The sequence below is a fragment of the Motacilla alba genome, chromosome 15 (genome assembly GCF_015832195.1).
Source record: "Motacilla alba alba isolate MOTALB_02 chromosome 15, Motacilla_alba_V1.0_pri, whole genome shotgun sequence".
In the NCBI taxonomy this organism is placed as follows: domain Eukaryota; kingdom Metazoa; phylum Chordata; class Aves; order Passeriformes; family Motacillidae; genus Motacilla; species Motacilla alba.
In genome coordinates, this window is record NC_052030.1 from 5,931,420 (window position 1) to 6,181,785 (window position 250,366).

At 42.2% G+C, this 250,366-nt stretch overlaps 9 protein-coding genes across 21 annotated transcripts; 4 read left to right on the forward strand and 5 right to left on the reverse strand.

Annotated features, from left to right (window-relative positions):
* Positions 1 to 7,448: 7,448 nt before the first annotated feature.
* Positions 7,449 to 44,824, forward strand: MAPK1 (mitogen-activated protein kinase 1). 2 transcript variants are annotated; one of them, XM_038151992.1, is made up of 9 exons: positions 7,449 to 7,744; positions 23,509 to 23,691; positions 24,729 to 24,918; positions 29,136 to 29,252; positions 30,924 to 31,038; positions 31,589 to 31,720; positions 33,883 to 33,992; positions 34,700 to 34,827; positions 37,082 to 44,824. In XM_038151992.1, exons 1-8 carry the CDS (start codon positions 7,602 to 7,604, stop codon positions 34,814 to 34,816), a joined length of 1,107 nt encoding a protein of 368 aa, XP_038007920.1. In that variant the 5' UTR covers positions 7,449 to 7,601; the 3' UTR covers positions 34,817 to 34,827; positions 37,082 to 44,824. The 2 variants fall into 2 exon arrangements, with proteins under 2 accessions (XP_038007920.1, XP_038007921.1); XM_038151993.1 differs by having other exon boundaries at positions 39,967 to 44,824.
* Positions 44,825 to 59,599: 14,775 nt separating this feature from the next.
* YPEL1 (yippee like 1) lies at positions 59,600 to 81,987 on the forward strand. Its single transcript, XM_038151994.1, has 5 exons — positions 59,600 to 60,096; positions 63,742 to 64,024; positions 75,027 to 75,070; positions 76,470 to 76,578; positions 77,544 to 81,987. The coding sequence occupies exons 2-5, from the start codon at positions 63,908 to 63,910 to the stop codon at positions 77,631 to 77,633; spliced, it is 360 nt and encodes a 119-aa protein (XP_038007922.1). The 5' UTR covers positions 59,600 to 60,096; positions 63,742 to 63,907; the 3' UTR covers positions 77,634 to 81,987.
* A 16,282-nt stretch (positions 81,988 to 98,269) lies between these two features.
* On the reverse strand, positions 98,270 to 166,474 carry PPIL2 (peptidylprolyl isomerase like 2). Its single transcript, XM_038151990.1, has 20 exons — positions 166,346 to 166,474; positions 166,207 to 166,256; positions 165,743 to 165,788; positions 165,064 to 165,126; positions 164,851 to 164,902; positions 151,624 to 151,675; positions 149,356 to 149,447; positions 147,802 to 147,891; positions 139,243 to 139,318; positions 138,289 to 138,449; positions 136,658 to 136,733; positions 135,364 to 135,470; positions 123,690 to 123,779; positions 122,393 to 122,426; positions 114,253 to 114,370; positions 111,706 to 111,762; positions 102,111 to 102,183; positions 101,910 to 101,972; positions 101,293 to 101,432; positions 98,270 to 99,631 (listed from the first exon to the last, which is right to left on the reverse strand). Exons 1-20 carry the CDS (start codon positions 166,375 to 166,377, stop codon positions 99,538 to 99,540), a joined length of 1,566 nt encoding a protein of 521 aa, XP_038007918.1. The 5' UTR covers positions 166,378 to 166,474; the 3' UTR covers positions 98,270 to 99,537.
* A 1,382-nt stretch (positions 166,475 to 167,856) lies between these two features.
* LOC119707388 (protein HIRA) lies at positions 167,857 to 200,549 on the reverse strand. Of its 5 annotated transcripts, none has more exons than XM_038152312.1 (25): positions 200,329 to 200,549; positions 193,390 to 193,452; positions 192,516 to 192,626; positions 191,630 to 191,720; positions 191,038 to 191,132; positions 190,106 to 190,201; positions 189,108 to 189,268; positions 188,035 to 188,202; positions 187,396 to 187,509; positions 185,817 to 185,887; positions 183,793 to 183,898; positions 183,020 to 183,241; positions 182,315 to 182,400; positions 181,652 to 181,846; positions 180,118 to 180,288; positions 177,948 to 178,152; positions 177,102 to 177,206; positions 176,137 to 176,285; positions 175,256 to 175,417; positions 174,474 to 174,532; positions 173,389 to 173,494; positions 172,124 to 172,246; positions 171,041 to 171,204; positions 169,276 to 169,364; positions 167,857 to 168,770 (listed from the first exon to the last, which is right to left on the reverse strand). In XM_038152312.1, the coding sequence occupies exons 1-25, from the start codon at positions 200,363 to 200,365 to the stop codon at positions 168,654 to 168,656; spliced, it is 3,066 nt and encodes a 1,021-aa protein (XP_038008240.1). In that variant the 5' UTR covers positions 200,366 to 200,549; the 3' UTR covers positions 167,857 to 168,653. The 5 variants fall into 5 exon arrangements, with proteins under 5 accessions (XP_038008240.1, XP_038008239.1, XP_038008238.1 ...); XM_038152311.1 differs by having other exon boundaries at positions 177,948 to 178,167; XM_038152310.1 differs by having other exon boundaries at positions 200,260 to 200,549.
* A 208-nt stretch (positions 200,550 to 200,757) lies between these two features.
* MRPL40 (mitochondrial ribosomal protein L40) lies at positions 200,758 to 203,544 on the forward strand. The gene is made up of 4 exons (XM_038152321.1): positions 200,758 to 200,892; positions 201,456 to 201,539; positions 202,556 to 202,711; positions 203,069 to 203,544. Exons 1-4 carry the CDS (start codon positions 200,843 to 200,845, stop codon positions 203,376 to 203,378), a joined length of 600 nt encoding a protein of 199 aa, XP_038008249.1. The 5' UTR covers positions 200,758 to 200,842; the 3' UTR covers positions 203,379 to 203,544.
* Positions 202,847 to 205,330, reverse strand: C15H22orf39 (chromosome 15 C22orf39 homolog). 4 transcript variants are annotated; one of them, XM_038152324.1, is made up of 4 exons: positions 205,204 to 205,257; positions 204,937 to 205,173; positions 204,213 to 204,359; positions 202,847 to 203,103 (listed from the first exon to the last, which is right to left on the reverse strand). In XM_038152324.1, exons 1-3 carry the CDS (start codon positions 205,240 to 205,242, stop codon positions 204,234 to 204,236), a joined length of 402 nt encoding a protein of 133 aa, XP_038008252.1. In that variant the 5' UTR covers positions 205,243 to 205,257; the 3' UTR covers positions 202,847 to 203,103; positions 204,213 to 204,233. The 4 variants fall into 4 exon arrangements, with proteins under 4 accessions (XP_038008252.1, XP_038008251.1, XP_038008253.1 ...); XM_038152323.1 differs by lacking the exon at positions 202,847 to 203,103 and adding an exon at positions 203,667 to 203,991; XM_038152325.1 differs by lacking the exon at positions 202,847 to 203,103 and having other exon boundaries at positions 203,667 to 204,359; positions 204,937 to 205,104; positions 205,216 to 205,330.
* Positions 205,331 to 205,458: 128 nt separating this feature from the next.
* Positions 205,459 to 211,735, reverse strand: UFD1 (ubiquitin recognition factor in ER associated degradation 1). Of its 4 annotated transcripts, none has more exons than XM_038152318.1 (13): positions 211,530 to 211,735; positions 211,287 to 211,393; positions 211,086 to 211,190; positions 210,512 to 210,544; positions 209,978 to 210,099; positions 209,538 to 209,668; positions 209,060 to 209,132; positions 208,510 to 208,578; positions 207,908 to 207,973; positions 207,590 to 207,637; positions 207,166 to 207,254; positions 206,681 to 206,762; positions 205,459 to 206,276 (listed from the first exon to the last, which is right to left on the reverse strand). In XM_038152318.1, exons 1-13 carry the CDS (start codon positions 211,718 to 211,720, stop codon positions 206,202 to 206,204), a joined length of 1,191 nt encoding a protein of 396 aa, XP_038008246.1. In that variant the 5' UTR covers positions 211,721 to 211,735; the 3' UTR covers positions 205,459 to 206,201. The 4 variants fall into 4 exon arrangements, with proteins under 4 accessions (XP_038008246.1, XP_038008245.1, XP_038008247.1 ...); XM_038152317.1 differs by having other exon boundaries at positions 211,086 to 211,205; XM_038152319.1 differs by lacking the exon at positions 211,086 to 211,190.
* Positions 211,736 to 211,861: 126 nt separating this feature from the next.
* Positions 211,862 to 224,691, forward strand: CDC45 (cell division cycle 45). Of its 2 annotated transcripts, none has more exons than XM_038152314.1 (19): positions 211,862 to 212,188; positions 213,437 to 213,496; positions 213,788 to 213,880; positions 214,310 to 214,447; positions 215,037 to 215,183; positions 216,114 to 216,169; positions 216,754 to 216,802; positions 217,430 to 217,491; positions 217,885 to 217,935; positions 218,832 to 218,951; positions 219,298 to 219,429; positions 219,812 to 219,910; positions 220,160 to 220,321; positions 220,521 to 220,659; positions 221,028 to 221,111; positions 221,572 to 221,690; positions 222,114 to 222,190; positions 222,904 to 222,970; positions 223,624 to 224,691. In XM_038152314.1, exons 1-18 carry the CDS (start codon positions 212,138 to 212,140, stop codon positions 222,966 to 222,968), a joined length of 1,704 nt encoding a protein of 567 aa, XP_038008242.1. In that variant the 5' UTR covers positions 211,862 to 212,137; the 3' UTR covers positions 222,969 to 222,970; positions 223,624 to 224,691. The 2 variants fall into 2 exon arrangements, with proteins under 2 accessions (XP_038008242.1, XP_038008243.1); XM_038152315.1 differs by having other exon boundaries at positions 223,726 to 224,691.
* A 13,199-nt stretch (positions 224,692 to 237,890) lies between these two features.
* On the reverse strand, positions 237,891 to 241,579 carry CLDN5 (claudin 5). The gene has a single exon (XM_038151881.1). The coding sequence runs from the start codon at positions 241,474 to 241,476 to the stop codon at positions 240,826 to 240,828; it is 651 nt and encodes a 216-aa protein (XP_038007809.1). The 5' UTR covers positions 241,477 to 241,579; the 3' UTR covers positions 237,891 to 240,825.
* Positions 241,580 to 250,366: the final 8,787 nt, after the last annotated feature.

Below are 250,366 nucleotides of genomic sequence, written 5' to 3' on the forward strand. Positions count from 1 at the left end.
AGCAGCCCAGCAGGATGCTGGCATAGGGAAGAGTGTAGTGCAAGAGGAACCAAGAAGGAAAGGGGACACATGCAGAGTAACCACAGAAGGTTACTGCAGCAAACACTGGAAAAATGCTTGAGTATAGGGTAATGGTCCCATCTTCCTAATCTGGTTCTTAAAGGGTTTATTCTCATGTATCCATGTAGCTGCCCCTGAAGGTGCTTATGTCCCTTGTTTGGCCATGCATTTCTCTAAATTGGGTTTTGATAAGAGGACAGCTGCTGCATTTTTATTATCTGTGATAAGCAGCAGTAAAATCTGTTTAGAGTTCATGATGGAAATGTATCCATTTATTGGCATTTTTCCAGCTGCACTTCACAAAGGTAAATGGGACATGAGAGTGGTGCACTGCCCCCTTTTAATCCATTTTCTCGAGATGGGGGCACTTTGCCTCTCTGCGGGAGAGGCCAGCACAGCTACTGTGCTAATAAACACTCATTCCTCACTGCAGCACCTGCACTTCCCAGACTCATAAATCCAAGCAACTTGCAGTTGAATAGCAATTAAACATCCACGTGCATTTCCATAGCACGGTCTGGTGCACAAGGCATAGGCTAAGTGGCTGCACATCTGCTGTCTGCTCCCCCACACGTGCTGCTTGGCAGAGCATGATCACTTAACCTTATCCTGCCACCAGTAATGGTACTTGGAAAATTGGATGCAGAGCATCATCCTACGGATATTTTGCCATATCTTTCTAAAAGAATTATGTTCTTTCTTGTTTGGGCTTGTTTTGTTTTGTTTTGTTTGTTTTTGTTTTTTTAGGCAGCCTTTATTGTCTTTCTGTCAGGATTTCCAGGCCAGGGATTCAGTTGGGCTGTTAATGTCAGTTGGAAATGAGACATCACATTGAAAAGTTAGTTGATATTCAGGACACTGATATATCCTCACAACAATTTTGTGTCACTTGTACAAAACCCAGAGACTTGGTAATGCAGTAAGATAAATGTTGTGCCTGTTTACAGTGGATGTATTGGACTTATAAAAGGCATCTCTTATCATGAGGCTCTGTGTATCTGCAATAATAACCACCATATGTCAGGTAAGACAAAGATAATACGAGCCAGATAATTTTCCTATTGTTAAAACTTTCAAAATCCAAAAAGCTACAAATGTCTTAATTATTACTTCAATTTTGCTACATCTAGTGCTGGTAGCTGGAGGGAACATCTTTCTGATGTTCAGTTTTTCCTCTTGTCTGACTGATAACAGTCTGTGTGGCAGAGTTTTAAATGCTATAGCCATTTAAAGAAGTAAGAATTGTACACAGTCATCGCCCATCTTGCATTTCCATGCAGCAGGATTTTACCACATGAAACTGCAGTTCAGATGTTCCCATCTTGAACAAACAGATAAGCCTTGTAGTTTGCTTTGAACTCAAGAGTGAATTTAGCAGTGGTAAAGCTGTATGAGGCACCAGCCTGTCCTGTGTCTGACTGTACAGTGGTGTTGCAGTACAGTTGCCTATCAAAATGCTTCCCCATGGACCTGGCAGGAACCTTGAATTCCCTCCCCAACCCCCACCCCGTGGGTCTGTCAGCTGCAGACCAAGTCCCAGCCAGATCACAAGAACATCCTGAATCAGTCACAATAATTTGCATTTCCTTGCCAAAGATTTTATCTGCTGGGGGTGCAAATTGTGCCATCAAGGTTGCTGGTGTTGAAAAATCTGCACCCTTCTGCTCCCCAGCTCGGTTAATTTATCCAGAAGAAGTAATTGAAGGAACAGAGCTGACAAGTTAGAAAGGCCACACAGCAAGACAGCACCGCTCTGAACATCTGCACAGTTTGTGTATTTGATTAGGTACCTCAGCACTGGCAGATTATTGTTCTTAAAAGCAAATCTTACTTTTGCCATTTTCATACAAGACTCTCTCCTGCCATTCTGCAGATGTTTGTTCTCTGTATCCCCACATTGTTTAAAAAAATGACAAATGATAATAGTAAAAATTACACTTGCTCATTCAAACATCTTGCTGTTTACACATAAGAAGAATCATGTGCTGGGATGCAATGACCTAATGAGAGATGTGACATGGCCTTCAGCAAGAGCTGGATGGGACCCTGAAAATCTGCTGCTTTCACACAAATTGTCCTCCAATTTATATAATGAAAACCTTCTTTTGTTTATAATGACAGATGCCACAGGGGTTGTATATTTGGATATTATTTTTTCTCTAGGAGTGTTTATTAACAAATGCTTGCAAGTTTTATGATGTGGTGAAAACTGTATCTCTCATGATAAACAGGAAGTGCTCAGAGGTATTGCATTACCCCATAATGCAACACAGATTCCAACAGCTTGGTTCTTTTTCTCAAAATATGGTGACACCACTTCCTTTAGGAAATCTCTCTTCTCTTCACAGCTTTTATCTGCCACAGATACGCAAAACTGCAAAAACAAATATTTGTTTTTTAAAATGATGATTCATCAGTTTTGGACTGTAGAAACTGATGTCTACAATTTATACAAAATCTATTAAAAATAAGCAGTAGAGACCCTTTGGGCTGTCAGATCAGTGGATTGAACAAAGTGCAAGGAAAGGAGACTGATGCTTGCCTTCCCTCCAGCAGCACAGGTGTAGACAGCAAAGATGCAGATTTCCCTGCAGCCATAAACCTGAAGCTGCCTCTTCTGCAGTTCCATGTCAGCAAGGTCAGGACCTGCCCAGCAGAGAAGAGGGAGTCCTGTTTCCTTGTCACATGCCCAGGAAAGCCCAGGGTGACAGTTTGTATGTGGAGCCTTCATCCAGAATTGCTGTGCTACGGCCTCCAGCTTGCTCCTAAAGGCTGCCACACATTTGTCATGGGATGTACAGCCATTAATGCTGGCTGAATGTTCAACCCTGGTGAAAATCGCAGGATGCCATTAGAGTAATGAACCCCATCACTTGTTTCTGTTCAGCCACTGCCCATGGGTTAGATTACATCTAATAACAGCAGACAAGTAGGACGTGTACTTGTGCCATCGGAGTCATCGGCCACACGCGTTTGTGATGAACGTCACCCCAGCAGACGCCGACGTCAGGGAAAGCAAGTCCTGGTGAGCTCTTTTTAGAAGACCTGGCATCATTCCCCAAACTGGTTCTCCATGAATAGACTTGGGTGTCTGCCAGGGGCTTCACTTGCACACAGCCAGATGCATTGGGGTCTGGATATCACCCCTCCAACTAGGACCCTTCTATTCCCACAGCTCAGTCCCACTACCTGTTCATTTTACTTTTAATTTACATTCTTCCCCCCATATTCTGTTTTATTCATTCTTGCATCACCCTTTTTCCTCTGTCCTCACATCAGCCACCCTCTTCATTCCAAAAGTTCCCTACATTTTTAGCTATGAGCAAAAAGCATTAAAAATGCAATATTTGGACAACATAAAATCCTAATAATCCTGTTTCTATATGCTTTGACTTCTGCCTCTGCTGGAGGCATCACTTGTCCTGCCTACAGCTGAACCAAGAATAAGTGTGGGGGAAACACACTGCATGTTCTAGTATTTGTAAATTATTAGACTTCTGAGGTTATGTAATAATTTTATCTCCTTTTTTTTTAAATTTTCTTAGCAATCAGTGATACTGGAAATGCAGAGATCAAGAGACTGATATTATGTACTAGCTAAGTCCTATTGTAAGAACTTAATAGCCTTCCAGTGTATAAGGCTTCAGCACAAGAAAAGAGGGGTCATGTAGCAGGACCTCAGTGAAGACTCACAAGTCACTGCAATATGCTGTGTAAATACTTAATATGTGTATGTTTCATTTTGTCAGTCCTGTAAATTAACTTTTTATCTGGTGATTCAATTATCTTATCATCCCCAGCTTGTTTACTGAATTTTAAGTCTTGGGCAAGATGAAGCAAGCTCATGAGGAGTAGCTGGTTTTCAAAAGATACAAGCTCCAGATAACCGAGGACAAGTAAGGCACACAACAATATTGAAATCACTCAGAGTTTTATTGCAGCTGACTGAGACAGAGTGTGCTTTGAGGCTGGGAAATTTCCATTACTGAACTGCAGGACAGTGCCTGGATACTGCTACTACTGCAGTTGAAAAATAAAAGCAATTTAATTTTATATAGACAGCAACAAAATGTCAGTATATTAATTAAAATAACTAGATTTATATGATAAGCTTTTAAGGTTGCTGTAAAATGGATCCCTTTAAAAATATTTAGAGTATGATTGTAAACTACTTGTTCAAAACTAAGGAACATAAAAATGACTTGAAATTGCAACTGTCTTTTCAAACCATATTTGTGAACAGCAAAACTAACCAGAACATGATAGATAACACAAGACATCTCCTACAACAGTGACAGGTTCTGACAGGGACAGAATGATACCCAGCGCAAGATCAAGGCTGTTACTGTCAGAATCATTCAGCAATTAATAATCCTTTGTGCTCCCCTTGGCATGCACAGAACAACCACAGCAATCTGTTTACTCATCTTAACTCCATGGTGTCTAAGCCACAGTAAGCTCCATGCAAAGTCCATCAGAATGTTGAATGCGGAAAAAAGGAAATACTGGCGGGGAAAAGTAAATTTGTTCTGGCACAAAGTGCCCAGCAGTTTGGATCAGAGATTGTTTTTAACCTCCCAGCAGTGCAAGATCACAGTGAGAGCCTCATTTTTGTTAAGGTCGCTTTACGCTGCCAAAGCATTTACACAAAGTTCAGTCTCAAGGGATTTCTGATGTGTGCCACCTGTTCAGTCAAGCTCAGGTAGGCACTGACTAGAAGTTATTACCAGCTGATGCTCCTTCTGAATCTTAGGATAGCTCCCTGTGGATCAGAGCTCATATCTAAGCAATTTCAGGAACCATCACCATGGTTCCTGAGTGCCTTACAAGTTAAAATATATCTTTATAAAACATTTTAACATGTCTTATTTCTCTCTCTCATCACCCCCGCACAAAGGCTTGAGGTCTTTTGAAATAATTCTGGTAAAACTGTATGTACTTAATGCCCGCGTTTGGTTGGGATGATGGGGAGGTTCAGGTTCATGCTGACATACTCGTACAGCAGCTACCAAGAAAGCCATGGCTGCAATGTCCCACGCAAATCACACAACCGGTATAATTACGATGATTTTAGGAGATGTGGCTTCAGTTTTAAATTAGCACAAAGATCTGAGATGCCTCCCACCCCCACTACAGAGGGGCGCCACAGGGCAGCTCCGTGGTGTTTGTCCTCGGCCTGACCTGGCACTGCTGATCCCAGGGCCCAGGGGCCTTGTGGTACAATGTTCCCTTTTCAAGAGACCTATTTACAGAACAAGACTTAACAGTTAAAGCAGAAACGAGTAACAGTGCAGGGAATTTCTAGATCCTGATTGTAGGATGAACTCATTCATGTGACTCCTGAACTTGACTGAAGATGGAGACAGTCCAAACCATGACGTATTTACACTGACTTAGCTTATGGCTTAGCTTTTTCTTAATATTCCTGCTTCTGCTTACACAAACTCTTCACAGCAGTGCTTTGATTTCTATTTGAAATAAAAAGTTTTTTTCTTTCTGCTTCTCATTATCTGCTGTAATATTTTAGTAAATATCACATCTTCTCCCCCAACACAGCCCTTTATTTTGATCACGGAACTCATAATTTTCTTAAAACACGTTTATGTGCTTTCCAGAATTGAGGCTTTAATGTCAACTTGTTAAGGCAAAAGACCCAACATTAAGTGCAGGTAATGGCAGCGTATTTAAGTAGGCTGAAAACTGATTGGTACCACTCCCATCCGCTCTGCCTATCTCAGCAACTGCAGAGCTGCACTGAAATACTGCACCGAGTTCTGTCTGGGGAGGAGTTGTTGGGAGAGCATGCCATAGCCTCTGACCACTTATTTGGGCTTAATTGGATTAGACATATATTTGAACACAGCGCTCAAAGGAGCTGACAGTCCTTCCACAATTTCCTGGCCTGCCTGGTCGGTTTCCTTTTTGATCAGACACATCCCAGTGAAGGGAGAAAATAATCTAGATAAGCACCAGTTTTTAATTAAATTTGGTATGACAGGCTGTGTTTAAGCTACATTCTCCATAATAATTTGTTTTGCATTTGCTGATGACAGATTTATTTATGTATGTAATCAGAACTGTAAGCAAATTTTCATTTTTAGAGAACCTTTAAAATAATACTTTACTTGGTTTCAGAAAATTTAAACACTTGTATTTACTGCTGTCTGACATTTCTGAGAAAAAATTATGCTGTTTTTTTCGAAGTGCAGAACACATCATGAAACAAAACCCATTATATAGACATAAAAATTAATACATCAGAAGCATTATCCCACTCAAATACACAAAAGCGCGAGCTGTAGAGCTGAATGCCTGTTAAATACAGAGGGGAGTGTTTTAGGTTTTGGGGCTCTTCCCTGCCAGCTTTCCCTCCACCAGCCTAGGCTGGGCGGCACGCGGAGCCTTGGGGACAGACCCGCGACTGCCCTCCCGCCCCCGGGGCAAAGCTGGCCCGGAGCCTGGCGAGGGAACGAGGGGATTGCACCGCTGGGAGCAGCTCCGGAACACGGCGATGGTTCGGCCGACAGCAGAGGAAGCAGGCAGGGCCAGAAAAGGTGGGATGCCAGAACTGATCTCGGGGAGAAGCAAGACATTGTCAGGGATATGGGTGGGGACAGCCGCAAGGCAGAGACAGATGAGCAGCAGCAGAGATATTGGCAGCGAAAATGTCAGTAGTAACCAGGGGTTAGTAATTGTTGCCAGGGTCATTAGAGAACTGCAGGGGAAAAGGCAGAAGCGGAGTTCAGATCCTTGTGCACAGATTCCCGCATAGAAGGAAAAGCTATATTTTAAAACTCTGCCTTGCAGAGAAACAGAAAAGGTACGGCATTGTTGCAAGCGGCGCTCAAACCGTGACAACCCTTTAGCTGAGATTTCACCTCCCCTACAAAGTTTATTTACATTTATACGGGAAGCAGCGAACAGGAAAACGTAATTACACGTAAAAACAACATGATAAAAACAATTTACAAAAACTGTGCGCTAAAGTCGGGGAGTGTCACAAATGAACTCGCCCTTATCGCAGCGGCCGGGCGCTGAGGGGGCGCTGAGGCCGGGCCGGGCCCGTCCCCATTTCCCGCCCGTCACCTGACGGCTCTAATGGCGCCGCGCGGCCACGTGACCGGCAGCGCGCCCCACGTGACCCGCGGCCGCCGCGCCCCCTCCCCAGCGGCTGCGGTTACCGCAGTCCCCGGCCCCGCCCCCGGCCCCGCCCCCTGCCGCGCGTGGCCCCGCCCCGCGCCGCTCCCTGCGCGCGCGCCCTCGCCTCCCCCGTTCCCCCCCCTTCCACCTCCCGGGCCGGGCGGAGCGCGCGCGCGCGGCCGGCGGCGCCTCCTCAGAGCGGCCGCGGCGGGATCGGCGCTGACGGGGCCGACGGGCCGAGACCGGCGGAGCGGCCGGAGCGGGCGGCGCCTCTTCCTCCCTCCTCCTCCTTCTTCTCCTCCTCCTCCTCTCTCCTCCCTCCCGCATCCTCCTCCTCGCCCCCCTCCTCGCCCGCCTCCGCCCCCCCGCACGCAGGCACCGCGGTTCCCGGCACGGACAACATGGCGGCAGTGTCGGGGGCAGGGGCTGCGGGCGGCTCCGCCAGCGCCGGCGGCCCGGAGATGGTGCGGGGACAAGTGTTCGACGTGGGGCCGCGCTACACCAACCTCTCCTACATCGGCGAGGGGGCCTACGGCATGGTGTGGTGAGTGCGGCCGCCGGGGCAGCGCCCTTGCCCCGGACAACTCCCTCCTCCCTTCCCTCCCTCCTTCCCGCCGCCCTGCCCGGCCGCGGGCCCGGCCCGCCCTTGCCCTCAGGGAGGGGGAGCAGCTCTGTCTCGCTCTCCTCAGCTCTGCCTCCCTCTCCGTGTTCCCGAGGTTGTCTCTCCGGCATCACCCTTCTTTCCTCTCCCTCCCTGCACCCCCCCCATCCCTCCGTCGGTGGGTGCAGCTGGGCGTCTTGTTTCGTTTCGCTCCTGCGTTTATTTTCTTTAAATCTTGTGCTTCTGAAGTTGGTCGCTCTCGTTATTTCCTCCGTCTCCGTAGTGCGATTGCAGGCGTTCAGGAAGGGGGGGAAGGTGGTAAATCCTGCTGGCAGCCCCGCGTTCCTTCCAGTGCCCTGCGAGGGCTCACCTGACTGCAGCAGCCCGAGGTCGTGGGGGATAAAAAAGGTGAATCTGAGCATAGGAGTTGCTGCCGCTGCCTGACTTTGCTCAGGACGTGCTGTCTGTGCTGCAGAGCTGGCCGGATTAGTGCCTGCGTTAACGTGTGCAGGTGAAAGTTCTCTTCAGCTGTCCTAGCTCTAAATTATATTGCATTATAAAGACTTAGTCTGAGTCTCGCTGAAAAGCGATCGTGTATGTTTGCTGTGGGTAACATCGGTCTTACAGAGCGCCGTGAACGAACTACAAAAACGTGAACTAACTGGATTAAGAGTGTGAGATGGATTTTTAGCAGCCTCAGTGAGCGGGGGTGATGCTGTGTGATCTTTGTATCTAATGACTGGGTTATTAACCTGGCATGCTCAGTGGCCTTACTTAGGATTTCATATTTTGTCTTCCATTAGTTGAAAAAAGCCCTGTAGTCCTGAAATAACTTAGGGGATGCAGATGATAAACTCTTTTTTTGTTGCTGTTTTATCAAGTTTCTCACAACAGTGCCTCGTTTCTTCAGTATGGTTTTTGACCAGAAGTACTAAAAGCAACTTACAGGCTGTGACTTCATGAAAGCTTTAACAGCATTAATTTCTCTCTCTGATGAGGAATCTTTTGTAAAGCAGTGCATTTCTCAGCGAGGACACCTCGCAGCCTTCAGTTGTGCACTACAGATTTTTATAGCTGTAGGTTTTTGCACATAGTCACTGAATTATGCTGGCCTGTCAGGATGAAGTCATTGTGTGTTTCAGGGAGGGAGCTTTCATCTAGGCCTGAGTTGAGCTGGGAGATGAGCCTCTCTCTCAGAGTTTTGTGTTGTGGCCTTCACTTTTTTTTTTTTTCCTGTGGGAAGAACCTTCAAAATGTAAATCAGAAATCCCGTTTACAGTGTAAAAATAATCCTTGTTATTGTTTCAGTGTTAGAAATCACAGCAATATATCTAGTCCAAAATTTGTTGATGTAGCTCCTGGTACAGACTGTATTTTATTACAGTTATTTTATCATCTGAACCAGGGTAAGGAAATGAGTACAGATAGTCTCAGTAATGGCTGCACTGGTTTGCACTCACAGTCAGGTTTTTGAAGGTCCTGGGGAATAGCATTGCCGAGGTGAGTGCTGGGGACAGTCCAGTTCACTTCAACGGGGTGTTAAAAACTGTGTTTCACAAACAAAGTGAAAAGCTAAACTATTTCACCACAGATCAGGGACTGCAAGAAGCAGCACGAGGGCAGTTGATGCCCTTTTTTGGCATCCCTATGCCAGTGAGCAGATACAGGGGAAACGGGGCCACCTCTGCCCCTCCAAATCGTGTGTGGTAAACTTCTACACTGCAGCTGTTTCCACTCCAAATCCAAAAGGTTGGTTTATATTTGAAAACTTCTTTTAATACTTTGTGTCTGCCGTGAATGCTGTACAAAATCACCATCAAAATTTCCAAATCTCCAGTTCAGTTGAAATACGCACTTGGCTCTTGTGTTTCTGCTATAAAATTATTAACATAAAATGCCACATTACGTATTTTGTGCTCTTGATTATTGCTCTTGTGCCTTGGGCGTGAAGTGACAGGGAACAAAGTCTCGGTTTATAGCGTGTGCTCGCTCAGGGAAGTGCTGGATGCACTTGCAGCAGTGCCGTAGCAGCTGTGCTGTGTGCTGGTGACTGCGATGAAACGCGACTGCCTGTCAATCCCAGCCGTGCAGGCTGTGCACTTCACTGCTCTGGGTTTCGTGTTTTGCTCTGGTTGCTAATGCAGTGAGGATCTGCAGAAGCTTCTCCCTCAGGGGGTGGGGTAGAGGGCAAGCTCTGAGTGTGCAGATGGAGATGTTTCCTGCAACTGCAAAATCCATTTAAATTTGTACACTTTAATAAAGGAAGGCAAAGCAGGCCTGATGGTTTTGTTTTAGACCCACAGCTAATGGGGAGCTCTTCGGAGATGATGGTTATTTACAAGTGCACTGTGCCATAAGGCTTGTGACATGGCAAACGAGTGTCTTTTGACTCTTAAAATCCTTCACTCTCTTTCTCGTTTTTATCCTAATTATTTTGTTTCTACATTATTGGATTAGGGATTTGAAAACAATAAAATGCTTTCGGTTATATGAGTAAAAGGCCAATTAAGTTTTCTTAGGATAGTGCTGTTATGGTCAGTCTTCCATTTTGATTTTGCAGCAGAGAGCATAATGTTTGAGAAATATTGATCGCAACATAAAATACCAGTACAGGAAATAGAGGAAGATGTTGGCTGAAGAGACTGTACGTGAATGTTCTCTCATCTGGATTTGAAAACCCTTAAAGGCATTTAACTATTTTCCCTAGTGCAGTCATTCTTTTTACATAATCAGATTTTGAGTAAAAATAAACTCAGCAGAGCAGTGTATTTACTGCTGTGTTGTGGTTGCACTTTCTCAGCTTCGTAAGCAGAAAAAGCACATTATCAGGCCAAACCCCATCCTAATGTCCTCCCGTTCAACTCTGCCAGAATCGTTCAGCCTGTGATACAGGAGTTTGCCTTCTGTTGCAGAGGGTGAAGTGGTAGGAGGTGGATCCCTGTCAGAGTCCCTTTCTTGCCCGTTTTTTTGTTTCGGTCATTCTGCATGTGAAACTAAGGGCTGAGCAAAGGGCAAAGTTTGAGCCAAAATCCTCAGCACTTCCTAGGGCTGCAGGACATTCTTTGAGCAATTACTTAGTCATATAGTCATGTTTGTTACTCTGACTTAATTTATCCAAATATATGTAAATGTTGTGTTGTCTTCCTCTCTACTTTCACTTAAGAATTGTTAGTTCTTTTGAGGGGTGTTGGGGTAAAGTTCTTTAAGTGACTTTCCCTTTCATTCAGATGTTATCAACCTCAGAGTCAGATGGACCAGGTCTGAAGGTTTCAGAAATACCTTTCAGACACAACAAATTGGGAAAGGTTGGGTTGTTTCTTTCTCTCCTAATGTGGGCTTGGTTTTATTGTTATTAGTAGTATTGTTTTAAAGCAGCCTGTTAACAAGCCATACTTCAAACACAGTCGAACAGCAATAACAACATGATAGAGTTCAGCTTTACATTTCCAGCGTGGCTTGTTCTTCCTCCAGTTGATCAGTGGTGATTTGGCAAGGATGATAATTTGACAGTAAAAAACAAATAATAATTTTGGAAAGAAATGGTGAATTGAATGTGATAGGGATGTTCTCATTTTATCCTAGCTTTTGGAAGCTTTTTCTGTCATCAAGCTTATATGAATGTGCAGTAATATCAGTGCTGCAAATAACTGCTTATAAATAAGCAGTTGAATGCAGATGAGTGCAGTTGGAAGAAAATAATCTGCAAGCTCAAATTTTGGATTGCTTGCTCTGAATTTGCCGTGTTACAAAGAGAGCTTTGTGTTACTGATGTGCTGTGAAAGAGTGATATTAAAAGTTAAGGTAGTCAACAGTTAAATAATACTGAAAAGAATACTTAAAACATTTGGCAGTAGATTCTTTAAAAGTTACACTTCTGTCTACTGTCTCATGGAACTGCCCTACTTTTAGAGCATCAATAATTTAAAATGAACAGAAGCATAATAATAAAGAAACTAAACCCAGAAATAAATCAGGAATATAATGATCATAGATATTGATATTAAAACATGAAATTTGAATGGAATTGATGGTTGCATAATAGTTTCTTTTGAGTTACATAAAAAGGTGGCTTTGGCATCCTCTGTGGGATTCAGCATGGTGGCTGGGGTGGGCTGCTCAGTGGCAGTGATCAGAAAGAGCCATTCGTATTTGTTCTGTGAGCTCTTGCCTTGCTCCAGAGAGTCAGCCCTTTAGTGATGGAGCCAGTGCAGGGATCCGTGCCCCGTTCAGGTGCGCTTTGAGGGAGCACGGGTTGGGTCTGGATGCCAATACCTGCTAATTAACATGTTCTGTCTGTGTGATAAAGAGAGCAGGGAGCTGATACAACTCAGCCAACCCGCCCCAGTGCAAGGATCAGAGGAGGGAATTAGGGAGGGTAATTGGTGGCTAGTTATCAGCCTCTTCCCTCTGGGGAGAAGGCAGATGTAAGCACTTCCCTTCAGTCACTCAAGCTTCTAGGGCTTACCTAACCTGGCGTGGGAACCCAAAGGAGAAATCAGAGCTGCTTTTCCTGCTCTCCGCGGTGATGGACAGGTGGCCCCCACAAGCTGTGCAGCAGGGCCGGGCAGCAGCCACTCGCTCCGTGTCAGAGCCGTCTTCCAGCTTTATGGAAGATAAGAGGTAGCAACTTTTGCTGTCACCCTGGCAATGGGATACTGGCTTAGCTGAAGAGTGCAGCTCATGGGCACTTGCATTTTATGAATAAATACACATTTTTCTAGCACAGCGTGATCCATCCCATGGGAACAGAGATAACTTAGGGGTTTTCTTAGAAGCATGCTTTATTAAGGAAATAAGGCTTAGATATTCACAGCATGTGTATGTGGCTGCATCTGTCCATCTCCCATACCCGTAGATATGATTCTAGTACCTGTTGCCTGCCTTCCATCAAATCCGACAGATGATAGCAGTCTTAAAGATGGAAAGTGATTCTGCAGGTTTCACAAAAATAGGTATTTTGCTTGAGTGAAGAGATCCTGTATGCTGCTCCACTGGGGAAGAGATTGTAGTGGGTCATGTGAGAAATCAGACTCCCCGAGGAGCCGTGACATGCCCCAATTTCACAGATGGATTTATTGCTACTCCTGAGACTAGAAATGTGTATTTGTAGGACGCCAGGCTCTGTCAGTTCAGTGGCTTCTTGTTCAGGGGTGGGAATCTACAGCCCAGAGAAGAGTTGGTGCTTTACCAACTGAGTAGGTGTAGAGCTCAGCTTGTGTTGAAAACTAGTACTTCACCAACATAGTAGGTTTTTTTAATGCTTTTTCTGTTGATGCTTTGTCAGTTTTCAGCTGTGATCTAGAAATGAAAATAACTGATTGATTTGGTATTTAATGAAAATATTTTATGACATCTTGCTGTGGAATATTTCACAGCATAATGTAGGTTGAAAGGGACTTTCTGAGGTCATGTAGTCCAACCTCCTCCTACTCAAAGCAAGGCTGTTGTCAAAATTAGACCGAGTTGCTCAACATGTCCACTCAGTATTTCCAAAATCTCCAGGGATGGAGATTCTACATCATCTATGGGCAACTTCTGGTTTTAGTATTAAACCAATTGTCCAGTGATACTTTTCCCCTTAAAAACATGAGAGTTTGCCTTGCTGCACCTTGGGACTATCCCCTCTTGTCCTTCGTACTCTTTGTCTCTGAGAAGAATCTGGATCACTTTTCGCAGTGATTCCCCTTTATGTAACTTAAAAGAGCAGTTGGATGTTTTCCACCACCACCCCTTTTTCCCCTCCTAGCCTATACAAACCCAGTTTCTTCAATTTTTTTTTCTTTCATGTCACATCCTTCAGCTCCCTATGCATCCTAATGGTTTTCTGCTGGATTTGGTCCAGTACTGGAAGGGAGGAAAGCTGGATGCAGAATTCCAGATGTGCCCTCACAGCAGGAATCAGTTCCCTTGCCCTGCTGGCTGTGTGCATAACACAGCCCAGTCCTTGGTCAGACTTCATCACTGGGAGCTGGCACTGCTCATGGATGAAGTTGGATGTTGCTCTGATAATTTGGAGAAGGCTTTCACTTAAAGTGAAGTATTTTAGGAACTTTTAAGATACTATCTGGAAAAAAAAATCCCAAACCTGGAAACATTTTATTAAGTGATTTCAATTGTATTTGATTTTGATTTCCAGATCACTCAAATGAAGTGTATGGAGGATAAATGTATTCAGAAATATAGTTGCTATGTTATTGTGTTGTAAGGTAAATAAAAATAATAGTGTAATAATGTGAAATTCAGCAGTATAGTTCATTTCAGGTGATTTATCTGTGTGAAATCTGTGTTCTGTCAATTGACAGGATGGTTATTAAAGATGCTGGTTTGCTTGTGGATGAATCTTCTTTTCAGAAGAGAGCTTGTTTTCCTTTGCTTTAGTACAGCTTTTTGGGTATATGTTTGAGCTATTCTCAAACTCATCTTTTTTCAAGGTGCACAAAAAACCAAATGCAGTTCATTGTCAGCTTTGAGCAGGTAGATTGGTAAGATAATTACAGCTTGTAATAAATGTCACAGATTCAGATAGTGTTGTTTGATGGTAGGTCCTTCGGCAGGGTTTCCTGTGCTCCATCGGGGTGCAGGAGTTGGTTTCTGTTTCACGAGCATTCCTGTCTCCACCCGTTTCCGCTGGGAGAGCCAGTGCAGGAACAGCCTCGGCTCCCCCTCTGCGCCCTCTGTGCCCTCCTGGTGCCCCGCTGCCTCCGCGCTGCCTGGGCTTGTGCTGTGCCCCTCCAGCCCAGTGACCTCTTAGCGGCGGGTTCAGTGCTGGTTTGTGGATATATGTCTTGTAGAAAGGCTGTAGTAGAAATATTTTTCTGTTCGATTTGGGCAGAATCTTCAGACGGTTCAGTTTTAGCAGAGTTGTGTGCATGCTTTTACGGTCCATCTGTGTGCAGTGCCCAAAATCACAACTGCCTAAGCTCCCCAAGAGGAAATCTCTTCTCTTGGAAGTCCTTCTTTTGTATTTTAAGAGAATTTTCATAAAATACTGAAATACTCTGTGGTGATTAGGATGCAAATGAGAGTTTTTGTTACATGGTAGAAAGTAATTCTGTGTTGTGGGTATGTTTTAAGTACGAGCAACTCGCAATTAGGCTACAGTTTATAATGTGCAATTACTTCATTTTCCATTTTTTCTTAACATTAGCAGCTGCCACTGCAGTACTTTACTTCTTGCTTCTTCAGAAGGAAGGCAGATTGCTTCATCAAATATTGCTGGTGTGTCCTGAGTAAAATTTCAGGTCATTTGAGCACTCCAAATCAATACTCCCCAAAATGCTTCAGTCCGAAATATGCCCAATTTTATTGGGATTTGGATGTTGCAAAACATCCCGAATGACATTCAGGTTGACTTTTATATTGGATTTTTTTTTTTTTTTAGTGTTTCACAATTGTGAAATAGCTTCCTTTCAGCAACTGGAGCCAACATGTCTTAATGCTGATACCTCCTCTGAACAAACCACCAAGCTGTGAATCTGCTGCAGGTTTACTGTTGGCATGTCTTTTTAGAAACATGGAAAAAAACATGCAGAAAATGCCTTGTAATCGTACACGAAGGGAAGTACTTCTGATAGTGGTGAGATGCACTCTCAGTGCTAGTGGTTTGGTTGTTTTGGTTTGCAGGTGAAATACTGAACCGACCACGGCAGAGTGGACAGCAGCAATGACCTTGTTTTCATCAGTGCTTTCAGATAGTTTTCATTTTGCACTGGTGTTTCTATGTGAGGTTTAGAAAAATCTCTGCTTTTGAAGTGTGCATGGATGATTTTGTTCTACTTTCTGCTGGAATGAAATACTGTGAACTGTCTCTTCTGATGATTTATGTGGTGTGGAATCACTGATTTTAGGAGGAGTATCTGGGCTATAAGTCAAATTAGAACCTTAGCAGACAAAAGACTAAACCACACTGGAGGATTTGTTAATCCTGTCACCACTCGAAGCTCTCTGGTAGTGCTCTCCCTTCTCTCTAGGAAAGGGGAAGTGTTTCCTGCACACATTTATGATTCCTGCTTTGCTGCTTGGGGATGTGGTGGTTGTTTTCCAGGCTCTGGAGTAACAGTGATGATGTTGCTGATCTGTCCTTTGCTGTCCTGGTGGGTTTTTGTTGCCCCTTGAGGAGCCTTAAGCACAGTGGGGGGAGGTGGGCACCTCATCGGCTGTGTGGAGGCTGAGCTCTCCCGGGAGGCCCAGACACCCGAGCTGAGCTTTGCAGGGCTGAGCCTTGCAGGCTGACCTGTGCTGATCTCAGGCTGTGCTGCTGCTGCAGGGGCAGCTTTTCCCTCCATGCCTCTGCTCTGTCACTGCTTCCTCCTCTCTTGTGCTGGGCCTGCACAGCTGGAGCATTTGCTGGTTTAGCTGAAGAGTGACTTCATGAAAAAATAAAATTGAAAGGTGAGGAGTTGAAATGATGGACACAAAGCCCTGTGAGTGCTGATGCTGACACAGGAAGGGAATAGTACTGTGCAGGTAAAGGCTTCTTTACTGCTCCTGCTTCGACTTGGAGCTGCTTTAGTTCTCTGAACTGACACAAACAAAGGCACCGCTCCAACCAAAAAAGTGAGAAAGGGCAGGGATGTGAAGCATAAAAGGGAGAGTGAACCACAGCCCCTCCTTTGAATTCACTGAGACCTTAGGTTGTCTCATGTTGCCGAGCTCTTCCAATTTTAGCCCAAAATTCATTCCCACAGGAATTTATATACAGAGGAGAAAGACAGTGGTATTTAATATTGTGGTATTTTATGAAAAGCAATTGGTGCCTTTAGGATTAGTTTATTTCACAGATGCCAAGGGACCTTTAAACGTAGTCAAGTTTGTTAAATTTGGCATCGATGCTATCAAAGGAAATACTGGCAGTGGAGAACCAGTAAACCTCTAAAATAGGGAAGGGAAGTGGGAAGGGAAGAAGTAAATAAAGTGAGATGTAAGAGTTTTCTATTTTCTGAAGACTAACTTGAAGTGGCATAAAACAGAGTAGGCATATGTGGTGGTTTGAAGCCAGTGTTCTACAGCTAAAGATATGGAAAGAAAAACACATTAGAAGAGATTGAGAGAATTGATTTTTTTTCAAACACCTAAGATTAATCAAAGCACCATAAAATTAAATAACATTTTTAGCCAAATGGAACGGAACCTTGGGTGAAATAGCCAGTGTTTTTCTAATGCCAGTGTTAAGGAGTAGTTCTAGAACTGCTGCTCTTCATAGCTCTGTTTAGTAGGTGCTAACAAAACACAAATCATCTGGTCTGCCACACCCAGGATTATGAATTGACTGAGCTTCTGGCAAAAGTAATTAATTTAACAGGCTCCATTTTGAATGACTAGCAATTCATTTTCAAAACACTGGGAGTGATCTAAGGGATTATACTAGTAGGTAATTATTATGTGCATAGTAAGTAGCTTAAAATTGATTTTTTTGAAAGGATCCATCAAATACTACTTTTCAAATTCTGAAAAATAAAATCAGGTCTTTGTAACCTATTAGAGCCTAGAATGGTTTGAGTTGGAAGGGACCTTAAGGATCAAGTAGAGTCAGCCCCCTGCAGGGACACCTTCCACTGGACCAGGTTTCTCCAAGCCCTCTCCAGCCTGGTCTGGAACACCTCCAGGCATGGGGCATCCACAGCTGCTCTGGGAAGCCTGTGCCAGTGTCTCACCAGTATTAATTAGATTTATTTGAGCAGCTACAATGAAATGAAATGAAAGCAAATTTTAGGAAGTTATGAATGTGCCTTAAGAATTTGTGGTGTGAAGGGCAAAAACCCATAGTAGATCAAATCTGAGTAAAATCACTGCAGAGTAATTATTCACCTTTGTCATGGGAGGAAGGAGTTGGCATAATTGTAGCAGGAAGCTTTACTACCAGGATTGATTGGGATGGTTAAAAGGGAGATGATTGAAGCAGTAGGTGGTAGAGGTAAAGGCAGTGCTCTTCCATTTGACCCAGTGAGCCTCAGAGGTTAACTAAAAGCACAGGGGAGTCTGCAGCTCCAGTCCAGGTTCAGTGGGCACCTTGCTATGGACTTGTGATAAAATAAAGGCCACTGATTCAGGAATTATATTTCTTTTCTCCCTTGTTGGTTTTTTATCTGTTTGTTGTTTTTTTAAAGACTATAATAGTGAGGTAACTCCATTTTCATGGATTGCTGACTTTCCTACATGGCAGGGGTTAGTCTGTAAAACGAAATGTTTAATGGAGAAAAGTAGAAGTGTATTAAGATGCCCCTGTTTCTGTAGTTTATTTCCTGAATTCTCAGCTGACAAACCTGAGAAATGCTTTATTACTGAGAACCTGTTCTAGAGAAAGCTGAGAAATCAAAATGAAACTGTGACTTGGGTTGTCTTTTTATAAATAGGCTTCTTGAAACACGGCAAATGTATCCCAATATAAGTAGACACTTGTTCCTTCTAAAACCAGGTGCTGATTTTGTAAATTAGTGCTAATAAAAAAGTCTAATGAATAATGCACTTGTCTTCAAAATATTATGAATAAATGGAGGAAAGTAACAAATATTTCTAGTAAATGTAGGTGTTTACAGTTGGCTACAAAAAATACATTCAACAGTGTAAAAATGACACATTACTCAGTGTCCTTGAATGGTCTTTGACTATTTTTATCCTTTTTCCAGTCTTTTCTCTTTATTAAAAAAGTCATACACTGTAGCTGCTCTCTGTGTTTTAATCATGTAGAAGAAGAAAGTAATTATTCTGAAGAATCTGGAAGGGTCAACATCTGATTATTAAAAAAACAGTTCCAAACAAAAAACCCAAAACCCTCTGCAAATCTGCAGCTCTGCAACCACTTTCCCCCATCCCCAAAAGTTGTAGCAAACAGTCTGTTAGGGTGGTTGTTACCGTGTCATAATGTTGCATTTTATTTACACGAGTCTTAAAAATAAGTTAAAGCTATTTGCATTGTAACTTGATAAATGTCAACATGTTGTGGAAATGTCCACGATTGAGCTAAATGTTGACTGAATGAAAAAATTAAAGATCTCCGTAGATCAGCTTGCTTGCTGGGAATTTTTTTTGCCTTTCCTATTCTGTGTGTGAGCCGAATTCCCCGATATTTCACAAAGATTCTTATCTCTGGGTATGCCCTTGGAATCGTGTTTCCACAGCAACACAAAGCTACCGATAAAAAAAAAAAAATCCCGTTTCAACTTCAAATCAGTCTTTTATTTAGAGTTTTAATTAGGATGTTTGCCGGTAGCGTTGTGTGTTTTGTGTGTATGTGCTGAGAGCAGCCTGTAGAACAGCCGCGAGGTGAATAATCCTCGAAATGCTGGAAGAGCAGCCCGTGGTGGGGGAAGCCTCAGGCAGAGTGGCAGAGGAGCGGGCAGCTGTTTCCAGCGTGAGGGACCAGCCCTGTGTGGATCGGGGACTGCCAGGAGCTGGCTCCTCTCCTGCTGCGGCGTGCTCTCACTTGTTCCAGTTCTACCCCGAACGAAGCATGCGGGGAATAGGAATGGGTGGAAGAACGTGCAGCGGCATCGTGGGCAGAAGGGGCTGAGCTTGGCGCTCGGCCACACGTGCCCGCTGGAAGCTGCCCCTGCCGGCGGCGGTGGGAGAGGGCGCATGGCGGGGCCGCCCGAGCAGGCGGCGCTGTGGGCTCCGGGCTGCGCTGCCTCGCTGGTCACTGCTCCTGGCAGCTGCCCCGCCCTGCGCTTCTGCTTAAAAAGGAAGTTGGTACCGCAGAGTAGAAGGATAAAAACTGGCTTCAAAAGTTATGTGGTGCAACTTTTTGGGTTATAAATGCTCATTTGTGTATTTTGTGCAGCTGTGCCTGATGTTTTACTTAGTCAAAACTTTGTTATGTATTTACAAGATACTTAAAATCGGGAATGATAAACTGCTGCTGGGGCTTGTATTGATTTTCATACGATGTTGCAAAAGTATCTAAATAACGGTGCCATTGCAGGTTGTCACAGGTCAGTAACCACGGCTTGAAATAGGAATAATGTTGTGGCTACAACAGTTGGGCAGTTGCAAAATCTATGTTTAAATTTATCACATTACAGATAAATAGCACTCACAGTTCAATGGTTGCTTCAGTTTGTGAGGCTGCACATGATTGGGGTGGAAATAAATCCTCCCTTCTGAATATTTAAAGTGTTGGTGTCTAGATTCATCATAATGGGACAGTTCCGTGGGTGATGATCAGTACATGTGCTTAACGATTAGAAACTAAAAGCTATAAACTGGCACTCTAAGAATTCTTAATAGGGGATAGTCCCACATTCCCACTTTACAGATTTTTATCTTTGGAAAAAAGTCAAGATAATAGAAAGTTCCTGACTTCAGAAGATGTCCCAGTTAACTGCTTCGTTGCAAATATAACCAGCTGTTGTGAGGTTTAGTAGAAGCCGACAGTCCAGACTAATAGGTTACACTGGGACAGCACTGCCAGAATGCAAATAATGTAAATTTAGGATGCACTGGAGGCGGATGGGGTGTGCTGTGGAGCTGATCCTGGTCGGACTGCAGGGGGAGCACGGGTGATCAGGAGTTGCAAATAAGATCAGCAATTGCGGCTGCGGCTGCAGCCCGCAGAGATGAGCCGCTGCAGGGAGCTGCACCAGGGCTTGCATTTGCTCCTTCGGGGTGGTTTTGTTTGCAACTACTGGAATGCGCACTGTGAGCAGCGTATTTCTTCAGCAGAGCTCTGGGGAGGAGCGTGTAAACGTGCTGCTGGTGGCTGGCAATGAACGGCTGGGTGCAGGGAGAGCTTGAGAGGTGGTTCAGTCTGCCTTCCAAAGGACCCGGTTCTGTGAGTTGAAGGGGTTTCCTGCATAGTCAATCAGTTATTTCCATAGGGCTTCATAGGCCAAATAGGGGTCTGGTTGTAGCCTGACTCTTCAATTCCACTAAAGTTCCGTCTAATGTGTCGCTTTTACACTTTCCTGTAGCACGTGTCAAATTGAGAAAGCATTTTTAAAGGGTCACAGAGCTTACTTGAAGCAATATGTGCTTTAAGGGCTGTGGCTGAGACTGTGAAATGGTGTTAACTAGATAATACAGATTCTCAATGTACCTGCATTATGCATGACATTTAAAATATTATGCACCAGCAAGTGTACGTGACTGCTTGGATGATTAGCTTCTCGCTCATAGAAGTTGAGATAATCCCTTGGCTGTTTAATCAAGTTACAGAAAGGCTTATATTTCAATAAGTGTGACATCAGAAATAAATCCAGTGTCCCTTTTAATGTTTCAACTAGACAATATTACAGTTTTGCTCCCCTCAGCTGAGGCAATGGAAGCTTAGCTGCGCTAGTGTGAGGAAATCCGATACAAACAGATGACTGTGTGGGGAAGGTACCCTGGAGAGGAAACTGATTGCATCTTTATTCCAAATATGCAGCTTTTTTTCCTCAGTGAACCGGGTGTATTGTGGTTGAACCATCAGAAAGCAAAAGTAGCCATCCTTTTCTAAATGACAGCTTAAGCCTTTTGCTAAGAAAATGCTTGAAGGACTGTAGGTGAAACAGCTACAAGAGAGGAAATCTCGGTATGTTTAATTGATGAATTCATGTTCATTTAATCTGTACAAGGAAAGATAATATATTTTTCATCAATAAGCAACCCTTGTGAAGCAATAACTGATTTATCAAATATTTTAAGAGACTGGGAGCTTTTATTTAAGCAGCATCAATGGGTAAATATTGGCGTTTTGCCTTTTTGTACTCTGCATAGCTGCTGCTGTCCAGTCCTTTGAAAGGAAGTATTTTTCTGCATTGTGGCAGAAAAAATGCTCAGGTCAGTACAGAGAAGGAGGCAGGAGGTTTGTTTATTTATAATGATGAAATGGCCCATAGGATTCTTTCATTTCTTTCCCAAATCCAGGTTGTTTGTGCTTCAGAGTTATTTCTGGTTTTGTTTTCTGCTTGTGACCTCACTGGTCAATTGTAAACACCACAGGTGATGAGCTAAGAAAATTACTGGAGCCCAAGTGCTCTTGGAGGTGATGCCAAGTTCTACTTAGAGCACTTGGTTATTATCTATTTTGGGACTGAGGAACTGCTAATGTGTTATCTATACATATGCAGCAGCAACAGTTGTAATGAATACTTGCTCAGCATGTGGCATTTCAGAGCTCCCCATGGAGCATTTGAGTTCAGTGTTTCTAGAGGCAAATAAATGGTGCTGTCTGTGGGTACAGGCCGGGCTTGGGGATGCAGGCAGGTTAAAGGGGTTGAGTGGGAAAACCGTGAAAAAAGGATGTTACAGTGACATATGCATGTGCTGGATGAAGATCTTCCTGATGACCCTGATTGACTGAATTATATGTCCATTTGAATCATGAAAGTGAGAAATTTTAAACAGTTTTGCATCCAATGATGACAGTACCATCTCAAACACCTTGTTGCACCATATTTCTGCTTAGTTGTCAGAGCCTTGATGTGGCCAGGCATTTGAATTCCTCTAAGGTCTCCTTTTCTAATTGGATTTTCGCATGTTATTCTGCTTTACCTCGTCGCCAGGTACCTGGACATCTCAGCAGAGTAAGGCAAATTAAAAGTGTGTCAAAGAAAGTTCTGGGACTCAATTAGAGGAAACTGGTAGGATGGAAAGCCTCTTTGGCTAGTATGATTATATCTTTATGTTGAATAGTTGAGGCTAACAGAAATGTATGGAATGAAGGCTTGATTATTTTTTAATCTCCTAATAATTCAGTAGCGGGCTTGAGTAGGGGCAAGAATCATATAAACTCATATAAAATTTAATTAATTAAATTAACATATACTTTTAATACAGTAGAAGCTGTGATGATGAGATGCTTTGTCATTATATAAACATGACCATAGAAAACATACTCAAACTTGTTAGGATTCATAGTCCAGATTTTAGAAAATCAGGTGTGTTTTACTGAGACTTTTAATTAGACTCAGGCTGTTGTATTCTTCATGAATAAATGGGCATGTTGAACAGAGATACTATTTATTGAGCCTGTTTATTGGTGTAGCTGGGAATGGAGTGAGTTCTGAGCTCCTGGAAAGACTCATGTAAATGTGGGAGGCAGCGAGTTCCTTACCATGGGTCACAGTCACTGTGATCCTCATTGTGCTGCTGCCTGCTTCCCCACTCCATGTGTGTACCTGGATACAGCTTTCTTTCCTCAAACTCTTGTTACCTTTGGCATTGAACTTGGAAAGAAAGGTGTTGCCACAAATTCTCCATCCCTTTTGTTCTTCCGTGTCTGCTGTGGAGGTGCTGACAGTGTAGATTGAGGGAAGCGTGAAAGATTGTGACAACTGCTGTTACTTGTGGGAGCTGGACACAGGATGTGGTATTCTGCTGCTTAAGAGATGATTTCTGAAGGGTTTTTTGCACCCCAAAGTGAATGGGTTAACTCTAAAAGAACTTTCTCAAACTTCTGATGATTGCAGCATATAGAGGAAGCCTCAGACTTGTTTGTTGCACAGGCTGATAAAGAGGACAGATACCTTTTCCTTTGTGCAGTACTCGTGAATCAGAGACTCCAAGTCAGCTGGGAAAGCCAATGGTTGTAGAGACCCAAACAGGCTGGTGAAAGAACAACAGTGTTTTGTCAGTTCACCAAACTAAAAGATGTGTCACTGTCACCTCTCCCGATTTGATAAAAGTAAATGTAAACAAAATGCACCTGTATTAAATGAATTCACATTCTTTCTTTCTGAATTGAATGAGTTTAATGTTCCTTGTAATTGTTGTTATTGATTCTCTTCTAGTTCTGCTTATGATAACGTCAACAAAGTTCGAGTTGCTATAAAGAAAATTAGTCCTTTTGAGCATCAGACATACTGCCAGAGAACTCTGAGAGAGATCAAGATCCTACTGCGCTTCAGGCATGAGAATATTATTGGAATAAATGACATTATCAGAGCTCCAACTATTGAACAGATGAAAGATGTGTATCCTTTCAAAGTGTTATTTGGCATCATTAGTAATGGTTGCCTCCTCTCTTTTGATTGTTTCTTCCCCTTCATCCTCTTCCTTCCTAAATATTAATAAAAGTTGGCTTCTATTACTGTAAATCAGAAGGGAAGTTAATATTATTTGATCAGTTTATAGTTCTGATGCACTAGTTTAATTCTTTCTTTTCCAGGAAAAGAGAATAATTTCTGTCTTCCAAAGCAAAGAACTCAACATTGTAGGGAAGATTTAGTTTAGTCACATAATTCTAAAACTGTGTTTGCTCTTAGTAGAGCTGCTGTTACAACTGGTTGCTTTGACGAGAAAGTAAAATGGCCAGACTCTGCTAAAATTGTCTGAAATGTTCTTGAATTAAGGGGGAAGAAGATTTTACTTAACTCATTCTTGTCAAAGCAAAAAAAAAAAAAAAAGACCAAAAAAGCTCCTTCTTTTAAATTTCATTGCAATCTTATTAAAAAAAAATCTGAATTAGTATATTGGGATTTAATTTTGGTAAGAGAAGGACTGTTGTGTTCAATGTAGCATAATAAATATATATAGTAGAGAAGAACAGCTGAATTTTTAAAGTGGGGAGATGGTAGAGAAAATTGAAAAATTGATCAGAAATGATGAGATCTACATTCCTGCTTTTATGCAACTGCAAACAAGTATCTTGGAAGCTTATTACTCATTAACAAAAAAAAACACCCTTTGTTTCTCGGCAAGCAGGATAGGAATCAGATGAAATTAAGATTCCAATAAAAGTCAGGCTCTACTATGAAGAAATAGAGGTTTATGATGATTAATTTGAGAGGATCACATGCTGGTGCCTCTTTATTCTGTAAAGGGCTGCATCATGTAACTGGATTGATGGGATTCCAAACTTCTAAAGCAAGAATCAGCTACGTGATTTCATAATTGTCATGAAACAGAAAAATAAGAGAGAAAATATGTTCTAGAAGTTTCCTTGGGTACTGTACGTTGATATCTGTCATGACACCAAGTTTTTTGCTGCCTTACATCGAATACCTCACAGATACATTGTGCAAGATCTTATGGAGACAGATCTTTACAAGCTCCTAAAGACTCAACACCTCAGCAATGACCACATTTGTTACTTCCTTTACCAGATTCTGAGAGGGTTAAAATATATCCATTCAGCCAATGTGCTTCACCGTGACCTCAAACCTTCCAATCTGCTGCTTAACACCACATGTGATCTCAAGGTGAGTTGAAATTTCATACAGATTTTCCTGCCATGGTCTTCATGAATGAACTGCTATAACCATGAATGTGGGCTTTTTACTGGGTATTAATGTGATTTTTGTCCTGGAAAGATTGCCAAAACATTATTTGGTTTGATAAAATAATTATCAAGGTATGAGTGACTAAGAAGCTGTTAGACTGCTGTAATGAGTGCATCACTGTTTCCATCTGGAGGCTGACATGGAAACAGCCTCTTAGAAAGCCGGGTGAAAATACTGATCTGAAGCAGCATCGTGTTTACCTCAAAAGTAAACTCAGAACTGTGTGTGTTTCAAGTTTTGGTTTCTCTGTTTACACTGTTAATGTTTTGTTGTTGGAAAAGGGCTTCATGTTAGTGGGCAGCTAAAGCAGCATGTGATATTCAGTGCTGATTAAATGCGCAGCAATTACTTAGGGAGGGAATGTTCTTAATTTGCATTTCCAGTGATCAGCTCTGTACTCGTTAATGCTGCAGAAGGCTGAGCTTAGAGCTGTTATGATTCTTGGAAAATGTCAGCTCGATGCTTAGTGGCATTCAGTAAAGCAAACCAAGTGTGAAGAAATAGAACAGAAATAGAGAACAAAACAGAAAACATGCCATTTTATACCTTTCAGTTGGTTTTGAGTGCTCGGTGTGATCATAGTTATCACACTTCTCCCGGTGATATGAGGAGAGCAGGATTTCAAAGTCCTGCTCTCCATAACACAAAGAGCTATTCGGGTCTCCTCTGCTGGGAGATACTGCATGAGGAGCAGAGGAATCCAGTAGAATTTGCCAACACGGATAACAGTGTCAATGGCATAGGGATGGTGACTAGGGAGCAATTGTCCTCACTGTCCATACCTGTGGAAAAGGCTGGGAGGGAGGAAAGGAGCAGGTGAAGTTTACTTGCAGCATTGTTAAGCTGTGGAATTTGGTATCATAGAGCGCTCTAGATATTGGAGTTTTTGGAAAACCACCAAGCAAGTTAGCAGAAAAAAACCCTCATTGAGTGCTCCCTGTGGTTTAGTGTCCCACAGTGGCAGATCCATGGAAGATGAGAGAGGCATTGGAACATGTTCCCCTTTTCACTGTAGATGAATTTACTGCTGGCCACTGATGGAGTGGAATTGCTGAGTTTACAGTGCTTGATCCCAGGTGGTACAACTGTGTTTGTTGAATACTGTGTTGCTCCTAATTACCCTTTGGTTTTTAGTGTAGCTCTAACTTTCTCAATAAACAAACCACAAAACAAAAATACCCTCTTCAAAGTGTGAACCAGCTGTGGGCTGTACAGGTTTGTCACAATTCCAAGAGTGTCACACAATTCCTTGCTGTTTGTATGCTGGTCCATTCTAAAGACTGGCTACATGCTCAATTCTGTCTACAGAATGAAAACTCAACAATTAATAAAACGACCAAGAATAGTTACCTACTGCAGCAGGATGAAAAGAAGATGATGAGAGAGGGATTTTTTAAAGGAAAACTGCAACTTAGTGTTTGTTTCACGATTTTACCAGTTACTCAGGAGATGCAACTGTTTGAACCACCATCTGATCAGTAGCAATTAAACTTAATTTCTGTTTCCTTTTATACAAATACACAGAGGCACAGGCTACTCAACAATATGACTGAAGATATTTCAGTATATCAGTAGTGCTGTTGCTGTCATTTCATTTGCTTAGTAAATGGTAGCATGTACATGATCCTCCTAAATCTTCCCATCTGCTTGATAGCTTCATCCAATTTTAAGCCGTCTCTGTTTAAAAAACCCCGATACTAATTGCAAGAACATTGTTTTCAAGAAGTCAAAGCTAAATATGTAGATAGGATGCTGGTTTTATTTATTTATTTATTCTTTTAAAATTTATTTAGCAGGGAAGCAATTTCATTTGTCTCAGTAGCATCTGTTCTGTCTCTCTAAGGCATGAAGCACTGACATTCCTGGGTCTTTCATTATATAGTTTTTTGGTCTCTGCTATGACTTAGTGAAAATGCCAAGAAAATTTGCCTGTTATTATATTGCTCTCAGGTTATTTGTTTTATTTTTTGTTAGTGTTTTCGTTCCCGTGGAGAAGTCTAAAAACCAACTCCTGGTGCTTTGCCTGCTATGCATCATCATTTGTACAGGCACAGTGTCCCCACAGCCCCCTCCAGCAGGGCAGCTGCTCTCTGTGTGTCCTGTTGGCACAGGGTGAGAAGGGTCTGCCCTCCCCAGCTACAGCCTGAGCTGTGCCCATCCCTCACCCGGGCTGCAGGCAGAGCCCTGGATCCCCAGCGTCCCTTTCACTCTGTGCTATCGCTCCTGTCAGCTCTGCAGCCAAAACCTCTTCCTTGCAGCTTCAACCTTGAAGTCTTTCTCACTAATGGTGTTGCTGCTTTTCTGCTTAACCTGTTTCTGCTCCAGTCAGCAGGGGCTTTTTGTCATTTTAATGAGCTCTCTTTGTCATTATTCTTCCTTTCCATCCCATGAGCATTTTTCTACTTGAGTTGAGAGATTCAGAGACATCTTCTGTAATTCAGTTCTTGCTTTTCACTTTGGACTAGAGAGTGTCTTTTGTTTTAATAGTAACAAACCCCAGCGCTTTGCTTTTGTGTAATATTGAAATTCTGCTCAAGTCTCTTTGCCTGTAATCTTATCTAGCTTTTTCCGAGGTTAGGAGGAAGAGATTACAACAATTTTGCTTGCTGAATAATTATTTTCTGAAGTCTGTAAGCTGTCCTCTGCAGTTTCTTCGTTTCTGTCTTTAGAGGAGGCTCTTCTGATTATTTGTGCTGAGTCTCTTTATGTAAGCTAATGGCACACAAGGCAGCTGCTCTGTTCCTGTAGCTGGGGACAACCTTGCCATGCTTTAAAAAGGTTCTTTTTGGGGTTGTTTTCTAAGGATTCAGGGAGCTGGGTTTATTTTTTCAATATGTAGCTAAAGCAATGGCATGCAGCTTGGCTCATGACATTCATCACTGCCTTTTCTTCAGACCCTCTGTGTAACAGTCAGTTGCTGAGTCTTGTCTTTCAGATACAGCTTTTAGTCAGGTGAAGTGTTTCTTCCCTAACTGATCTATCAGTTGTTTCACTGACAGGGTGTCCCTATAGGAAAATTAGGAAATATCTGCCCGGGCAAAGTGAGGTTTCTGTGGTTTTGGTAGGATTTTCCATTACTGAGTTGATTGACTACAGCCTATTTTCACTTCACATTTTCAATATAATCACTGTACACAATTAACTGTCTAAGAGTAAGTATTATAAAACAAATGTAGCAGCGGAACCCCCCACTGTTTGCCACTCCTACATTTGATGCCTGGTTTTCCTGAAAGTACGTATTCTTTCATGGAAATACCCTTTGTGTAGCAATCATAACCTGGTATTTTTTGGGGAGCAGCAGAAGCTTGTGAATGCGTCTAATGTGCCACTCAACAACCTTGCCCCTGACCTTTGGGACGGTAAGAAAGGAACAGCTGCTCTGCTCTACAGCAGTCTGTCTTCACATTTTCAATTTTCTTAATTTCTCTCTAGACACTAAATAGCTCCGAAAGCATGGAGCCTCCTTACCAGAGCATAACTAAAAGCACCTTTTTCTTTTTGCTGAACTCGCTCGTCTAAATCGGTGTTTGTTTTTCTTTTCATAGTTAAACTATTTTCCTTATAAGGGGTTAAGAAATATTTTCTTGCTTGTGTTTTGTTTTTGGGGGATATTGTTTTGTCTTTTAGGCTTATGCTTCCTTCAGCAGCCCATAATCTCTCCAGTCTACCATTATCTCATGATTGGATAGGTTGTTTCTTATGCAAAGATGCAGTTATGATGATAGCTTTTTTAAAATAGGGTGTTGAACTTGGTTACAAATGTGTTGGTTGCTAATTAGGCTTTCTGGAAGTCTTAATTGCTATTCTTTTTGTTTTCTGGTGAGTTTCTGAGAGCTTGGAGCTGTTTATCTTTGCCTGTTTGGCAAAGGTGGTGTAAGCAAGCCTGTAGTGGAACATAAATTGTGAACTGTTTATTCTTTACTGGCTCCTGAATGGCAATTGGATATTCTTTGTAATTGATCCAAAACATTTTTCTTCACCTTTGTGCAATAACTTTTCTAAAAACACAGGTTGCCATCTCTGCATTTATGGGTGTTACATCGTTGATTGGGGAACGGTGAATCAGTAGTGTTATAGCATTGGAAATGTGTGTCTAATGTGCCTTCTTTTTTTCCTATTTACTTCTCTAAAACCAGATTTGTGACTTTGGATTGGCTCGCGTTGCAGATCCCGATCATGATCACACAGGATTCCTGACAGAGTATGTGGCCACACGTTGGTACAGGGCTCCTGAAATCATGCTGAATTCTAAGGTAAGGGCCACAGTGAACTGCTGGGGTTGCTGCTTATTCCCTTGTGGGTTCCAACTGTGCTTGGAACAGCAAGCCCTTCTGTGTTTTTAGGATCAGAACGCGCACACGGTCTTGGGGAGAAGTGGGCGTGGTTTCCAGTAGAGCTACTGCCTTGAAATAAATTGTGATTCCAGAATCAATTACTGGGTACTAGAACTGAGAAATCACGTGCTCGACTTCCCACACCTCCAGTTCCTTGCCAGTCATGAGACTGCTTCCATCACCTGCTGTGCCACTGAGCAGGACAGGAGTGCCAGGAATGAGCATTCCATTGCTGCCTCCATCATGGCTGCAAATGTTGCCTTAATGTTATCTTGACATCTTAATTTAGGTTTAGAATGAGGGTGAATCTGGTTCTGAATGAAGGCATGTGATCCTTCTTATGTGTCGGTCTTAATTGCATTCCCATAGTCTTCATGAAATCATTCCTTTAGTTTTGATGTATTTGGAATTACTGTTGTGTTCTGTGGCCATTCTAAGGTGCATCCAATCCTTGTGTAGGTGGTGGGTGTCCTTCAGAACCCCTGTGTTCACTCCCACAGCCAGACACCTGTTAGCAAAAACACCTGGGCGACACCTGGAGCTGTGTTTTGTATTCTGGGACAGCTGTTCCTGTAGGATATACAGCTTTCCCAGTCGGTGGGTTTGTTTTGGTGTGTCAGTAGCCTGTCCAAGCACCTAAAGAAAATAGACATCTGACCAATTAAGGATGTTTTCCCCCAGCTTCTTGTATTTTAAACTCATATCTTGTATTTTAAACCCTCACTGAGGCCACAGCACTGGGCTATCCACATCTATTTACCAAAGGCTTTCACAACAAATACATTTTGTGTTTGTAAGAGTGGTCAGATTAAAAGTTCCTGGCTTAATGTGTGATTCCTTTTATGATTCTGGCGCCTTGAACACAAATGGTGAAGGGATGACATCCCAAGGAGCTGTGCCCAGTGGCTGTGGGGTCAGTGGGGACAGAGCCTTCCCAGGGGAGGGACAGTGGCAGCAGGCCAGGCACAGTGGGGCTCTGTCACTGACTGGTGTCACTGCTGTGCCTTTTCCTGTGGATGGCACGGGTTGGCCGTACACGTGGCTATCCCACTGCTCCATTCCTGTTATACCCCAGTGACTGGTGTGGTCTCCTCCCAGCATCTTCCCCTCTTCCTGCCTGTCGTGTTGGACAGAGCAGCCACCCAACAGCCATGGATTTGGCCTTGCCCCCTTTGCCAAAGGCCTTGTCCTGGAGTGCTGCTTAGGTCCCCTCAAGGACAGCTGCTTTCACACGTGTTCAGTGCTCTGTCAGGGGCTGTGCAGTTCAGAACACCTGGTTTCCAAAATGTTTTCGTTTAAATTGGTTATAAAATTAGGAATCTCAACAATTTGCAGTTGGTAACAGATTTAGCTAAACTTAAAAAATCCTTTTGGAAAATCGTATCTTGGAGACTTCAGTTCTTGCTACCCCTTCAAAGTAGTGTTTTGATATATGGTTCCTAATAATTTCATTTGTACAGAAAAACCAAACAGCATGAGCAAGCACGACTCATCTGAAAAAGAAAAAGGTTATTTGTATGCACTTTCACAGTTTACTTAAGTAACAGGTTGCTGCTATTATACAAAAATTTGTTTCTTCGTCACTCGCAGGGTTACACCAAGTCTATTGACATCTGGTCAGTGGGCTGCATTCTGGCAGAGATGCTCTCCAACAGACCCATCTTCCCAGGAAAACACTACCTTGACCAACTTAACCATATCCTTGGTAAGCTTTATGGAAAAGCAGCGTTTCCACATCCATCTGCCTCTCTCCCTCGTTTCTGCCAGCTGGCTGGTCTTTGTGCAGTGGGTCTGTCTGTGTGGTGTGGATCTGCAGGTGTATCTCCACTGTCCCCTCTCGTTATTTTTGCAGCAATTGCTACGGGTAATCATTGTTTTGGGGACAACTAGAGAATACTTAGCAATTTATTTACTACATCAGCAGATATATTTTTAAAACAAAATTTTAAAAAAATTAAAAGCTCATATATTATTAGGTCCAGGTCAAATTTTTAAAAATTTCCTTAGGTACACCACTTACTGGGATCTTTGTAAGAGATTACGGATCATTAGAAAACTCATCCATTTATTTATTTAACAAGTGGTTTTTAATAAAAGTTTCTAAAAACTACTCAGATATTCTGAGTATCTGTAAGACATTTGGTCTGAAATCTCCTTCCCATCAGTTTTAGTACTGAGTTTTAGCAGATATGGTACAGCTGTGTGTTAATGTGATTTTCACAGAATGCTCTGTTGTTTGTATTAATATTTTTTAGGTATACTTGGATCCCCTTCCCAAGAAGATTTGAATTGTATAATAAATTTAAAGGCCAGAAACTACTTGCTTTCTCTACCACACAAAAATAAGGTACCATGGAACAGGCTGTTTCCAAATGCTGACCCCAAAGGTATTTTATACTCTATTACATTGTATCAAAGTAATGGCAGGAGGGGAGTTTCTATAACCTAAGAATTTATCTTTATATTGGAAACAGAACAGGCAGGTGCCTTAAAATAGCACTGTAAATCTAATATAAATTCATAAACCAGCACAAAGCCCTCACACTAGTTTATCTTTTTAATGCAGTTTTTAGTAACTCTAAGATTACCTGTTGTGGAGTTTGGTCTTTAACTTACGTGTGAAATCCAAGCTCTTGTCACTGTCCCTGGAAGCACAGTACATTATTCAAGTGCTCATCATCGGCACTGGATTTCGACGTTGGCATCAGACAAGTCTTGAACTTTGTTTCTAACATCAGACAGGAGGCAGCTGCTTGCTGCTGCCCTGGGTAGAGTTTTTGCAGACTGTGTATCAGTTGTAGGTTAAACAGGGTCAGTGGGTGGGATCCTTAGGTACCATGAAAGCTTAAAATTTAATGGGTTAAAAAATTCATGTAGGATATGTGGAGCAAAAGTTAAAAAAAGCAAGGAATATAATAATTGTTAACCTTTCTTAACAAGGCTTTAGTGAAGGGTAAATATGATTTTTTTTTTTGCTAGATAGCTGTTAATTTACCTTTTACACTCAGCTTCGTACAGTTTAAGGGTGGTTGTGTTCACAGTACTGTGTTCTTTTACCTGCTGTAGCACAATTCCTGAGTCACTTCTTTTTTAACTGATATGATAATTTACTCTTAGTGGCTATGGTCAGGTACTGAATTACCATGTAGAAGCTGATTTCTGCAGATGGAACTGTATGGAGCTGATCATCCCTGTCATTGAGGAAAACAGCAGTGATTTATTCTGCTTTTCTAACAGTGCTCATCAGTGTGAGAACCCTCGCTGTGGGCTTTGACAGCTCAGATGGCAGCAGTGCTGGTACCTCAGCTAAGGGGGAATGTGCCGTTTGGTGCAGCCCCTTGGCAGTGACACCCTGAGGGCAGCTGTGCCAGGGCAGCTTCCAGGAGCTGGCTGTCACTCAGGGCAGGGACAGCGCTGCGCCTGGCTGGGGCTGAGCGCGGGAGCTGCCGGCGCTGAGGGAACCACAGCAAAGCACGGATTTAGTGATGGCTCAGTGCAGGTCTGAGGCTGTTGCAGCTGCCCTGGAATGCAGAGGGGTCTCTTGTGCAGTGCTGAGTGCTGCAGAGACCCAGAGGAGCTCGCTGCAGTGGCGGGGTGATGGTGAGGGTGCATCCTCCCTCCCCAGGCTCCACCGGGACCTGAGGTCACAGGCATGCTCCTCATCCTGGTGCAAAGCTGCAACTGCTCTGCTGCATCAAGAAGCCTCTGTTAAAATTCTGGTTCATAAATGATGTGGTGAGGAAAAGAAATGTGATGGAATTTAGGATACTGCAGATATCTTAGGGCTTCTTGCTCCCATAATCAGTTTTTTCTCTTCTTGGAAAAGAGAAATGTGTTACAGGTAAAGTAGCTGACCAGCTGCAGTAACACTGATTTGTGATGTCTGTCCAGAGTTTCACCAGACCTCACTCTGTCTCACTGGATCTTCAGGTTCTTTATGGACTCTCTGCGAGTTGTCTTCAATAGACTTTACCTGAATCTCATGAATATAAATGTATTCGCATCTTCTCTGGGGAGTATCTTCTGTGCTGCTGGTTGTGCCAGAATATTTCACTGTGATGATCTGGAACTCCTAATGACTTCTGGATGATATTTTCATCTGTAAACAGCCAAGTTCTCTTTTCAGAATAACGTATTTGTAATTATTTATTTCAGAAAAGCTCCATCTTAGTTTGAATTTTGGCACAAAAATCCAAAGCATTTTTCTGAGAGAGGAAAAAGTCTCATGTATTTAATTTCTGCTGTAGTTCAAGCCAGATTGTGCCGTAGGATTTGGTGTGTTTCTTGCCTTGCCATCCATCCATTGGGCAGGGTAACCCCTCTGCTGGAGCAGGTGGTGCCCAGGGCAGCTGTAGCCCAGGAGTGCTGAGAGAGGGGCAGGCACAGCCTCCGTGCCCAAGTTCCAGCTCCCAGATACAGCAGGGGAGCTCCAGGGGTGCACTGCCCTTAGCACAGACTTTGGGTAGTGGGCATTGTCAGGGTAAAGTCAAGGTTTGTGACACTTTTTTAGAGTGTGTATTAAATCCTTGCTCACTTTTTTTCCTCTTAGCACTTGATTTGTTGGATAAAATGTTGACCTTTAATCCTCATAAGCGGATTGAAGTGGAGCAAGCTTTAGCCCATCCATATCTGGAGCAGTATTATGATCCAAGTGATGAGGTAAAGACATTGTTAAAATGTAAACATTGATAAAATGATCCAGCTGATTATTCTCTACTTTAGTTCAAGGGTAGTGTTTCTACTGCACTAATGGAGTTGAAGAACAAATTGCATCAATTTACCAAAATTTGTATTTCTCGCTTTAGTACCACACTTAGGAGATGCCACACAATAAATAGATACTAAGGTGTCCTCCCTCTCTAGAAAATGAAGTCTCTCAGCTCATGTGAGGCCTGGTTTTATAATGTCTGAGGTAAAGGAGGAGAATGACTGAGTTTGCCATCAGATTATGCTTTAGAAACCTTCATCAGAACTGTATCTGAGGAGATTTCTGGCTCCTTTCTGTGAAGAAATAGGGGAGGAGGAAATAACCTAGTTTTCCTTAAGGGCCAGATATGTTTATTCCAATAAATAGAAATGTTTCTGGTAATTTTTTTTCTTTGAGTAGATACTGAGTTATGAGCCTCAAATATTTCAACTTGTAGTTTGGATTTGACTAGCTACTCACTGTGCTTGATGTAAAGTTTGGTAAACTATTACGTAAAGCACACATTGGACTAATAGGGGAGTTCTGCCTTGAAAACTGCTCAGTGTTAGATATTTTTGTGAAGGACATTTTCAGACTTTTTCCCCATCCATAAAAGGACTGCATGAAATTCAGCTGCACGGTTGACATTAAAGTAATCATATTTCTTTGTGTTACTAAGCCTGTAGCTGAAGCACCCTTCAAGTTTGATATGGAGTTGGATGACTTGCCGAAGGAAAAGCTGAAAGAATTGATTTTTGAGGAAACTGCAAGATTCCAGCCAGGATACCGATCTTAAATCGTGCATAGGTAAAGTCACAGCAACAGGGGACACTCGGGCAGGGGGGACATTTCAGACTTTGGTGCTGCTGGTGAAATGTAGGACTTGCCTTTCCCAGTACCCAGGAACTCCCTGTCCAAGGACCTGACCTTAGTCCTGTCCTGTTTTTGAAGAAAGTTTCTGTTTGCCACAGCATTGAAGTGTCCACATGGAATCCAGGCAACTGTCCGAGGTGTTTACCTTACTTGTAGGTTACATTTAGGGAATAAGAATTGCATTTCAATAGCGCTGCTTAGAATAAAGGCAATGGTAATGCTTTGAAATGCAAATTTTATTTTAAAAAACATTTTAGGGGGCAATGTTCTTCATATTTTACAGATACATCATTTTGTCATGTGGCTTCAAATGCTTAAAAAAAACCCTCCTCCTAAATGCAATGTACAAAGGAGAAATCTCTTAAATTATTTTAAAGGAAAAAACCCACAGACAAAACTTCAGCGGGAATTATCTTTAGTTTTGAGTAGCTCCCAAATAGTGTAAGTAAATAAGAATAGGTATTTAAATATTAATAAATTAGTTATGATTCATCTTCTTAGCATTTTGAAGGTCTGAAAGTTTAATTTAAGATGAAACGTAGTGATATTCACTGACTGCCTTTTTTTAAAATCGATGAACTTCACTGGTCTTCCTGTCCCGCAAGGCTTGCGAGCCTCAGGAGTTTCGTGCCAAATTAGTCAAACACTGACTTGATTGGAGTACCTGTGAAACTTCTGTGATACTGACAGGGGAAAGGAGCAAAGTTTTATGAGTGGGAAGGAAAAACAAACCAAAGGCAACAGGCTGCCCTGGGTCTCCTGGTTTGTGCTCTCTGTGCTTTCCTCCCTCAGAGCAGCATTCTGCCATCGCTGCTTTGTGTGGGCAGTTCCAGCAGGAAGGTGAAGTTTTGGGCCAGGGCACTTTCTTGCTGCCAGAAATTCACGGCTCTGCTGCCAGTGTGCAGGAGCTTTGTGGCTTTGCTATAAGCAATGATTTTTCTGCACTAAAAATGTGTTTTCAGTTTCTGCATTGCATATACCCCCAGGTTTTCATTTAATGATGAATTAATAGGAAAGAAAAAGAAAGTGGGGGAAACTTTTAAAAGTACAGTTTTTACTTTAATGGGGTAACTGCTGTTGCCACTGGCTTGAATATTTAGATGTATAGAAGCTCACAAATGAACGAATTTCAATTTTTACAAGTGCTGCATATTGTTTAGTTAAGCTTGCTAGGTGATATTGGAACTGTTGTAATAATGAAAAGGTAGGGAAGCCGGAGGTTCACACACCGGTTCTATTGGCATTGTTAATAGAGCTGACCTGGGACACGGTAACTAACTGGTGTTCATGTCCCACCCATGTTTTCTGTGTGAGAGCACAGCTCTGCATGTACACATGGTGGAAGAAAGCTACAGAGATCTTTAGGAGTAAGATGAAGCCTGTTCCTAATAGGGTGTAGTCTCAAGGAAGGACAGTGAGTGGTTACTGATGTGGTAAATCACAGTTCGTGATCTCTTGCTTGCCTCTTTGCTCACACCATACTTACCTAGGTTGTATTAGGGATTAAGGGATAAAAGGATTAGGGATAAAGATATCAGTGATCCGTTGCTAGCAGAAATTTCTGGTTTGATAAAAGTGTTACCTTCAAATGCTACTGTGCAGAGTTGGTTTGGCCAGCATAATACTGGAATTGAAATATTGTACTTAGCTTGATGAGGATATGGTGGTAATTTGTCCGAGTCATTTGTGGTTAGGGCTGCCAGCTATGCCATAGCACAACAGTTTAAACATAGCTGCTTGACATCCTAGTGAGGGCCAGTCCCCAGGAGCTGGCTTCAAATGCACAGTAACAGTGTCCTGCTGTGCGTTCCTGTTCTCCTGCACGCTCCGCCTGTGCTTGATCAGCCAGCTCTTCTCACGGGGCTGTTTCTCGAGATTCAAAGTGTCCCCTGAGCTGTGGGTTTTGGAATTGAGAAGCAATATGAAAATAACAGATTTTTGGTTCAGACAAACAATGTACTTCATTGATTAGTTATGTTTAATCTTCCTAATCTTTTGAAGAATTAATAGTTTAAAATGGAATGCCCTGAGATCCACTGTCTCTGAATTCTTTTTTAACATCTGTAGATCCTGCTGGCTCTGGCTGATGGTAAACGCAGTGTGCACAGAGCACAGAAATAGGAAAGGGCTTGTTTTAAAAGGTGATGTTCAACTTCCTTCACTGAAATATGTCTCTGCTCTCTTGTAGGACAAGGACTTAAAGGACTGGGCATGCTCAAATGTTGCTGTTCCTCTTCCCAGTTCTTTATTGTTGGTCATGTCTTGTGGCCTCTCTCAGCTTATCCACTAACTCCTTTGAGCCATTCAGGAGGGCGGTTCCTGGTAGTTTTGGCTTTTCATGCTTTCAATGAATCTTTTAAGCCTGAAGAATTGTAATTGACACTCCTATGCGTAATGCCCATTGTTGACCTGTTGCAGTACTGTACTGTACGTGCACCTACTGCTGCCCGTGTTTTAACTGCTTGCTTTCTGGTTTGAAAGATGCAGTGGTTCCTTTCACTCCTGGATCAATATCCAAGAAGATAATTCATTAACCTGTAAGACGTTTACACCATGAACTGTGTTTTTCTGACTTTACTGAAGTCGCTGGCATTTTTTTTTTAGAAAAGCTACTATTCAGGGCACTTTAAGTCAGTGACATCCCAGATTTTTTTTGCACGTCCTTTTTAAGTAGAAATGGTTGGTTAGCATCCGGCAGAGCGTACCATTGTGCGATGGATTGCAGCATAAGTTGTGTTCATGTTAATCTTGCTTATGCACTTGTTTGGGTGTCCTGTGCTGTACATACAGATATTCTATCCAGTCTAAGAGCCACATAGGAGCCCAACTTAACTGAATTCATCTGAGAAACATCTTTCCATGTATTGACAAAATTTGTACCTTTTTTCCCCCGCTTTTCCTAAGAGAGATCATTTAAAGTTTACCCACGTTGGAGGCATAGTACTCCCAAAGTTCCTACCCTGCAGTAGTGTTTGTACAGCCTGTGCAAAGGCAAGGTGGCAGCTGCAGCTGCTCTTTGCTCCCTGAGTGCTGGAAGGGTTAACACAGACCACGATGGCACCGTGACCCCATGGCCAGTGCTTCTCCTGGGCAAGGCAGCCGTATCTGGTGGCAAGCAAGAAATCAGAATATGATGTTAATTAACTCAGTCTACATCCTGCATACCAATGAAATGCTTCAAATGAGGATTGATAGTTTTGACATTTGAACCTAATCACTGACATTCAGATTCTTGCAGAGAGGAACACTGCATCTTCAAATGAGAAAGTTTGGTTTTACTTTTGCTCCTACAGCATGTCAGCATCTCAAGTTCATTTCTTGCAACCTACACTATGGTGATTTGTAATCAAGCCTCCATGAGCTCGTGACATGAAGTACTGTTCTGTTGTCAAGTACTATCAAACTTTTCTGATAATGCTGAGTTAGGACAACCAAACAAAGCTAGCACTAAATAACATTTAAAATTGTATACCTTTTAATGATCTTTTCAAGTATTTGTTACTGAAATTGTATAATGTGGAGTTTACTAGGTGTTATGTTCCAGTGCAGTGCCTCCTTTTCTTTCCCCACTGCTCTCTGTGGTGAGAAATTTGCCTTGTTTAAAATAATTACTGTGCCCTCGCATGACTGTTAAAGCTTTCTGTGCAAAGATGATTGTCTAAGTGCCACATGCCTATGATTGAGAAAAAAAAATAATCTATTGTTACCTCTGAGTTGTGTTCAACTGAAATGCTATTCAACAAATAACTTAGGAAAAATAGTTCTATTTTTAGCTTTTCATATCTCTGCTGTCTTTTTCTCATTTTATTTTGGCAGCAGTGAAGAATGGATTGTATAAAGACTGCTTGCTAATATGAACAAAATGCACTTGTAATTCCTGGAAATAAATTTAAATCTTATATCTTCACATTAACATTAAGAATTAGTTTTTGGTTTCCTCTTGGGTAATGTCTTTGAATGGAAATCAGGTTCAGTTGCTACTGTAGTACATAAGGATGCTGGCTGGTTAATAACTCCAGGCTTCCTCATACCATGTAGTCTGCTCTTCAGAGAAATCTAGAAAGCCATTAACTTAGACTCCAGTAGATAAGGGTGCTTACAAGATTCCATTTCAATTTTTTTTTCCTATAGTTTAAGTGTTAATCTGCCAAAACTAATTTTTAGTAAGCAAGGGTTCATCATTAAAGGGCATTTTCTATTAGGAAGTTCCTGTGGTACATAAATCTCTGACGTGGGGAACAAATTCGGAGCATTGTCAGGACACTGCACAAGTGATCATGGAATCGTGGTATGGAACCTATGCTAAAAACATTTCTGTAGAAGAAATATGCACTTGACTGTTGATACCAGTGTAGAAATTTCTCTTGACCTTTCTACACATCTTTACCAAAATGCTTTTCTCACTCAGTTTTGAAAAGTTGAAATAGTTCTAGAATCTCTGCTACTTGCATGATCATCATTACAGCAGGAATAATTTTTGGCACGATTGGAAAGATGACTGTTACTGAAATTAGTTTGTAACACCTCCATTTTAATTTATTAAGGAAGAACTTCGGCAGCTTACTTCACCCTTCTCTTTCCCAATTCTTTTTTTTTAATACTGTCTTTAATTTGGGATGTTAGGGGAGGTGTAGACTTACCCTGGCATCCTGTCTCTCTGAGTGAGAAGCCGAGGATTTGCTTTACCTAATGTCTGGTGCTTTTGGGCTTTCTTCCTTAGCTCCTTTTGCTGAATCCAATTGGCGTCCATCAGGATCCATAACCACATTCATCAATCTTTTCCTGAATTCAGTAAACGTTGTTGGGTTGAATTTGTTGATGTGTCAAATGCTGAAACACGATTTTTCTTTTGGTCAGATTTTAAAAATAGTTTAAAGAAGGTGCCTCTAACAACACTGTGTTAGGTCAGTTATTTCATCATTTTACATTGGGTTCTTTTCTTTATGGAGTTTTTATATTTTAGAGCAGAGAACAGCAACTCTTAATCAAAGTAGCATGCATATTTCGTGGTAAAGATGCTTTGGGAATAAGGAATGTAAACAGTTCACTGTCAAAAACATTCCAACCTTACAGCTGAAGAAAAATATGCAAACACAAAATTCTCATGGATACTTTGGCAAACAAGCCTCTGACTCTGCTGTCCTGCCTGTGGCCAGACTCTTCCTCACCCCTGTGACACCAGAGCTGGGCCGCGTGCGCCGGGAGCTTCCGGGAATGGCAGTGGGGACAGAACTCGGCAGTGGCCAAACAAAACCTGAGGAGCTGAGCAGGGCTTTCCTTGCAGAATGAGAGAAAGAAAAACCTGTTGTTGCTGCCCACTGTAATATGCTACAATATATTTATACCATGTCAAAGTTGTTTGCTGAGCAACTGTACTATAGATTTAAACTTTATTAATATATATTTGCTTATGTTAGTGTAGTTTATATAGTCCTTGGTTATTGATAAGTTTATTGTGTTGTTACAGCACAGTGATATGGTATAAATATAGGTCTATACATACACACCATATACTTATGAATTTGGTCCCTTGCATAGTACTTTTATATTTGTACAGCGATGTCTTCAAGCAATCCCAGATTTTAGGGGAGATATTTTTGTAAATGCAGTGGTTTAAACAAAAAAGTCCAAACAATCCTTTTACTAAGTTTTAAATACATTTGTGGTTCAAAATGGTTTAGTTAACAATTGAAATCAAGACACTAAATTAGTGAAAAGTGCACATTAGTAAAGTGAAGCTTACAGTGGTTTTTGTAGCATGTGCTGTGATCAAACCAAGTGACACATCGGCAGAAATATAAAAGTTGGACTACATGTGTAAATCTAGAACAAATTTCTAAAGGTTGCAGCTGGTTTACTTACTATTGTTGCCTTTTCTCGTGTTGTATCAGTGTAGAGCACTCTTAAAATACTCAAACTGCTTTGTCTTTGCTTTGTACTGTTGGTGCCTTCTTAGTCATGTACCCCACAAGTCCTGCATAGCTAATTTAGTTAATGGTAAGTTTAAAATAAAAAAGCAAAGGAAGATTTTATAAAAAATAAATAAATCATTTTCTGTATGTTCTTATTCATTGTAACAATTAAACATTTATATTGTGACAGATTTGTGATTTGGTTAATCTGTATAGATCAATTGTAAGTAGCAAAGGTTTATATTTCGTCTTATTCTTTTGATGTTGTAAACGTTTGTGATTTTCTTTTTTAAATCAGGTAACTTAATGTCGTTTTGTTTTTGGCATCTGAATCTTGTAAAAACAAATGCAAAGAAAATCATTAAATTGTGTCCCTGTATTACCAAACCAGCATAGTTCCGTGCATATCTAGACTGACTGGGACTTTGCTTTGGCCTGAGCTGCTCCATTGGCTGATCCAAAACTGCCCCTCCTTGGAAGTGCTCGGGGAGCAGCCTGCAGGCAAGAGCTGTAACTGCTCAAGGTGTGTGTCCCCCTGTGTAACTGTACCAAATCGAAATTGAATTAGGGAAGCCATCCCAAAAAAACCCTACAGATGAGCTTTCTTTATAGACAGGCAGAATGTTTTACCTTTGGTGTGAGAAAATTATGAAATCTTGACCTGCTGAGTAATGCAAATCAACGTCAGTGTTGCCTGATGGTTCACAGGCTTTTTTGACACTCTCTATATGGATATTCATATTGCACTGTTCCCATGAAATCTTGAAAATTTTTACTTGTGTAATCCTTAGAAACCAAATGTTTTCATTTCAGTACAAAAAGGTTCTTCTCTGACCAGGGCTTTAAAATGTGGGATTTCTGGGAGCAGTGCAAGTAAGTTCATATCACTGTCATGGACTTTTAACTCTTCTTCAAAGAGTTGGACTCTTAAAAGGTGTAGCTGGATAGTGGCAGCTAAAAACTTCTCTAATTAGTATGAAAAGGCAAAAAATGTGACCTGAAACTAAAGAAAGCTTTACCATACCTGGCAGGTGTGTAAAAGCTCTGAGATTGGCTTGTAAAAATTAATCTCTCATTCCCCTCCTTGGCTTTCACTGCAGAGTACAGATTTTATTTTTTTTCCCAAGAATAACACAGAATTTTATTTTCGCCGTGTTTGTGTGTGTTCTTAACATTTCTGTTGGCTCTGGCTGTTCCCCTGGCAGAAGGTGTGTTCACTGTAGCATGCACTTCAGGAAGGGACTTCAAGGTACAACTGCACAGCTGCTTGGCTCCAGGAAGATTTTGACAAGTAACTGATTTGACTTTACATTGTTGTGATCCTTGTTTCAGTGGGATGAGTTTGCAATACCACACACGTTTCCTGTGTTTCAGCAGAAGTGGCTATAAGCTCTCCATCTGTAAGCTTCAGGTGCAGTGGGCACTCCTGAGCTGATGGGCACATGGGTTGGGGTGGTGGTTCCAGGGATCACCCCCAGCTGCTGGGGAGATGCTGCACTCAAATACTCAGGAAGGCTGGCAAGGAGCTGCTTTTGAGGACAAGCCGTGTTACTGGAAGAGATTAATGTAGGTCTGATGGCATCAGCTTGTGTAGAACTCTGACCCAGGACTCTGCAGACCAGAGATAATTCTGTGTTGTGCATGTTCATCTTCAGTTATTATTTCTACTAAATTGCATATATGTAACACTGAAAAGTTTGAAAAATAAAAAACACTTGAGGAATGTAGAAGACTCACAAACATCATCGCATCAACGCATGCCGGGTCTGTTGGTGTTCACCTTGCTCTTCTCACCACACAAGTCCAGGTAGCTTCAGAAGGAGTTCTAGAGCCTCAACTCTGCTTCCAAAGGCAACTTCAGTGTGTCTGCTGAACGTCACCCTGGTGTCAGGGGTGTTCATGTCCCAGTCAGGAAGGCAGCCCTGCTCATGTGCTGTTTGTGTGAAGCTTGATCTTGGGAGTTGGATGTGAGAACTGTTGTGTAACCCCTCTGTCTTTTCCCCTGTAATTTATAATTACACTGACAATTTTCCTTCAAGTGTTTTCTAAAACTCTGCCCTAGTTTCAGTACATCTTCCTATTGGCAATTTACTTTTCTCTGTGTTTAAACTGAGTCTAAACAAGTTCCACTTGTTACAAAAAAAAAAAAAATCTTTATTCTATAGGATTTGTAAGTGTTCTGATGATAAACAGCAGATTATTGATCCTGTTAAACTGATGTACCTTGTGAATACTGAAAACTTCCTGCAAGTTCCTTAAAGCTGCCTCTTGTTTTCCTCTCAACATGCACACACAGAGCCCATTTTTCCTGAAGTTCCTTCTCTTTCCAGCTGATTAATTAGTGTGGTAGAGAAATGTGTGATCCTTCTAGCTCAGTACAGAGGCAGCTTGTGTTTGTGTGTGAAGGCTGAAGAGAGGAGACTTGAAGTCTTCCATTCCTGATTTCCCTGAAAAGAGCAAGAAATGCCTTGTCAGGGTCTTGGGTTTGCAGTGTTTTCTCACCTAAAAAGACAGTAATAAAATACTTTGCTGTTTCTTCCTAGTCTGTGTGCTCTCAGCTGTTGGCTGCTGCCTGCAGCACTGCTGCTCCGTCTCCTTGCCTTGCTGCTTGCACTGGGCTGGCCTTTGACCTGAGTTCCTCTTCCAGCGACACTGCTCTTCCTCAGGGGTTTACACTTTCCACGTTGGGATCTTCTCCAAAGTCCCTTGTCTGCTCTGGCTCGATGACTTCACTCCTTTGTTCTTACTTTTCCTTACCTTGCATGCTTATAGATTCCTGCGGTCTCTCATCTCTGCTTTTATTTGCTTTTTTCATTTTTTGCCTGTGTGCAGCTGAGCTGAGGACACGGTTGTGCTTCACAGAGCTGAGCCTGGGTACAGGCAGCTGACCTGGAGCCCTGGCTCGGCCGCTGGCTCTGGGGAGCAAGCTGAGGGAGTGCAGGGCAGCTCCAGTCCCGGGCCAGCCCTGCCGTGGCAGCAGCCAGCAGTGCGGGGATCTCTTATTCCACCTTGCGAGTTGAATGCTGACCTTGAAGACACAACTTAGAAATAATGGAAGATGTTAATCTCTCTATCTGTGATGTGTGATCTATGTCTGAAAATTCAGGCTTTTTAGCAAAAAAAAAAGAAAAAAAAAACAAACCCAAAGCTATAAGAGAATGCCATCAAATTTTTTTAAAACTTGAGATGTACCTTTTAGGAGGGTTGTTTGTTTATTTGTTTTTGTTGGTTTGTTGTTTGTGATTTTTTTGTAACATCCAAGACTAAATGGCTTGCTGTGAACATCTTTTTCTGCCTTAAAATTGCAAATGCAAAAATGCTGAATATTCAGAATTTTAGCTTGAGACTCACTGAACTGATACTGCAAGAGAGCTGGAAGGTTCTTTAGTCAAGCTTTTCTCCTAGGTCACCTTTAATTTTGATAGCTAGTACTGAAAAGGATATTAGGACTAAAAATCCTTTCTTTGTTCCCGGAAGTGTTAAAACTCACAGATATTCTAACTTATAGTTGAGGCACTACAGCCTCAAGAGTTCAAACTTTAGACTTTCTAATGCATTCTGTGTTTTAAAAAACTTTTTGTTAGTTTTTGTACGCATACATACCTTTGCAGGCTTTCTGAGTAGGTTTGCACAGGTGTGGAGGGGACACAAACTTGCAGGCCAGTCTGCCCACTCAGAAATATTTCACTGGGTGTTGTGGCTGTCACTGTAGCTCCGTGTTTTGATTCTGTTTGCCTCCATGCAGTATAAGCACAGCACTCCAGACAAAAGTGGGGATTGAAAACAAAACCATTTCTTCATCATTCTGTTGTAGCTAAATGTAATATAAATTTGGATTTGAGGATATGCTTGGTATTTTGGAGGAACTGTGTTAAGCTGTTTTTACAGCTGACTTGGTGACGTTTTTGTAAGTAAAATATGCTGTTGTTCCAGCATGGCAAAGGTCTGCATAATTCATGTGCTCAACTTAATCACTGGTTTTCTTCTTGTGACAATAAATGGCATTGTACCAAAAGCAATACATCCTGTGTGTAGTTACTAGTGGAAATAATTGTTACTGTGCAGCTTGTATTTTCATTGTCTTTGCAGCCACTAGCATGGATTGTGTACGCTGACAGTCGCTCCAGGCTATTAAAGACGTCTGGGGGGAAAACCAGGTCCTGGATAACACTTGTTTGCTTTCTGGAAGCTGTTGCTGTACGTTGAAGCAGAAAAGGGTTGCACCTGATGCTGCATTAAGCTTATTTTCTTCTGAGTCTTGTCATCAGAATACATCTTAGTCTAGAGTGTTTCTCCAGATTTGCTCCTCCACATTGTTCCTCTTGAGAAAGGCCCAGGCTCACCACCAGCATCATTAGAGCCAATGATGATAAGAGAGCAGAAGGGCTTTTTTCTCTGCTTGAGTTTGGGATTCTGCTACACTCTACTCAGCTTTAGAGCATAGCACTGTAAAAAGACTCGTGGAATGCTGCAACTGGCTTTGCTTACCAACTACTTAAGACCAGATAAGACCTCACAGGCAATATGCAAAGCTTGGCAACTCTCTAGTCATAAGTTCTGTTCCCTCCTGCCCCCCAGTAGCAATTCTGCACTACTGGCTCTGCAAGTAAACCAGCCCTGGATAACTCCGTTCAAAGGGAAGCTTTGCGTTTCATTTCTGGATGCTCAAAAGGGCAAGATATTAAGACAGTTTTCTCCCTATCACTTGCATTTGACTGCTAGTGTAGTATATCCATTATACTAAATTGTCACTGTACAAAAAAATTCATACTGTAGAAATAAGAGGGCTGAAGAGATTGTTCTTCTCAACATATATTCCTTCTCGCTTTCTAAGCCTGTAGAAAAAGAATTACTTTCAGTTACAGCTAAATAGCCTTTCTGCATTCTCTGTGCACATTTTTTCTCTGCTGCCTCCTACTCTTCTTAGATGTGACTTACTTTACTGCTAATGGTGTTATAAAAACTGTAGTACTACAGGTGTCGTGGTAACTTGTAAATAAAATTACTGTAAATGCACAGTCAAGTTATTTGTGGTGCTGCTGTGTATCCGTGTGACACTGCCTTAGCTGTCAGTCCTCACTGCACTTCCCTGGAGGATCCCTTGGGGATTATAAAGGCTGTGCCTGTGCTTTGTATGAGAAACCTCTTGCTGACCAGCCTCCAGAGCAATCTGGTCCTATTAGCGAGTTCCAGGCAACTCTAGCATTGACAGCAGTTATTCCTAGGCGGGAACATTGCGACATTATTTGCCAGCTGACAGCAAATCAACCCTTCTGTCAGACTGATTGTCAGTGGAGCAGTAATACTGTTTTATGTAAGTACCTCTAAGCATTTGTAGAGCAAGTACAGAACACAGGATTATTTACAGTGGGAAGCTGATGAGGAAGCTGTTGCTGGGCCGTTGTGTCCCTGGAGCCTGTTGGTGTTTCCCATCCACGGAGAGAGGGGCGGAAGAGTGGAAGAGTCTGCCCTGTGTGGAGAACACCAAGTGCTTTAGTTCAAATCCAGATGTGTTGCTCTGCCGCGCTCTCTGCAGGTGTCGAGGCTGGCAGGGGAGCAGCAGAGGCTGCGTGGCTGGGCTGGAGCAGAGGGACAGCAGGAATGCTGGGAGGTGTGCTCTGGAGCAGTGCTCCCTCTCCTAGCTCCCGAGGAGGTGGAATGAAGGCCAGGTGTGAAGCCCTTCAGAACAATTTGCCCCCATGGATGCATGTGTCCATGTGTTGTGGAAGGCATGTCATCGGGCAGTGCAGCAACAGGTAAAATTTAAGGGGTTTCATGTCTTTTCTTTGGGGGGTGAATATTAAATACTTTAGGAAATATTCAAATGGCTGGATTTCCTGCAGTGCTGAAGAGAGAAGCAGCTTGTAATTCCCAACTACCTGAGGCTCCAGTCAGCTGTCTTTTGTGTATGCAGGGAAAAATTCACTTTTTGGAGATGACAATGTTTCTGCTTCCCAACTTCTAACTGCTTCTGTCACTGTTTTCTTCCCTTTAAACCTTCTTCCCTGCAACTGTTACATACAGTCTTTGGGAGCCTGAGTCTTTCAAAGGTATTTAAGTGAATTAAGAGGCAAATACCACATGGAAACATTTATCTGGAAACAATTTCACTTAACAGTTTCTCAAAGCAGGAACTTGTCACCTTTTACCACAAGGGGTAATAGAGTTTATTTACAACAAGCATATTAAACAAAACACTTAGTCAAAGAATAAATACAAATACAATCCTTCTCAGAATGAAATGCCATGTCTGTAATAGCTATTGAATTAAATCTTGGGGGGGAAGGGATTAGGAAGCAAAAATATCTCCAAATCAATGCACTTGGATGAATGAAATTTGTGTGTGCAACAGGGGTTGTCTGAAGGTGGTGATTATAATCCAGGTGGGTTTGGTGGGTAGAGAGGTGGGCAGCAACAATGAAGCCTGTGGCATTTCTTGTATAAATATTGCTATCTGCAAATTGCCACACTCCTCATCAAACAAAGGTAGCAATTGATTAAGCAGGCAAGTCTATTTCAGCTCTTAAGGTGCTCATTTCAGGATATTCAGGAATTGTCTTGGCATTCAGTGGCACTGAGAATGAATTCATGATGACATGTTTGTGTTCAATTACTGAAATTTTGCATTTGTATATTTTGGTTTTACTTGAACGTGTGAATCATTTGAATATTTGGTAATTTTCACTGTGAAAAGAAGTGTTGATTGCCTTTCAGTGATCTGTCTTGCTCCTGCTTGCTAACTGTGCTAGATTTTGGAGCAGGGGGCGTGAAGCCTTTCATGCCCTGGAATAAAATAATCTTCAGGTAAACTAGTAAACATTTAAAACTCTTTGTATGGCCTGTTTAGGGATAATAAATACATCTGTAAACCCTTTGCACCTACTCAGGCAGTGAAGAGCTAACTAATTTTTGAAAAGCTTGAGGGAAACAGCTCTTCCTTTGAGCACAGTTCCTATACCCTGCTGGAGACTACACCATGGGCTGTGTCCTTCCAGGGCTTGCTAATCAGCAGCTGCTACAATACTGCTGGGTGGGTTTTCCAATGCCATATTGATTTTCTTAAACCAGCCCCAAAACTGGATTCACCCAGTACCCAGTACTCCCTCAGGAAGTAATGGGCGCTGCCAGAGATGTCCTGCCTGGTATCTTCTTGCCATGATTTTGTTTCCATTTGTTGTGCAATAAATCATTTTCTTGCTGTTTCACTCTTCTCTTTAGTCCTCTTACACTTTAAAGGTAAGGAATGCCTGGCCTTTCTGGATAACAGGCAGTCCATCCCAAGAACTTTCTGTAATTCAGTGCCATTAGATGTAGCTGTTGTCAAATGTTGCCAAGCTCCTCAAGGCAACCATAGAAAAATCCTGTTGGAAGGAACCTCTGAAGGTCACCCAGCCCAACACTCACTAACAGTGCAGATGTGGTGACCTGGACACCTCTGGGCTGCATGGGGCTGAAGAGGACCTGCTCAAGGGAGGGGAGAAGTAGATCTTTAGTTTGTACTTGCTAATACCTTATACAGCTAAACTTTGCCATTTTTAAGAAATACAGTGATCAGGACAGATTTAGGCATGGAATTTATCCTTTAATCACTTTCATCACGTTGGGTGTAGGGTATAAAGGGGGCTACCCCTCACATCCTTTTTTCTGTTTTGACTGGAAAACATCGGCAGCAAAGGATGATCCCCGTTTGGACAGAGCAGACGCAAAGGCTGAGCCCCTCCTTGCTGCACAGGCTGCCCTTCCTGGCAGCACCACCGTTTGTGCTGTTCCTGCTCCCAGGCTGAGCTTTCAATCTTTTACCACCTTGCACGTTCAGATACTGGATTTTACACATACTTTCTACAAATCAAACCCCATTTCGTGTAATGTTTGCTATTCAATTTTTCTGCGGGTCAAATTTTTCAGCAATGGTGATCTAATCTCCAGAAAGCAAAAATAACAGAGACAAAACCGGCCCTGGAAATGACGTGATGACACTTTTTATTCAGCCTCGTAGTAGAAACCTTGCCTCCGTTAAAGTCCAGATGAAAGCTTTGAAGGAAACGAGAAAGCGTAACCGAAGCTCAGAGCTCCTGCCCAGCCCGGTCCCGCAGAGCTGTCGGGATGTCACGGCTGTGCTCGTGCCATCTGCTGGGGGAAAGCTGCCATCAACTGCGCTACACAAATAAAAACCCCGCTGACGGCAGTCAACTGCGATCATTAAACAGCAGAATTTATAGTAATACCCAGACTGCCTAGGAAAATATAATATAAGTCTTCTAGATTTAGAGCTCCAGCGTTTGTCAAGGCTAACCTCTGACAGGGTACAACACAAACATATCTCTGAAACCGTCAATGAATAATTTCTGGTTGTATGTGGTAGGCTTGGGGGGTTCTTTTTGTTTTGGGGTTGGTTGTTTAGTTGTATTATTTTAAAGCACTCCGAGTCTCACAGTGCGTGTACAGTATGATTGGTCAAGGCAGTAGAAATGAGGAATTAAAGACAATTTTTTTTGTGTGGGACTGATTTGATCATTCTTTCATTTTTTTCTCTGTTTCTGGTGTGGGTCCAAGCAATTCCAACCACCTACAAAAAAAGCACACCACCGTGCTAGGGAATGAAGTGCAGAAGCAAGGTGAGGCATTGGAAACTCAGTATGAATATTAATGAGATTATGATTATGCTAGTTATGATTGTCAAACTTTGTACAATCTGTTCTTCTCCTCTCTGTTCCCATCCACCCATTCCATACATACTGGCAGAAGTATCAAAAGAACAATTCAAGATAGAGGACTGAGAGAACAGTATTACAGCTTGTAACATGAAAAACTAACTTCACCCTGTGGGTGTGTTTTATACCCCCAGCTAAGATGACACATTTCTCTCTTGTAACAATATCCAAGGGGTTGCAGAATCTTGTTTGTAGCAGCAGCAAAGTGTCTTACAGGAAGTTTCTGGATACGGATGCTCAGGGGATTTTGCTGGTTCCGATAGCTGTTCTGTCAGTTTCCATGCCCGGCTTTGCAGCCTGCTCGCACAGTTAATGCTGTCTGCTCTGCTCTGTAATTCTTCAGCTCACACAAGAGCAAGTATCAGTGTCCTGATCAAATGTAAGTTATGTTGACTTGTGCTTGTGCGATCCTGCACAGCAGCTGGTTTGGTTGTGTCCTGTGCCCCCTGAGCCATCCAGAGGTCTCAGGTGATTTTTTTTTAGAACCTAAAAGTTTAAGATACCCCAGAAAGGCACTGAACTGTGGGTATTTCTGGGAGAGCAGGGTCTTCTCAAGGATACCGGGGAATAAAAAAACAAAACCTAGGATGCAAAGTGGGTTTCAGAAGAGCACAGGACAAAGGCACCTGTGACAGCTCCTTTGCATGGTACGCCAACATCAGCACTACTTTTCTGGAATAGATGGATGCAGAGAAGGATGTTGAAGACTGCAACCCCCAGCTGGTATGGGTAAGATCCACCTGAGTGCTGGCCTCTCTAGAGCTTAGATACCAGCTGAGATGGCATTGAAATATTTGCATTTCATCCCTCTGTTACCAGACAACAACCTTCTAACCTGGCACACTGCAGAACATGAAGCAGCAGCATTACTCTGCCTTTATTTTAAGCAATTGTTATTACATTCTATGACACATGCCTGGTAACTTCTATGTGTAGTGCTGGATGCTGCTGTCTTGAGCAGATGTAAGAGAGTCTTTTATGGCTTCCTCCCACCCTTATTCCAGTAATTTCAAACACTGATCATGCTGTGGTTGCAGCAGCCTGGCCACCCTGTTCCTCTCCTGTGCTGCCTCCCTGGGCCACAAGCTGCAGCAGTGCCTGTGCCAGGCTCAGCAGACATTCTGACAGGCATGTGAGTACCAGAGCAGGACAGAGAGCATTCAGCAGCTGTGTGGCACAGCACAGGCACAGCAGGTATGTACTGCGTGCAAAGTGCGTCCTGACCGAGTGACACACTTAATGCAAAGATTGTTTTCTTGGTACAAAATCTAGCAAGGAATCCTTCACATAAAGCTGTAGCGCAGCTCAGAGTGGATTTGCTTTATGCAATGGCTATGATGTGCAGCAGAGAGAGTGAGACTTTGACACTGTTAACTCACTGTGACAGTCTTGCAAATCTGTACTTATTTTCAGATTTCTAAGCATGTCTCTAGGGGATACAAAATGGAATTTTAGATATAGAATGTTTTCCCAATTGGCAGCTACATTGTGTGGCAGCAGCTCTCTGGCCACAGACAGCAACGCACAACTTTCCCAGGCATTGTCCTGGGAAAGGCTGTGAGAAGCTCAGAGAAAAGAATTCTAAACAATTCTTATCTTCACTTGCTACACCTGTTGTTGGGAACACTCGGAATGTGTAATGGAGATTTGTTTACCAAAGGGTTTACTTAATTGGCCAATGGTGATGGCGTTTACATTGAAGGACCAATTGGGTCCACGTGTATTGTGACTGTCTGTAAGGGGGCTGGGTTTCTAAATGAGTACAGTATAATAAAGAGATTGATCAGCCTTCTGGGAATCATGGAGTCAATGCTAATTATTACCTGGCTGGGGCCTGTGGCGACAACATTACAAGGTAAAGCTGCTTTGTGACTCGAGCCTGGATATCGTGGATGCCCTGTGTGACATAGCAAGAGAGACTTTTCTTGCCATGCATATTTTGCTGGGGCTTGTGACTCCTTGGAAACAAGCACTGTCTTTGTTTTCACATCATATGGATCAGGGGATATGTCTTTCATATTAACACTGCAAAAATATGGGTGCAGCCAGTCTTACCCTGCCTTGTGCCCAGTAACCAACCCTCTACCAGTCTCTGCAATTGTAATTTGTGTTCTCTTGATCTCTGCAATCTTGCAACAGTGGCAATACCTTTAGAGATGAATGCCATTTCTACTGTGCCTGTTAGAAGCTCTATCCTGTAACACACAAGCTGATACACAACAGAACAGAACATCCAGCATGCCTGGCAGCTCACTGCCTTCCTGCTGCCAACACTGAAGGTGCTAAAAGTGAACTATTTTCTGCAGTCTGAAGAAAACACCTAGTTGTGCTGTACACCAAAACATGAACTTACATAACTGGGACGTGAAGCAGGTACTAGCTGAGCCATGTGGTCAGTGAGCCAAGGTGTTGGCAGCCTTCTGTAATTCCTGCTGTGTGTTTTGTCCTCTCCTATGCTCAGTTCATGGTTTGGGTGGTTGAGCAGTGAAACTGAGGCATTTACTGAACACAGTTCAGGGATGGCAGGAAAAGGTTAATTGAAAGGTATCTGCTTTTTTCTTCAGTTCAAATGCTAGCATTTTGTTTAATGACAACCACTTGAAAAAATATTTGTTTTAGAAAAAAAAAAAGAATGCTGCCAAAATAAACTACACTGATCTGTGTTTATGTTTTGGTAGAAATACCAGGCCACTCTTGAAGGTAAATGGCGAATTGCTTTACTGGCCACAGCAAGTTGATAATGAACAGCAACATTAGTGCAGGCTGGAATCAAAAAGTGCTGCTATTTGCTTGTTCTCCCTCTGCCTGGCCGAGGCTCCTCTGACAGTAAGCAGGAGAATGTAACCAAACACTGATTGACATTGCTACACAGGGAACTGGGCAATGCTTGCTTGGGCCATCTTGTCTTCAACCTGTCTCCGTATTTCTATATTACCAGAAAAATGTGAGCCATTTGTCCTAAAAGTTATAAAGGAATTCACACACTTATTTATCAATATTTATATAAGAACGATGGCAAGAAGGGTCAGCCTGTTATAAAGAATCACTGCAGGTTCAGCCACAAGATGGAGCCACTACAGTACCAGGCACACCTTCCCAGTGGGACAAAGTGTCAGGCTGTTCTTTCTCCAAATCCTTCAGCAGTTTTAATAGGATTGTTCACTTCTCAGTTACTGAGATAGCCTCAGAGAAAATAAAATTCCATTGGCGAAAACAAAAATGAAAAATATCTGTATTTATGGTACAGAAATCACATAGCTTGTTCCAACCTACAAATGAAATGTACAGGTAATCTATTAGATCACAAAACATAGAAATCAGTGATGCTTTTTCTTGAGTCTAAATAAAACCAGTCTTTAGACTCGGTTGCATTCTCTGGGGGTTTATGGAATTAAATGAACTAAGGGAAAAAAAAAGAAGGAAAGATTAAGAGGAGGGAGGAATTACAGGGTGGCAAATAAGGCCTTTGAGTTAATCTTACAGAATCAGGTGTGTGAATACAAGTAATAAATCAGCAGAGGCAGCTGTAGCAATTGCCACAGTGAATTTAAAAATCCCAGTGTGAAGAGCAGGAAGACAGGAGTTGCTTTGTATGTTCTCCTTCCAACAATCTTTGTAGACACTTTTTAGATAAGTTACTAAAATGAATATGTGTCAAGCTACAGTGTATAACCCTGTGCTCTGATAGTCACAGAACATCTGTTTTTTCTTGTTATTACTGTTCTTCTCTTCACTCTCCTTCTCATTCAGTTTCAAAGTTACACTAGACATATTAATTACAATAAAAGCTTTTATTTTTGTCCTTCTCATAAAATTTCCACAGCCAACATTACTCTTTACTTTGTATATTTATCTCAACACTGCAAAAACAATCCGCTCTTTAGTATCTGTCTTCATATAATTCCAGAGAATAATTGGATGCCCTGTTGCATTTTGCCCTGTAAACAATAGGCTGGCTACCACAGGCAGTCAATCCTACTCCAAATTGGTTCCAATTTAATTTTTCCTAGAGTATTGTTTGCTATGGAAATCTGTAATTCACCTCTGAAACAAAATGAAATTCACCTTTTGTGAAAAACTCCAAGTGACCTGCTGGTCATTCCTGATAGCAGATGCCTTCTGCATGTGGCCAAGCTTTTCATTTGTGTGGTATGTCTAGCCTGATTCATGAGAGAACACTAACCAATTGAAAAGATTTTTGTCATCAATTAACTAATTTTGGGTTTGCTTGCCCCTGATAATAAGATATTCCTGGTTTTGAAGTGGGAACAGCAATTCTGAAATGCCTTTGGGGATCCCAATAAAGAATCAGTTGAACTGGCAATTAATTGCACAGATAGATATGATCATCTGACTGTCCGAACAGGAAAAGGACAGTCCCCTGCTTGAATCCACTGCTGGAATCCACAGCTCAAGAAATCATTTGATACCTTGGAAAAGGATCTGAGAAGAGATACAGAAACAACTTAGAAATTGAAAAACGTGTTTTATCAAACGCTATTGCTCAAAAGGATGCTCTCATGTCTGTAGTGAGTCCTACAGTCTCCTCTGTCTTAGAGACAGAAGAAACAGCAGCTGAAAGGTAAAATTAAATACATTCAAGGGAGATATAAGATATCTATATCTGTCAATGAGAGTAATTAATGACTGGAAGAAGGAATTAACAATTTGTAGAGACAGGATGTTCTAAGGCATGTTTTCCTAAGGGATGTTCTGGTTTAAATGACAAGTAATATCACCAGTCACATGGCTTCTGTCCCATGGTGAGTTGTACCACATGATTACAATAATCCTCTGGCTCTATTTATCTGTGAAATGTCAGAATATGCTTGTGCTGGATGCCCTAATCTGGGCAGGATGGAAAATGAAGATGGAAATATAAGTCTGGATTTTAAGATGAGAAACATATCTCTTAGAAGAAAGGGAAAAAAAGGAAACTGAACAATCCCAACACAGAAAAAGCATGAATCCCTGCCTCTAGCCAACTGTTTTGCACATATAGGCAAGCATATGCAGAATGTGTTTCTACAAAACACATATCAACAGAAATCTAATCTCTGCTTTTCTGTGGCTCACAAAACACAAATTTAACTTCCCCAATAAGCAACAGCTGGCCAACAGTCAGCCAGGGAGTTGATAGCTGCATGAAATATATGACAATCCTACATTAGGGTGGAGTTTTTAACATGTATGTATGCATGTTACATGTTGAAAAGCTTACATAGCTCTCTTTATTCTACTGCCTTTTCCTTTTCCCTCACAAAAACACATCTTCTGCTTTCTCTTCTGCTAAATACAGACAATTCCTGCTAACATCTGATTTTGTGATTTAAATGCTATGATACTCATCAAGTGCAATTAGTTTCTATGTGTTGTTGTGCTGGTTTACTGTGTTGCCACTCCTGTTTGCATGCTAAATATTCCACTGTGCTGTGTAATTTACTTACCAGGAGTGAACAGCTGCAAAACTGATGATGCTGTTTCCAGTCTCCTGGTTAAATGCAGTCTGCTTCTTGTCTACAATCTCAATGTTTCATGCTGGAGGCACAGCCTCCAGCCCTCTCTGCATCCAGAATCACACAGCCACTGTCAGGGAGGGGTTAGAACAGTTCTGTCTTTTCAGTCTCTGGAGATGATCTCGACATCACCCCTTGCAAAGGAGCCTGAGATAGCCTAAAAGAACTACTGCTTCTTTTTCAGAGATGAGGGGGAAGTTACAGAACTAGCAGACAGGATCTGTGAATCCTGGTGTTCCAGAGGTTGATTGTGCCAGATATAAACACAAATGGAACAGTTACAAATTCTCCCATTAGAAAAACAGTGTAAGTTTTAGAGATACACACAGGTATTTACACACTGCAATTGTCTGTTCTGCTTTCAAGTCTCTTGACCGACTTTCACAAAGCCAACAAGCAAAGCCATAAGGAAATGGAGACACAGCCAGGCTTCCCCACTTACACAGCCTGAGCATGGTCCCTGAAGTTGCCTCTGCTTTTGAGGACAGACAAAACTTCATCTCTCCACAGCTTGGTTAGTACAAAAAACACATTTCAACAATAAAGACAGCTGTCACTTGTTCTTATGATCATGAACATTTTCATCACTGTGCTTTTGTGGGCCTTATATTTTTGTTTAAAGTCTAAAAGAAGTATAAAACAAAACTCAACTTACTGTTATCATGTAGAGAAAGGACTAGATGTTCTACTGAAAGTTGATATTAAATAATTTAAAAAACAAATTTAGGGGGAAAAGATCATAAAATTTAACCTAGCTACTAAAGCATGCTGATGCTTGAAGGGCATGTGTGCTGGCTAATTCTCTGATGAACCTCTCCACTCTAGGTAGGTCAGTTGTATATCTGTCAGGCTGAACATTAGAAAAGTTTAATGAACATCTGTTTTTGCTGTTTCAAAAGTCACACGAGATGAAGTAGATCTTCCACAGTGATGGTGGGCATTAACAGAGCAATTCAGATTTTGCAGGTGACAAATTGCCCTCCAGTGATGTGTATTTCAGCCCTCTGACAGAGAGAACATATATTCTCCTAAATTAGGTATCTGGAGCTCTGGGTGATTCTGACTTTTTCACACATCACATCCATTTATATGTATATGAGCAGATGTCTTCATCACATAAAAATCATTATACAGATTTGTTTGGTTCATAGCCCCCAAACAAATTCCTTTGCCCATTCTCCACTTGGTGAAAGCTTGAGACATCAAAGTGTTTCAGGACAGCTGATCACACTGCTTTGGATTCCCTGATCCACTGGAGATGCAGCATCTTTTCATCTTTTTGGGACTTGCAGATTTTATGTTGGCATTAGTGGTACAATTTAATAGTTGTACTGATTTCAGAAAGCATCCCAAATGAAAGGAATGTATTTGTTCACCTAAAATACCTCCCTACACAGGCAGTTCCAGACAAGTAACTCAAACACACTGTGACAAATACCAGTGTAACTTATGTCCTAGCAACAAGCTGGTTTACAATTAATGCATAATGTTGTATTTTCATATTACACAATAAGAAGTTTGATATGAATTTTGTCAGTTATGTCTACATTACACTATTTAGATCAGTTGCTGCCATGTCCCAAGAAAAAAGATGCATTTTTCTTTTCCTTGGAGAACTTTGGAGAACACAACGTTACAAACCTGAGTAACTGAGAACACAAGATCAGATTTTTTGTTTTTCATTACTAAGCTTGCATTTATGGCAAACATACAGGAAAGTAGTTAAATTACTTTTTTAAAAAATAGTCTTTTCTTCTTTCAGTGGTTTTCTTTCAGCTAACACAGAGAATCTGGAGTTTGAAATTCTAAGACCAATTGATTTTTTAAATTTGGTTAAAGCCTCCAAACTTTTGAGACTTCACATATCCTGAAGAAGCAAAGGAAGTAATGATGCAAACATTGAGATGCATCACTAATTCCATCATTTCCTCCATGCTTTTTAAACTATTGTACTGTCTCAGCCACTGACTACATGCAGTGAGCTCAAGTGCATTGTGCTCTATTGGAGGTTCATTCGTACAAGCAACCTTAACCTGCTACCACTGACTGCATCCTTGACATGTCTTTATCTTCAAAAACAAAAAATAAAACAGAAAGAAAAGGATGAAAGGATGGTATCTAACAGTGCAGCTTGTGTATTTGTTACTAGGGAAACAAACAGCGAAGAGAAAGAAACCCTCAGTGTCCTTGTCATTTGGATCTTTGAGTAGAGAAGCGGAGCTTGTGCTAAAACAATGGAAACACTGTTTCAGCTTTCAGGATCCTTTGCTGTCCTTGCTGAATGACAGACACTTCTTTCTCCCCCTTGTCCATCTTGTCATCTCCGAAAAGGAGAGTCATTTCTACATTCTGCACTTGATTGCTGGTTGTTTTGTTATTCATCATGTAAACTTTAATCCCCGATTCTGTGTAAGCTGGTCAGCTCCTAACACCTAAACCAAGATTGCAGCAGGTCTCTTGAGGTAAACAGAAGAGAGAACCTTGATGTTGTATTCATGGCTGTAGAAAAGCAGACGCAGCAGCACCAACAGTGCCAGGTTAGTGCCACTTTGAGTTTGTACTGAATCAGAGTTCAAACTCACTCAGACCTCAGAGAGCGTGAGGGGCAGGGCAGCATTTGCTGCGGCAGGAGCAGCCGTGCAGCGCTGGAGGCCGGCGCAAGCGTGACAGCACTGCCCTGCAGGCCCGAGGCTGTGGGCTGCGTGGAGCTTGGCCACCAGTGCCAGTGAAGCAGGGAGACGCCAGGCCATGTAAGTCGTGACTGACACCTCTGGTTTCAGCCAGTCCAGACGTGTCAGTCACGGCTTAGCTGGACTGACACCTCCCTGCGTGCGTCGGGAGGACGAGTCAGAGATCAACACTGCTTGCACCGTGACTTTCTGCTCATGGCTAAATGCCCACTGTAGCAGATTCCATGTAATTTCTCTATCAAACTATGCTGCATCCTTGCTTCTTTTTCTGTTCCAATTATTATCTTGTTCATCTTTAGCTTTTGCCTCATCTAACTCATCTTGTGGGAACTGGATTAGGAAGCTGGATTTGGTGCGCTCTGAAGTGTAGCTAAGTAAATCCAAAGGATTATCACCTTTCTCCTGTTTTCACAAGACTACGGCTACCAGCACCAGAACTAGAGAGATGATAGGAAAATTGCAATAAAAGCCCTACTGGAAATACTCTCATAGATTTTTGTGTCCTGCTGTTTCAACAAAGCATATTTCTTCTTTACTCTGCAAGCGTGGCTTTTTTGTTCCAGACTTAATTTGCCATTAAGAAGGAAGAAGGATATGACAAAACACCTGAATTATGTTATAATAAAATATCAACATTTGAATTATATTAAAAAATGGATAGGCAGAATAAAATCAACTAGCACATGGTTTATTGATCATAGCCACTAGCTGAACTGTAATTGATTCCCTCTCTCTAGTATTCCAAAAAGTAGCAAAGCCCCTTGGGTAAAGAAAACAAACCACTCGGTAAAGATTATGGAAAAAAGAAAAATATGTGAGGACTGACAAGAAAAGGAAGTGGCAAACATGTTATTGATGGTGTGTGTTCCTAGCGTGACACCAGAGGCCTGCCTGCGGGTACAGTGTAAATGACAACTTCGTCACAGGCTCCAGCAGTTTGTGTCCCTACACTTTGTCCGTGGAAGTAAGAAGGGTACAGCCAAAATAAACCAGGGGGTGGCTTTTATTGACTTTTTAAAGAAAAACACAATCATTGCCAACAGACCTCAAATACTTGGGAAACTACTTGTATGTGAGCCGTGTTTTGGCTTTAATGTTGAAAATTGTTCTTTTACACCATAAAACGTGTATTTTTCCTCTATAAGCAACGAGCTTTCTCCAAACTCTCTCTCTGGAATCAAGTGCTCCAACAGATCCTCCTTGTCTTTCAGCCTCTAACTGGCCTTTTTTTCCTTAATGTTTTTTTCTACAGCATTTAAGTTTTACCAGGCCAGTGCCACCTCCCAGGGTTTTACTAATTCCTGTAGAAACGCGGAGGACAAATGCTTTCTGGTGTGAAAACGCACTCTGAGCAATCCGACATAGCCGATTGCAGAGCTTTCACGTGGAAACCGCACCCGGCGATGAAGCCGTAAACCGAGGCGGCTGCTTCGGCAGAGGCTTTATTACCTGGCGTTCGCTCCATTCCCGCTCCATTCCCGCTCCGTTCCCGCTCCATTCCCGCTCCCGTCCCGCCGCTTCTCCCCTCAGGGCCGGGCCCGCCTCAGCCCTCAGCGAGCGCGCGCCGCCCGTTTCCCGCCGCGCGCCGCCGCGCGCCCGACCCGCCGGGAGCGGGGCCGGAGGGGAGGGGGGCGCTCGCGGCACGCGCCCAGCGGCACGCGCGCTCCCCCCACAGACCCCCCCCCCCCCCCATCGCCCCGCCGCGCGCACAACGGCCGGCGGGGGGCGGGGGCAAACGGGGGGCGGAGCCGACGCCCCCAACACACCCCCGAGCCCGCGCTCCGGCCCCGCCCCCTGCCCCGAGCCCGTTCCCTCCTCCACAAAGCCGGGGGCGAAGGAGGGGAGGGGCGCGCGCCACTTCTGCCCGCCCCCCCGAGAGGGGCGGGGCCGGGCGCGGGGGGCGCGCGCGGGCGCGAGGGCGTGCGGCGATTGGCTGGCGGCAGGGGGGGAAGCGCGTTTAACGGCCGCTGCGCCCCCGGGCCGGGGCACAGCAAAACAAAGGCGGCGGCGGCGGGAGCGGGAGCCGGAGCCCGGGCGGAGCGCACGGCACGGGCACGGCACGGCACGATGCCTCGGCCGCCCCTCGGCCCTCAGCGCGGCACCCGCGCGCCCGGCCCCCGTCTATGACCTTCCCCTCCCTCCACCGGTGGCCGCCGCCGAGAAGGTACCTTCGAGCGAGGGAAGCCGTCGTGTCCCACCCCTCTCCCTTGACCCTCCCTCTTTGTTTTTCGGCGAAGGCCTGGCGCGGAGCTTTCGCTGCCCGCCGCGCTAGGACCGGGGGTCCCGCCTTCCCTCCTACCCTTGGCCCCTAAGGGAGAGGGGCCCGGGGGCTGCTCGGAGCCCGGGCTGGGAGCGGAGTCGGCGCGGCGCAGCGGTGAGTACCGAGCGGGTGAGAAGCGGCCCCTCTTCCCTGTGCTAGGATTTAGTCTTTGCGGGGGGAGAGAGTACGGGCGGAAGGCGGCTGCGAGGGGAGCCCCGTGCTGCGCCCCGGCCGGGGGGGCCGCCGTCTCCCGTGTGCGCGGGGCCGCCGAGGCAACTTTGCTGGCGGGAGGAGGCTCGGGCGCTATTTATAGTGCCTGGAAATGACGGCAGCGCTGTCTGCCCGCAGCCTTCTCGGTGCGGGGCGGGTAAGGGCGGTTTACATAATTGAGGGGGGGGCGAAGCTGAGCTCGGTGCGCTGGGAGCCGGTGGGGTCCCCCCGCGCTCTCGCCCGCGCCGTGCGGCGCCGGGAGCCGTGGGTTTCTGCACGGAGCCGGCGGCCGGAGCAGCGCGGGGCCGTGCCGGTGGCCACAGCGGGGAACGAGCCGCTGTCCTGCTGGAATCGCTGCGGGGGGGGACAGAAAAGGCGACGGCGCCACCCGCCGCGGCAGCTTCGTGCTCCGGCGTGAGAGAGGAAACGGCTTTAAAGGCGCACGGGGCCAGCGGCTCCCTCCCGCCGGGGCAGCCGGGTGTCAGCCGGTAACTTTCTCCGCGCTTATTTTTTGCTGTTATTTCCTGGTACGTAAAGGTGAAAATGAGGCTCCTGTGGCTCAGTCTTTAACTCGGAGATTTTTCCCTGCTGGAGTAAGCTCACCGCAGGTTACTGACAGTGCGTGCACAGGCTGTGTCCGGCGTTTTGCAGCCGCTCACGGAGTCTTTGAGCGTATTTCATGTCGCTCCTTCCTTAGAGCCCCACAGGAACGGCGGAGAGGCCGGTTCCTGAGGCAGCTCCTGCCGTGGCTGGCGCGGGACCCCCTCGCGCGGCGGGCGGCCGCTGTTCCGCGGCGGCGCGGGGCCCGTGCGGGGCCGCCCCCCCGCCACGCTCGTCGGGGTGTTTGTTTACACATCCGGGACCCGCGCGGGGCGGGGCCGCCCCGCCCCATTGGCCGCCCCGCGCCCCGCCCCGGTGACGTCACGGGCGGCGGGACGGGGCCGCGCTTCGCCCCCAGCCCCGGGAGCTGCGGGGGTCGGGCGGCCGGGCCGGGGCTGCCCCGGGAGGAGCGCGGAGATCGCCGTGCCCGGCTCCTGCGGCCGGGACAGCCCCTGGGCTGCGCTGGTAGGTGCGAACACAAGTGGAGCTTCAGGGGCCACGCCTGTCTTTGCGCAGGACCGACGCGCGGACTGTGCCGCGGCCAAAGAACGAGAGGCGAATAGTTGGTTCGGGTTTTTGCTCTGTTCTGTGCGGAATAATGAGCAGCAGCCTGAGGAACTGCTCGGAACTACGAGAGGGAAGTGATACTGTGTTTATTCACCATTGTTAGAGCGAGCTAGGAAATGGTTTGTTTTGAATTGTGCCTGCAAAGGCACAGCAAGTCTGCGGTTCCTATGGTGTGTGTCAAACAGAGTCGTCTTTTTCAATAGAGCAATTTCAGTTTTGTTAAATCGGCCTTGGAATTATTTTAATTTCTGTAGTTGAAGAACCTGGTACATTGAATCTGGAAGAGTCCAGATTGCCTTTAGAAGTGTTTAAAAGCACTTCTAGGAATGTGTTGAAGAAAAATATTTTCCTTTTATATTCCAGGTCACAGAATTGCTAAGGTTAGAAAAGATGTCTAAGAACATTGAGTTCAACTATTAACCCAGGACTGCCAAGGGCACCACTAAGCCATATCCCCAAGTGCCACATTTACACCTACTGAACTTCTGCAAGGGTTGAACTCGTGTTCCAATTACTGATGGAAAGGGTTTAATTTAAGCCAGAGTCAAAACATCCTAGTGTGTGGTGCCTTTCATTCTGAAACCCTGTTTTGTTCTGGTTTTATCTATTTCTGTTAACCTGAATAGGATCTGTATCTAACATTGAGTTCAAACTGGGAACTTAACAGAAACCTCATTTTCTTAGATCACTTTTCTCATATATCTTAATCCTAATAAAAGTGGTTTCATATCTAACTGCTCTCCAAGAGTGAACTGTTTTCTGCAAATAGTGTAATTCTTCCCTGTGCAGTTGTAATAAGTTATCTTGGGACAAGAAGTATGTAATATTTGTTTAAATTGCTATTAAGATTTGAGTCCTGCTCTTCATGCCAAATGAGTTAATATTTTGAACGTATAAATGTGTCCTTTATCAGGTGTTTTCCCAATCATTCTCATGTGTAGATCCATGCTTTGGATGATAGCTTGTTCCCATTGCTGCTTTATTTTTTGGATTGCCTGTGGTGTGTTGCATGTCTTGTTTGTGGCTTATCTCTGCCCTTGCAATTCTTTGTTTAAGAAATTTTTGTCTGGCAAGTCCTTCAGTAGTTTGAGTTTTCTGCTGCTTAGGATGAAAAAAAAATCTAAACTGAAACTCCTTTAAGTTTTGCTGTGGTTGCCTCATGTGCTAGGCCTGCTGTACAGATTACATTCTCAAGGCTTCTTTTGAACAGTGACTGCTTCCTATAAACAGACTTTAGTTTATGTGGCTGTCGCTATCTGCTCTAGCTGTGTTACCAGCATCCCTCTGCTAGAAGAGCGGTTAGTGCTGCCCTGCACGCAGTTCACAACTGTGATAAGTCATCTGCATGCTCTTAGCTGGATCAGAAGGCTTAAATTCTTTCTGTTTTTCTTTATATGCCTCTCAATTCTGTTTGTGCTGCTGACCTACTCAGGCAGTCACCTGACAGCCGATGACATAAGTTGACTGTGCAGTGTTTGGGGCACTCATTAGCGTGGTGCATACACAGCCTGGAGCTGCTGGCCTCTGACGGAGCAGGAGATGTTACCAGTGCTCAGCATCTGTTCCGTTTTCAGGCAAACGAAAAAGGTTTGCTTTCCAGCACAGCAGAAGGCTCTGGCTCTGACGTGTAACATCTCTGAAATGCACTCTGAGGATTAAGGATGCAGTTGGGTGTTCTCTGTGCAGAATTTAGCCTCAGTATCACATTGTGGGTTTGGTGGCTTCCATTGAGGCTATTCTGGTACAGTGAGGAAGTACCTATTTAGCTTTGATCAGGACACCAGTCAAGAAGGTCTTTGCCTAAAGGCATAATTCTGCAGAGCTTGAAAGAGTAGACATGGATCCCTGAACAGGGTGGCAGGTCTTACTTGGTGTTTGACTTAGAGCAGATGTGGTCCTGCAAAATTTTTGCTGAAAACAAAAAGTGCAAATATATGAAATATATTGACTGTTGGACAGAACAAGTGTTTTCCAAGATTGCTTTCCTTGTTGCTCACTGTATTGGAACTGACCATTGGAACTTCAAAGACAATTAACTTCCTCTCATTCCCTACCTTTTTAGTGTGAATTTCTGCATGGATGTCTCAAAGAGTACATCTGGTATAACGTAGAAAGTGCTTGTGTTTCGTGGAGAACTGTTTGAATCTTGTCCCTCATTAGAAGTGTGATGGAGTAGAAGCCATTAGTGGAACAGAACTGCTTTTTTGCTTTGTTGAATGGAACTTGAACTGTGCAGTTCCTTAGAAAAAGGGGCCTGTAGTGCAGCCAGGCTCCAGTTATTTGCTCCAAATAATGCTTTGCTTTATGGCTGGACTTGTTGAATAACAAGTTAACTCTGGTCTTGTTGTAAGCTGCTAATTGTTCTGCTCTTTTCACCTACAGGTTGTGACTGTTTCTCTTCTGTCATTTGTGTGGAAAGTGCCACACACACTCCAGAACAACAACGGCTTTTGCTTGCATATTCCAGTGTTTCTTTTGTCAGCGAGTTCAGCAAAGTTGTAATTCTTCAAGTGCCAGCCCTGAGCTGAGTGAGGAGCCACCAGCAGAGATGGTAAAAATGACAAAATCAAAAACGTTCCAGGCTTACCTGCCAAACTGTCATCGAACCTACAGCTGCATCCACTGCAGAGCCCATCTCGCCAATCACGATGAATTGATCTCCAAGGCAAGTGGTTTCTTTAGAGACCTCATGAATTATTTCTTAACCAAAATGGTTGTCACTGTGACACCACTGCCAGTAGATAAGGGATGCAAATTGATGCATACTTCAAAGTATCTTCCCTGGGTTCGCTCTTGAGTCATACATGTTGTGTACTAAGAACTGGATATATTCTGGAAACTTCTAAATGTGACATAAAGGTTGATCTAATATATTGCCCATGTTAACAACCTGGGTCTGCTGTCAGGTGGGTACTGTTTGTAAGCTGTTGTATCTGAAAAGTCTGCTGAGGAAAGCTTTCAGAAGAAAGCATGGTCTCTGGGTAGGGAAATGATTCAGGTTATGATTATTCCAGTAGAGATTTCTTCTGACTCTGTTGGACTGAAGGTCACAAAACTGTCTGTTTCTAGGGTGTTCCACTTGTGTTATGGAATCTGTAAACACACTTTTGTTGTCTACCAGCTCCTAAGGAATATGATTAGCCAGAGATGTTCAAAATAGTTGGACTGTCTGGGCTTAGAGAATAGGTGGAACCTTGAAACAGGCTAGGCCTGCCCTTTTTCCCTGTTGCTAGAAGAAACCAAGACTTGTAATGTATGAAATATGTAGGAAAGCCTGAAGTTTGGGATAAATACTTGACAGACTGGTTTATTCTTTGCTTCAAACAAACTCCTGATTAAATTACTCTTTATGCTGTCATGGAGAAAACACTTCAGTTGCTTTTCAAACTTTTTAATACAAAATGTTCTCTATATTACTGTTTTGTCAAATAAAGTTAGTTATAAAGGGTTTGACACTGAAAGTTCTCTCTGTTGCTCCTGCCTGTTTGTGTGTTCAGCAGCACTCAGCTAATGCTGCTCTTCAGTGCTAAAGAGATGGGAGGGCTTGAAAATGCTGCCACTTCTGAATTTAGGTTTCTTTGGGTGAGGAGAAAGTATACCTGCTTGCTTATCCAAGGCAGTAATGGGTAATTACCAGGCAATAATGGGTTTTCCACATACAATTTTTTCCTTTTATTTGAATTTATTTTTTTCCATGTTGATTTCAGAATTTGAGTATGAGGCCTTTTTGGCACCACTGGATTCTAAATTACAGGCACTCAGAGTTTCATTATTCACTTCATGTTCCGGGCCAGAAAGTACTGGGAGGGGTTGATCTTTCCTGAACTTCAGGTTGTAGATACTTAAAAGAAGCAAGAAACTCTTTTTTTGCTGTGTCTCTTAGCATGTATTAATTCATTGAGAAAATGCAATCCAAGCACATACTTAATAGGAAGCTCTTCTTTTTGTGGACTTAGATTTTTGCATGCCAGCTAAGCTGCCACTGTTGCTCCATGAGCCAGTTTTCTCCAAGGGCTTGGGAGCTTTGGTCAGCAGAATGCTTCAAATATGTTAAGCAAATCATGTGTTCATTTTACAGCTTCATAAATAATTTCAAATGTTAAGAATCAAATTTTCAATTCAAAGAAAGCATAGAGGACTCTTGAAAAATCTGTAGTAAATACAAAGAATTACTTTTAAGTTGTTTCTGATGGTGTTGGGAAGGGTGTTAGAGGTGGATTCTGCTTGATTTCTGGCTTCCTTAATTTTTGATGAAGACATTTTACAAAAATATTTGTACTTGCAGGTTGACCATATGCTTATTTGACAGTTGATTCATATTTTGTCAATTTAAGATTTCTTAACCATATTTTATTGTCTAAATCTGTATGGTAAAAGAAATGCATTTAAATGTGTGGTATATTTTTTGTATGCTTTTAAAATAAAAAGAACGTTTGTCATCTATTGTACTTGTATTTGGGACATAGCTTTGGAAAACCCATCTTCCTTAGGCTGAAGCTTTCCATAATCCAACATGGGAGAAGTTCTCCTGATGGGAACAACTGCAAAGCAATAGATAGACTCGGATCATGAAAAATAAGTACAGTTGGCCCTGGGGAGGGTGGGGAGTGCAAATAAAATTTGATTTTTTTTTTCCTGAACTTCTCCTAAAGTGCCTTCATTGAGGCACATTATATGCAATGAACTTAGGTTAGTGAGAGAGATGGTTTTTTGACATATCTAGAATTCTAGTTACTGTAACTTTTCAGATGCAGGGAGAAAAATCCCAAACAAGCATAAACCAACCTGAAGTGGAGGAAGTTGATTCTACACCATCTAAAGTGAACAAAGAACAGTGTGGTTCCTGGGCTGGTTTGGATTTACTGATGGAGTAGAGACAGACTGTTCAGCCTGACTTTCCCCCACTGCCTTACCTTGAAGGCCTAGTTCAAAGCCAAAGCTGTGTTACATTCTCTAAATACAATCTTTGGTTGTAGATTCTTTCTTTATTCCAAATGCTTCCTGTACCATGTCATGTCAGAACCCTCAGGTTCTCTGCAGCAGATAAAGGCAAACAGCATTACTTAATGCCTGGCTGTAGCTGCTTCTTTGGGGGCTGTCCCTCACCCCATCTTTTCTGGGTACATGGTGGTTGTTTCTTTCCCATGTGTGCTCAGGGAAAATGAACCAAAATGTGTGGTGCACTTCTAATTTAAAGCAGCTCCAGCTGGCTTTCTAATGTGCTTTGAGATGTAAGAATTTATTATACCTGACACTGTAGTGGTTTTTTACTTGAAGATGAGAAGATAAAGCTATGCTGTGAACTGGGTGGTGTTTCTCTTAAACGTTGGTCTGTCATGGAAAAGCAAAAAGTGCTGCATATTTCTGTCAGTCATCCCTTTGATTCTGATCCTAAGAGTCTCTGACTTCAATACAGATTTGCAATTCTGCTTTTGAGAACTGTTGCTGCCAATTGTCTGACAAGGATGGCAGCATACACGAATCACCTTTTCATTTTATTTCTGTTCTGTTTGAACAGCAGGATCTCTTTCTTGCCCTGGAATGAATCACAAAGCTCTCTTTTTTCTTGTGCCCTTGCTGGTGATAAAATGGCAACCAAGAGTCTTGGCAATGGCTTAGAAATAAGAACACAGATTAATGAGACAGGATGAAAATGTGTTACCTGCTCAAGTGAATTCAGTTGTGGTTTTAGTTTTCTCTGCAGCTGTGAAAGGACTCTGTGTATTGCCCAGTATTGAAATCAACATGATGTTAGTGGTTAGAGCATATGCTTCTAGAGGTTTTCACTCTGTAATAACCTTGTGTTTTCTGCAGCTGGGGAGGAGCCTGGGGAAGGCATGGGAAGAGGACTGGTTGAGATTAGGAGCTCCAAACCCGGAGGTCATTGGCAGTAGAGAAATGACAAACATTATTCTGTACAGCTCTACACATGCACACATGTATGAACAGTTACTATAATAATTTATAGCTCCCAGGTTGTCTTGGGATAACCATTGATTTGAAGGATACCCAGTCAGAGAACTAATGAACTGTAGGTGACTTTTAATTGAAGTAAGTGTAAGTTTGAGGTGGTGTCAGGTGCAGCTTGGAGGTGATTGACTTGTGTTGCTGACAGGTCTGTGAGTGCTGGATGCTCTCTTTCTTTGGTGAAGCCTTCAGAGTCTGTCAGGATGTTAAAGTATTTTTTAAAATGCTATGAGAAGGAATAAACCAATCATCACTACACTGGGGTATGTTCACAAGATGGGGAAGAACCTATGGCTTTTAAAAACTTCTTTAAAGAGGCAGATATTTTTAGAATCATATCCTACCATGACTGTAGGCACAGAAGAGAAGTAAACTATGAGCAAATAACCACAGGTCTTAATGAAGAGTAAGGCAAGGAGCTGATGCAATAGGAAGCACTTAGTGGATTTAAAATTGATACTTCATAGATTTAAGATGTTCAAACAGCACATAAAAAGTGACCAATATAAGTTAGTAATAATAATTTTAAAAATCCAAACATAATTTTTGAGAGAACTTCTACAGACTTCTTGAAGTACAGGGAAGGTTGCCACTTTTGTGGCCTAAATAAAATGTTATATATTTGCTGCTCTTGGAGCAGTTCTGGAATAAGTTTTGTGGAAGGCCTGACTGAAGGAGCTTTCTTTTGATTTGTTGTGTAATGGTAGGAAATGTGCAGTGATACATTAAGAGTAGTTAATTTTATAGGAGACAAATGTTACTTGAAGAGCATGAGTTCCAAAGCACTTGAGAGTGGCTAAGTTCCAATAATTGTTTAGAAATTCAGGTGTGATCCAACAAATTTAAAAAAACCAACTTAATAGAATCTTGGAATCTATTGGATATACTGCAAAGAATAATGTTTTGTTACTCAAGGTTGACCTGCTTGAAGGACTGTTGAAGCATCTTACAGTGTGCCTTAATTCTGGGAATGGAGAGAATTTTGATTACATTGTATAGATGTCTATATAAATACTGTCACTTTCTTCTGTCTCATTCATTGCCAAGCATATCTGACCAGAGGGGAAAAAAGTCATGTGAAGTCACAGACAAGACTAGATGTGTCAATATTTTCAAGAATGAGTTCTGCATAAAGGTATATATACATATATATATGTGTAACTGTCATTGACTGCATTGGGAAATCTTTGCACTTGTGAGTGAAAGAATGATCTTGGTGGTTAAGTTTTGTTCTCCAAGGCATTCAGTATGATTGCTCTTCTATTATTGATGAGAAGGAAGAGTCTTAAGTATAAATAGATGCTAAAACATTTTTAGCCTTGTTTAGCAGTCTGTGGTTTTGTCCTCCATTGTTTAACTGATGAGATCAAGAGGAATTCTTCTAAAGGGTTTATTGTCTTTAAGTAAATATGCTGTCCTTAGCTTGGTTCAATTTGTAATCCTCCTTTGCTTATGATATAATGAGTATTTGGAAAGATAGATGGGCCTGTTTTATGTATGTTTGAGGGCTGTTTTTGTTCCCTCTCTAATTGCATAAATACTCTGGTGATAACTTCTTTCTCCAAGAGGCATCTAGTTTTTTGGGTTCATTTTTTTCTTCTGGGGGAAGAACCTAGTTTTTGGAAGAGAAGCAATCTTTGGAAAACATCCAAGAATAGATTTGAAGGCTTAAAGGAGTTGGAAGGGTGCAAGGGAAGTGTTTTACTCTGTGTATTTTGACATAATTATTTCTGAAATCCATTCAAGAACCTGCATAGGTCAAGGTAACTTGTCCTGCGTGAAAGTCTTCACTTTGGGGAAATATCATTTGCCAGGTTTGCAGGTATGCATGTTTTTGGGTAGACTTTTTAAAGGCTATTCTCTACATAGTGAACTTTGTAACTTGCTTTATCAAATTCAGTAAATACTTGAATGGGAATGAACTTTAAAAAAGTATTTAGTATTTATCATGGAGTCTTCTAGCGTTTGCTAGGAAGCAGCTGGGCAGCAGCATCTCTGGTGGTCTGTATTATCAAGGAGTTGGATGTGAGGGAAACACCAACTGGAACAAATGTGGGGGTTTTCCCCTGATAATTTTTTTTGTCTCTACCTTATGTTGAATTGAGTTTTCTGAATTTATGTTGCAAGTCTTGAAGTGAGAGGATATCCTTACACTCTCTGATGCATCTTGCTGAAGAGATAATTTCACACATCAGAGCACCTGTGTTTCTGGTTTACTTTAAGAATGCTGCCCCTAACAAGTACAATTTTCTGTATTTCCCAAATTTGCTTATTTGTCCAGAGAACTGATTCAGCTTGATCTATCTTAGCTTGTAAGGGCAACTCCAGCAAATGAAAGGAAATTAAACCGGATGAAAACCTATGGATTTCTTTCATTTTCCTTCTTTAATATTTTATTGCTGTGTTTGAAGTAGCTTGCAGACACTGGTAATGCCCCTGTGGCTTGCTCAGAACAATGCCTGCCTTGCCCCCAGTGCATGCTAAGATGGCAGTTGCCCTGGGTATTTGGTGTAGAGCATGATCTCTAGCCATGCAATCTAATCCCATCTCTGGGGAATAACTGATGGCAAAAACTTTTCAGTAGCATCCCTTCCCCCACCCATGCCTTCATCTGTGCCTTAGGGCAGTAAATACATGTTCTGCTTGACTGATACTTCCTTTCCTCCTGGGTAAAACAACTACTCGTGGTGTTAGAGGTAAGGGTGGGTTTAACTTACAAGCATGGATCATACCCAATTCTGCATGTGTGTGCAAGTGTAACACGTATAAGGCTTCTTTACTACATCCTGTATCAGTGACAGAGGTCTGTCAGATGACTTGAAAAGATCCCAGTTCCAAACTGTTCTTGCAGGTGACTTCACTGTAGTTTGTAAGCTCAGTTGGACATTCTTGCTGATACTATTAGATATTCTGGATACTTTCAGCAGTGCTGAAACAAGAAAACATGATAGATCTTACACATCCTTCTGTGTAAATGGGTAGCTGGTCAAAGATACAGATTTTCTGAGGAATAATTTAACTCATAAATCAATAGAGAATTATTAATTGAGGACCGTGAAAAAGCAGCCTTATAGCAAGTTTAAAGTTCAACTGCAGATATTAGTGGAACTGATAAATTGCCCAGCTTCTAAGTGAAAATTCTGGTTGCTGTGAGTCATTATTGATGAGAGTTGGTCACACTTGCCACTCTCTTCTAATTCCTCTCTGCTGGGTAAGATATATTTAGGACTCAGTTTAAATAGAATGTTGTGCTTTAGTTTTGACTTATGTATAGTGCTGGTGATCTTGGGAGTGCTGAACAAATGTTGCACAGTTAAAGTTTATGTTTGCATAGGTGATGTTTATTCTATTGAAAAGTGGTTTGTCTGGAGACTGGTTTGAACAGTGGTGCCTGTTAGTCCTTGACACTGCCATTTAAAGTACTTTTTTCATTTTCTTCGAGGCGTTGACACACAAGGTGTTCAACCTGTCAGTCCCTTAAAATTCATATCAGTATAACTGAATCATACAGTGCAGAGTCTGAGAAACCTAGTGCTGGTAGAAACAAATGTTCCATATTAATTTTTTTTCTGGTTATGCAAAATATTCTGTTTATAGCCAAGTTACAAGCTTAGCAAGCAGCTCAAGCACCAAACTGAGTTGTCCTCTTTTCATTTCTAGTAGTAGGATGCATCAGAAAGTAGAACTCTGATAATAAATCTTTCTTACACCATTAAGAGAATGCATCTGTGACAGATGTATATGTTTTTGTGGTGTTTGAATACAGTTTTGGGGAAAAAAATCTCAGCTGTTCATGTGAATAAGAAACTGGCTGCCAAGTGCTGACAAGAGACAATAACAATTAAAAGGCATAGGAATTTAAAAATGAAAGTCCTTGCAGTGCTTTTATTGCAGTCAGTGTATAGGAGTTCTGCATGGCTGGATTGCACACCATTCAGTGCTCACACAGATGATGTGGTTGGGCACTGGTTTTAAAGGGAAGTCTGAGTTGCCTGGACCCATGTTCTGTGTTCCAGAATGCAGTTACACAAGTTGCAGCAGGTTCCCATCGAGTTACCTGAGTGATGTAAACATGGAGGAACTTGCTCTTTGCAGCTGGGCAAGGAAACAAGTGTTCTGTGGTATGTAAATACAATCCTTAGCCTCCAAACATGAGTGTAGGTAAGAAAAGATGGTATCAAATGCAAAAGTCACTCTGGGAACAGGAGGCAAGGCTGGAATGGAGGAGCTTTTCACAGTGGGATGTTCGTGAGCACGCTTTCTTTCTAAAATCACTGTCATGGAAAAAGATTCTGTGCTGCTTCTCCCTCCACTCTACGTTGATAATCCTAAAAATTAGAAGGTAATGGCCATTTCTGAGGGGAAATAAGCCTAGGAGAGTACAGTACATCTAGGGCAATAAAGCAAAGCATGCAAGAAAAGTCAAGTCATCTTTAAAAATATATTAGGAAAAGAAAAACAACTAAAGCAGTTCTTTCCAACTGGTGGTTTGTATTTCATTTGGCTTGAACATTTTTTCAGCTTATGAAACAAGAGAGGGGAATAGCTGCTTTTTGTGCTGTTCCTGGCATGCTGTTACTGCCCTCTGCTTAATTTTGAAAAATGCAGGGTCAAAGGAGAGCTTTTATTAGGTGATACTAAGTCAAGACTAAACATAAACTTGGCAGAAATAATTGCATAAAATCGTTCAGAAGATCTCCTGACTCTTGTTTTTTTTCTGAAGTCTTTTTTTTTTTTTTTCCCAGCCTGCTGGGGAACTTCATGTATGGCATATAAGTAGTTTAAAAATTATTATCTAGGACCAGACAAAAAACACCCAACCCACCACATTAATTTATATGTGATTGGTGTGTGTAATCACATATAAATAGAGAAGCTAGCACATGATAATAGAGAGTATTTATTGGTGCTGTTTGAAAAAGGATTTGTGAATTCTAATTCACAACATGGAGTTTTTAAAGCAAGGGGAAATGCCTGCAGCTTTTTTAATTCTAAGAATTTTTACAGTAGTTTAACCAAATATCGTGGTCATCATGGCTTTTTAATAATTTCAGGTACGTGAAACAAGGAAGTTCTAGTTTTAAGTTTACTTCTTACTGAATAAGAGGATTTTTGAAGATTTTTTTTCCTTTACCTTTTCTTAAATGTTGGAGTTGCACATCTGTAGTTTTCTCTAAATTAATGTGTTGTTTACCCAGGCTAGTTACTCATTTGTTAATGGGCATTTTTAAGAGTCTATATCTGAAGAGATTTTGTTTTCACCTGCAGTAAGCATTCTCTCTTTGTTACTGGCTGTAGTCTAGAGAGTCCTGGTTATTCTGTAGGAACTGCAGAGTGTAGGTCTGCACTGCTCTGCCAGTTTTGTGATGTGTGTTTAAGTATCTCAGGAGAACTGAACAAGTGGTGGGGTTTTTGTTTGTTTGTCTTAAAGGCAGCTGCAAGGATAAATTACTTTCTGACAGAACTGTTCAGACTCTGTTCTCAACTAAGTCTCCCCTTTTCAGGGTCAGTCCTGCCTGAGGTTTCAGCTTTCACTGTCCTGCACAGCCTATCTGGTTTTCCTTGCCTGGTGAAAAATAAGACTTGTAATTCTGGCTGGTGGAGACAGTACTTTTTCTTTTGTTTTTGCTAAAGGTAGAACCTCTTTAGAATCACTGAGGTTGGAAAAGACACCTGTAAGGTCATCAAGTCCAACCACAAACCCAACAGTGACAAGTCTACCACTAAACCATGTCCCCAGGTGCCACATCTGTGTCTATGGTGACTTCACCACTGTCCCGGGTAGCCTGTTCCAATGTTTGACAACCCTTTTGGTGAAGAAATCCCAACCCAAACCTTCCCTGGTGCAACCTGAGGCCATTTCCTCTGGTCTTGTCACTTGTTACGTGGGAGAGGAGACTGACCCCGCCTTGCTACAACCTCACTTCAAGTATTTGTGGAGAACAGTAATATATTCTCTCAATACTTCTTTTGCATGGCTGCTAAAATAATAAAATATTAGTGCTGTAAACTGTTAGGTAGAATTTCTCATATTAAAGATTTTACAAGTATGTAAGGGCTGTATGTAACTACTCTGCCACTGTTGCTACCTGGAGTAGTTCAGAATCAGGGATTTCTTTAAACATTCTTTATTGCAGTATATAATCTGGATAGTGTTGATCAAAAAGGGTTATTTTATATGCATTTTCCTTTTACAAGGTGGGGGGATTTTTTTGCACACTATCCTGAGTAATTAAAAGACAAAAATTACTGCTATTATGTTGCTAGTTGGTAGACTGGCAAAATACCTATTTTAGTGTCAAATGACTTGTAATAATATAACTAAATACATGTCAGGAGAAGAATCCATTGCAGAAAGGACCTTCTGCCTGTGGTTTCATGCCTGATGTTACTAAAACCGTGCACAAGTATTCAGGTTGATATTTTCCTTCCAAAAACCTTCTGTGTTGATCTATTACAGGCTCCTGAAAAGTTGGTCTGTGATGTTCAACACTAGAACCACAAGGATTCTTAAAAACAATTGTACTTTTTCTGCATCATGGATAAAGTAGTTAATTTTCTTTCAAAGTAGGTTAGAGAATGGAAAGGCTTGAAGAAAAAATAAATTAAGACAGTGTACAGATATATTTTTAAATGGAATTCAGTTTGGAAGAGAGAAGAAAGGAAAACTCACTTCCAGTGTGATCCTGTTTGGATGGGAAATAATGGCTGTGTCTAAATTACCAAGTAATTCAATGCAGAAGGAGCCAGATGAAAGCAGTGATGTGTCTGACACAGGTTTGGAATGTTTTACCTGTGGCTGGCTCTGGTCTGCTCCCAAGTTCTCCCAGGATGTCTGCAGCTCACATCCCGAGTACAGGTTCAGCTCTGTGTCTGCATTAACATTGCTGAGTGCATGGAAGAGCTGCTGGCTTAGTTGGTTCAGAGGGATCAAAGGTGTGGTTCCCAGGCACTGAAACTGCTCCACAAGCCAAACCAGCCCTCAGTAAGTGTGGCTGATGAGGGGTTTTAATTCAAAACTGTGCTACTGCTCTGAACTAAACTATTAATTTAGATCCAGCCAAGAAAGTCTAAGTGCCATCGTTTGTCCATCATTTCTCAGGAATGTGGGAGATTGGAAAGCATATGCCTGTGGTCAGGCTTTTGATGGTAACAGTTATCTTACTAAAATGAAGCTGAGCTTATCTCTGTGTTTTAAACTGATCAGATGCATTTCCTGAGTACAGTATGTGGGTTTTATGCTTGGTTCAGAATTTCACTGGTCTTATATCAAATGATGTAATGAAATTGAAATAAATAATCTTTTGGCTGCAACCAGGGAAGACAGAGGAGATGGGAGTAATTCCCTTTCAGTTAAAAGCAGATTATTTCAATTAGCATGAAGGATGTCTAGGAAAATGAGAACTGGTGTCTTGCAGAGGGGTAGGAAAAACTCTGTTTTGCATGCATTATGGGTGTTGAATTTTGAGCAACAGTACTTGACAAAGTAAAATAAAATTATTATTAAAAATCTAATGTAGATGAAAACTTGTCTGACCAGACTTTCCTATAAAGAACTAGTATAAAGTAATTAATCTGAAATAGTTTATATCTGTGTTATCATTATATGTTTACTTACATACCCTTCTGGAACTGTTTTTTTGTTTGGTGGGCCTTGTGTTTTTTAACATGTGCAATTTTTTATTTTTTTTTTTATGCAGTCCTTTCAGGGAAGCCAGGGACGAGCCTACCTCTTCAATTCTGTGTAAGTATGTGGTTCTGGTTCTGCACACCACCTGCAGAGTGTAACTTTGTGCTTCCCAAAGGGAAAACAGTAGGAATTAAAATAGCTGTACTTTGCCCTGTTCTTTTTAATGCTGGCTTTACTCACCAGCAGTAGTTATTAAAGAGCTACTGGGCTGATTCTGAAGCGTTCCTTTGCATATACGAGTTTATCTTATATTTTAAGTAATTCTGCTAAGAGCTGAAAGATTAGGAGAAGTGTGTTACTGTGAAATTCCTTTTGTCTATGTAATGGTAGCTGTCTGCCATTCTGAGATACTCCAGAAGTCACAAGATATTGAGTGACTGTAAATTTTCTTTAGACAACTCTACTGTGGTCTAAAGAATTTCCCAGTCTGACAGTTGGATACATTTACAGGTTAATGTTTCAGTAAACTTGGTACATCTTTAATGACCTTGAATATTGCAAATGTGCTAGAGGCAAAAGGTCTCTGTGATCTTATCAAGCCTAATATTTGCAATCTTAGGCGTGTCCTTCCCTTGATAGGAGGCTCTTTGCATTTGTTAATGGGTGTATTTTAAGTTTTTTACATGCAGGATTGCATTTTTGTCTTTATTCTTCAGCAGGTTTTTGTGTTGCAGCATTTTGAAAAAGATACAGTTGAGTGTCCTGGTCTATTTTTGACCAGGATAATGGAGCTGTAACTGCAAAGGATTTGATTGCAGATCCTTGAAATTCTTTTAATATGTAGTCCTTCAGTGGTGACTTAAGATTTCTGTTGTAATTCTAAGAGGAAGAATCTGGTACTACAGCAGCAAAAATGGCAAAATTTTGCTCATATTTAAAACTGTCTAAAAACTTGGTTTAGTCTTGCCTCATGTTTTCTGCATAGACTCATTTGTGGAAAAACTGGCTTGATTCACTACTTCAAGGGATGTTTTGTTTTGAAATTACTGTTTGTTCATCAGAGCTTAGTCTGCTGATGTGTAGCAAAGAAATATTTATGAGGCTTTTTTCTTGCTGCTATTTTGGAGCTGGTTCTAAATTCAGCTGTTGGTGCTGATTCACTGGTACAGACTTCCATTAGATAGGTCTCAAATAGTTTTTGAATTAAAGCCTGAAACTGTAGAAGTGTCCAGTTACTGTGTAGTGTTCTGTTCTCTGGAAGTTTAACTATTTAGCTTATCTTTGTTGCTGGCAGCAAGTGGGTATCACCAACAATGACACCACAGCCACTTAAAACCAAAAATCAAACCCCTTTTTTCTTCCTGTCCTGCTCAGTGTAACAGAGGAAGTTACTTCTGCAGCATTGAATAACTTAGGCATTTTTTAACTACTTTTTGTCTGCAAGAGAAAAGCTGGGGAACAGTAAGAAAAGAAACACACTCATCTGTTAACATAATTTCTCCCCTTTTTTCAGGGTAAATGTGGGCTGTGGTCCAGCAGAGGAGAGAGTTCTTCTGACAGGTTTACATGCTGTAGCAGATATCTATTGTGAAAACTGTAAAACCACTCTTGGATGGAAATATGTAAGTAATATACTTAAATCCTCAATAAATGTTTGCATGTTGAAGCACAGATGTTTGAGTGGCCATTGAGTAGCACCTTTGCTGATAGTTTATGTGAGTGAGCTCTGGTGCTTTTGTGTATATCAGGCTCTAATGTAGTCTTGCTTCCTTGCATCTGCAGAAATGCTGTAGCAGATAATAACTTTATTCTGGACTGCAAATCAAGCATGAGCTATAGGTGCTATTACAGCTATCTGATATTTCTGTATTTGATAATCCTTTTGCAAGTATCTCAAGCACATGTGCACTAAACCAGGTGGGAGAAATCGTCAAAGTGAGTCTGTAGTGTCATGGACTGCAAAAGTTGGTGATGCAGCAAAAATACTAATTACAATAAACAGTACTGAGAGTTTTACTCTGTTTACAAATAATGTGAAATCGATTCTGTTGTTTGAAAATTTACCTGTGTACTTGCAGCTGTGTTGCAAGTCTGAGGTTTTGAGAGTCTTAGAGTCTAGGTAGGATTTTCACTGATTCAGTGTAGTTTCAGATCTTAGAAGTTTTCCTAATGCATTTCCTGTTATGATAAATATAAAGAAGAGCTTTTTGAAGAGGTTTGCATTCCCTATTTTCATTACATCTGGGAATAAATAAATAACATGTATAACATGCCATTTCCTAACCTTCACTTTAAAAAGCATTAAAATTCCCTAAGCAGAGAGAAAACATGATCAGTTCTACAGCAAGTGCAGTAGATCTGTGCAGTAGATCTGCTGATTCCACTTAGAAGTTTGCTTCTGTTTTCTTCTCAGAGCTTTTCAACCTCTCGTTTTTTCCCCTCCTCCCCTTACTTGGTATAACCAATATGGGTTGTTAACTGTAATGGCTCCTGGTTTGTATTTTTATTGTAAGTTTGATGTTTTAAACACTTGATTTCCTGAACTTAATTCAGTGTTGTCTTGATTTTTTTATTTTTTCCTTTCCAGGAACATGCTTTTGAGAGCAGTCAGAAATACAAAGAAGGAAAATTTATCATTGAACTTGCCCACATGATAAAAGACAATGGCTGGGAGTGAACCACAACCTTTTTTTCCTTCTGTTTGGACTATATTCTGTGGAACAGGCTTTACAAAGACTAATGCAAAGTAAAGGAAGAGCTTGGCTAGAGTGGCCCTGAGAATATCACTGAACTCTGAAACCTCACAAATGAGTAGTGTAGTGTAAGTGGCTATTTCAGGCCATGTTTGCCTTTTCTCCTTGTGTAAGTTCCCTCTTTTTGTACGTGTATTATTGTGTGAACAGTTGTTTTGGAACATTTTGGATGACCTTTTTCTAAACTCTCTCAGACTAGAGAAACAGTTCACTAATTGAAAACAGATTTTACTGGTTAGCATCTCTCTCTGACCTATGCCTTTAATGCTACTTCTGCTGTGCATGCTTCTTGCCTAAACACCTACACTCCAGTCCTGTAGAAGTTCTGTCCCTGAGCAGTCTGAAAGAATGTATGGGATGGGGTGCTTTTTTATATGTAGCAATTTCTGATGTGTTTGGCAGTGAAGAGGATGCAGTATTGTAGTTATTAACTTCTTTTTTCAAATTGAGTGTACCACAACCTATGTACATCTTGTAGGTGAATTGGTTAAAGGTACAGTGCTCACTTCAGAAAAGATTTCAATTGCACTGACTGAAGTTAGCAGGTCTCAAGTTGTTAGGAAAGGTTATGCCAGAGGCTTGATATCTTAATGAAATAACATAGAAAGATTTTAAATCAATAATGCTATAGAATATGTTCTTTTAAGACCAACATATTCCCTAAGCAGTTTGCTGGATAAAAAATTTATAAAACTATAGCTTGCAAGATTAAAAAGACAAAAATATATGCATCTTCTATTTTGAAAAAAAAAAATCAGTTGGTATATTAGGAAAAAACAAAGTTTTGGTACTGTACCTTTGCCAGTAACAGGGACTTGTGCATCAGTAAAGTTTTATGGCTGGTTCCATGTAACTGTATAGTCCTAATGCACTGGACAAAGAGGTTGATGTCAAGGAAACTTGTTGAAGTCTTCTGCTTCTGCTACATTTGAACAAAAATATTTATTTTTGTGAGAAATGGCCAGAGCCTATGACATGAAAATTAATATAGTACCTGTAGGAAAAGGAGGAGTAATAAGAGGGAAAGGAAGTTTGACTTGTTTTTTCATAAAATAAAATAGTAAGATAGTTTTTAAAATTTGGGGGTGGGGAAAGGGTTTCCCGGTTTGCTGGCTAAATCATCCCCAAGTATCTTTTTATAATAAAAATTTATATGAAACTCACCTTCTCTTTTGTTCTCATGCTGTTTCTTTAATGGAATCAGTTAATGAGAGAAACTTCTGGAAAGTATATGCACAATATGAGCTGTTGGTATCTGTGTATGCAAACTGAGCAACTGTGAAAGAAACGCTCTACATAAATTTGCTAACTTAATTTTCAAATTAAACAGTCTCTACAGACTTTTTGTATGTTAATCCTTTTACTGCTTGAGAACAAACTGTTTGAAAAAAACCCCTTTAACACTACATAACTCCTATAAGTGAACAATACAGAAGCCTTGCAATAGGAAATCTTTCTCTCAATAACAATTCTAATATGGCACCTGTGAAATTAATCACAGGTGCTGCTGCTGCTGTTCTGTTTTCGGGAATCTCTCATAGGCTTTCTGAACTCTGCTGCACTTTAGAAAATGTCCGACATGAAAAATTATGCCAATGGGTAGGGGCAATACAAATCTTTACAACCAGCTTTCCAGTGTTTTTGTGGAGAGGAGGAGCATTCTCCCTGGTGTACACATTCTCTGTGATACAGGCTGGCTAAACTGCCTGCCAGATATTGTCATGATTGATACCCATGAATTAAAAACGTAAGAATTAGAGAAGTAGTTCAAGCTGTTGGGTTTCAGTCCAGAGGCCTGAGGTGGTACAGTCAAGTTCAACCTGGATTTTGTGGCTTGCACATTGCTACTTCGTGTTCACATCAGGTCTCATTTTTAACAATGCCATTGATGCAAGATGGGCTTGGGTGTTGCCCGTCTCGTGCTTTTTTTGACCCGGAATTCTTTGGGATTTTGCTTTCCACCATTGCAATGTATGTTGCCAACAAAGACGGCACTAAAACTTCTATCAGCAAAAGTTTGTGTTGGCGTCTAAGTCCTGTTGCAGTGTTGATACTTGTGAACAGCTTGTGTGAGGTTTGTGTATCTTTGGGCTTTTCTTATTTCCTGGCTGCCAACTTGCTGAAGCAGTGGACTGGACTGAAGGCAAAAGTAATGGCTGCTTTTCCAGAGAGAGTTGAAATGACAGAAAATATGTAAAGTATTAAAGATTTTTCTCTCCAAAGTTGGGGGTTTGGCTAGCTCTTGTTAGTAAGCTAATGCTGTCTGTAACACAGTCTAATTCTCAGAAATTCAACCTCTTTCTTCAGTGCATTATTTATATTTCAAACTGGATATTTTCACCAAAACCTTAATTAACTTTGATGCCAAAGGTTGGGACTTCCAAGTGCTTAGCACATAGAGCTTCAGACTACTGGCATAAAGAGTTAATGACCTATATGTGATGTTTATGGCTTTTAAGAGAACCAAACAAAGCAATATTCTTTTTGGTCTTTTATTAAGAATGGATGCTTAGAAGGATTAAGAGTAGAACTAGTACAGAATCACTATTTTATGCTGCCATGTAACAATTCTTGAGGCTTACTATTTTGAGGGAATATGTGAATTTTTTCCCATGTTGTTTGGCAGCATCAATGATTATTTTCTCCCCTCATAAAGATATAGAGAATTCTTGTTATTGGTTTTGGTGAAAGTTGAATCCAGATAGCAATGACTGCTGGCTGATGTGAAGAGGTCAGTCTGGTCACTGAACCCTCCAGCAGTCATTTGAAAGAAAAATAAACTTACTTGAAAAAAAAATTTTACTAAAGCATTTTCCCTCTAACCAATTTTTGTAATATATTAAAGATTATATTTAAAGTTTGTATGTGTTTGCTCTGGGCAAGTTTACTTCCCCTCCAACTTGAGCACTTTTGTTACTTGTACTGGTTATTTTTGGTCTTAACATTTATTTTGTATTTTGTTTTTTTATAAATTGTAACAAAAAGCTTTTGTGAACCTTTGTTTCTTGCTGGCTCTTTCTTGGACCAAATGAACTGACTATGAGCTGGCTTAGAAGAAATGTTCATTGGGATGCATAGGAATTTGCTAGCAAAAATGTACATGTATTGAAAGTTTTTTCCACTGAACCTCTAAAGCGCCATGCCTGTCCTAAAGTAATTAATCATACTTTGGTGTGACTTTAGTAATCTGACCATACATTCTCTGTCTAAGTCCAAAATAATGGTTGTAACAATGGTTTTCCAGGACCGAATCTGTCTCCAAACCCTATTTGGCTGGTTACTTTAAGTACCTTTTTGTTTACTAAAAGGCAATGCTGCCATGTATAAAAATCCTGTCACGTTGCAAACTTGCTGTGAAATCAGCTGCAGAATTTGGTGAGGGATTGCTGACCAATTTGGTGAGGGATTGCTCAGCCTAACCACTTCTCCTTTATGCTTTTAGCGGCCTGGTAATCTTAATTTTATCTGCCAGTTAAAAGGGCCAGGATCTGAATTTCCCTTGTTGGTTGTAAGCTGTACAATGGCAAACTGTGTGAAGGAAGATTGTTATGGCTCCATCTTAATGTCCCAGTAGCAAGGCCCAGCAGAGTGACCAGTCTTGGTGGTGTGCCTTTGTGCTTGCAGTCCTTGGGAGAGGAGAGGGAATATGAGTTATGACATTTCTTTTGAGTTAAAAACTGGCCTCAGAGATTCTGACTGGGTCCCCATTGCACCTATAATCAAAGGTCATCTGTATTTCCTGCTGGTGGATCAGTGCAAGCGTTCCCCAAGGCTGGGTGCCAGGGTTGGTGGCCATGCACTTCCCTCCGAGTGCCGCTCCTAGGGCTCCTCCTGCCCGCTCATCTCAGCAGCCAGATTGCAGCAGCAGTGACCTCCAGACTCACAGACCAAACTTCACTCATCTCCAGCCTTGGATATTGGCCATGAGAGGAAGAAGCTGTCAAATTATTGTTAAACTTCTTGGACACTTTATTGGACTTCATGGAGACTCATGTTAAGCCAACCAGCAGTACAAACACTTACTGGAAAAGGAACAGATGCTTCAGAGGTTTCTTTTAAAAGGACTGTTACAAGTGGTTTAAGGTCTAAAGCATGAGTCATAAATGGCAGTTGAGTTGTGCCTCATTGTTTCTTAAACTCTTTAAAACGCTTTCTTTTACAGGTGACATGGCTGTGTTGCTGTTTTGTCCTTGCAATACTGTACATCATTTGTTGTTTCACTATACTGTATCTATTCGAGGTATCACAATAAAAGCTTTCAATTGTTTTGTTGGGTTACCTGTTGGTTTTGCGCTATCTTTTCTTGCTAATTGAGTTCTCAGGCTTTGTCCTCTGGTAGGGCCAGAGAGAGAAGACAGTGCTCTTAGTTGCTCTTAAAAACTCATAAATGAACTGAATCTGATTTTTATGTGGTTTTAGGACTGCCACAAACATTTGAGGTTTTTCCTTTCAGAAGTTTTTCCAAAATACAGAAATCTGTGTTGCTATTCTTAGGGCTTTTGCCTATTTTGAGCCAATTGTGGGACCTCTGCATAGTGAGAGTCAGTCTGGACAACCCCCAAAATGAATCCTGAGAGGAACCGAAGTGTGGGTGCTCTTTCTGTTGTGTCAGCTCGATCAGCTGTAGACCTGAGGAGTACTCTGAGCACAGCATTCCCTTTGTTCATTCTGCTTTGGCTGGGAGGAACTCCTGTAGCTTCTCTGATCAGATTATTAGTCTTGTCAGTGATATGATCCCTCTGGACTGCCTGAGGCTCAGAATGAAGTCATTCAGTGCACACTTACCTGCCATCTTCAATAATCCATCATTTCATCTCATAGAGATAGGGATGCTCTTCATGCAAATCACACATAGTATTTCCATCTTGAGAGAATGGAAGATAGCCAGCTACCCTTTCTCTTATTCAAGTGCTGTCTTAGGGGCATGAAATAAATATCTTTCCAGATCTCAAAAAACCCCAAACCCTAGGGATAAAATGGCATTTTTTGTGAGCTGTATGGTCTTCCTTGTACAAAAACCTATGTTTTGACAGGATATAATTGAAGAAATAAAGATCCAAATAACAAGTATCTTTGGGATTTGAGATGTTCATAGTAACATCCCATTATATTTTAGTGTATCAGAGGGACTATAAAAACACCAACTGTCAGCAGCTGGGTTACCAGAACAATTTTGGCAATGTGAACTCCAGTGTTCTGTCTTACCAGCTGGAAAACACCAGGATATCTGACTTCCAGATAGACAAGGATGGGCAGATGCCTCATCTAAAACTTGAGAACCTTCTATGAGATGCCTTTTTGTCCCTGTAAACTTTCAGTAACAGGGCAGTGGTGTAGTTTGGGGTTCTCCCCCATGCCCCAAGTGCTGCAGCTCTGACTGGGGACAGCAGTAGGTCTGTACTGCCAGAGTCCAGGTAGCCTGAGCTGGAGAACAGCCACAACTAGAGCTGAGCTTATCCTCTGCACAGGACTGCACTTGGGTCACTGCCCATGTGAGATTCTTTACACTTTTGTCTCTTCCTCTACTCCCTGCCCTTGGCTCTGCCCCAGATGGGTCCAAGCAGGGAGTGAGCACCTGTGCTGCTGCTGGCACTCACTTCCAGCAGGCACAGCAGCTGTGGATTAACTGAGGCTGGACAAAGTAATTCCTGGCTGTGAAGCAGCTCTGCTGAGCCATGGCACTGATGAGCATTAACTGTTTCTCCTCTAGCAGAGGCTGAGCTGTTCTCAGGGTTTGGCTCATTCATTTCTAGAGTATTGCTGAATAAGATTTGAGCTGAGGTGCTCTGTGATCCTGGTAGCAGTTAAATCTATGCTAGCCTAACTGCCTGAAGATTTTACTTAGTAAAGGTCACTCTAGAAAGCAGACAATACAGGTTTTTCAGTGTTTAATGAATTAATGAATAGATTTTTCATGGTCTGATTTCTGTATTTTAATAGTAAACATAGCTTAACTTACTTTCTTGCCCAAATAGACTTTAGTGATTTCTAGTTTAAGCAAAAACAATGGCAGGGCCAAACTAGCCCTTTATTCAAAATGGAGTTTACATTTTGACATTAAAACATGTACATGTATGCAAAGTCCATTCTGGCATGGAATATCATGGCTCGCCCTGTACCTGTAGGAAGGGTTGTGAATGTTATTTAGCTATGATCATCTGCTTTCTTTTACACCTGATAGAAGTTAAAGTAGTTTTACAACATGAACAACACTTTCCAGTTTGGGACGCGGAGCTGATGACTGAGCAGCAATGCTGTATTGGGCATCTGAAATGTTTTTCTTATGTTTCAAATGCTGTAGAGTTAAAACTCCAGTGGATTAAACTGCTTGATTAGGGTAAAGGTTTGGGGATTTTTTTAGCTGTTGGTTGAGGGGCACTAATAGCTGTATTTGAATTGTGAGTTATTTGTCCATTTAAAGGTGAAATCAAAAGTTTTAGTCTGCAGAAAATGTTATTCAAAATGTTTCTGTATGGGATAATATAAAACCACTCCCACAGAGGTGTAACACTAAAAGGAAAAAAAAACCAAACCCCAACTGCAGGAGCTCTGTGCGTTGCCTGTGCAAACAAACTTTTTTCCAAAACTTTCTTTAAAAGCCCACTAGAAGTCCAGAATCTTGTGACAGGGAGCAAGGCTGCCAAGGGCCAGAGGAGCTTGTTTTGCAATTGGGCCCTGGGGAAATTGCTACATCTGAGGGCTGGGTTGAAGCTGTAAAGCACGTGCTTTTGAGGACTGGGGGGGCTTTCCTAAACAAATATATTTCCTAAACAAATATTAATAGATTCTGTGCCATGCACAGGGGAAACCTGCTGATGTTATCACAGTAAACCTTTATTCTATTAAACTGGAATTGCTGAACACTGTGCAACCACTTATAAGGGGCACGTGCTGAGTGCCATAAAGCCCGTGTGTGAAAGGTATGTGGGGCACTGGGACAGGAGGGTAAGGACCAACTGCTGAGTGCTGTGAGGGTTGCTCTGCCCAGGAAAGAGCTGCATCGGTCAGGCTCTGACAGCTGCCCTGCAGAACGAGCACAAGCGCAAATCCGTGGGAAAATGTGACATTTTGTGACACTTCAGGACTCTCCTGAAACTATCCCTCTCCATGCCTCGTGTTAAACGGCAAATGACAGTACTTTTTGTGTGCCCTGGAGAGAAGGATGTGCCCCTGCCTGAACAGCCTGTGCTGGGCAGCGAGCGGAGCCTCCTGCGCACTGCCCGAGGTCAGGCTGGGCTGGCAACCCACAGCTCCCAGCAGCTGCTCGTTGGGCCAAGAGGCTGCTTCTGGCCATAAGCTCCTTATAGATGAATTCTTCATCTGTTTGCCACTGCTGGTCAAACAAGCACTACTGGCTGGCTGGCATGCTCCACTTTCTCACCAACTATAACTGATAAGATTGAAAATCTGCATCTGCTTGTCCACTTAAATTATCTTCCCTTCCTTTCTTCCTCTTTTATCTTCCTCCTTCCTCAATTCCCCACTTTTTTATGATACCCATAACAGTCCAAAGTCTGCAAAATTTTGCTTTTTTGTTGTTCCTCTTCTTTCTCTCACAGAATGTGTTACCCAAGGGGCAGCAATAATGACTTGTGGTCAGGCATGAGACAGGTATTTCACAGTGTTTGATCTAGTGCCGAGCCAACCTGAGGGAGCCACTGTGCTCCCACCCTGCCTGGCTGGGTGTGCAGCCCTGAGCTGGGAGCCAGCATGGCCAGTCCCTGAACCTCAAGGGCAGAGGACAAGCTGCTGCTCTTTGCTCCTAAACTATCGCTGCTTTACTGATTAAGCTCCTGCAGCAAGTTTTAGGTCTAAATACAATTTCTTTGGCATGATAATTAACAGCAAATGAGCATGTATGAGCTGCAGACCCATAGCCTCCCTGCAATGCTGTGCTTTACTGCCCCTGCTCCCCCTGCTCCCAAGCTGATGAAGCAAATGGATTTTTTTTTTTAAACAGCGCTTTTTTCCCCCCTTTATCCCCCTCTTCTGCGATGAAAAGTTTCTCACAGCATCGAGGCTGGAGACACAAATTAATGCCCTTTAATTACCTACTCATAATATACAAAAACAAAAGCTTTCTCACATCATTCTTTCAATGTTTACTAAAATAAAAAAACTTGCTCTGGCAGATCTCTCCTTTACTGGCCAAAACTCACGCTGAAGGTTAACAGTTCCCAAAGTTAATGATTATCTTGCCTTGTTTGCTCAGTGTTTCAGAGTTAAAACATGTAAATATGCCTCCCCCGTGTAATTGCTGTGGTCAGCCAGGACAAGCTCTGTAGCAAACATAAACACAGCTATTAGCAGAGACAAATGCTTCTCCCTGGCCTTGCCTCCCAGGGGCTCCCAGAAGTGTCAGCTCCCCCAGAAAACAGCCAGGATAAGGCCGTCCCGCTGGCACTGGTGATTACACAGAGCCTGCTATGAAAAACCCCTCTCAAAATAGCAATTTCTAATCTCCCCTGAGGCCATTAATCAGGTTCTAATCCAGCAAAGCTGTCCGTACTGTACAGGCTGTGATCCCCAGGCCTTTATTAGGAACCCCTCTTGGTCACAGCATTTACTGGGTCAGGGGACTGATTGTCACGTTTGTCTGGGCAGGAATAGCTGCCCATGTATTTTGTGAGACAGATCTGTGATAGTGGTTAATGCCAAGACCTGGCTGCACTTACCTGTGAGTGCTCCACTTGCCAAAGGCTCATCTGCATAGAAATACATCTAAACGTCAACTCAAATTGGGTAATTCCTGAAGACTTAGAGTAATTTCTGCTTTTCTGGAGACAAATGCAATATCTGGTTCTATCTGATTAGTTTCTGATCAGAAAGAAATGTCCTGAAGATGTGTGACAGTCAAAACTTTCTGGGCAGCTTCACAAAAGCAGAGGTTTTGCCCAGGTATTGACTAAACCCCAGCTGGGGTAATTGCATCTGCCTCTTCTCCACCGTTCCCTGGGTGATTCTGTCTCGGAGGACCTGATGTGTTGCGGAGTGGGGGGGATGTGACTGATGTGTGTAGCCTCCAACAAATATGTGAGATTTGCAGCTTTAATGGAGATCTCTCTGGCAAAAGGCACTGTATAAATGCAAACCCATTGCTCACAAAGTGCTGCAGCATCCTTGGGCACGCTGAGCTGGGGGTGTTACCGAGGCACTGGGCTGCTAAATCTCCTGCCACGGGAGGTCTAGAGGCTCCCTGCGGCCCACGGTGATATTTAGACACTGAGGCACTGGCTGGAGAGATCCAGCTCCCACAGAGCCTCGGCTGGAGGATGCTGTGGGGTCGGTGGGGGTCCTGATGCTCAGCAGTGTCTTGACTGCTCATGGAAGGGATGCTGCAGCTCAGCCCCACCTGAGCATTTGCCTTGGTGGTGCTTAAGTCCATAGGGCCGTGGCATGTAGCTCAGTGTCCCTGCCAAGGAGCAGGAGGCAGTGGGGAGCTCAGGCTGGTGGGCAGTGTTTTCTGTGCCCCAGGGCTTGTCATCCAAAGGCTAATGCAAGTGAGCAGGGCAGACATGGGACCGGCATCATAATTCACCCCACAGCATGGGTCTTGCTGGCTGAAATCCTGAGCAGTGCGGCCTAAAGAAGAGTCCCCACCGTGCTCAGCTCCCCATCCTGTACTGAGCAGACCCACGGGGGTGTGGAGCCAGCGTGGCCTGGCGCTCGATGCTGTCGGCACAGGGCAGTGACTCATTTTGCCACTCGGGACTCAGGGTGTGGATGTCTCACTCACATCTCATCTTGGCAGCAGCAGCTTCTCCTGCTCAAGGGCTTTTGCTCCTGCCCAGCACAGCACAGGGTGGTGGCTCTGGACCACTCTTGGTCCTGGTCCGCTGCTCTGCGTCTGATGATATCAGGCCACAAACCTGCATTAAAGATACCTGCCTTATCCCTTGGTTTCCTAGAAATCCAGCAGCTGGCCTGGCAAGCAGACACCCAGTCCACAGGGCCAGTTAAATCAGCACAGCAGCGACCATTACACAGAGGTTTGCATGACGAAGTATTTGCAGCTACGCCAGAGGGTGGGGGGAGTGTTCAATCTTTGCTTTTCCCATTTGCACTATGGATGCAAAAAAAGGGCGAGGTGGGACACAGCCTGCACACACAGGTGGGATGTTGGAGCTGTGTCCAGCTGCTGGAACCCAGGGGTTGCCTTTGCCTGCACCAGGAGTGCCTGGGCACAGCTCCCTGGCTGCCGGGCATTACCCAGAGCAGCAGGCGATGGAGTTGGGAGCTCCTGCTGGAAACCAGCCCCAACGCAGGGACATGCACTGCTGAGCACTGCGCTGGGCCTGTTCAATGCTCAGGCTCCTGGTGTTGAAAGGAAAACTTATTTCAGTGCAATGAACATAATCTGAGATGCAGCTGCAGCAATGGGACATGGGCAGCATGCCCAGCTATCCTTCTCAGGGGATGGGAGCTCCCCCCAAGACTTTTTCCAGCCTTTTCCTGATCATGCAGCAGTGCTGCCCCTTGCCATTGCTTTCCTTTGCATCTTTTGGCTTTTCTCTTTGTCCTTTTTTCCCCTCCTCTTCTCTCTCTTTTCTTTTTATCTTTTTTCCTTTTTCTCTCCTTTAATATCTTCTCCTTGGCCCTTCCTTTCTGCTGTGCCACGATCAGACAAAGCCTGACAGCCAGGAGCAGTTACTGGCTTTGTGAGTTGCTCATGTCCAGCAATACCATGGCCTGACTATGCTGTCTGGGACAAAATTCCTTCCTGAGGGCAGGACTGGTGCTGGTGCCCACGAGAGAGCCGAGCTGGCTCAAGATGGAACATCCTATCCTTCTGCCCACACAAGCTGTTGTTCTGGCGCCTGTTTGCGAGCATTAACACACCATGGTTTTGCCACTCCAAAACCCCAGAAGCTGTAACAAGAGCCAGAGCTTCACCCAACACTGTCAGTGCGAAGGGCTTCATGGAAACTTCTCCGGTTTCTGCACGTCAGCTCTGAAAACCAAGCTCATCTCCTCCAAGCCAGGCAGCAGGTCCCACACTTGAATTCTGTCCAAGAGGCGAGGGCAGCAGCTGGGCTGTGCGAGGATCTCCAGCCCTCACATCACAGGTCACTGAGATCTGCCCTGGGCACCAGCAGCAATATCAGTAGCAATATCTCCTCCCCACTTTTTTCCCCATTTTCCTCTCTTTTTCCCACGTTTATATGAAACTGAGCTACACAAATACAAATACAGCATCCCTTCAGACACCGGATACAGAAGTGAAGATTGTTGCCATTATTCCAGGAAAGTCTTCCTGTGGTCAGCACTGGATGCTGGACTTACTAGAGGGGCACAGATGGAGACCTGAGGACTGTCCCCCTGCTCCAAATTCCTCAGCACTCTGCCAGCACCTCCAACTGTGTCCCTTAGGTAGAAGCTCTGAGCGGCTCTGGTTTGGCTCTGCTGTTGCTCCCTGCGGCCTTGTTGCTCTGTGGGGTAGATTTTAAGGGAAGGTGAAAGTGTGGCAGGGGTGTGGAGGAGTCAGAGCTGGGCCCAGGGCTGAACAAAGCTCAGGCTGGCACCGATTCCTCAACAGAGCAGCTGTGCTCTGTGAGCGGGGTGTGTGCAAGCCCCCTCCCTTGGGAAAAAACACATGGATGCTAAAAAAACCCAACAGGCCAATCTCTAGCAATGTGCAACTTACTTTGTTAGAGATTAATTGCTCTAATAGACTCCAGGCACTGTGCTGAGCTAGATATTTAACCTACTCTATTAAGTTATTTTAGTTATTATTTTTTTAAGACAGGAACAATACAAATTTCATCTGTGCTTTGACAGGGAGGTCACAATCTGCCAAGATGTTCACCTTGCCTCTGTGCAACTCCAGGAAGGGAGTCAGGAGCAGAGGGTTCCCCTTCCAAGCGTCCAACCCCAGAGTTGTGAGATGCAGCCTGGTGTGGGTCTGGGGAGCACCCTGCCCCCAGGACATGTGTGATGGCAGAAGTTGAGACCCTTCATCTCAATGCTGGGCAGAAATGTCACGTATTGACCGATCAATTAATCCCTGAGCATCTGCCACCTCCCGGCAGGGCTGCTCCCCACCAAAGGCCCTTTGCCAGGCCCAGCAGTGCTCCGGGTGGTTTCCTTTCTGGAAAGGGTTCAGGTGCTGCTCAGAGCACGGGAGGGTTGTGCTGACCCCGCAGCCTGTAATCTTACTCCTGGACTTGAGACGCCTCTTGGCCCTGTTCCACCCTCCTCTGTCCCCAGGACGGGCTGTAATCATCTCTTGGCAGGACAGCCCTGACCTGAGTAGTCCGACTCTCAGCAGATTTCCCCAGCCTCGCCAAGTGTTTGCAAAAATACCCAGTGATTTACTCGCGACAGCTCAGCTGAACGAACAAAAAAGCACGTTGCTCTTTACATCTCTTCTTAATTTTGTTGTTTTTCCTTACAACAGAGGTTGCCAATAATAATACAGCAGGAACAGCTCCTGGCCCCAATCCTGACAGCTCTCTACCCCTATTTGTGGCAAGTGCCAGCCTGGTTTCTTGCCAGCCCAGTGTCTGCTGACAGTGTCCAGCAGCAACGTGGGCGTGATAGTGAGGGCAATCCATGCTCCCTCAACCCTGGCTTGCAATGGGAATGGCGGGTGACACCCAGCCCTTTGCTGCCACTTACAGTCACCGAGAGGTGACAGCTGACACCCCTCCCCTCACCCGCCACTGCCCCCCCAGATTGCTGGTTATGGAAATATGGTCAGATGAAATGGAAAACCAACAGAGACAGACAAGGCAGGGAGCACCGACTACGCCCCTGCAAGACCGGACCTGGGAAAAGCCTCACTGTGACTGGCAAAAGAGAAACCAGGAACATTAGCCCTGGCAAGGTGGGGTGGGTGATGTTACTGGTTTTCCTGTCTGCACTGGAAGTGGGGCTGGCAAGGGAACCGAGCTCTGCGTCCCACCCCACGGACCCGGCGGGGATAAGCACGCTGTTTGCCTGGGAGGAGGAAATACATCAGTGTCTTAAAATGTGACCCTTCGGGTTATTCACTATGTAAATATATGCTCTTAACTAATCAAAGCTGTAAAAGTCAGTTGATGTCTTCCTTGTGTCCCTGCCTGCCTCCTCCCAGAGCTCCACAAGGTCTGCAGCCACAAAGAAAATGAAAAATGTGCTTATTCAGCTGAGACCCGGAGAGCACTGGGGACCAGGAAACAGCCCATGACTAGCAGATATGGAGCAGGATGGAGAAAGCAGGATTATTGCCTGGGGTCGGCCTAGCATTGGTAAATAGGACAGGAAAGGTCCAGCCATGGTCCCCCTAGCTGGGATGCTGCTGGACCTGTACACCACGCCTCCATTGCTGGACAAAGAAAAGCTGCTTCCTTGTGACTGTTGAAGATTGGGAATCCTGCTCACAGTCAGCCCCTTTCCCAAGAATCCCTACCTCCCACCTGCCCTTCCCATGGGGCTTGACCCCTATTTCCATGTTTCCTGGGGAGAGGCAAGAGGGCTGACCCCTGCATCCCACCTCCGGGATAGCCGAGCCCCTCCTTCCCCGCCCCCCCGCACGCCTTGGGCTCCCCCTCCCTGCCGCCTCCTGCCGCGGCCTGGCACACAAACCCAGCTGCAGAGCCGGGCTGTGCAACAGCTAAATACTGGGAATCTGGGCGGCTGCCAGGGACTTTGATCCCCAGCCACAAAAACCTCCTCCACAAGCTGCCTTCTCTTGTGAAATAACCTCCTGGGGTGGGGGCTGAGCTGGCGTGTGCTGCCCCGAGACCTTTGCAGCTCCAGAAAGGGAGTCTGTCTGGTCAGCAGCCTCACCCTGCAGTGGTGCAGTTCCAGTGCCAGTGCCTGTGCCAGTGGTGGAACTGGGCAGACGCGTGTGGCACCAAATGCATTTACCTTGGAGTGCTCCCAAGCACTGCTGTGCTTCTCCCTGGTACATTTGCACATTCCAGCCCCAGCACGGCCAGCTGAAAACCTTCCCAGCTGGGAAACCCCAGGCAGAGGTTATGTGCCTACTTTGGCACTCAGCCTCTTCTTCCAGAGGCGCCCAGTGGGGCAGGACAGCCAGCACCATGGGGCACTGGGATCCTGATCCTGCACTGCAGGCTGGGTGGCTGGTACAGAGTTATCAGAGGTGGATGATAGTGACTGCCTTAAAAACATTTTTAAAGGTTTTAATTTTGTTTTCCAATTTTTTTTTTTCTTCCCAGGGGTGGTCAGCAGCCACAGCCCAGCCTGGCTCATGGTGAACAATGCTGAGCACCTGGGTACAAGCCTTGGGCTGTGATGGACATACAACAGCAGCCTGGCCAGGTGTGACAGAGCCACAGGTGTCCTCTGCTAAAGGGCTGACAGAGCCACTGCTAATCCACTTGTTTTTCCCATTTTTGCTGTCTTTCTTCCAATGCCAACATTGTCCAGCATGCTGGCGGAGAGAGGTCTTCTACATTATTTAAAGGCAAGCATGGGAAATTGAGAGATTTTTTAGTGAATGACAGACTGCAGCTTGATCAAATCAAGGCGAAACAGGGTCTGCACAAATAGGGATGTTTAAAAAGATGGCAGAAGAACATCTCATACCAGAAAGCCTCCTATGCAGCAGACAAACCCTTTCCCATGGTCCAAAATGCTGCCAGATGCTGATGGTCTTCCCTGAGCTACTGCTGCAAACACCCCAGACTGCCAGATGGACACTGGCAGTGCGGTCACAGCCAGCCCTGCTGCGAGCTGCTTTTATCTCACTGTTCTGTAGTTAAACCCAGATTTTCCCCATCCTTGTTTGTCACTTTATGAGCATTTCTGCTCCTTTACTTCTAATGAGGCACAGCCTTATCTCACACCCATGGACACAATGTGTCAGTGAGACACCTCTGCTTTTTGTCCTGGGACTGTGCCTCAATCTGCCCCCACATCCTGACCATCCTCTGGGCCTGAGAAGGTTAGGGTATCAGCCTTTAACAGCACTCCAGTGTCATCAGCTGTGGCTCCCCAAGCCCAGCAATAACTTGGAGTGTTTACCTGCTCTGCCAAGAAACCTGAGGGACTCCCAGTGCCCTTCTCCCAGTCTCCCTGCAGTTGGACTCCAGCACACACACTCTTGGTCACACCTGGATTTATGATTTTGCAGGCCTGAGCTGACACGCTCTAGGTCAAGCGCTTCACCGGCAGCACCCTCCTGGGTCTCCCTGTGTTCCAGGAGCTGCTGCAGCTCCTGGAGCTGGCTGGGACCAAGGGCAACTCAGTGCGTTGGTCCTGAGCAGTGCAGATCACTGCTGGGGCTGCTGCTGCCGGCCCCTGTGGTGCAGCCACGGCTCAGCAGCATGGGAGAATTTCCTTTCTTTATGAGCCGGAGTGCTGTACTTTCCTGTCCCCCACAAGGTTCCCATGGATTGGGGTGAAATCAGGGACTGGCTCCATGTCAGCCCCTGCACAGTGCCTGGGAGTGAGACAGGCCTGGTTCTGGTCCCAGCAGAGGAGATGGAGGCAGCAGCAGCAGCACCACTTCACCCTCCTGCCAGACCAACCTGGGCCATGGCATGCAGCAGCTCTACAGAGCTGGGCATGGACATGGCACCCAACACTTTCTCCAGAGAACAGAACTTTTTTTAACCTCTCAAATTAAAAAAAAAAAAAAAAAAAAAAAAAAAAAAAAAAAAAGGTCCTAACCCCAAACAATTTTTTTAAGGAAAACCAAAGATTAGAAACACTGTAAGCAGTGGAGACAAAACACCAAAAATAGCATCTGAAGTTTCCTCGGCGCACTCTCCCTGCAGGCAGCCTGCACTATATTTGTCTTCACTTGCCATTTCTGCTGCAATCAATTTGCAATGGCCGCTGGCGAGGAACCCATCCATTAAAAGCTCGGCTGAGATCTGTGGTGAAGATGTCTCCAATAAAAAACTGTGGCCATTCATTAAGAAAAACAAACAAAACAGTGTCCTTCTCTGCAGACCTTCCTGCTCCCAACAAAATCCACTCAAACTATCCCTGGCCATGCTGTCTGGGCTTGGGAGCAGCTGTGGAAGCCCAGCGCGGGTTTCCTTCCACACAGGGAGGGATTTGCTCGGCAGCTGCTCCGAGGCTTGGAAGCACTTGGCGCTTGCTGCCTGTTGTGCCTTATCTCCGTGATTTGCTGCAGGCCACCATGGGGAGGCGGATTCCTCCCGGGTCAATTGCTTTTATCACAAAAACAAATGTTTTCCATCATCCCTTTCATCCCGGGATGAAAGTGCAGCAAGGAATCACACGCTTTCTCCTGCCGCCTTGGTGGGCCATGCTTCTGGGCGCTCCTCTCCTCCCACAGAAATGTGGAAGGAGGGACAGGGAAGGCAAACAGGAGCCTGAAGTAATTCCTGCCTTGGCCTAAAAAATAACCCCACAGGACTCCCCAGGGACACATGGCTCTGCCCCCAGGTTCCTTCCCAAAAGCATCGTAGCCAGTGCTGATACCAAACTGCTTTCTCCCAGAGCCAGGCACTGGCTGGGGGCCTGTCTGACCCCATCCACTTGAGAACGGGACACTGAGGGAGGCAGGAGTGCTGCTTGAAGAGGCCAGAGCCCGTGCAGCCAAACACAACAGTGGCTGCAGGGGGATACAATTGCTGCCTATAAATAGTGCTGGGAAGCAAACATTAGGGAGGCAAAAAAGCTATTCAAGCTAGAGGACAATGTTGGCACTATAGCAAATAGATATAATTAGCCATTAATAAATGAAGGCCAAAGATTAGAGAAAGTATCTAATATCAGAAAAGTGAGAGCTGGGAAGGCTTTCCAGGGGGAAGGGCACAGGAGACCTTGACCAGCGTTTATAACAGGCTGTGGCTATTTTTTAAAAGCCATTATGAGTTGTCAAACCCAGCCTGCTGTGATTGCTGATGAGCCCTTTTTTCTGTATAAAAGGGAAAATTTGGCCTCTTTGTGACGTCAGTAATGGTAGAGGGGCCTAGGAAGCTGCCCTGATCCCCACTTTGCTTCCTTCTCCCTTGGTCAGATAGATCAATCCCAGTCTCTTCTGGAGCCCTCCGTGCCTTCTCTGCCCCTCACAATGCAGCGAAGTCCTACAGCCCTTCTCCAAACCTGCCTGGAGAGATGCTTTAACCTCTGAAAGCTCCACAACAATGCTGGAGTGGGCAAGTGCTGGCCCTGTGCCATGGGCTTGCCCCAGCTTGGGGATGTGGGGCTGGGGAGAGTTTCTCTCACACAATTGAGGCATCATGCTGGCAGCAGCAGCTCCTGCCAGCCTGTCCTGCAGTGGCTAGCAAAGGGCTGCCATGGCTGATGAGGCAGGTGGATGCAGGGTCTGGTGCCCGTGGGACACCTGCCTTGTGCCCACACCAGCCCTTCACACTGGCCCCAGTGCCACAAGTCCTGTCCCTGCACTGTTCCCCTGGAAAAACCCAGACTGAACAGACCCAGGGTGCCTCCACGGGAACTCAAACATCCCTGGCCATTGCGGCAGGGCCATAGTTTGGATGATCAGGGGTTGCTCTGTGCTGCCTCAGCAGAAACTCAGGAAGACTCAACTCACCGGTGATAAGAGGGCCCCTGTTACCTGAGACAGCCAGCTGCTGCCATGGCTTTGCTTTACTTTGCAACCAGGGGAACTGCAGGAGTCATTTTCCCTTGAAGCTCTCGCAGGGAATCAAGTGCCTTTTCTGGAACATACATTTTAGCCAAGGAGCCACTATTGGCTGAGTGTCTGTACGGCTACGGTAGTGACAGAGATGGTTCCTCCTCGGTTGCTATTTCCAGAGAATGAAGTCACCGGGCTGCAGCGCCTGAGCTCCCTGGAGGCTGAGTCAGTGCCGGCCCTGCCGAGGCTCCGTTCGCGGCCCCTGCTCCGCAGCAGCCCCTCACGGCCGGTGCCTCAGGGCTGAGGGCTTCAGGCACTGAAGCAAAATGGCGTCAGGGCAGCCCCTGGTCCGCTGGCCTCAGCTCTCCCGCCACCGTCCCGCCGCCACCAGCTCTGTCCCGAACAGCTGCGTGCCCCTTCTGTGGGAATGTCCCTCCCGGGTCATAGCTCTGGCCCCTTCCCCGCAGTCCCAGCACAGGCTGGTTAAATCCTCCGCAAGGCTGCGATAACAAATGCGCTTCGCAAAGAAAGAGAGGAAGTGAGGGCTGCCCGGCCGCGCCGCCGCGCTGTAACCCGGCCGGGCCCGGCGCTGCCGTCTCTTCCTGTGCCGTCTGAGGGGGTTTGTTTGCCTCCTCCAAAGCAAACACTGTGGAAACTCGGGGGGTGTTTTGGCAAATCCCCTCCTCTTGCTTATAAAAGATGCTTCCTGTGCCAGCTTTCCGACATCCTGTTCCTTCCGAACGTTGCTGGCCATCGGTGGCAGGGGAATCCCAGAAGTATTTGATACTTAGAACCCAGGTTTATCCGCCAGCTGCACGGTGTGGCATGCCTGTGACTCTACCAACAGCTGAGGGGACTCACAGCCTGTGCTGGGCTCAGCTGTGTCTTAAACGGGGTGGAGGGAAAAGCAGCATTTCCTTGGAGACCTTTAAACACAGTTTGACTTCTCACAGTTTGTGATGTGACCCCACATGAGATGGGAACCACCATGATCAACCATGTCAATGCTGAAACAGAGCAACTGGTAGTCTGAACTCCTGGGCTGCAGCCATTCAAACCAGCAGGGAACAGGCAAAATTAAACCAAACAATAATATTTTTGGCTTTTTCTCTTGGTAAATACGGTAACAGAGTTGCAGCTACTTGGCTTGAAAAATTGTTCAATCTGTGCTGTTTCCCACACAGACAATACTTTGCTCCTTGAGGGGCCAGGCTGAATTCATGCCAGAAAAAGCAGAGGTGAAGAGCTGAGTCCCCCGTGAGCCCCCTCTTTGTGTATGGAAACAATTGGCCCTGGCTGCCAGCACCACCACACACCACGGCCTTCTCAAGGGTGTTTTGATCTCGGCTATGGTGCCAGATCTCAGGAAACAATGAATTCACTGGTCACCCAGTGCCTTTCAGCAGAACAACTCAGGTATGGAGCAGTGCAAAATGTGGAAGGGCTAGTGTTATTCCAGTCAAGGCCAGACAAAAGCTTCTTCAGCCCCTGGTTAAAATCCTACTTTTTCTCTCTAAGCACATTTACTGGAAAAGTGTCAAAGAATGTAAAAATGTGCTTACAAACAGCACTTTGGCTCCCAGGAGTGAGTTCCTATAGCAAGGCTGCACAATTCTTGCTGATTCCTCTGGCCATAGCAGTAGCTGGCTGGGTGTTCCCTTAACACACCATTTTTGCTGGAGAACCAAGTGATGAGAGGGAAAAAAAAGGTTTCAGTAGTCTCCTTCCTCCCCTTTCCTGGCTCAGGTAGTGGAAACCACAAGTCACCCTGCAAAGAGCCAAGTTTTGGAAAAATTAGGGATACAGCCCACTGCCTTGCTCTCTGTGCCCCTGCCATCTTTCAGAGAAGAGCTTGTGTCACATTGGCCCTGTGGATTCCAATGACTGGAAGGGAAGTTGAAATAAAAAAGAAATTTACTTGAATACACAAAATTAGGCGTGTGGGAGGGATCAGAGGTAGGGCTCTGCAGGACAAAACTTCACTGCAGGGTCTGGCTGTGGTGGAACAATGTTGGCCCCATAGAACTCTCATGAATGTCTGGCTGTTGACTCAACACTGGGCACTGGCCAAACCCTCGGGCCACAGCAGCACCCTGGGGATGGGCCAGAGCCAGCGTCCCCCAGCCTGGGAGCCACTGACTGCAGCTGGGAGTACCAGCAGGCCAGAGAGCTGGATCCAGGTCCAGAGGTGAACCACGGCTGGAAGGCTTCACCTCTGCTTGGAGCTAAACTGAAAGGGTCACGCTCAGCCCTTCCTAGAAGCCAGGAAATCGTTCTTTCATTTGTGTCTGATGGTGTGGTGGGAAATGGTGAGCAAAGGGGCAGTGCAAAGGCAGTGCCTGGAAGGGCAGCAGTCCCTCTGCACTGTGAACAGCAGTGGTCCTTCAGGGACTGCAGTGAGCTCTGCCAAAAAGCTGGAACAGAACGGGAAAGTGGGCACTTATCTCTACAGCCTGCTGCCCCTCGGATCAATCTGCAGCAAGGACTTGCTAAAATAGGAGCCCATGCTACACCTCTGCTGCCTTCCTTGTAATCAAAATCTCCTTCCTTTCATAATAATCTCCATTTTAATCGAGTACAAAACCAGCATTTTATCCTTATGGATTAATGAAATTGCTTATCCCAGCTCTAGCAATGCTAGAACAATGCTGTGAACTTGACTACTCAAAAGTGTGCTGAAGTATGCTGAGTTAGGTAAAGGGGATCAATAACAATTTATCATGAAAGGGTCAGCCATCAAGAGGTTCCAATAAGACAGAAGAAACTCGGCTTTAGGAAAGTACCATCAAATCCCCCGTTCCAGTAATCAAACATGTGTTATTTCAAACTTAGACGTTTGCAAAACAAACTCCCCCTATTATTCTTTCAAATTAGTTTGAACTTCCTATAATTTAACAAAGATGTAATCATATCCGCAGAGATCCCAGAATTCCTTATGAGCATCTTAAAAAGCAGGAATGAATCATTTCCTTGTAAAACAATCAAGTTTGCAATGCTGTGATCTTGGAAATAACAGCTGAACAGTCTAAGTCAAGCACTCAAAATAAAAGCATTTAATGAAAAATATTTCCAAAAGTTTTTACAGCAATTTCCTATAAATGGAGTCTTTTCTTAAAGAATGAAACCACTGATACAAATGTATTGTTCCAAAGGGGATTACAAAATTTTCTCCTCAGTCACACAGGAGGTAGGGAGGGCATTTTCTCGTATCTGAAAACACCTAAGATGAACTGAAAAGTGATATTCAGAATCTAGCCTGCAATGTCTAAGTTATGGTAACACACAGATTGTTGGGGATTGAAACTTCACAGGCTGATATATCTTTACCCCATAAGGCCTTTATTAAGATCCCTAATAATTTGTGATTACGTAATGGACATATCTGAGATGCCTGTCAGCTACATAATGTGGTTTTTCCTAATGATGGGAAGCCTGACATTGGAGCAGACTATGGGGTGTTTTACCCTGCAAGGACCAGGCTTTAGGCATGGGTGTTAAAAAAAACAAACAAAAGGGTTGCTTCTATTCCTGCTCAGTTGTTCATGGCTGTAGTTTCTGGCACCTGAGGGCAGGTGTGAACTGGTACATCCTGGCACCTCGGGCTGTCCAGTAGCTCAGAGAAGGGCAGCCACTGGGAGGAGTAAGTGATGCAGCTGCCCTGGGCTCCCCATGTAGATTTGCAGCTTCCCAGGCTGCTCTTGGAAGCTTTAACGGGTGTAGAGAGGGCTCGTTTGGAGTGAGCAAGGCCCTTCAGATGACAGCAGTCAGTCCAGACAAAATTGGTCCTTGTTGAGAACCAGCAGGAGGCAGCTGGAAGGTAAGGGCAGGACAGGCTGGAGCTCTTCCACAGAGCTCTCCAGCAGCACAGGAGCTCCCCAGCACATTAATTCATTCCCTCGCTTGGCACACTTGGCTGGTCTGGGAACGATTACCTGTAAAAGGAGCTCTTTCACCACCGTTGTTGTTCACTGCAGTAGAGCCCTGCAAGGCTGGGCTCTGCCTGGTCTGCTGCCAGCCAAGCAGAGAAAGGCTCCAGCTGATCCCTGGGGAGTTGGGCTGCCTGCTCCCTGCTTTGCAAAACAACAACAAAACAGCCTTCGAGGAAGATGCAGTGGGGGAATGTGCTCTCTAGAAAACAAAGCCACATTAACCAGCCTCAACAAAGCAGCAGTTTTCTCTGCCAGTGGAAGGGCAGGCTGGTGCCTTCCCTCCCCAGGACAGATTGTCTTTTGGGCTCTCAGGGACCACGTGGGAGACTCCTGTTTGCGCTGTGCTGCCTCAGTGCTGGGCTCCTCACGCTGCTACCAGGAGCTGAAGTCGCCAAAGCCTGTGCTCTTCTTCTCTTTCTTCACAGCTGTGCTGGTTGAAGGCCCATCATCCTCCACACTGCGCTTCCTGCAGCCAGAATGAAAACAACTCTGAGGGAGTCTCTACTGCCAGCGAGACCAGGGCAGCTTGGATGCCTGTTCTGCCTGTTCTCTCCCAGCACCAGCTATACTGGAGCCAGCCTATCCCTTGACAACCAGACAGGAGTGCAAGCTCCATGCCAGCATGGGCTGGGGGTCTTTGGCATGCCCAAAAAGAGGGATCATGAGTCCATTGGGATGGTTTGGATCAGGCTTTGAACACACCCAGGAATGTGTTCAAAGCTCAGAAAGTTCTCCAGGCCAGAGCTGAAGATTTAACAGCTGTACCTTTTTAGCATGGTCAGGAGAACATGAGCCACAAGTTGTCCCCACACCTTCTCACCTGCACTTGTGGCAGCAAAAGGATTTATGGGGAATTAGGTATAAAGCAGCTGGCAGAGCTCTTCTGATCTTTCCTGTCTCTTGAGCCCAGCCTGTTGCAGTTGCTGTTATTATCATCAGCCTCTCTTGAGCAGAGCTTGCAACCCCAGGGAATGCTGTGCTACCAGCTCACATGTTGTAGTTTTATTGTCAGATATCAGTAGCTGATAGGGAGAACACCAAACCCTAAATCTGCCAGAGCAGGCTGCAGTGACTGAAGGTCCATTCTATACTACCTGGTCCTTTCCATAGAGCCACAACTGCTGGATTTCCTCTGTTAATAAGAGTGCAGTGTGTCAGCAGTTTTAAGCTGGACATAGTATTTTAAGGGACACACAATATTCTGCAACTGAAAATTTTCATTGACACACTAAACTGACCTACCTGAGCTAACCTATTTCTGTTCTCACAGTTATGCAAATGCCTGTAAGTCACAGAGGCACACACAAGCTGATTAAATGGCTCCCCAGATCTGTGTATGCATAAATACAGGCCTTTATGTAGCAGACAGACAACAGCATTTTTGCAAATGCTTTTAGAGAAGTCTGCTAAAAATCAAGTGGAAGGCATTTATTTTAGTTTTTCCAAAACACATGCTAAGCTGCTGCTCAGCCAGGATTCTGTGCTGTCCTTATGAAAAAAAGCAGTGCTGCCAATCCTGACAGGGGTACAAAGGGTGTCTGGGAGAGGGTGCTTTAGGATAAGCCTGTCCAACCAGCCAGGTACCCTGGAGCTACTCAGCTGCCCTGTGCTCCCACAGCAAGCCTGGGAGCCAGCTCCCCTTTCCAGCCATTTCAGCTGTGCTGGTACAGCTATTTGTGTGGCTGAGCAGGGAAGCAGAGCAGCAAACCGACGGGGGCCTGGGGCAGCTACTTTGTGCAGGGCAGAAGTTGCTAAAAGAGAAACATCTGTGGGACCATGGCCTTCAGAAATAGCTTCAGAAAAGGAAGAGGATAAAAGATGGTGTAGAAGTGACACAGTACAGTTCCTTAAAGACTTCTGAGTTCTGGAAATGTATCTAAAGTTCTGAAGTCAGCAAATGCTTTTAAATACCAGCTTGGTCATGTTCAAGGGCTTAAAGAGAAGCTCAGTTAATGTGTGACCTTGAAAAACAACAGAAATGAAGTAAACTCTTGACTGTTAGGACTACATGAGGGTGTCTTTACTGGCCTAAAACAAGCATGTGAACAATGGCACTGGACAGGGCCAGCATCCAGCACGAAAGGCACCTAAAATATTCAGCAAAAATCAGAAGGACAGGGAACTCACGCTGCAGCCATGTTGATATATTTTCCAATCCCCTGCCGGTAAGTTTTAGGAGTTTGAACCTCTTTCTTTGGTGGGACCACTTCAGCTTTTATTTTGGCTGCTTCTTCTTCCTGCTGGAACTTCTCTCTTTCAGCAGCAACCTGTGGGGAGCAAAGGGTGCAATCTGTTGCAAGAGATAGTGCAGAATAAGGAGAAAATGTCTACAGTTCTTTGAAGCTTTAAAGCACTCTAAACCAGCAATCAGCACTGCTGAGATTACAGGGCAGGCTTTAGGAGACAGTCCTCAAGGGCCACTACAAACAGGCTCTCTGCAGCAATTTTAGTGAAACTTTTCTCACCTGCAGCCACCCACAGCTACTGGGGGCATTTGAAAGAAAACCATAGAAGCCTGATGGACTGGGAGCTGTGCCAGACTCAGTTACAAGAGTAACTCCCCACTGAAAGAGGACGGGGATCCTGGCAAAAAGGCAATGTTGTATGGCAGCTGCTTAATCTTAGCTGGCAACCAGATGGACCAGGGAGCTGCCCATGTGCAAAGAAAAGGCATTAAGTTGCAAAATTCTCTCCAGAAAAGCTTTGGCCTTTCAAAAAAACCTCAACCAACAAAGCAACCTCACCTGTGCATCCGCCTCTTCATAGGGATCAACAAAAACTGTTGTTGTCTCAATTCTTATTTCTTCCTGGAAGCAGAAGAGAAGAACAGTTATTCCATCTGCTGATTAAGTAGTGCCATCTCCCTCTATTTTGGTTTCAAGAAGTGCCAGCAGAGTGACCAGCACTGCCATGTGAGGCCACTGCACCCAGTGCTTCACACATACCTTGGGACGGTCTGTTTTTGGGTCACTTTCCACATTCTCCATAGCAGTCAGAGTTTCAAAGCCACCAACCACCCTAGAAGAGGAAAAACATGTTATTCAATTGTCACAACATACTCAAAATATTCCTACACCCTTACCTTTAATATATCTCATTTATGTCCATTACTCTAGCATATTTTTAAATCATCATGTTTGGGGAGAGAGGAGTCAGCAACTGTCTTTGGAAGACCTAAGATAATGTCATTCAGTGTGGAAGATAAGAATTTTTTCCTCAAATATGGGATTTGAATTTGAAACAGAACATGGAGAAGCCCAACACTCAGAGGGAAAGCAAAGCCCAAAACTTGGAAGCCACGCAAATCAGCCAGATGAACAAGTCTTTTCTTCTTTGTTTTCAAACTGTGTATGAGACCTAAGAGTGTTATCAGGAAGAGAATGGTAACTACAGCAGCACAGGAGAGCAGTGGCAGAGCTGTCTGCACTAGCGCCACTAACACTGAGAGCACAGGATTCCTTCAGAAGAACATGAGTGTGAGCTCATAAGGGCTCTGGGAAGGCAGCAGAGCATCAAGTCACAGCCACAGGGTAAGGCCAGGACACTTCTCAAAGCAGTTTTTACCTAGGAGGGCCTTAGATCCCTGGCTTCTCACTTTTCAAGTCAACGTATCCAAACAATTGCTTGAAAATGTTTAAGGCTGAAGGCTTTCTGGACTGTTGCATGTTTATTTTCAAAAAAAGTGTGGAACAATGGGAATGTTCTAGAAAAGCATATTTAGAAAGGATAAATGGGGAAACCCAGATAATTATAATCCTGTCATCCTGTCATTTATTCCAGCAAAATAATGGAATAGCGGAGACAGGACATGATTAAGAAAGAAAGGAAATAAGTAACAGCAATCAACAAGGTTTTGTGGAAAACAGTGTCTGTCAAACAATCTTCTATCTTTGAGACAACAGATGTGGCTAACAGTGTCCACAGAACAGACTTCTGGAAGGCGGCTGATATTTTGATTGAGGAACCAGAATGCTATGAAGTGAATACAGTACACATGAAATAAAAAGTTGGCTGACAGGTGTCAAAATCTAATTTTAAACAGGAACCACTGAGTCAGTATGTTTTCAGAGGGGTCCTGCTGGGATCAGCTCTTGGTCCCAGGGTATTTAACACTTTTATCTACCTCATCATCCACAATTAAATTTGAAAACAGCTATTCTTAGAAGAGCAGTAAATAAAGAGGAAGACAGGCTGTTGATGCTGAGTGATCCAGATCCATTAGCAAAGCAGGCTGTAGCTGGACAACATCTGTTTTAATAGAGCCAAGCCACATGGCCAGGAACCAAAAATACAGCCCATACTAACAGCTGTGGGACAACGAGAAGCAGCTGTAATTCTCAAAAACACTGCTCCAGGAGCCAGGGGAGTTTGGGGTCAGGAGATCAGCAGCAGGGGCAGGAATTGGCCACTGAGGAGTCCAGGGCTGCCCATGGGACAGGGCAAGCCAAGAGCCAGCAATCCCCCAGCTTCCACAGCGGGGTAACTGTTTTGAAGTCTGATTGTTACTGGGACCACAGAACCAGCAGAGGTAGCCTGGCAACGGACGGGCAGATGGAATGGGGGAAAATCAAATTCAACAAAGCTGGTGGGGAAAAAGGATACCAAGCTGGAAAACGTAGAGCATTTTATCACTTAATTCTGCATTCATATCAAAGAAATAAGCAATTCCTTGACCAAAACACATGTGATATTCACAATCACCTTTATATACTTTATACACTCATATCAGGGCATTTCCCTCTCAAAGACATCTGTCCAGTCCCAACATGGCAGAGTCTGCCCAACCAGTGCCAGGAGAGGCCTCTGACTCTCACCTGCCATGGTCTCAGCTGATCCAATGGAGAAATACACTTCCTCCAGAACTCCCCAGTTCCCTCAGTGCCACCCCGTGGGCTGGGACAGGCTGTAACCATAACCAAAAGGACAGACCCCAGCACAGAGAATGAACTGAGATAGAGAAGGTGTTCTCACACCTGCCCCAGCACAGCTGTGCTTGCTCATGTTTCAGTGCTGCTCCAAACTCTATTCCCCAAGGGCCTGCTGATATTCTGTAATAAGGCTGTGGCTTTTAGGTGCAATTAAAACCCATGGATGCAGGCTAGAACAGCCTCAGCCATTTGTGACTGGAGGGAGCAGACTTGGGGAGGCTACACAGGGCTTGAGGACCCTGTATGAACTTTGGAAAGTTCATAACAAAAACTCAATTTTAAAATCTCTCTCCAGGCCAATATCAGATTGACTTATAATACTGGTGATTAACACCCAGCCCAAGATATATTCACTGTATTTTAACTGCCCCAAAGGAAACTTCTGATTTAATATCGGAGGATTTTCTAGCCAACAGCTCACTCATTATCTGCTTGTATGTTTTCATTTAATTAGGTTTTTGATAATTTGAAATGGCCAGATCAGCTGTGCACTGGCAATCTTAGCTGAATAATCTCTTAGCCTGTAGCTAGACCTCCCACAATATTAGCCCTAATGCATTTTACTGATGCTACCAGATCTTCAGTTGCTCTGCCAATTAAACTTTATTGGTAATATTTTGTCACTTGTACATTTTGAAAGGCTGTGATAGACATGGCATTCACAGGTCATCAGTAAATGACCTAAATAGTCTATTTTGACATGACTGTTAAGGGCTAAGGGGGAAGAAGACAAAGTTGTTATGCCTGCAGAGCATGCCATTCTCTTCTTCTTCACTTCGTCTCTCAAATGGAAAATTGCTTCCTTTTCTCTCCCTTGCATTCTCCAACATTTTGCACAGAGTATCTCTGTGTACCCACTGTCAGCACAGTCAGCTCTCATTATATGTTTTTGTCTTTATAAAGACGCTGCTGTAATACTGATAAAAAATAAAAACTAATTTGAATACAAACCACCAGCTCAGAGGAGAGAGCTCTGACCAGAGGGACAGGAAATAATCTACAAGTCACTTTTGTTCAGGGAGCACTTGGGAGCTTTGTCAGGGTGAGGCCCAGCTGAGGCTGGTATCTGACCACTAAAAATTAACATCCCAAAGGACAAGGTCTGATTGCAAACACCACCCATCCAGTAAAAACAGAACTACACACTAACCTGGCAGTCAGAGCTGGATGCAAAAGAAATTGAATATTCCATACTGTAAAGACTTTTGTAAGCTTTCCTCTGATCTAAGAGACAAGGTATACACAGGCCCTTGAAACATTACACATTGTTATTGCCAAATCTCATGATGTTACATTGCAGCACTAAAATCAGTTTGATGAGATATAATGTGTCAAAGCCCATGCACTGGCATCCCTCACGGTAACTGCTCCTCAGTGAATGAGGAAACCAACACACCAGGAATGTTTTTGGGATTCTTTGCCTGCCCAACAACACATATTTTGGGCCAAGAAAAAAGCCCATACAAATTATATGTAGGAAAGACCATCAGATCAGTACAAAAAAACATTTTTAAAATCCTCTAAAGAATGAGCCACTACTTAATATTATTCTAATATTCAAGGAAATCTGTACATAATTTTCAGTAAAAGAAAATGCAGATTCCAGAAATTCAGACTCACATCCCTTTATAGTCTTTACACGTGCTGAACGTGTGGCACAGGCAGTGACTGCTCACACTGTGTTGTCTGGTCTCGTGCAATGTGACTTCTGCCAAGTTGGGAGCCAGCATGGCAGGGAAGGGAGAAGGGCATAAACAAGTTTAACCTTTTCCACTGCTTCTGGCTCTATTCCTTTTTTAAGGTGTCATACATGCTTTGTCCTAAACTGGCAGAGGTTTAAAAAGGTGTTCAGATGACACCCTACAGTGAAAAGGGTGACACTTTCAAGACACCATTCACATCAGAACAACCAGTGGAACCGAGAGTTTGCTGTGTGCTTCCAGTAGATGTTGAACAGAGAAATTATGATCTCAACTATATATTTAGCTCAGCAACCCTGAGACAGCTTGTATTTTTAGAGGAGCTTGATAAATGTTGCATTACATTTAAGCATGAACGACAAGGCAGGTACATTTATGGTATTTTTTTTCCTGTAAGCATAGGAATGAAAACAAAAATGTGCCCTTACTCGTGCAATTCTGTTTTCTTGAAAGCTGGCTAAGTTAGCACTGGACATCTTTGCATTTCACATTTAGATGTGTTATTTAAATCTTACTTCCTGTTAAGGCTTCTTTATGTAAACTACAACCTTGCTTCAAAACCACTGCCAGTGCCTTTGCATGATGAAGTGAAATATCCTATCCGGGGCAGGCTCCATCCATTTGCAATATGCCAATGAAGGTCTCACTGTACTTCAGTTAGTGCTGCCCCAAAGAAAACTGCATCTCCCCTGCAGGCCCAGAGACATTCACATGTGAATCTATTTCTCATACTTTTGTTTGGAAGAATTATAGGAATTAAGCCTTCTGCAATGCTGGGGATGGCAGTGAGCCAACATAATAGAGTTTCCTGGTCAGAAGACGATACAAGAACAATGTCTGGACTTTTTTTTTAAACAAGCTTTAAACTACAAACATAAAACAGAAAGAAAAATTGCTCTTTTGTAAACACATTCTGCCCTGAAGGTTATTTTTATAAAAAGGAGAACACACATTTATATACACACACAGAGGGAACAACACATATGTGCACAAACACGCACACTCAGGACAAAATGTTTTCAATGCATACACCCAATCTGCAATTGAGTGAGCAACTAACATGTGCAACAAGGATGCAGCCAAAACATCTCCATCTCTCTGCTAGATAAGGGCTTCATCTAGCAGGCAAGACATGGTAATAAAGGGTGATGAAAATAAAACAACTTGTAAAAAAAGCTTATTGAAACTAGACTCAACAGATGAACCTGGCACGAAAGGACTTCCCTGCCTTGGCACAGGTCCCTCTTCAGAGATCATACAACTGTTTTGGAAATGACAGCAGCCCTCATGCAGCTCCAACAGCCCAGTGCTCATGCGCAGCCATGGCTTCCACAGGGAGGCCTGGCTCATTTCCCCACCTTGCTCTTTGCTCCTATCCCGGTGTCTGGGGAGCAGACTCTGCAGTGCAAAATTAGGTCAGTCTCCCTACACAGAATCAGCTCTTCTGCTGTCACACAGTTCCTCCAATCTTCAGATGTAGTAAAGCAGAAGAGCCACAAGAACATGAGTTTTCCAGCTTAGAAGCAACTGGGATTCACTGATTCAAATCATACAGGGAATGTTGCAAGTGGAAACAGACAATGTGTTATATAACAGTACCTGGGTAACTGAATAATGCCTGGTAGTTGCTTTATGCAGCTAATTACTTTAGAGGACAAGAGTTACTTTTATTGCCCCACTCTACAGAATTGCAGTAGAAAGCAATTAGCAGGTTAAGGAATACTTAGTACAGAGTGATACTCATCCAAGAGAAGAACTCTCTTCCACAAAAGCATCTGGCAAGGAGGGAAGGGAAGAAAAGAATAAGCTGAATGCATGTCAGCTATTGACTGATGCCTACAGTCTGACCAAGCCTGAGGTTTCCCAAACCACCTTGTTCATTATTTCTGGGAACAAGAGAATTGAAGAATGAGCAGCAGAAACCTCGAGAGACAGTAAAAGTTATGCACACAAGCAGATATGTACAGACTCACAGCAAAGAGAAAACTGTCCTTGACATACTCATCTCCTGTCTCAGTTTGCTACTTTCTTTTCTCAGCTCTTGACAAACACAAGTGATGCTCTAATAAACACACAGAACTGCTGCACAGATAATTTCCAGCTTTGCCACTCTGACCACAACACTTTTCTCTCTGCTCCCTTTATTGCCCTTCATTTTATCGCATCACATCACATTACGTATCTTCAACATGTCCTCATTTTCAAGCCCACCATGCTCTGCTTGTCCTAAATCTCACACAAAATTCTGAAAGCATTTTTCTCCTTCTGTTGATCACTTTCCACTACTATTTTAAATATGCACATTTTTATGTGTGCCTTTAGCTTTGGAACAGGCTCCCAATAAACATCGATGAAGCAATTTCGTTTTTTCCTGAGGCTTTCTTTTTCCAAAGGTGGTGGAAGGTAGGTTGAAAGGGGTCACTGTCACAACTTCCCTGTATCTATATGTAATCTCTTTTCTACTTACACAGCTCTCAGGGACAGAGATTATGTTTCCATTTCTGCTAAAAAAGGGCAAATGTACCAGATCTCTGATCCACGAGAGCTGTGAACCATTGCAACAGGAAATATAACAACAACATGGATAGGATATGCTTGCACCTAAATTTCATCAAGAACACCAAACAGGAACCTGAGCTTATCTGCTCTTTTGGCTGTAGTGCTCCTGTAGCCCCTGCAGGTCACAGCACAGCCAAGGCCCAGCTTGGAGCACAGGTAGGAAGGAGACTCAGGCACAGAGCCCAGGGCAGCAGCAGGCAGGACCCTCCCCAGGCAGCAGCCCCCTGCAAATGCTTCTCATCCCCTCTGTGCAGAGCAAAGGCATGTCATTGGTTGATATTATCTCAGTTTCTAAATGAAACCTCTTACCAGCAAGCTAAAAGGCCACAAAAACCACCAGTTGGTTTTCATGTTAATTACATCATTCTCTAAGTCAGAAGAAATAGTAATTACTAGAAATGGTAATTACTAATTTAATCTAGGCAGCTCTGTGGGAGCAGGAAATCCATGCAACCTGCAGTACACCTCCAAGGGAACGCATTCTGCTCTCTCTCTCTCTGTTTTGGCTCCCCAGCCATGCCAGATTATCTCTTTTCTTGTCAGTACCAGCATCCTCATCACTGCCACCGTGAGCAGCACAATCATGACGAGCCCTTCCCTGTCCTCCAGCCACACCTTTCTCCTGAGACACGAAAATTCTAGTGCACCGAGCAGACACATGGCACCTCTTCACTGTCCCACTGCCCAGGTATGGGCTTTTATGGTCTCCTACATAAAAACTGTGTTTCAGACCAGTGGGGATATGAATAAGATGCAGTTCCAGAAAAGGCACTTTTCAATGTTGCATTGCACAAAGGACAAAAGAAACAAAGAAAGGAGAAGGGAATGGTTGCCCTTTCACTCTTTTTGCTCTCCTAAGTAAGGAAAGCCTGCTGGAAAGTTCTATACAAATTACAAACAGGTCAAACTGTGCTCTCCAAGATATCTGTGTGACACTAACATGGACCAGAGTCACACAGGAGTAGCTGAGAGTACAGTTCAGAGTATTTAGGTTTTTATATTAACTGAAATAAGTAATCCTCAAATCTATATGAAAGTCGCAACAGGCCAGTAAGCATCCAGTTAACAATGCAAATAAACACTGAGGGAAACAAACAATCCTGATATCATGGGTTCATTCTGCTCTTAAACCTAGATATTATTCCCAGATATGCTTCCCAGATATTATTGTGCTATAATCAGCTCAGATATAGTCACCAAATGCGGGAATCACCCAGGATCTAAAATATCAAACTGAAGTTGGAGTTTTACTAGAGGTACAATCACAGGCATCTTCTGGCTTTTTTGACTTTTAAAAACAATGCAGGTTAAAACAGCTTATGGATTTTGATGACAAAATACAAGATCTTAAGAGCTACACACATCAACCTTTTATTATTAAATTTGTAGGTAAATTCAATTATTCAACAATTCAGCTTGTAGATTAATACAGACTGACTGGGATACATATATGCCAGCATCTTAATTTTTACCTTATTTGAATTGATCTTTATTTACATGCAAGACAGATCAAGGTAAAATTTCCTTTCTCTGTGTTCATATGAAGATGTCCCTCAGTTTTCATGCAGGAAGCATGATTCAAAACAACACTTTTTAAAAACCTTTTCCATTGTATTTCAGCTAAAAATATAAGCAGCACTACTTCTTCACTCTGGGACCTAAGCTCAGATTTCTGTTACAGCAAAGACAATTCACAAATTAAGACAGTCTTTGCTAAAACTGCAAAATTCTCTGCTATATATGCTTAAGCAGATTTACCTGGATTAAGTAATTCCTCTCTAAAGGGCAACATACAATGTGAAACACCATCTGAGCTATTTTGCTCACAAAGTACTTGAGATATTCAGCACAGTGCGAAGGCTTTGGGGAGCACACTCCCAAATCCTTTCCTGGTAATTCTGGTAAAACTGGAGGACACTGAGGAAACACAGCAAAGACACTGGAGGACTACACAGGATGCTCACTGACACCAGGCTGCACCCAGAACTGAAAACCAGGCACATTTTCAGCTGAGGTGTCCTAACACAGCCATTACTTGATGAGGTGGCCAGCTCAGGTTAACAGCATTACTGTAGGGGATTTGAAGGGGTTTTTGCAAGGTGGACTCAAATTGTTGCTGAAGTGAAGTAGTCCTAAGATCTGGATACGGTAACTCCTCCAAGAATTACTGACTCTCAGCTTTTAGTGTTAGAATTTGCTTTATTTATCTATTTATTTATTCAGGAAAGGACAAGGGAACTTTGAATTTTTCTAGGACAAACCTGAGAAAGAAAAAAGAAATACATTTCCAACAGTGTAATTATTGAAGAATCAGTATTGGAATGAACAGCACTAAAATAAAGAGCCATTAAAACAAAGCAGTTTCTGCCTCAAAAAGTCGCAGGCAGGGAAGATGGATTAAATATATCACTTACACTGTACAGCACAATTGCATGACATTCAATCAAAGTAAACAGCACATGGTTCTGTTTTCCATTGCTGACTTCCAAATGAATAGAACCATGAAAGGATTAAAACCCCAAATCTACAAGTAAAAAAAGATTGTAAGATTCTCAGGAACTCCCAGCGCAGCAGGCTAGTAACATTCCCACTCCTGCCATGCATGAGGGATGTCTGAGAACCTGAGAACAGCTCTGCTTGACTTGGTAAATACCAAGTACCTGCAGCAGAGGAAGCAAAGAGCAAGCCATAACAAAGATTTTGTATCTTCTTCAACAAATACCTTAATCTTTATCATGTGAAAACTTCACTGGATAAGACTTTCAGAAGAGACTTCTTTATAAGGAATGAAGTTCTCTCCCTGTCTGGGCATTGGCAGTATCTTTATATATGTGTGCATAAATATACAGATTTTATACCAGTGATAATTGTCAGGAATAAAAGAAAATAATAATAAAATAAAAATAATAACAAGGGCCAAAAGACCCCATCCATGCAGAAGCTCTATGCCAAGATGAAGAACAGTCCTGTCATGACTAATTTTTCAGTTGATGGCTCATAAGAGGATGAAAGCAGTATTGAAGAGCTAATCTCTTGTGTCCCAGCAATTAACATGCACAAATATTAACATGGTTCATTACATGACTCTGATTACTTTGCTCATGACTCCTGGAGGGCCACCCACAGAAGGGAAGCGAGGCAGCTTACACTGATGAAAGGAGGGAAAAAAAGGCAGGGTCTGCTGACTGGCATTGGTGCAATGTTGCCCACCTGCTCATGACCAGCAGAACTGGATCATGAGCTGGGATTTTGCTCCAGTTCAATTACAAGAGTCACTGCATTCTTCTCTTTAGGCTTCAGACACACAAGGGAGAATGTCTGCTATGCTGCTGCCCAAAATATCCTTCACTTACCTTCCAAAAACTGTGTGCTTCTTGTCCAGATATGCACAAGAGCGGAATGTGATGAAGCTAGAAGGAATAAAGATGTAACAGTTACCACATTGTCCCACTGACCCTCAACAACAGCCAGTAATGCTTAAAAACCCAAAGTGTCTGCAAAAGCTTTCGGAGAGAAGCCAAGCCCCTCTCCCTCTCTGGCTCCTCTCTGGAAGGCCTGTGGACCAAACATCCTTTCACGTCTCAGTATTGTGGGTTCCACCTGGATTTCTGGAGTTTTGGCTTCTCACTTTTCATCACACTAACATTTTTAAACAGTACTCCAAGAGTAGGGCCTTGCAGCAAGTCCAAAATTAATCTGAGCATCTGCCTCCTTGGCCACGTAGGCCCTAGGCCCTGGGAAGCTCATGCAGGGCAATGCATCCTCCTTGGGAAGAACATTTCTGGTGCATGATGGGCAGCTTGTATCCAGTAAATAAAGTTACATGACACAGCAGCCTCTGCCAGTATTAACTTCTATTTTCTGGATATTTACTTTTTGTATTTTTCTTCCCTTAAACTGGCCTGCTAGTGATTCATTTCTCCTCTGGACAGAGCACACTCATGCTCCAGATACAAACATCCCAGAAGAATACTTCAAAGTGCCAAAAGTAATTAATTGGACTTTTAATTCTTTACTTTTAAACTTAACCATGGGAACTAAAACACTAATTCAACACAACCTTTACTACTAAAGCTTTACTCTAAAGCTTGATGCTTCTCTGGAAGTCCTGGACACAAATGTATGAGACAAAGGTTTCCACAGTGTGGTCTGCAGACCACGATGGCCTGTCTTGGCTGGACATGCAGTGCTGGCTCTCCTCCCTGTCTCCATCTGTTACACTACATAGGAGACAGCTAAAAATACATAAGCATTCCAAAAGCACTTTTCCATATAAGCAACTGCCTCAGGAAGTTATATGATTGGAAATAGGAGCAGCTGTAATGTTCCAGACAGTCTATTAAGACATAGCTTGCCCTAGGAAAGCATTGGCATGCTGTGCAGAATGCAAACTCCTACATGGGATACCACTTTATTCCTGGCTATCCAATACTTAAAATCATCACATGGTCAGTTATGTAGCATTGTAATAAAAATCCCCTGAGAAACAGCAAATATACAGGGAAAGCTTCTCATCTGTTACTACAGTCAAAATAAATTAGAGACAACAGAATTAACATAACTCAGGATGGTCCCAGAGAAGTCCTGAGCATTATTTAAGCATCACCTTGCAGGGGAGACCCAGCTCTCTCTGCCCTGTAGTGCCTGTCACCAGTGGGGAGAGCTATTCACAGAGTTCCCAAGGCTAGAGGAGATGTGTCTAAGTGCTGCCTAGGAACTTCTATAAATATGGGCAGCTGGACTCATATAAAGGAATTTCATATTTCATTTGCAAATTTTAGGAGAACACACAATCCCATTTACAGCAGCAGATGATGTGACTCAAAATACCACATCACTTAGGGTCTCTGTAACTAGAATCTCCTTTTATAAAGAAAAAAATAGAGGAAAGAAGCCTCTACTCTCCCCTAATTTAGCACATGAGAGCTGGCAGTAACATTCAAATCCAAAATAAGTTGTACAGCAACTTGATCTAGCAAACTGCCCCACACGTGCTTAGGCTTAAGAATCCAAGTAAGCCTAAGAATGTGAGGCCCTGAGACAAGCCCTTGTGTTTCATTAAAGCAAACCACACTGCTGCAGAGTTTACAAGCCATCCTAACACTCAGCATCACAAACACCAAGACCCACTCCCTCCCTCCCTCCTCAGTGCCAAGTCACACACACACACACTCTCTTCTACTCTTTCCTGGGGCTCCCAATAAAAGGACAATTTTTTATACTGCACTACTTACAGAGCAACCAATAAATAGTTGGCTCAAAGTAACACAGAATATTTTTAAAGGACTGCAGGCAAATACCCATATTAATGTTACACATGAACAAGGCCATCACAACTTCAGTATCTTTAAGTTTTCCCTCATTTTAGTCTTCATTCTGCTTTTGTACATGGGAAACCAAGTTATTCTCAATCCCAGATTGTGCACTCTGCCATGTCTGGGTCTACACATTTCAACAGAGCATTTATTTAAAATCAGGTGACTAAAAAGAAGTTATATTCCCATAGAGTTTATGTTTCATCCAATTCCTTCAAAAAGCTCAATATGGAGATAAATTTAAACACAATGAAGAGGTGTGATGAATGATGATAATTATAGGGGAAATACTGGGGAGGGACACCAACAAAAACAAACAAAAATTTCAAATCATTGCAACAAAAAAAGACAAGTTATTGCTGACACATTAAACCTACAGGTCTTCTTGCCATGCTTCACTTTGCTCTTAGATTGGCTAAGAGCAGCTCTAGCCCTGATTGCAATATGCACCTCTCAACAGAATATTTCCCTTAACTGAACTTTACATTTAGAGTAGCTCATAAAATGTCATTTTTCTTCTTAATAGAGTGAGACAAAATGTCCAGAGGCAACCAATAAAGCAGAAAAAAGCAAATGACTACTTACAACTGTGATTTGTTTGTGTTGGGTCCTGAATTTGCCATACTAAGAACACCACGTCCCGTGTGGGACAAATTGGGCTTGAATTCATCTTTGAAAGGTTTTCCCCAGTAAGATTCTCCTCCTTAAAAAAAAAAAAAAAAAAAAAAAAGAAGAATAATGTTTGTTTTCATTAGTTTCCCACTGTGTGTTGCAACAGGCACTGACATTAAATTCAAGGTTCCCAGCACTTGCAGTCACTATGTGTCAATACGTTGTTACCTCACCCCTATCTCTAGCCAGTAGTTGAGCACGACCTTGAAATCTGGTGTTTGCAACTGGTAACATATTTCTGTGCCCTCACACTATCAGCTGCAACAGACCACACTTTATCAACAGCTTTATGTATCCTGTGCTGAAGAACAGTCAAGGATTTAATTTTTTCCTCTTGGTCCACCATAAATTTTCTCTTTTGAGACATTAAATCTTTAAAATTGGCTTCATGACAAAATACAGAGCAAAGAGTTACCAGTTTAATTGCACTCTGGATATAAAACTGCTTCTGGGAATAAAATATCAGGGAGATGAAACACATTCACAGAATCAACAAAGAATAGGAGCTATAAGCTCAAATGCTTAATCCCAGACTAAACAATGAAGAATGACGATATATGGTGCTCCAAATTAAAAGGCAAAAATTAGATATTTGGACTAGATACCGGGATGATGTGAACACTTATATGCAGTGAAGGTAAAAGAATGATAAAATTGCACAAACCCCAGCCCTAGCCCACCAAAAGGGATTTCTTTTCTGTGACTGGGGACAGAGAGAGGGTCCGTGAGAGGTCTCCTCCTGGCTGTCATTTTTACATTATTTATGACAGATCTGACATTTTCATTTGCACTTTCCTCCAGGATCATTCTTAATAAGAAAAATGAAGGCTGAGATGAGTCATAGTTTTACAGTCAAATCCATAATCTTGTTTGACAAACCATGAAAAAATATTTCACCTCAGGACAGTATTAAAAATAAAACAAGCAAAACTACCCAAACAGACAGCAAGGCTGGTCCATCTGCAGAACTGGCTCAAGAGCCCTCCAGAATAAGTGTATCACTGGAGAAGCAGCAGGTCAGGGAGGGATCTGTAGTGCTCCACAGCCATGTGCACACATAGCACAGAAAGCAATTGGTGATATGGCTGCACACAGAAGCAGTAAATAAAAACAAGGAATGAATCAGGCTCCTACTAAAAACCTTACCCAAAAAATACCAAGAGTGTATTAAATGAGGAAAGAGTTTCAGATGATACCATGAAAACAAAGCACCACATATGCACAGCTGCAAGTGAGAAATTCTGGAAGAAGCTGACTCACTTAAAAACCCAATTAATCATATTCAAAAGACCTATTAATAGAGTTGAGTGTTGCCTGCTCTGCAGTTTGACAAGAGGTGACGAAAGGGGACAAAGCCTGTAGGGATTTTCTGTAATCAGGAGTACAGCAGTGGTTACTTCAGTAATCTCTGGCTATTGAATATTTTAAGATCAGCTAAATTACATCAGCTTGATCCCATATGCCAATATTTTCCAGAGGTGGGTGACAGGGATATGGTATAGTTGCAGGCAGCTCTAGAGGAGTTTGTGCTGTCTGAAGTTTTCAGAGGATACAGAACATGAGCACAGTCTGTTGAGATGGGACACAGCAGCAAGTGGCCAAACCTGTGAGCCTGCTACACCCTTCATGTGCTTCCAGCTGATGTTGGAATTACAGCCAAGCTGCTGAAAGACAGTGGAATCAAGCCTGAAGCCTTCACTGGTCAGAAAAATAATTCAAAAAGAAAGAGAAAAATTGTGAATGGCAGGGAGACTCTCTCTTTCTGGCACTGCAAACAACCAGACCCAAGAGCTTGCAGACAGGAGCAATGAGCCATGATCTTTAGGTTTTGGAATATTTATTTTTGTATGATTTCATTTCGGATCATGCACTGCAGGTCAGAATTAATCTCATATGTGTGAAAGCTAAGTTTGGTTCATTCCGCTTCTCTGGAAATAAGCACTAATATTTTAGCTCTGTCTGCCATACAGCTGTTTGCAAGGCTAATTCTGTCTGCCTGGGAGCTGCAGCAGGAGCAGGGAATGGCCTGTGCAGCATTTGCCTAAAAGGCCAGACGTCCTGTGAAGGACATAACTGAAGTGTCTGTGGAGACCTGGCAGCACAGACTGGCAAAGGGCAGCTGGGACGCTGCAAAGGCACTCAGCAGAGCAGGCACAGCTAGGGGGGGTCTTGTTGTTGTTTGGTTTTTAAAAATAATTTAAAGGGAATACTTTTTTTTTCTTTTTCTAGGAAAACATCAAAGTATTCTCCTTAAATTAAAAATAGCCTGAATGTGCTTTTCATCAAACTCCAGCTAACCTCTGGAATTGTTCCAGGCTTCAAGTATCTGCTTAAAGCAGGAACAGACAGAACAAGTCAGAAGATGGCAAGTTACATCTATACATTTTTTTAATTACTGAAACCCAGCATGACTTTCTCTGTAAGATTAAGTACAGACCCCTCCTCAGTCTAGGGCCATGGCAGCATAGTGCCTAATGCTCAGCTGGAACAGGGATTTTACATTCTTACCTTTTACTCTCCACATTAGAGCTCAATGTAAACTTGGGAAAACCACTGAGGTTCCAAACCTGCTAATAATTATGAGGTGTTTGTAAGCATCTAGCAGATTTTATTCTGTCTTTAAACTGTCTTTATTCTCAACACAGTTGGGAGGTGTGGTTGTACATTTTCTGAAAGCAGAATGGATGCAGACAGAGGAGGTGGGAGCATGGCAGTGTCTGGCTCCAGCCTTTTTATGTTACACTCCCTGTATGTGCCACAAAGACAGGAGGCTCCTCCTGACACTCCCCAAATCTTCCTCAGGGAGAAGATCTCACACAGATCTCTGCTGGCTATATTTGGAGTCACGATGATGCAAACCTCTCACCCCAGTGCTGATGTATCAGCCTACAAGCAAAGCCCACGGAAAACAAGAATTGACTCCGGGTGTTGCATTCACAGCTGGCAGCACTGCCTGTCACTTCACCTCCCTCTCAGCTTATCTTCTGTCCAAGCGGAGCTGTGTGCCTACTGGACTTGTAAATGTTTCTGAGATCCTATTACAAAAGCGCTGGAAAAGAAGTCTGTGGGCTTCTGTGCTAAAAATCAGTTCACATGGCAGCAGCCATGGTCCAGCATGTACTGCCACTGGATGGATTGGTCCTGGGAATAATTACAGCCTGCACATGGGAATCTCCTGCTCGCACAAAGCTGGAAATGGACTTGGGATCGGCCAGAGAAATACAGTGTGCCACTCAACAGCATTTAACCTGTACAGTGTCAATGCCTTCAGAGTTTTTGTACAATTCTGTAAAATAAAAAATCCCATGCCTACCAGATAGACGTGATTCCAAGCTGCAGGAAGCTGGGAGACAATTCCATGCATTCTCTTTTCTTAAAAAATTCTCTTAAATTAAAGATGTGTTTAACTCATTCTCACACAGAGATGAAATGAAACAGACCAGACAGCTCTTAGAAAAGAACATTAATAATTTCTGTGGCTATCCAGAGTGGCAAGATATATTTAGCTTGTCCTGAAGCAAGTTAGTTATTCAGTCTTGTATCTGCATCCTGGGCTGATAGTAAACAGGTGAACAGATCTAAACTGACATCTGAAGCAGTCACATATAAGCAACTACACAGAAAAAAAGCCACATTTTCAGATTGTCTTTTGAACTAAACCAGTTTATTCTTTGGTAGTCTTTGTTCCTACTAAAAGCATGTAAAACGTTTTTTTTACAATTGTGTACAATCACAGAATTTGTGCAACGTTCTTGCAAAGAGCTGAGAGATGCCTCTAAAGCTTCAGAAATGTAGCATTCCAAAAGCCAGGTGTGGGCTGGGAATCATCATTCATGACAGTTGTGATTTTAAATAAACCCTTCCTTTTTCTGGCTTAAAAATTGCTAAGCAGTGGTAAGGAAGTAGGAGGCTTCTGATTCACAAAAATGATGGCTTACTTTCTGTAATTTTCTTCTTGTCATTTGGAACAACGAGGCACATAATAACATCTGACACTTCTGTAGAGCTTTCCAAGTGAGATTCTGGAATCATTTTGCAAATATGAAAGCCTTAGCTCAGGCAGTAAGTACTTCTCTCCTCTCAGATAAGAGGACATGGTACTCAACCCCACAAACCCCAGAGTGGATGTGCAGAGGGACTGCAGATTAAAAGGAGTCTATTCTAGATAAAAAGGTCTTGCTCCTGCTTTTGCTGCGCTTCAATCATGCAAGAAAAGGGGTTCTGAAACTGGTACAGTTAAGGAACTTGCCATCTTAGGAAATCACATTGCATTGATCAAGTTGGTCCAGAGTCCTTTGCTGTTGACATTTCAGAGGAGCTCTTCTTGCTGCCAAACAAAATGCAATTCCCATCTACCAGTAGTATTTCATCCTGGACTTTTACAGCTATAATGTGCCTCCTTTGTGCCCTCCTGGATTCATAAATCACAGGCTGATTCATGAGACCTTCCAACAGGTTGTAAGAAAGAGTAGCTGAAAAAATCCTGTGCTGCTCTGTTAATGTGATGCTTTGCATATATTTTTCCCTTTTCATACAAAAGGGTTAGGATATTAAACCTATTTTTTCTACATGCAAATTTTCTTCTATTATTTGGAACACTGAAAATACAGAGCAGCTGCTCCACTTGCACGGCCGTGAGTTAGAATTACTCACAGTGTTCAACCACTTACTTGTTATGAACAGCAGGAAAAGAGATACATCACAAATCTAAAATTAATTTTCAAATAATTAATCATTACAAAGAATGACCATGACTCAGCTTATTGCTCTGAATACTGCCTCTTATGGGTGGTTATTTTGTTAGAGAAGAAATAAGCTGCTGTACCACAATAAAATTTCTCCCAGTAGTCTTATGAAACATAAAGGTGAAGGCTCTAGGAAAATGAGTCTGGTCCTCCAAATCAGAGTCATCCTTGCAGGATGTGTATCTGACTGCTGTGGCAGTGCAGGTCTGACAGCTATGCTAAGGTAAAACTCTATTCCCCACTCTTTTCTCGGGGTGGTGTCTCAACTCCCAGATGCTATAATGGTAATTTCCACCCTTCTCCATTCCAAGGTTAACAGCTGAGTACCAGCAATTAGCTGTCCTTCACGTGTCTGCTGGATCACGTTTACTTTTACGACAGTCCAGAAGAGACTCAAGAAGGACATACTGGGGAGCTGAATTAACAAAAAGCAAAGCAAGGCTCAGGGCTGCTTCCAGAGAGAGCAGTTCAGCTGGAGCAGCCTTGGGAGAGTAGGGTCAGTGACAACCAGCTTGGCATTTACCTCTGTGAACTGCTTCCAAAACACAAGCACACTTAATCCAGGGGAGCCAAAGCACAGTTACAGTCTGTGGATGTATGACAAGTAACCTTCTGTCATGTTGTACTAATTGTGCCCAAATCCACCCAGAAGATGAACAGTCCTGGGCTTAGTTAGCAATGGAGTGGGTGATCATCTTAGCATCTGGGGGCTGCAACCATAAACCTGACACCCTGACACATGGCATGAATGTCAGATGACAGAAACCAAATGGTGGGAAGTTATTTGAACAAGTCTGTTCTAGGTCCTGAACTAATGAACAGGAATAATTAAATAAATAGAGGAAGAATATGTAGAGGCTTAATGCATCTTCCATGTATCAGTTTAGAAAAGGGTTTTTTTTAAAAAAAAAATAAAACAAAAAGGCCAAATCTCTTAGCTAGAAATCATCAGTTCAAGCAGAAGGTTCTGTGTGAATGAGGAAACAAAGCATGTTCTTTTTGTTCTGAAGTATTCCTACAAAAGGCCCTAATAGAAACAGTTTATACTATTGACATTTAAAGGGTAACCTCCAAATAGTCCTCCTTACTGCCAATTGAAATATCTGGGAAGAAAGCCCTGTTCTGTTCTCATATGCTTCTCTGATATTACAGAAGTCAAGTTATTTATTCTAAAGCTCATTTAATCTTACAGATTTTTTTTAGCTTTCAAAGGTGCATCTTTTTTTTTCCCTTCTAAGAAGCAGTGAGTCAAAAAAATACTGAAATCCCTTCCAGCAGAAGACATAAAAAAGGGAATTTATCCGGCAAATAGCAAACAGGCCACAGGCAAAAACAGTACAAAGTACTGAATACCAGTGCTTTACTCCAAAGCTTTCCTAAAGTGAATGCCTGCGATCACACGAATAATGCACAAACGAATGGACCAACATTTTTACAGCATGGGAGCCCAGGACAGCATCAGTCCATCTGCCCTGCTAGAGCACTGCTGCTGAGCTGAACCCTCCTCTGGCTGCCCTGCTGCCAAGGGAGCATCAAGCCTCAGGTCTGGCCACTGTGTTACAGCTCAAGACACACAAGTGGAATTTCTGCCTCACAGTCAAGCGCCCTGGATCTATCCAGTAGTCAGGAACAAATCCTGACAGACTACTTGCACTCTGTGAACTGTCTAAGCAGCTTCACTGAAGTATTAAACACAAAGGCATGACAGCTCAAGAGCAATCTACAGCCCACCAGGCTCCCCATTTAGATTTTCTTGTGATATTATCATATTCAACAAGCGATTAGGTAAAGACATATAAAATTCAACTGTCTTCAAAATATAAAAGCCATTCAGGTGCAAAGAAGACATTTTCACCGTTTGGACTCCACAATAATTGCAGCCAGTCTCTAAAAATCTGCAAGACTCATGTCTATTTGAGTGCACACTGTTCATTACATTAGAACTTTAATAGTCCTGACAGATGTTTGCGAGACATCTCACCTGCGATATACTCATCTTTAATTAAGAATGACAAGGAGGAAAACAAGATGGAAAATACTAGAGGTCATTAGACTCCTTTTTTCAAGTGAAAGAATATATGTAGGAGGTTTTTCATCCTATGTGCTCATTAGCATTTCACTTCCTACTGGCAAAGCCAATGGAGCTGAGCCTTGCCCTTCAGAGCAGCAGTGATGCCTCTGTTAATTCTGCTGTCTTACAGCACTTCTGCATTTGCACAAATAGAAGCAGGGATGACACCAGCAAGTTAATTTTCATTCCACAGCAGGATCTGAACTCCACCCTACAAGGGTGAGAGGTGTCTGAGTCAACCTATTAAATCTCTCCCGTCTCCTGACACCTCTTTAATTTCTCATTTCAAAAGATGTTCCTAATTATGTCTTTCGGGATTTGAACCAAAACTTTCCATATAAAAAAATCAAATCATATTTGACAGTCCAAGCATAGATGGTAACAATTCTTGTTAATGGGTTTTTGCCATCAAAACACCGAACCTCTGACTAGTCTCAAATCCTGCAACTGTTGATTATCACATACACTACAAGAAAAGTAGTCAACTCACACTAACATACTTAACAAAGTAAATAGAGCTGAAGTATTTAAGCAGGCAAGGAGCTCGGGACGCTGGTGACAGCCACAAGCAGACAGATAGAAGGTGCACAAGGAAAATGAGCAAATTTACAGCAGTGACCAGAGGTATTTCATGACCTATCTCCTGTGGTGGGCAATGCCGTGACACCTTTCAGCTGCTCTGCCTCCTGACCATTCCTTCTATGACTGTTGCCAGATCTCCATCCAAGGGAGAAAGAAGAGGTGGAAGAATTTTGTAGCAGTGATCCCCAAAAGTTAGAAAAAGAGCAGCTTGGGCATTACAAAGCAACTAGCTGGGAGAACAGATGGTGTCTGGCCAATCACCAATTCTAAGGCAGGTCTCAAGTATTCCATTAACACTGAATTTGAAAGCAACGTTGCATGAATGTGTTTCTTCCTTTATTCTTTGCCCTGGAAGACCAGCTGTAAAATCATTATAATTTTCATTTATTTATTTTCTGAAGGAAAAAGGAAGCAAAAACCATAAGAATTCTGCATGGAAGAGTGCCCAATCTTTAGACTGAGAATACATCAGATGAAATTTTGAACATAGTCAACATGGTCATAAAAATATAACAAGGAAACCCATGTTTTAAAGTAAACACAATGTCCCACTTATCATAATTTAGAGAATTTTAATTTTAAATTGTCTGGAAGTAAATGTAACAACACAGCCCATGAAGTGAGAATAACTTACTTAATTCAAACTCAACCTTACCTGTTCCTGTTCCAGTCGGATCACCTCCCTGGATCTGCAGAATTAAAATTAAATCAGTGTTACATATGCATCTATGTGAAAGACATTGAATATAAACCATAAAAGCCAATGTCATCCCTGACATTGCTTCTCCATAAGCAGAATGGCAGTTTCATAAAAATAATAGGTCCTTGATGGGTAAATAGGGAAAATAACTAATCTCAAATGGGTTAACCAGATCATCCTTTTTATTATGTGCTGAATCAGAACCTGCTTTTTAGCTTATGATGCACTGCTTTTGGAACTGAAAAAGTTTACATTTTGCTACCAACCCTCCACATGATGGGAAGGCAAGAAAAGGGGGAATATGATATATTTTTTATATCTGAATCTGTATCCCACTCACTATCTCCAGAAGGAAAAATCCTTATGTGAAACTAATCTTTGAGTAACAGTGTATTAATTACTGTACCTGCAGGATCTACAGAAATAATATTCTGTGCTTTAGTACCAGTGGAAGGAGCGTGACATGATCATTTTCAAAGTAATAGCATACAAGCACAATTTTAGTTGTGAGCTTAACTATGAACTGAGATACACAGTGCTGTCAAAAGAAAAAAAGCTTTTTGTAAGATGATAGGACAGAATGTAACATCCAGTGATGTTCCTTGTGAGATGTGCTCTGCTTTTGGGATCAGGTTGTTCATTCTTCTGAAAGGAAGTTACAGGGCAGCTACAATATCCTAAGCTGCCTGGACTGTAACTCTGTAAATAAAGATCTTTGACTACAAAAGACACAGTTCAGGAACACAAGGTGCTCTTTAACTCCTTTACAAGAAAGCCTGGGCACCCAGGGATGGAGCACACGAGGAAAGGATAACCTGATAACATCCAAGTACCACAACCTGAAACAGAAATTCACATGCTTGCTAAAGTTTCATCTGAATGGGATTTCAACAGGCCCCAGTATTACTTATCCAAATTAGCATTTCCCTCTCTCCTTCTGTTCATCAACCACCCACCCACATCTTGGGGAAGATAACAAGAGCCAAGGCAATGACTCTTGAAGGCTTTGTCTGGAATGCCAGCAAATGCAGTGATGTACTGAGTGACAATGTTAGTCAGAGACAGTTGTTAGTAACACCCATAAACACGTATGGCATAGGTTAGGACAACCCTCATTCTGATGGTATATTTAATATACTTCTATTGCAAGTAGTCATGCATGCAACTACCTAAACCTGAGATAAGTTAAATATATGGGATATTTTGAGTACATCATATATTGTGCATTACCTGGGAGTTTTTTAACACTTACCACAAAATTCCGAATTGATCGGTGAAAAATTGTTCCATCGTAATAGTTCTTCTTGCACAATTTGATGAAGTTTTCACATGTTCGAGGTGTCTGAAAGACAAAGGGAAGTTTTAATTAAACACAACCTTTAAACAATCATTACAGTGGTCACAAGAATCGCTTTTCACTTGTGCCTTACAAAGAAACAAACACACAGGACTCGAAAAGGACGGCGGCTCTGTCTACAGGAAAAAGCCTGTAATATACCTTCTTTTAAGGTACACTGGAGAGACACACACTGTGTTAAATAAATTAAACTCAGACCTTCCAATTAGCACTAAGAAGTGTTGAACATTAGCTCAGATAACGGCAGTTCCCAGTTGACATCTTGATGGCGAACACAGGTTTGCAAGCTCAGAGACTTGCAAGGAACTGAGTTCCAGCAGAGCATCACAATCCTGTTCCAAGGGGGGTGGTTCTAGCACTGAAAAATGGTGATTTACCAGAGTAAGAAAGAACCTCACTTCTCTGCTCCGCTATTTCAAAGTGAGCACATTGAAGCTAACTGGGAGACAAGCATTTGGTCCTCCTCACCACTTGGAAGTAACAGAGGAAAAATAAAAAAAACCAAATTGTTTTCAAAACTCTAAATAAAAGAAGAAGATGCTAAATATATGGCCAACTTCTATTTCACTTTTACAGTGCAAATTAAAGTTATTTAGTGAACTTATGAACCGTGATATTCAAACAGTACCTCCTGAAAAACTTTACTTTCCACCTAATCATCCTTCCACTGTAATTGTATGGATTCTCTTCTCTGCAATACCAAAATAACTTCAGACATACAAATATAAGTACAGAAACAGCCTGTTTTCTATACTTGGACATGTTTTCCAACCCCACTGTGGATTATGTGCATAAATCTATTCCAGTTTTCCAAAAGAATACATATAATTGAGTATAATTGAGGCCCATTCTTACAGGCCTTAGAAATATCCTTATTGCTAGATGTGCTGGCAAGTAAAGGCCCAGCATGAGCTGCAGGGGCTGCAAGTGAGCACACCCAAGACCTGTCTTTGTGAAAGGCACCAATTCACTTTGCACTGCTGTGGCATCACTCTTGATCTGGAAGCTGCTGAGAGACAGAGACTGAGCCATGCAACCTGAAGTGACTTAAAGGCAAAAAAAAACAAACAAGGCCAGCCTGATTATAATTATTTAAGGATGAAACAATCTCTATCTTTTGAAAAGCCAGTCCATACAAGTATTCATCCAGAACCCTACAGAACTTCTGTTTTCTGCATTTTCTCATCTGAAACACAATCATTCTCACACCTCTTTATTTACACTTTATTTAGACTGAAATGCCTCTTAATTCTCTGAACAAACTTTACCTGTCATTATAAATTCTCTATATTGATTCCTTGTTAATTACTCTGCTCAGATGACAGTTGTCAGCTGGGCCACAAGTGAAAAAATTAGCAAACTCTAATCTTACACCAGCCATTATTTCAGATTTCCCACAGAATTCATTACTGAGTAAAATGGTAATGGTACCATAATGGCTTTATGGTAGAATGTCACCAAGACATGTACTTTGGAGGCATCCTGAGGGCAACTCATAAGTAACTATATTCCATAAAATTATATCAAGCAACAGGACGTTCTCCTACAGTTTCAATGGTTATAGTAAATGGGATTTTTTTTCTTTTGAATTCAACATATATGCTTTAAAATAATCTTTGTACTTAAACTTTCTAGTAATATTCCACCCCTGAGGAATCACTTGTGGAGCACATGTTTCCTTTATAAGACATTATCTCAACAGCATTGATCCCAGAGTTTTGCTATTAGTTATTACTTGTGGAAAATGTCAGTAAGGATAAAAATAAGTTAAAAATTTTCTTTATGAATCAGAAATGGAATCAGCAGATTTTAGCCCAAGGCACTTCATGTCATGAGAGCCAAGCACTCTTTGGAGAGAGAGACATAGTTAATAAGTTCTCGAGGGGGAACACAGCAACCTGTAATTAATGTTTCACAAAAAATGAAACCAGGCAAAAGACTGAGTCTCCTAGGAATGGACACCAAATAATCTCAAATTTGCACAAAGCTCATAAACCATAACAGATCTCCTATTTATTTTCAAAACACGATTTGTAAAATATACATCAAAAAACCTGGCTCTAGTAATGTATTTTTTATGCAGGACCTGTGCTGACCCTTCTCCCTAAATAGATTTCTAGCTATTATACCCATTCCCAGAAATAAGCTTTTTAAATGCAACTTCAGAAATATTTAGTATGCATGCAATAGTCATTTCACTGCAAGGTTTTCTTTAAATAATTGCCACCATATTGGTTCCCATGGTCACCTCATGCATCACAGAGACACATTTGGCAGGTAAACAGTTCCTTAGCAACATTACCACTACCTTTTATAGTGCTTTTTAGGAGACACAAATAAGAAGGTTTGCATTCAATCAGTAATAAACCCCAGTTTCAGTCATGCAGTAGATCTAGAATATCTGGCTCAGATTATCTGATTTATTCAAAGCAGTTAATGTTCTTGCCAAATCTCACACTGCCAAGCACATTTCAGGGATTTTTTAAAGCAGCATCCTGTCCAAAGCAGGAGAAAAAGGCTCGAGGTTTATGGGGAAGGTGCAGATCCTCAGTAATGAAGTTGTGTTCTGCACTGACCACACAAACAAGACCAGTCTTTGAAGTCTTTGTTCCAGCTACAAAGACTGATGACATATAAATACACATAAAGAAACCTGACTTTGTTATTTGATGTAAGATCTTGTGGCAGATGTCAGACTCCCATTCTCTGAATGCAAAGCTGTCTCCTTCTTCAGAAACCTCCTGCACAGCACTTGCCTCACACCATTTCTGAAGGAGGAGGGGATGGTCAAGGCACCTGGAAATGCAGGAGTGAACGCTGGTGTCTTGCTCTCTCACCACTAACCGTGTGCTCCAGGCTCTCTTTTTAGTTCTGGCTGGTATTGTCTTAAAGTGGTTTCAATAGCAACAGCTAATTTTTCCCTCTTTATCCCTTTTACATTAAGTAGGAAATGACTTAAATGATTTTATTCTGCTGACTGTGACTTAGACCTATATGTGAGGAAGTCAAGGGAAAAATGCCACCATGTTAGCCTGATCTGAAATCCACAGAGAGAAAACATGGCTTTAAATCTACTGCAATATCTTCTCAAAATGATACAGTGACAGTCCTAAAAAGGAAAATTTAAAAATTGTGGAAGGCTTTTCTGACCAAAGAGTGTGGTAGAAGAGCCCTGAGAAAGCCTCCTTTTCTTAGGTCAAGTTGGGACCATGTAAGTGAATGCAGTGTCTCGATGATGTCCTTCAGCTAAAGACACTTTCCAAATGACAAATAGTAAGAAGAAAAATTTTATTTATACCAAAAATGAGTCACCTGCTCCAACTGTGCTCCCTATTTATTTTGTAGATGCCAGATAACTGTCTTTCAACTGCTGAAAATTCACACCCAAGACAAGCAGTAAAATTTTAATAAATGCTTTGAGACAGGAATCCAGAAGAGTACTTATCCCAGAAGATGCCGCAAATGCTTAGCTTGGCTCACAGATATACATATTTAATGGGGCCACAGCCCAATGGTTTTCTAAGTAGGTTTAAGCCTCCATACAGCTAACGCACTCAGTAGTGTGGATACACCAGCACTCTACCATTTACTATGCCCAGACAAATTTCAGAGTTAATGAGAGATTGCTACAAAGAATGACCCTGCAAAAATAGCAGTGACAGGGGACTGTGAAATCATTATACTCAGAGAACACTGAAGAAAGGAATATACAATTTAGAAAACCAAAGCAAAACAGAAAAAAAAGCCAATGACTGCTTACTACAACTGCTAAGATAAATGCAGATTTTATTTGAGCCAATTTCAGTTTCCATTTTGCCAGCAAGGGTGGCTCCATGCCAGGTAAAATTCATCTCTCCTGCTGCATCCCGAGACCTGAAGGGTGGGACCAACCAAGCCAGGTCCCTATCTGATTTCCCAGTCTGCAGCTGTCCTTTCTCATCAGTTACAATGGTTCATTACATTTGCAAAAGTTACCTTAACTCAGAATCTCTACTGGGCAGTGAAGAGCCAAACAGGAGGAGATAAAAAACCTGCAGCACTCCTGTTGCCAAGGTGCGGGAGATGGGAAAAGAGGGAACAGCTCCTGAGTTGTTGCCATGACTGCAAGGAAAAAGGCTTTACTATGTGAAGAGCTAATCATTTCAAAATGCTCCATCCCTGGAGGATGTGCATGAACCTTGAAGGGAAATTTCACAGTAAGCATTCAGAAGCTGTCATTCGCACATCTGTATAATTCCACTTCCCTTTTATTTCTTTTTTTCTCTCTAAATTGGATGAACTGTAGTAGTGGCACTGAACTACAGAGCCTTGCTATATGCTCATTAACCCTATGTTTCAAAGCAGGAAATAATGAAAAGCTCATTCCTCTCAAATTAAAATTGCATTCTACAACCTTCATCTTATCACACAAATGCCAGAATTCTGCTACTAAGAGGCATGAACTAGTGATGGAAATTTCTAAACCTTCAAATGAAGCTTTCCATTTTCTTAACATAGATCTCCTTTGAAATGTAAGGTGGATTTTGTTTTGCTCTAATCCATTTATGTACTTCTTCACAGAGCATTTTTTATCTTGTAATTGTTCATTCAGCAGCTCTTCTAATGTGTGAGCCCATACCAAGGTGATTTGGTAAGGTTTAAACTCAGTTTCCCCCCCACCTTTCAATCTGTAATACTCAGCCTACCCATCACACAGGAGAGAATTCAGCAATAAAAGCTTGGCTTTATTTGGGGCTTAGTCAGAGCTAAATGCAATAGTACAATTTCAGGAATCACCACCTGGTGATTCAAGTGCAAGTGTCTGTTCCCTCCTCCAAGCCATGGAAAGAAATATCTAAATGTTTCAGTGTCCAGTACTGTTCTGGAAGGCCATTTAAACCACCCCGTTTCACTTTGCACCAATGAACTATGAGCACATTCCCTTTGTTTCACAGGAAGAGGGACAAGAAAACCCAAAACTCCACAAAGCCCACTGCAAAAGCATGGGAAGAATTTCACTGTGGGAAGTCCATGACATTTCCTACAGGAGAAACATTTACTCCAGACCTAAACACCACTCCCTGCCAGCTCCACTTTCCTGCTAACAGTTCCCCAGTGTGAGAGAGGGACTGAGCCAGTGACAGGTGATGGTGGCAAACAACAGCTGCCTGTGGTGGTTCAGTTCAAGAAAGCCACAGTTCATCTGAGGGACACAATTCTCAACTGGTTATACCAGGAGCAAACGTGTTCAGGCAATTTGTGACCCATGATGAGAAGAGCACAGTTTCAGAGAGTGAGCACTGGGAGACATGAAAGCATTGGGGCACTGTGGGGTAAAACACTCAGCCAGACTCCTACTGATAATAAAAAAGAATCAGTACAAGCTAGCTATGCCTTGGGAAATAGATTGCTGACTTGATAGCAAACATTTGCCTATTTTGCTACCTCAAAGCCTCCGAGTTTGCCTAGAACAAAGAGCAGAATTAATGCATTCTCATTACGCAGAAATTCACTGTAATTTAATCAGCTATTTAGCAAAGACTTCAGCAGATAGCTACATTTCACTCTTAAAAGGCATTTCTTCCACAACACTGAGGTTCATGATGTTACCGAAAACTTTTCTGAAGTCTAAGCAAGATGCTCAGCTTAGACAAGATGCCACTAAAAAGATGACACACTTCAGTTTTAGTTCTCACATTCTTGCAAACACAGGGACAATCAATCAGTTCAGCTGAGCACAACTCAAATTAAACAAGGCATCTAATTCACTCATCTAATTTGTCAATGTTAACTACTAGTTCTCCAGAGGCAGAGTCAGCCACAGTTACTACTTTTCCTCCAACTTACATTTACTGCAGTGGTAGAAAAGAAAACAATCCTCTCCCCACCTCACTGCCCCCTCCAAATTTATCATCACACAACGGTTAAGGAGCTTGTCAGAGAGCACAGGGCAGGGCTGGGTGCTGATGAGGATGGACTTACTGGTAAGCAGGACAGCACAAGTGGATACAGTCTAAATGAGGATGCAACTTTAATTGCTCAAGCAACCTCCAGCAGCTTAACACTTGGAGTAAAGCAGGTCCCACAGTGGCTCCCTGGCATTTCATCAATCTGCAGCTGCACATAAATTCCACCTTTGCAGAAGATGCAACCTGTAACAATTTCCACACTAGACAGACAAGCTCTGGTAGCTGTCAGCCTCCCAAGGTCACCCTGCTCTCATCAGAGCAGCCAAGTACAAACAAGAAACACGTCAGAGAAAGATGAAGAGCAGCAGCTGTGTAACTCCAAAACACCCACCTCATCCTCAGGTTTGGGATCACTCAGTGACAGACACAGCTGGTATGGGATGGCTGCACCTCACGTCTGCAAATGTCAGAAATCAAGGGGCACGATCCAATAACAATCGATTGCCTTCCCAGATCCAGCTTTCCAGGACAGCTGGGAAGGCAGAAAGGGTCCAAATGTGCAAAATGCCTTTCCACCAATTACCCAGTGCCAAAGGCTGCCAGGAAAACACACAGACAGCCCAGGGCAGCAGGGACAGGTTCATGGAGAGGTGGCTCAGCATATAAAGCTGTGGGAATAAGGAGGAAGGGGGGACATTCAAAAGGATGATGTTTGTCTTCCCAAGTAAACATTATGGTGATGGAGCTCAGCTTTCCTGGGGATGGCTGAACACCTGCTTGCCCTTGGGAAGTGGTGAATAATCCCTTATTTTGCTCAGCTTGTGTGTGCAGCGCTTGCTTTACCTGTTAAACTGCCTTTACCTCAGCCCACAAGTTTTCCCCTTTTCTGATCCTCTCCCCCACCCCATGGGTCAGGGAGTGAGTGAGTGGCTGTGTGGAACTTAGCTGCTGACTGGAGTTAAAGCAGGACAGGGTGTTATGCCCCCAAAGTTAAAACTATTAAAATATCACCTTCCAATCACTCAGAACAACCTAGAAGTGACCTGTTCCTCAAGATGACTGTGCAGAGCCATCCTCCTCTCAGCCCCAAAGAGAAATAGATCTGTCTGCCATGTACCACTTGGAGGAAAAAACACACCAAGAAGTAACATCCTCTCTAACATTTTTTAAAAACATATCCAGCTCTTCTACTGGAAAAACACAGCTTTGTTTGTTCTTGGTTTCTGTTGACAAGAACTCTCAAAGTTGAGAGTTGCAGCTCTTCCTATAATGGCCTATTTTGATGAAAAAATATTAAATAAGCCATTACAACCATGCCAAGACCATTGTATTTCATATCTCCAATCCCATTACCAAATGAACAGATACTGGTAAAACATCAGCCAGTTATTTCCCAGACAGTGCCAATATCTTGTTGACAGAAGGCAAGTAGAATGAAGGTTTAAATCAGAAAGAAAATGAGAGATTCGGGAAGGCTGGAGAACCTCATCATGCCAGGAGGTCAAAGGATTTTTTCAGCAACTCACTTCTTTGCCAGTGGAAATGGATAAGAAGTTTACAGGCTTCTGATCTTCAGAACAGTCTCTCACACAAAAGGAGAGATGATTTCAAAGAACAGGGGCTGGATAACACATTTATAGATCACAGGCATATTTAACAGGTCAGAGGGCCTAAAAAGATTAAAACATCAATGTTTGTAGAGTAACAGCTCCTTGGGAAAGCTATGCCAAGACATCATCATTAAGCAGAGTTTGCCAGGCCCTAAAACCTCAAAAAGCATTTGTGGAGTGTCAGATGGAGCTTTGAAATTCATCTCACATTCTTTGTTTTGCCATCTTGCCCTTAAACCTTAAAGCACTAAACCTGAGAGAGAGAAGTGAATCTAGAAAACCTGCCATGGCAGCTACAGATCAGTATTTGACTACAGCTCTTGGCATGTGCTGAACCACCAGATCATCACCCCAGTGACCACTTGTAGGCAGAGGACTCACCCAGCAGAGAAGGGAGATAGAACACCAAACCACGTGTTCATAATTTTGACTGGGTCTTCTGGAGCATTACATTTACATATTTATTTATATGAAGATATATATATATTTAAAAATGGCTGCTCCACCACCTGTAAGGTAAAACTCCATCACTATAGTGACTAATGCACCAGAATACACAGGGATGATATGCAGTTGTTCCCAGCAGCAACTTGATTAAAGCAACTAGAAGAACTTGAGGAGACTAGAAGAATCACAGTAAATAAAATACAAGAAAATCAGTGATATTCATTGCCTTTCATCAGCTATTTCTTCAGAATTTATGTGTTTGACATGCATAGGACTAGAACTGAAAGAATAACATTTGTTGGATGTTGTTAAATCTTCTGTACTTGCCAGAATTACTTATGGCAAGTAGAATTTTTGTAAATTTTTATCCAATTAGTGTATACAACAAATGTTTCTCATGTGCAGCTGAACTCAGCTTCCTGGAAAACATCCCTACAAATGGCCATCTGATTAGTCCCCATCAGGAGGAACATACTGAATAGGATGACTGGAAGAAAAACAAATGACCAAAAAATGCAGTAGGCACACTGCTATGATCCCAAAAGAGAACAGCACCTTTTCTCAACTGAGGCACAAACTCGAAAGGGTGGGAAAAAAATCCAGCTTATCGTCCAAAGTCTTTTTATTGCCTTTTTTCAGGTCAATGATTGAAACCACACACCATCCTTCTGGAACTTGAGTGAAGTTTTCTGGTGCTCTGAACAAGAGATTTCAAACACTGAAATTATCTGGATTCTAGTCCTATTTCATGCTCTTTCTGAATCTTGTCACAAAGTAACTGATGACTTCAATCACACTGCAACACTCATTTCCTGCCCTGGATCAATACAAAACATTTCTTGACTAGTTTTTTGGTGCTAGGAAGAATTTCATCACTATCAATCTTATTGACTGGCACCTTAAAGTGCTAGTATATGAAGAACCCTATACTTATTTTTTAACAAAGGTTTCCACATGTACATATAGACTGAGCTACAAACAATCCATACTGACAAATAGCTCACAAAAAATGGGAAAGAAAGAAAGAGCTGTGAAGGGACAGGGAGTGAGCACCCAAGGAGAGTGTTGAAGGCAATAGATACTGGGCAGATTTCAGAAGCAGTGCAGAGTGCTGACAGCAAAACTGCAAGAACATTTTGCTTAAATACAGACAAGAGGCATGAAAATCCAATTGAAGACTCAGTACACAAACCATCTAAGGGAGCAAGTATGTCACTTGCTGCTCTCTATTTTAGTGAGGACATTTCACCTCAAAGTATGTATTGAAACCTAAACCATAAGACTATTTTAAAATGCAATTTAAATGTTGCAAGTCTTACCTCCAGACACAGGTATGTATCTGTCATATTTACATAGCAACTTCATCCTCAAGCTTCCTTAAACATTTCACAATCACATATTTGCACTACTGTGAAATTATAATCACTGCCAGGGTGGCTTCCATAATGATATGCACAGGATTTCCCTCAGCAATTAAAAAAACCCTGTGCAGTTTAATTTGAGAGAGCATTATGGTACAATCCTGCTCCCCCTGACTGCATTCAAGGACCTTACCCACACTATACACTTTGACAGGAAAACCAAATTCTGTATATAAACCAGCTCAAATTAGCTTCCAGGAATGGTCCAGCCTGTGCACTGAATAAGGCAGAAAAGCTGATAAAAACTTGGCATATGATTAATTAAGACTATTGCTATGCATATTCACAAGCAGGGTGAACTGGAAGTGTTTAACAATATTTAGATTTTGGCTCTTTCCCATTTTCTACCTTGATCTTTGCAGTCTCAATAGACTCATTGTAGCTGATTTGTCTACATGTTTGTGACCTATGTATGTGCTATATGTTTGCAAGATGTTTGCTCTGTCTGCACTGAGGTCAGCTCAGTGTGATTCAGGAAAACCAAAGTTAGAAGCACACACTCCTTATTTAGTAAAGGGAGAAAAACAAGTGCCTCCCGGAAATAGCTGATTTCACAGAGCTAGGATGATGACCTAAGGTGGATGTTGTGAAAACCTCCCTACAGCAGCAAGCTTTTCTTATTTATTCTAAATATATATCTTTTTCCTCTCTGCAGTGCCAAAGGGCTGCTAAATTCACACAGATTTAATCGACACGAAGGAACAGATGGCTGGAGGCCAGCACTGGAGCATGTCTGGTTGTGTAAAACTGCACACACTTCCAGGGGGTACATGAAGAAGCTTTGTGTGTGAAAGGTGGATGAATAGGAATGCATTTGGAAAAAAAGAAACATAATGGATATCATACAGGAAGTTTATAATGAGCAATTGAGCCTGGACCCTCAGGACTAGTGACACTGGTCACATATGTGGCCAAAAAGCCCACGCTGATAAGAATAGCTGCAGTCAGCCTGCTTTAGCCAGGAGCCAGTTTGAGAACATATGGCAAAACAAATGATTCAATGCAATCTGCTTGTTCTGCTGCTTCCCCTAAATATTGCTGTACTCACATCCTCTGCTTTTTGCCTTATTACAGTGTTACTATTTCATAGCATGGAAAACACCTGTAGGGAAGACAGAGACCTACAGAATTACTAACACGATACACTGCTGTGGAGATTCTCATGCTGTTTGCACAGATCAGCTTGAGATGTTTACACATATCTTGCTTCTTACTCATGTGAGAGAAAGGAAGAGAAGGGAAAGCCAGAAGACTTATGCTATTTGCTCCTTTTTCTTCCTTGCACACAAAAATGGATGCATTCTCCCAGTACATCTGGATTTCACACCAGGCACCCCAGCTCCTACCTAGCACCACTGCCCTTATGCTTTGTGAGGCTCACTAGAAACAGAAGTTTTACCATTTAAACCCCTATTCGCTTACTTCAACTTTTTAAAATATCAATTTTCAGGCTTATAATATCCTGAGACAAAAATCTCAGTAAACCATCAAAGCTTTGAAAACTTTTTTCCTTTTATAGAAGTGGCCATACAAATAAATAAGCAAACACACTACCCAAGCAGTGACGTCTGAGACATCGCTGTCGCCACAACTCATTCATCTATCAGAAGTCTTGCCATGTTTATTATTTTAAGAGCCACTGATTTCCCCCAGAATCAGACTGTATAGACTATAAAAAACTCCAGTCTGTTGTTCTTTAAAATCAACTTCTCTTAATGGCAAAGGGAAGGTGTTTGAAAACTTGAACTTTAACAACTGGGACAACAGGAAGTAAAAACATATTCTAAGGTTTTCATTTAGGTTTGTTCTAAAGCTTAGGCTTTACAAACAAATCTAACAATTTCTGGGGATCTTAACTACATGGACTCAGACTGACAGACAGCTCCTGGTTTCACTGAGGTTCTTTTCCTGGTTTCTGTCAGTAAGCTGCTGTGTAACCTTGGATTATTCCTTTTTCACCGAGCTCTCCCTTCTCTTTGCTGTCTTCCTTCCTGGTCATTTTTTGGGTCATTAATCCTGACCCTTTGCAGTTCTAAACATGTACCTTGGCATATTGTAGGTAGTCCACTAAAATGATGGGACTACTCACAGAGAACACTTACAAATATAGTGTTAATTAATTTATATACATATATAAACATTTCCACTGCCAGCTCCAATTCCTGTTGTTATCTACAGAAATTCATCTTATGGGGCACAGTACCATGTCACAGTGCAGCTCCAAGTTTAGGTCTCCTTTATTAGTGTGAAGTCGCACATATCCCTTCTTCTTCACATATTGGTATCTCACAACATCTTCTTCAATAGCAGCTACAGCAAAGCAAAAGACAGTAATTAGCTCTCTGTAAGCTTGCTCATTGATCCTTAGAAATCATCAGTAAACAATTCATAGAACCTAATGTCTGACCTCTTGTCCTATGGTACTGGGTCTTGAGGGATCCTACTCTGCAATTCATCTATGATAACCTTGCATTCATCTCTGTGCAAAACACTTTCCATTATAGTAAACCACCAACTCTTTGAGAACCAACCAAATAATGTATATTTTAAATCCCAGAAGCATTCAGTATTACAAACTATAATTTTCAAGCAATGTCTACCAACCACAAACATTACTTTGAACCCAATTGCTTCTTGTCAGTCCTGGAAGCCAAGCAGGTAGTCATCAGTCAACCACAAACTGCTGACATACAGAGACCTACCCAGTTCTGAAAACAGCTGAAGCTGTTACTGGGGACATTACTGGTGAGCCAAACCAAAGGATCAATCTATGATGTTTCCATTCTCATTTTGTCAAAATGTCCAGTTAGTCAGATATTTTCTGTACTCAGTCACCTTCAAATCACTGTAACTTACCAAGCAAAGGAACTGAACTTAGTAAACATAATTTTAGCAATGTGTTCAATCTTTGCCTAAGTATTTGCCATCTAAATTTTAGTGCTCAACTTTCTTAACTGGAAATACTAATGACTCAAGTTATTTAATCAGTATCAAAACGAAATAAATCTTATACATTTGTGTTTAGGCTGGAGAATAAAAGGAAAACTTTATTGTATTAAAATGTATTTTTGTGTGAAAAGCAATAAAATAAAAGTTACCATCACAAAATTTGCTGTTGTCCTAACTAATACTGGGGTAGGCCAAAAAGGTGGGCAATGTTTTGTATGGTATCTGAGGAGAGATTATATTTCATTCCTAACTTAGAAAAGGGGATATGTCAATTTTTCATCCCTGGCCATAGAAAATGTCTCATTAATTTTGGTTCAAAAGAAGTAACTGTTATTCAAAGCCAAAGCTTGATCATAATTGCCCCAGTATTTTTAGAATAACCTCACTGGAAAGTAAGGATATATCTGGTCAGGGAATACATTTCCATGGCATCAGCACTGACCAATTACCAATGCATTCCTTCAGTGCTCATAAATGTACGTGTGCTAAGGAGCACACTTTGAAACTCAGAAATAAATAAATGGTTTGCAGGTAGGTAGTTCTAGTACCTGCTTCGTGGGTAGTTTCAGGCACCATTGCAGTGGAGGTGAAGGAAGCACTTACAGCTCCAGTGGAATAGTGAGCCTGTTTGTAGAGGAAAAAGCAACAGAAAAAACCATTAGATCTTTGAATTTATCTACCAAAGACACTACATAAGCATTAGAAACACACAAATGCCATCCTTCTGAAGGCAGACTTTCTGCTCTAGCTCCTACTGAAGGAAACAAATACTCAGTGCAGTGATAATTCTCCATCTGTTGTGCACATTTGCTCTGATGAAACTGTAGTTAAGGCTGCTCATGCACTGAGCCAAAGCGGCTTAATGCCTCCAGTACAGTTTAATACATCACTATGCAGAGATTCTATTGTCACCATTTATTTGTATGTCCATGGGTACAGACAGGCAAGGAGTACTTCCACCAAGACATCTGCAGAAGTCTCCAGTGCTGCTGAGAGGAAGTAAAATTCAGTGAATCACAGAGACATTGCAGGGAGAGCAAACCAGCCCCTCCCACAGCTGGCCCTGCTGTGTGCAGAGGCACCATCCCATGGTTCCCAAGGTCTATTTTGAGCTCTGAATTCTGCAGAAGGGAAATGTTAATGTCACACATGGATTTTGTAGCAAATTACAAAGATCTAATAAACCCAGAGACATGTTTAGGAGTTCCAGGGAAATGCCTGTAAAGAATCCAGCCAGGTCGTTGCTCATTCCCTAAGGCTTCACTGCATTCTAAGCAAGTTTACAGCTATGCCCACCCACGTCATAAGCTGACAATCCAGCTCCTCAACATGTGTAGAAGCTCATCCTTATCTCTGCCATTTTTTTCCTTCTCCTTACTTTTTAAATATATTTATTTATTTTAACACTACAATGCCCCTGAAAGAGGGCATTTGTGCTCTACTCCTTGGTCACATACACTCCCTAATCTGTCTCTAAGCCCTCTCATTAAAAGCTGTATGCTGCACTGCTGTTAGTTTTCATGTAAGTGTAATCAAAACAAGTAGGCACACCACACATCCCAGAATTACTGAAGGACAGAAGAATACTCTCTCTTGGCCATTTGAAACAGCCTTTGATGTAGGAAACCTAGATGCAGATGGATTATTTCTCTTGACAACCATGAACATGCACCTGGAAGAACATCCTTTAAAATATGCCACTAAACCCTGCATTCCAGTGGAAAAAGAAAATGAAGGAGCAGCTGTGGATGATTTATGTATTTGTCCACACCAGAAATGATTCACTTGCACTACCCTTAAGGTGTGCTCTCTCTGCCAATAAATGCAGGAAGCAATGATAAACAAACTCAAAGTGAGAGATTATAACCTGGGAAAAAGTTTCTGCCAGCACATACATAACCACATCATAAGGATTCTTCCTTCTCATTTTGATTCAGTTCTCAAATGTTTAGGTTCATTTGCAATGATTTAACAAATAGAAACTCACTGACACATACTATGCATGTCTAAGGAATCCTGATATGCTTCTCATCTTTTCATCTATGACAAATTTCTGTGTGAGAGGAAACAGAAGGAGCAGTGTTTGTTTATACTGCAATACGGCCTCTAAGAAGAAAAACAACTATTACCATTCTTGAAGAAGTCAATCAGTACTGAACTACAAATTAAGTCAACTTACTGCATTTAGCTTATCCACTTTCTTCTTTTCAGGAGCCTTCATAGTAGCTGCTAAAATATCATCACCTTTGAATTCCTTATAAAGCTCCAGTAAAGTCTCTCGGGTCTCTGTATTTGTATTTTTCAAATAGTAAGATGGATCTAATTTTGCTTTTTCTTCATCTAGGTAAGACAAAGTTAAATCATTCAGAATTAAAAGAAACATTGTATTTTGTTCCCCTTTAGTTTATTACAGAACTAATTACACAAAAATTTTCCAGCTATTAATGCTACTTTTTATAAATAAAAAGGTCTAGCAACTATCTATATTCCTCTAGACACAGTGACAAATAGCAGTGCATAACACAAATGACAGTGTAACCCAAAATATAGCACAATAAATGCCAATATGATGTACAAGAAAAAGAAAATCCAGCCAACTATCATGAAAATTTATTTGAAATCACTAGAAATCATCTAAGTCCATTCAAGTCTTGTAAAATTTTTATAGAACAATAAAGACAAAATACAGCTGGGTACAATATAAACTTCTGTCCTTCATCTCCTCACTGAATGGCCAGGCCTGTGATACAAAAATCCCAGGATAAGACATTTAATGTGACAGTAGGGGAAGGAGGTTGCTGGACTGGACTGTGGAATATGATTTAGTTAATATTTTAATTTAATATTTAATTTTTACAAGTTTCACTTGTCCTCTGTCTTGGTATGCTTATTATTTGCTGGATATTAGATATTCCATATCTGAGATAATACTCACTTATTCTGATTGGTTAAATAGAAAGAGATGCTTGTTTGCACAACAGTAGATTAAGAAAACCTAAACCCCAGATATGAGCATAATAACTAACCACTGAGAGATGTCCTTCCAGAAAACTGAGTCAATTCCACAGAACCATCTTCAGATTTTTCATGTTTGGGTTGGTGTTTTCTCAGCCTACCTTCAATTCATCCTTACCTGGATCAATTACTTTTATGTTGTTCTTAACATGAAAGAAGTTTGAGACGTTGAACTTATCCAGGTTTGTTGGATCCTGAAAATAAAAATAATTTAAAAAACTAATATCAGAGACCTTAGTAGGCACATATTCCAAGCAACAGACTAGACTGAAGGGCAGACACCATAACAAATAAACAGGGAGACAGAATAACTTCCATACTCCCCAAACCACAGAAAGATGAAAAAAATATAAAGCAATCAGCCCCAACCAACATCAGCAACGAGTCAGTTCACAACAGACTCCTTAAGGATCTGGAATTCAGTTCCAAACATAATATTACACATATATCACCTACAGAAGTTACTAGCAGAACTCAGCCGAGTCTCCTCTATCCTAGAGAAGCAAGAACAATGCACTCCCCTGGTTCTTTCCTTTGTTCTGAGCTTTGGTGTAAGATCTATGCAAAAGCACAACTCCTGCTATTTATAATCCTAGGCCTGATATGCACATGCTCTGTGAACTTTTGCAATGCATCTCAAAATACAAATAAAACATCAGAGCAAGTCTCTGCAGTAAGAACTGTGTTGACAGTAGGTTTTTTTTACTAGTGCTTACAGAACTATGTTTAAAAATGATGAAAAAAAAAAGAAAAAAAGCTGTTATGAAAATTCAATTTAGTGACCACTGGAGGAAAATAGAAAAACACAGTCCATTAACTGTGATTCTTTCTGCTATCTCTAGGCAACTTTCTGCAGAACTCTGACCTTTTGTTAGAGAGAGTGGGACAAGGAATGCCTACTGGTGATCTAGGTTACTTCAAACTATTATTAAACAGTCTTTAATCCTCTCCTTACAATGACTTCAAGGCTTTCTCCTCAAGCTCCTCTGCAGCACAGAAAGGTCAAAACATCAGCCCAGGACACCCAGTCACTAATGGAAAGTTACAGAAAACAATTCAAACTTTAAAATACCAAACTAACAAAATAATATGCAATAGTTTCTAGTTCAGGATAAAAATAATGCAAAAAACTACGACCTAACATGAATAGTATTAAATATATTATCCTAAAAAATTTAACAAAGGTTCTCAAACCACCATGGTTTATAAAAAGTTGACAATTTCATCTCTGCCAAAAGTAATGCTTAATACAAGCAGAGCTGCTAGCTCCATAATTTATAAAACTATCTAATTATGCCTTTCATTCATCCCTGAAATGGTATGCTTCCACCAGAGAGTGCATTTTTAGTTTTATTGTTGGTAGTAAAACCAAAACACATTTATGAAATCAAGCTGTGTAATTCTGCACCTTAATGGGACCTCCTGGCTTTCTGCTGTCCCCTTTCCTAATCACCAGATAACAATTTTCTATTGTTTCCTATCCCACTATACCCCTCCAACAGATCTTAATTGAGACAAAAAAGCTGCCCCAAAATATTACCTCTTTAGGATTTTGCTTTAGAAACAGACAATCTTTGAATAAAACTACTAAAAATCAGGAAATTTGGATGTGTTTTTTAGCCATTTTTGTTTCCTCTGACACCAGCACTCAGGTGTATTTACTATTTATTACCTTGAACACATATTTACATAAGTGAATAGAGATGATTTTGAGCCCTACTTTCTGACAGTCAACAAGATGCACAGAGAAAGTTGGGAGAAAGAACTTTGTGTTGTGTGTTTTCACAAGACATTTTCACTCTGAAATACCCTGCAGCAATCATAAGCTGCAAGAGAGCAATCATTGCTCTGCACATAAATGTACTACCTCAAAAGGTGAAGGAAGGAAGGACTGCTTACCCTTTCAGGAAAGGGAAAAAATATCTGTGTATTAATATTAATAGAGATAAATGGATTTATAGCAATCCGTGTCTGCAGTTCATGGCAAAGCTGAAGGGCAAGACTGACTCCTGAAACCAATTTTTCATAGACAGAAGGGAAGGCAGCAGTAAAAATGAAACAGAAAACACTTTCATGATATTCCTCTAAATAAAGTGTCTTCATTTATTGACTTATCGATTGTTTAAAAATAAATAAAGGACATCACAACTGCCAGTGACTTATAAAACCCAGGGCCTTGTGCTCAGGGTACCACAAATCAGATTAGTTCACACCGTTTAACAGCCACAGTCCATTCAAACACCTCTGTGGCTTAACCAGCCTAATCACAGGCATTGAGCAACTCCAGCAAAATGTTTACAGCCTCTTTCCTTGCAGGGGATTTCTCAGGGCTCTCCAAATCACCATCAGCCCCCTCTTTGCAGTGTATCTATTATCGTGTGAAGGACAGCAGAGGCCCAGGGGCAGCTCCCTGTCCTTGCAGACCAGCTGTACATCTACCCTCTGGGAGATCTGAACTCCAAACCCCAGAACTGTGACCCAGGTCCTCTGTACAAGGTCCTTCCATCACAGCCATGTGGGCCATCTGTTTCAGTGGAAACCTTGACAAAGGTTTGGTTTACAGTGTTGTCCCTTGTATTTCTGATTCTGCAAAGCAAGAGTCTCACCACACTTTGAGAAGGGGGACAACCCACACTCCTACCCCAAAGGAGATTTCCCTCTGTCTGTGGAATAGCCCCTTAAAAATAGTTCATCAAATTGAAATTTGAGTATCATCTTGTACAGGTTACCTAGGACATGTTTATTTCTCCCTGTAAAATATAGCAACTTGATATACTGCGAGAAGTTCGATTAGAATTAGTCTGATTAGAATTAGTGTGAATCAGAATTAGCATACTGTGAAAGTACTACAGTGAATATTAAGTCAAACACAAGACACCAATTGCCTTTACCTGCCCCCAAGAGGAGAAACAAATCTGACTAGTCCAACCTGTGCTGCAGAAGACACAAACCATTTCCTTACTAGTGGTACTGAGTCCTACAACACGAGACATACATTTTTAAAGGTAAGGCTATGAAGATTTTCTAAGTTTGTAAGTCTTTAGGCATATCACTTCAGGAAGAAAACTGTGTAAACACTAATAATTGGCCTGCCAAGCTCCTCTTGTTGCATCCATGACAGTTACTGGGCACAGAATCAGAGCAGTCCAAACAAGATGCCACAGAGATGGGCAGACAGACACACTCACATTGTCAAAGCCTCAAGCTCTAATGAGTTAATTGCCTCTCCTGGTCACAGAGAAAGGCTGGATTCATGGGGATGCTCCCAATCCTGTTAAGATTAAGGCCTGGAGCCCAAAGACCTAAAGATATAAGTTCTGTCTAAGTGCACAGAAACCAGAGAGGAAGATGAACCATGGCCTACTTTTGTTTGTCTTAGCATGCTTAAAAATACATACACAAAACAGCATGGCTGACAGTCTCAGGGTTTTTCTTATTTAGGTTACAAACCATAAACTTAAGTTTAGCAAATTACTAGCACAGATATAGACTTCAAAGTGTTGCTAACTATTATCACTATTAAAAAATCTCATTATCTCTTTAATGTTTTTCTGAAAGCTGAGCACTGAAAACAGGTAATCTCAAGTTTTATTCCACTTGGTTTTTTTCCAGTCATTTTCTGGTTTTACCTACTTAGGGAAACAGCTTGAACTCTGTTACTCTTATGCACCACATACAAGCCCCCAAAAAGCAGGTTAAAACCAGCAGGTTTAGACTGTGTGATTTCTTTGAGTTCTGATTTCTCTCTCACCACTTTGTTATCCATGCTGTATCCCTAATTATCCTCAGGACTGTCAGCCTCATATGCCAACCATGTCCCACTTCTTTACCCACTACTCTGCACATCCATTGGTGCAGGATTCTCCCTCACAGAGACCTCACCCACAAACGTGAGGAAATCTGCTTTGACCTTCTGTCACACAAAGAGCAAATGAGGAATAGCTGAGGAGTGAAATATCAATTAACAGTGTGCAGCTCAGCTACCTCCAGTTCTGCTCATTAGCTGTGCTTCCTGCCACAAATGTCAGCGGTGTTGAACAGCTTGTTGGGAGCCATGTCTTGTCCACAGCTGATTAGGCTCTATAGAAACAATAAAACTGACAGAAGGAAGCACATAACACTATGTGGCTTTTTTCCCCTTTAACAGCAGCAAACCTGTTAGCTGAAAGCACCAGACTTGGTGCTTTCCTCTCTTCCCCCCTCCGTTTCTGCAGTGCAAAGAAGATGCATTTGTTAGCCTGCATCTACCAGGGAAGGCTCTCTGCAGGATGCCACCAGAACACTGTGCCTGCTACCCCTGGCACAGCAGGGCAGGGGCTTCATTGCCATTCCTTAGGCAAGGAGGAACCCCCACGTGTGCCTCTGCGTCACCTGCCGCACTGCCACTGAGCACAGCCACACTTCTCATTAAATCCCCTGCCAGCACACAGCTCAGCAGTAGCTTTGAAGAGTTTCCAGAGTAGGAGTAATTTCTGCAGTGTCCTCACAAACTGAAATTTGTCTCTTGTTTGTGAACAGAGCCACAGTGGAGGATGACAAATTGACAGGGTGCTATCTAAAGGGAAAACTGGGTATTTGCTCTCCTCAGGACCTCTCGCGCTTGCTGGGACGGGAAGTCCACTGCTGTGTGAGCAGAACACTACCTGACCCTGCTCCTCTCTCCAGCTTGATCTGGAGCAGACACTTGCTTCAGCCTGCCTGGTCTTATAAGGGGAAATTCAGATGATAGGTATTTATGTGCTTACTATTAAGTTCCACATCATTACACAAAGAATAATTGGCATTATATAGGATTGAAACACACGTGGAATTTACGTTCACACTAATTTATAATAATTTCTACCAGATTTTGTCATAAAGATTTGACAGTAGACATTGAGATCTAGCAGTAAATCCCCCAAAATTTTACTTGGAAGACAATCTCAAATTAGGTTAAACATTTAGACTGAATACTAGCTGAAAACTTGTAAACATAGGACTGGAAGAATTACCTAGATCTGAATTGAGGTCTAATGCACTATTATTTCCAAACCTGTGCTCAATCCTACCTTGAAACCAACTGCAAAATGGGGAAACCAATTGAAATGGTGAACAGCAATGTACCAGAATGGCAAGCAGAAGAGGGAGGTAAGAACACTGCAAACAAATGTTAACAATATCAGCTTTTCCATTACAGACACCCTGTCCCCCAGATCTCCAAGCGCTTCACATCCTGCCTTACCCATTAAGAGTAACTAATTAATCTTACAGTACTCGAGTTGTCTGTCAGCTGGGAACACATTCATGACATTTTCAAGAGATGCTGAGTTAGGCTGAGCTGATCATCATCAAGGAAAAGAATATAAGTGAGTTTAAAGTTGAGAAACATAGACAACATACAACAGCAAATCCCATTTAAAAGAGACATGAACGAGTACACCTGGGAGAAAAATTATCTGAAATAATGATAGGAGAGAGAAACTTGGAAAAATATAAGACCTGCACTGCAGAAGATGGAAAACTTGACTTGAGTTTGTAGTAAGATCACAAAGCTAAGACAAGAAAATTTAAACTTTAGTGTAAGAGCTACAGTCTAAAAACCCAGTCATACCAGGAGTGCTGTATCTAGGGAGGGTATCATATGGAATAATGTCATGTGCATTTCTGTCATCATCAGCAAAATCCTAAACTAGAATCCATGACATCTTCCACCTGAATAGCTCCATTCAGTATTGCTAATGAATCTTGCACACCAGGATATGGTATTACTCTTTACCTCCTGCCCTGACTGGCTGGATAATATGGCCATATGCTGATGAAAAACTGCCATGCTCCACCCCAGGACATTTGCATTTCAACGGGGGAAAAGGTAATTTCTGTATATGGACTACGTGTAGGAAGCATGGTGGATTCCTTTACAAAGAGAAGCACATCATAGACCTAACACAGTATTATTAACAACTGAAGTTGTGGTTCTGCTTTTTTTAGTTTCAAATAATAAAAGAAGTTGTCCTTTTTAACAAGTAAATAGAACATAAATAACTGCTACTAAATTCAAAGCAACCAGATGAGATGGTGCTTAGCAGGAAAGATAACAGGGTGGATTACGACTTGTATTTGAATAATGTTTAGCACCAAGAAGAGGAAAAGCATATTATGCAATTCTGCCTCCTCTGAAAAGAGCAAATCTTTTTTGTTTTGTTTTTACTTATATATGTTAGGAGAGAGAAGCCAATTTTGAGGTCAATTACTATTCTGGTAATATCCAAGCAGATGTAGGATTGTCCTTTATGTATCAATAAGGAAAAATGTGATCATACAAATAATCTGTAAACATACATCATTCATATTTTCCACTTATCACATTGTATTTTGCTACCAAGCACAGGCAACCCTCTGAATGTTTCTTAGGACATTCAGAGTCAGCCTCTGGAAATGCTATTTTCTATTGCTAAACACAGTTATTACAGACAGCCCTTTTCAGCTGTTATTTGCAAAGCAAAGAATGTTTTTTTATAGCAACTTCCTTTATATCTACTTTTTTGCCAAACAGCGGGGTCAGTGATACCAACTCAGTCTCAATTCCAGCTCTCTTGGATACCACAGCACTCAATTTACGTGGGGGAATGAGAAAGCAACAAAGTGATAAATTTCAACACAGAACTGAAAGGTTTTTAAGAGAAAGAGGAATTGGGGTAGAGCTCTGAAACACAACAGATTGCAGTTATGAACTCTGGCTAAGAAACAGAGCCACAGGTGGTGGAGCTTGGCAGTGTGAAGTCTGAAGCCACCACGCCGCCTGCAGTGTTGTCAACAAGAGAGCTCGTAGAGGAGACATCGGTCTGTCTTTCAGTAATTTATATGAAGAAAACACTGTGAGAAAATAACAACTCATTTCTCTACCACATCGACTTAAGCAATTCTAAAACCCAGGCTAGTCATGCCACTTCAGGCTGAATCCTGGCCTCAACAAAGCAAGTCAGGGTAGGGCAGAATTTGAATAGGAGAAATGAAGCTCTACGTGCAGGTCTGCAGTGGGTGTTGTGCAGTGTAGTCAATGGCTCTCCTCCTTCAACAGCCTGAAGCCATTTTAGACTGTTAAAAATAATTCTGAAAAAAATATTTATGAACTGATCTGGTAAAAGGTCAAACTTTATCTGGTCAACAGCATTCAGATGGTCAAATCTCTTGCAGTCCAATCCCAAGATGGGGGTGTCTTTGCTATTTCTAAACTTACTTAAGAACTGAGTATAGCACAAGACTGTACACTGCAGAAGTTAACACCAATCCACAATGAACTGTTTACTTAGGAGGATCAAATCTACTCACACATTATGAATGCCACCCTAAATGGAGGTGGGAGAGGTGCAGGGCCTGTGTGGCTGGGACCTTGGACTGCACAACTATCAGAGTCTACTCAGTTTCATATTAGACATATTCCTCCAAGCAAGACAGAAACCCAACGTGTCAAGAATGAAGATGAAAAATACTGATAAAAACTCACATAGGGAACGACTAAATTTTTAGATGTTGCACTTTGAGATTCAGAGGACTAGAGCAGCTGTGAAAAATCAAAGCTAGGCAAGTAACAAGAACACAGTCTTTATGCATACATTCAATTCCAACCCTATAAAACATACCAAAATATTTTTTAGTGACTGCACATTTCAATTGTTTGTTCAAAATAACTTGGTTTTCCATATGGGTGCACAGACACATTTTTAGACATTTGTCTTTTTTTACTTTCCCAAATCCATTAGCAACCATGCAGTTACACAGAAATAACATTCTGTTGGGAGCTTTCAATCAGAAAAAAGCCCTATTTTTTGCATCCATTGGAATAAAAACATTTTACTTCGTTGCATTAGCTTGAACACCAACAAGCCCAAAGGAACAGAGGAAAAATATTGAAAAACATGCTGTTAAGCACTGGAGTGAGTGGGGAGTAAGTAAGAAGGGTTACACTTTATTTAAATTTAGACATAAATGAAAAATATTCTTCTATTTGAATTAGACTGTATTGGTATTGGCTAGTGGCAATTAAGTGTTCATGAGATGCATACTCATTCATTAGTTCAATAATAATGATCCAGGAATCTTTTTCCCCCTGTTCTGAAATTATGCAAGCTTCAAAGCACCTACTTTTAAACAAAAGTTTTAGATCTTTGGATACTAAACTTCATCTGTAAATAACTATCTTTTACACCGTAAAATTCACAACGCTCTTTTAATTTAGGTTTTGATTTTCTTAAAATCAGCAAAGAATGAACATTGGTATCTACTAAGAAGCAAAACATTTCAAACAAGCAATTAGAGAAAGACCTCTGATTTGCTGCATTACTGTACATTTAGTAAAACATTCCATGGAAAATACTTTTCTGAACCTTTGACTCTTGTATACATCTTTGGAAGAGTAAGTTGGACAATCCACTTCAGTCTTAATGTAACATGTCTAAAAGTTTAAATACTTTACATTCTAAACATTGTTTCTTTTGATACCACAGACCATGTTACTACTCATCCCGACTGCGTCACCAGATGGAACCTTTGTGGCTCATCTGGATAACAAAGAAAATACAGTGAAGTTTCTCTGTTCAGCTAGTCTACTTTCCTGCTAGAACAGTGTACACAGCAGCATTTCACCCTCTGCAAAATAGAACCCTGTATGGGATAAGGTGCAACAGAGAGAAAAGTTCACCTGCAGCGTGATGATGTCTTGCCGAGTGAAGGGCTCATCTGTCAGGAGATCCTTGTAGCTCTTTGGTTTTATGTTCAGCTGCTCAACTGCCTAACAGCCAGGCAAAAGACACAGATACTGAAAATCTGATTCTTGTGTGTAAATATTACAAGTAAATAGGCAATATCAATAAAATGTTGAAGACCAAATCATAAAGAAAACAATTTCACCCTCATTCTCAACTGGCAGCTGCAATATTTTCAGTGTGGGCTTTAACAAATGAGAAGCTTTTGTCTCTCATCCCTACAAAACACGACAGGTTTGTGTGGTTTGTTGGGTTGTTTTTTTAAGAAGAACCTTGCAGTCTCCATTCCATAGTTATGTCTATCATTCAAACCAAATTAATCATAAAAGTACTGCCAAAATAAAAAAACAAACCCTTGCTGTCAGTTTTCTAAGATCTTACCTGCAGAAGACCCCTGAATCTATCTTACTTATGTCCTCTGTGGTCCTCAGATGGAAGTGATAATGTCCCAGTACCTCCAAAAGTCCATAAGTTAATTCCATGCTGATAATAAACCAGGAACTGCTATTACTTCATGGGGTACCACATGGGGCACAAACCCTCTTGGCACAGCCCATTCAGAAAGCCCAGTAGAGCAAATTGCAGCAAAGAGAGGAAGAGTTCTGCAGTACTGACCAGAGTTGAACAAAGACCACTCTTAAACTCATCCTTGCCTGTAAACCCCAGCAGCCAAAGATTCCAGCTTGCAGAAAGAACAGAAAATACTTTCTATTTCAACCTGATCTAGCCTACTGTCACAGGTAAAGACAGCTCTATTACATCAGAGCAAGTTTCCAAAACCATGATGAATCCAGCTTTTTTCTTGATTGCAATGGTTTCATTCTGTTCCTCCCTCAGTATCTGAGTATCACATCAGAATTTAAAAAAATGTTCCAGTGTTCAGACTTTTTACAGCACTGGATATGGATTCATTAATTGAAAGATTTATTTGCTACTGAAAAAAAGAAATAAATCTTGCTTTTACAGTAAGGACTATGCAAAGAAGTCACGATTAAAATTCCACTTGGATTTATATAAATGTTCTCAAAACATGAATAAAAATGCAGTTTAAGTGTCCATTAAGGCATTCTTTCTCCTATTCCCCCAGCTCCAGCTAAAATGCTCTTTTTTATTCCCTGATATGAATAGAAATGAGGCAATTTGTGATTTTGTGATGACACTGTATCAGAAAGAAGACAACAGAAAATTTGTCTATTAATTCAACCGAGAAGCATATAAAAGCTACGCATTTTGGAACACAAGATTCAGTACATGCAGATTAACTTAAGAAAAGGTTTTAGAAATACTATTTAATTAATATTCTAAAATTGTTCCTATTTTGAAGGCTAAAGTTGGACAACAATTTATGAAGTCAGTCTATCTCCTGTCCTTTAATTTCCCTGGCTGTAAAACTAGAACAAAATTTATTTGTTTTTCTGAAACATTTTCTGATTTTGACTGAAATGCATCAAGTACAAAATATTAATAATGAAATGCAACAGAGAACCTACCTCATAGGCAAACACATTTCCAGTGGTCTTGATGGCCACAATATGGGAGTTATTGGTAAATACAGTAAACAGAACTGGACAGTGGTACTTGCCTGATAGAGGGAAAAAAGCATACATTTCACATGAAGACCTGCAACTGTTTTGAAACAGCTAATTTTTTTCTGAGCTCTGCGGATGATATTTACATTAATTTTTAATATAAAGTGCAACTTCAGTGGGTATTTAATGGTGTTTTAATAACATTCTGATTCCCCGGTGACAGAAAAAGTGCTAGAAAAAGTAACAGTGAGGAGAGCTATAAAACAAGCAAGGAAAATGCAGTTTTGAAATCTATTGCCTGCAATCTCCTAACATAGAACTTTGTCCAACTTGCTTGATATTTATGAAATACCACAATATAATTGTTACTATTGTAAACAAAGATCTATTGATAACACAAACCTTGTAACATGTCCCTTGCTCTGTATCACTCTTGTTCCCAGGAATAAAAGTTTAGCTTATAGCCTACAGAAATGTACACAACAGCTGTTGAGCTTGAAGCAGAGGAGAGCATTTTGTATTCAAATGTGGCAAGCAGAATGCCATTAAATCTGAACACGCTACTCAGTAAGGAACCCAGCTTCTGCTCTAATCAAGCTGTGAATTTTCCCAGGAGGGTCAGCATAAATATTAAGCAAGTCAACAGCAAGCAAACTGATGGGAAGCAATGTAGGAAGAAAAAGAAAAATGTCTGGATAATCTCAGCAGAAAGCAGTTAGAAGAAGGTTATTAATACTTGATCAGTTTGCTAGACCTGGGGGTTTGGGTGAGATTTTTTAAAGGAGTTGGGCCTATTTAGTTCTTTTCTTCCTAATTACCATTTGAAAATCAAAGCCAGCAGGGAGGCCAGAACAGGCTGCTCTCAGTACCTGCGGGGACAGGGGAGGCAAGCACCTGCAGAGACTGACCCCTCACTGTGCCACCAGAGGCAGCTCCGCTCCCCTGCACAAGCAAAGCTGAGGACACTTTTGTTAATGCCACCAGGGCTGCAGGAAAGCCATTGCCACGAGGGACTGAAACTCAAGAAAGGGATTTTTGCAAGTGCCCAACTGATGGATACGGAAACAAACTGGTAAAATGTGAGGCCTCATTCCAGCTTTGTACAAAAGAACAAATCACCCTATTCTCAGTCCTAGGAAAAGCAAAACTGCTGAGGGCACACACATGTCGATCTGGATAGAAAGTACTCAACTCATCAGTGATCACTAAATGTGATCTAAATGTAACTAAACACCCAAAGATCTTTTATATCACATTTATGTGCGAACAGAGAAGATCCTACAACCATTCCACATCATGATTTAGAGAAAAGTTCACTGACAGACAAAAATGCAACATTTATATTTTGTCTTTCGTTTGCATTTTCCCTTGACTGGTTAATGACACAGAATGAACCTTTTTAAGGAAAAGGCTTCCAAGACTCTATGGCTGTTTTCATTCCACCCCAGCACTGTGAGCTGGACTTTAGGGGAAGCACAATGTCATGGTATTTTTCAAAAGCCTTGGCCACACTGACTATTGATCAATTTTTAACACCCAGCTCTTGAGACAGATGGAACACAAGGCATAGAAGAAATCCATCAGCCACAGAAAAGAACTTGTAATCCATAGATTTTGGTAAGATAAGGAGACAGACACTCCAGAATTTTATTCCCACCTAATCTTAGCCACTTTAATTTCAAAGAAATCATTATCTGCTTTGTAGAAGATGAATTCATCTCCACTCTTCTCTTTTGTTCCTACCATGCTCTCTTAGGAGGCTGATTTTATATCTTGCAAAAATAAAACTCGAGGCAGCTGTCTTGTGTGCTTCTATTCATAAAATCCCACGTGTTTATTTAAGTCTAATCCCTTTTATAAACAAAAAGCTGTTCAAAACCAAGTGAACAGCAAATATTGCCACAGGCAAGTTGGAAATAAGATAACATTACAGAAATTTCACTTTTTTTGATTCTTTCCTTAAAGTAAACAGTACCTTAGTGCAGTAGCAGCTATAGTAAAGTGAAATTGCTGAATAATTTACAGCTCCCCAGTGTAAAGAAAAACAGCAATGGAACTTTGAAGGTAAACTTATCACTCACAAGAAGCAATTATTCTACTAAGAAAACCATGATAGAGAACACAAACTACTTAAGTTCACCATGAGTAAGACAAACCAGAATTTATTAAAGCACTCATTAAGGTAAAAAAACCCAACAAAACACCGCCACAGAAAATGACTGCACTTACCTTCACTGTTTTTAGCAAAATTCAGCTTTATAAGTGATTTGGCATCTAGTTTCTAAAGAAAATAAAGCATTAAAAAGATTAATCACAACAGAATGTAACCATGGAAATAAAAGGAAACTAACATCACTGTTATGACTTCAAGAGTACATAATTTATTAATAATCTATTGCAGGTTGTCTGAATTATCAGAACTCTGGGAATTCAAGTCACAGACCACAAAAACAAGGCTCAGGGAGCCTGAGAACAGGGATGCATTTGTTTACAGGGCTCTATTTGACACAGGACAGTGCTAAGCACGGGGAATCTGTTCAGAGAGTTGCACAACTCTTAGCACAGACTGAAAGGGGAGTTGGCACAAAAAGCTAAGAGGCAAAGATCATTGCCATTGATCAGAAGGGACAATTCAGCAGGGACCTCTGATGAAAGTCATAAAGCCAGCAAACCATTTTGGCAATCAAGCTTAATGCCTTTTCTGAAATAACTGTAATTCTCCTTTTACTCAGGAAACATGCAGCAGAGCTCACATGACAGCCAGCAATAATACAGAGAAACAGAGGCACAAGCTCTCTGGAGAGGCACTTGGGGTAACGAAGGGAATCCCAGGAGGGATTTTCAGCCACTTAACCCCCAGGTAACAATCCAGTGAACAGGGAACTGAGGTGACAGCCAAGGCTGGGATAATGTTCTCCAGCTCTAGACAGGACACTGCAAACTAAGCTACTCCTGCTCTCCCGCACTTCATCAGAAGCATGACTGTGGCATTTTTCTGCTGCCCTCTCTGGAAGGGTTTTCTGAGATGGGAAGAGCAGAGCTGTCAGGCTGGCAAACATTTCTGGACAATCAGGCTGCTCCTGCCCTGCAGCCTTCCCTAAGACATGGAAGCTGCACACACACCCAAAAGAACAGTGAGCCTTCAGTAACATGCCGGGCCCCCAGTCATTCCATGAGATCAGTGTGTGATTTGGGTACATCACGGGCAAGACAGGACACATCACAGCCTGGGTGACCTCACCAGCACAGCCCATCGGGATGGCCAGGTAGAGCTTGACTGTGGCACCCAGCTGGAGATGAAACAAGCTGCAAGGCTGAGTCAGGATCTGAGACTTTTAAAAAACAAAGCCTTTGATTGTATCAGCTGTCAGAGACAATTTCACAGCCAAATGGATCCTTAAAAGCACACACAGCACAGGCCTTTTAAAAGAAACAATCAGTTCTCTTCTCAAAACACGCACCTGAAGAGATTAGGGAGGTTTTTATAACCCAGACAGCTCTTTATAAACAGCTACAAGTGGAGATCTGCCAGCCCTGGTGCCGACACTGCTACTTCAATCATTATGGCAAAAAACAATAAAGAAAAGTGTGAAACAAAGTTAGTGGGCTTTCTGTGCCTAATCAAAATTCATATTCTTGGTTTACAGAGTACATGTTATGACAGCTGGACTCATTCCTTTATAGGAAGGTGCTTCTCAAATTGCTCTCAACCAACTGGCAGGCTCATTTGCTGCCAGAAAGGTAACCATCTCTCTAATTTATTAGCAGGAAGAGCAATGAGAGCTAGTAGGAATATGATGGGAAAAGAAAAAAGAGGCCAGGTTTGGTTATATTTAGTTATGTGATAGAAGACCAGTACCACTGCTTTTACTTAAGTGGATTCTCAAAAAAACCACCTAAACCACTCCAATATCTGCCCACTGCTGAGGTACAAAGGACAGCAAAGGCAATGGCAGCAAAGGCAATGGCAGTCTGAAATGACTAAGTGAATGCAGAGTTTTATTTATTTATCTTCTTACAAAAACAAATTTATCAAAGAAGTAGTAGGAGAACTGCAGAGTTGCCAAAATGAACATCTGATCCTGGACAGATCTGTTCAACCTAAGCAACTATTAACACAAAGCAGCATCCATCTGTGCACATGTTGTGCAACAGCCCAAAAATTATGTTTCAGAAAAAGCTTCTTTAGAAATACAACCACTGGAAACATTGCTAATTTCAAGAAAGTTCCTTAAATTATCCTCCTGGCAGATCTGAGCTATGCCCAAAACACATAAGCATCTTTAAAGAAAAATGGAAACAGTTCTGTAAGAAACAGTTTAGCATGATTGAAGATTCAGATTTATACCTTGACAGAAATTTCACAGAAAAGACAGACTAAACTGCTGTGCAGACTTTAAAGGTAGCAAAAGCTGCAGTGCACTTTTCATCTGTCACCCTATGATGTATTGTTAGATGTGCTGTCAAGTCCTTGGGCTCTCACTCTGTGCCCAGGGAAATAGTATGGTATTTCAGGTCATATCTTTCCATAATATGGAAAAAGGTTATTTTTCAGCCTCAGTTACTCATGGTGCATCAGCTGCTCATGCTGGATCTGCTCTCCACAGAGACCAGCAATTATACAGTCTTATGTCAACAGTAAATAAAAACCCAGTGATTGTCATACAGGAGTTGAAATACTGCCTGGAGTGAGAACTCTGTAGTGAAGTGCTGTATGAATATTACAAACTTTTATTGCCACAGGCTGGCCTTCCTTCAGGCCTCTCTTGAAGAAGTGACCTTGGCATGTCAACTCATGCCCTTTGGAGCAGCTCCTTCAGCTTGTGTGGCGAGGTAAGAGGGGGATTCAGTGTTTTGTCAAAGAAAATTCTTTGGAGCCTCAGAACAGCAAAACCAGATGATGATGTGCTACAAAGGATTGCTCAGTGCCCAAGACCAGGCCACAGGATCTGGCAATTGCACACAGAGCAGCCACAGAGGAGAGAGGAGAGAGGCCACAACCAGGACTGCCAGGAGGTTCAGTTTTGAAACACCTACACATTACCCAGGAAAGTGTAAAAGGACAGGATATAGGCAAACTGTGTAATATATTTTTTTTCCTCTCAAGTTCTTCATTTCACATGGAAACAGGATTATCTTGCATGTGGGTGAATCTCCTTTTATTTATTCTCCATCAAAAGGCAAAGCTTTCCAAGCACCATCACACAGTTTGTTGCCATGGAAATGACCGTTATGCCACAAATGGGCGCCGATCATCACAGGAAGAGACAGCAGGAGTGAATGAATCCTAAAATGAGTTAAAGTACTTGTTTTCATGTATTTTTATTATTAATAATGCTTAAGAGAGAACAAATATTGCATACATAGCTCAAGTTCAAAACTATTTTCTTCCTGAGTTTCCCTGACACACACCCACCACCCAGTTTCAGCCACGCTCCAGTTAAGAAAGCAAGAGGAAAAAAAAGTGTTTATTAAAAACACTTGATCTAATTAAATTCAAAATTCCTAATGACAATGAAAAGGCCACATGCATCTGCCACTTCCCTTAAGCAGAAATAAGAGCCGCATATTCCTTTCTAAAAATACTTTATGCAGAAATACTGGAAAGCAGACGCATTTCACGGCACGCAGTGCCAGCTGCTCCAAAGCAAGGAAGGGCTAAAAAAAAAAAAACAAACGCAAAACCGTGCGAGCTCTTTTCTCAGCTGACTCCTCTCTCGCAGGCACGCTTCCACAAAGGCAGCCAAGGCTACTTTTGGCCATGACCTACTTTCCTGCGGCAGGGAGCAGCCCCAGCGCCCCGCGCGCTCTCCTCTGTCAGCTGACAGCACCGGCTCCTGCGGGATCCCAAAGGGCAGCAGCCTTTATTGATACCCAGGCAGAGGTGATGACGCCACGGAGGTTAGTGGGGCACTGTGGCAGCTCGCGGATGGAACACGCCGATTGTTCCGAATTAAATCATTCTCTGCCATCACTGAGTGTCTCATGCAGATATGACCTACAATCCCCACGCATCAATTAGTTACACTCGCTGAATCTCTTTGGTCTGTGGCTGCACGTTCTTCTTGTTAATAAGGCTCTGACCCTGTTGGATATGCACCAGCCTGAAAAGCAATTCCAAAAGGGCTCCACTGATTCTCTACCCACACATGGGGCAGAGTTGGCGGCGTGCGGCAAAAGCTGTGTTTAGTAAAGATGGACTTTCCCACCCTACCAACAGCATCCGAGTAAGTGTTCAAATGTTCAGCACCTGGGGATTGGACCCCCTGACCAGACACATGGAATGGCCTCTGTCAGGAACACACAAAAATCCAGGGAAGCTGGTATTGGGGTTGTGTGGCCAGGTTTTGGTAGTGGGGGGCTACAGGGGTGGCTTCTGTGAGAAGCTGCTGGAAGCTTCCGCTGTGTCCAGAATGGACATGCTGCTGGCCAAGGCTGGGACAATCAGAAATGCTAGTAAAGCAGCTGGGATAACCTATCTAGGAAGAAAATCTCTCCTGGCCCTTATCTCAACCCATGAACCTCCAGCCCATGACATTTTCTCACCCCTGTCCAGTTGTGGAGGGCAGTTGAGGAAGGGGCTTTGGTAGTGCCTGGGGTCAGCCAGGACCAACACACTACACAGGGAAAAATTAATGTGCCACATCTGAACTGGCTGATAACATGAGGTCAAAAATCATCCCGAGCTGGCATGGCCATTTGATGGTTTTTCATCCCACCAAAACAAGAAACACAGAGTTACCTCAAGCAGAAGAGAAAGCCAGAACAAATACTAATATTGAAATGCAGTGCTGCCTACCAAGTACCAAACTAAGCTTAGCAACAGTAAATGAATTTTGTATTACATTCCTTGGCTCGTTTACAGATGAGACCTGTTACATAAAACTTAACATACAACTTCCCATTTTAAGAAGCCCTCTTACAATTTTCCTTGCTATAAAATCTCCCCGAAAAAAGTGGGGCATGAGTTCAATGAATAGTACTGGAATAACTCCATGTATAATTTTATTATTTTGGATTTTGTAAATGGATTTAATGACAATAAAGGGCATTGGAAATCCTCAAGCCTACACATTAGGGTTTGCAACTGGAAACAGCAGCACTGTTTTAACAAAATTAACTATCTATACATATTTTAACACTCCATGAAAAATTTGGGCTCAGCAGCCAAGAGGCCAGAACAGTCTCACAATTCCAGGTATCATTTCTATGTTTAATTCAACAACAAAAATGCTCACTATTTATCACAGCTACCTACCTAATGCTAAAAAGATACCTTCAATTCACATTCTTGGATTAAGCTGCTGTTTAACTGCAGTCTTCACATACTGCTGAGCTAGAATGGAAATGGACACAGAAGATCCTTCATTACACACTTCTAGACCACTGTATTTACATATTTAAAAGTTAATTAAACTGACACCATATGGTCACCAAAGCCTTGTCCAGAGAACCATAAAGACATGCTTGATAACACACGTGGTTCACAGACACCAGCAATAATACTGCTCTATCAAAGAGCACATTAACAGAAATTACCATGAGAAAAAGACATGTAGCTGCATCGCAAGATCAAACCTGCAGTCTTAATGCAGTCAAAAGTCTACCAATCCAGAGATCCACAGCCAAATACAGCACAGTTCAAGGAAAATAAAGCTTTGCAGAAGCACTAAAAATCTAGTCTCCAATTTTAGTGAAAAACAGGCAAGTAAAGATCTGTGGGAAACCTCATGCTGCATCTCATTTAAGGCTAGAGCGCTTCACAGCTGCTAGTTTTTCAAGTGTCACAGTCACAAAATCCCATCCAATGTGCACACTTACACCAAAACACAGAGCGGGAAAAGGAGAGACCATCTGTTCAGTCTGTAAAACCTAGATGTAAATACTTTTTTGCTGTAAGGGACGTAATGCATTAGAAATAATGGTAGACACGTTTATCTGCCTGTGCCCAGAGGTGGGTTACTGGATCAAACACTGCCCACCACCACCACAGTCAGCAAGGTGTGAAGGAGGAACAGCAGCTTGGCCAATGACTCACAACACTGGAGGGTTTTAAATGTCTTTTTTTGATAAAGCACTTGAACAGTAAGTAGAAGCAAATCTCATCTTCTTTGCCCTCACTGTTTCCAAAGACACAGGGAATTGAAAAATAAATCCCCTTTTTAGGACAGATAAAGGCTAACTCTTAGTAGTGCTGGGTGCACTACTATAAAACACACAAACAACTCTGGAAAAGAAAGAACCAGCTATCCATGTTTGCCAGCAACAAAGGAGAGAGGGAAATTTTCAGAAAACCCAGCAAAAGAAGGAGTTATCTGTCAGGATACAACTCAGAGGGATTTTCATCCCCTTGATCGCCCCTGTGTTTTATGACCATTTTGTTATGACATGTGACTTTATGGTCATTCCTCAGGGCAGAAACCATGTCCTCGTATGTTTCTATCCAGGGGCCTTGAAAATTTATGGTCACTAGTCAAATATTAACTCATTTAGACTGTCGACTAAAACCTAATAATTTCTGAGGCCAATGAGGTAAGACGACACGGCTCAGTTGCTGCATATTGAAGAGTTCATCTCGTTCAAAGTGGATTCTGGGCATTTGAGCAGCAGCCTGTGTCTGCTGCCCCAGACAAAAATGCACCTGGAGAGAGATGCTTAATGACAACAGCTGTAACCACACGTGTCTGAAAGGCTGCTACTGCCCACAGAAATACAGGCAGCAACATTTAACTGGAAACAACAAAACAAAGAGAAAAGGAAGAACTACTGCTCATCCTGGCTAACTCTAACTTGGACCTGCTTCTGAAATGACCCAGCCTGCCAAAAGAAAATGCAACAAATTCTCATTTTCTCAAAGCACCCTTCCTGTCTCAACACATACACTGAAATGGTTTTTGGTTTTACACTATCATGTGTAATATATCAGATATTTTCAAAGTATTTCAGGAAGAAATTAGAAAATATTCCCACCACTGTACCAGGCATTCACACAGCATTTACTGTGTATGATTAAGACTAACTCTGTTCAAAGAAGATATATTAAAATTTAACAGATGTGGAGGAGAACCGTGACCATGTAGGGTATGGAGAACTTAAAGGCATGAAGAACATCTGAGAGGAAAATACAAGTCTCAACAACAGAGTGTCAAGAAAGCATTAAATTCTTCCATACAAAACACACAGCTGTAAACACTAACAGAGAGAAGCACAATTTTGGCACCAATACAAACAAGACTGAGCTGGTCAAACCCAAAATTTACAGAAGATATGTATCAGATGAAAAACCATCAGCAGAAGCTCTCAGTAGCCACGGCAGGCAAAAAGCAAACACTGGTTCAAGACAGAGCACGCAGTTTGCGAAGCAGACTGAGAGAGCTGAAGACCTCAGACAGTCTCCCAGTTTTCCGTTCCTGATCATTTCACTCCTCTTTCTGCAGCACATGAAAACCAAGATGGATTTGTCTGAATCATTTTTCAACAACAAAGCTTCCCTTGGCTTTATTTCTGTAAGCTTTGTTCTCTGTTCTGTAATAAGCTATTACTCACCCAGAACTGTAATTCCCGCCCCACAATGAAACTTTTCTTACAAATAAACAAGGAAAAAAAACTCATTTCAAGTATATAGGAAAAATATGCTAAGTTAAATAAAAGGGGAAGAAAGGGGGCAATTGACATTTAAACTTCTGCAATATCTGAGGACCTAAGTTGCATCAGACAAATTAAAAAATATACTTTGAATTTCAAAGCTGAAGATGTGCCGACTTCTTCTGACATGTACGTGAAAGGAGTTCTCTAGAGAAAAATTAAAATTCTCATTTATACATCACTCACATTACATCCAAATGAGACCTGAAGTTTCTGATCCACCTAAATGATCACTCATTTCCAAAGCCCCAAGGAGAAAACACAGCAGACTACTTGGATTTCAGGTGCTGTGCTCTGATGTTGAGGCAAAAACAATGTGAGTTGTTCACACACTCCTGAATTCTACATAATGAAAATTATCTCAACTGGTCAAACTATTTAGCTCTTAATTAGACAGTCCCAGCACTCTAGATATGGAAAACTGATGTGGACATAGCCTGCCTGTGGAAGCCTCCACAGCATTTTCCTGCTGGTATTTTGTACCCTGACAAAAGATTAAAATGCTCAAAGTAAGCACAATCTCTTAGGAAACAGTAAGTGAAGAAAACTTCTCAAGACAAAAAGATGAGAAAGCACAAGGAAAATCTGACTCCTGCTTCAATGTGCCATTTTTAGATGATCACCAGAATCGTGAGGTAACATTAACACCAGGTTACAGAAAGGTCTCAACAAACACTCTGAAAATGCATCCCACTGCACATTATCTATGGCTATTGCATTTTCCTGACAGTGTACACTGCTACACTGCCCTGAAAGAGGGCACCTTCAAACCACAGGGTTTTGTCTAATGACATCCATTATTTGCTGCTCATTATCTAGAAGCACACCTGGAACAACACAATTAAAGCAGCAATCTGCAGTAAATTACCTCACAGACCATATGAATTGAGTTAAAAGCCATTGTCACTGTTGATTTAGCCAGTAAGGGTCACATGAAATTAGAACTTGTCCTCCTCCCAGTTCAGGCCTGAGATTGGTTCCACTTGACTCAGGGTTAGATGAGTTTTGTCTGTCACTGTGATCTCAACACCTCTGACTCAGTAATGTGTGAAGCTCATCCAACCCACTTTTAGGAATCCATTCCTGAAACACAGGGACCCTGCACTGATTATGTGACAGAGTTGGAAAGCAATTTGTAGTGAACCATAAAGTCCTGGCTAGAACTTAAACTGTAGTTTAATAGCTGTTCCTACTTGGTATTTCCCACATTGCTCATACACTACAGTTTCTTTATTCAGAATATTGCAAAAGTAGAAAAAATACCTAAGCCCTGTTTCTCATTATATCCACTCCCCAGGTGAAGAAACAATTGTCAATGTTTTCTATTTCTATTTCTATCTCCATGCTTTCAAAATGGTAAAAACACTTCTATGTTTAAGGAGTTTCACCTTTGCTCCAATTTCTGCATCCTTTTCAGACAGGATTTCCCTTACTTAGATAGCCAAAGACTTTTTTAGTGCATTAAAAAAAAAGCATTGTAAGGTTGTTTGTTCATTTTTTAAGTGGGATTAACAAATCAACAGTAAAAGAAGTAATCTTCTCCATATCCTCTTCATTAAACCAGGTCAGCAAGCTTCACTGCAAAACCAGTAACTGATTTCTACGGGATCTATGAAACTCGCTGAAATCTACTTGACCAAATTGAAAAGAAATCATGATTTCAACAACAAAATGAAGTAACAATAGCCATCAGCATTTGGATGATAAATATATTTAAGGAATGCATTTGAGAATGCTTTCCCAAGTTTTGAAATAATAGATGTAGTTGCAATTTTTTTCTTTTGTGGGTAAGAAGTTATAGGTTTTGAAAGTGCCTGTAATTATTATGGCAAGCATCCTCTTACCAACCTTACTTCAAACAAATGATTGAAAAAGGGCACTGTTTACATTCCTAGTGAGCAGTGCTGGAGGGAGGAGGTGTCCACTGCAGGCTGTCGTTGCTGCAGGGCATTGCAGGTACAAGCTCTCTGGTGCTTCCAAAGCCTGGATCAGACAGGCTTACTGCAGGAGCCAGGCACCTGTACTGCCATTATTTGATCATGTTAGTCATAATTTCACCCCAAGACAGCTTTATTTGGTAAATACAGGATTAAAGAGTGTGGGAGAAAAACAGCAAATATTTACATTGTACACAGAACAAAGCTCTGTGTCCAGCTCTCTCTTTCTAAAAGTCAGATGTCTCACTGGGAAAAGTCAGGGATTTTTAGCCTTCTGACTCCAAAGCTGGTTCTCATTTTCCATGTCAGTGGCTCTGCCTTCTATTACTTCATCATATGCACCAGACTCCTCTTCATGGTTATCTTTAGAGGCAGACAAAGTAAAAGGCTTTTCTAACCTGTAAAAAACCCTCAGAATTTGTAAAAACTTTCCTTCTTAACATAGTGAGAAGCTAAAACCTTGTGATGCTTAAGAAAACACCCTCTCTGGCCTGCAGGTCTGGATCCCAACTTTGCAAAAGACAGGGCACAACACAAATTCTGCTCTGCCTCATTCAGACCACAAATGGGACTCAGTCTCAGAAATCCACCACACGGCATCTTCAGGTCTCCTAACCTGACTCATAGGCCAGGCTAAATTAACTGGACTGAATCAAATTAACATGCTTTCCAGTGTCTAAAAGAGTTAAATTCCCACAGAAAAGGAGGAATCAGGGACAAAGACAGTATCTACTTCAGAGACAAGGGAACAGATATTTGCCTAAGGTTACAAAGCCTTGATAGGGGCTGAAAGTACAGCCACAACAATCTGGCCTGCCCACACACAGTCAGAATGTCACTGAACCAGAGTGGAAAAAATAAGTATTGACATCAGACACATTACAATGAACAGGAGGAAAAACAGCTCAGCCCACATAGAACATATCCACGCAATAAAGAAAATCAATTTCTTGAAATTCCTGTCAAAAGGCACGCTGATCTATCATCTGTTCATATTTGAGATTCCAACCAACCAGACATGCTCTGGCCAATGTCACTCCTTGAAACAGGTATCCTGAGCCCAGCTGGCTGCCTCATGTGGGCATGCTGGTCAGGCTGTCAGAACGTCGCTACGTGAAATGTTCTGGCAAGCCTGCAACTCTCTGCAAGCCAAAGAAGCCAAAGTGCTGTTGCCAGTAAAAAGGAATGAGCTAACTATCACTTTCCACTTTCTTTTATGCAATTTTAGTGTAAGGATAAGCCAGGGCAGTGTCCTGACAAAGCTGACAGAAAAAGTGAGACAATGCCAACTGACAGATTCTAGTTCAGCTGTGAGAAACGCACTGCTTCTTCCAAAATTATTGGTGTAGCAGTAAAACAAGCATTTTTTACCACAATGCATTGTTAAAAAGGGAGGGGGAGGAATAAATCTAAAGTTACTTTCTAGAATAGCTAATGGTAAATTCTAGACAAAGGTCAACAGTGATTTGCATTGCAGCGTTTCTTGAAAAAAAAGGCTAGCCCAATAGTTTAGGATTCAGAAGAATCAGAGAAGTCCCTTGTAGATCAGTTCACAGACATCCAATTAATGAAAGACCAACACAGTCCTACCCCCTGGAGCACAGCAAAGATAAATATCTTAATGACTGCAGGGCTCTCCAGTTCTCCACTGAGGGGTCCACTTCAGAAATAAGGCAGCTAGACAGAACTAGGGAGTGCCAAGAGCACACCATTAACCCCCTCATTTCCAAGCGGTCTATTGACTTCTCTAAAGCACCTGTCCTGTAGCAAACCACAATTAGAGAAGTACAAGCCACAGAGGGTTTCATTACTATTTTTCACTTCAAGACAAATAAATGCAAAAATTCTCCAGAGCCTCATCACCAACCTGTGCAAAGTAACTCCATAAGTTAGTGTACACAACATGGCATCGCAGCTCATCTGGCTCAATTCCTTTCTAAATAAACCCAGAGTCCTGAGTTTCTCCAAGTCACCAATTCATTACAGAAGATACTTTCTGGTTTCCATGAACAAGCTGCACAGGTAACAGAGGGTGCACACACAGTGACAGATTCAACAGAGGACAGAACAGTCCAGAGATGCACAAGCTCAATTCACTGACTTCCTCTGCCCAATGGCACCCTACCCAGCACTCTCATCCCATTTCTGCCAAATGCCACCCTACTCTTCCAAAAACCTGAGATATCCTTCTGGGAAACAAAGTCTAAATCACAATCCTTCTTTCAAGCCCACTGTTGAACTTCGAGCTCCACAGAGCTGAATTCAGCAGGGCTGTGTGCTATTCTGGAGAACATGTGTCTCCTTTTTCTTCCAACTGACCTGGAACACCTTGGTCCAGTGGAGGAGAGAGCTGTACAACACCAGCCCACCCCAGAACAAGAGTGGGGAGTAAAGGGCTCCCCAGACAGTGATACAGAGGAAAAGGGAGGAGGAACATTGAGGACAGCTGGAAGGGCACTGCAGATCAACTACAGAAACACAAGTCTGGTAAATTAACAGGTCTCAAGGCTTGACTTTGTTTAAGCACTTATGGTTCACCAAGTATATTATGCACAGTCTCCCTCTCTCTCCATTACACAACACAGTCAGGCACGTTACACTTCTTGCTTAGCATTTAACTCGAAGCAATTTTGAACCACATCATGGTTCACAGTCTGCAATGAGCTGCTCTGTGTGAAAAAGATTTGATCTGGTAACACCTCAAAACTCCCAACCAATGCACAGAACAGCTAAGTGGTGAGAGGCTAGCAAAAACAAATTAAAAAGCTGCAATTTCATTCCTTCTCAGCAACACACTGCTCTCTTCACTGTGTGAAGAAAGACCTTCAATCATCTCACCATTGCACAAACACACCTGCAGGAAGATATGCAGTCTCAGACAGGCTGTTCATGTTTAAGTTAGGAATGTTGCATCTGTTATTTAGCTTTTCCCCGAATCTGTGTGACTGGAAAATCTTTCATCGAACGCAAGATATTTCAGAAGGAATCTCAGCCCAGAGGCAGCGGCAAACCTCCCCAATCCTGGGCAACGGCTGCCACCCGGTGCCTGGAAAAGTAACTGCACACACGGAAGGAGAGGAAATTTCAGTCACTCAGGCAACAGTTCCCGCTTAAAATTTTCCTCTGTGCCCTCACAAACAATGCACTTTACACATCAGGGAAAAGATAATTCCAACAGGGAAATATTTCCTGTACTTCACGTTTATTCAGTGTTTTACCATTTCATGCTGCTACAGAAAATAATCTCTGCATAATTATCATTTATGCAGAAAAAGCAGGAAGGAACCCACAAAGGTTTCTCTCACAGTGAGCCATCATGACAAAAGCTTTCTGAAATACACTGTCAGGACAACTCAGAAGATTTTATAGTGTAAGCTAACCATTCATCATACCATCTATTAATCTCCTTAATCTGCATGATGCCAAATATCCTTTGGGCTAGGAAACATTGTTGCAAGTTTAATCCCAGACGGAGAGGTGTGAGCCCCTTGCCCTGCAGGGACCAGAATTGTGCTTATATGAGGCAGCAGGAGAGTCTTTCCATCAATGACCAGTCAGGCTTTCTGGGCAGAACCAGGATTAGCAACAGTTTGTATTTCCATCTGTACAGATGTTCATTATGCCACAGCTGGAAGGCAGGCTAGATACCCTGAGACTTCATATAAATGAACCATTCACCTCTGCCCCATTTACAATCAGATTACAAAAAATAAATAGAGGTAATGCTCTCCTTTCTTCCACACATCTTCAAAACTGCACTCCCATTCAACTTCTTTTGCTTTCACTAAGGCATTTTTGTTTCTCTAACAGGTTAAATAAAAAACTGAGTATAAAGAAAGCAAAGACATGAGTGAATCCACTCATCATTACTTACTTCTCCTGTGATTGGATTGGTTCCATATTTCTTTATCCAAGGCACAATGCTCCTGAAAAGAGAAGGGATAAAGTAATTCATGACCAGCCCCATCAGAAACCTCTACTGATGGCCATGACTGTTTTTGCCAACTTGCTAAGACTAAATGATGATTATACAGCTGTAACCAGTTCAACAACACAAAAATAAAGCTAAGTACAGACAGGAACTTACAGGATATCAAAGACTGTCCCATCTGGTGTGCAAACTGGGTATTCAAATGGCTGCAGAGACAAACTAGAAAAAAGAGAACGCAACCTTGTTAGAAAAACCAGGTGGAAATCACAATGTAACTGGCAATCACACTCAGCATCCCCTGTTAGGGATGCTTCCACAGTCCTGGCAGCTCTTAGCTCATAGGTGTGGAAGGCAATGTCCTGAACTACCCAATTTACAAGGATTTCTAACCCACTTCTACCAACTCTCTTCCTTCACTCCTGCACTTCAAGCGGTAAACTCTAAACAGAAAAACATAGCAGAAATATTCTTCAATCTACCTTAATCTCTATCTTAGCAAGACGAGTGACTGACCAAGCACACTCTGAGCAGGGACAAGCAGATTTGAGCCCTGAGGACACAGATTTGAAAGACTGGGATGTACACAGTAATTGTTCTGCATTATTTCATCACTTGTGTATCCTTCCAGCCATCAGCTCCAACCTCTGCAGACACTGACCACGGGTCACGCAGACTGTTTCAGTTCTTATTCAACTTTTTCTTGCCACACTACTGTCACAGCAGGCACAAGGCAATGAAAGTAACCGCCTCAGAAGAACATGGCTTTAGTTCAGTGTCAACAGCCTGATAAATAGATGTGTCACTAAATAATGATAATGTAAATTAGTTGTCTTACCTGCAGTGATCAAATGATAAACGTCTAAAATTGGTTCGTGGAAAGTCTGTTTATGGAAAAAGAAAACGCACACAACAGATTTTAATAAATACATGGTATTCTAGGTAATCAAGAAACATTTGAAAGTTACATCTTGCTACATAAACTGTGGCAAGTTACTGATGACAAGGATAAAGACTCTAAAGCTTGCGTAACTGTAACTAACATTTCCGAACTGAAATTACACTGCCGGAAAAAGATCAGAACAGAGCTGTGACAGTCCGACAGGGCTGAGTTTAACTGTGACCATTAACGCTCCGGCTCGGTCCCACCAGCGGGCACAGTCCCGACGGAGGGCGGGCACGCTCATCCGGCCAGAAACACGGCGTTTGCGAGCAGCACCACGGGCTCGGGCCGCGGCCCGGGGGTGGGAGCTCGGCACCCGGCGGCCCGGGGGTCTGAGGGAGCGGCCCGTTCCCCCTTACCTGCTTTCTTTCCGCCGTAGAACTGCGTGTACTCGGCGCACGTGATGTACCTGCGAGACAGGGGGGTCAGTGAGGCGCAGCACGGACACGGCCCCGCACAGCCCGGCCCCCCGCGCTCTCCCCCGCGCCCCCCGCTCACATTTTGTCCTTCTGGTGCTGCCGCTTGCCCATGGCGGCGGCTCGGCCTGCCCGGCCCGCGCCGCGCCTCACGCCCGCCCGCGCCTTCCGCCGGGTGCGCCGGGGAACGGCCGCGGCGCGGAAACACCGGCGGCGGCGGGCGCGTTCCGGGGCCGCGGGAACAGGCCGGGAAAGCCGGGCGGGTTCAGCCTCGAGAAGGTTGGTGAGACCTCAGAGCAGCTGAACAGGGCTTTCGCTCCACTAAAACATCTTTTCTGGCCTGGAATTTTAAAAAACCAAGAAAAAAATGGGTAGAAAAACCTACTTGGTCTCTTAATGTGGATACAGCTCGTCACAAAAAAGTATTTCAGTGTCTCTTCAAAGACACAATGACAAAGAATTTACTGTCCCTTAGCACTGGTGTGACTAAGGCTGAACAGAGGACCATCAGAGCCCAGATCCCTTGCCTTTAGCAGGAGGAAACAGCAAGTTGTCCTGAAGCTTTCACTTATCAAACACCTCCAAATCCACTCATGCTTCTTTCTTCCTTCCTTGTTAAACCATCACCCTGGCAGCTGCCCACACAGAGCACTGGAGTGACATCCACGGCAGTGGACAGCCAGACTCCACTGACTGCACCTGGCTGCCCTTCTCCCCAGAAGATGCTGTTCAGCTCCTGTGTTAATCCCATCAGTTGGTCCTTGGCTGCATCTGTGAACACAAGGTGAGCACAACCTGCTCTGCTTGCAGGGGTTGTACTAAATGATTCCTGAGAGTCCATGATTCTGTGTTGTTATGGTTCTCCTCTGAGGAACAGAGTACTTGTTCCCACCAGTGTAGTCTAACTGGCAACGGCATATGAATGACTTCCATTACAACTGGTTCTCACTATCAGACTCTTTGGCCACAGCAGCACAGGCTGCTCCTTGTTCTGGCTGAAGGGGGAAAGATACTGTTTTTTAGATGTTTAGGGGAAAAACTGCCCTTTCACAAGGGTTTAAACACACTTAATCATTACGATTCTCTTAAACAAAAACATTTCAAAGCAAGGCATTGAGGCACATCCAAACAGCAGGGCCTGCAAAGAACCAACACCTTCACTTGCTCCTGTCGCAGCACCAAGTACATTCTAGAAAAAGAAAACAGGATGTTTTCAGTGGAATGCCAAAAGCACTCCACAAGGAACAAAGCCATAACTGCAGAAAGCTCCCTCCTTGCTGCAGTGCAGGCACTCTGCTCAGTGCTGAGGGAGCCTGCTGGCTCTGCCCGAGAGGATGAGCATTCCCTGAGAGGATGAGCATTCCCTGAGAGGATGAGCATTCCCCCAGCTCCTGCTTCCTTGGCTGAGATGGGCTCCAGGGGCAAACACTGGAGTTGTCCACAGACATCACCAGCACTTGTCTGATCGTGCTTTCTGAGGAAAGATCATCCAGACAAAATTATTTATTTCCAGACACATTACCATGATTCAGCCTGTGTTGACATTTCTGGAGATGCCTGTGCTCTTTGCAATAATTCAAGACCATGTTTTTGCTTTTTCTTTTTTTTTAAACCAATGCAATGTTCTTTTATTTCGTACTTACAAAAAGAGCCACCCCATTGTATCCCTCCCCCTCCCCCCAAATGCCTTTTACAAACATTGAAAAATTAAAAACCTGATGATGACATGTTAATTTGGTAGAATTACTTTGAAACATAGCCTTTGTAATTAAACTCCTACAAGATGACTTTGTAGTGATAGCCTGATTATTGGCCAAATAAAATTCCATATTACAAGTTAGCAAATTCTAGTACAAAAATAGTCCATGTGTTAGAACAGCCTCTTATTATTATTATATTCACAGGAAAGAGTCTATTGGCTGCATAATACCTTAATATTTATGAAATTTCTTTTTACGTGGCTCATTCATCTAATTTAATATAGTGTTGAGCCTCAATAAATCCTCAGGCAAAAACCCCAAACAGGGTTAAATATGCTGTTCAGTGTACTCTGAAGTACTGTGCTTTTCACAGGACATCCAAGAAACCGCACAAACAGTTCTCAGCTAGTTTTAATATTAAATGAGATCCAGATCCAAAAGGATCCCCCTGAAGTACATATCCATGACTTTCCACAGAAACAGAGGTCACAGCTTCAATGGTCAAGTTTCACTGGGGAAACTGTCGAGCTCCTCCACTCATCATTTCCAGGAATCTGCTGGGACCTCTGCGGCACAGCCCTTCTTCAGGAGTGTCCCCGCTGGCCGGGCTCTCGCTCCTCCCTTGTCTCTGGTAATGCTGTTCAGCAGTTTCACTCGGACCAGGCCCCGCAGGGAAAATCTGGGGACATGCTACTTGTCTCTCAAGATGTCCAGCTGCTCTTGATACTCTGTGAAAAGCCTCTGGAAGCGGAGGTTCTGTCCAATAACAGGAAGAAGCTCTTTCAATAGTTCTCTCTTTCGTAAACCCTGCACGGAAAACACAAAAGCATCCTCAGAACCTATTATTTGTTACCATTAACATGTTCCATGGAGCTCTCTGAGATTCATGCCCTTTTTCCTGCCTAGAGAGAGAGCTGTGCATTTTATGTTCTCACTCTGCTTCCATGACTCCCAGAATAAAAACTGTCTTTACACTTACACACTCAGGAAGCTGGAACAGCCTCTGCAGCTCCAGACTCCAGGCTGTGTTCGGAGAGGGAAGATGTCTGACATGTGCCTGTTTCAAAGCTGCTGTCTCAACAATGTGGACAGCTGAACATGCAACTCTCCTTCATCTGTGTGATACTCAAGACAGCACCAGAGCTGACACTGGGGCAACAAGCATTTGCCTGTGGTTTCACATGGTATGAATCTCAGTGCCATGGGAAAAAGCCTGCTTATGTGATCAGAGCAGAGTATGGAAAGGATAATACCCTGTAATTTTTATGGGAAACTCTTCCTTGTTCTTCATTAAACTCTTACCAGGACTTACCATAACTGTTGATTCCCACTGACTTCCAGCTGAGTAATGGACTGGACCCAGTAAATCCTTGCATAATTCTCGCAAACGATATTCAAACCCTGGAGATAGTCAGAAATAAAATCACATTTGACAGCATTTCACTACATATAACCACTTCACAATGTAGCAGACAACATTCAGAAAAGAATTACAAGTATCTGGAATAAAGTAAAGCTCAAACCATTGATTTCAGGAAAGTTATATTCTTATTCTTACAGCAGTTCTTTGGAAATATATGATTTTTAGAGCTCTGAAGGGTCTTATTTAAGGTTCTCAAAACCAAACCCACTACTAAAGATGAATCTACAACAAGGAGAAAAACTGAAGTCTGAAGTAATTACTCCAGCTTGTTTTAAGAGCTGCCCTGATCTCAACCTCACTCTCTTCTCCCACACAAACATACCAGCTTTTTAAAAACCAAAACACCTTTAATAAAACCACATACAGTTTCTGGGCCTCCTTTATTTACCCAAAATTCAGAGGGGGGAATTCCCTTGCAGGAAACAAAGTCTATTCAAGAGTAACTTGCCAATCAACATATACTAGATCAAGTATTTTAATGGATTAGAATTCTGTAGATGTTGAAATAATCACAAGAATAAAGGGTCAATAACAGGATGTGCAATTTTCAAAGTTCAGCAGCTCTAGAAAATTAGTGAAGCAGCAATACACATCTGGCAAAGCACAGTTTTTGTGACATCCATCCATCCATGGCAGCAACATTTGGAGGTGCCAGAGGAACCCAGTGCATGCAGCAGAAGTTTTCAGTTAGTGAAGGCTTTTAAAAGAACAACCATCTCTTTAACGTATGACCCGAGGTGAATGTTTTAATTTCAGCAGGGGAAGGACAGAGAGAAGTTCAACAAGCTCTCTTGTTAAATAAGGTAAGGGTCAAAAGGCAAGAATTAATGAGTTTGATTTTAATTCTGCCAACACCTATTAGGTGGTGTAATGTGAACCATTTCATTTCCCTCTGTGCAGAATGATTATGCAAGGTGAGGAGTAAGGCTGAATTAATACAAGGGGAACTACTAAATTATGAATGTAGACAGGCAGAGATACAACAGAGATCTTTAGAATCCAGAAAGTATGAAGTCAGTTGATTAACCTTATTTAACATAATAGCATAGAGATAAAGTATATTCAATTATAAAATAGGCACAAGGAACCTTTCTTGTGTGTTTCTTTTCTCACAGAATTTAACACCTGGAACTCACCAGTACAGGCAGTTGAAATTTTAGAATGTAAAAAAAGAATAAAGTGCAAGCAATACAAGCAAATTTTATGTGCTCAGGTACAAAGTGTCAAGAGACTGAGCAACCCCTTCATCTCACATCAGGCAGCAATTGTCAGCTGGCTGAGGAGGGTTATGCACTTTACAAGGTGCTCCTGGTTTCCCTGAAACATCTGTAGCTGCTGTCACACAAAACCTAGGATGTGCCTGACAGACCACTGGGCTGTTTTACAATGCAACTGCCATTCCTGGAGTCTGCAGATGGCACTGCTTCCCCAGAGCACAGTCTGTCCCCAGTCCCTGTGTCCAAGCAGGACTCCTGAGGACTGAGCACTGCAGAAGCAAATGCAATTTGTTTTGGTTTTAAGCAAACCAGAGTCCAGAAGCCAAGTGCTAAAAGGAGGATGTTAAGGGCAATCACACATAGACGTGACATGAACAGAGTGTTTCTTAGAAGCCCATGAGAGCTGCAGAGAAGCACCAGAGCCTGGCAGGTCTCACCTTCATTAACTAGGTACCGTGCATAGATAAGGAGCCAGTGGTGATATTCGTGACTGGATTGCAACATAAGTGCTGCTGCTATCTGGTTCTCCAGGTATGCAAGTGTTGTTTCTTGTTGCACTAAATGAGGCATGGAGAACAATCTTGCAGCTTGCCTTCCTGAACTGCAAAACCAAAAAGATTAATGTGCCATAAAATCAGATACAAGTTTAAGGAATATATCTTTTTGTAGCACTAGCTATACTGCACTGATCTTTCAGAGGCACACAAGACATAAAGCATTTAAAGGATTTCTTGCACACAAACACATCACCATAAAAAAGCTAATTTGAACAAAGTAACTAGTTACTAGAACTTTTTTCAAAAAGGGAATTTTTCATTCTGTTATTGTCTCTCTCTCAAAAAGAGTGCTGTTTGTTTATATTTCAAATGCTTTTCACAATGAACTCCCCTTCCCCTCATGAGAACAGCAATAAAATCATACAACACTACACAGTTTCTCTCCAGAAAAAAATTAAACTTGGATGTGAAGGGCAGAAATAGGAAAGAAATCTGCCTGGGAAATCTAATTAAAATCCAAGGGAGGATGGGCTATAAAGCAACCTACAGGAATCTGCTCTGGCTCACACAATTCCTTGGTGATATTTTCACATGTTAAAAATACTCACCAGATGACTAATATCTCAACTTTCTCAAGGACTTCATTAAATAGATTCTTTAAGGCCAACTGAACTAACTCAAAAATTGCAGGCCTACTCCAGAAAGCTGGTAAACTAAAAATTAAAATGCAAAACGTAAAAAATGCAGCTTAGCTAACAGAAGTATAACAGAATTGTCCAATACCTTACCCATCCAGTCAAGAGGAAACTTTAAATTATTATATTTAGAGCATGCTTTCTTGACCCCCAAACAATCTCATAACATGAAGATATAGACTATAAACATGCAAAGGATCACTGTGTGAACGACCCATCATTTCAGAGCCACTGGCTTTTCAAGAAGTAACTCAGTGATCCAGGCACGTGAATAAAGACCATGACAAAAGCCAGCCATGCTGATGACACGAAGGCGGCGCGTGCGTACTTTGATGTGCGTCCCTGTATCACAGCCAAGGGCCCAGAACACAGCATGGCTTCTTGAGATGGCAAACTAGTCCTGAAGTCTGCACATTGTGCTAGAGAGTCCTGTTTGTCAGAAACAAGATTCCTGGAAAACAGCAAACAACCAAAAAACAAGTCTGAGGAGTGCAAACAGCAAGGTCAGCAGACCCAGCTCTGTTCTGCCTCAAAACCGGATTTGTGTTTTCAGATAACCAAAAAAATATCACTGAAGTGGCTTAGGAATTCCAGGGACCCTGATTATTCCCACTATGTCCATATTCCGCTTGTGGTGTGTCCCTTCTACCCCCAAAGTTAAAAATATTAATGACAAAATTTAATTTACCTTCAGTTTGGAAGGAACTTTCTCCTTGCCATTTTACAATCTAGTAAGAAGCCATGACCCAGAATGATGCGTGGAGCGAACACAGGTAATGAATTTCTCATTAAGAACTTGATTTTACCTTATGTCAGGTGTCCCCCCCTCCAGGCACACACACATTGACAATCTTTTCCATAATTACAGCTATCCCTTCATATGGAGGGAGCTGACATTACAGCTGTCATTTCCACACCTAATGAAGGAAATCATCTTCACTGGCTTGAGATGCCAGGAGAAAGAGTGGCTCAAACCAATGCTAAGTTTAGATTTCATACAGCACAGGGGTAAAATGGTACAAATATATAAAATACCCTTTGCTGCTTTATCATCTTTAAATTTGTATGATGACTAATTACTCTTTTATAGATTTCCCAAGCTGTGGTATACAAACTACGACACAGCAGCAAATTCAGAATTATGGCTGAGAGTCTGTCTCCTGCTCCTTACTCCCTTAATAAACAAATAGGGTATTTTTCCTTTTCCAGAGGATTCGCTTTGAGTAGTTGAATAACAACAATTATTCTAACGAGGAGTTAAAACAATAAGCCCTTTCATCCAGCAGGCTCATTACACTAATTAAAACAATTATATTAGGATTACAACATGTTTTTTCTCTTCTTAGGAAACAACAAAGAACCTGTTTTGGAAAGATCCTGTAAATAATTTACCCATGGAAATTTTTCATAGGAACTCATGCATTTCCATGGGGAAAGCCCACCTGATCCCCAAGAAGACCGAGTCTTGTGCAGCCTTTCCTTGTGTTTAGCACTGACTTTTCCATGACTCTGAGGTAGAATGATTTCTTCCCCGTCAATCAGAACACGTCAACTCCTCTGGGTTGCAAAAGCAGGAAATAATCCATGACTTACCATGTAGAAAGAGAAGGATTAAAGCAGTATGCCTTCCCATCAGACATGCTCATGACAGGAATTCCATGCTGAGTCAGCAAGATCTGAGAGACAGTTGCATCACTTCCTGCAAGTCAAATCAGACCAAAGTGTTTCTTTTGGAGTCTAGCGTAAGACTCATAATGTTATCTACCATTTTTTATCAATTAAGCAACTAACAGAAAAAGGTTCAATGTTGTTCTCAAGCACTGATAGGAAAGTCAAGACACAAGCTAATGATGGCAAGCACCAGGCTCAGTGCAGTAGCATTAACATCATTTTTGCAAAATACACTATCAATCTTGGTGCTGCAATTTATACAGAAAATTAGCTAAATTAGGAACATTCTCCTTGTCTAGGGAAAATCTTCAGCAATTCTGCCACATCTTTTGTAACCCAAAAAGCCTTTAGCTTTCTTTTTCCCATTAAGTTAAAATTATAACCCCCAGCATATTTAGAAAAGTGCTCTCTAAGAGCACAGTATAAGTGGGATAGCTAGAGTCTCATTTCCCAGCACATTCCAAGCCCAGGGCTTGTGCATGTAACTTCTAATGATGACATTTGCAAACTGCTAATACAACTGCTTTCTAGCTAGTTTGGACTAGTACTGTATGGATTAAAGCTAAACCAGAAGCTAATGTACTCTGAGACACTGCTTTTCTGATGATTTGTGTTGTGCCAGATACTGCAGTGATTGAAACCGAAGATTTTTAAGTAATGAATCAGAAGATAATCAGTTGTTCAGCACTGAGAAAATAAACATGCACACTACAGAGAAATTGCTGTAATAGCAGATTTACATTAAGTATTTGTTTTGTGATCTTCACAACACTGAATTTCTACATTCAGAAGCAAGGCAGACAATAAGCTACAGAATCTCACACAAGTTTGCTACTCACTGATATTGTCATCACTGTTATTTCAAGAACTTCCCCTTACTACACAATAATGAAGGGAAATTATTTGTTTAGGCTTTTCAAGTTTCATAAACTTTCAGCATATTCATAAATGGCACTAAATAGCACAGGTGGGCTCAAAGGTTGGTAATTAAAGGACCTTTTTATTACCTGAAAATATTGTTTGCAAAGACTCATCTCTAACAATGGCTGTCTGCTTGTGAACATCCCTGAAAAAGACAAAAGGACAAGTCTGCAGTCAACAAACAACTGAAAACTCCAAGATCTTTTAATAAATGCACTTTTTCACTATTCATGACAAAGTGGGGGGTTGGGGAGTTTGTTTAGGTTTTTTTTGTTTTGACATTTTCTTCATTGCTATGAAAAAATTATTTTGGTAAACTTAAACCCCTTATGGCAAGACAGAAGTTAAAAGCAGAGAACAATTTTTATGGCTCTTTATCAGGAAACCTCATTACAACAATGCAAACAGGATCTAAATAACTCCTTTAGGAGCTCTGACTTGTCTGAGACATTAGATTGAATTCAACAACTGCAAATGAGTTACCAGTGTTTTTATCTCAGCATCTTGAAAATGGCTGGAGTACTTTAACTCTAAAATTCATGTGCTTCATTGGTAAAGTGTGATGGAAGATGGAAGCATCCATACTTCTCTTCCCCATCCCCCCATTCCATTCCACATGCATCACAAGCATTTAAACTAGTGACTTCCAGCTGATTCTTTATCTTCATTCTAGAATGAAGTTCAATATTCTGGACTGTCAGAACAGAAACAGGATTTTGCTGAAACAGAACCAGTCCTGCCCAGTTAACTTTGCATATTCTGTTTAAAAGTGGACTTGTGTTCAGACCTGCTGTGGTTTAAGCTGCTGTCTCAACAGCAGTGCAGGGACACAACTGAAGGTACCTATGAACACGGCCTGAGCCCTTACCAAACAGAGAGCGTAGCAGCAGTGGTGAGAGCCATGATGCAGGAGCCTGTGCAATGCAGGGTGGAAATGGGTGTATTCAATATTATAGGAGGAAGAAGGCGACGACCACAAGCTGAAAATACTGACAATGTTCGTTTCTCACAGGCCACAGTTACAATCTCACTGGAAAAAAGAAAAAAAAACAACAAATAAACAAGAAACATTTGCATGTTGTCAAATGCAAGTAGCATAAAACCAGGCTGAATTCTTAAGCTATCATACAACTCGGGTAAATTCCCTAAAAAATAACTATTGCAGCTTTAAGAGAAGATTTTTGATACCAAGAGGAGAAGTCATAAACTAAACAGACCAAGGGACATAGGTGGAAATGTCAGTAAAGCTTTTTATACACAGGCTCTCCCTCAAGGCTGTATTTGTATTTAGAATTAAAATCTGCTGCTTCTTTTTCAGACCTAGACAGGGCTCAGAAATACATTTTCAGTTGAAATTCTTAAGTTGGAACTAGGCAAAATTGAGAGAAAGTAAGAGAAAAAATAGCAAAAGACTCAGGAAAATACTTTGACATGACCAAATACACCATTTCAGATTTTTCAGTCTTTAGCAGTTAGCACTTGAAAACCTGTCACTTACTATTTAGTCAACTTTAATGAAGAAATTTAATGGAGAAATGTAAAAATACAGGAAAACAGTTTTAACTGGCTAATGCAAATTGTGATGTTTTAGGACTGCATAGAGTTAATTCTTGAAGCAAAGCCAAAGAGCGGTTCACACTTTTACCCATAAATATTTATTATGAAAAATAACAGTAAACTGTACTTTTGTACACCTAAAAATATCCTCTGGTCTTCAGGACCTCCTTCCTCCAAAAGATACTCTCTTACCAGCTTCCTGCTGCAGCAAGGATTCGACTGGTGAGGACTGTCTCCCATTCCTTCCCCTCTCGATTACACTTTAACCTGCTCAGCTTTGAGCCCCCCACTGTGGTCATTTCATTCTCCACTTCAAGGTACATTGATGGATCTGAACTTATCTGAAATACAAAAAAATAAAATAATTTTTGGAAGAGGAAAAGAAAACTGCACAAAAAAGCAGCAACTACTATTAGAACCAAAACAACACTGTCTTTAAGAACATATTTAAGTATGGCATTCTCTGTTTAATGTGGGTTCAAAATATACCATGGCACTTCAAAAGAAGAAGACCTCTGAAAATCAGCCTTGCCTAAAACACAAGCAATTTCTTTGTATTTGAAGTACAAACAAAGGAAAGGCTGTGCTAGTCTGTCTCTGCTTCCTAATTATGGCCACCAGATCAAGTCTGTATGAGCCCAGTCTCCCCACAGTCTTGCAATTGTGACCAGACTACCACAACCTGAACACACCTAAAAACTGTTTCATAAATACCTAAACCATTACTATTTGCCAGCCTGTTCTGATGCAGAGCACCTTCAGAGAGCTCTCAGAAAAGCCCTGGTTTTATTCCTCAGTACTGTACTCCCAACACCACCGCAGTAACAGCACAGCAGCCACTCCCCCCAGAGACTCCTATCTCCAGCACACACTTTGGCTAACCAGGGGCAGGGACTGATGAACCAGAGGTACTCACTCCTCTTTGGAGTTTAGCTGGGTCAGAAGTGACCCATTTTTAGCTGATTTGCCATTTTCTTTACCCATACAGACATATTCTTAGAAGCTAAAGTGTTACCATCTTGTTTGCTTGAACAAATACATGCATTCAAACATTAACTCATCAAAGGATGTGAATAACCTCAGGATATTTAAAAGAAAGCAGATTTTTTTGTTGTTTGTTTTTAAAGTACTAAGTTTTTTCCTTATAGTCCACTTACTTGCAAAGTAAACGATTTCTGTGGGATTGGGGTTGGCAGTTTAAGTGCTAATGCTGGTGCAGAGATGCAAGCAGCATCCTTCTCAGAGGCCAGTGTAGCTGGGGACTGGAAAAAAATTGCAGAAATAGTTACATTTTTTTAATTAAAAAAGTGAAAACCAAATATATTCTACCAAATAGATTGATTTGAGAAAGAATTTTCTTAAAATTCCAAATAATGCCAATTGCAAATGTTAGTCTTGTTCCAATTAGTTGTATGAATACAAGTTTTTTAATATAGCTTCTAAGAATCAAAGAAAAACAAAAAACTTTTTTTTTTTTTTTGAAAACACCCCTTTTTTCAGCTACAACTAATTCATGAAAATTATGGTGTATTACATGGGAAATGTAAGCTCTAGATACTGAAAACACGGGTATCTATAAGCCCAAAAATGATGGGAACTCTAATGCAACTACTTTAGGATTCTGAGGAAATTTATAACCATTTAAATCACCATATCTGAGTCACTTTCTTGTTATTGGACCACTCTCCATCATACACCACCAAAAACTTTGGCATTTCATTTCATTATATACAGTCTTTGGCAGGCTAGCATTACTTAGGGACCTTTAGTAAGTAGCTGCATATCTATATAAAAGATAAGCACATTTGCCACACCATGTGCACCTGCTTTTTCTGAGCTTAAATTCTAAAACAAGTAAATTTAAATGCACAGTGGAGGGATGGCTAAAATTCTGAGGGACTGATACCACTTGTATTTCCCTGAGTCCATGGAACAACAAGTCAACAGGGGACTGACTTTATTAAATGAATTTTGAAAGCCACAATGAATTTGATATATTTCACCTGAACAGTTAAAGTTACTGGTACAAGCCTGGAGTCTTTCCGAGGCCTTCCTTTTTTCTTCTTTTCTACTGTTTCTCCCTCAAGTTCCAGTTTCCGTTTGGGTACACTGAGTGGTTTGACAGCTGGAATCTTCTCTTCACTGTCACTGCTGCTCTCCAGAATATCCTTGGGCTTATTGTCTTTAATTAAATTCTGATCCTTCAGTCTGTAAAAAAAGAGTCTGTAAAAAAAAAGCTGATTCCAAAAGTTGTCATATATCCTACACATTGTCTTCTTGCAGATAAGATGACACTTCTCAGCCCTCTTTGAGTGTATTTCAAAGCACCAAAGGCAGGAGGAGGAAGCTGCAGAGGTATGGCAAACCCTTTCCTAAAGTACAATGTGCAATATAAACGTAAACCAATCAGACATATACCCCCCTTTAAAAAAAATTAAGCAAACCAGCAGTTAGCCATGGGATAAAGCTGGAAATAGCAACTTTACTTTAGCATTCAGTTCCAATTACCATCAGATCTCTTTCCCTGAGCTGATACAAATAATTCAGCACTCCAAGATGTAAGAGTAGTTCATCTTTTCCCCTTCACTGGACATTAGACTTTCTGCTTATTCATGTAGAACTTTTGTCATTCTGTTGCCTACCCCCAGAAGTTGTTCTGTTCAGTTCTGACTACTGCAAAATGGGTACCTGCAAACCATACACATGACTTCACTGCTCCAGCTTCCATTCCAGGAAACATAACTGTGGAATAACAGAATGCCTGGAGTGGGAAGACACCTTAAAGACCATCTGATTCCAACAACATGGCATGGGCAGGGACACCTTCCAACAGGCCAGGTTCAAGCCCCATCCCACCTGGCCTTGAACACTTCCAGGGATGAGACATCAACATTTTCTCTGGGCAACCTGTTCCAATGTCTATCACCCTCACAGTAAGGGAGTTTTTACTAATATCTCATCCAAACCTGCCCTCTTCCAGTCTGAAGCCATTCTCCCTTGCCCTGTCACTACTGTGTCACTGTGAAAAGTCCCTGTCCAGTTCTTTTGCAGCCTCTTTATGCACTGCAATAAAGTCACCCTGCAGCCTTCTGCTCCCAGGTGGTGCAGGCCCAGCTCTCTCAGCCTGTCTTCACAGCAGAGGTGCTCCAGCCCCCTCATTACCTTTGTAGCCTCCTCTGGACGTGCTCCAACAGTCCAGGTCCCTATATAACTGAATATAACCAATACAAAGTACAATCCCTGTGAACTCTCTTGTTAACCATTATAACCTAAAATAGGTCATTTAATCATACTCTTCCCTTTCCCTCCAACAGCTGGTTATTAACTCACACTGTTTTGCCATTTATTCCTTAACTACTTGGCTTCAGAGAAATACCTTGCATAATCCAAACCTTTTTTCTCTGGCATCTGAATGATGCCAAACAATACACTTTCATCCATATTTCAATGACACATTAGAAGCATTTATGAGAGTAATTTAATACATCTTGCTTATGCATCACATGGTTAAGCTCTTTAACATAAAAATATTGATGTATAAAAACATGTTTTACTGATAACTGGGGAACTACATACTTTTTTTTCAAGACTGCTTTTTTTTATTATTTGTTTTAGTGAAACAGGAGTATTTATGCCATAATGCTGTGTCACAAAACAAAATGCTTTCTCTCTCTTTTTTTTTTTTAATCACATGGATCCCAAGCCAAAACCCTTTAAACTCAGAGAATCTTCTCTGCTGCCTTCAAGGCATAAAGCTGAAATATAACTGCAGATATGATGATGAGAGGTCATCTGCTGACATGTACGGTAATTTACCTTGAAGTAAATCTCTCTTGTACAGAGATGCAGGCTGGCTATTTCTGGCTGGTTTTGTCTTCTAAGCAGTCCAGCTGCACTCAGTGACACAGGCATGTGCACACACAGCCTCTTACAACAATAGGTTTAACTTGGACTGTCTTGGAGATTCTGTGTGATGCCAAAATGCCAGGGACAGATGCACAAAGGGTAACAGCAGGACAGAATTCACCTATTTGTAGCTGCCCCCTTCCTTCCAATAGTGGAAGAAACCCAAGACAGCTTCTAGAGTGTCAGCAGTGTGACATCTACACCAGACAGAATTAGTGTTTCAACTCTACATTGTTACCTTCCTCCCTCCCCAGGCTTATGTCTCACCTGTCCACAACAGTCTGATTTGTGTTTGTTACAACAGCAGTCCCTGAGGTGGCTTTGGATCGTTCTGTGAATCGAGAATCAAATGCTTTCATAGGCTCAATCTTGGATGGAGTTGTCAACACAGAGGAAGACGATGCAGAAGGAGCAGCTGAGGCAGAGGTAGCATTTACACTGTCAAGAAAAGAGACAGCAAAATAAGGACTGAAAAATTTAGTACTGGTAAGCTGCATTGCTCACAACAACTAGCACTCATGATAGCGGCTAGAAAACCTTTCACTCAAATATATAATCAATTATAATATTATTTTTCCACTCTTTCATGCATCAGTGTTTGCAAGCTTTGCCTACTCTCAAAAGCTGCCTATGGTACATCTCAGAGCTTCATGTGGCCACATATCTGGATTAAAAGACCCTAATTCATTTACTGTGTATTTTAAATTCACAAAGTAAATGATACTTTCAGCTGGTACTTACTGAGAAGAGATTGCTTTTTAAAATGATCACAGGGGTTCCTGCTTTTACCCCTTGTTAGGTTACCAAATATTTCCATTACAATATTATATTTCACTGTTTATCAATCAAACAACTGGGGATGAAACAATCCATGCCAGGTTTAGATTTTGTTGTTGAAAAATCCAACCTGATTATTAGGCCTTTCCAAGCATAACTCTAGGGCAAAGGAATGTGTTTTCCCCACACTAAAGCATTCCAGGGATCCATTATTTCAATAGCTGTTTACTTTAGAGATTTTTCAATTCATTCAGAGAATTAATTCAGAGAATGAATGGCTCTAAAAAAACTGATGCTTGTACTAAAAAGCTGCTAGAAGTACAATTTACAAAGAAAAGGATATTTAATAGTTTCATCTGTCAATCATTTCTCATAGTCCACCCGCTCATTTTTTAATCTGTGGCCAATTTCAACGAAATTTGATGGAGAAGTAAAGGTTTCAATGACACTATGCTGCTACAAATGCTATAAAAACACACTGAGAAGAAGTCAGGTCAGTGCTACCACTGAGGGAAAAGCAAGTAAAATTCAGTTGTTCTGTAATTAATTTGAAAGACACACTGGCCCATCAGCACATGTGCACTGACAAGCCAATGTCACTGTGCTCTGACGGGGCTGTTATACAGGAAAGAAGGATCACCATGTCTGAAGAGAGGACACAGGTCAGAATTTGATGAAAAGTAGGCTTCATTACTTACACTACTGGAACACCTCCTATTGTTTACTAATAGCAACCCACCAACCCATAAGCAAGTCATTTTGCTAAAGCATTAGCAATCAGCTGTGTACTTCATTGCACTGGAGCTCACTGCCAGAGCTATGCACATGGATTTATTCATTCCCATTTTATCAACATTTAAAGTAACCAAACACGAATAAAATCTCAATGTTTTCAGGAAGATTAGATTCTTAGGGTTTTGCAGTAAGGAAACTACTTGAATAATTTCTTCATTATAAAACTATAAATAAGAATTAAAAACTAAACAGACTCATGTGAGTGAAAAACAAAACAGCAAATACTGACCCATCTTTATTGGCTGCATCATCTGTTGGTTTTATACTGGCTGCTGTTGGCTCTACAGAAGGTTTTGAAGTATTAAGGGAATTTGCTGCGTTAGAATCTAGTGACATGAGCTGCTGGTTACTTTGAGAAGACATCATTGAGCCAGACAGAGTTCCAGATATTGGGATGCTATTGAAAAATGCTGTAGAAAAATCCCTAAACAAAAAGACAAACAACAAATACATTTCTCAAAACCACTTTAAAGGTAATTCAAAAATAGTAATTTTAGCTAAAATATTTATTCCATTCTTCCTTTTTCTACATGTGGATACTCATATACAACCTAAATAAATCCCCAATACCTTTTCAGAGTAATTTCTCATATCAAAGGATATTAAAGCTGGTACTAATATAGCTATGAATCAACAATACATTAGAGCATTGTTTAATACATCAGAGCATTGTTCACCTATGACAGTAAATAATGAGAATTAGCCTGACCTACTAGAAGTGAGATCTTATGGCCAAAGAACACTGGTTGAAACTGTATTTCCTAAGAATACACACTTATTTCCAGGAACTGCTTTATGATGCCCTGAGATGGAATGCCAAGCCTGGAACAGGGAGAAAACCAACCAAACCAAAACAGATAAGAAGGTAAAGAAGGATTACTTCCAAACATACCCAGTGTCCAGCTGAGCTATGCAGAGAGGTGTGATCCTTCTCCGACCATCTGCTGTTCGTGTTTCAACTTGTTTTTTTAAGAGATTCTGTTGGGAAATACATTTTATCATAATTTCTGATAAACGGGAAATGTGATTTTAATTTTTTTTCAAACTGACAAAACTAGATATATTAGAAGAGGTGCCTCAATTAAAAATCTGTTAGCAAAGACTTTTTCCTATAAACACAAACAATTTTCCAATTTTCAATCTATCCATCTGTAGAAAGGGCATTTGTGGAGAGTGTAATCTGCTCTCCACTTTAGAATCAAGTCTAAAACATTGTGCATATCAAATCTTTAATTAAAAGTTGTGTTCTACGTTTTGGACAGAATTAAGTAATGCTTTCAACCTCTGTAATTGAGAAACTGAAACACAGTTCTACAGCTTCTCTGTCATTAGTTACTCCTGGTTTCCTTTCTGCACACCAAGAATTTTGCACCCATCACAGAAATATCCACAAGCCTGCTTCTACAAAGCCTTACTTCTGGCTTAAAAGCATTTAACTTTTCTACAAGTCCCAGTAAATGACCCACTAAACTGATTAGCTGGGCCATACACAGACTGAAAGGTGCCATTCAACACAAATAAGGGCACAGAAACTGGTTCTTTGCTAACAGTTTGGTATTCAGTGACTCAGTATTTAACAGTGCCCAAGAGGACCTACCTTTCTGATGTCCTCCAGACTCTCCCCATTAACCATGCTTGCCACTTTGGGAGCTGTGGCATTCCCAGAGCCTTCCCGAACTGAGGCATTCTTCTGATCCCCCTGCTGCTGCTGTCTCTGCTGGTACTTGAGCATCTCTGGATTCTCAATAATGGTGGTGGACAACTGAGCTTCAGTCATGATAGCCAGGCTTTTGCCATAGGTGGACTGGTGAATGTTGCTCTGGGGGCATTAAAGATGTGAGTGACCATGACATCACTGATTGTAATACAAGGGAATCACACAAATCTAATGGAATCCATGAAATGCCCCCTATATAATTTATACACCAGATTTTTTTCTTTGTGTTTTCAACTAGCACTAAATCAATATGTAAAATAAATGAAATTTAAACCTCTAGTTGCTAATAGCAATGAGAAGAAAAACAGCCAAGAGCAATCCGTTTAAAAAGACTTGCATATATGCAAGTGAAAGAGTAATTTTATAGTACTTTGAAGCACTCACTTCTTGTTTCCTTGGCCAAATAATTACTTCAGATGTATAATGATGTGTAAGCAAGTGGATGTTTTCCAAATGCTTTCTTTCCAGAACAGAAATACCACACATTCACTTCTTGACTACTCTTTTTTAATGATTTGTAAAGCAGACAGGAGCAGCACATTTTCTATAATATGGAAATCAGTTACTACATACTTCTATAAACAGGCCAGTATTTTAATCGAATCAATACATCCCTGAAATATGATCAAAGATTCTCTGAGTGCTTACTGTACCTTCTCCTCCTCACTGAGTGGATCCCCAAGTTCATCCTGGGAAAAGTCCAAAAATGCCACTGATCCATCCATGGAACACACAAGGATACCAAGTCCATTAAGGGTCCTGAGGGAAATAAAGGTCCAACTTTGTTTTTAATCTCTTTCATTCAAGCAAAAATGATGGACTGTTCAATAAAATCTGATGGATTGTTCAATAAAAATCTCAGCTTAAGATTTATTATCACAGCAATAACTCATGGAACCAAAGAAGTGGGACAGTGAGGAGACAGGATGACAGGCAGCAGAGTCCCTGTGCCAACGCTCCTTTGCAAACCACACAAGGATGGTGGCACTGGGACAATAACCTGCCCATGGCATGAGCAGCACCATGAAAACTTTCCTGAAGGGGTAAACCTGAGTAGTGTTCACAATGAACAGTGGAGAAAATTATAAATGCATTTCCTTCAATAGATGAGCAAAATTTTCGTGCTAATGGAAGTAGGTGAAGAAATGTGCCCTCAGCTGACAAGCAGGCCAAAAAATCTGGGTACTAGGCAAGAACACAGGTTTGATTTTGTTACTGTTCAATTATTTGGGTTTTTAAGCAAACTGCAAATGTGTTTATTCGTGGGGATACACAGTAACCCTCTTCTGGAGGTCAGGTTTTCTTAGCAAAATGAGAGAGGAGAAACTATCTATCTATCTTAATAGAATTATAATCTTGCATATGTAACCTATTATTGCATATTGAAAAAATCCTTGAATTTTGACTTCCACCCCAGACACTTTTAAGTACAGAGCTCACAGAGACAGTGACATGGTGGCTTACAGATCAAGTGTTACACAGGAGGGAAGACGAAAGGAAAGCTGGCCCAACTTGGTCCTAACCAAGTTATTAAAAATTTATTACAAGTACCACAGCTACAGGCATTTGGAAACCCCTATTTTTGTGGCAGCTGGCACCCTGATAGCATCACATCCAGAGAAATCAGCCTCAGCACCATGAAACAAGGTACACCAACAGTACTCCAAACTAGAAAATACTACACTCATGTGGAAAGTTTTCTGTTTGCTTTGCAGGGAAAATTGCTGAGCTCCTATTGACCTCTGGATCCAAGCAATTGTTCTGTGAAAACATAATCACTCGCAGATATTATATTGATGGTTCCAAGTCTAAAATTCTAAACCAGAAATTATATAGATATAACAATATAATAGTACCAGGTTTCTCAGAATTTACTCAGTCTGTTTTCAGAATGGAGCACATTTCTGGGAACACTCCATATTATTGACGTTTTATCCATCTGTTTCAATTTGTAAACAGGATATAAAATACGAAGCTGCCTGATGATCCTTTGTCTCTCAAATACCCCACAAAACCATTTCCTCACAAACTACAAAATGTTAACCAGCTATTACTCCCAATGACTTCATGACATGAAAAATGTGCAAATTGCAGATGGAGAAATAAAAAACACTACAGGAAAACTAAACTATTCAAAGCTATTGTACCATAACAATAGCAGCACTTCTCATGAAATATTCCACTTTCTGGCTTTCTAGCCTTAATCTCTTAATGAAAGAAAAATGTTTTGGTTTTGAAAGCTTTTTTTTTGTGGTTCACTGAGCTTCAAGGCAAAATCCACATGGCACATAGAAACCAGGAAGCTTTAAAATTCCTAGTATAAACCCACCAAGAGATTGTTGTAACTATTAAGGGAGACTTTCAGAAGTGAGGAAGTGATAAAATTAGACAACCTATGTCAGAGAATCGTAACAAGTAGAAACTTGTTCCACAGCTATTTTACAGTGTCTTGCTCTAAATACATTACTATTTGTTCAGTTAATAATCTCAAGTGTCCATGTGCTATTTGCTCATATTACTACCAAAGATGCTGCAGCAGAAACAAAACCTTCAGGAACCAACTACTTGTGTTCCAACACCCACAGTCTGTACTGTTTTAAGGCATTTCCAGTTATAAGTACACCTAAGTTGATAACAATGCTTTGGCTTCCATAACAAACAGCAGAAATAAACTTACCAGGAGATGTCCATGATTGACTTGTCAAACAGCTCATGTATGACAACTAAAGGTCGCTTCAGACACGTGAGCTTAAGAAAACAATAAGCAACATTCAGAAATGTAGAAGTTCTACACTACCACAGATAGCACCACATTGACACTCTCCCAGAGCCTCACAATATGCACCAAAGAAGGTCTGGCCAGGAGACAGCTGCATGCCTGGTGGTGCATCTGAAGCACCAAGTCACCCGTTCCACTGCTGGGGCAGAAAACCTCAGGAGAAGAACAGCTGACACTCAATTCTCCTTTTTGAAACACAGACTGAATTTCTTCATCAATTTTGCCTTTACACCACAGTCCTAAAACACCCTCTGCTACTCCAAAAGCAATTCCACAGATGCAAAAGACAGCTTCTATTCTAAGCTGTACTGAGATAAGGATGCTGCAAACTGCCAGCACAAGACAGAAAAGAGATTAGGTTTCCATGTCCTCACTCAGACTACTTGTCTGAGAAAGTGAAACCTATCAAGAGCAAAGGGAATTTGACTCACAATAACTCTTAAAGAGGATTCCTCTGCACTTTAGAATCAGCTTAGTAATAAAGAACTGAACACGAAAACTCCAATAACCTGCTCTAAATTAGACATTCCAAGCTCTTTAATGTCAAACTAATGGACTTAATATCTCTAAGTGTATAGTACAACTGAAATGAAGCAGAGGTTGATAAGGTCAAGGAAGTTTTATGCTCACAGGTTCATAGATGCAGCATCACTGTCATCTTCAGTAGTTATTTATGCTTCCATAGGTCTGTGCTCTATATATGTTTATTAAGCTCCACAGGGCAAAGATAACCTATAACTTTGCATCTCTGTACTACCTTCTGTAATTTCAACAGACACTCCAAATGAAATCTTCATAATATAAATAGAAAGTAAAATATATCAAGTGATACTTTGATATGGGTATGCACTGGTAGCCATTACCAGAAACAGATTTAGTTATGCATCCAGAGATTGATGGATAAATATCCCACTGGAAGCTATAAATAGTAGATTGCAGTTAGCAATTGGTGGGTTCTGGCACAAGTTCTCATCACAAAGCTTTACAAATCAGTTAAATTGATTCCCTGTATTTTCCAGTTGCATTTAAAAATGTGAAAATTCTTCTCTTAGCCAGAATAAAAATTTTAATATAGATTTTAAAGTAAAACCCAAACTAGATATCAAAAACTTGAAAGAATACTTAAAAAGCTCGTTCACTTTCACATCCCTTTCCTTTACAATGACAGAAGACAAGTAAAAGGATGGAAATAAGGCTGCATTTATTAACTGTGGTAAAATGTTTTATCCCCTAACAGCTGCTCTCCCTTACCAGGGCACACTCTGCCACTGGCTTCTAACTGCTCTTGCCTTTAGAGAAATGAACTAATACCAATCCACTTCCTTACCACCCAGCTAAGCCTGTAACAACAGAGAGAAAAAAACCCCTAAACATGAAACTAAATATAAGACCTAATGCTGTGCATGTGACCTTTGTGCTAAACCCCCAAGTTATCCAATGACCACGTTAGTTCAAAGGCAGTAAAGAAACCACTTACCCAGACAGAAAGAGATCGATCTTTGCTACCGACAGCACAACAGCAGTAGGGACAACTTGACTTGGTGGAGCTCCCGTTCTTTTGTTTCTTTTTGAAGATTTTTGGATTGAATTTCTGAACAAATGAGATGCTCAAATTTTATCACAGTAATTACATTTCAGCAGAAGATCTGCTTTCTAAGCAAATTTTCCACTTAAGAGTGAAAAAACAACATTTCATAGAAATAAAGTCCTGAACCAGACTCTATAAGAGCACTGACAAAACCTGCAGAGGCTTTCTTAAGGGGTTTTCTGAATGCCTTCACAGAAAAGGCAAACAATATTAATTTTACTAGGGATCAGAAACCCACTAGAAATCTAAATCATGTTAATCAAGTCACTGAACAGCCAACAAAGCTGATGTTTGACATTCCTAACATGCTGCTGTATTCTCCTTTGTCTCATTCACCTACATCCAGTTCTTTTATTGTAACAGCCACTTGATTGCTTCCAACATGTAAAGCTGACATTTTTTAATCACTCCCATGCATTTGCTTTACTAATCTTGACACCCATCTTCACTTCTTGTCCCATTTATACATAAAATTATCAAAAAGCAACAAGTTTTAACTTCAGGGATAAATTTCTATCACTCACTCACCACTACTGTAACTGCCTTCCGGTGCCCTACAAAATCCATGTTGGTTTTCCATCCATCCCTCTCAATGATCTGAGCAGTGGGTCCAGAATTATTCATGGCATGAGCAGAAACAAGATAGTGACCATCAGGCGACCAGCTGAGGCGCAACACATGAGTTGTCCCTCCACACTGACAAAAAAAACATTCCAGAGCTTTAAAAGTGTTTGGCAAACAAAGGGGTTGTAATACAAACTATTTAAATTTCAGATTTAGGGAATATGATTACAAAGTAAGTATCCTGAGAGTATAAAAGAATGACCTCACACACAATTCTCAGCATTTGGCTATGTTTACACAGGTGATGTAGTGTAACTTAAGAAACCCTATCAAAACGGGAGGGAAGGAATTCAGAGAACTTTTCTAAAGGAAAGACAAATGTTACATCTTTTTGGATACTGTTTCATCAGTATTTATCACAGTCCCAGTTAGTAACAGGGCTGCAACACAGCAACCACTAATGATGAGACTTCAGCTTGCCACACCAGCTCCCACGTGAGCTGAAGCAGACAAGGTCTATTGCAAAGAGCAACTGCACTAATCACAATATCCTCAGATCACTGCAGAACATCCACTCACCAGCACCAGCTTCTGTTCCCAGGAACTTGGTCTCTTCATCAAAGTCATCACCTAACAGTCCTATGATGCCAGACCAAAGACCCCTCCTAAGTACTTACCTCATTTCTGATAGTGGCCAATAGGACATGAAAGGGAAGAATGTCAGACTACTGTGATCAGTGGGCAAACACTTCTCCAGAATAATCACTAGAAGTGATTTCCAGAAGTTTACTTAATTGTTTACATAACCCATGTAAACTTTTGACATCCACAATAACAAACAGCAATAAGAGTCTCTAGTCAATTATATTCTTATGAGAAAGTAATTATTTTTTCCCTCTTTTGTAGCTGCTATCTGAGAGCTTTATTTGATTCAGCACTCTTCAATTAATTCATGTTTGTGCAGACTCCAAGTTATTCTTCTAGTTTTCATTCATTCTAAGGGAATCCACTTTGAACAGTCCCACATTCTGAAGTACCTCATCAAAGGGTTTTGTGATGCTGGTTTCCAGCTGCCAGTCCATGGTCCGCCACACCTTCAAGCTTCGATCATCAGCCTGAGAGGCAATGTATTTTCCAACAGGATCCCAGGTCAGCCCTTTCACCAAGCCAGAATGCCCCTTCAAAGTGGCAAGAATTTCTGTGCACACAAAAATTGAGAATAGAGAGTAGTTAACTGCTATCTCTTTGATAAAATATACATCTTTTTGGAAGAGATATATACAGACAAAATATACATCTTTTTGGAACAGCATATTAAGTATAACCTCCTTTAGCGTAGAAACAACATATCAACCAAGAAAGAAATCTGTACTTAAGAAAAAACTGATATAAAAGAAGTGGTAAGGAGAGTTCTGGCCAGAATAAGAAGTGCAAAACTCTTTAGAAGGCAGGTCAGAGCAGCAGAGTCCCAGTACCTCAGAGTAGCACTTTGAAGCTGTGGAAAGCAGCACTTGAACTGGAATTTCAGTTAAACATTCACCCTTTACTCCACACCCAAAGATTATCACAACTAATCCAGCTTTGTGCAGCAAGTGTGAACCGAGACAAAGTTGTGACTCAACAGACACACCAGGCTGGCAGACCTGGTAACCTACTTTCAGTCACACTCTAGCTTATCAGCCTGTGGGAGGAGAGGCTGAGAGGGTGCACAATTAGCTTCAAAGTCTAAAGACTCTGGTATCAGTATTGAAAGCCAGCTTAAAATAAATGGCATGTAAATAAACACATGCAATCATGACTTTCATGTAAAATCAGCAGCACAACCTGAATGCAGCTGTTGACTGCAGCAAGGTGGAATCCCCTGCTCATTGCCATCCAAACCTGGAAGGACTGACCTGCCAGACTGCAGGTGTGTCACCCCAGAAGACAGACAACCCAATCCCTCCTAGAGATCTAAAGAGTCAGTGAAATACACCCAAGGAGGGAAGACTTAGTCACAAAGCTTTACATGCTGGCATATCTTTAGAGCTCTCACCTGGGAATTTGACAGCATTCCAGATGACAACAGTGTTATCAACACTACAGGATGCCAGCCAGGCATCGTGTGGAGACCATGCTACATCCATCACATCTGTTTGAGAAAAGGAAGTTTCCATTTAAGAGATTGATGGTAATCAAAAAATCAAAAAGTCTTTTTACAAAGAACTCGGGTTCTCTGTAGCAATATTTTCCTATCACTAAGAAATGATTACCACTCCCTACAGTGGAGGGTAAGAAAGCAACATTCACTGGGAGTGAATCTCCCCAACTTCCAATGTTTAGTAGGGGTCAAGAAAAAAAAAACAAGGGAAAGAATGCAATGTTTCGTTATTGTAAGAAGTACTAATGCCTGCACAAAGAACTAGTCTTGTTTCGAATGAAAAAGTAACAGAAGCTATTACAATGCACTCACTTTGCTCCACGTGGAGGGATCAAAGTGATTGCCATCTTGATTTTAATCACCGCTCATGTCAGCAGATGCAAAATCCATTTGAAATTATTTATTTATTCAAATTTTACATTGCTCTTTAGGTATTTTTCTTCTAAATAAACACTGATACTCTTTGGTTTACAAAAATATGGTCTTTTGCCAATCAGATTATTCGCTGCTAGTGTGAACATTTAACTAAAGACATTTAATTAAAGTTCAGCTTCCTTTATTCAGATTCACTTTTAAGCTAGAAAATAGCAAAATCTAAGTTTCTTAGTTGTTAATTTTTCTCCTACATACCATACTTGCCAGAAGTTACTTGTATGAAAACTGCATTTTGTTAAAAATTATTTATTTTTAATTTTCATTGTTGCCCTTAAAATTAATTACTGACTTGCCACCAAATACATATTTCAAACAAGAAAACATGATGTTGAAAAGCAATTTTTTTTTCCAAATACATGCAAATTATGTTCATTCAACACCTTGAAACTTACCCCCTGAATGGCTTCTGAGAATCGACACACACCTCCACTGCTCAACATTAGTAAGTTTGCTACTAGAACCAAACACAGTGCTAGGTCCAATGTACCTAATTAAAATAGAAACAGTTCTAAGAAGAACCACCACAAGCTCTTCATCTTATTAAAAGAAAATCAGCTGCATAGTACACTTATATTTTATAGTCAGTTATTCCGACAATACAGAAAGGGAAAAAAGCATTTTTTTAGATACACTAATTCCAGTTATTTAAAAAAATGGCTTCAATAAAATGTAGAATTTCTATAGATAGCACAAAATGGTAACATTTAAGGTGACTCTTCAAATCTCACCAGGAAGTTTTCTTCAAGGCCAGAAGAAAATGCCTCAGCTCCTCCAGAGGAGAGAGACTGGCCAGGCAGACACCCTCCAGCCCAAAGGACAGCAGGCCACATCTCCAACAGCACTGCAGTGTCCCAGCTGTCAGCTCCTTCCACACCAGGTGGAGCACTGAGCTTAGCAAAGGGCAGCACAGGGAGCAAGCACTAAGATGTCACAGAATAACCTCCTTGAAATGAAATACAGAGCTGAAGGAAGAAAGATGCTTACGCAGCTCGTTTCCACACCATAATCAGCTTGTCATCTCCCCCCGAAGCCAAGTAAACGCCATTGTTTGACCATCGCACACAGTTCACACAAGCTGAAATGCACACAAGAAAGTTTGCAAGATGAAAGATGCGAGTAAGTGGTTCTGGACTGCAGACAGGATTTTATATTACAAATAAGCAAAACTTGTCAGGAGACATTTAGGATTTAAGTGGGCTTTTCCCACTCAAAGCAGTTACTCTGTCTGCTTTAGATAAATGAATTGGTACTTATCTTTCAGTAGCAGTTGAGGAATTTCTTACCTAAAACATGCTATTCCTTATCTAAAAAAGTTTCACCAAAAGAGGCTTGAAGGAAGAAAGATTAATATTCCTCTAATGAAGGAAACTTATTCTAGTAAGTAAAGTGGGAAATAAGATGGCAAAGAGGGCATATTTTGAAGAAAAGAAGGGACAACTTGTCAGGCGATCCTCTTAATTCCAAATGCAACAATTTATAATGTAATAAATGTAATAATTTATAACTACAACCAATATACTTCATATGATGAATCTTTTACCCTTCTTCTCCTGTCCTTTCCTTCAGAGCTCTACAGTTTCTCAGAATGTGCATTATCAAATACCTTATGGCCACAGCTGATAAAAGCTTATAGGGAGGAGATTTCCAAAGGTATCTGAAGTCCTCTGCACATTTCCTCACATTTCAACAGCATTTTCTGCTGAATATATTGAAAAATATACAGCCAAAAGTATGAGACCACTCTGCTGTGTTTTATTGATTCTTCACCATTGGGCAGACATTATTTTTGCAATTACAGACATGTAAGCCTTAAGCTTTGGCAAATTACCAACAATCAGCAACAAAAAACCCAACCAACCAACTTTGTTACCTAAGTGATTGTCCATCTGACAAAGCATCTTGGGGATATTTTCATTCTTTTCATCTTCCTCTTTCAGGACAGGAGCCATATTCCAGATCACAACTTTGCCAGAATCCTGACCTGTAAGAGACCAAAAAGCTCCCCCTTCTAAACACATCCAAAAAAGCTTTTCAAGTCAATCTCAGTTCCAGAACAGATGTGAAAATGTAGGCATTGCTGCACTGGGGACTTTGGAAACATCTGAATACAGATGTCACTTCGATATAATTAGACTAAATCAGAAGTGCTTTATTCTTCTTGAAGTTATTGAAAATAAATTTATACAGCCTCATACAAAAGTCATACTGTACATAACTGATACTAACTATAAGGACAACTACTTCTAACAAAATTGTATTTTAAAAGAGAAAAGATACATATTCAAATACTAAATTGCAATTATTGTAGCCAACATAAAATTACTCACTATTGTGAACCAAGTAATATTTTTGCAAATATTTCTTAAGCTATTCTATTTATATAATTGGATTTTTCTGTTCCAATAGCTCTACTATTTAGCAACTGAAAAAGCTCAACTGCACATCCAGTTCCTGTTCAAATTAAAAGGAAATTTGGCCCATATGGCCATGGCTCAATCACTGATAGCAGCTACTATCTCAATGACATCCAAGGGGTGAGGACATCAGAACATGCATCCCTGCCTTCTGCAGGAGCAGCAGCACTTCCCAATACATTTTCATAGCTTACATAATTATCTGTTTCTTACAGATAAAAGTGATGTCTTTTTAAAAGGTCAAACCAATTCAAGTGCTGTGAAGGCACAAGATTATTATTATTATTATTATTACCCAAAATTCTGCCTTCTACCAGTACACAGACTTACCTTGTCCTCCTGTTGCAAACTTGGTCCCATCTGGGTGAATGTCCACTGAAAATATTGGCTTTCCTGGAATTAGAGAACAAACAGCAACATAGTGAATTGTTTCACATGCAAGGGAATGCAGTAACACCAGAACCACCGTAACTCTTCTGGCTGGCAAGTGACTCTCTCCTTCTAAAGGCTCAAGCTGTAAGAATTCCAGCTGACTACAAAAGCAGAGAGCAGCTTGCTGACAGGAATGGCAGCCTATTAAAAGCCTGTATGGAAGTTACCACGCCACAAAACCCAGCGACAACCACGGACACTTAATCCAGCAGGATATGCCAAATACCTCAAAGCAAAGCAATACCACAAAGCAAGTGCCAACAAAGCAAAACTGTATTTGAGTACGAACTTCTTCCAGGTTTCTACAGTTCATTAGCTGATGACCTGAAGCAAGCCTTCTTTTGGTTTCAATTTTTTGGTTTTTTTTTTTAAATCCTTCCCAATCTCAGGCTGCATCTGTTGGTCACACAATTACCTGTCTCAAATTTCAATTCTCTTAATGACACTCTTCTACCCAAAGACTAGTTTTGATTCTATGGCTTCCATATAGAAAGAGGAGGACTAACCAACAATAGTATTACTCTTTCATCCTTCAATTCTCCATATGCTACATCTTCCAGAAGAAAGCTAAGAATTTTACTAGAATGTAAACTCTGTAACATAGCTGGGGAACAGCTTTGGAAACCAGCAAGCCCTCACTTCCAACCTGTTCTGCTCCAGCCACTGGCTCACATTCACTCTCTATATGTTCACAGTTGTTTTAACCTTTGCAGAGGAAAAGGAAGAGGGGGGCAGCAAGCTTCCTGCCTTTCAGTGATGCTCAAAGAGCTACCACTAAGGATTATTTGAAAGAACACGCATGTGATTTCCACATCCAAAGAATATCTGGCAGCACTTCCCACCTGTTCAAACTGGAATGCCTCTGCAAGTAAGATCACATATATGCCACTACAAAATAAGGCAATTTATCAAACAGCCAAAAGTACTAGTACCCACACACCAAGATTACTTGATAAATTTCCCATGAGTGTCAATCTTCATGAGTGCTGTATCTTCATGAGATGTTAAGACATAAATGATAAAACCTGCAGACCTTATCCAACAGCAAGTTTCATGTGCAACTGTAGTAACTGAAACCTTCACACTAAACTCCTAATAAAATCCAAACACCCACTATTTCTTTTTGAGGGATACACATTTGGCTTAATTTTGACTTTTGTATCCTTTATGTTGACTTGTTTTAAGGTTTGTTTTGTTTGGATTTATATTGCAACTCTGACATGTGACTTCCCTAAAAATTTTTACAGGCAGCCAAGCAAAGACCTTAAGCACAGAAAGATGGCACTCAACTTACATTCCTTCCAAGTCCTTCAGACCACACAGCACACATGAACTGATACACACATGAGCCGTGGTTTTTCTTCAGCTTGTTATGCCTGAATCATGTTTTTTTTCTATGAACTCAAATGCAACATTCAGGGCTAAGCTGAGTATTTAGAGAAGCACAAACAAGAAACAAATATTTATTTTACCCTTTCCAAAATGTGGAATTTCCCTAATAGTAAACCAGTACATCATTTGCACTGGTTTTTGCATTGGTTTAATATAAGGTTTAATATAATTTAAGGTTTAATATAGTTTTATAGTAATAATAATATAATAGTAATAGTAATAATATATAGTTTTATAGTAATTTATATAGTTTAAGGTTTAATATAATTTGCACATCATTTGTGCAACTCTGGAGACATTAGAGATGGAAGAGGTGGCCTTTTCAATTTGCATCAAGTCTTGGCCAAGAAGAGCTCATACTCTGGTATTTGCCATTAGATGTGTGGGAGAGAGTAGGAAGCCAGCTATCAAAGACCTTTGAATTCTAATAACCTGGCTCATTTTGCCTCTGGATCACTAGCACCAAGAGAAAACTTTCCTAGCAAATCAGAAAGAACAGCAACCTAGCCACCTCCACCACTACTATTCAGGCATATTCAGATATGCTACACATTCCAAAAAATTGTCACTGCACTCATTGCTTTGCAAAAATTACTGACATGATATAATTTTCCTTTCCTTTATTACATGTCTAAAACTACCACAGCCTCTCCAACTTCTGCCTCAAGACCACAACTCTAGAGGAGCAGTAACATCAGCTCTCTCCCTTCTCCTGGGCAAAGATTTTTCACAGATCCACAGATGGGGTTGAAGAAACTCAGCTTAGAAAACCTTTGCTTAGAAAACCAGAAGTAACTTAGCTAAATTCTCCATAAAATCTTAAAATTAGCCACGCCAGGGAAAATGTCCACCAAGCCCAGTACCCTGTGTTCAGAAACCAGCACTAGGTGAGTCCCTAAGGATCTGTGCAATGGTAACCACACAATGCTTCTTCCTAAGATAATCTTCCAACTCCAAAAAAATTACAATTCTGACTTCTTGAAACAGGGGTCCTCAATGGACTTTCTTCTCTAAATTCAATGAGCCATTGCTCAGATCCATAATTCAACAACCCCTACATAGAGATCCACTGCTCAGCCACGCACTCTGTGAGGAACCTCCTACCCTGAGGATCTGCACCAGCTATTTGTTACTTTATTGCAATTAATTCTTGTAGAGAAGGGCAGTGAAGGAAAATCACTCAACACTGACCCCTTTTCTGCCACTCACAGCTGTGTTCATCATGTCCCCAGCCCAACGACCCTGCTCCTTGCCTAAAGAGTCCCGCTCTACTCATCTGTCCCTTATACAAAGGGTGTCACACTTCTGAACATTCTGGTCACTCCAAGCCACTTTCAGTTCTCCTCTATTTTATGACATGAATGGGAACTGGCATTGGCGACCACGTGTTCAAACACAAACTATCCATATATTTATATAGCAGGATAACATTTTATTTTTGGGTTTTTCCTAGCATAAATTTTGGGTTCAATCAAATAAGCACTGAGGAGATTTTCACAAATGGTTATAATCCTAAAAATACAGACCTCAGTGAAAGTTGTCAGTCACAGGGCATTATTTTATACATGAAGTTTAAGAAGGTATGGACTTTGCACCCAGGAAAGGCAGCAGTAATAAATGAAGCCGTGGACAACAAAGTTTCCTACACAGCTCAACTGTGATCCAGGAAGGGATCTTATTCCACAGGTAACTAATGATACACAATGATCTGCCCAGTACCCAAAGTCCAATTACTAATTAAAAAGAATAAAAAAAATAAAACAGCAAAGAACAGCTGAAGTGGTCACAGGACAGAGAGCATTGCGAGGGTGCCCTTTGCTCCAGGGTACCACTATCAAGAGAATGCCATCTACAGTGCTGGGTAACTGTAACAGGTTAAAGCTCCAAGAATTGCTCACACTACTCATGATTTACAAATTGAGCACAGATACTGGGTTTTTCTTCACTACCTTCAATTTCTCAAAATAATGAAGAAGAAGCCATTATTTGATAGCAATCACCTTCTTCCCTGGGTCCATGTCTTTATCAGATTATGTTGTCAGTTCCTGCTGAAACAAACCAAAAGGCACAAGGTCCCTGCTTCAAAGTGACTGAAGCAGGGACCATGCTCCTAACTGGAGATGTGTTGAGCTTCCCAACAGCAATGATGCACCAAAACAAAATGTGATATTTAAGCAGCAACACTAAAATCTAACACAGTGTGTTTTAAGACATTCTGACCTCTTACAATAATTTCTAAAAAAAGATAAGCTTAAATTATTGAAGCTCCCAGAATCACATTGCAGAAGGCAAATCAGGTTCATTAAAAACAGAACACCTTATGATATACCAGATGTCCTGTGGGCTTATTTGTTTAAAGAACCCAAATATGCATTATGTACTTAAAGAAAAACTGATAACGAAACAAGCTTGGAACAAGAAGATCTAAGTAAGATACTTGAAACCCAAGGAGAAGGTCCCATCTTAAAAAAAATACATGAGGAAGAATAAAAGCAATTTTAAACATTGTATAGTTTTTGTTTGTTGTTTAACTTTATACAATAATCAATTAAATATAAGAGGAGTCTTAGGTGAATTTCTACCTCAAAATGAATTAAGTTCTATTCAATTTGCTTCCAGCCCATCTAATATATAACATTCAATGTGACTCACAAATCAATTCAAATATTTACATTCCACCATTACAGCTTGGAGAGATAAACTCCATGCCTATATTTAAACAACAGCAGGCTCCAGTTTCCACAAGCTGTTATACATGAGCAGCACCTTGGGGCTTGCAAGGGTTTCTTGGAACAGCAAGGGACTTCCTTTCCCACACGGATCAGTGTTTGCCTGCCTGAGCTGTCTTTAAGCACCTGGGCTCTCAAAACCCTGAGTGCTGAGTATGTACAGGCAGCTGCTGGGTGCATGATGCATCTGTACAGAGGTACTGAATGCAACACTGCGAAAGAGAAGCCAATCTCAGCACTTGTATCTTACAGCCATCTGCTCTCACCCCCACCATTAGACTGCACTTTTGAATATTCTTCCTTGCTCCAATTCAAAGACACATGAAAGAGAAGAACACAACAATAATGGGAATTTCATGCAAAATCTAATAAACCCACATTAAGTGTGTGAAAAGCTTATAGAAAATGCATCTGAGCAAGAAATGATTCCAATAAGCACTCAGAAAAAGTGACATTAAGAACTCCAAGGCAAAACCTGTAGAGCCAAAATGTGCTGAAGTGCTTTTACCGTAAGCGTGCAGCATCTCGCAGCACACAATTCCCCAGTGTGCTGGATTTCCTGGCTACAACACTCGTTTCTAGTGTCTATTATCTCTTGGAGAATGTATGCCTGGAAGCATCATTCTAGTCCATTCAGTAAGAGAAAACTCCCCAAACTGAGTGGGAAGAGGAAAAGGCTGAAACACAGCAGCTGGGTCTGGTGTGTGGCAGAGGCAGGCTGGCTGTCAGGACTCGCTCACTAACGAGAACAGTGTGCAGAAATCAAAGGAATAAGAATTATCACAGAGTCTCCAGCTCAGAGAGTGCAAATTCCCTTCACCCTCTTTCTGGAGAGGTTTCAGTGCCAAGAGGAAGGCCACGAGGAGTGATGGAGACTCCTGACAGGCAGCGATGCCTGGAGGATCCGGAACCCGGGCTCGTTAGAAGAGGCTGACTAAACTCACCGGTTTTTATCCTGCACTCCCTGCCCCAAGGACAGCAATGTGTGACTGTCTCACAGTCCTGCACACCTCTGCAGCCCTGACAGCACCTCACAAATGGAGCTGGTGGCAAATGTCTGTTTTGCAGGTAGTGAAATGACGATGAAGTGCCTTGGCCAAACTCATCCCAACAGGTCAGTGGCAGGAATGGGAGTAAAATTCAGGGCCATCAAGGCCCTGTGCAGTGCATTATCCATTATCCCAGGCCTCTATAAACGAAGCCCAGCTTGGCTGGAGCCCGTGCTCTGCAATGGTTGGAGGTTTTTTAAATTGCTACAGATTTCAAATACATACCCATAGCAAAAAGTGCACCCGTTAAAAAACCGAGGAAAGAAGTTACAGAGATTAAGATGTAAATGCCACATTTGTTTAGAGTAACCAAGCAGAAATGTAAAAAACATCTCAAATAAAGCACTTCCACATTTTTTTCAGTTCACTACAACCTTTGGTTACAAGCTTGAGTCCATCTGCTGCCTATGGAGTCCCTGGAGAGCAGGCCAAGTAAAGATGCACACGAACGGCAACTTGAGGCTTAAACTGTTATCAACATTTGCAGCATGAACACAAAGAACACAACACATGCAGAAAGGCAGCTGTAAAGTTCTACCTGGAGTTTTTAACTCAAAGCACGCTTTTCCACCTTGAAAAACCTGGTCTTAGATTTACTGAGATATCGATCAGCTACAGGGGCCCAGCTAATGACATTTACACGTTGACAATTTGCAGTTGAAATAAAGCTGTACCCATGAATCTGCGGGCAAAACTTGCATAAACAGAAGTGAGCTCTTCGTGTTAGGTTTCTCCTCACTGCTTCACAGGAACAGTACAAGCATTACCCTGGAAATTCATCCTAAGCAGTGTAAATATGACATAAATTTTGGTGCTGTCCTGTATTTGCCACACAAGGAAAGTACTTCAGTCAATATCAACACTTCACTCTGAGCTGTTCTAGCTCACACATCACTTCAACATCACCAGAGGACTGGCAGACAGGACACTATATAAATTCAGGGAGTTGTTTTGAAAGAACTGCTGGAAGAAACTTTTCCCTCCGTGGAGAACGATAGCACAGCTCAGTGTATTAGAGAATTTTTAATACTGTACTTGTGTCAGCAATGTGAGAGCCGGCTGGTCAGTGCAGTGCACTGGATACCGACTCATCCTGCCTGGACACTCGTCCCGAGGGGATCTCGACCTCCGCACGAAACTCCTTCTCTCTTCCGCACGGGCTACACTCCATTCAAACTCTCTCCGCACTTTCAGCAGCACCAAGCGGCCCCGGGCCGTGTCCGGCCGGCGGGATCAGCTCAGCGTTCCCTCGGAGCCCGCAGCCGTCCCCGCAGAGCGCGGCCGTGCCCGGTGTCCCCGGCGAACACGCCGTGCCGGGCGGGCCGGGTCCCCTCCGGCCCCCTCCCGGGGAACGAGCCGTCCCCGCGCCGCCCTCGGGAACCCGCCCGCTTCCAAGGACCGGGCTCCGCTCTCGCTCCCGTCCGCCGGCACGGCGCGGGCGCGGACTTGTTGCTGCCGCTGCCCCCGCCCGCGCCCGCCGCTCCCGGGGCGGCGGGGCTCCGGCACCCGCGGCCGCCCGAGGAGCGCCCGGCAGCGGCCCGAGGCTCCGCCCGCCCCGCGCCCCCCGCGTGTGCCGCACGCCCGTTCCCCCGCCGCACCTGCCCGGCCGGCCCGCGGCACCTGCTGCCCGGCCGGCCCGCGGCACCTGCTGCCCGGCCGGCCCTCACCATTGTGGTTGACCCAGGTCGGCTTCAGCAGCTTCATTGTTCCCCGCCCGGGGCCCCCGCCGGCCTCCGCCCTCGGGACCCCAGGGCGGCTCCGCCCGGGCTGCCTCCGCGGCCGCGGCGCTCAGCGGCGGCCGGCCACCATGGGCCCGCGCCCGGCGCCGCAGTGCCCGCGCCCCCGGCCGGCCCGAGCCGCCTCAGCGCCGCTCCATGTCCCGGTGCCGCCGCCGCCCCGCCGCATCCCCCGCCCGGCGCCGCCGGCGATCCGGCACCGCCGGAACTCGGCGCCTGGCAACCGCCTAACCGGCCCGGCGGGAAACAGCGCCCCCGACCCCGCCGTTCCCACGCCGGGCGCCGCCCGCCCTACGCCTCGGGCGGGCGCCCCCTGCCGGGCGGCGCGGGGCAGTGCCGGCGGGGCGGGAGCTGCGCGCGGGGCGCCCGCCGGAACGTTTGTGCCCCGGAACGGGGGACGCGGGGTCGGAGCGCGGCCGGCGGCGGCGCGGCGCAGCGCGGGGCCATGTGGGCGGCGGCGGCGGCGGCGCGGGGGCTCCGCGGGGCCCGGCTCAGGTAGGGCCGCGATCCGGGACTGGGCCTGCGCCCGCCCTGCCCCAGGAGCGCGGGGAGGGAGCTCGGGAAGCGCCCCTTAGCCGCAGTGCCTGCCCAGCCCGCTCCCGCCCATTCCTGGGGCTGGTCCAGGCTGGGCCCCGCACCTGGAGAAGTCGGTGCCTCGGCCCCCGGGCCGGTGCGTCCTCCCGTGACAGCCGCCGAGATACGACAGTCGGCATCGCTCTCCTAATCTGAACGGCGGTGGTCCGACCTCTCCCATATCAGCTCCTCAAAGGGGTCATTGTCAGAGCTTAAACTGCTATAACCTATCCAAAATGTGTCTCTTTCACCCCTCGGTACCCTCGTGGGCTCACGCCGACCTGTCCGTATTTGGGATCGGTTACCTAGCTCAAAAGTCTGAGGTCATCTCTAGGCAAACGCTGTGTGCTGTCATGAATGAAGTGGCCGAAGATGGTTCAAAACTCATCACTGTAAAATGTGAATAACAAACAGCTCTTGTGCGGAATCAGTGACACACCGGAGTCAGTTCCTCCTCATGCCTTTTGTTCCTTTTTCTCCTGCAGCTCCTGGCTGCCCCAGAGGGTCCCTCTCCAAGGGAGTCACTGGCAGAGCTCATTGCTGGAGTTCAGGACATCCCTCCCTGTGAGGTGAGTGCAGCTTTCTTGGAGTTACACAGAAGTGTTCTCAGCCACTGGGGGAACACAGATTTTCCCAAGTCCACATTTAACCTTTACCTGTACATGTTTAAGTCTCTATATGCCAGAGCAGTTGGGAACTGTTGGCCTCTTGAGGAGACTTCAGAGGTGATAAAATCACTACTTTGAACTTGTAGGTAGCACAAGCACAGAACACAGCTGGGAATGTTGGGATTTATGCAGTGCTCCAGAATTCCCTGCTGGGCAACACCAGTGAAAGCCTGGCTTAGCCAGAAATGCTCTGCTGTGAAGGCAGAGGCAGCCCATGGGAATTTCTGTGCCACATTTCAGTGGGTTTTGTTTTGACGCAGCTTGATTTAAAACACCCAGCTCTTAGGAGAGAGACTGTTTCACACCATAAATGCTGTTTGTTCAGTCTGCCAGGCAGGAATGAGGGTCAATTTGTGTTTGAGAGGTGTGCAATGATATCTTGGATCTGCATGGAGAAGTAACATCTACAGCCTGAACTTGGCTCCAAATGCAAAAATTTTAGAAGCATGTACAAAACCACTTGAAGTCTTCTTTAATGTGAAGTAACAGGAATATTTGTTCAAGGCCAGATTGGATGGGGCTTGGAGCAACTGGTCTAATGAAAGGTTCCCCTGCCCATGGCAGGAGATTAGATCCACGTGAGGTTTAAGGTCCTTTCCAGCAGAAGCCACTTGTGTGATAAACCTGCTAGGCTGCACTCTGAGCCACTCAAAACAATTCTAATTCCATTTTTTGTGGAACTTGCTCAGGTCATTCTGATGTTCAGCACAAAATTGCTTTTCCCAGGCAGTTACAGTTCCCTCTGCAGAAAATCTCGGCAGACATGCCACTGGCTCCTGGAAATTACATTACTTGAATAAAGCTAATGGCTAGAACTCATGTCAGGGACAAATTAAACAATGGAAAAGAAAGTGAAGAGTTGCTGGTGTGGAATTAAGGGCCGGAATATCTTCTTTCATTTACTATTTTCCTTGTAGAGCACAACCAAAGAAGAAAAAGAAAGTGGATGTGAAGAAAGAGCAAGCACAGAAGGAGCGTATGAAGAAAAAGCTTAAAAAGTTGGAAAAAGCTGCCCCAGAACTGATTCCAATTGAGGATTTTATGACACCACTGAAGTACTCAGAGAGCAACAGGTCAGTAGGTCTGTCTTTCACCACGCACCTGCACTCACAGTGAACTTCTTTCTCTGCTCAACTGCAACATAGTGCCAGCCTTGGTACAAAACCTCACCCGCTTCATCAGGACAAAAATGTGGAAAGGAAATAGCATTTGTTCTTGCTAAAAATAATGAAAATCAGTGTATTTCCTGTTAGAGTGACTGGAAGACCTCACAGACTGACTGAATTATTAGAGAATTCAATGTATTCTCTGGGTTCGGTGGGATTTGTTTGCCTGCTGGTGGGATTTTTGGTTTTGGCATTTTATTTTTCTCAGTTTGGTCTTTGAGTCGGGCTATTTCTCCATTACAGTGTTACCCTTCTCTTCATCAGGGTGCGAAGTCTTCCTGCTCTTTCTCCTGAAGAGTCTGAAAGAAGAGTTTTACTTTTGAAGAAGTGGTGTTTGTTTAAGCAGAAACAAGACGAGGCAGAAAAGAAAGCAATTAAGGCCCTTGTAGAATCTCAGCAGGAGGCACTGAGGGAGCTGCAGCTGGAATCTGAGGAGCTGTACCAGGCAGCAATCCGGAGGGACGAGGGGCTCTTCCCCTTCGAGAGGGACGGACCCAGTTACACCCCTCCCCTTCCTGGCTACGATCCCCCCGAAGGGAAGTGCGTTGACATCACCAAGGTGTACACACAGTGACAGGGGAGCTCCTGCTTCAGCTGCCAGGAGGAGCTCAGCTGACTGAAGGAAGAAACAATGGAATAAGAATAAACAATTTTTCCTGCAGGTTATAACACTGCAGGATGGGACTGTAAGAAAATAAATAAAGTATCTCTGTGTTTCAATGATGATCCAGGTAACAACACACCTAGCGAAGCTGCATGACCTCACACAGTGGCAAAACTTTTTATTTTCTTATATTGCCACGTAACTGTTGTAACTAAGTTTATATGGGTTTGCCCTAATACAAACCAATCTCTCTCTACATTCGTTTAAACCTTTATTTTTTAGTAGTCTTGAGTACTGCCACAACACACACCACCACTCGAGAGCAGTTCCACAGAGGGGCAGATTCGGGGTGGGCAGCCCACAGCTGAGAAGCTCTTCAACCACCACAACCCTGATTCTGGGAAATGTCTTTTAAATGCCACTGTTTGGGATTGTCCTGAGCCAGAAAGGAGAGTCCCAGCTTGGTTTTTTTCCCCATTTGGCAGGTCTGGGGTGGGTACCTTGCTCCAGAAGTGCTCAATGCCAGCTGGTAGGGCAAGAGGCCCTCAGAGCTAGAGCATGTATGCATTAATTTGAAAGGTGCCTGTTGAAATGAAATCCTGCAATGTAAGTCAACGGTAAAACCACAACCAAATTAAGCACCTCAAATCTCCCTTTAAAAATATTCAGAGTTTAAATAAAATTTCAGAAATTTTCAGTGAGTGCCAAAGTATTGTAGGACAGAGCTACAGTTGAATAACTTCAAGATGACGTGGAAGGGAAAAAAAAAAAGCATAACTGTGAATTGTGTATTATGTTACTGACCAAACACAGAAAACAGTCTTGTTAATTTGATTTGTCGTGGTCAAGTGGCAGATACCAGTCAGGTGGTGGGCTCTTCCTGAGCTTCCACACTGGAGCATATTTCTGTTTTTCCATAACTCGAGCTCTTTCACTCTGGCACAAGGCTTCCTGAAATACAGGAAAAAGATATTACCATAGTAGTGTTGGATGTTCCAGTCACAGAGAGCTGATTTCCTGCTGTGAACATCTGAGATAAAAGAAGAAATAAAAAATTATCATGCTTAAGCAGAAGTGATAAATGTTATTGAAGTAAGCCAGATTACCGGGTTTTAACTAAATCATATTTCTATTTTGCCTCTGGCTCCCAAGTTAGGAAGGGAACTCTGGCCAGACGCTGTCCTGGCTGGCTGGAGGGAGGAGCTAGGCTGGAGCCTGCGCTGCAGGGCTCCTGCTGTCCAGTGTCCGCGGGGCTGCAGCCAGGGGCACTTGTAGACACCCCAGGAACGCCTTTTCCCTGTAACGTGGCGGATTTCCCTTTTAGGAAGGAAATGTCAGAGTAACAAATCAAGAGCGTTTACAGCTGAAAACTGAGAATACTCCCAATCCTTCACTGGATTTTACGACAACCCGACTCACCTCCGGCGCCTGCACTTCCAAACCCTCCCCAACCCCCGCGGCTGTTTCAGTCCCAGCAGCCCCGGCCTACAGAGCCCCGGCAGGCCGGGAGCGGCAGCGGGGCCGGTACCTGCGCGGCGGCGGCGCGGTCCCTCTCCCAGGCGCGGCAGGCCTCGTAGTCCTCCCGCCAGCGGCCGCACTCCGGCAGCTCCCCGTGCGCGTAGTAGTGGTGGAAGGCGTGGCGCAGCCCGCGGCAATGCTTCCACTCCCCCCAGTAGTCCTCGCACGAGCGCGGCGGCTGCGGACGGACACGGCCGGGCTGATCCGGGTCCCACCCGATCCCGATCCCGATCCCGGCCCCGGCCCCCGGCCCCGGCCCCGGCCCCGGCCCCGGCCCGCGCCCGCTCACCCGCCAGGAGCCGCCCGTGCCCGCCATGCCGCCGCCAATGGCCACCGCGCTTACGGCGCGCGCGGCCAACGGCCAATGGCGAGGGGCGGCAGCAGGCGGCCCCGCGGCCGGCAGCCAATGGGCGCGCGAGGGCCGGCACGCGAGCGGCGCAGGCCGCACCCGCCCGGCGCTGCCCGGGGAGGCGCTGCGAGCCGCAGCCCCGGCCCCGGTCCGCCCCCAATCACCACACGGACAGGCACGGCGCTGGAACGAGGAACTTTTACTCGGGCTCGCAGGACAGCGCAGGGTTGCGCCCGGGTACGCTCGCCGGCAGGCGAGAGGGCGCACGGGGTACACTCACACCATTCCAAAGCCGCACCGGGCGGTGCAGCTGGGTCCCTCCTCTCCCTACACGTGCCAAGAGATTGCTACGCTACGTTATGGTATCAGAACTATTAAAAGGCATGTTATTAATTATAAATATAAAAAGCAATTACAGGGGGTTTGCTTAGAATGATTAATAACCCAACACCTGAAGCTAAGCTCAAAGAGACTCCCTGCACTAAAATCCTAAACACCGAAGTCACCCTTCATTTGCACCACACCAAAAAGCTGATCTGAAATTGTGGCAAAATACATATAAAGGGAGGAAAATACCAAGCACAGAGCAACATGAGATCATCACTCAGGAGATGAAGGAAAGATGAAGTCTAAGAACCGGACCCTTAGTAAGGTAGAGCTTGTTAGTTTTGCTTCTCAGGTTTACCACGGATCTGCGTTCCCCTCTTTACAACACATACAAAAAGCTTCTTCCAAATTCCTAGAACTTAATTTTCAACTGAAAATTAAGACAGTTTGACAGCTCCAGCTCTAAACATGAAACTGAAACCAAAACACCTCTTAAGTGCTCCTGTGTTGCAAAACGATCTCTCAACTGCAATTATTAAGGTCCAAGATGCTGCACCTGTTATTTTATTTTCCCCCTAACTAGCTGAAGGTATCACAGCTTAGGGCTTTCTTCCTTTCTTGCGCAGGGACTGGCCTTCTCCTGAAAAGGCAATAAACCGGCTTCCAGACTCATCCTGGGAAAAGAAAGAGGGGAAAAAGGTTTTACCTCTTGGCTCACTGCTCGTGTGTGATGAAAGCTGAATGACTGTTAGCAACAATACTCATCAGAGCAGCCACTGACTGCAGATATTTCACACCCTTAATTTAGAGAAAAACCACTCTTCCTGAAAATAAAATAGCATTTTGGTGACTTTCAGCCAACTGGCTCAATAAACTGACACCAGGCCAATCTTTTTCCATCAGTAACAAGGACCTCAGAGGTTGCTTCATGTGACTCAAACCATTCTAAACTACTGCCACTTTTTAAAGGAAGCATGCTGTAAAAAAACAAGGGGAAAGAGAGAGGGGCTACAAACTTGGATCTCAGTTCTAATGTTCTACTTCTGTGCAAAACTGGGGAGGATTCAACTTTATTTACCTCTTCCACTTTCTTGACCAGTGGACGTGAATTCCTAATGAATGTGATTCTACCGATCTTGAAGTCATAGTTGGGAATTCCTCTGGAAAAGAAGCATAAAAACATTATGTTTATTATATACTGTTGCATTTGACACAGACAGATCTATACTGAATTGGACACAGAGAGACCAGTCTGTCAGTGTAGTTTCTGTCAGTGTAATACCAACATTGATTTCACATTTTCATTTCTAAATAATCCCAGAGTTAAACCACTGAATTATTTTCTGAAGATTGCAGAAATAAATAATCAAATACTGGAGTTGTTGTGGAAGCTTGGTCACAGGCATGTTTCCACTACCCTATGGATAAGAAAGATTATTTTTTTTCCTACGGCAAACTCATGACAAAATAAGTTTGTTTATATTGCAGGAGCAGAGAAAAAAAAACAAACTGTGCTCAAACACTGATCCTGCACTAGCTTACAAGTGAATGATCCAGACATACCTTCGGATGTCTCCTGGTTTAATTGGTGAGGGACTGGGCTCCACACCTTTCTTCTTGCCATCCAATCTATTCCCAGATCCAGAGAACGCCTGTGGATACAAAACTAGTTTTAATTTAACTCCTGGCATTTGAAAGCACACTGCACAAGGACATTATATCTGTAAAATCTTACAGCAATTTTTATTCAGTTATTTAGTTCAGCACGCTTCTTTTTGGTACATATAAGCTGATGAAGCGTGGGTTTAGGGGTCTGATTCAGTCTCCCATGCTGCTCCTGGCTGTGATCACACAAAACATTCCCAGGCACGTGCCAGTTAAATCACAAGCATCTCGAAGAACAGGTACTAATATTTCGCAGTTGTTCAGAACAACTTTCCCTCACCATTTTACAGCATTCAGAAACCAGGAGAAACAGGGCACTTACCCGAAATCCTATATCGCTCACATATCCACTGTGGTCTGTTTCCACATCCTGTGAGGGGGAAAACAAGTTCGTTTTGTTCTGACATGCACATGACACGAAAACAGTTCTATTTCTAACCAAAAAAACTTCAGAACAATCACTTTCCCAAAACAACAGTTGGTAAACACCAGTCTCCTAAGTAACACATACAAAAGCTTCTGGTACGTAAAATTTACCCCTAAGAACTTGTTTAAATAAAAAAAATTATGTTGGCACTCCCCCCACAATCAATAGTGACTTCTAGGGAATGCATTTTGGAAGAACAAAAGTTGAACATACTGCGGTTTCTTCGTGTTGTGCACTTCTTTCTGGTTCTTTGTATCCCAAAGGAGCATCAAAATCCACCTATTTACACAAGAAGCATGAAAAAACCCCATGATTAATATTTTTCTTTAAATCATAAGCTTTATATTACTATTCCTCAAAACTCCATGAACTATTATCACTACATTTGATCTAAAAAGAACTAAGGCTTGCTTGTTAAACTAAACTATTCTAACTCAGAACTAAAAAAAGACCAAGCCTCCTAGGAATGAACCTGAGCATGTAATGGAAACAGAGCAGTAAAACAGCTCCACAATTTCACTGGAATACGATCAAGACAAGGCTATTAAATAAAACTCAGATAAAACATGCCAAAGCTAAACATTAAATTCCAGGCTCTGCAGTCACCTGATGGTACATGAAGTGCTAATCAGGATCACAGACGGGGTTACAAAGGCACATGAGCACTCCCCAGTGAGTCATCGTCCCTACCCCATGGATTGCACCTTTCTTGCAGCATCAGCTGGGCGGGGCGTGCAGAGCTGTCACTGCACAAGTGTCCTCTCCTCTTGGGAGGACACAGTCAGGGCAGACTTTCCCCATCAGCTTTAACTTACGTTCATATCACACTCTATGATGGACACAGCCTTATCTGGTTTGGTCTCCATTACCCGAAGCTCATAGATCTGAAACAGTCACAGACATTTTGAGATTGCATTATGTGTAAGGAAAGCATATCTAAACCTTTCCCTCCAGACCTGAAGTACTCTTTAGATGGAGGACTAGATACTGCAGGGCCTCTAGAGAATTTAAAAGCAGAAGCTTTTAACTTAGAAACCAGAGAACCCATTACAGTACCTTGCTGCACTTTTACTGTACTTTAACCTGCATTTTTGAAAACAAATTCTGAATTTAGGATAAATTCTTTCCCTTGACTTGTAAAACCTCCAACAGCACAAACATTTATTTCCTTGTGAGTCCAAAGAAATTTAAACAGCAGCTCAGAAAAAGACTTAGCTGACTCCATTTTCCCTCCAATAGAAAACCAACTATGAAATCTGCCACGGAGCTTACTTGTCCAAAACACTGCACAGCTCTGGGTTGATTGTTTTAGTACCAACATCCAACACCTGAACTTAGGCTGCAACCCTCAAGCCTACACTGCACCTTTTCATTGTAGTTGATGGCAATCACATCCCCAGTAGTCAGACAGGCAAAGTTCCTCAATGCGTTTTCCAGTCTTTGGAGTATGTTAAGGTGAAATATTTATTTTCAGTGAAACATCAAAGCCTTAAAGTCACCATACTGTAGATCTCTAATCCTTAGCTTCTCAAACATGGTTTAAAAGTCATCAGTACTGCAGATAGGATTTTAGGAAATGTTAGGATGTGTAAGTTCTGCAAAGAGACACTCAAAACTCATTGGATTTTAAGCCAACACTCCTCCTTCTTCAGACCACACTTTGTACCAACAGCTGCCCACATCTCTGTACATCAGCTGCCCATCCCTTTTGTTTTCAGAGGGAGAGCAGTGGCCATGTACTACTGAAGTGTATGAGCCACACACGAAAAGCTTGCTCTGTTTGGTCATTCCAATTGGGAAGAATTTTTTTTCCCCTTATTCCATAATTGCATAGGAAGGATACACAGCTTTGGGATTGGTGATGTCAAGAAAATCTGGACTTTGCGGCTGGAATTTTGAGTAAGTAGCAACTTGCAGATTCACACTCTCCACTTGCACCAGGCCTCCTTCTTCCAGCAGCAAATTCTGCATCATCTACAAGAATGGAAACAAACACACAAAGCCCTATCAATGTGTCTGATGTCTTCAGATCTCCCTCCTGTATATTCCAGCTCTTATGTACACTCAATTTCAGGAAGAACAGTCAGGTGCATGTTAAAAGCAGTCTGCTTTGCTAAGTTAAACTTCTGCAGGAGGAAGCCTGAGCCAGAACTGAAGGCTGCTGTAGGAACATGACCAGCAGAGACAGCACTGCCAGGAAATATTCCACCTCCTTAATAATAAACTTGGCAACTCGCTAATCCTACTTTTCAGGTTCTGACAGTCCAGCGTGAGGCAGCTCACCCAGTGTGGAAGGTAACAGATGCCCTCATCAGCCACAAACTCCAGCACTCCACAGTGAGTCATTCGGTCTGAGTTCTTGTTGGTCAGCTTGAACAGCATGGGGTAAGTAATATTAAGGCGGCCTAGTGAGAAAGGAGAAAAAAGTTTTCTTTGTTGAAAGCCCCCAGCACATTTCTGAAGCTTTCAGAGATCAAACATCACCAAGAGAATGGGCCAGACCATAGGAGAGGATTCTCCTCACTCCATTATCCCAACTGCTCAAAACTACAGAGAAAGCAGATACACAAATCCAGTGTGGCACAGCACTCAGAACTTTAAATGCCCAGGGAGCCCAACACTTCAGAGGTCTGTACGTGAAGGCAGACAAGCTCCATGAATTCTGACAGAAAGAATACCTTCAAAATACATTTTTAAACGAATTATTCTCACAGTGTCTATTTAAGATTTAAATAGATAACTAAAATCCTGTGGTATCTGCCTACACATTTGCTCCTATTTCTAACATTGTCATTCCAGAATAAAGTATTCACTTACTGAGTTGATCCAAAGCTGATGGTGGCATAATTACTGCAGAAATGAATAAAAATGCAGAATTAGGAAAAGTACATCTGTACAAGAGTACATAACACACAATTTTATCCTTCCTTTCTCTAAAATCTCTTTTTAAAAAAGGGCAGATCCTAAAGTCTGAAAATTCATTTCTAGACAAAGAGTTCAGTAGAATCAGTCATGACAAATATCCCTGCTATGCAGAGATTTCAGAATTATAATCAGGGAAAAACAAAAGAGAAGAAAAGGTTTTACAATACTTTTACTAAAGAAATTTTTTTCCAATTTTATTTGTTAGGGCTCACAGGTGCTCTTCAATCCATACCAACTCAAAACAACATAGCATTAGTCTGACAGCCTGAAAATAAAGTTGGCCAAACTATTACTTTCTTTATACAAATTAAATGAAGTGCAACACGGTGGGGAGAAGAAACTCCTTGATCATAAACTTCCATGGCTCACATTAGGTAGAAAATTTTAACAAGAAACTTTATAGATGAAGACTCTCTCCTTCTAATACTCATAAACCCCGACTCACTTGGTAAACATTTCTAGTTACCGAGTAATGCAAGGGAACATGACCCCTCCTCCTTCCTCAGAGCCCGAGCCAGGCCGCTCAGCACTGTCAGCGTGTTTTCAATGCTCCCGCTGCCTCGGCCAAAAGCTGCAACACTCGACACTATTCACAAACACTCTTCCAACAGTTTATTAGTCAAAATAAAACATGCACATACTCTTCCCGCCTTTCTCCACATCTGACCTGTCATTAGGTCCGGCAAGCATGGATACCGAGAAGCAGCGGTACTGGGTTGAAAAACGGTTCTGGAACACCCGGGGGATGGGGTGGTCAAACATATTAAAAGAGAACTAGAGGGGAAAAACAACACACAGAAAAACGCAATCATCAGTATCTACAGGACACAAAGTGTCACGGCGCCCACTGAGGGCCCCTGAAGCGTCGCCGCCGTGTCGCGGCCCCTCCCCGGCCGCCCCCCGGGCTCACCATGGCGGCGGCGGGCGCTCCCTCGGGGCGGCCGGGCCGGGCCGGGCCGGGCCAGCGCCGCTGCTTCGCCTCACGGGCTGGGCCCCGCCCACGGCCCCGCCCCTCCCAGCGTGCCGCGCGGCGCCGCCCGCCCGGGCGGCCATTGCGGGTGAGGGCGGAAGACGGGACCTCGCGCCCTCTGAGGCGGCCATCGCCGGGAGCCCCTCCTGCCCGCTCGGCTTCTCTCCGGTCACCTGGTGGTGATGCGGCCCTGCCGCCGCTTCTCCGGGCTCCCTTTAACGGCAGAGCAAGCAAATCGCCCTCAGTAAAGATGTCAGCCTCGGCGACAAGACCCGGCAGGGTGCTTCCGGCCGAAGCCCGCTTGGGACTGGCCAGCAACGCGCATCGTCACCGCCTTCTCCGCATCCCATTGGCGAAGCCCCGGAAGAGATTGGGCAGCTCGCGCTGTAGAGGCGGGACGGCCGCGTTCCTATTGGCCAGCGCTCCGTGAGGCGCAGACCAATGAGGCGCGGCGCTGGTTTGGTGCTCAGTTTGAGCGGGCGCGGCCTGCGGCTGCCGCCCGTTCCCGCCGCGCGCTCCCGTTCCCGCCGCGCGCTCCCGTTCCCGCCATGTTCGTCTCCGACTGCCGCCGGGAGTTCTACGACCTGATCGTCACCCAGGTGCGGGCAGCGCGCCGTGACCGGCCCGGGGCGGCACCCCGAGTGCCCCGGCAGCGGCCGGGCCGGCCTCCCCTCGGGCTCTCCCCGCTCTGGGCTGCCGCGGTTGCCGCCGCCTCACGGCGCAGGGTTGGTGCGGGGCGTCCCCGCTCTGCTCGCGGCGGCCGAGGCGCCGCGGTGCTCTGGGGCGGTGCTGGCCTCGCTCCGGGGGCTGCGGGTGGGGGTCGGCGGCGGGGAGCACCGGCCGCGCTGAGGGCGGCGGGTCCGGCAGTCACCTGGGTGGCAAAAATCCCTTTCCGGGTGTTTTCCCCTTCCGTACCCTTGGGAACCGGGAGAAAGCAGCGTCAGCGCCGTGAGGTCTCGCCAGGGATTTCAATTACTCTTCGCCTCCTTCCGCAACAGTATTCTTGTGCGTTCTGGATCTCATGTTTACCTATGGCATCTCTGAACCATTTTTTAAAGTTATTTTTCTACCGTTTTGGTGTTATTTGCCCAGACACTAAATACTGTTTTCTGTAATCTTTAATGTTTTTTCTGCAGTCTTATAGCACATCTGTTTGCCACTTGTATTTTTAACCCAGGGTTTGCTTAACTCCGTTCGCTGTGGTAAGGCGGTGAAGCTTTTGTTGGACAGTCTTTTGGCATTTCTACCAATGAAATGATATTATGGATTGTGCAAATGAAAGCATTTATCTTAATATCTCCAGCTGTGAGCAAAATCTCAAAACACCCTTCCCCTAAGAACTAAACAACACTCTCACAAAACAAACAAAAACCGAACCACCCAACCTCTCCCTGCCCCGCCCCCCCAAAAATATACCAGCCAACTTTGATTTAGGTGAAAGAATTTCTTTCCTGAGTGGCCTTGCTCTTGCTACAGATTTTTTTTTTTAGTTAAAACAGTTGCAGATCTCTGCTGTAAATGAAGGCTATTCTAAACCCAATGAAAATAATTGTGGGGCTTGACTAAGTGGGAAACTTCAAAAGTGTGTGAGGTTCAGATGAGTCTGTGTAATTACGTGTCCCTAAAGGAGCTGACACATTTTGGGTATGTGGAGTTGCTTGGTTTTGATATTGACAGATATTCAAACTGGTTAATTTTGGTTGCAATATCCATTCAGAAGCAATCTTGTTTTCTGCTAATGATGATGTCTGTCTGAATTTCTGGTGTCTCAGTGTTCCATGCATTTCACGTCCCAGCGTGCTCTATTTGGCACCTATATTAATGCTATTATTTTGTTATTTTTACAGCGTGTTCTTCTTCTTGTTGCTTCAGACGTTGATGCATTATGTGCTTGTAAAATACTCCAAGTAAGTCTTGGTTCATTGTCACTGCAGACTGACAGGATGAGAAAATATCTGTGCCCTGGGATCCTATACATGGGTGTGAACTGGGGAAAGCTTTAATCTGCTTTTGTAACCTTTGCTTCCATGAGTTGTGGCACTGAAAACTGGTGAGTGGTAGTCTCGGAGCTCACGTAGATTTGTTCTTTGGGATGCCTTTATTTTAAGGGTTGTATGGAACAGGGTCACAGCCTGGTGTAGCATTGCAGGAGAGGCTGTTTGCCCTCCCCTCTGCTCACAGCTGTCGCTTCCTTGCAGGCGTTGTTTCAGTGTGACCATGTGCAATACACACTCGTGCCAGTGGCTGGGTGGCAAGAGCTCGAAACTGCCTTCCTGGAGCATAAAGATCAGGTGAAAAAATACTGGAAAGTTTTTAAGCTACAGCTCATCTTTTGTAAAGATAAACATCTTCCCTTCCCCAGTTTTACAACATTTTACTCATTATTATTCGTGGTTTCTTAAAACTGTGGTTACATTTTAACATGCCAGCAATAAACTTGTTGAGTTTTTAACATTGCCTCCAACAAATGTGCTATAATGTTGATGTAGTCAAATGAAGTTTGCACACATTTTGAGCTATAAAGGTGCTGGTATTGAATATCCAACATCCCTGAATTTTGTGCTTTGCCTTAAAAAAAAATTCTGCCTCAGAGACATCAAATATCAGAAAGTAAACACAAGTTTTGGCAATGATGAGTGCTCTGTAGGTTTTGTAAACGTATTTTCAGTTTTCAATGTTTCCTGGCAATGAAAGTAATGAGCTGCTTCTTTTGTTTGCAGTTCAAATACTTTGTTCTCATTAATTGTGGTGCCAATGTTGACCTCCTGGAAATCTTGCAGCCTGAAGAAGACACTTTTTTTTTCGTGTGTGACAGTCACAGGCCGATCAATGTAGTGAATGTTTACAATGACACACAGGTAAAAGCTTCTCTTCCATAACCAAAGCCTCCCCACAGTGTGGTGGTGAGCAGTGTAGTGCTTTTCTGAGTTTGCAAAACTGGTTAGAACATTAGCTTGTAGGTCAGAAAGCAGCATTAATCAATAAATGTTTGCTGTAGGAACGTACATGACCAGAAAAAATCCTTTTTCCAGTAGTGAAATGCCCAATGTTAGCAATGTGGTAGTTGTGGGTAGTAAGCACCTGTTAATCTTGCTGCCATAAATCAAACTGCCATAAATCAGAGGATAAACATCCCTCCAGAACGTGACATGTATTATTTCCCAGCATCTAGCAGCACCTGGAATTTAAGATATTAAGCACAAATTACTCTATTTTAACAAGCATTAAAATGATACATTTTTCACTAATGCTCTAACAAGGGAATAAGGATTTTTGCTCTTATTTTCTATAAGTCAGTATGGTATTTGTATTAAAAACCAATGTTTTGGTATGCCAAGAATTAATACAGCCTAAATGAATTTTTAGGGGTTTTTTTTTTCTAAATAAGAGTTCATTTTGCTCACTAAATAAGATACTTACACTAAAATACAGCTTTCTCCTTGCTAGATTAAGCTGTTAGTCAAGCAAGATGATGATCTTGATGTTCCTGCTTACGATGACATCTTCAGAGATGAGGAGGAGGAGGAGGAAGAGGACTCAGAGAATGAAAGTGATGGCTCAGAACCCCTGGAGAAGCGCAGACGTTTTGAAGAGGTTTGTTTCACTGCTGTGTTCGGAAAGGAAGAAAAATAACACTGCTGTTACATATATTTTACATCATAACAATATTTGAGTTTAAAAATTGTGTTCCATTGGATCACAAATACAAGCGCAAGATTTAAAAATAATCTACAACAACAGGTAGTTTCACATAAACAAAATATTTATTTATCTGAACTCCACAGAAATATTTTCTCCAAATAAAAAAAAAAACTGTTTGGACTTACTTATGCATAATTCTTTGTATAATCAGTGAACTGGAAAGATCTCCTAATATGTGCTGTGGGCTTGGCAGTCTAGCAGTAGAACTTGTTTAGATATTGACTCCTTTTTCAAAAAAACTGTTTGAGAAGATACAAACTCACAAATAGTTTAGCAATGCATTTTATCTGTGCTTGTAGCAGTAAACTAACAAAAGTATATTAAGAGTACACATGAAATTTAATTTGCCACGTTACTTGTAGCATATTTTCTATTTACATTACAAAAGCAAACAAAGGCATGGGACCAGCAATTAAGGGACAACTACATATGAAGACATCCTTAGATTTAATATATAGTTTACATTATCTTTGTTATCTTCCAATTAGCATTGTACTTTTTTTTCCTAGTAATACAAAAAGAGCACTGTCTTAGCCAAAGAAGCTATCCAATTCAAAAGATAATTACAAATACACAAAAGCTTTTCTCAGATCTGTTAAATATTTCACAAAGATTTTATGTGTGCTCCTTGGCAATATTTTTGATAATACTTTTCTCATTAGATGTTGTTAATGGCAATTTTTTTTTTTAAGGAAAAGAAATATTTTTAATGAAAACTTTAGTTACATTTTAAAAATTAAAGTTTAATAATTGAGGCATCTAGATGCTAATCTATTAGGATATTTCTTCTAGCTTTTTAACATCCTGGAAATTAATTTACAGGAGGTAATAGAGAGGACAATGAAAAGGAGACAAAGGCGAGAATGGGAAGCACGCAGGTGTGTAAAGGGGCTTTTCCTGTTTGCTTCTTTTTCTTTCATTCTTTGATTAAAATTGTGTGAAGAATACAAACACAAGATAACGAGCTGTGATTTGCAAGATGCTTCAGTTGTAATTTTGTTTAAAAAGTTGAGAGAGATATTTACTATATAAACTGTTTAAATGGAAGAAATTGTAAATAGCAATTTAAAATTTGAGTACCAATAGGTGCATTGGCTCACTTCAAACAGCTGTAATCTTATCTTGTCTGTCTTGGGGTGAAATTTGTCCTTCTGTTTTCTACTTTTACAATCCCACTGTAGTCAATAGGAATGAGCAGGAACAAATCAGATAAAATGTGGTTTGAGCAATAGTAATGTAAAAATTTTTCTTTTTTGCTTTATGAGTCCATTTCAGTGTGGTTTCCACATTGTTACTGAAGTCTATCTTGCCTTGCAGATAAACAATTTCTAGCCCAAGTTTAATATTTTTAATTGCTAAAGCGAAATTTAAATATTAATCACCATTTCTGGCTTATTTTTTTCAACTGGCTCCAATGACCAGTTCCCCACTTACTCAAATCTGGTTTTTTTCCCCATTTTAGACGAGAAATTCTTTTTGATTATGAACAATATGAATACCATGGAACCTCAGTAAGTATAAACTCTGCTTGCCATAAAACTTCAAGGTGACAGTGTGAAAGTAATTGGACAATATCCAATGCTATAATTATTTATTACAATTACTTAGTTATCTAATAATACTATTCAATATAATAATATTATTGCATCTTGCATTTTTGTATCTCATTGTATATATATGATGCAGTTTATATATATATATTTATAAAATTAGTTTAACTTAGTTTACTGTTTTATGGCTCTTTTTTTTTGGATCTTTGCAAGGGTATCTATTTATCTATTTACAACATACTGTCACAAAAAAGACCTGAGCATGTAGGGAGGTTGTTTGTCTTTCAAAGCGTCAGGATATGCTAAACACAGCACTTAGAACATCCAGCTGTTCTTTCTGTCATTTGGCCTCTCTGATTATTTATATTTAATTAAGTGTTTGCTTTCTATGTAATGCAGGTTTACAGAGCTCTCTAGAATATTTTTCTTTCTATTTAATATCTTAGGAAGAAGCTGGCAGAGTGTCAGACTCCGGGGGGATTTCTAGGGCTTTGGTAACATGTGCTAGGACTTGGCAGACTGAGCTGCTCTATTTGTTTGGTGAACTGTGCCTTGTGTTCATTTGTCTTTTGCTTCTCCCTCTTGTAGTCTGCAATGGTGATGTTTGATCTGGCATGGATCATGTCTAAGGACTTGAATGACATGTTGTGGTAGGTTTCCATCATCATTTTTGGTAGAGATTGGAAGCTTAAACCTGCCACAAAGGCAGGCGTGTTCTCCCAAAATCATTTGGTTTCACTATGAGATTCCAGTTTCTTTTGGGAATGGATGCTTGTCCTCAACTAGAGGATGCATCTGTGTAAATTTAATTAAAAGCAACAACAGATTTTGCATGGAAAAAGGGAGAATGGTACTATATGTGTGTGTCTGCAGAAGAGGGAATAGTAGTAGATAACTTTGTTACTAACTTCTCTGTGCTGCTGGTAAACAATGTTTCTGATTTGTTCTCTTACATACTTAGAGAGTTAAATGTCATATACCCTCTTGGAATATTTATTGGTTTAACCTTTTTTTTCTATTTCTTTTTTCCAACAAAAATTTAGGTGGGCTATTGTTGGCCTAACAGATCAATGGGTCCAAGATAAAATCACTCAGTAAGAAAGTTTTTTTTTTAAAGCTTATATTTATTATTAGTATTATTCTTTCTTATTTATTTGTCTGTCTTTTAACATTTTGGTTTTGGGAGTAACCAGCAGCAATTAGTAGAGATCAGGAAACATAAGGGTATTATTATAACACATATAAGTAATTAACAGTGATATTAAATATATTAATGCCTGAATGTGATCTGTTGCCTTCCAAAAATAGGAATATATATATTTAAAATTATTTTCTATTATTTAGAGTTTTTAAGCTAACTTTGTTTTTCACCAAATTATAAATCAGCCACTTCTGATCTAGGAGGAAATTGTGTTTAATGGTCGTTTACCTGAGCATGAGCTTGATAGAGCTTTATTAAAGGAAGAAACTTTTGTATGTTCTGTATCTTCCAGGTTCCTTTGCAGTTTTAGATAACAAGTTTCAGATATTTTTTCCTCTTTTTTTATTTCCTACTAGATAGGATCAGAATTCTAGTATTACATGTGTTGACTTTAATTCTGGTGTTATATTTTCACTATTACATGGACATTTTAAAATAGATAAATGTGATAAGTAACTTTGGTCAGTCTGTTGTTGGTTTTTGTTTTGTTTGGGGTTTTTTGTGGTTTTTGTGGATTTTTTGTTGTGGTTTTTGGTTTGGTTTGTTTTTTTGGTGTTTTGTTTGTTTGGGCTTTTGGGTTCTTTTTTTGTTTGTTTGTTTGTTTGTCTGTTTTAATTGCCTGGGTAAAAAGATGAATATTGAAAAAACATTATTTAACCAGTTGGGAGGGTTTAAAAATGTATCTACAGTTTTCATGCTGCAAACTTGGGGAAGCATTTTTATTTTCTTGTAATCAAGAACAAAAATTGCCAGGCAGAAGGTGAAGTGACACGCTTGTTTGTGTTTCAGAATGAAGTACGTGACTGACATTGGGATCCTGCAGCGCCACGTGTCCCGCCACAACCACCGCAACGAGGACGAGGAGAATTCCCTGTCCATCGACTGCATGAGAATTGCATTTGAGTACGAGTATCCTTAAGGAAGGTCTGGGCTGAACCTCTCTGGAGTTTTCATCTAGGGCGAAAAAAAATCCCAGCACCATCTCTGCCGAGAATGGAAATAAAATGAAGGGAAATCCAAATGTTTTGTTGTGGATGAATCCCTCTTTCAGCTGCTCCTGAACTGAATGTTTCAGTTCAGCTTAACCTTTCAGAACTGGTTAGAAGTCACCATTGCTACTCTTGGGTTACACCACCCAAGCTTCTCACTGCATTTTATGCAATGTGTAAGGGCAGTTGAATCCTTTCCCACTTGTGCAGTTTGTAGGGTCAGAGGATATTTGTGTTTGCAATTATTTGCCATAACTCCTGCTCAGCCTGCGCCTGGCACTCTACCAGCACTGGTCTCTCTATGAAAGTCTCTGTAACACCTGCTACACCTCTGCCAGCCTCAAGCTCTGGTCTGTACAAGGGCAGAAGAGGCTTCAGGAATTTTTGGCTGACATGGGGTGAGTTATAAAATTTTGGATATTTTTTTTTCAGTGACTTACAGGAAAATATTCAGAATATAGCTTGCAAGTACTCAAGCTGTCAGCTTTTAAATATGACTGTGGGGTTCTGAATAGGTGGCAGTGTCTCTGAGTTACAGTAACTGTTCCTTGTAAGCCAGTACACAAGTTGTGTATGTTTTTATGGAATGGCAGCTCTGTAAAGTAACCTCTGCTTCCTTGTATTCACTTTTCAATGACTGAAAAAATTAATGCATGCAAGTTTAGTCAGACTTAACCTTGTTAAATTATCTAATAATTTTAAAAGTCCTATGAGAAAAAAGGCAGAACACTTATTTCTTCTGACATACCTGTCAATGAATTTTTTTTCTTCTATTCCTAGTTTGCCCTTGAAACAAGTGAAACAGAAATTTAATTCCATGGACATGTCTTTGAAAGAAAATCTTCGGGAGATGATTGAAGAATCTGCAAACAAATTTGGGTAAATTGGTTTAAATACAAATGTTTTATCTGAAAATACTTTTCAATTAAGTTCAAATATTTTTGTATGAAGATGATCTAATATGTTGTTTTTAAAAATATGATTTTTAGGTTGACAAAGTAACACTGGATTTGTTGCAAATGTTAGTATAAGGTTTTTCTTCATGTACTTAAGATTAACAAACTGGGGAGACAGCTGGCCACTGTTGATAATGTTAATAATTTTTCCTGGGTCTATTTCATTTTGCAGAATGAAAGATTTGCGAATTCAGACTTTCAGCATTCACTTTGGCTTTAAGAACAAGTTCTCAGCAAGTGACATAGTTTATGCAACAACTTCTCTCATGGAGAACACAGAGAAAGAGGGGCCTGAAACAACTAATTTCATTAAGGCTTTGGACAGTCTCTCCAGGTACTGAAAATGTATTCAGTATTTTGCAATTTTATTTAGGCAACGGTATTGGGATTATGGATCTAAAATATGAATTGTTGCTTCATAAGCTATTGAAGAAAAAATCAAAATATCCCTGTGAATAGTATTTTGGTATAATTTTTATGTGAAAAACCTTGTTGTACTAAGGAAGTGTCTATTTTTATTCTTTTTGTTGCAGGGGTAACCTGGACAAGCTGCACCAAGGACTGGACCTAGCCAAAAAGCAGCTACGTGCCATTCAGCAGACAGTGGCCAGCTGTATTTGCACCAACCTTGTCATTTCCCAGGGGCCATTTCTTTATTGCTCCCTCATGGAGGTCAGAATTTTGTGTTTGGGTTCTCATTTGACTCTCCTTTTTGACTGTATCATCCTTGAATCACAGTTTCCTTAAGTGCTTGGCAAAACAAGAATTACTCTGTAAGAAAGATTCTATTTCTCTGTGCTGTGCTGTGCTCGGGTGGGTCAATATTGACATTGTTCTAAACCTCCCAAAGGCAGAATCACCCCTCATAAAGGGAAGAGGGCTTTGCTGCAAAGCTGGGTGAGCTCAGCCTCCTGTATTTAGTGGTTCTTGTTAGTGTTCTTTGAGCCACACACAGCTTCTAGGCTTGTTAGTAGATAATAAAACTAAGTAAGAGTAAGAATCATCGAGGGCTGTAATTGAAATGATTCTTCTTTTCCTAGGGCACACCGGATGTGAAGCTGTTTTCCAAACCAGTGTCTCTATGTCTGCTAAGTAAATACTTACTGAAATCCTTTGTTTGCTCTGTAAGTAAATCAAAAGCATTTGACTCACAAACTTCTGGCTGGTGTAGTACTTATTGTTCTTACATACTTACAGTTGATTATTAAAAGCATTAGACAAAACTATTAATAGTGTTTTTCTGCTGATTGATTGGATGATTTTAGCATATTTGTGAATGCTGCTCTAGGGGAGGTACCTATTTGGAGATTCATAACATTGAGGTTTCATTACTAAGATAATAACAATCTAAACATTTGTGTAATTTTTTAAGTTTTGAGGGAGTGCATCACTGAAATTTCTATTAGTCCTTAAAGTAACTTTTACTGACAAGTGAATTAAGATGTCCTGTAAAGAAACCACCTTCTGTTGAACTGCAGAATATCTGTATCCTTAGGTGGCTGTTTGTGATGCTATCTCACATAGAGAGCTGATATTAAATTGCTTTCTGAGCCTTGTGTAACAAAGAGGCTTTCTGACTTCCAGACAAAAAACAAGCGCTGCAAGCTGCTGCCCCTGGTCATGGCTGCACCCATGGATGTTGAACAGGGAACTGTGATCATGGTGGGGATTCCTCCAGAGACAGAAAGCTCAGACAAAAAGAAGTAAGCAAAGTGTTTACAAGTTCTGAACCTGTCTCTGAAGCAAATATATTTTTCTGTACCCGTTAAGCACTGATTATGTTGAGTTGAATGGTATCCTTTTCAAAAACACATCTTCTGCATACAGTCTGCATGAGGTACTTTGAGAGAGGATACAGATCTTCAAGACCTTCCTTGTAAGGATTTTTCTTTTCCTTTCCCCTTAAAAGAGGGAAACAGTTTACTATATGGCCCATGACTTCATTTCCAAAAGCCTCCAATGTAAAATTTTCTCACGTGAATAAGTGAGGTGTGTGTTGAATACACGGCCCTTGTAAAAACATCTGGAAGCCATTTCCACCTCTCAGCCAGCAAAAAGTTCCTTGCTTCTACCTCAGCAAACGTCCTTTCCTGTGGCACTCATTCGTATTTCTGCCCCTGCCTCAGCTTTTTTGGAAGAGCCTTCGAGAAGGCTGCGGAGAGCACCAGCTCCCGGACGCTGCACAACCACTTCCAGATGTCCAGTGAGTGGCGGGGCCCGCAGGGGGCGGTGGCGGCGCTGGCTGCGGGGCCGTGCCCGGCGCTGGCTGCGGGGCCCGCAGGGGGCGGTGGCGGCGCTGTCCCGGCGCTGGCTGCGGGGCCCGTGCCCGGCGCTGGCTGCGGGGCCCGTGCCCGGCGCTGGCTGCGGGGCCCGTGCCCGGCGCTGGCCGCGGGGCCCGCAGGGGGCGGTGGCGGCGCTGGCTGCGGGGCCCGTTCCCGGCCTGGCTGCGTGGAGGTGCTGGCATTCTGCGTGCACTGGCTGCACGGTTTGCACATGTGCTCTTCACTTTACAGTCCGTGATCTTGTCTGTGAAGGCTTTAATTTAGCAGTGTGGTGTTGATGGGACGCTCAAGCAGTGAAATCAGCCTATCTTGCACGTGCTTAAAGAAGAGACAGGCTCTTTTAACAACATCTATCTATGCATGTTGAACATACACAGAAATAGTCGTAGATTTAAGAACTGCCTGCTGTGTTGTGGAGTGAGCACCTTCAAATTAGTTTATTTTGTTCTTAAATATTAGCAATGTCCTTTGCATTTTGTTGAAATAGCTTCTCCTTCTTCAAGGTGGGCAAGAATATAAATTGGTATACTCAGGCTTATTGTTCTTCAAGAGAACATACTTGGTATATCTTCTGGTGATATCTGGTATATCTGTCAGTTATTTGCATCCTGTAATAAAATATTTCATATTTCAGTAATTGAATTGAAAACAGAAGATCGGAGCAAATTTCTGGATGCACTCATTTCTCTCTTGTCTTAAAGGTAAGACACTGTAAGGATTATTTAAAAAATTATTATAAATCAAGTAACCTGCCACTATCTGTAGAATATTTTTTAAAAATATGTCAACTTTTAGTGAAAATATAAATTGAAGCTATGAGTTTCTTACAAAGACAACTGTTTTCCTTTGGAGGAAGAGGCAGACAATGTGAAAGCAAAATTTTTTCATCCTTAAGAGATTTATTTAAGTTTCATCATCCATGAGCTTCTCTGTCATTGTTCCTAACTTTTTGTGGCTTTTTAACTTAGGGTGGAAAAGGAGCATCAGTTTGTGTTGTGAGAGATATATTAGCTAATTGTAGCTGAACCTCTGTTAGTGACATTTAATTCTGATGGCTTCTTTGAGCTCAGGATGGAGTTTTGGACAGAGCAGTTGCTCTGGCTTTGATGTTAATGCAGAATTTGCATTTTTCTTTCCCAGTGTTAGGGTTGGAGCCTAGGTTGGTGTGTAGTTTCTACCTGGAACAGAGATGGGGATGTAAGAATTTATTTGTAGTTGTCAAGTACTGCACACTAGTTCAAAGCTGCTTCTTAGACAGCAGAGGCGTGCATGGCTCACAGGATTTCTACATCCATTTGTGTCTTTCTTTACACTTTGACTGCTGATTGTGTTGTCTTCTGCTCTTGTTATGCAGTGGTGCCTTTTGGCTCCTTGTGCTGGAAGCTGAGGATGAAACCCTCTGAAATGATTCTGGATGTTCCAAAGTTCATGGTGCTGCAATTTTGGTGTATCTTAGGTACTGGTACAGGCCTGGACTGGTGTTTTTATGCCTTTTGGGAGGTCAAGAGGATTTTCATCTCAGCACAGAGATACTGAACACTTCTTTTTCTAAACATCCCACCCTGGTAATGACACAAGCTGTCACCTGGTATTTGTACATTGGATTTCTATTTATCAAACCTGCTTTTATTAGTAGATGTACTCTTGTGATGTTCAGTTGTTGACTAATAACAAAAAATAGGTTTTGAAGTTCCATTATTTATATTGCTGTTCAATTGTGCTTTTAAAATTGTCTTGAATGTTTTTTATTTTTTTAAACAAACTATTGGAAACTCTCCTTGAAGTTCTAGAATGCTGAAAAGGTTTTTTAGTATTACCAGATTGAAGTCTTGTAGTTTAATTGAAAGACTTGTTTTGTGAGAGGAGTTTTTAGATTTCAGGGGTTTTAAAATCCAAATACTGAGTGACTGCCAAATACCAAATGAAAAATCCAGGGAATGCCAGTATCAAGAAAGCCTTTTTAGTCATGCATTGTGGTACTGGAATATCACTTGTAGCTTTACCCTGGGAATAATTTTCCTGGAAGGAGGCTGAAGTACTATGATAATTCTGTGTAGAGTGTAGCACTATAAATATTGACAGATTAGCTTCTCCTCTTGCATAGCAGATTTCATTTTACTTTGGTCATAAGAAATGGCTCATTGGCCTTACCCTGCTGAGCTTTGGTGGCTGTGTATATGTGTACATGTGGAATGCTCTTCTCCTTGAAGTGTTTGCTTGAATTCACTGTGACTTCAATGTTTTCATGTATTGTAACAAATTTGCAGAGGTTATGTATCATTACATCATTCTTTGTACATATTTTAATACAGATTAATTTAATATTAAATGTCACTTAAATGTAGCCAACAGAAACCTAATTAAACTATCTATTTTTATTCAAAAAAGGAGCTGGTTTGGGTTTTTAAGAACTTTTTTATATGTCGTCACCTTATCTGAATAAAATACCTGTGCCAAGCTGGGATGGCCAAAAAATTGTGTTTCCTAAGATAAAGCAAAGCTGCCTTTTGGTTTTGCATGCTTACCAGGTAGTATTGGCAATAAATTATGTTGCTCTTTACCAGCATATTTTGGGTTTTACACAGCATAATGAAATTCTATCACTTTTCTGAGCTCCTTTGCTGGGCTTTCAGTCTGGAAATGGAAACACAGAAGTTTCTGCTGTCTTTTGAACAAGTAGTGCCAGGCCAATTGATATATAAATGGTGCAAGTCTCTGTGACAGTGAAGTGTGCTTCTAAAAATTTTCACTTTATCTTTCAGTTGCAAACTGCTGGGTGAATTAAATTAAATCAGATAAGTGTAGGAAATTAATTTATTTATCACAAAAGAATCACTGCCATTTCTGCAGTATTCAATGACTAAGTAGTTCAGCCCTGCCATATATTTGACTTCTTTTCCTAGGTGACTGTCATGTTTTGAAAAATGGACACATTTTCAGGCACAAGCACCCTTTAGCTTCAGCATGTTACTGGGAGGATGAGAAGTGGGAGCTAGTTTTTATTCTGGGATGTGTTGGTAATTGCTTTACTGCCAGGTTCTTCAACCAAAGGTGTGTAATATCAAACATAAATTTTTCTTGTCCCTCCTTTTTTTTTTTGTTGGTTGGTTGGTTGGTTTCTGCTGGTTTTTAAGGTTCAGTTTTTCTCAAGACCTGCTGGAAGTGCCCAGAATGCTTTTGCAAGTTTTAAAATTGATCAGCTGCTGAACTGATTCCCAGGTCATCCAAATGTGGCCATAAACCAGGAGTGTGGAATGCTGTGTAAAAAGAAAGTTATTAAATCTACGTGGACACCTGAAGAAGTCTCTGCCAATAGATAAAAATTGTGCATGTCAGCATTTTACAATGTGGGCAATAGAATCTGGGGCTCCTTATGTAGTTTATTTTAGGCTACAGAATTTGTTGATTAATGTGTTAATGCTCCCTGGAGAATAATTGTATGAGGAGATTGTGGAGCAGTTTCATTCAGCAGCAATAAATTGGAGGTTTGAGTGGCCCATTGAAATTTGTGTTGATTGGGCAAAATGATCACTTGACATCACTGCCTGAAGAGATAATTATGCTTTTGATTGATTACCCCAAACAAATTGTGGCTTTAATGGCTCATTTTAAAATAGAGCCCTGAGAAATCAACTCAGCCTCTGAAATGTACAGTCATATTCCACCTAGCCATGTCTGAATGCAAATAGAAACATTCCCTAAGGATTATATTCAAACTCTTCCAGTGTTTGCTTGCTGTAATAGCAGCCTCCTAATCAGTTCTTTAAATATTTCTGCTGCTGCTAATCTGAGAACAATAGCAGTATAAAACAAATCCTTTAAAATGTTTTCGTTTTTCTTTAATAAAATAAAATGTTGAAAATCCTTAAATACCAAAGTTCTGAAGCAGCTGAACAAGCTGATTTATGCCATTCCTGCTCAGTGATTCGTGGCTGGTTTTCTTATGTGCTGATAAATTGAAACATAATTGAAATTGCACAGTAAGGGCCTGATTTGATTGGAATTGAAGTGAATCCCCTTTTATGAAAGAATTGTGGTGACTTAATAGATTTGTGCTTACCAGTGTCAAGGTTGCATAGTGGGTAAGAACTAATTCTTACCTCCTTTCCTATTTCTCTTTAGGGAAAAAAAAAAAAAAAAAAAGAATGTTACAACTTCCTTGTATGAAAAACCTACACAGTCTGTGCCAGTTTGACTGTGGCAATAACAGCCACAGGGGGAGGCCAGTGGGCTTTGGTCAGTTCTTGGCCTCTCTAATGTCAGAAGCAGGTGCTAGGGAAGGGCAGAGAAACAAAGCAGTTGCATTTGATGCTTCCTTCTAGACACAAACAAGTGCTGTCTCAGCCCTTGTGCTCAAGGCCGTCCTGATCCCGGTGTGCTTTCTGTGTGTTTGGTCACTGTCAGTGGTTATCTGGGAGTCTGCATTCACTTCCCCCTGGATCCTTGCAAAATTCTGGCCTGTGCAGTATTTTGTGGTGAGTAGATCTGCAGCACAGCTAGATATTGTGTGAAAAACTACAACCCTGTGGAACAGTGTAACAGTGCTGGTTGGTCTTATTAATGGAGTCTAAAATCCCTACAATGATTTCTAAGCAAATTATTTTGCAACTATTCATTATTTTTACTTGCTGTTGTAAAACCTTTTATCATAAAGGACAGAAAATATTCCTGGCTTGAATTTTGGGAGATATTAGGGGGTTATGCCTTGATCTACAGGAGTATGTAAGTTTATCACCAGACTTTTATGCTTTGGTTCTTAGATGAAAATAGAGTTGGTTCTACATCAATAGGAGCTCCAGTTCATGAGCCATACCAAATTTAGCTGCAATATCTGCTCTTCTCACTCTTCCCTGTGACTGTTCTCTTAGAGCCTACTGCTCTGTTTCTATGGCAGAAGCAATAAATCTCAGGTATTTCAGAATCTGATGGGTTTAGCTGCTCTATCAGCAATTTGAGTTTATGTTAGTAAGTAGCAATCACCACTTGTAAACCTGACAGGATCTGAGGCAGCCATTGCAGTCTTAAAATGCTGAGTGCTTTGCAGGAGAGCTGCTTGATTGTTTAGTTAAATCCCATGTACTCTAGAGAACTCAGGCAGGAGAAGTACCTTAGAATTGTCATGTTTGACTGTCTTTAATGCTTCAGTTTCACTTTTTCCACTCCTGTTTTCAGGACATTTCCAGTGCTCACTGTCCAGAAATACAAGAGAAATAAAACTTTACATCACTCTAATCACCAATCTGGTGATTAAAGTCAGTTGTAAAGTCCAGAAGAGGAAGTTTTAAAATCAGTCTCTTTTGTACAGGAGCTCTTTGAAGATGGTTTTGTTGTGTTGAATTGGCTTCTCAGGGTGTGCTAACTTGTAAAGAGGGGAGCACTACAGAGCAGTACTTATTAAGAGGGAAATGTAGTAATGAGAAGTGAGGAGGAATCAAAACATAAAACACCAGGACTGTTCTCGCAGCAATAAACAGCATCATTTCTTGCTTTTAAATGTACATCTGTCAATCAGTGGTTTTGATTCCCTCATAGAAGGAGTATTCTTGAAAACATTCCTCTGAAATTTCCTTTGTGAGTAAGTCTAGCTTGAGGGAAAGAAAGCAGGGAAATGTTTGTTTCTTTAAATGGAAAAAATTAAATCCCTCTTGGCACTCGTGTACCATTGTTGGCTTCAAGGTGATACTAAAGTTCCCTTGGAGCAGATTCAAGGGCTGAAAAGTATGCTGCCCAGGGTGGAGCTCCAAGATGCCCCCTTTATGTCCAAGCATTTGGGTTATAAACACACACTTAGCAGGAAATATTGCAGAACATTCCCTAGGGAAAGAAAATTGTGGGAGCTTTTTATTTCAGACTGGATGCCATCCTTTTAAAGCATTTGAGTTTTGATTTTTGTCATTCAGAAGGTGGCAGAATTAGAGAAGAAACACAAAGGCCAAGCATGTTGAAAAGAAGCAAGAAATCCCTAACTTCATGGTACCTAAGCTCATGCCATCCCTGAGTCTGACAGAGCAGAGAATGTGGGTTTCCCTGTCACTGCTGCTGTGTGATAGAATAATTTTGGCTTCCTCTGCCCCCTCAAGGCAGTTGTGGCTGCTGGTTCTTATGCTGGCATGTGTTACCTTGACTCGCTGTCTGCTCCGTGGTGTGCATCTGGGCAATGCACTAAGATCCCAATAACCAGAGATAGAGACTTGTCTGGTAATTTGGGATCACAACGAGCATTCAGCAGAGTTGCTGATGCACGCTATTCTCAATGACCTGAAGGCTCACAAGTCATTCTTAAATCAGAATTAAGACCAATCCCATAGGAATTTATGGGCAAGCCTACTCATATCTCATGAACTAAAGTAAGGTAAAATGTATACACAAGCTGTATCACAACATAGTTCCTTCCAGTGCTGGATCTGTTTATTTTATTAAGAGAACAGGGGATTTTTTTAATCCTTGGTTCAACAACATCCTTCTCTGAAGTCTTTGCCACTTGTTTAAGAACTGTAGATGACTACTCTGGGTATTCCTTCATGTTAATGACTAGGTTGCCTGTGTTAGACAAGTACCATGACATTCTGGGTCCTTTGTTTTCTTTTCAAAACCAGTTTTAATTTAGTGATTCCTTTTTGGCCCTTGCAAAAGAGATAATACTGCCTTAACACAAAAGGATGCTGTCTTTTATAGCACTTAGGGTCACCTCTTATTGCTGCAGCCTGTCTGTTTCCAGTCCCTTTGGTGTTGGTGTCTCTTTCCAGTGTTTAGCTCAGTGGAATTTACTTTCATTTAATCATTCATTTGCAGCATGTCAGTGGAAAATCAGAGGTACCTGCCATTGAATTGGAAACAATTCAGAGGGACAGTCAGCTCTTAGTGTGTTTTTATTTGCTGAAAGGAGTCACCAAGGGGCTCTCAAAATAAATATGCCATTAATAATGCTCTACTGTCTGATCTGAAAGTCTAACTGGATCAGTAGCCTAGAGGGAAGGGTAAAATGGTGTTTTCTTTAAAAACTGCTGTGGTCAGTGAAGTAATTCAGGACTCAAATAGCAAGAATACAGCATGCCCTGGATCAAGCATGGTCTGAGCTCTGAGATTACCTTCTTGGGCCCTGGCTAAGTTCCTCATCTGAGACCACACACCGACCAAAATGTCCCCATGCCTTTGTACAGGATGACATTCATCTTTAAAAAAATTAGCATTATAAATTTTTTTTCCTGAGGCTGCTGTGCTTCTTTCAGGGAAATCTCTTTTAACTGTAAAGGGCTTTGCTACATCATAGGGAAGCTGTTAAAATTAATAAATAAAAATTAAAAATAAAAAACCAAAGGTCCTCTCCGAACAGTTCTGGGCTTTTCCAGTGGTAACTGTTAAGTTCAGAGAAACTCAAAAGAGTCTTTGGCTATATCACTTGTGAGGGGGTAGACTTTCTTAGGGGCTTTTTTTCACAGGATCTCAAACTTGAAAAGCTGTTGCCCTACCAAAGGAAATAAGATCTCAACAGCTGCAGAACTAGTGCTGTAATATAATTCTGCAACCTGATCCTTTAGCTAAGAACTGTGGTGTTTCATGGTACCATTTGGTATGTGTCACACTGCTCAAATAATTGCCTTCTAAACAGAGCCAGGGCATGTTTAGTGTTTCATTTACACTGGGCCATGCTTGCCTCAATTACACAGTCATTGTTTACTAGGTTAAATCAATATCCAGTTTTCAGATAGATCCAGATTTCTAGAAATCCTATTTTGTCTATAATTGAGAGTTCAGGTCTATCTAGTACCAGACCAGATTACCACCCAACACTGTTTGTGGTATTTTCCTTGGGAAGTTTAAGATGTCTTTCATCTCAAGCTTTACTTTCTCTCTTGCCAAAATCTTCATGGCTGAAAACATTTTCTCCTTTAAAAATATAAAACCTGGTATGCTCTTCATTATTTATAGCTCTTGTCAGTAACATGCATTACCCTCCAGGGTTAATGGCTCTGCAAGTGTGTGCTATCAGAACAGCACCATTTCTGCACTGTGTAAAAGTTACATTTTGAAAAATTAAGCACAATCCTTTAAAGACCTCTATGCACATAGTGTAAAGCATTCATGGAATTTCCCAGACATGTCTGTTCTAGGGAGGGAAATACTGTTCCCCTAAAACATTCTAAGGAAAAGCCAAACCACCCTGCAGTTTTTCCTCTCTGTCTGCCTGTTTTCTCCCCTTGTGAGATTTTTCTGCCTCTGTGTAATCTGCTAACTTTAAGCAGAACTGCCTCCCATTCTTCCTACCAAAGGACTGGATCTCCCTCCAGTGTTTAGGTTTCTTTATCCTGTTATTGGGCTGCAGTTTGTTCACACCCACAAAAACAGCATACACGGGTGTTGGATTTGGTTACCTGCTTTGCAAATCCAGTGTGTGCTGTTTCATGAACATTAAGAAGGGGAAGAGTATTGTTATTTCAGCTGGTTCCACTTGCTGTGTAGCCATGGAAGTAAATTAGCTGATATCAGTGTTAAGGACAGAGTATTCATTAATAGCTTAATGAACATATCCTTTTTATGAGACTTTTTCCTTGCAAAAGCTACTGAATTCTGACTAATTTTTCTGACTCATACTGAATTGCTGGCTCCTGTTGTAGAATATCCTCTTAGAAAAGTCCCTGAGCGTAGCATGCTGTGTCAAAGGGACAGAGCTTTCCAACTGCTGCATACAAAACTGAGAAGGGCACCTGAAAAGGACTGAAAATGACAGGGTGAAGTACAAAAATAGAAAATAAAGAGCTAAGAGGAAAAGAGCGACTGAGTAACAATAGAGGGTAAGCAGTAAATCCGGTTTGCCTTTCTAGCTCAGGAAGGTGTCTTGGAATCTGTGTTTCAGGGCACCCACTGGGTGGTCACCAGAGCTCTTTGAGTGTGTGAAATGAAATGGAAAACAATAGCTCAGCAGCAATTGCTTTTTTCCCTCTGATGAGGTGTTCCTTGAATTGCCAGCACGACTCCTGCTTGATTTAGCAGTGAATACAGCCAGGCATTTCCTGAAGCGACAGCACTACATGGCACTATTAGAAGGGCTCAGTGAAAGGGTCTGCTGGGAATAACAAGGGAAAGGGAATGGGATACAGGAGTGTGTCCCACTAAACTGTCTGTGCAACAAAAGGGAGAATGAAATGTAGTACAGCTGCACAGGGGTCATCTGCCCACTCTGAAAACCTTCATCTCATTCTACGAATAGGTGATAGGAGCCAACAAGATCTGTTTGAAAGAGAGATACCTTTTCGGAATGGTTAGTAGTTAAAGCCAGCTTTGTTGTCTTACTAACTTGTCTTCTTTTTATTTACACTCATATTATCTAATAAACTCTCAACTATCTCAATTCTCATGGGGAATTTTTGCCTGTAAATGTAGATATTGTTTGTGTTCTGGGCCGATACCCCATTCTGACAAGTCTCTGTGTATGTATATATCTGCTTACTCATCTGTTCCATTATCTCCAAATAACCAATAAATTATTCCTTTCAGAAGGGGTATCTTCTCTGAGCCTTTCAAAGATACAAATATAGTGTATGGCTCCAAGAGTACTGCACTGACTTGGCAGAAACTATTCAAGAATCACTGCTGTCCCTCCTCCTCCCTGATTACAGCCCTTAGGAAAGAAATGTGATGACTCCTCATTTTTTTTGTTATTCAGCACATATTTGTGATCTTTTCTTTCATTAAACTTTGTATTTCCTCTTTGCCTCATCTTCTTCCTTCATCAGGATGGATGTTAGAGAGCCCCTCGTGCAAATGGACAGGGAAACCCAAAAGGACATTACTGTGACAGATTAATCAGTTATCAGCTAAGCAGTATCTAGTCTCATCTCATGCCTTTATATTTAGTCACTTGTGCTGGTTTTTATCCAGTGTCCAATCACTCATTTTAGTTCTCTCATTTGTTTTTAGAACAAAAAAATCTTGTACATTGCTGAGATCAGTTTTAAGCCCTCCCACTGTCCAGGGCATTCACCACCTTACCTACACATGTGTACTATTTTCTAGTCTGTTAAAAAATCCTTTCCTATTGTACTTTCAACTTGGGTACAATCTGAAACAAAGTTAATTACAGTTCTACATTCACATTTTAAGTAAACTGAGCTTTTTCATTTCTGCTTCTGCCCTGGATATGTTCATTTCCATTTCCAGGCTCTCGTTGCTGTTAACTGTTTATCAGTGTGCAGTGTCTGTGCTTTCACTGTCACCTCAGACACTCAGTTTGGTGCCTACAGCAGAGTGGGGTCTTACCCCTCTTTGCTCATTGAAAAGCACTAACATTATATCTTTCCTTTTTCTTCCTCTGAGTTAAGACCCTTCTGTTTGACTCAAACTTCCTTGCCAGGTCACAAAGTGAAGTTTCACAGCAATTTAACAGCTCCTGCATCCTGCCTGCCCATGTTATGAGGCCAGGACAGACCTAAGACCTTTTGGTTCAGGAAAAGGATTGCAGTTTGCCCTTTCCCTCACCATCTGAATTCCTGTGTAGCAACAGGTGTTAAAACTGAAATTCTCAATTTCTTATTGTGACATGAGTCACATTTCAGTAACTCTATTAAGGGGAAAAACCTTGTTCTTAAAATTTAGCTCCCCCTCCCAGCCTGTCTTTGAAGTGGGCTTGTTTTCAACAAGCCAGTGTTGAGTGGAATTTTTACCAGTGGAGTTCATTGCAATCTGCCAGAGGCCATTTCTGCAAGGCTGTGAATACATTTTGCACATTGAAAGAAAAAAAAAAATCTCCAACCTTGTGAGAGAGGCAGGAGAAAAGGGGATTGCTCTTCCCACCACCAATGCTCGGGCTTTAGGACAGATGTCAGTAATGGCTTCAGAGTGTGAAATGAGCCCATACAGCATCCAGGTATGAAGTCAGGACTGCTGTGATGAACTGAAAGTGCAGGTTCTAAAGAATGCAATCAGCTCTGCAGGAATCTGGGCAGGATGCCATGGATAATAGCTTTCCTTTTAGGAGGGACTCTATAATGATGATATGGATGTCTTAAATAGTTGTGGTCATTAATAACCCCAGGTAGACGAGAAGTCTCTTTTAATATTATCCAAACAACAGCATTTTGCCCCTAGAGTCTCAGTATGATATTGGCTTCTGGGAATATCCACTATCTATATTTGCAAAATAACTGCTTTAATGATGTCTTTGTTTAGTTTCTTCCTAATGGAATTCCCCCCCAGTGGAACTCTCTCCCTCTCCAAACTGCTGCCCAATACACATTGTTACAGTAGACAAAGATTACGTTTATGGGGAAACTAGTTCCATATGTCTGAAAAGGGACATTACCATGTCATGCCTTTCTGAAAAACTGAAACTCCTCTTCCATGGCACAAGCTGTGGGAGTTAAGATTTTATAAAATTGACAAGTATTTGGGTGCATGGATATTCTCAACTGGTCAGACAAGAAAATCAGAAGAAAACAGGACAGCCTAAAAATAATTTAAGGGTTCAAGAACATAATAGAATTCAAGTAGATGTTAAATTTTTTAAAGTTGCCTTGCATGTCAACATTTTGAAATGTCAACAGTATAACAAAAATAAAGTAGATGTAAACAGTGAAATGTATTATGTTGCTTGGATCTTGGCAGTCACTTCCAATGAAATAATAGCAGGAAATTATAGAGGAAAAAAAATGGTGACATCATTCTGTAGTCATTGGGTATTCATGTGAGTCTTCTGTGTTAAGATAACACTTGGGTTTATTTGTATTATAGAATGAAAGATTGCTGTTATAATTGGAAACTGTTAAAGGTTTTGTAGCTCAGGCTAAAGGTTATCCAGGCTGCTGCAGCAGATATCCTAATTCTAACAAAAGATATACAGTAAGGACAGAACATTATAACTGCAGGAGTAATCTAAAAATATACATAGTGCAAGAATTCTGCCGTGCTAGGCACTTGTTAGAGCTGATAAGAATTGGTGATTGTTGTTTTTTGTCCCAATTCTTTAAATATGTGAAGGTATATTGATACTGAATCCTACCATTTTGAGGTTTCACATATGTTCTTGTCAAGCAGTGCCTATTTGTCTTTCCTGACTGATCTTTTGTGCCCAAGCCTAAATTCTCTTAAGGTTTAACCTTCTGTGGAAGTGTTCTGATAACAAACACAGTTAATGCTGATGAGTTACGTATGAGTGTAATAGAGGGGAATCGATTCAGCTCAGAATGTGTTAGCGAGTGGGAACAGAGCCCAGAGGTACCCAATTATGGTTAGACTAATGCTCAGAGTACCTGGCATGGGATCAGGAGGAATGTAATCCGAGCTCTTTCAGCTAACCTGCTTCATTGAAGCTTTAGGAACATCCACAGCTGAAACCCAACACATTTAACGTAGCAAACCCAATGCATGTAACATTGCAAACTATTTTTGCTACCAGATTAGAATTGTTGTGGGATCTGGTTTTGTGCATCTCTTAGCTTTTAGTGCATTTGTTCAACCCATAAAAATCTGCTTATCTTAAAAAACCCCAAAATGTTCCACAGCTGGTGCTAAACACCTAAAATGTGCCCGTGTATCTTACCTCCTTGCAGGACATACCCAGCAATGAGAGATGCACAGGATGATACTGCTGGCACAGAGTTCACAGCTTGCTCACTGGATCAGAGTCATTTTGAGAGGGTTATCTGTTGTTTGCCTGGAAAAATCAGCTATTTTAAACATTTACTTTTGTTCCCTACTGTAAATAAACATGAACAGGCTTAATCTCATCTGTTTTGTTTGTGTACACCAGAGCACCTCCCTGGGCCGTGCAAACTCTCTGCCTGGCTGGTGCAGCCTGGAGGATCCACTAGAAGGGAACATCCCTGGATTTGGAGCTGAGGTGTAGTAAGGAATGGATCCACTGCTATTGCTGTACATAATAGCACTGAGGCACTTCATCATGCCTGAACTAAGGCTATTTTTTTCCAAAAGAAGGAGTAACTTGTGTGGATGTCATATCAACGGGGCTTCAGGAACACCTTGTACCTGCTATGAATACCCTGCCAGCTGCTGCCAGGGCTTTAGTCAATGTGAGTAGCTTTTGCCATTCAAGATGCTCTAATGAGGATCTGAGTAAAAGATGCAGCTTATTTTATTTTCTACCTGATTTTCTAGAAGGTCAAAGTCCTTCTGTACTCAGTATTGGAGGTGGTCTTGTTTACTCTCCATTATTAATGTAATGAGATCTGTGTGTCTTGTTGAAAAGGCTGTGGCTTGTGGAGTGAGGTGTTTCCCTTTTCATTTTCCTTTTGTAGCCTGAGAGCAAAACAGCTGGATAGTAGTCCCAAGGCTCATTCTTCTTTTGCTTTAATCTGTTCTGTATGTACAGTACCCCATGCTGTATGGTGCTACTGTTCTCAAATTAAAAAGCTAAGGCCAGTAGTTCAGTTAATGCACCAGTTAATCCTTGTCAGGATGGTTGACGTCCAGACTCGTTCATATATTCATTTTCCTGTACCACTTATAAAACAGACACTGATGCTGATGAGTATCTTCACATTTCAAGTGGTAAATTTTATGTGATTTGATCCCCCTTTATCCTGAGCATATTTGGCTACAGCAACCAGCAACCCAAACCATAGGTGGAGTTTCAGAGAGGCAAAGCTCTCCCTCAGGGCAGTAGATGAGTGGCCAGGGTGCAGCTGGGCTCAGGCATGAGGAGAAGACTGGCAGGAGCCCTGGACAGCACAACCCTTGTGTTTCCATGCTGAGTCCTACTACCCCTTACCTTTCCCTGTCTCATTTTGGGTTGAATCCACACGGTGAGCTTTGGAAGGAGGGGGAAGCCCAGTGTTGTAAACAAAATCCCAAAATGGCACAGACAAAGGACACTGCTGAATTGATTAATGATGTTTCAATCTGTGCTTTAGAAAAAGGTGAAGCAAGTCTTGTGTATCCAAGCAACTGTAAAGCCTTCACTGTTGCTGTGGGAGGTTTTATCAGTGATGCAGTGGTTGAAGTTCTCCTTTTCTTCTAATTGAGGGTTGTAGTAGGTAGAAGCAGGAGGTTTCTAGACAGATCCTATTGCTGCAGAGAGTCAGCAAGGAACAGTCTGGAGCAGTGACACACATACACACAAAGGTATGATCAAAATAAAAACGTTAGAAGTCAGTCATGTCCAAAATATAAATATAAGAAATTCCTGAGGCTTTGCTTGTGGAATGATTTGTCTTATCACAATCAGGCTACAAGTAAAACAAATGCAGTATTTGATCTGAAAAGAGAATTCACCTGCTCTCACCCAATTAATCTAATACAGCAGGAATATGTTATGTCTTACCAAGCAGACTTACAAAAGAAAATCCTCAAACATATGTACTTAATTAATGATTTTCTTCTTCAGTGCACACACAAAAAGGGGGTGCATTGCAGGTACCATCTGATGCTGAATACTGCCTTAATGTATTGTTCAGTATATGCATGAATATGGCACTTACGTGTGATATGTGGCTCCTGACAGGCAGGACTGTCTTTTAGCATTACAGATATATGGATGAGTTGGAGGAGCCCTGCTTATGAGGTTCGAAAGATGGCCAAGGAAAAAGAACAAATTCCTTGCAGAATATTTGATCAGCGAATAGATATTAAATAAAAATCTGAAGTTACACTGCTTTCTCACTTCAAGAGTAAAATGTTTTGTATGTTTCAAAGAGCAGATGCCCAACAAACATCTTTGTACAGGAAAAGGAAATATTTCCTTAAACATCCTGCAGCAAACGTGACTGATTGAGCTTCCTTTTCCCTCTGCCTGGTGCATTTCCCTTCTTTGCACAGACAGGATCTAACCAGATTTGCAGGGTATGAACTGCAGGTTACTTTCAAATTCATAACTATGAAATGGTTCATTTAGCAGGACAAAGGCCAAGCCGACAGACACCCTCCTTCCAGCTCAGCATGTGCATAGCAATGGGAGGGTGGCAAGGAGCTTTTGTTAATCTCAACCGAGCTGGCAAGTATGCTGCAAAATCAAGGCTTTGAAGATGTTTTTTCTTCATTTTTAAAGCAACAGTTTGTTAGAACAAAGCTTAAAAATCTTGAAAAAAATTCTACAAAATATTGAATGTCCTCTCTGGCAGTCATATAACTTTGGCAAAGTTCACCACTAGCAATTAGTCTGTATAGTTTACTTTACCAGTTTTTATTGGTTTTGGGTTGTGGGGGTTTTTTTTTAGGTTCTGTTCTGCTGCATCTGTGAAAATGTTTTTCCCCAGCTTGAATGCACTTTTGAAAAAAAAAAAGAAATGGTTGGCAGAAACAATTAGGGTATCAGGTCAGGCTGGGGCTGATCCAAGCAGCAGGATTTTTTTTCCTTTTAGTTTAAATGTGTAGAAATTGAAAGCTTTAAAAGCTTCATGCTTAGAGCTGTTCCCAAAATAGCTGGGACTCACACTCCACTTCCTAATGTGCTCACATCACAAGACCAGCTGCTGCTACTTGCTCTCTTTTGACTGAGGCTTCAGTGGAGAGCTGAGATGCTGCCTGCTCTGCTCTGCAAGAGAGCAGCCCTTCCTTCTTCCACAGAGGTGACCCAGCTCTCCTCCCCAAAGGTAGCCCTGGTAATTTCCCTCTGGGCACCAATATCACAATCCAGTGGCTTTCACAAAACACAGTCACTCTGTTCAGGGATTGGTTTACACGTTTTTATTTTTATGCGAAATCATAAATACAAAATAAAAATAGTAAACAAGTGCTATAGATTTATCTTTTCATTGGGATGAGGTTCAGGCCTGATCCTGAGCACTTCCAAGGTTTTAAATTCAGGACTAGATTTTTGTTCTTAGAAAACAAATCATAGCAGAAACCAACTTAGACTTTTACCCTGAAACCAGTGACATCAGTAACAGCATTCTCTCAGGTTATCTTTGAAAGCACAGCAACAACTAAGGATACTGAAGGATGAGATTAAATATAAAAATTTTTTTTTAAATGGGCTGCATTTCCTGCAAGTATTGTTGGGTGCTGCCTCGCTGATCTCAGTTTTGGTAGGATGATGCTGTGTTTAGTAGCACATGCAGAGTTAGCACTGGCTTCTTCTTCCAAGAGATCCCTGTGTAAGTTTTTCAGATTTTGGTTATAAGAGGATCCAGCCCTGCCTCGATACAAGAAATTTGGCTTGTCAAAATTCCCTTCTAAGGCATGGGTTTCCCCTACCTCTCCCAAAGACACCAGTTTGATTTGAAATGCTAGTGATGCGTTGTCCAGAAACATTTCATCTTTTGGTCAGACCCCGAATTCTGCAGCACTTCTGAAGGCTCTACTGTTCAGAGACATGCAGACATTTTTGTCAGTGGGGTTTAGTTTTTTAACTTGAGGCAAAAGAGAGTGAGGTCCAGGATTTGGGCTAATCTCTGTGGACTCATTTGCTACACACCAGAGAGCTGAGTGAGGATGAGTGACAAATACAGTTGGATGTTACAATTTAAAATAAGGCAGTCATGAAATAAAGGCACCAAACCATATAACAACCCAACTTTGGAAGATTCCTTAATGCAAAATATATGCATTTAAATACATTTACACTTTACAAGGTTACACTGTTTTCAAAAAGTTGTAATGATGAAATACAGAAAATTTTACTCTTGTACCAAAACTACATATTACATCATAAAACAATATTACAGCTTGTATTTAAATGGAGACAGTATTAGAACTGAAGTAGTTGTAGACATATTGCTCTGCTTTTGTATTCTCTGATGAGCTCAGACCCTGCTATTTATGTATTTAAAAAACAAAAGCAGTTATCTTCAAAAAGGTGCTCAATATTCAACACCAAAATTTGCAGGAGCAAGGCTTTAGTCTCTCGTTCCAGTTTATGAATTGCTGATACCTCCAGGGTTTAAAGTTTGCTAAGCAAGGCAAGAACAGGGTCAATGTAAATCTGTCAGACCCACAGTTATGGTTTGTCAATAAGTTTGGTGTTACCAGAAAGCTGTAAGAGTTAATGCTCAGGTCAAGTGTGCACTATATTGCTACATGCTTGTGAGGACCTAGGAGGTTGTAGGGTTGATCTCGGAGGAGTATAAACAGCACATTTCCTCCCTAACTCTTGGCAGAAATCTTATGGCAATGCAGATGCTGCCACAGTCAGTAGCTTAATCCTGTGTGGATTTACTAGTAATTAGATTGGAGGAGTATCACACCATCCCCTTAAGCCCCTCCCTTAATAAAGTTTGTCTCTGCAGTGTAAAATGAAAAAGTATAAGCTAATATTTCGGACTGTAGTGAAGTTCAGAAGGTGTTGACCTCAGGAAAATTAGAGTTATGTTGCCCAAACCATCTTCCTTCCAGTCTGCAGAGTGTTACTAGGGCAAAGCAGAGGAGCTGAGAGCTGTGAGAGTCATGACTTCACAACTGATCACCTGGTGTAAAGTCTCATTCAAGATATTTTTGGTAAATCTTCTAGCAATTTTTTGCTTGATTTGGTAAATGAAAGAAAGCACTTGTTAACAAAACCATGGTGGGGAGCCAACCAAGCTCACGTCCAACACATTTCAAAACTGTCAGCAAGCAGAGCTTGGAAAGAAGGCCACAAAGACATCATTCCCCCCAGTCATGAGTATCTGGGGTGATTTTTATGTTTCCAGTCTCCTGTAGTGCAGATGAGAGGAGCAGAGGCCCTTCTGGAGCCAGGACATACAGTGATCTCCTAGATTTCTTAATGTAGTCCTTGAATAATTCTGGCAATGAGTTCATATTCAAGTAAAAACAGAGCATAAGCTGAAGAGATGAAGAACCTCAAGAGACAACCTAGTGTTATCTGATTTGTACTCCACTAAAGGACAGCAACTACCTGAAATCTTTTTTGAGGTTTTCAAATACACACAGACCAATATGCTTCACTGAGGGACTGAAACAACTGAAGAAAACCAAATAACTTTCTCCAAAGAGTTACTGCTTGTGGGATTAAGGACCAAGGTTAGTATGATGCTTTGGACAGGATCCCTATTTTAATTGCCCAAATAGATCAAACCCTCCCTTATCAGTCCGAGCGGGAACTGCCAGATGCAGCCTTTTGGGAGAGATGGCGAAGATGGGAAGCTGCTCCTCGGCTCTGGTGCGCACCCGACGCCCGGTCCCAGCAGCCAGGCGGTGCCCCGAGACACCGGCCGCGACAGCGGGCGGCAAAGTACTCACAAGTGTCACGGCAACGGTCGGGGCCTGCGGCGGGAGCCGGGCGGGCAGGCGGCGGTGGCGAAGCCCGGACGGGGCGTCCCGGTAAACGCCGCCGTGACTCGCCGGGGCTCCTCGGTTCCCCCGGCCGCCCTGGGCCGGGGAGACGGCGGTTCGTCTGCGCTGGGCGGCCGCGGAGGGCTTTGCTCGGCCGGCAGCGCGGTCGGTCAGTACCGGGAGCCGGCGGCGCTGCCCGTAGCGGAGCGGCCGGACCCGCCGGGGAGCCGGGCTGGAGGGCAGGGGGGCGCTGCCCTGCCTAGGGCCGCAGCTTCACGGGGGTCCCCGTTAAGAAAAGCCGCCAGGCAGGGGAGCGCTGGAGCTCTCCGCAGACGCTCCCGGCCCGCAGCCGTCTGTCCGTGCCCCGCGGGGCCGCGGAGCGGGCAAGCCCCGCTCAGACGTAATTCTTCTTGTCGTACTCGCCGTTGGACGTGGGCCGCCGCGGCGCCGAGTACTTGACGGGGAAGGAGCTCTCGTCGCGCTGGGAGCAGGAGCAGCAGCAGATGAGGCAGCCCCCGAAGAGCAGCAGGGCCGTGGCCGCCCAGCCGATGTAGAGCGCGGCCCCCATCTCCCGCTTCTGGGACGACGGCACCGTGGGGTCGTAGAAGTCGCTGATGACGATGTTGGCGAACCAGCAGAGCGGGATGAGGACCAGGACCCCGCAGAGGATGTAGATGGCCCCGCCGGCGATCACGATGCGGGACTTCATCTTGCCGGGCCGGATGCAGTTGGTGCACTGCGCGCCCACCACGGTCACCATCAGCGCCACCAGCCCCAGCAGTGCCACGATGACGGTGAGCGCCCGGCCCGCCTGCACCTCGGCTGGCAGCGCCAGGATGGAGTCGTACACCTTGCACTGCATCTGCCCCGTGCTCTGCACCACGCAGTTCATCCACAGCCCTTCCCAGATGGTCTGCGCCACCACGATGTTCACGTCGATGAAGGCCGACACCTGCCACATGGGCAACCCGCAGGCCAGGATCACCCCCACCCAGCCCAGGACGCCCAGTCCCAGCCCCAAAATTTCCACCGCTGCCGAAGTCATGCTGCTGCCACCGGTGTCCCACGGGCTCCGCAGGAAGGAAGGCGCGGCGGGTCTGCTCCGCTGTCCCGGGCGGCTGCCGAGCCGAGTCTGAGCGCCGCGGCCGCGGGCAGCGCTATATGAGCAGCCGCGGGGCGCCCGCCCTCCGCCCCCGGCCCGGCCCTGCCCTGCCCGGCAGCAGCACCGCCCGCCGCGGGCCGGGGCCGGGGCCGGGGGCGGGTGTCCGGCGTCCGGCCCTCCCTCCTGCTCGGGGGTCCCCACCGGAGCCGGGAAACTTCGCTCTCCTCTCTCCGGCACCCTGCTCCGGGAGGAGCTCGCAGGGACGCTGCACGTTCCCAGTTAAGCGTGGGGCGGGAGGCATCTCTTCTCGGATTACGGCTGCTCAAATTCCTTTTAGTGCCGTTATCTGTGAATTTCCTATTTACTGATAAAGTCTGCAGCCAGACCTTCAGAGAGGTCTTCCCAATACAGGCACCCAGCAGTGTGAAAGTCTTGGTTATCAGAGTCTAATTGATAATTTTTCAGAAGACTAAGCACTGATGGGCAGGCACAGCTCTCTCCTGCACACTGTGTCAGGCAAATGTTAAAAAAATAGCGTCAAACGCTTAGGAACCACCCAGAAAATAGAAGAGCCTTGCATATGGGATCTGCATGTCACCTGTCAGTACCAGTAGACAGATTCTTAGACAGGTCCAGGAAAAATAACTGCTCTTAGCTTACACCAGGCATGAAACTGTTTGCTCTGATTCTGGAGCCAAGAGCAAGGCATGCAATTTAAACATGTTTTCACAAAGATTCCAAACTTGACTTTATTGTTTTAATTGTTCCAGTATATTTTGAATCTTTATGGTAGGTTAAGGAGTTAAATGCCCATGTCAAAACTGCTGTATTTGCAAGAGGTTTTATCATCAGGCCGGGCAAATATAATTGCTCCAGTCTCTTCATGGACCACTGGTGTTCTGGATTGTTCTTGCAAAGCAGCCTTGGTACAGCCCCTGCAGCCAGCAGCAGGTCTCTGTCCCCCAGGGCTGGCAGATGCAGGGAGTGTTTGTGGTGTGAATGCTGCAGCTACAGCAGCTGGAGAAAGAGGACAGACCTCATCAGCTGCCTCACAGAACTCACAAGGAGCTGTGCTCCAGTGGCTTTGCACTGGGTGTCTTGAAAAAGGCCTTCTGATTGCAATAGGTTTAAATGTTTTAGACAAAATTGAAAGTTATATTCACAGTTATTTTTGAATTGGTTTGACTAGACTTAGTTTCAGTTAGCCCAAAGTGTCCTTCCAGTGTAAAGGAGATCACAGAGTTGAAAAGAACACATTTCCTGCCCCTGGACAAACGGTTTTCTCTGTTCTACAAAAACACACAGCAGGTATTGTGGCATGCAGATGTTTGTGATCCACATCTTAAGACTGATATGAATGCAGCATGAATGGAAAAGTGCACATGTAAGGAAGAAGCAAGTAAAGGTTAAAGGAATCACATGGATTGACAGCTGAGGATGTGACTGCTGAAGTAACAAGGAGCACATCCTGCGCACATCCTGACAGGTGACTTCAGCAGAGGACCCCAGGACCCAGTGTAGTAACAGGAGGATGACAACAAGGTCACAGCACACTGAATAAGGCCTTTCACTTCCTTTTTTTAACAACCAGAAGATGAACTTTAGCCACAAGAAACCCAAATAGCCACAAGACAACCAAAAAAAGAAATACAAGAATATCAGGAGCTTGTGAACCATCATGGAGTTGGACATGTTGACACATGATGACTGCAGCCTTTTGATTATCTCTGCCTGAGGAGCTGTAAACAATTCTAGCATGGAAAATGTCTTCCTAACAAAGACTGCCAGGTAAACAGAGCTCAGAGGATTTATCTCCTCTTCCAGTTGTATATAAAATACATGCAGTTTACTTCAATTATTCAAAACTGCAAATTCCAGTGTGCAAGTCTAGGAGGAATGTGTGACTGGAGCTGTGCAGTTTGTCAAACTGGGGCTGCTTACAATCACTCAGAAGAGTCCCTGGTGTCAGGGAGAGGAGAATGTGCAAAATACCCATCCACAGAGACAGAGATATCTCAGAGGTGAACAGGAAGAAACCCAGATCACAGTCTGAAACTGAATAAGATCTGTATTTATGATGATTATAATGATTATATAGAAAACAGCACAGAAGAACAATTAAGAAAGGGGGAGAAATGCCAGTTATCTTAGCCCATAAGCACAGGAAAGCCCCACCCTTGCCACTTGCCCGGGAGCACGGAACTCCGAGTTTCCTTCGATACATGGCCTGTGTGTGCTCCTGCGCTGGCTGGGAGGCACTCATGGGGCCAGCACAGCTGCCTGGGTCTTTGGGCTGAGAAGGGAAACCAGCCCATGGCTTGTTTTACCTCTGCAAGCCTCACCCCACCTTCCTTTGCTACCTGTAACCCAGCAACAGATTCCTACAAATCATTTAATCCAAGGCAATTATTTCTCTGGGGAAATACATGCTTAATAATCACAGGGCAACAGAACCTTTCTGCTTAGAGGCATTTCCATTCCTGGTATTTCACTTTTGTCTGTTTCTTTTCATTACCCCAGATATTAGTTTTATCCTGGTTACTGGCAACAACCTCCATTTTTAATTACTTTATTCCTTAATCCTAAAAGTTTGTTGCACAGACTACCTTTAATGAGATCACTGGTGCAAGGTGCTCACAGGTTTGCTTACTTGACTTACTGCTACCTTGACTGACACAGCTGCTGGGGGGCCTGAGGACACCATCAACTTCAGCACGTTGTGGTTTCTGATGGTGTTAATGTCAAAACACTGCAAATTAAAGTCCCAGAAATGAAAAGGTTCTACTTTCTTAAAAGGAAATACAAATCAGCATGATGTTTTATTTGGGGTGTTAAGTAAAGAAAATCCCTCTTTGTAAGTTAAACCCTTTCTGGAAAAGGGCTCCTTTAAAGTGAGAGGCATGATGCTCTTACAGCAAAGTAGCTCTTTAACAAATGACCATTCCTGTCATTACATCTATTTCTGCTTCAGCTGTGTATGAATTAAATTATTCTAAGGGAATACATAGGGGGGCTTTACAGCCTGTGGAAATGGGCGGAAGTGGTATTCAAGCTGAGAACAATTGCACAGGAGCCACACTATAGCAAGAGGGGCTCTGGGATCAGAGGTGAATGTGTTTTCACTCCTTTCCTGACAATCAGGATAAACACCAGGCACAGAGTTACTGGGAGGGCTGCTAATGGGGGGTCCAGGCTCTCACTAGCATTGCTTGTCCTGCTGCATGAACCCTGTCCATGGCACAGACCTGCTGTGCCCAGACCTCCAGCCTTGCCAGGGTTCTGCTCAGCCCCAAGGCCTCCCCCTAGCAATAGGTTTGGATAGATTTGCCTTTGGGGACCTGAAATGTAGTGTGCAGAGCACACTTGGTTTATAATTTGTGGAGTGTCCCTTACCTAAGTACTTCTGCTCTTTCTAATCCCTAGAATATTAAGCATCTGGAAGACAGAGGGGAAAAAGACATTTGGGATCAATCTTATGCACAAACCTTGTATTGTTTGTGTGAACAAGATGGAGTATGAGTCAAAAGATTAATTAAAAGCTCAATGATCTCGAGACAGCTTACCATAACTTTTGGATCAGACATAAGCAAAGGTGAATTAGGAATCCTATTAGAGATAGATTTTATGCCATATTTTGTATTGTAATTAGTGCTGAAATAAAGGCAGGGAGATTTACAAACACAAAGGGGTTAGGCAAAGGCTGTTCTTTATTTAGAAAGCCCGAGGTTTCTCAGAGAAGATTATTTATTTTGAATTTTCTTTTAAATTATTTTGAATTTTCTTTTAAATTTTTTCTTTTTGAATTTTCTTTTAAAATGCAATTTTTTCCCAACAGAAGAGATTCCATACCAGGATAGGGTTCCAGGAAGTTCTTGTGTGTCAGCAGTGCCAGCGTGTCTTCAGTGTGACACATCAGAAGACTGGCACATAGGAAATGAGTTCTTGTCAAATGAGCAGGTTATTACAAAATGAAAGTGCTCAATTTCACCATAGGATTTATTTCACGATCATTTATTTCAGAAACAAGCTGAAGTGGTTAACACGAAATTGTCACTTCTTCTCTTAGATCATCTTTTGAGCAAAAATAAAACCAGACCAGAATTTTGCAAGAACAAGTAGCGTTCTCAGTGACTGGTGCTAGTAATGTAGAATCCAACACTTTTTTTAGTTCAAGTGTTGCTGCTGCCCCTCAGGATTGAGAAATGGATGCCTTGTTCCCTCCCAGTGGTGATGTGACTAGACTCAGGTAAAAGAAAGGAAGGAAATGGATATATGTAGCTGGAAAAACACTGAAAGAAATTATAAATGTGCTTCCAGCCTTCATATATTTGCTGCTGCAGATCCCTTTCCAGACACAGTGTCTCTCTATACACACACTCTGCTCGGGTGCAGCAGGACTACACACGGTGGGAATGCTGAGACAGTGTTACAGGCACTTTCCTCACTGAATGAGGAAAACAATAGTGGTAAACAATCATTAGAACTAAGTTCAACATCCCCCCTCTTGAATTTCTTTGCACATAAACTTCTGGAGCAGCATTTGAATCTTCCCAGTATTGGAATTTATCTTCTTGTCTCTCTGTTAAAGTATGCCCTGCAGAGAACATTTCCAGTCACCACAGTCAGGACCAGCTGGGCTGCACTGGTGAGCTGCTGTGCACCCAATCCTTCAGCATCTTGTTTTCTGCATTTAGCTTTGCAGAGAACACTGTGGTGTCACTAGACAGCCATAATCCCCTGTTAATGTTGTTCCAGGGCAGTTGATATGGGCAATGAAGGCCCTTTCCCAGAGCTTAGAATGTCATGTAGATGAGTTTGATCATACCACTCATCAGATGATCACAATGAATATGTGCTTAGGCCATGCCACTTTAAATACTTCTCTTTAATGCTATGGACAGATCTTGAGAACATAACACATTAAAGCTTGGATAGGCAGGATGGGGGGAGGAAGCTATAGGAAATACACATTGTTTCATGCCTAATGGTCCATTCTACTTCATGTTTCCTTCAGGACAACTATAGCTTAATTTTGTCCTCTTCCAGAGTTAGCCTCCTTCCACAGATTGTGGTGTACCAGGATCCTGGTGGATTTCTTTCCTATGTAATTCTTGGGAAATCAGATGAGATGTCAGCTTGTAAATAGCAGCGTCAGCCAGGACAAATGCCATTGTTTTAAATATACATTGCAGATGTTGAAAGTAATTAGTAAAGACATGACCATGAAGTTACTGAAAACTATTCAGGGTTAGTGATGGGAACTATACTACATTTATCTCGTGTCTCAAGAAATGTGCACTGCTGAGAAGATGTGGGAGGTTTGGGACACCTCTTCTCGGCAGTGCAGCCCCTACACTTCTCAGACAAGCTCTGCTTTCGGGAATAACGAACATCTGTTCGGTCGTTCCTGACTTCCTACTGAAAAGGGAACTTTCTTTCCAGTAAGAGGAAAGGATGACTGTCGTTGGTGGAAAGATACAAAATGTCTCTTATACTGGAGAATATTTGTAGGCTTTTCTTATTGCTTCTTCACTGCCATAAGTAGCATCTTGAAAAGGAGCGCGTGTATGTGCTGGTAAATGCAAAAGAAACACTTCTGTTCCTCTGAGGCTACTATAACTCAAATATAATCTTCATTGCCTGTTGTGTGTCACTGAAATTGAGACTTGGGCGTTTTTTGCAGCAAGGGAAAATACTTATCTGTTGCAGATTTTCTTGTAAAGCAGCTTGTGTCTGTAAATCCTGGTGCATGCACAGATAGTAGCTTCCTGTTCCTACCCTGCCAGGCTCCAGCTCTGAGCTGTAGGTCTCAGAAGGGTCATCAGTGACACCAGCTTTCCATGGACCTGACATTTCTGATTCCTAATGCAGCGTGTCTGCAAAAATGAAGAAATTTGAGATGTTAGAATGGTTCACCTCATTGGTGATTCCATAGATAAAGTCCTACACAAAAGAATATTTTGATCAAATCAATGGGAACTTCCCCCTTAAATTTCTGTCTTTCAGCACACACAAATCCTACAAATTAATCCAGGGAATATCTAAATTACTTCTTCTGGCATTCCCACTAGCTACATTCAAAGAATTTTTTTCCTCTCCTAATTCTTTAAAAGAGGATGTCACCCACAGCATGCAGCACATTTATTTCTAAAAGGTTTGGATCTGGAGCCATGTACTGTAACTTGGCAAAGCATACACAAATACTTTGAATTGAGCACAAACCGAAATCTTATGGAAATGAAAAGGATTTATGTATATGATTAAGTTGTTTAATCAGCCCATGGGCAACTTTATCTCCAGAAAGATTTGGGAGAGTTCAAGATGCTCAGTGTCTTACAGTAGTGAGTCAATGTGTCCATGAATTGCTTTTATGCAGCCATTAATTAGAGCAATCACACAGAATTTTAGGCTCAAACCCAAACATTCATCTATGTGAGGAAAAGACTTCACTGAAATAAAATTGAGTTAAAAGGGATCTCACAACTGAAAAATAAAAACTGTTTTATGCATCATATCTTAAGGAAAGTAATGCCAAGGAATGTGGAGTGGGTTTATCTATTAAAACTCAATTTATGTTTCAGTTTATGGCTGTATTTATTTCATACTTAATAAAAATATTTTATTATAATCAGTATCATCATTTTCTCTGGTAAGAACTGGAACAAAAGACACATAATGTCTTTTGCTGAATGTATGAGGTACTTCTGACTTACTAAGATGTGACTCTATACAAAGTTAAGATTTGAATTCAAGGAAGCACTTTTGTGCTTTTGGTAATGTAAACCCTGATGTATCAGGAACTTTAAGAAAAAGCATTGGAATTTCCAAGGGAAAAACAAACAAAATTCTTTCAAAAATAATAATAATTCTGGGAATGAGTGATTCACAGTCAGGCTGCTGTTCACAGCATGAACGTTTCTAGACTATTTAACCAGTGTTCCTCAGTACAAGCACTTCTGTTTGCACCTCTGCAAATGTTGGTGTGAGAAATAAAAAACATGCAGCATGTGTTTGGGGGGGCTGCATTTGCTGTAGGTGTCTGCAGTGCAGCATTTCTCAGTCACGTACCCCACACAATTCCAGTTCTGTTGCCTGGCATTCCTGGGAACTGCACTTTCATAACGAGTCTCATAACAGGTTTCGAAGGTAACAAAAGTACATTTTCATCAAGTGACTAATGCACTGTAACACTCATTGTCACAGGACGCTCTTTAATGCCAGAAGTTGGGATGGGTTCAAAAAGCAAGAAGAAAAATTCGTGGAAGAGAGAACCATCAAGATAAAACTTCTGGCTCAGGAAGCTGCTGAGCTGCAGATTGCCGGAATCCGGGAGGATACACAGGCACGGTGCTGCTTTTGTCTTTCCCTAAGCATCTGGGCACTGCAGAGGCAGGGCACTGGCTAGGGCTGACCCCTGCCCTTACCCCAAGTGCCCTTCCTTACATCACTTTCTGGCCTATTGGGACTTCTTTGGAAGGGTTGTGGCTTCCCTGAACATTTTGTGTGACAATTGGTCAGCGATCTGATTCAGCCATGACTTGGGAAAATTATTGCCTCAATAGCAAAGGGTTTGACATTTCTGGAGACTCTTTCACCCCTTGCACAAAATCCTGCCAAAGGAAAGGAGCGACAGTCGTGGGAAAGCACTAACTCCCACCTGTCTGTGTGTTGATGGCAGTCTGTAGTTTGGCAATGTCTGTGCCAATTTCTTATAATTTCTTCAAATACTAAGCAGTTGTTTGTAATAGCAGTGCATGTGTGCAAAATCTTGTGTCCACCACAGTGCTCTAACTTAGTGAAAGAAAAACTGCCACAGTTGTTTATCTGGTGATAGTACAAAACACCTATATGGAAATCCATGGAATAATTTAAAATAAATTCTTAATTTCTAAGCAAGACTGAAATGCCATCTTTTAACTCCTCCAGGAAGGAAGTGTGAATCAGAACTTTGATTTACAATGTTACATTTTGTCCTAGGAAATGGAACTTGCTTGTGCTTTCACTGGCTGTTATCTTGTTCTTACTCAGATCCCATCAATGCTCAGTTGATAATATGAGCACAATGTGAATTGCAAATAGTGCCAGTCTGCCTTCAGCAGCATTTGTTTCACTCCCACATTTTCCTGTGGTGAGCTGCAACCCTGTTTGCTTAATGGATGGGAATACAGACATAACAGAAACGTGTTTCTTGGTATTCAGAATTTTTAATCAAAATATTTGCTGCTAGGTCACACACACAAGCTGTCCTCTCAAAATGTGTGGATAGATGTCTAGGAACTTTCCTAAACACAGTTCTTGCACCTGGAAGGTTGGAAAAAGCCTTTCTAGTACTTCTCCAAATGTGTTCTTGTTTTGACGGTGTTGCATTTAGAGTTTGGGCTATGTGACACTGTTTCCCCATGAGAAAGTGATCTGTGTCTGTAATCTAACTGTAGGTATCATTTACACTCCAGGTTTGCCTGCTGTAGTCCCTGACACCTCCGAGAACTTGCCGGAGAATCCCACTCGGCCCTTCAGCGGTGACAGCGACCGAGGCTCTCACAGAGCCAGAGCGAAAGCCATGACAGGACAGAACAGTGTAAGTAAAACAAGTACCGGGATTTTTTGTACAATGTTCGGGAGACGAATTTGCTTCATGTGTGAATGAGCATCTGCAAACCAACCAGGCTGGTGCTACTGTAATGCTACATAGCGCATTACAGTCAAACAGCACAAAGTTTAAGCTCGATTTCCCTCCGGCTATCACACCAGCCAGGTTTACCATTGAGGAGTATCGCTAAACCCGCTGTAAGCGGAGCAATCCCAAAACTCAACGGTGTTTGGGTGGAAAACG

Coding starts and splice junctions, on each gene's coding strand:
- MAPK1 (XM_038151992.1), top strand. CDS start 7,602: ATGGCGGCAGTGTCGGGGGCAGGGGCTGCGGGCGGCTCCGCCAGCGCC. Junction 7,745..23,508: donor GGGGCCTACGGCATGGTGTG/GTGAGTGCGGCC, acceptor ATTCTCTTCTAG/TTCTGCTTATGATAACGTCA. Junction 31,039..31,588: donor CCAACTTAACCATATCCTTG/GTAAGCTTTATG, acceptor AATATTTTTTAG/GTATACTTGGATCCCCTTCC.
- YPEL1 (XM_038151994.1), top strand. CDS start 63,908: ATGGTAAAAATGACAAAATCAAAAACGTTCCAGGCTTACCTGCCAAAC. Junction 64,025..75,026: donor ACGATGAATTGATCTCCAAG/GCAAGTGGTTTC, acceptor TTTTTTATGCAG/TCCTTTCAGGGAAGCCAGGG. Junction 75,071..76,469: donor GCCTACCTCTTCAATTCTGT/GTAAGTATGTGG, acceptor CCCTTTTTTCAG/GGTAAATGTGGGCTGTGGTC.
- PPIL2 (XM_038151990.1), bottom strand. CDS start 166,377: ATGGGCAAGCGGCAGCACCAGAAGGACAAAAT. Junction 151,676..164,850: donor CCAATCCAATCACAGGAGAA/GTAAGTAATGAT, acceptor TATTTTCTTTAG/AAACTAGATGCCAAATCACT. Junction 135,471..136,657: donor TGAAACTACCCACGAAGCAG/GTACTAGAACTA, acceptor GCTTTGCTGTAG/CTGCTATTGAAGAAGATGTT.
- LOC119707388 (XM_038152309.1), bottom strand. CDS start 200,365: ATGAAGCTGCTGAAGCCGACCTGGGTCAACCACAATGGTGAGGGCCGG. Junction 175,418..176,136: donor CTTGCTGCAGCAGGAAGCTG/GTAAGAGAGTAT, acceptor TCTTTTTTCCAG/TGAGATTGTAACTGTGGCCT. Junction 168,771..169,275: donor AGTGGGAATCAACAGTTATG/GTAAGTCCTGGT, acceptor TTTTCCGTGCAG/GGTTTACGAAAGAGAGAACT.
- MRPL40 (XM_038152321.1), top strand. CDS start 200,843: ATGTGGGCGGCGGCGGCGGCGGCGCGGGGGCTCCGCGGGGCCCGGCTC. Junction 200,893..201,455: donor CTCCGCGGGGCCCGGCTCAG/GTAGGGCCGCGA, acceptor TTTCTCCTGCAG/CTCCTGGCTGCCCCAGAGGG. Junction 202,712..203,068: donor AAGTACTCAGAGAGCAACAG/GTCAGTAGGTCT, acceptor TCTCTTCATCAG/GGTGCGAAGTCTTCCTGCTC.
- C15H22orf39 (XM_038152324.1), bottom strand. CDS start 205,242: ATGGCGGGCACGGGCGGCTCCTGGCGGGTGAGCGGGCGC. Junction 205,174..205,203: donor CCTGGCGGGTGAGCGGGCGC/GGGCCGGGGCCG, acceptor GGGCCGGGGCCG/GGGGCCGGGGCCGGGATCGG. Junction 204,360..204,936: donor ACCGCGCCGCCGCCGCGCAG/GTACCGGCCCCG, acceptor CCTGTATTTCAG/GAAGCCTTGTGCCAGAGTGA.
- UFD1 (XM_038152317.1), bottom strand. CDS start 211,720: ATGGCCGCCTCAGAGGGCGCGAGGTCCCGTCTTCCGCCCTCACCCGCA. Junction 210,100..210,511: donor ATCAGCTTTGGATCAACTCA/GTAAGTGAATAC, acceptor CTTTCTCACTAG/GCCGCCTTAATATTACTTAC. Junction 206,277..206,680: donor TGGTCAAGAAAGTGGAAGAG/GTAAATAAAGTT, acceptor TTCTTTTCCCAG/GATGAGTCTGGAAGCCGGTT.
- CDC45 (XM_038152314.1), top strand. CDS start 212,138: ATGTTCGTCTCCGACTGCCGCCGGGAGTTCTACGACCTGATCGTCACC. Junction 217,492..217,884: donor GACTTGAATGACATGTTGTG/GTAGGTTTCCAT, acceptor ACAAAAATTTAG/GTGGGCTATTGTTGGCCTAA. Junction 220,660..221,027: donor TTTATTGCTCCCTCATGGAG/GTCAGAATTTTG, acceptor TTCTTTTCCTAG/GGCACACCGGATGTGAAGCT.
- CLDN5 (XM_038151881.1), bottom strand. CDS start 241,476: ATGACTTCGGCAGCGGTGGAAATTTTGGGGCTGGGACTGGGCGTCCTG.